We start from the raw sequence: 260740 nt of genomic DNA, 5'->3' as shown, positions 1-260740 counted from the left end.
ACCTCTAGTGGGTCACTAAACCCTAGAGAGAGGTGCAGTTCTGTGCGCAAACCATGGCCAAAGTGCTACTGTGTGAGTGATCTAGTGCTCTACAGAGCACATATGGCAAGGTAAAGTAACCATAGCTGCCGGTCAACTCACCCCACAAGCACACCACCACCTCAACAATGGCCGCCACACAGCAACCACACCAAATTAAAGGAGCTAATAAACTCACCTTCCACATGGTGTCAGACTGGAAGCTGAGAACAACATTGGCAGTACCCTCTTGCCAGGGGTGAACCTATCCTCTGTACAGCTTGAGGCGAAGTGCAGAACGGCACCCCCCTAATAGTAAATTTTTAAAATCGGTAGGAATAAATCTGGTTCATACATAGTTGACATTTTAATTTAGAGAAATAGAAAAAAAATGTTCAAACACAAGGATGTCAGCGTCATCACACGCACATACAAGAACAAGACAGAAGAATCCAGAACAAGGGCCAGTAATGGCAATTGCAGGCCTGACGCAAGCATACAGACACACAATGATGGCCCTGTAGGCAGACACAGTCCTGCATCCTTATAGCTCAGGAGGCAGACACTGATTGCCAACCTATTATCTCTGGCACACTTCTACAAAACTCTGGGCAGCTCCAATGTGGCCGTTGCCTGGCACTAACTAGTCAGACATGTCCACCATGCAGCATTGCCCACACACCACATACGACCTGCAGTCTGAGCATCAACAAGCCACCACTGCACTAAGCTGGTAAAATGGTGCGTCTTTCCCAACAGACGATGCCTCCTCCCGAAATGCTTAGCCGATCACAAGACCTCACATGGGCCTGTCCGGCGCTAATAGTAGGGGACTTCCTATTGGGTTCAGTAAGGGATGTGAGAGCTTAAAGGGGGACGAGCGCCACCGACCAACCATTCCGGATCCAGTAAGACAGTCCCGATTTTGAGACACTGTCCCAGCCGGGATCTTACTTATCCCGCACTAGACACTGACACTTGCACGGTGCTCGCTCTGACGGCCCGGTGTCCTGCTCAGTACAGCATGGGGCTTTGGAGCCATGGTGAGGAGACACATGGCGAATGTGAGTGCAGTGCAGACAGCGGGAGCTCAGTTCAGCTATCCCCGGTGAAGATGCTGGCGGCCCAGCATACGCAGTGTAAGGAGCGGCCGGGGCCGTTGCTCTGGCTGGAGCAGTGTCCGGACTGTATGGGGTTACACACTGCGGCTGTATGGTGCATGTCCTCCAGGAGCTCCTATGAAGTCTCTATATAAGAGCTCTGACTACTGCTGACCATCAGCTCCCATGCACATGAATAGGGGCTGAGCTGCAGTACCCAGGAGTGGCCACCATACAGTGTTAAAGCCGCCAGCCAATCAGAGGCTGGCAGCTGACATCAGAGCGCACGTCGCCAGCGTATGACGTCACTGTCATTCACCGGCGAATGCGCGCTTGAAACGCCTGGAGGGATCATCGCTGCAGGAGCGTGGCCAGATAAGGAGAAAGGTTTGTTTCATTTGTTTGTTTTTTCTATCCTGCCGCACAGTGGCGGATTAAGTGGACTATGGGCCCGGGGCTGTTCATAAAACCTGGGCCCCTGTACCCCCCTTCCCACCTGAGCGCTGCGGTCCCCGTGCGGGAATTGACAGCCGTACGGACCGCAGCACTTGGTTTGCTGCGGGTCCATACGGAAAACCCGCCACCATTCCACCACGTGTGGACATGGCCTAAAAAGACGTTGCACATAAGCTGTAGGCCTACGGCCAATACGCACAAAATCGCCCAACGTGATCCTGGCCATAGGGGATCCACTTTAATGTCCCCACTTTAATTTGAAGTCCCCTTACTTCATCCATTGCAGTCCCCTATCACCCACTGACTTCATCTGCAGTGCCGCTTCATCATTTGCAGCCCCTTATCCCCCCTTCCATTTTATCATGTGCAGCCCCACTACCCCATCATCATGTGCAGTTAATTTTACCCCCACATCATGTGCAGTCCCCCTTACCCCCAATTCATCATGTGCAGCCCCACTCACCCCCCCTTCATCATGTGCAGCCCCACTCACCCCCCCTTCATCATGTGCAGCCCCACTCACCCCCCTTCATCATGTGAAGCCCCCACTCATCCCCCCTTCATCCTGTGAAGCCCCCACTCACCCCCTTCATCCTGTACAACCCCAGTCACCCCCCTTCATCATATACAGCTCCCAGTCACCCCCCCTTCATCATATACAGGCCCCAGTCACCCCCCCTTCATCATATACAGCCCCCAGTCACCCCCCCTTCATCATATACAGGCCCCAGTCACCCCTCCTTCATCATATACAGGCCCCAGTCACCCCCCCTTCATCATATACAGGCCCCAGTCACCCCCCCTTCATCATATACAGCCCCCAGTCACCCCCCCTTCATCATATACAGGCCCCAGTCACCCCCCCTTCATCATATACAGGCCCCAGTCACCCCCCCTTCATCATATACAGCCCCCAGTCACCCCCCCCTTCATCATATACAGGCCCCAGTCACCCCTCCTTCATCATATACAGGCCCCAGTCACCCCCCCTTCATCATATACAGGCCCCAGTCACCCCCCCTTCATCATATACAGCCCCCAGTCACCCCCCCTTCATCATATACAGGCCCCAGTCACCCCCCCTTCATCATATACAGGCCCCAGTCACCCCCCCTTCATCATATACAGGCCCCAGTCACCCCCCCTTCATATACAGGCCCCAGTCACCCCCCCTTCATCATATACAGGCCCCAGTCACCCCCCCTTCATCATATACAGCCCCCAGTCACCCCCCCTTCATCATATACAAGCCCCAGTCACCCCTCCATCATATACAGGCCCCAGTCACCCCCCCTTCATCATATACAGCCCCCAGTCACCCCCCTTCATCATATACAGGCCCCAGTCACCCCTCCTTCATCATATACAGGCCCCAGTCACCCCCCTTCATCATATACAGGCCCCAGTCACCCCCCCTTCATTGTGTACAGCCCCCACTCACCCCCTCCCCCATTTAATTCATTTTATAAATAAAAAAAAATAAAAAAAGTTCCCCATACTTACCTCACAGCCGGCTCGCTCCCCAGCAGCGCCTCTGCTTTCAGCATCCTCCGGGACATGTCGGCGCGTGCACGATGACGTCATCGCGCACGCCCGACATCTGACCCGGAAGTACAGCCAGAGCTGAGCAGCCGTCAAGGTGACGGCCGTGCACAGCTCCCGGCCCCTCATAGAATGTGACGCGGGCGGCTGTCTGCTGCCGGCGGCGTCACAGCACAGGGCACGGCCGGCCCTGTACAGGTGCTGGGGGAGCGGTCCGGGGGGCATTTGCCTCTCTGCCACCCGGCCCAGCCCGCCCCTGCCCCTGGGCCCCCAAAAAACCTTGGGCCCGGGGCGACCGCCCCATCCGCCCCTATTAAGATCCGCCATTGCTGCCGCACGTAGGATAGAAAAAAAACAGGTAAGGAGAAAGGTTTTTTGTTTTTTGCTTTTTTTTCCATCCTGCCGTGTGCAGGATAGAGACACATGGTTCATGTGTCTCCATCCTGCCGATGTAACATTGCGGCTTGCTGCTGCTTTCAACAGTAAGCCGCAATATGTTTCATCGGCAGGATGAAGACACATGGACCATGTGTCTCTATCCTGTGCGTGGCAGAATGAAGACACGGGGGCAAGATTGGAGACACGGGGGCAGGATTGGAGACACGGGGCAGAATGGAGACATGGGGAAGGATTCTAGAGGGGGGCAGAACGGAGACGGGGCAGGATCATGGGGCAGGATGGAGACGATGCAGGATCATGAGACAGATGGTGCAGGATCATGGGGCAGGATGGAGACAGTTGTGGCAGGATCATGGGGTAGGATGAAGGCATGGTGCAGGATCATGGGGCAGGATGAAGACAGATGGGGAAGAATCATGGGGCAGATGGGGTAAGATCATGGGACAGATGGGGTAGGATCATGGGACATCACATGGGGGCAGAATGGATACTCATGAGGGCAGGATGGGAGAACATATGGCTGGAGCCAGGAATGAAACACATGGGGCCAGGATTTGGGATATTATTACCATAGGGGCTAATTAAGGGATATTATTACTGCAGTGATGTATTTATTTTATTTTTCGAGGATACTGTTTTAAATGGGGGAGGTGGTCCTGTTACCGTGCAGAGTGACACTGTCGCATTTATTTCTTCATCTTGTGTAGTTTACTTAATTTTTTCCCAAATTCTAATGTGTTCTGTAAATGTAAGGGTCGGCCAGGACTATAGTCGTGGCCAGAGACACTAAAGCATCAGTGTCCCGGCCTTCCCTCACAGAAAATTGCAATCCACTGTTCGGTGTACCTTCGTCTCCAGGTTCGGGTCCCCCCGGGCACTTCCCAGGTAGCGATGGCCCCTCTCGGAGGCGACTCCCAGTAACTGAGACACAGTCCACGGTAACTTGAATGGTTTCTTTACTGATAACATTGTAGATAACAGATTACTTGCTTCCTCAGTTCTCTCTACCCTGCTGGCACTTCTATACAGCACATGCCCAGACCGGACTGTCTTAGACTGCTTTCCAGCCTCTTCCTGGCTTAACCTCACCATGATGACATTTCCTTCTACCTGTTTCACCCCAGACTTGAAATCATCCACCACCCGGTTTGGTTGCCTCTGGTAAAGCATCTGACCCGTCGGTACCGCTCCCTGCGAAGCTACAGCATCCTTCTGTTCCTCACTCCATCAGACTACCGCACTAAGAGCATCCACCCAGGCTACGAGTTGCCACATCTTCTCTACTGCTTTGGTCCACTAAACTGATGTCCAATGGATGTGGATAAATTGGATTGGCGCTGCTTAACTTTGCGTTGCTGTGTCCTGGGCCTATAGCCCATGTGGACACTTCGGGCATCTGAACTCACTTCCTTCTTATCTAACCTTAACTCCCGCAGCCCCTCCTACACTAACCCTATCCTACTAAGAGTTCTATATACTAGAGTGCCCCCTCCAGTGTCCAAAGGGAGCACTACGCTTTCCCTTTCCTGTAAATGGCAAACCTTGAAATGCTGTAAACATTATCACAACTATGTGCAAATAAAAGCAACAATAAAACATAAAGACAATGGTAATACCCAGAAAGTAGTAGCAGTACCATTCTATTTGTGTGGTAATACATGTAAACATGTAGCAGTACCATTTAGCAATGGATAATAAATACAATAATGAACATCTTACTTAACCCCTTTACACAAGTGTTACTACTTTAATACTTTAATTCATTACTTGTAAGCAAATTTATTTTTTTCTGTTTATAATTATTGTTTATGAAACAGTGTGATCAGCAGTGCTAACTGGGTGTGGTTGGAGTGTGGATATGGGTGTGACTAGTTGTGAAATGGGTGTAGTCAGGGTGTGGCCTAAAATTGCCACGGTGTGCTGCAAACTTCGTCCCTCTTTCCCTTCTTCAAAAGTTGGGAGGTATGCGAGCGCAACCTACCAACCGACGCTCAGGAGAAACAGCTGGAATGACTGTATGTACCAAGGGGCAGCAACACCAAAGGTGGTGAAGGGGTTAAATTACATTATATACTTGTATAGAGTACACATACTGTATACTGGACATCACATGCTCATTACATACACATCATATATGTCTTTAGTACACACATGCTATACAACAGATGCACAGCAGGTATACATCATATACCCAGAACATGCATGTGGGACAAGTGTATATACACACTTCAGTAAACTCAAAGATATCTAAACACACAGACACAACCCTCCCCTCACACAGAGACACAACCCACACACAGACACAACCCACACAAACACAACCTACTCACACGTAGACACACACTGTCAACATAGAGACACAACCCACGCCGACACACAACAGACAACCCACACACCACACAAAGAGACACAACCCACACACCACACAACAGAGAGACACAACCCACACACAGACACAGGAAAGATAAAGGGAAGACCGAGGGGAGGACGGAGTACAGATGTGAACACGGAGGTACCAGGAACAGAGGAGTACGGGGCTTGTTGCTGTAAGAGAGGTAAAAATAGAAACAAAAATGAGAGTGGAGCAGAGAGATGAAACACGGCTAGAAGAACACAGGGCTAAAGGAAAATAGGAACGGAAGGAAAGCGGTGGACACAGGGCAGACAGGTATGGCTGAGACACAGGACAGGCAGGTACGGCAGACAAGGCAGAGACACAGGGCAAGCAAGCAGGCACAGCAGGCAGAGGCACAGGGCAAACAGGTACGGCAGACAAGGCAGAGACACAGGGCAAGCAGGTACAGCAGGCAGAGGCACAAGGCAAACAGGTATGGCAGACAAGGCCGAGACACAGGGCCTGAGGACGAGAGTGAACGCCAAGCACGAGATGCTAGCGCCACCGCATCACACAAACAGGTGTCTTACCAGTATAGACACCGAGCAGAAATACCCAGTGGGCGCCGCCATGATGGGGCGGAGCCACCAGGTCAGGACCTCCCAGGATGCCCAGCGGTGGAAGGAGTGCGACCACGCTCCCGAGAAGACAGGTGGGGAGTGGTGTGGGACTGTGTCGGGGATGCGCCAGGGTGGAGACTCGCGGCTGAGGGCCCGTGACCGCACGGAGAGAGACAACCCACACACGTGCAGACACACACACAGACATAACCCACAAACAGACACAACTCACACAGAGACAACCCACACACATAACCCACACACACAACCACAACTCACACACACACACAACCCCCACATACAGAAACACAACCCCCCACACAGACACATGGAGACACCTCTGTGCTTCAGGGGTGGGGGCTGGTGTACATATGCAGCTTCCCCTGCTCATAGCAGCTGAGCCTCACGCCCACTCTCTCTGCTGGGACTGCCCAGCAGGAGATCTTTCACCTTGTGGCTTGGAGCTGCTTCTCCTTGGTATCTTCCAGCACAGGTGGCTCCTCTGATCTTATTTCCTAGCTCTTGTCAGGAACACCGCACTGCACTTGCTCACTGAGCCAGTGCACGAGTCCTGAGTACAAAAACAGTGCTCAAGGATACCTGTGGAGCGGGCAGCAGCGGTGACGATGCGTGCTTCAGATTATCAGGACCTGAAGCAAATGCTTGCGGGGGGTGTGGCCTAAGCTCCACAGAGCTAGGAGCTGCAGGGAAACTCCTAGAAAGGTAACTACAGGACAAGTTACCAAGAGGCATAGACAGGGACGTAAGCCAGATCAAGCCCGGTCAAAGCACGAGATAGCAGGAGAGTACTAAAGGGTTAGACAGAGTGAATAGTCAGGACATAGCAATAGATCAGAAAACCAGAATGGGCAATGGACGGTACAATAGGGACAAACTGTAACGGAGTAACAATAGCCAAGCCAGGAGTTCAGAACCGGAGAAACAATAATACCAAAGCGTGAGACAGAGAACTGAATGAGGGGACAGACCGGGTCATACACGGGAATCAAACAAGCAATGCAGTATCCACGCACACCAGGGGGGTCAGACACACAGCCAGAATAACAGTATAGCTGACAGGGAATCCTAGTCTGGAGTGAGTATAAATACCCCTAGCAGATCCAAAGAGAGGCCGGCAAAAGTTAACCCTGTGAGAACAGGACATTAACCATGTCCTAACCATGACAGCTCTCACTTCTTCCCTTCAAAGATGTGCCATGCAGGAGGACAGGAGCACTGGCTAGAGTTGAGCGAAACGGGTCGAAAAATTTCAAAAGTCGCCGACTTTTGGCAAAGTCGGGTTTCATGAAACGAAACCCGACCCTAGGATGAGGTCGGCCACGAGGTCGGCGACTTACGCGCCAAAGTCGCGTTTCAAAAGTTTGTTTTGCGCTCTTTTTCAGCCAATCAGGATCCACGGACACTGTGGGCAACGTGATGACATAGGCAGGGGTCACCACCATCTTTCAGAAGGGCATGCAAGTGATTGGCTTGCTTTGGTGGGCGTCACAGGGGTTATAAAAGGGCGTGCACGCCGACCGCCATCTTACTTCTGCCGATCTTAGCATAGGGAGAGGTTGCTGATTCTGTAGGGAGAGCGTTAGGCAGGGAAGAAGAAAAAAAAATTGCTTCGGCTGCTAGCGATTTTGCCTGTACAACACACCAGTCACTGTGTGTGCAGTGCAAGGGGAGGCTATATTGTGGTGGATCAGCGGTGTTGGTTGTTAGGCTGCCTTCTAAGGCTTCCTGACAGCTGCATTGCTGTTTACCCACTGCTCTGCAAACTGCTTTTTTAAAAGCAATCCCAATTTTTTTTTTTGTCCTGCTGAGGTACTGAGCGTGCATTTTTTCACACCATACAGCGGTGTACGCTCCTCTCAGTACCGTGTAACGGCTGTTATCACGGCCACAGTGAAGCTATCTGTGTGTCACTGTGGAAGGATAAGTGGAGGACTTGTTCCGTTCTTACAGACCTACACTCTAGGGAGATTCCTATTCTGCCCAATTCTACAATTCACTTTTTTCACACCTGTGCCATCGAGCCTGTGACATAGCGCTCTGATATTCAGTGGGCCTCACACAATCCAAAAGTGTCCAGTGTCCACTAGTGTCTGCAGAAATTCAAAATCTCCCTTATCCTGTAGTCACTTTTTTCACACCTGTGCCATCGACCCTGTGACATAGCGCTCTGATATTCAGTGGGCCTCACACAATCCAAAAGTGTCCAGTGTCCACTAGTGTCTGCAGAAATTCAAAATCTCCCTTATCCTGTAGTCACTTTTTTCACACCTGTGCCATCGAGCCTGTGACATAGCGCTCTGATATTCAGTGGGCCTCACACAATCCAAAAGTGTCCAGTGTCCACTAGTGTGTGCAGAAATTCAAAATCTCCCTTATCCTGTAGTCACTTTTTTCACACCTGTGCCATTGAGCCTGTGACATAGCGCTCTGATATTCAGTGGGCCTCACACAATCCAAAAGTGTCCAGTGTCCACTAGTGTGTGCAGAAATTCAAAATCTCCCTTATCCTGTAGTCACTTTTTTCACACCTGTGACATAGCGCTCTGATATTCAGTGGGCCTCACACAATCCAAAAGTGTCCAGTGTCCACTAGTGTCTGCAGAAATTCAAAATCTCCCTTATCCTGTAGTCACTTTTTTCACACCTGTGCCATCGAGCCTGTGACATAGCGCTCTTATATTCAGTGGGCCTCACACAATCCAAAAGTGTCCAGTGTCCAGTGTCCACTAGTGTCTGCAGAAATTCAAAATCTCCCTTATCCTGTAGTCACTTTTTTCACACCTGTGCCATCGAGCCTGTGACATAGCGCTCTGATATTCAGTGGGCCTCACACAATCCATAAGTGTCCAGTGTCCACAAGTGTCTGCAGAAATTCAAAATCTCCCCTGTCCTATAGACACCTTGTACCTTGTTTTACATTACTATATAGTTTGTTGGATTTTGTCTACATTTCTACCAAAAATGAGGAAGGCTGGTGGAAGAGGCCGTGGAATTGGGCGGGGGTTGGCAGCTGGTAATGATGGTGTTGGTGGTGGATCTGATGGTAGTGGCAAAAGCAAAATAGGACCGAATGCAGGAGGTGTTGAGCCTGCGTCATCGTCTGGCTCCACAAGGCCTCGAAGGCTTAGTTTTCTAGGAGTTGGCAAACCGCTTTTAAAGCCAGAGCTTCAGGAAAAAGTTTTGTCTTACATTGCTGACTCAGCCTCCAGCTCTATCGCCTCCTCTTCTGAAGTTGTAAAAAATAAAAGCACTGAGTCGTCATTGGAGGCTCATGTTCATGAAGCACACCTTTCCTTGTGTCCTTCACCCCAACCAAGATTGAAGGATGACGCAGGCCATACTACTGATTACTCCATGGAGCTGTTTTCACATACCATGCCTGGATTATCAAGTGAAATGGTGAATTACCCAGACCAAGATGAATCTGACATGGAGTGCACTGATGCACAGCCGCTGATAGATGATTCTGCTGGTACATTCACTCAGAGCACTACATTGTCCTCGCAGTGTACAGAGCCAGATTCTGACCCTGATGAGACTCAGGTGCCCCTTCCCGCACACTATACCACCATACACGGTGACACAGAGGAAGGTGCACATGACATTGAAGAGGAGGTGATGGATGACCCAGTTGTTGACCCAGATTGGCATCCATTGGGGGAAGAGGGTGCTGCTTCCAATAGCTCAGATGAGGAGCATCCACAGCAGACATCGACATCGCAACAGCTGTTATCTGGCAGGCCCGGAGCACTCCAAAGACAGGTTCCAAAAATCAAAAGAGTTGCTGGACAGCTTGTCCAGAGGGTCAAAAGATCACAGCGTGCTAGGCCGCAAAATGTCTGCCAAAGTAGGAAGAGTGCAGTGTGGCACTTTTTTGAACAAAATCCTCATGATCAGGCCAAGGTTATCTGTAAGAAGTGCGCAAAGACCTTTAGCCGAGGGAAAAATCTGAAAAATTTGAATACCAGTTGCATGCTTAGACATTTAACCAGCATGCACTTGCAAGCGTGGACACAACACCAAACCTCAAGTGCCACATGTGCAACTGATCACAAAGAAGGTAGTCAGCAACGCTACATTGTTTCCCCCACTGTAAGCCCACCGGTTAGCACAGCAGCAAATGTTGTGGTGTCGTTGCAAGGCCACAGCAGTCAGGGAATCCCACTGTTATATCAACGAAATACTGAATCTAGGCCATCAGAAAGAACACCAACTCCATCACCATCATCAACCCTCTCTCAGTCCGCCCTGTCCACCGCTACTTCCACCATATGCAGCTCTCAAGTCCAGCTCACCCTCCCAGACACTATGAGTAGGTCAAGAAAGTACTCAGTACTCAGTCTCTCATCCGCGTACACTGGGTTTGAACGCCCACATTGCCAAACTAATCTCGTTTGAGATGATGCCCTATCGGTTGGTGGAAAGCGCAGCTTTCTGCGAACTCATGGCCTATGCAGTACCACGCTATGACCTACCCAGTCGCCACTTCTTCTCTCGCAAAGCCATCCCAGCCCTCCACCATCATGTAAAAGACCGCATTGTCCATGCACTCAAGCAGTCAGTGAGTGGAAAGGTGCACCTCACAACTGATGCATGGTCCAGTCGGCATCGCCAGGGCCGTTACGTGTCCATCACTGCGCACTGGGTTAATGTGGTGGATGCAGGGTCCACAGGGGACAGCGGTAGTGGGACAGTGCTGCCTAGCCCACGGTATAGGAAACAGTTGGCGTTCGACCCTCTTCCTCCTCCTCCAGAAGCGAAAGCTCATCCACAGAGCGCAGTCGTACGAGCACTCCATCTGCAGCTGCCACTGTTGCACACGAGGTGTCCCCCTATCGAGCAGCTAGTGGAAAGCGTCAGCAGGCTGTGTTGCAGATGATGTGTTTGGGCGACAGACACACTGCCGATGTGCTGCCCGAGTACTTTAAGCGACAAACTGAGTCATGGCTGGGCAGTGTACATCTTGAGGCAGGCAAGGTAGTTAGTGATAACGGCCATACCCCTTTCAAAACTCAGCCACATACCTTGCTTGGCTCACACCTTGAACCTGGTGGTGCAGTGCTTCCTCAAAAATTATCCGGAGTTAACAGCCCTGCTCCAGAAGGTGCGAAGACTGTGCGCGCACATCCGCCGGTCGCCTGTTCACTCCATTCGTATGCAGAAGCTGCAGCGATTGCTCCACCTTCCCAACCACCGCCTCATTATCGACATTGCAACAAGGTGGAACTGCACCCTGCACATGGTGGAGCGGCTGTGCGAGCAGAGGCAGGCCATAATGCATTTGTGGGAGGATACACGGCCAGGCACTTTGAGACCTAAGCATGAGCATCCCACTTATGCGTCTGCTCATGCAAACTTTGACGCACCTTATGGAGCAGGCGTCTGCAGCCAATGTTGATGAGGAGGAAGAGGAGGAGGGAATCCTTGATGACATTCAGCCATTGTCTGCTCAAGGACCTCTCCTGGACGAGGTGGAGGAAGAAGAGGAGGAGGAGGATGATGATGGGGATGATTACTTAGGGGAGGAGGATGCATCTCGTGGGGCAAGTGAAAATGTTGGCGTGGCAAGGTCTGGTACAGGGTTTGTGCGTGACTGGAGGGATGTGGATTTGCCAGAAAGTGCTCCTCCAACCAGCACTCGCAGTGCATCATTGACACCGGGAACATTGGCCCACATGTCAGATTATGCCTTGCAGAGCCTAAAAAGGGACCCCCGCATTGCCAAAATGATGAACGATGACGACTACTGGTTGGCCAGCATCCTGGATCCACGCTATAAAGGCAAATTACAAAACATCATGCCACAGGAGAACCTTGACCTAATATTGGCTAATAAACAAGCAACTCTGGTAAATCGGTTGCTTGAGGCATTCCCAGCACACAGCAGCGAGGATGGTTCTCACACGAGCCGTACGGGCCGGGGGCAGCTTGGCAGAGGTGTTCATGGTGCACACAGCAGAAGTGGCGTTGGAGACAGGGGTTTCATGACAATGTTGTGGACTGATTTTTCAAGTACCGCTCACACAACTGGTAATACTGCATCGATGGAAAGTGACAGGAGACAGCAGTTGTCAACTATGGTTACAAACTACTTTTCCTCCCATATCGATGTTCTCCCACACAGGTCATTCCCCTTTGACTATTAGGCCGCTAAACTGGACACCTGGCCTGAATTGGCACAATATGCCTTACAGGAGCTCGCTTGCCCTGCTGCAAGTGTGCTATCGGAAAGAGTCTTCAGTGCAGCTGGATCAATCCTGACAGAAAAAAGGACCCGTCTGTCAACCCAAAATGTGGATGATCTAACCTTCATTAAAATGAACCATGCATGGGTTTCCAAGGATTTTGTCCCACCTTTCCCTGATGACACATAGGGTGACAGAAAAATGGCTTGCTTTGGTCTACCTCTTCCTGGGACTTGACCTATTTCGCCTTTTGCATCAGCTGAATGTCCAACATCAACATATGCCACTTTCTAAAACTCCCTAACTGTGCTGCCTCCCCCCCCATGGCCGGGGTCACCACCTAGCGCACGACACCGTGCGAGTGCCGTTGCCCTGGACAGGTGGGTAGGCCGACTCTTGGGCGCGGGCACTGGCACAGGGTCCCTCATAGTGCAATCAAGTGTCTCTGATGGTGGTGGTGCACACCCGCCGTCAGACACACCGCCGTACTATGAGGGGCCCAGTGCCAGTACCGACGCCCACGAGTGGGCCCCCCTTGCTTGGGCAGAGCCCCAGCATTTGCAATCTTTACCTCTCCCTGCTCCTCCGCTGTGTAGTTTGGGCCGTCAAATCCATACTGTGCCTGACACCGTCTGAGCCTGCCTCCTGATGTATAGACATATATTTTGAATATGTACGCTATCCATACATGTTATCCGGGGATACGGTACCCTTTCTCACCTTTGTGCAATCACGTGCAAGTCATACTGGGCCTAACACCGTCTGAGCCTGCCTCCTGATGTATAGACATATATTATGAATGTGTACGCTATCCATACATGTTATCCGGGGATACGGTACCCTTTCTCACCTTTGTGCAATCACGTGCAATCCATACTGGGCCTAACACCGTCTGAGCCTGCCTCCTGATGTATAGACATATATTTTGAATGTGTACGCTATCCATACATGTTATCCGGGGATACGGTACCCTTTCTCACCTTTGTGCAATCACGTGCAATCCATACTGGGCCTAACACCGTCTGAGCCTGCCTCCTGATGTATAGACATATATTTTGAATGTGTACGCTATCCATACATGTTATCCGGGGATACGGTACCCTTTCTCACCTTTGTGCAATCACGTGCAAGCCATACTGGGCCTAACACCGTCTGAGCCTGCCTCCTGATGTATAGACATATATTTTGAATGTGTACGCTATCCATACATGTTATCCGGGATACGGTACCCTTTCTCACCTTTGTGCAATCACGTGCAAGCCAAACTGGGCCTAACACCGTCTGAGCCTGTCCTGATGTATAGACATATATTTTGAATGTGTACGCTATCCATACATGTTATCCGGGGATACGGTACCCTTTCTCACCTTTGTGCAATCACGTGCAAGCCATACTGGGCCTAACACCGTCTGAGCCTGCCTCCTGATGTATAGACATATATTTTGAATGTGTACGCTATCCATACATGTTATCCGGGGATACGGTACCCTTTCTCACCTTTGTGCAATCACGTCTAATCCATACTGGGCGTGAGAACGGCTGGCGAGCTGTTAAGCAAGCTACAGCACCTGTGGTTTGCACACGTAAGTTATTCATTTTTTCAGGAATGACGGTTAGGCCTAATTCCGGAACTGCGGTTGACCTGCACTTACTGGGAAATCATCGTTCGCGGGTAATAATTGTAATCAGTGATCCCCATCACTAACGTTGTTCAGCGGGTTATCTGCACCTGTAAGCGACAAACGCTGGCCTTTTCAGTGTAGCGCACATGCAGCCACGGACATGTAAGGGCATGACACACCAGAGCCTCACGTGTCCCTCTAGTAAGCCGGACTCGGACCGCGGGGCATGACGGAGTCTCGTTCGTTAACGGAATTAAGCTTGCAATGTGTGCATCTTTTCTGTAGCTGGCATGGTTGAGGTTTCCCAGGTGGAGTCGAATTTAACCGTAGGCTCCACTCCTGGTGGTGCCCTTCTGGACATTCCTTTAAGGTTCAGCTTTGCAACCATACTGCCCACGTAAAACAAACACTTTGCCTTCATGAACGCTGTTTGGAGGGTCATGACTCGTGGGAATAACGCCGCCCAATCAGTTAACCTGCTAGAGAGATCCTTCGTTGCTCCCAAGCATGACATCACACTCCCTAGGAGGAAGGTAATGCCACTGTGGCGACCGTACTCCTGGGGGCGACACAAGTGCACTGATGCCCAGCCACTGCTCAATGAATCTGCTGGTACATTGACCCAGACCACTACATTCCCCTCGCACGCTACACGGCCTGAATCTGACCCTGATGAAACTCAGGTTACCCTTCCCATATACAGTTCCATCTTACACGGTGACAAAGAGGAAGCTGCAGATGAAAGTGCAAGTTCGGCCCACCCGCCATCAGACACACCACCGTACTATCAGGGGCCCTGTGCCAGTGCCGTCGCCAACGAGTGGGCCCCCCCTGCTTGCTCAGGATCACAGCACTTGCAAGGTTGAAATACTGTGCAGTGAGATGGATGATGGGGACGACGAGGAGTCCAGACTAGTACAGGGATTCCCTAGCGAGGAGACTTATTTGATTGTTTTCAATGTTGGGACAGCAATTTTTGGGGAGCACTATACTCTGGAGAATGATAGATGGGGCCCACCATACACTGGAACATTCCAAAGGTGGACATCAGACACTGGAGGAGCATTTACAGGGCCCATTATACACTAGAGCATTAGAAATGGGGCCCATTATGTTTGGAGCATTATTTGGGCCCATAAGACAGTGGAGCTTCATCCATGGGGACCAACATATACTGTAGCATTATGTGGAGCTCATCATATACTGTTTCAAACATTATATGGGACCAATGATTCTGTATGGAGAAATAGATGGGCCTCGTCATGAGATGTAAAAAGTGAAGTATTTTTTATTGTACTATACCGCTATTTCTCTGCCGTATCGGAGCATGATGAGTTGTGGTATGTGTTAAAGGGGCGCTCTTTCGCCCAGGGCACATGAAAACCTGGAGCCAGCCCTACCCCCCCACAGCTTTAGCCAAATAACCCCCATTTTTCAGTGCGTAACTTGTATTATGAAGTTAATTAAGGTTGACAAGCTTAAGTAAGAAGAATTGATGCTTTTGGCATTCAAATGGGCACTGTAGGTGTGTTTCCTGTCCTCCTCTCACTGCCGACTTTTATTCCCCATTGACTTACATTGGGTTTCGTGTTTCGGGACGACCCCGACTTTTCCCTATAATCGGCCAATCTTGCTCGACCCGACTTTTGGAAAAGTCGGGTTTCACGAAACGAAACTCGACTCTAAAAAACCAAAAGTCGCTCAACTCTAGCACTGGCCAATCAGCTCTTCTGTCAGTGATGTGAGAGCATTCATTGGCCAGTGTTCTGCTCTTGCAGGACACCTCCCCTCTCTGAGTTGCTGAACCCGGAGGGTAAAAACCACCGCACACCCGTAATCATTTAAGTGCATATTTTCCCAGTATGAAGCAGGCAGCGGCACATCAGGAGATAGCAGGATGTCAGGGAGAGAAGAGCGGCCCAATACAGGCACAAGACAGCATCTGAAAGAACGGCCCCCGCAGGTGCCGTCCCCCTTTTTAACAGCAGGTGCGCCGCTTGAGACAACTGACTCAAGTTGCCTCATGATTGGTGCGCCCCTGCCTCTTGCAGTCTCCTACTAATGTAAAAACATTTGAGCCTTTTCATATACTTGTTATTTGTATTGACTACCAGTCCCCTGGACCCGTAACACTGAGGTTAGAGTATCTGCTAAGAATTCAACTACATATGCAGAAATAGTGGGCAAACGACTTCACCCCTTCCCGATGGGCTATTTTCCATTTTTTTCATTTTCTCTATCCCTTTTTCCAAAAGCCATACCTTTTTCATTTTTCTGTCCACATAATTTTGTAGAAAAAAGTTGATTCAGCTCACCCTTATAGTGATGTCCACACCGCACATGAGTAGTTCTATCCGAGCAAGGAAGCGTCTCTGCTTGACGTCAGGTACTTGTGAAAAAAGAAGGTATCCAGCTCCGGAGATAAAATCCAAAATCTTTATTGAAACAAATTAAAAGGTAATAAGCTGCTTGATAACCAGTGTATACTGGAGGAAGGAATGTCCTAGATAACTGGACGCGTTTCGAACACGTGTAGTGCTCATTTTGAATTGGGAATGATGTCATTGATTTGGTTTTAACATCATTATTTTCAATTTAATATTTTGTTTGCTCCAAGTATATTGTCTTTCCCAACCCCATCTGTTTTCCACATGGAGACATTGATTGATCCTTCTAGAAGAGAAAGTGCTGCACAAGTATTCAGTTCAGTGAGCAAAAATGTAGACACTTCACCGGACATATTGAATACTATGCTTGCAATAGAGAAACTTTCTCTTAATGAGACACGCATCTGGTGGGACCAAGCCACGCTTGAAAATTATATCTCACAGAATATTATACCAAGAGGATTAAGAATAAAGAAAATTCCAACCACGGTGTATAATGATGCCTTTGTGTCTGACTGGAACATTATATTATCTGAGTGCTCCAGAAAATTGATGGAGCTAATAGTTAAATATGAAAATGAAGAACTGTCTAGTATTAAAACCAGTTTAAATAAGGATCTGTTGTCTCTAAAAACTGCTGTTACTGTGGAGGAATATGAAAATTTTCAAAAAGATCTGAAATCTAAGATACATTCCCTGGAAGAATCTATTATTTCTATAAAGAAAAAGAAATTTGGCAGGGATATATTTGATTACACGAACAATCAAGTTTATGAATGGGGCAGATGGGAAAGGCAACCTACTCCACCCAGATCGATATTAAAGAAACGCACTCGCACTTTTTTTTCTTCTGCACACCGGAATCAAGTGACTTTTTCTTCTTCGGACTTGGAATCGGATGTTTCTGTGGAGTCTTCAAACAACCCTGAAGTTAACACACATCATGTCAATTATGGTAATAAATCTCAAATGAGTTATTACCACAAACAGAAAAGGTCTAACAATGTGCCAAAAAACGCACCAGGAGAGGCGGTAGGAAACACAGCAAACATCCCATCTATATTCAAGAACGGACTGAGAAGTCAGTCCAAGACATCTCGTTAGACGTAATTAATTTATCATCTGATGTTCTACCTGAAACTGAAACCAGAGTGTTATCTTTGGGGTTGAATTTTGCTCCAACAAACACAGATTTAAATATTTTTTCTATTTTAAAAGACATTAATAAATTTGTCAGGGACCTGACGGTGAAAAAACATTTTTTCACAGAAGAGAAAACACAGGTCCCAACTCCGATTAGTGTCACTAATGAGTTTGCTGGAAAACGTTTTCTGGAACAAAATGGATTGTTAACCCTTATGGATATGGATACTACCGACATGACTGCTAAAAATGACAATGTGATTTCCATGTTTAAGACAAGAAATCTTTTCTTTTATCCGGTACACACCAGAACTGATTCTATGGATCGTTTCCAGGACAATATTGTACGGGATTTGCGTAATCTCGCAACAGAGATTCCTTCTCGTTCTTATAAACATAATTTATCAAAAGATGAACGAAATGCTTTAATCAAATTGAAAACAAATACCAATATCATTATTAAGATGTCGGATAAGGGCGGATCTGTAGTGGTTCTCAACAAATCTGATTATGCAAATGCTATCTATAACATGTTACTAGATAATGGTATTTATTATTTTCTTGAATCAGACCCCTCAGCAGAATTTTCAAAAATGTGTAAATGTGTGATTGATGAGGGATTCAGTCAGGGTTTTTTCACTAAAAAACAAGTAGAGTATTTGCATGTATTAAATCCAGTCATTCCGATCTTGCATGCATTACCAAAAACGCACAAAAATATTTTTCCACCCCCCATGCGTCCCATTGTATCGGGAATAGGATCCTTCAGTGAACATTTAGGAGAATGGCTTGACACAATTTTGCAGCCACTAGTTCAGAGAACTCCTGGTTACCTGAAGGATTCCAAGGATGTATTAAGTATGTTCAATGGGGTAACGTTGGGACCCTGAATGGTCATGGTTAACTTGTGATGTGGTTGCCCTATATACGTCCATTCCCCATAGAATTGCTTTGCACGCCGTTCAGTTTCATTTGTATAAATATAGTTCATACAATGATGAGTTGCAGGTGTATATCATCTCAGTGCTTGCTTTTCTTTTATCTCACAATTTTTTCTTGTTTGACAAAAAAAATTTTCTCCAGAAAAGTGGAGTTTCAATGGGAGCTAAATTCTCCCCGTCAGTAGCGAATCTAGTTATGGCGTGGTGGGAAGAACAGTACATCTTTTGCACAGATAATCCATTTTTTATTAACATCAAATGGTATTCTAGGTACATTGATGACCTGATACTAGTGTGGCAAGGTGATTCAGTTTCTTTAGAGTTATTCCAATTTTACATCAATAATAATCATTTCAATCTCAAATTTACCCATACATTTGATTAAAAAAAGTATTAATTTTTTGGATTTGTGTTTGACTGGTATCCCTTTTAACACTATCAGCAGTTGTACGTATCGCAAAAAAAACGCAGGCAACACCATACTTCACGCATGCAGTTTCCACCCACCACATACGATTCAATCAATTCCAGTGGGTGAGGTTATCAGAGCAAAAAGAAATTGCAGTGACAACACAATTTTTGATAGTGAAAAAAGGAACATTGAAAAACGTCTCAAAAATAGAAAATATCCTGATTGGACTGTAAATCGTGCTTTCAGTATAGTAGATAAAAAATCCAGAGCGGAACTCATTTCACCGAATGTTGAACCAAATTCCAAATGTCAGATTGAATCTAAAAGTAATAATACTAATTTTTGTTCAGAACAGCCGGTCCTGGTTCTTACATATAGTACTCATTTTAAGTCAATTTCTGACATAGTGCATCGAAATCTAAATATTCTGAGAGATGACGATATTATGGATACTATATTGAAGGATGGTATTAGAATTGTTTCCAGACGTGCCCCGACTTTAGCTAATTCTTTATCCCCCAGCTTTTATGGTGCTGTTCAGACAAAAAATGTTTCCACTTGGTTGTCCACCACAGGGTTTTTTAGATGTGGGCAATCTCCTTGTAAAACATGCCTACGTTCTAAAAAAACGTCTGTTTTTTCTTGCTCAAAAAATATAAAGAAGTTCAAAATTAAGAGTTTTCTAAATTGCAACTCAGATTATGTTGTATACATAATAGAGTGTTCAGCATGCAGATTGCTATGTGTGGGCTCCACGATCAGAAGATTAAAAGACAGGATTAGGGTACAGTTACACCTAGCGATGCACCAGCGATCCCGACCAGCGATATGACGCGGTCAGGATCGCTGGTGCATCGCTAGGTGGTCGCTAGTGAGCTGCCACACAGGCAGATCTCACCAGCGACATCGCTGGGGACGGGGATCGCTACTTACCTGTCAGACGAGGCGATCCTGACGTCCTCCCGCCCGGCTCCACGCGTCGCTCGTCGGCGCCACAGGAAACCCAGCAGGAAGCTGACGACGAGAAATGGTCCAGGAGCTTCTCGCGCGATCAGCAATAACCAGCGGGGGAGCCGGTCGGAGGTAAGTATCACATGCAGCTATATCGCTAGCAATATCGCTGCTACGTCACAAAATCGGTGACTTTACAGCGATATTGCTAGCGATATCGCAGTGTGTAACGGGGGCTTTAGAGAGCATTTTTATGATATCATTCAGCCCACAACCCGTCATATATCTAACGCATCCAACCATTTTGTAAACCTGCACAATAGATAAGTTGCACAATTTAGTGTTTATGCAATAGAACAGGTGCATGGTAATATACGTGGTGGAGATAGGGTAAAAAAAATGCGGGATAGGGAAGCATTTTGGATTTATTTATTAAACACCCGAGTACCTTTGGGCTTGAACTTAAAGAAGGAATTTATGTTGCACTATTGACTATGTTCTGTACCATCTATATATGACATGTACCGTTGTAATTTAAATGTGTTTTTTTTTCTTCTCTGCCATGTTATCTGGGTGTTAACCTTTTCTTAGTGGAGCAATTATTTTCATTTGTTTACCACCTGTTTGGGGAGTATTTTAATTTTTGCAAGACTGCTCATTGTGAAACTGAGGACTAAGAGCACTACACGTGTTCGAAACGCGTCCAGTTATCTAGGACATTCCTTCCTCCAGTATATACTGGTTATTAAGCAGCTTATTACCTTTTAATTTGTTTCAATAAAGATTTTGGATTTTATCTCTGGAGCTGGATACCTTCTTTTTTCACACATAATTTTGTGACAGCTTGTTTTTCTCTTCGCGACGGCATCACCCACTGAGAGAGGGGATCCGCCCCTAGGAACAGGAAACCTACGGAGGCAGTATTGGACTGGGTTGCCAAGGGCCCACCTGTAACATTGACTTTGGGGGGGTACTTTTCATCTGCATGCAATTATTACACAACCCTTGTTCACAAATTTACCTACAGTATATCTCTATATAATAATAAACATGATAGTTTGGCTAATGAATGATATGATGCTGCTTTTTTTTTTTACAGAATGAATCAAGTGAATTATGCCAAGTACTACTGATTCTATGAGTTAGGGTCCCAGATCTGCACTGGGGCCCACCGGGGGATACCCCTATTACCCTATGGGCCAGTCCGGGCCTGTACCGAGGGATAAAAGGGGTGGTCCCCCTCGCTCCCGCAGTTGGTTTCCTGTTCCTAAGGGAAACCTGTGGAGAGAAACTTGCAAGAGGATACCTGAGCTGTGATGCCGCCAGTGCGGTTGATGAGAGAACGGCAGGGGCTCCAGCACCAGAAGCAGCGTCAGGGGATTCCTGTGTCCAGCTCCCCCTTAGCTGACAGGACACCGTGAGGCCAGGATCCAGGGTGGCCGCCCTGGCTCATGGGGAGAGTGGCATGGCAGGATGGGTCGGCACTTGTCCGGGGCTGCACACGAAGGTAAGGAGGAAAAAAATGCAGTGCCAAAGCGATACTGCCGGCACGCGCGCGTGTGTGCACGGTCCCCAGAAGCACTCTCAACCGGAAGTCCTCAGTTTAGCTTCTGGGGTACCAAGGAGGAGAGGCTGCGCCTGTACCGAGCGGCAGGGCCGCGTAGGCACACACAGTGCGGCCGGACCCGGAAGTGGTGAAACACTTCCGGGTGAAGAAAGAAAAAAAAATGGTGGCTAGAGTTCCAGAGTTTAGGAGGGGCATAAAAACGCCAGCCAGAGCCCTACTGGTGTGCAACAATGGCATCGCCTAGAGATACCATTACGCTCTCTGGAGGAGAAAGCAGTATCTGCACACAGCAGCCACAGGAGCGGCAGTGGACGCTCTAAACAGAGCGGCTCCACGATCAAAAGTGGGAAAGACAGAAAATCTGGTCACTCCACATCTAAGCCCGTGCCTACACCTCCGCAACCGGTACCATATCGACAAAGGCTTCACTGGGTGAGTGTTACTTATCACACCTATTACGCTGATAGCCCTCCTTCTTTCTGTATACCCATAGGCAAAAAGAACCGAAAAATCCAAACATAAAGAATGCGCCCAGTGTTCCCAACCCCTACCGGTTATGCATCGGACATACCCTTCAGGAAGAGTCCTCAGCAAGAGCAGAGGATATTAGGCTAATGATCAGAGAAGAGTTGCATGCCCTAGGAAGTTCGAGTAGTATTAGAGAACTAAGACCAAATAAGGAATTTGACTCCCCGGGATCGGAACCTTCCTCAGATATCGGCGAAAGGGAATCATATACCTCCCGAGAATCCCTTTCTTCAGAAGGGGAGCAGTATACATGCTTTCCAACCGATAGTAAATCACAAAACTCAAGATAAAAAGCGGACGGCACCGCTGTTACCGTGTGACTTCAAGTGATGTGCGGCATACAGAAGCCCAGCAGCTGGGAATCTCGGGTGCCAGACCTGGAAACAGTCAATCCTGGGAATCCATGCAAAGAGAAGAGGTCTCACTCATCGAGATGGAAGTTTCACTGATTTATTGACATATCATGAACATGTCAAGTCGGGGGAGTGACATAAGGAGTGCAAGAAAGGATGACAACGGCCGTTTCGCGCTGCTGGAGCGCTTCAACGCGCTGCTCGGAGCTGGACATTACCTCCCTGTGTGACTCTGCGGGTCTGTGCTGCTCCTGGGACCCTGCAGCCACCATCTGATAATTTTGCTCCGTCTATAACCTTGATTCGGGGGACCCCGGGGTGCATTGTCTCTGATATCCAGTTGTGCCCTATTGGTATTAAAATGAGTCGTTCCAAGGGGTCTGGGGCGGCTGAAAAGCTGAAGGAATATGCCAGAATAGACCATGCTGAAGGCTCAAGATCTCTTAAAAATAATTCCTCACAGGCTCAGTGTAAGAACCGCCCCTCTGAGGGTGGGGAGGACAGTGAGCAAGAGGAATTAACCCTTAAGCAGGCGTCTGAACAACTTATGCAGGCTATCTCCTTAACCAGGACGTCTCTGTCTGGGAAGTTAGAGGACGTGCACACTGAGGTGGGACGCCTCCGACAAGACATGCAAGCCATGAAGGGCTGCATTACGGAGGTGGAGACACGGGTATCCCAGGTGGAAGACACCATCACACCCAAGGAAGCCAAACAAACGAAAGTGGCCAGCTCTATGAACACAAAAAGCAGATGACCTGGAGAATAGAATGCGTCGGAATAATATGCGAATTATTGGTCTACCGGAGCGCTCGGAAGGACAACACCCGGAGCAATTCATAGAACATTGGCTTAAAACCACTTTGGGAGATGAATTCTCCCCAATCTTTGCGGTGGAAAGGGCTCACAGGGTCCCACTAGGCCTCTTCCTCCTGTAGCCCCACCTAGACCTTTTCTGGTGCGTCTCCTCAACTGCAGGGATAGAGACGTGGCTTTGCGTCTGGCGCGGCAAAAGAGTCCTATCAAATTCAACAATGCCACGATCTCGATTTTCCCAGACTTCTGTATGGAACTCCAGAAACAACGGGCGCAGTTTACGGAGGTCAAAAGACATCTACGGGAAAGGAATGTTATGTACTCGATGATTTACCCGGCTCTGGGTGGTCCACGTGGGTTCTACTTTATTTTTTACAGATCCAGCGGAAGCGGTGGAGTGGCTACGGTCTCACAAAGGGTCTGCTGCAAAGGAATCCTAACATATCTATGGCTAGTTGGTATTTTTTTTTTATTAATCGGCTGAATCGAAAGCGTCCAAGTTACCAACAATACCGGACACTGGGCTCAGTGATGGTATCCCCTTGTTTGCTTCGTGATGGGAGTACAGGACTCTGCTCCCGCGTTGTTTGTTGTTTATTTACTTTTTTTTTCCGTAGTGGTTTTTTGTATTTTTTAGGAAGTAACCGCAGCCGACAACAGCTTCAGTCTCTAGGTGATGTCTCTAAATTTTGCCTGGGAATATTACGCACCATATTCAGCGGAGTAAAACATGGAGTCTGAGTTGATATGCATGACATGGAATGTGAGGGGTATAAAATCTCCTCGAAAAAAGATCAAGGTTTTCTCACAGGTCAGACATTATCGCCCTCACATTGTGGCCTTGGTGGAGACGCACCTGACTAGGGATACAGCGCGGTGCGTACAGAAGCCTTGGGTACAATGGTCTGTCCATACATTCCACACTAGCTACTCGAGAGGGGTCTCACTGTTGGTACATAAAGATGTCAGATGGGAAGCTAGGGAGACTCGGAGGGACCCTGAGGGTCGTTTTATTTTTGTCCATGCATTGATAAACACCAGGAAATATGTGGTCTTATGTATTTATAATCCCCCCCGGCTCGTATATCCATTCTGCAGAAGGCAATGGGATTTGCCCTTAATTACCCAGACGCTGATGTTATTTGTATGGGAGACTTTAACATGATCATGAACAACTGCCTTGATAAATTGAGGTTGGATGATGGAGTGACTGGGGGGTCCTCTCCACCGACTACAACGCCGTTGTCATTATTTATGGGGGGTGGCGGGTGGTTGGATTTGTGGAGGGTGCGTCATCATGAGTTAAGGGAATATACCTGCGACTCGTCCACTGAATGCTCTCTATCACGCATAGACTACATATTTGGTTCTAGCGATCTAGCAATGTGGGTGACTGATATAGAGCATGGAAGTAGGGGGATTTAAGACCATGGTCCGGTCATCCTTAAACTCAAATATGGGCAAGTAAACAATGGGATAGCTTGGAAGTTGAATCCTTTCTGGTTAAAATTGATGGGACCTCCTGACAGAAAGATTGATCAGTTGCATTGCTTCATTGCGTCCCACTCGGAACCTCAGGATGTTAATTTATTTTGGGATGCCCTTAAGGCATACCTGAGGGGCTGTTTGTCCTCCACGATCTCTTATATTAAGTGGGTAACCTCAGGAAAGGATGATGAGGTGGAGCAACGACTGAAAGATTCAGAGGCTACATATATATCCAACCAAACCAGTGGGAACAGGATTGAGTGGTTGGCTGCCCAGAGGTTATATACTCAGCATGTGGACACTAAATCTAAGCGTAAACTATTCTGTACCCATCAATCCTATTTCAAATTGGGGAACCAGACGGGCACATTTTTGGCCTATCTGGTGCGCCAACATAACACCTCCAACACAATATTGGCTGTTTTCAGGATTACTACTGGTCACTATATGAATCTAAAAGTGACTTTGACACTTTGGGGTGTTTAGACTATTTGTCAGATGTATCATTCCCCACATTAGATCCTGAGCAGCGAGCCCTTATGGACGCTGTGTTCCCCGCAGAGGAGATAGAAAATGCTATGACAGACATGGCTTCTGGGAAGGCCCCTGGACCTGATGGGTTTCCTATTGAATTATATAGGAAGTACCGGGATATATTGACGCCACTTTTGGTGAAGGTATTTCGGGGAATTTGGGAGGGGAATTCTATGCCTGAGTCCTTTTCTGAGGCTAACATCATAGTGCTTCGGAAGGGGGGGGAAGGACCCTTTGGAATGTGGATCCTATCGCCCCATTTCGTTAGTAAATGTGGACTATAAAATTTTCACCAAGATCCTAGCTACCAGACTGAATTCAATAATACTGAACCTTATACATCCTGATCAAACGGGCTTTATGCCTGGTAAAAGTACTTCCATTAACATCAGAAGAGTCCAGTCAATAGTCCAATATAGCTCCCTAATGCCAGACAACAAATGGGCACTGGCATCGTTAGATGCTGCCAAGGCTTTTGACTTTCTTGAATGGCCTTTCCTCTCTGCATGTTTGCAAAGGTATGGCTTTGGCAATAAATTTATAATATGGATCAAAATATTATATATGAAACATAAGGCCCGTATTATAGAAAATAACTCTATATCTGAGTCTCTCTCATTACATAGAGGAACCCATCAGGGTTGCCCTCTTTCCCCGGCCCTCTTCGCCCTTGCGAGTGAGGCACTAGCAATACGTATAAGGTCCTCCCCTAACATCCAAGGTATAGATAAAGCAGGTCGGGTGGATACTATAGGCCTATATGCCAATGACATGGTGATATTCTTGAAGGATGTGGAAGAAACTTTGCCACAGGTGATATCCCTTGTAGATAGATTTAGTAAATATTCAGATTTACATATAAATTAGGAGAAGTCTGCCCTGTTACCCCTTTCCCATGCCCCGATGCGCCAGCTGGAGGCTCTCTCCTCACTGTCTACTGTATGTAGTTTTAAATATTTAAGCATTCACATATCTCACAATAGTACACTTGATCTACAACTTAATGTCCACCCATTGCTGGAACTAGTTAAAGTTAAATTTGCATCCTGGAGTCTCCCATTATCTGTGGCTGGACGCATTAACCTGATTAAAATGATACTGCTCCCTAAATTTAGCTACTCCCTTCAGCACAGTGCGGTAGCGGTGCCCAGGTCCTTTTTTGTAAATCTCAATTCCCTGGTCACGTCCTTTATATGGGGGGAAAACTAGGCCCAAACTTAAATTGTCCACTTTACAAAGACCAAAGGGAGGTGGGGCGGCGTTGACAGATTTTTTCCTATATTACTTGGTCGGGCAGGCTAAAGCCTTAAGTAAATGGATGCCGGGTAATTGCCTTCCCAATTCTGAAAGTCACTTGCTTCATGCTGCACAAGCGGATTGCCCATTAGGGTTCCTTGAGTTGGAGAAAACTAATGTCCCACGTCTGCTACCCCTGCTCCGGTTGGCAAGATTAATATGGAGACAAATCAAGAACGTAATTGGGTTTAAAGATTTTATAGCTGAAATGCCCCTGTGGAATAATAACTATTTTCCGGGGTTGTTGGATCACCCATCCACCATTTTTTGGATTCAGTGTGGCGTCTCTTCATTGGGAGACTTGTATGACCAAGGGATCTTAAAGTCTTTTGAACAATTACAGGTCACACATGATATTCCGAGATCTCAATTTTTTCATTACCTGCAGCTGAGATCGGCTCTTCAATCACATATACTGGGGTCTTACTGCGCGAGACGCTGTATATGGCACGGAAGGTGCTGGCATTACGGTGGATGGGGGGTTCATGTCCTTCCCTTAGATTTTGGATCGAGTTGGTAAATTCGATTGTTCCATATGAGCGCACGTTATACCAAAATAGGGGATGCCCGGGTAAATTTGAAAAGATTTGGGAGAGGTGGAATTCTTCTCATCTTACTTTGCAAGGCTGAGACATCACATGCAACATAATACGATATAGGAGACCAGGCAGCGGAAATAGTAGATACTAGTTGATGTAGTAGTTGTAGTTTAGGAATTTTAGTTAGATTTTATTTCTGAATGATACGACAAGGCTTGTGAAATTGGATTGATATACATGCTGGAAAATGTATAGCCATTTGTCCTTTATGTATGTTTGGAAGGATATGTACATATGGTCTTGTTTGTCTATAACAGTGTGCAATCTCTTTGCATTGTATTTTACAATGGACGGAAACATGTGTGTTATGTATAATGCTTGCTATCATATGCCAATATGTATGTTGTACATTCTTTGTGCCCTGAGATTCAATAAACGAATTAAAAAAAAAAAAAGGAATGAGAGAGGCAAGGGCAAAAAGGCCTGTCCTCAACATCTAAAAGACGTTATCCCTTTGATGTCGAAGATCTGTCCACGTGGATAAAAGCGCCTAAAGTGGATGCAGCCGTGGCCTCCACCTCAAGACGGTCCTTGTTACCAGTAAAGGATTTAGGGACCCTACAGGACCCCCTAGACCGCAAAGCAGATTCACTTCTAAAAAGATCTTGGGAATCATGTACAGGAGCACTTAAACCAGCCATATCGGCCACATGTACGGCGAGGTCCATGTTAGTGTGGTTAAATGATCTGGAAGGCAGCATACAAGGCGGCCTATCCATGGATAAGTTAATATCTTCCATCCCTCTGATCAGAGGCACGGCAGCCTTCTTGGCAGACGCCTCAGCCGATTCTATACGCCTAGCGGCCAAGTCAGCGGGGTTAACCAATGCAGCTTGTCGGGCCCTATAATTAAAAGGATGGAAAGGTGATGCGCAGACAATATCTAAACTCTGCGGCCTACCATGCCAGGGTGAGTAGCTGTTTGACACAAAATTTGATGAGATTCTCACCAAAGCGGGTGATAGGAAGAAGGGGTTCCCTAATACTTATATTCCATCCTATAGGAAAGCCTTTCGAAAACCTTCATTCGGCAGGAGGAAGGACTATAGAAACCAGGACCACTGGCATCACAAAGAAATCAAACAGAGAGGTACCCTGTTCAGATGGCGTCCCTTCAGAACTGAAGATAAGCCATGTTAATTCTGACCTGCCGGTGGGTGGCAGACTACCTTTTTTCTGCCAACAATGGAAGGGGATAACGTCCAACTCATGGGCCATTAGCCTGGTGACATCAGGCCTAAAGTTAAGATTTGCCCAGCTCCCTCCGGACACCTTCCTATTGACTTCTCTAGATTCCCAATCTCAACAAGGGGCTTTGGAGTCGGAAATAAGAAGTCTGTTATCCAAATGGGTCCTAGTAAAAGTTACGGCAGACCAAAGAGGGAAGGGTTTCTACTCCTCTCTATTTCTTGTGCCTAAGCCAGATGGTTCTTATAGGACCATAATAAATCTAAGAAAACTAAATACCTTTTAAGAAAACCAAACCTTCAAGATGGAGTCCATCCGATCAACCATGAAACTTTTATTTCCCAGGTGCTTTATGTCGGTCCTGGATCTCAAAGATGCGTATTACCAGCTACCATCTACCAATATATCTTGGACATCAACAACACCTCCGGGTGGCGGTCATGTTGGAAGGTCAAGTCTGTCATCTCCAGTGCGCTGCAATGCCTTTCGGGCTGTCCGTGGCTCCCCGAGTCTTCACCAAATTAATGTCAGAGGTGATGTCGTATTTGAGATTAAAAGACACTCTTATAATCCCATACCTAGATGACCTACTGGTGGTAGGGAATTCTGCTTTACAGTGCCAACAACGTCTAGTTGATGTAATCTCATATTTACAGGATTTGGGATGGCTAATCAATTGGGAAAAATCCAGGCTGTGCCCGATAACCTGCCAAACATTCCTGGGCCTTCTTCTGGACACCGTAAGTCAGAGGTGCCTTCTCCCAGAAGCAAAAAAATTAACAATAATTAATAAAGTATGGTCAGCGGTCAACAACCCCACAATATCCCTTAGACAGGGTATGTCTTTTCTGGGCTCTCTAACATTATGTATCCTGCCAGTCCCATGGGCTCAGTTCCATACTAGACAGCAGGAAGAAGGAAGGTTACAGGGTCGTTTAGAAGATTTAATGTCCCTATCAGAAGAAGTAATTGAATCTCTGACTTAGTGACTAGAACCAGACCATCTTTCAGGGGTGGTTCCATGGGTAATAAAACCCTCAAAAATCATTTTTACAGATGCCAGTCCTATGGGTTGGGGAGCGCACCTGGGAGAAGAGGTAGTTCAGGGGCAGTGGTCTATCAGCGAATCATCAAATGTAAGGGAGTTAAAAGCCATTTATCATCCGATATGTAAATTTCTTCCACAGTTGCGAGGGACCTGTACAAGGGTGCTATCAGACAACATGACATCAGTGGCATATATAAATCATCAAGAAGGAACAAGATCAGGAGATCTCATGTCTATTGCGGACAGAACCCTAACAATGGCCGAAAAACATCTCTTGTCCTTGTCGGCTCTGCACGTCAGGGGAGTAGACAATTCCAGAGCGGATTTCCTTAGCCGCCATACCCCGCACCAAGGAGAATGGGTACTCAATCATCGCATTTTAAGAATAACAGAAATGTGGGACATACCAGAGATAGACCTTTTTGCGTCAAGAAACAACAGACAAGTCGAAAGGTTTGCTTCGTTATACACGATGGACAACCCAGACATTCTCGACTCCCTTCAATCCACATCGACCTTTCATCAGGCGTATGCATTTCCTCCAATTATAATCTTGCATGTAGTCATCAGGAAGATAAGGGAGGAAAGGGCGAACGTAATTCTAACAGCTCTGTTTAGGCCCAAGAGACCATGTTTCTCTTGGCTCAGAGCCATGTCAATCTCAGACCCGTGGATTCTCCCTTGGGATCAAAACCTGCTGTCTCAGGGGCCCTTCTACCACCCTCACGTGAAGGGCTTGCAGCTGACAGCCTGGAATTTGAGAGGCAATTACTAAGAGGTTTCGCGGAAAATCTAATCGATACCCTCTTACAAAGTAGAAAAGAGGCCACCACCAAAATTTACATACGAATATGGAGAAAATTTCTTAGTTTCCATTCAGCGGCCCCTTCCAAAGAAGTGCCCATTCCTGCTATTTTAGTGTTCTTACAGAAGGGGCGTGAGTAGGGTCTTTCAGTCAACACCTTGAAAGTTCAAATATCGGCTCTAGGAGCCTTATATAATTACAATGTTGCAGGGGACAAATGGATAGCTCGCTTTGTTTCAGCATGTCAAAGGGCAGACCCAGTACATATTCCTCAAATACTGCCTTGGGATCTCAACTTAGTACTAGATGCTTTGACAGGAGCCCCATTTGAACCACTACACTCAGCCCCGATAAAATATGTTTCCTTTAAAACGGCCTTATTAGTGGCCCTAGTGTCGGCAAGAAGGGTAAGCGACATTCAGGCCTTGTCAATAGATCCCCCCTTTCTATCAATATTTCAAGATAGAATAGTTCTGAAAACAGACCCTTCTTACATGCCTAAAGTATCTACTAGATTCCATAGATCTCAAGAGATTTTTCTTCCATCCTTTTATAATAACCCCACGAATCAGGAGGAAGAAAGATTTCACACAATGGCTGTGAAAAGTTCTATTCTAACATATTTAGATAGGACTAGTCCCTGGAGGCAGAGCAGGGCTCTTATTGTCTCCTAGGGCTACAAGAAGGGATCTGGAATCACAAAAGGTATGCTATCCCGGTGGATTAGAGACGCAATTGGTCTGGCGTACTCAACAAAAGGGGAGAACCCGCCGCTAGGCGTGAAAGCACATTCCGCTTGAGCTATAGCATCATCCTGGGCTGAAAGAGCGGATGTCCCCATCAAACTCATATGTAAGGCCGCAACTTGGTCTTCACCTTCCACTTTTTTCAGTCATTACAGACTGGACTTATCTTCCTCTACCGACTTAGTTTTTGGTAGATCAATTCTTGACACGGTGGTCCCCCCAGGTGATTGTCTCTGAAAATCTCTCAGTGGATGCTGTTGTGGAGAAGAGAAAAAAACGGATTACTTACCGGTAATGCTCTTTTACAGAGTCCATGACAGCACCCAGTCACTTCCCTCCCTAATGGTGGTTACACATAATTCACTTGTAGTGGTGAATGGTTCATATACTTAAGTTGTATTAATTTGACTAAATACAGATAGAAATATTTTGGATAGCCTACTAAAACTGTGGTGGGCGGTTCCTCTCATTCTCTGTAACCCAACTGCGGGAGCGAAGGCGACCACCCCTTTTATCTCTCCGTAGGTTTCCTGTTCCTAGGGGCGGATTCCCTCTCTCAGTGGGTGCTGTCGAGGACTCTATAAAAGAGCATTACCGGTAATTAATCCTTTTTTTTTTTGCAGGATGAGCTGAACTTTTGAATTACGCCATTCATTTTATCATGTGATGTACTTTCCTGGAAAGTGGGAATAAAATCCAAGTGCATTGAAATTGCAAAAAAAAAGTGCAAATCCACAATTGTTTTTTATTTGTTTTATTTACCATGTTCACTATGCAGTAAATCTGATTCTACAGGTCAGTATAATTACGCAGATACCAAACATGTATAGTTTTTTTTAATTTAAGTGGTGAAAAAAAATTGGAAATTTGTAAAAAAAAAAATAATTTGCTTGTGTTGCCATTTTCCACGACCCGTAATATTTCTATTTTTAGACATATGAGGCTGGGTGAGGGCTTATTTTTTGCACCTTAGCTGACGTTGTTACTGATACCATTTTGGGGTAGATACAATGTTTTGATTGCCTCTTATTGGATTTTATTGCAATGTTGCCGTGATAAAAAAGAACCAAAACATTCTGGCGTTTCAATTTTTTTTTTCTCATTACTGATCGGATTAATTTATTTTATATCTTGATAGATCAGACTTTTACAAATGCAGCGATATGAAATATGTGTATTTTTTTATTTTTTATGGGTCTAAAAGGAGGGTGATTTTGTGTTTTATATTTTTAAAAACTTTTATTTTTGCTTTTAACTGTATTTATTAGTCTCCTTAGGTTGGCATCACACTAGAGAGAAATACGGACAAGTGAGAGGAGTAAAAACCATGCATTGCACACGGACCAATGATTCTCTATGGGTCAGCTCCCATCAGCCGTATATTTCTCGGCCGTATTATACGCTCCGTGCCAATCGCAGCATGCTGCAATTGTCAGCGTACTAAGGCCGCAATACGCCAATGCAGGTCTATGGGTGCACAAAAAATACGGATTACACACGGACCAGACATGTGACTTGCGAGAAATACGCAAGACTTCTCCAGGTGGCAGGAAATGGGCCAATCCATTATCAGGAAGCTTATAATTAGCTCAAAAAGCGCTCCAGACATCCGGGAAGAACGCCTCCATGAAGTCCAGCAGTATGTCTCCACCGCACATCAATGTGGAGATGTTAATTGTGTTGGTCCAGGAAAGGCCAGAAATTTGGGACCAACGGGATGCCCATTATTCACACCGGGCCAGAAAAGAGGCGGCATGGAGGCGCATCTGTGAGCAGATGTTTACAGATTTTGGTGAACGGCCACGTGATGAGCAGCAACAAATGAGTAAGTTAGCGCCTTTTTAACCAATCATCATAAAGGCCATAACTAGGCATTTTTCAAAGTAGCTCCTAAAATCCTATACTATGTATGTAGTTACCATTGTTTGTAATTGTAAATTTTGGAAATAAAGCACATCCTACTAGGCCACATGACTATGTGAAATGTTTTGTAAGTTGCTTGTCACATTTCCCAAAGGTAAATTTACATATTTCGTTCACATTGGAGTTGAGGATGTGATGAGACGCTGGTGCAGCATCTGCAGCCACTACCGGCGGGAAAGGCAGCAGAGGGCCAGGAGTGGGGCAGCAGCACCGACCAAGCGAAAATATATTTATTTTGATCGCCTGGCTTTTTTGGCACCAATTATGGATCTCAGACCATAAGTGCAGACAACACACCATAAAACACATATGCTGTTTAGGGTCAGAGCTCCAATTTTTTTTTTTAATTACATTTCCTAACAGAACTCAGTCCAACCTCACAGAGAGGGAGACAGGGTTGGATTCTGAGGCCATTATAGATCCGGTCAGGAGTGGTGAAGAGGTGGCTGGCCCATCTTCTGAGCCTTCCAGCTGCAACCCCGAAGCTCCACCTGCACCAGCACCTGCATCAGTTCCTTTACCAGGACCTGACCCAGCAGCTGCACCAGCATCCGGCAGCCTTGAGGAACTAGGCAACAGCAGCAGCCCTACTGTACCTCTGGAGGGCTCCCCCCAGCCTGCTGCCATATCCCGGCGTGGGAGACGTAGAAGAGACAACACTGCCTCTGATACCCGGAGGCATGTAGACACAGGTGTCCTCAATTACCTGTCCAAGGCGGCCCTGGATGACGGTGAAGAGGCTTATTCCTGAAGCCTGGCCCGGTACCCCGTGAGGTGAGGCTATGTGTGTGAGGATCCATTCAGATTCTATTTGGAGCATGCACACACCCCAATACCCCATATGAGGTGTTTGAGTTTCTTGAGAGGTCTCCGCCTTACCCCACACCCAGATGTGCCTGCTCAATTAGGATCTGAAGTTCCTCCTGCACGTGCGCCTACACCTCAAAACATACCCCCCAAAACCAACCTTGGCCACAACAGGCCCAAATTGCAGCCTATAACCAACCTGCCCAATATGGTCACTTGTACAGGGCAACTACGGGCATAGCATACTGCGCATGCACGAGGCAAGATTGCTTTGCGCACTCGCGAAATATGGAGAACTACTCTAATTCCTGAAAATATCACGGATGTCGGCCACGGATGGGGTGGAGAAAGGAAGAAGAAACACCGCTCATCGGACCGGACACAGGGCATTTACATAGCCCGCAAATTTCCAGTGACAGATTCCTTTTAAAGGTACATGAAGACTGCCATAGAAAGTATTAAGACCTAAAGCCACTAGAGATGGGGCATTCACCACCCTCCCTCTTCTCTTACACAGATTTCCAGTAGGACAAGAGCTTGCAATCTAAGTTGCCTTGAAATAAAATTGCCAAGTTGACAAGGAAGAAATTACGTATAGTTGGGAAGTGACAAATCTAAAATTCTATTTGAAGCCAAGACTCCCTACAGAGGACAGGTAAGTTGACAGGCAAGGTCTTTTTCAGAGGGTCGCATAACAAAGGAGACATTTGTTACACATAGAGGAGTGAAGATGTCTGCTTTTATGCCCTGGCTTATAATCCTGTGTTGAAATTAAACTTTTGTTCCCTCCAAGAGAAAAGTTATACATTTACACCAGACACAGGGGCACCAGTGAAAAGTTATGAATATTGGGGTGTATATAGATCCGATAGTGATGGGACATACATTTTCAACTTCAGGACTAATCGGGTAAGAATATGCATATTTTCTCATAACTGTCACCTGCCTATAAGCCTCAAATCAATAGTGGCCAGATAACTGACACCAGCCATGTTATGTTTAATATTTATGGAAAGGTTTGTGAGAGCAGGATTTATATTTTAGCTATCCTGACTAGTGATGAGCGAGTATACTCGTTGCTCGGGTTTTCCCAAGCATGCTCGGGTGTCCTCCGAGTATTTTGGCGTGCTGGGAGATTTAGTTTTCGTCATCTCAGCTGCATGATTTGCGGCTGCTGGACAGGCTGAATACATGTGGAGATTCCCTAACAAACAGGCATTCCTCACATGTATTCAGCCTGTCCAGCAGCCGCAAATCATGCAGCTGAGATGACGAAAACTAAATCTCCGAGCACGCCAAAATACAAGGAGGACACCCGAGCATACGCGGGAAAACCCGAGCAATGAGTATGCTCGCTCATCACTAATCCTGACTTAATTTTAGTTTCTTTCTAAATGTATTTCTTTCTTTCCAAGATGGAGTCCATGATCAGATAAGGGGGCTAAGGAATGTCTTTGTGTAGCGGACTAAGGGTAAGTTCACACTGGGCGTTTTTGCTGCTTTCTTTCTGCAGCAAAACCTGATTTCTTGGCAGGAAAGAAGCTGCGGCAAAAACGCAGGTTTAGGTGCGCTTTTTGGGTCAGATTTGGTGCCTTTTTTGGTGCGTTTTTGCTGTGTTTTTGCTGCGTTGTTTCAAGATCCATTCAAGCCAATGGGTGAAAAACGCTGCAAAAAAAGCTGAAAAAAGTGACATGCTATATGTCCGAAAAAAGCAGGAAAGCAAAAAATCCTGATGACACAAAAAAAACAATGTGTGTGCATGAGATTTCTGAAATCTCTTAGTCTTTGCCTGGTAATGTAAAAACCAGCTGAAAATTAGCATAAAACGCAGCAAAAATGCCCTTTGTGAACATACCCTCAGAAAAAACATAGGAAAGTGAGAGAAACAAAACTTAGAGGCTTAGAGGACACCTAGACCACAGGCTGGGTGTTAACAGTGTTAACTTAGCCAATTAGAAAATTAGAAGTATGTATCCTAATGACAGCACATAGTTAGATATAAGATGAGCCAATTATATTGCTACAATGCATGAATACTAATAACCTATATAATATGATGTTATGAGTTAATAAAGGAAAGATCTGCTTTGATTCTTAATGTATTAGGCTGCTTTGACATATCAAGTTTTTTGCCATCAGTCACAATCCGTTGGCTCAATGGATCGATGGATCCATCACAGATTGTGAAAAACTGATGGGATGGATCCGTTTTTTTCTACGGATCCGCTAGCCGGATCCGTAAAAAAAAATTGATCCGTCGCATCTGTTTTTTTATGTTTCTTCCGCTTTTTGACAGATCCGTTTTTAAAAACGCCCACAGACAGACAGATCTATAGATAGATATGGGATAGATAGAATACATAGATATATCTATAGATATATCCATAGATATCCATAGAGATATCAGCAGATATGACCTCTCTATAGGCCTCAGATGACACACTGACCGGAGATAACCTTCCATCAATGTGTCTTCGGAGATAAGCCTCTCACTTTACAACACTACAGCATGAGAAAATTCTCATGCTGTAGTTGTCACGTGGACCCGTTCTGTGTGACGCGACCAGCAGGCCGGTAACTGAGACAACAAGACGCGGCATGTGATACTGTCCTGTGTGACACTGCCCGCAGGCCGGTAACTGTAAACAACAAGACAAGGGGGAGGGAACACAGTTACAACGGAGGGCCCTGCGATAGGGAAAGGGGACGTGGAGACCTCCTGCACTCCCCTGAGTCAGTGTCCCTAATGCTCCTAACGTTCCTTATGCCGGTTCCGCACTGGACGCCGCTCAGGATACCTTTCGCCCTAGCACACCCTACACCTATCCCTTACTAGGGAGCTGGGTGGCGCAGGCACTGGCCCCACCGCTGTACTAATACACACAAAGGGAAAACACAAACAGGGGAACACCACTTAGCTTTACTCTGTGCACTTGCTCCTGGCAACAGAGTCCACCACCAGCATGCAGCTCTCCTCCTGAAACGCTGCCACCAAGCTCTGTCAGAGCTACAAGGAAATCCCCTATGACTCCTTCCACACCAGGGCTAAGACAGTGCTGCAAGGAACGCTCTCCAGCTCCTTCCTCCACCAAGGATGGTTGAAATGAGTACTATCACCAACGCTGATTGCAACACTTGTGACTCTTTTATAGCAGAGCCAGCAATCAGACCTGTATTATAAACATGAGCACTTAACTAAAGAAGCAGAGTGCAATGACACTCACCACCACCATGGGGCAAACTTAGAACAAACAACCCCACCGTGCAATAATCCAAATGGCCACCGGGGGCAAAAATATCTCCAAGCACAGCTTGAGAAAAAAAAGGTTACTAGTGCACTATATCTGTCCTGATCCAGTATGGATCATGACAGTAGTGCCGCAAAGTGACAGGTGAACTCAGGTGACTTGTCGGCGGCCAAGTGATACAATGCGGAGGATTATCTCTGTCATTGTATCACCGGAGCCCCTGGAGAGTGGTCGCATCAGCTGATGTGACAACTCTCCACGGGGGATCGTCGTGGGATAATTGTATTAATTGGATTACATCGGGCACAGGGAGTATATTGTTGGTTTATTATTTTAATATTTTACAGGTGATTGATGGCTTCAGGGATTAGGTGTAGATGGTGTGTATGAACTATATATGTGTGTATGTTTTTGTTTTTTGACATTCAACACATTAGCCGGATGATGGGACTACTACTGTCCCATCATTGGCTAATGTGTCAATCACTGTCACTTGTAGTCCCATCGGACGATGCTTACGCACACACACACAGGCCCCCGCATAGACCTCCACACAGCCCCGCATACCCCTGCGCAGCCCCCCGCACAGACCTCCGCACAGACCCGCATACCCCCGCGCACAGCCCCGCACAGCCCCATAGCCCGCACACACCATACAGTGTTGGCGCATGCGCAGTTAAACAAACAGAATCCAGCGACGGATTCCGTCATTTGTCAGATAGCACTGGCTTCCATTCTAGCAAATGACGGACGGCGCCGGATCTGTCGCTGTCCGACTTTTCGACAGAGACAAAAAAACGTTCCTATGTCCATTGTCTCCAACCGACGGACATAGAATTTCTGACGGATTTGGTGAACGACGGATGAAACGTGCGGCCATCAGTTGGAATTCGTCTCTAATACAAGTCTATGAGAAAAAAACAGATCCGGCGGCATCAGTCGCCGGATCCGTTTTTTCAAAATTTGACAGATTGCGCCTGATGGCAAAAAACTGATATGTGAAAGCAGCTTTAGAGTGGCTCTTCTGTGTACATGTTTGAAATTTACAATTTAATTTGGAAAAGGCACAACGTCTCTGAACGTCCCACATTATGTGACGACGACAGGTTAAAATCCCAATAAAAATTATGGAGGAGATCTCTAACTTCTGCATAGTCAGGAGTGAAGATATTGTAAATGTTGCGAATTTTATAAAATCCTGAAGGGCTGAGAACATTCTGCAACCCGTCCAACATGAGGTCATCACAGGGGCAGGGGGTGAGGTGTAACTTACATGCTGGTAAAAGGTGAATATGATGTGTTCATTGCTGAGGAAAATACATATCAGGGTGGGCTTGATCCCATTAACCAGTTGTTTTCAATCAGATTGCTTCCGTCCGCTAGCTGAGCCATCTCAGTGTCCAGCTTAGTAATTTCTCTGTGAATCCATTTTTATTTTATGCAACAGTATATGCTGTATTTTTTTGTCCTCTTTGAAAACATATTTTGTATATTTTTTATAAACACTGCCTATCATGTAAAATTTAATAGTTCTGTTCGATAAACTATTAATCCAGTTGGCCTGTATATAAAAAATGACCTGTAATGACAGCAAGTAGTTCTGGGGTTATCGTGGAGCTAGCTGTGACCACACCGGGGGTATATACACATATCCAGTGCGTGGGAATCGGAGGTGTATATACCATACGCTCACTGTTAGTTTCCCGATAACCGGCCTTAATGGAAACAGTCACAGCCTCCTCCCTGTCAATCGTCGGTCAATTGCATAATCATCCAGATGGTAGGGTGCAGCAGAGGGCTATTTGTGACAAAAATAACAGTGTGGGTGGTTCAGTTACGACCCCCTGGCTGCGATCTTTCACAATTGGTGTCAGCAGTGAGGATCTGCGTGACCACCCCCCCCCCCACTTATAATCATCTATCTAAAAAAAAAATCACATAAGGATGGAAAGACTTTTAATAATCATTAAATATTAGATATTTACTTTAGGTGTCTTTTAGAATAACGTGAACCATTAGTATCAGGGGATCTTGGCTGGATATCCCTGTAACGTCTCTTGGAATTGCTTTCATCAGACCGGTCTGATTTGCCATCCCGGTTGTTAGAGTTGTCTGCAAGACGGGGTTCATGTTTTGCCATCAGCTCTTTCAGCAAGTGAACTCCATCATGGAGGGAAATGTTTGCCTGTGAGGTGGTGTTAATCATTTCCTTCTGGAATGCCAGCATCCTTGTCGTGTAGAATCCCATGGTGTCGGCACATTCTTTCATGCCATAAGCTAACTGAAGCACTGATCTACTGAGCTGGCAGAGTTCTGAATGAATTCCGCTTAAGCCTCTTTCCAGCACACTGGAAAGATGCATGTGCTGCATGTGGTACTGCGCCTCATAAGGATTTATATTCGGATAGTTGGTACTCTGTTCAGGATATGTCCAATTCTCATCTTCTGGTGCAGAATGGAAGATAGCATTTTTTTCATCATTAGCAACAGGTTCTGCAGAATTACCTTCTGAATCCATTGCAGGACGAACTCCATGTAATACTTCGATCAGCTCATACAACTTATTGGTGTCATCATTCTCATCAGGAACTATGAGAAAGAAATTACAGAATAGCTTAGATGATACAGTTACTGATTACTAATATCCATAATATGGGATGCTTTATAACCAGACAATGAATCATGTGGTGCAGATTTTTTTTTTATCAAAATAGACTCAAAATTCAGTGTCAAAGTCCATATATACAGTATACAGTACCTTGCAAAAGTATTCGGCCCCCTGGAACTTTTCAACCTTTTCCCACATATCATACTTCGAACATAAAAATACCAAATGTAAATTTTTGGTGAAGAATCAACAAGTGGGACACAATTGTGAAGTTGAACGAAATTTATTGGTTATTTTAAATTTTTGTGGAAATTCAAAAACTGAAAAGTGGGGCGTGCAATATTATTCAGCCCCTTTACTTTCAGTGCAGCAAATGCACTCCAGAAGTTCATTGTGGATCTCTGAATGATCCAATGTTGTCCTAAATGACTAATGAGGATAAATATAATCCACCTGTGTGTAATCAAGTCTCCGTATAAATGCACCTGCTCTGTGATAGCCTCAGGGTTCTGTTTGAAGCACAGAGAGTATCATGAAGACCAAGGAACACATGTACTTCATGTAACTTGCTGATATACCAGTACTTCATGCCTGATCTTCAGTTACAGGTCCTACCGGTCCTATTCGGGTTTGTGTCTGGTACAGTGTGATGTGTTAGTCCGTGTCCAGAGCTGTATATGAAGTTGCCAGCTGACTGTTTCAATAGCTAAACCTGCTCCTTCTCTGTGACTGCTAGAGCATGGTGTTGAAATGTGTAGTCTGAGTAAAAGGACCCCCATTGAACTATCTTGCAGCAAGAAACTCTTTTCCATCTGTGCAGCCTATCTTCAAAGTGCTTTTATTCTCTATTCGGACAATTTTTTATCTGGGAGCCCCCCAACCATGATGCCCTGACACTTTATGGGACAATCATGTCCCAGTCCCAATGTGCTACTAGGTGTGGGGCGTATCACACTCACTTGTAGGCCGCAGGACCCTACTTCCTTCAGGCCTCCATCTTCCGGAGCCACCACATGTAATTCAGGGGACACGCAATTCATTTCAACAAGCAAAACTTTACTGGACAGTTCAAGTTCATCAGACTGTAACATGCAGTAATGGTCATACCACTTGTTATTGCTTGTTTCCTTAAACCAGTGCTTCTTCAGCATTACTATCCATTCCTCCTGGCCTTTCCCTATAGTTACGGTTCCTGTCAGCCCCAGGGATTTGCCGTTCAGTCCAGCAGTGCACCTGGGATTCTTTACCTTCCCTTTACGCAGTACCATGTCCATCATACCCTTAACGCCAGAGGATAAGGCACTCTTCGTAGTACCTGCACCAAGCCTTTAGCACCAAATGTTACAGGAATGTCCAGTAAGACTTCCCCACTGCCCCGAACGATAGATGCTTGCCCGCTGCTACTTGAACTTGGTTACTGTATTTTCCTATCTAATCTGCTGTCAGGAAGCATTCCCTTTTCATGGGGCCTACCCCCCCACCTCCACTATGGGCAAGTCCCAAAACCTTAACTATGTCTGTAACTGACAGCTATACTTTTACAGTCACTATGCATTGCATTTGCATACATTAAACATATTACATTTATACTGCTTAACAAATCCTATCTTATGGTCATTACCTTCTGTCCTAAAACCTAACCTATGTATTATACCACTTATCTAATATTTTACACTTCCTATGTTCCTACTGCACGCTATGCCTATTATACTAACAAGACTTGTTCCCCACGGTGCATTAACCAGGTCACACCTATGAGGAGTATCTCACTTTATACATTACAGAATATATCTAAAACTGAGCGACACTATTCACATTATAATCCACAGCACAGCCTGATTGGTGTCTTTAGGGGTAGGAACACAATAGTACAGTCCACCACTATTACAAGGCAGCAGTAGGTGGAATTCCAAACTGGGGCACCATGCAAGCCCCTAGGTGAGCAACACTTTTTACTTCTTTTCTCCCCTCCATTATAATATAAACAGATGGGGGTTGTCTTAGTAATTGGATGAGATGAGCTACCTTCACACCCAGATCTGGGCATGCACCACCACCGCACGTTCACCGTATAAAGAGTGGCGACTGTAACGGCCCCCTGAGCCGGTGCAGGGACAATCTAACCTCCTTGTATCTATGTAGTTCCTGCTCTAGAAACACAGACAGACATTGTTTCAATGTTATTTACGGGCAGATTAACAATACATGTGTGGGTAAATAGCATTTTTGGTGGCGGCAGGTTCACTTTAACTACATTTTTTTCTACAGCTACAATAATAATAAATACTAATAAAGAGAGATCACTTTAATAACACATAAAAAGAAAAACAACACATTAATACTAACACAACAAAAGTGAACATAAAAGAGGAGACACATGGAAAAGAGTAAGAAAAGTAACCCTGCATAATCAGACCATGTACATAGAATACTCTACATATTCATTACATGTAACATTACATATGGCCCCATTTTTTCCTAGCTGGACAAAGAAAAGTAGTTACTTACCAACACTGTTGCTTTGATTATCGCTCATTAGTGCGTGTTCTTGACTTTCGGTTCTGAAGCTTCCCTGGGTGTAATGCTGCTAAAACAAGAAAATGATACAACATTCATATATTATATTCATTACATTCCTTAACGGAGATGTCTCATCTTCATAATTGGGGAAAATCACAAAGTGCTTGTGAAACGCATGGCAAAATGGACAAGGATCAGTAGGAGCCAGAGGAAGGGCTGGGCTGGGACAGAGTGCCGAGACATCTGTGACAAGGCACACACCACTGATAAGATGCCCTGAATTCATCAAGCAGTTGGGCCTCTTAAAGAATTTGGTGCATCTTATTCCTGCAAGCCAGTTTTTAATGAATCGGTGCCAGTCTTCTTGCAAGCAGGATGAAAATACAGTTGATGTAAAAAAAAAAATCATATCAAGAAGAATCTTTTCAAAACACCTTAATTGTCTCCCATAATCTATACAAACCGATTGATTGAGAAATATACTGAAATAATTTTTGGCAGAAAATAAAAATAAAAAACTAAAATAATGTGGTTGCATAAGTGTAAACACCCTGTTATAATTTTGGATGTGGTTGTATACAACATTAGTCAAACACATTTACACTCATGGTAAATCCAGTAGTAGTCAGTACTTAGTTGCCATCAGCTAACAGGGATGTCAAACTCAAATACAGAGGGCCAAAATTAAAGGGAACCTGTGACCCCCTGGACGATTTTGAGCTATTACTATGGGCATCCAGGTAATAGAATGGTTAGACCAGTCTTACCTGTATGCCTCCTAGCTGCGGTGTAGACATTGTTTTATAATCTTTAATGTTAATGATTTCTTCCAGGCTCCAGGGCGTGCGGTGCTTGGAAGAAATCACGGCCTCCTCACTTCATAATAATGATACCACCCTCCCATCTGCGGCACAATGACCTGTTCGGAGTCGTAATCCCGCAAATGCGCTATGCACGCCCATGGTTACACGATCTCTGTCCACCCTCCTATGGGCAGTGTCTGCATTGATATTCTGCACAGGCACAGTGAGTCACTGCGCAGTAACAAAGACTCACCGGCGCCTGCGCAGAAGAGGGCGGACTGGGTTCGTGTAACCGTTCACGTGCACAGCGCATGCACGGGATTACAGCGCCGAACAGCTCAATATGACGCTGAAGGGAGGGTGGTACCATTATAATGAAGTCGGGAGGCAGTGAATTGTTCCAGGCACCGCATGCCCCGGAGCCTGGAAGAAATCATTAGCATATAACATTATAAATGAATTTCTCAAGATCTACACTGCAGTTATGAGACATATAGGGCCAACCTTGATATTTATTAAAAAAATGTCTACAACAGAGGAAGTTTATCATGATCATTAAATATAACAATTAACTTTTTCTTATGGAAACAAACTTAAATGGGGTTGTCCCATGAACAAAGTACATTTTAATTAATGGATGTAAGAATAAAATATTGGAATTATATAATATGTTATGTAAGAGCAGTAAAAAGATTATGGCCCAATGACCCAATTTAAATATGTAAAAACAAACGATAAAAAAACGTGAATAATATAGAATGACGCAAACAAAAGTGCCCCCCAACACAATATGATGCCTCCACAGAACCCTCCACACGCACGGTATGATGAGCCTACTGTACCCCTCCCCTCAATCCCCCACAAAGAATGGTGACCACATCACAGTATTATTCTCCAACTGTAATCCCCACTCAGCCCTCCATACAGTATATTGGCCACAAAAATTGCTCCATACAGTATAATGGGCCCCAAATAATCCTCCATACAGTACAACATGGCCTTCCATACAGTATAATGGCCCCACATAGTGCTCCACACAGTTTAATGACCACAAAGTATTCTATACAGTATAATTGCCACAAAAAGTGTTCCATACAATATAAAGGCCCAACATAGTGCTCCACACAGTATAATGACCACAAAGTGTTCTATACAGTATAATTGCCACAAAAAGTGTTCCATACAGTATAAAGGCCCCAGATAGTGCTCCATACAGTATAATGGCCCCAGATAGTGCTCAATACAGTATAATGGCCCCACAAAGTGCTCTATACAGCATAATGGCCCCACATAGAGCTCCATACACTGTAATGGCCCCATAGTGCTCCACACAGTATAATGGCCACAAAGTGTTGTACGCAGTATAATTGCCACAAAAAGTGCTCCATACAGTAAAAAAGGCCCCAGATAGTGTTCTATACAGAATAATTGCCCCATATAGTGCCCCATACAGTATAATGGCTCTACATAGTGCTCCATACAGTATAATGGCTCCACATAGTGCTCCACACAGTATAATGGCTCCGCATAGTGCTGCACACAGTATAATGGCCACAAAGCGCTCCACACAGTATAATGGCCACATATTGCTCCACACAGTATAATGGCCACAAAGAGTTCTACACAGTATAATTGCCACAAAAAGTGCTCCATACAGTATAAAGGCCCCAGACAATGCACTATGCAGTATAATGGCCCCACATAGTGCTTCATAGAGTATAGAGGCTGCCAATAGGCCTAATGGAATGTGCGGGAAAATGTGTTATGGTCCGATGAGGCGAAGTTTTAACTTTGAAAAAGAAAGGGATTCTCTATTGTAGAATGTTTAAAACTTCACTTTAATTTTGTCTTCTGGCATACCGCTGTATGCCCACTTATGGTCAGGCCATGATTAAGACTGCATAAGAATGAAACGTGTCGGACTGGTTGGTGGGTATAGAGTGGTTTGCCAGAATCTCCATTTTTATGAAGACAAAATAAAAGTGAAGTTTTAAACATTTAACCTACGCTGGAGAATCCCCTTCTTTTTCATATTACTCTTGGTGTCCAGACCAGTACGGCTCTGGGAGGAGGCTTTGATCCAAGAAAGGTGCAGTGGATAATGGTGAGCTGACTCCCTCTCCCCTTTCCCTGATTTTGCATATTTGAAGGCTTAACTTTGCGCCAAACGAACCTTTTAGAATTATGGCCAAAACGCCTACATTGCGCATTACCAAAATAACACTATACATACAGTAAAACATGGTGAAGGCAGCCATTATGCTTTAGGGTTATTTATCAGCAACTGGAACTTGTGCTTTAGTCAAGTTGGAGGGCATTACGAACAGTTCCAAATACCAGTCAATTTTTACATCAACAAAAGAATGGCTTTACCAAAATATCAAGGTTTTGGAATAGCCCAGCCAGAGCTCAGGCCTTGAAAATTTGTGGGTCGACCTGAAGAGGGCTGTATACAGGAGATGCCCTTGCTGAGAGATTTGTAGTTTCTTCATGGAAGAGTGGGCAAAGATTGCCAATTGTATATTTATTGCAGACGCCAGCGTACTCACCACCACGGCTCCCGTCCTGCTCTGTCTTCTTCCGGGGTTGCAGTTGCCTGGGGTGTGCATGTAGAGGTCAGCCAGGGCCGTAGTCGTGGCTGAGCTCATCGGGCCTTGCGTGCCCTGGCCCCCCAATATATACAAATTATGCTTCACTGTCAGCTAACTTGTCTCTTCGGCCCCTGCGTAATCAGGGTCTTTTCTCCATTCTTTAGGGTCACCTCTGGCCGCATCTGAATAAACAGAAACACAGTCCAGGTACAACTCAAAACGCAGAACTTTACTCTCATGTCTTCACAGCACATCGAGATTTGTTACATTATCGATAGCTTATACGTTACAAGTTCCTTCGTCTTTCCCTGCACTCCTTTCCTTGTCACACTGCATGTGCCTGAGTCGGACCATTTCCAATGGCTCCACAGCGTCCTCCCAGGCCAGTCTCACTGCATATGCGTGTTCCCTCAACCATTCCACCCCGGATCTGAGGGCATCAGCCCAAGCAATGACCTGCCACATGGCGAGCGACCTGCCCTGTTGTGCTGCGGTGACTTTTCCTGTAGCCCAATTCCTGTAGCTGCTGCTGTAACTGTAGCTATGCTGTCTCTCCTGTCGCACCCACAGATGGCCTCTGGATGGCTGGGTTTCTCCCTTCAACGTTGCGGGGTGCTGGGTAGCTCGGACATTAAGCCCACCCAAGCACTTCGGGCTACCTATCCCCTTCTGGGTCTACCCAGGAAATGTTTCTCTCTTACTCCCAGCTAACCCCTCCCATGTTAGCTATTTACACTGATGAACTCTTGTCCTAAATTAAACACTTATAATGCCCCCATCTAGTGGCCGAACATGAACACTACACTTTCCCTAATCATATACATATATACATAGCATTTTACAATGATGAACCGGGATGTGCTTGGGGGGTACAAGACGACATCTGTGACCCCCTTACATGCGCAGGTCCCTGGGCACTGTGCTTAGGGTGTACGCGCACTTCCCTTCTATTAAAGGGGCTGAGAGCATCCTCCTATAGTGTCCCCAGCCAATTACTGGAGGACAGTTGCTATTTAAGACACCTCCTCCAGCATGAAGGTGCCTGTGCAATATGGTAAGTTTGTTCCGAAAAACGCTTGTTAGTTCTCAGGTCCCAGTGCTCATATTCCTGTATTCCAGCCTGTGTATCAGCTATGCCCACTAGCCTATCAGCCGTGCTAGTTCTTCTGTACATCAGCTGGTCCAGTCCTCACCTGCCAGTTCTCTTCTATTCATCACCCGGTCCTATCTGCACATGCCAGAGCTCATCTGTACATCAGCCGGTCTACTTTGAATCCGTGGATCCCGTGATCCTACAGTGCCTGCATGTACCGTTCCCTCCTTCGGGTCATCCCGGCTACCCAACACTAGGGGGTCAAATGCCATCTTCCCGATGTCTGTCCAGGAGTAGCACCTGGTCCCAGCTCCTAAGTCTCTCCTCGGATCATGCTATTGTCAGTCGTCATGTAACCAAGGTCGGATTGGGTGAGGCACTGAATTATGCCCCTCCAGGCTTTCCTTGGTGCACAGCACAGTAGTTCCACCACCCAGCCCGTTACACTTCTTGCTACAAGATGGGTTTGGCCCAGTTACCCCCTTGTGATGACCTCTCAACTTTGATTCCTTTATCGAGTAGGAGGATTGGGAACCATCTCAAGGATATTGTTAAGAAAAGAGATACCCTAATAGCTATACCTATCAACCTAATACATGGGGGACAAACATCGGCAATTAAATACATGGGAATCGATGATTCCGGAACGAGAGGGGAGTAGAGGTGTTTTTATTTTATTGGCGCCAAACATTTGGATCGAGGGGGGGTTGTCCTAGTAATTGAAAACTCCTTTAACTAGAACACTGTTCATAAATATGAAGTCAATTCAGGTTTGGAGTGGAAATATGCTTTAGGCTGAGTGCAGACGGAGTTTTGAGCCCTGCGGATTTTTCCGTGCAGAATGGAAGAAAACCGCAGGTCAAATGACCTGCATTTTTCCTGCGGATTTCTTCCATTTTTCACGCGGTTTTCATGCGGTTTTTGTGCGGTTTTCCATTGCGGTCTTCCCCCTGCGGATTTGGTGACAGGGGAGATAGAAAACCGCACAAAAGAAGTAACATGCTGCGGATTTTGTACCGCGCGGAAAAATCCGCAGCGTCTGCACAGCGTTTTTTTTTTTTCATTCATTTTAAAGGTACTGTACATCACAATGCGGATATGCAACGTTTCTGCGCGGTAAAATCCGCTGCGGAAACGCTGCAAATCTGCATCGTGTGCACATGGCCTAAAGCTTCCTTCACATGTAGTGGGGAATTTGTCAAGACTGGAATTACATATTCCAATCTTGATCAAAAGCCTGCTGGATGTAAATGACTCTTAAAGAAGCCCTGACATCAAAACGTTTATCCTCCTAATATATTGTAGTCATCACACTATACAGTACTGTGCACTTACAATTGCTAATTTTACCCTTATACCCAGTTAATTATTCTGTTTTTCACTAGGTCTGTGACATCACATGATTAAAAACTGACTAGCTGAATCCTTCTAAGCTTAATGTAGGTCAATTTTCCCTGAATGAGTCATAATTCACTGCAAAAGTCCCTTGCAGGAGGAGGAGGGAGCAGCTGGGTCATGAGTTGAAGAGAGGAATGGTAAATGCAAGGGACAAGAAACTTCCTGTTTCTACATAGAGCAGAGAAAACAGAAAAAAATAGCTGGGTAGAAAGGCAAAATAAGCAATTGTAAGTACACAGTGCTATATAACATGACTGCAATACATAAAGAGGATAAAAACTTTGAAGGGCATGATTTTTTAATAACTTTGGCACATTATTGGGCAGACAGTGCTTCATCAGTCGAAATATGTGAGGTATGAACACCAATTTTCACCCCTCTGAAAAGAAATAATGAGAGGATGCCCCAGCTCAACACTTTTAGTTGAAGTAGGAGGAGAGTCTAGGTCCAAGATGTACCATTGTTCTACAGAACCAGAGAGAGCAGCCCAGTGTCCAGATGAAGCTTTTTCATGCAGCTGTGCTAGAAATGGCTGATATCTGATCAAAGGCAGAGAGATGCAATCACCTATCCTTAGTACAGTATCGGCAGACGTCATTGAGAATTGTATGACTTACACACGGTGTAGTACTGTGTGGGGAAGTGGAGCCCGAGTGTCCATTGTCCTGGGTGTAAAATTCTTAGCTACTATTTAATTTTTTGTTATAAATTTTGTGCTCCTAAGAAGTGGTGTCGTTAACGCCAAAGATACAGAGGAGCGCACACTGCCACTCTAAACTGAAGTGATACTGCTGGATCCTGTGGTGGAGCAGTGAGACATAGGCTCCTTGCCCCACTTCCCTCAGTGGCCTATGGCCTACAAGACATCAGCGTCCCAGCGCACGTGGTGGAGTGACGTCAGCACATGACATCCGCCTGTGCCAGCCTGCTCAGTGTGCAGGGAAGAAGTGGACTCGTCACTCAGATTAAATGTGTGTTTACGGGAGGCGGCACAAATGTGATGCTATTACTTTTGGAGAGGGTATTCTTTACATATTAAGAGGGAGCCAATGGGGAATGAATACTTTCTTATGTGGGCACTCAAGGGGCATCATTACAAAGTTAGGGGGGTTTATGGCCATGTCCTGGGCACTGGCTTCCCACGCCCATCACTGATTACACTCATTATTTCTAGTCCACAGGTGGGACCACATAATGGCAAAGACAAGAACAATTTAGGATTTGATTGACTATTGATGATATTTTATTTGCACTTTGGAAATAAACGACAACACAAGACGTTCCACGATGAGGACGATAGGCACTGGTGGAACATGGTGGGCACTGGTGGGCCAGGGTGGGCATTCGGACAGAGCGAGCACTGGTGGGACAGGGTGGGCACTCGTGGGACAGAGCGAGCACTGGTGGGACAGGGTGGGCACTCGTGGGACAGAGCGAGCACTGGTGGGACAGGGTGGGCACTCGTGGGACAGAGCGAGCAATGGTGGTACAGGGTGGGCACTCGTGGGGCAGGGCGAGCACTGGTGGGCCAGGGTGGGCATTCGGACAGAGCGAGCACTGGTGGGACAGGGTGGGCATTCGGTCAGAGCGAGCACTGGTGGGACAGGGTGGGCACTCGTAGGACAGAGCGAGCACTGGTGGGACAGGGTGGGCACTCGTGGGACAGAGCGAGCACTGGTGGGACAGGGTGGGCACTCGTGGGACAGAGCGAGCAATGGTGGTACAGGGTGGGCACTCGTGGGGCAGGGCGAGCACTGGTGGGCCAGGGTGGGCATTCGGACAGAGCGAGCACTGGTGGGACAGGGTGGGCATTCGGTCAGAGCGAGCACTGGTGGGACAGGGTGGGCACTCGTAGGACAGAGCGAGCACTGGTGGGACAGGGTGGGCATTCGGACAGAGCGAGCACTGGTGAGACAGGGTGGGCATTCGGACAGAGCAAGCACTGGTGGGACAGGGTGGGCACTCGTAGGACAGAGCGAGCACTGGTGGGACAGGGTGGGCACTCGTAGGACAGAGCGAGCACTGGTGGGACAGGGTGGGCACTCGTAGGACAGAGCGAGCACTGGTGGGACAGGGTGGGCACTCGTGGGACAAAGCGAGCACTGGTGGGACAGGGTGGGCACTCGTAGGACAGAGCAAGCACTGGTGGGACAGGGTGGGCACTCGTGGGGCAGGGCGGTGCTCTCAGCGGAGGACCTCTCAGTGTAGCATGGGATAAAGGGAAAACCCAGTGGAGTCCAACAAAGAGACCTGGTATCTGTCATTTTAAGAAAGATTTCTATAACCAAAAATCAATAACATTCCACCACTGGAGGAAAAACAGCAAAATGAGTCCAAAGAAGGAGTGACGGAGATGAGGCCACCGAACTGCCGAGAGCAGCTCCCAGAGCGTCCCACACCGCAGGAACCGAGCTGCTCTGGTAATCTGCAAACTCCTCGCCAGGGGGCGCTCGCTTACAAGCAAGTGACAGGCGAACAGCACTCGTCACTGCATGTTTCCGGGGACCACCCCAAGGTCATTTCTGGACCAACATCTCCATGGACACAGATACCACACAGAAGCTGCTGGCCACCAATAAGCCATAGACAACAAGGCACAGTGGAGGATTTGGCCGCAGAGTTGGGTAACACGCTGTTACTATTACTTCCGGGATAGTGCGTCCACCTACCGGAAGTTGTCTGTGTGACCTTTGCCGGCATCGGAGACTCCCGGAAGTGGTTCTCTTCCTCTGCGCAGAGATCAGCGTGACTTTCACAGGGAGTTTGGCAGCTATGGGTCTCCTGCGAGCAGTGGCTGTGCTCGGCCCCCGGTTACCTCGGCACGTCGCGGCGACAGCTGGGTGTCAGGTAAGCGAGAAGCTCGTGTTTCCTATATGTCTGCGGGGCACGGAGCTACAAGTCTCAGCAGACTGTGCACCGGTCACGCTGGGACTTGTGGCAGAGCATCTATGTGGTACTTTTTATTTTGCCTCAGATGTGTATTTTGTGTTGCAGCTGCCTCTGACCAGTTTCCGGCATTGCTCGTCTGGGATCATCCCCAACGAAAGGATCCGCAACATCGGGATCTCTGCCCACATTGATTCTGGCAAAACCACGGTGACGGAGCGTATTCTGTACTACACCGGGCGGATAGCGCAGATGCACGAGGTGAGAGGCGGCCGGAGCCCTGATTCAGGCTGCTACACGCCAGAGACCCCTGGCATACAGTTGCAGGCGGTGTGACATGCCAAGCAAGCAGTGTGCGGGGCGCCAGCTCTCCCAGGACATGATGGGTCTCCACCGTAGGTGTCTAGCGGTGACTTCACTCTGCCCATACAGAACACAGGCACCAGCGGCCGAGCATGTACTCATGTATGGGAGCATCAGAAGAGGTAGCTGATGGCCGTGCCCGCGGGCTACCTTCTGAGGGCCGTGCCCGCGGGCTGCATTCTGAGGGCCGTGCCCGCGGGCTGCATTCTGAGGGCCGTGCCCGCGGGCTGCATTCTGAGGGCCGTGCCCGCGGGCTACATTCTGACTTGTATGGCCATTTGTGTTGCACATGCCGGTCAGGATGCAGAGTGCTATGCTATGGTTTCTGGTACCTTGAGTCATCATACTGAGCACAATGGACCAGTGAGTTCACACAACGCAGGTTGTCAGGTGTCTATGGGATCGGTGATAACTTGTTGAGTGATGGGACTCGCACCGATCGGCACAACGGGCACTCTTATCACTGTTAGAAGTGAGCAGCAGTGCACACGGCTGACTGCTGCTCTATACAGTCCCTAGAAGGCTGCGGAGCACTGCCCGGTCCCACAGTGAATGGTGCGGCAGTCGGGCATCTTACTTGCGGGCCCAACTATAACAGGTTTAAGAATTCCCCCATCTTCTTATTGGTGGGACAACCACCAATCAGCAAGTTATCGCCTATCCTGTGGGTGATAAAGGGAACCCATCAGCAGGTTTTTGCGATTATATAGGGCAAGTGAGCCTGATTCCAGGGCTGTGTCACTTATTGGACTGCTTGCTGTGGTTTTCATGGAATACCTGTTTTGTGTGATGTAGATGTAGCAGAGCTCAGAGTTAAACTGTATAACCCTCACACATCCTTGACTGGCAGCTTACTGTGTACTAATGTATCTAAAAAAGGTTGCACACCCCTGCTGTAGATCAACATAACAGGATATTAGCAGAGAATAAAAGATTTTGCATTGATTCACCCCCATCCAAAGTCAGAATTTCCTGCACCTTTGGCTCAGGTGAATGGTCAGATGGCAAAAGAATCCAATGCATTTTATATAAGAACATGACAACATATGTTTATTATTTCACTAAAGAGTCCAGGATGCATCCCAAAAATCGACTATGGACTGTCTACAAGTGCGATGGAACATGCAAGCAGTTCTGCAGTCGTTCTTTGTGATGCTTTTTGGAGTCTTTTAAAGAAGTTATAATAAAAGGATGCTGTAATTTCTTTGTTAGTCACATCAGATTTTCATTTTAACAGATCATAAGGCTGAACTGAATGGAATGTATAAATATTGTTTTAGCCTTCCAAACTTTGCTGAAAATTGTTGACAATGCACACCCTGAATGAAAATTTTTATAATACTTCTGAAAAATATCATAAGGCCATGCCCTATTAGTCTGTGGGTCCCGGGGAAGGGGTGGTCCTCTCTGGCCGGCTGAAGCTGTCCTTGTATCATGCACACTGCTCAATATGTAAAAAGCCACCATTCATTTCACCTGTAGTTGATGTGCAGATGCCAGGAACCAGCTTCAGTCTTAGGGCTCGCACTCACTGGTGAGAAGCCAGAGTATACCTGGGACAATGTCTTCCAAGTGCAGTCTGATATAGGCCTACTCACAGAATGGAGAAATGAAGTTCAAAGGTAAATTTAGTGCCCCATTCACACGTCCATTTACTCTCTCAGATGTCACACGGATGCGGCAGAGATGGCATCCGTGTGATATTTCATCATGGACCCTGTCATGGATGTGTGAGTTTGGTTCATGAATCGGGCCAAACCTTTACATGTTATGGCTTGTTTTTATTGAAAGTTGGCCTGCAAAATAAAAAAAAAAGGCTTTTGAATGAACCCTTATAATGAAATGGGTACTTGCGCTATCTGTGAAAAATAGATGGAATGTGTACATGAGTCCCAGTCATGTGAATTGGGTCTAAGAACTACAAAGCTTTGTGACTTGCTGCAGAATCTGGATATGCATTCCCTGATTAATTCACCATCATGTCTGGATTACTTTTCTCCAGGTGAAAGGTAAAGATGGCGTTGGCGCTGTTATGGATTCAATGGAATTAGAGCGGCAGAGAGGCATTACCATTCAGTCTGCTGCCACCTACACTATGTGGAAAAACATGAATATCAACATAATTGACACACCAGGTACGGTATAGTATGTAAGTTTCGGCGGCCTTGAGTAATCACATATATGTCCGCTCCTGCGCATGCAGGGTGCACTGTGTGGGTACAATGCTGGTCTATGGACAGGTTATATTTCCCTTATATTGTCTGCGAAGCATTCAGTCTAATCCAATGTGGCCCAGGAAAATGATTTGGAATGGGTTTAACACATACAGTGGGTATGGAAAGTATTCAGACCCCTTTTAAATTTTTTGTTTCATTGTAGCCATTTGGTAAATACAAACAAGTTCATTTTTTTCTCATTAATGGACAATAGGGTGACCGCAAAAAATCGATGTCGGAATTTTGTCCGTCTGGACCCCACAAAACGATTCCCCTTTCCAGATATTGAGATAGCCAAAATTTGAGCTCGATCAAACGACGTTAACCCGTGCCGCTCGTCGCTCAAAGTTTGAAAAAATCCAAATTGAGGTATTTTAAGATTTAGGTATTTTGCATAGTCTGTTAGACTATAAAGAATGTGACAACAACATTGCAGAAATAGCCCTGACCATATTTTCGAACCATTTGTGGTATTTGAATGCAGAGTTGGTGGGATTATCGTTTTTTGATCCCACCATTACAGACAATGAAAAGTTGTTAATGGCTAATAAATTGCTCAGTAGCACAGATGAACCATCAGAGCACGCTAGGGTTGTAAATCCAAAAGTTAGGAAAGAAAAATTAAAGAGGTAGGAAGTAACCGACTTTAACGACCTTCTGACAAAAGATGAAGAACAAAAGCAATATGTCCTGCAAGTTGTAAGCAAATGCCGAGCATTATATTCTGACGTTTCAAAAACTACTTTAACAAAAGCTCTAGAATAGATTAGATAACTATGTAAAATAATCAACTCATGTAGGTTAGCGTGCTCTGATGAAAACCAAGCACTGCTCATCACCTGCCCAATACAATCCCAACAGTTAAACGTGGTGGTGGCAGCATCATGCTATGGGGGTGTTTTTCAGCTGCAGGGACAGGACAACTGGTTGCCATTGAAGGAAACATGAATGCGGCCAAGTACAGAGAGATCCTGGATGAAAACCTTCCAGAGTGCTCTGGACCTCAGACTTGGCCGAAGGTTCACCTTCCAACAATATAATGCCCTTAAGCACACAGCTAAAATAACAAAGGAGTGGCTTCAGAACCTAAACCCAATTGAGTATCTCTGGAGAGACCTGAAAATGGCTGTCCACCATCGTTCACCATCCAACCTGATGGAACTGGAGAGGATCTGCAAAGAAGAATGGCAGAGGATCCCCAAAACCAGGTGTGAAAAACTTTTTGCATCATTCCCAAGAACACTCATGGCTGTACTAGCTCAAACGGGTGCTTCTAAGGGTCTGAATATTTATGACCATGTGATATTTAAGTTTTTCTTTGATAAATTTGCAAACATTTCTATATTTGTTTTTTTCAGTCAAGATGGGGTGCAGAGTGTACATTAATGAGAAAAAAATGAACTTTTTTGAATTTACCAAATGGCTGCAATGAAGCAAAGAGTGAAAAATGTAAAGGGGTCTGAATACTTTCCGTACCCACTGTATGCTCCCTGCGCTACAAATATCCATCCATCCTGTGAAGACATAGGAGGGTCTGTAAAGGAAGATGATTAGTATGTCCAGATTACAGGAGCATCTGAGCCACATACTGGACATGCCTACAGTTTTGGATATAGTTGCAGCCAGCCATGTTGTTAAGATTTCTAACCGCAACCAAATTATGAGGAAAAGTAGATAGAGAAGTGGAGTCGTTGCCCATGGCAACTAAACAAAACTTCCTTTTTTTTCTGTCTTCAGAGGTCCTTTGACAAATGTACGCAGGACCCTGGTTGATTGTCATGAACTGCTACTATGTTTCCTCCTATATATGTTTGCTATTTTGACTACTACAGTTGAGCTGTCCCACTGCAGCCATAACTCCCAACTGTCCCAGGTCCAGTGGATCTCTGATTTCAAGCACTGTGCCCAACATCACTTACGTCCGTCTGTCTCGTGCTTGGCTCCTTGCGGTTGCTGGGGCTTCTGGCAACAAAATCCCGTGTGAAAACCTCACCGAGGGGCTGAACAGTAGATCGCAGTGTCCACTGACTTGTCATGAGAGGCGTTAGTTGTGGCATGAGATCCAGGCTCAACTGCCGCTAGTCAGTGTCGTGAGCTGCAGTTGGAAAATGGCTGTGTCACATCAAGGAATGATACTAGGAAATGGCCGGGATTAAGCAGGGATTGAGCTCTGGAGTTTCGGCAGAAAATGCAAAATTTGTCTCTGGCCACAGTTGTCATTTTTAATTTACTGAAAGTTTGGAGGTCTTCATTACTAGTGACCATTATGGCCTATCTCCATTGAATGTAATTTCCATATATTCGATCTGCAGGACACGTGGACTTTACTATTGAAGTGGAAAGAGCTCTGCGAGTGCTGGATGGCGCCATCCTCGTTGTGTGTGCAGTTGGGGGAGTCCAGTGTCAGACCATGACGGTGAACCGGCAGATGAAGAGATACAATGTCCCTTTCCTAACCTTCATCAACAAGTGTGACAGATTGGGTTCTCACCCCGACCGGGCTGTGCAGCAGCTGAGGTGGGCTCGCCAGCTACCCTACACGTGATCTATAGGATCGCTCTTGGTGTGTTCCTTCTGTCAGGTCAATGTTTGTTTGCTTTTTTTTTTTTTTACCAGGTCTAAATTGAACCACAATGCAGCGTTTATCCAGCTTCCGATTGGACTTGAGGGAAATTTCAAAGGAATCATAGACCTTGTGGATGAGCGTGCCATTTATTTTGATGGGCAATTTGGGTATGAAGATCTGTAGCCTTGGTGGTTACTGCTGTGTGTCATTTGTAGTTTACCAATGAGCGTCATTTCAGGCAGCAGATCCGCTATGACGATATCCCAGCCGAGTACAGAGCACAAGCCGCAGACAGACGGCAAGAGCTGATAGAAAGTGTGGCCAATTCAGATGATATCTTAGGAGAGATGTTTCTGGAGGAGAAGATCCCATCCATTACTGATCTGAAGGTGAATGACTATGCTTAATGTGTGCATGTGCTTTCAATTATTTATTTGCTTATGGGAACTCGCCCTGTCTTCTTTAGCTGGCTATCCGCAGGGCCACTCTGAAGAGGATATTCACCCCTGTACTAGTAGGGAGCGCCCTGAAGAACAAGGGTGTGCAACCACTTCTAGATGCTGTCCTTGAGTACCTTCCCAACCCATCTGAAGTTCCCAACTATGCAATTCTCAATGAAGAGTAAGTTCTCAGAGTCCTATCTCAGTTTAAAGGGGTAGTCCCATCTCCAAGATCCTATCCCAATGTGTACTAGGTGTAATAATAATATTAGCAAATACCTCCAAGTAGAAATATAGTATAGCTTTTCTAATCCGATAGGGATAGGATTTTGGAGATGAGAATACCCCTTTAATGCAAACCTACCAAATTGAACCTGTTGTCCTGTCTGCAAACATTGTGTGTGTATATAATAATGTATAGTTCTGAGGCTTTTTTTTATAACCACTAAAATTGATCAATGTAATCATACTTATCCAGAGAATCTCATTGCCACGTCATAAATATAGGTGGAATTGCATTTTGTTTCCCACCATTTCAAACCATTTGGAATTTTTTTCTTCTGTTCTTCAGTATATTATGTTTCTATTTTGCAGCATAATTATATGTTAAAATGAATGGTAACATTGCAAACAGCAAGTAGTCCCGCATTAAAAAAAAAAAAAAAAAAAAAATCTAAAAGGAAAATGAAAAAGTTTTGCCTCTTGGAACAGGGCAACGAATAATGAAGTCACAAAAACATCCGACTCCTTAACTCGCTAATCTCGTCTGCTGCTTTGTATGTTGTTCAGGCAAGTGGTGGCTTTTTTGGACCTGTACTGTGTAATTTCATGTATGTTGAATCTCTGGTCAACTAGGGAATAAGACTTGTCTGACTCCGATGGACATTTATTACATGATTTCTCTTTATAGATGTGTTATTACACAGACGTCATTCATTATAGGCATTTTATGCCGTTACAAGTCCTGTCTCATGGAGAGAATGATCTGGAGCTCGGCTGTGATACAGCTGATGTTACACACACTTATTTTGATGACCTAAGCCTCAGTCTATGACAACTAATGACATGTATGTGTTTTTAGGAATTCAGAAGAGCCTACTAAGATTTTGATGAGCCCCCTGAGGGATGACTCCCATCCATTTGTTGGACTTGCATTTAAACTGGAAGTAGGTACCAAGTAATGATTGAATCTGTGCTTGGAAAATTCATTGGGGTCATCTACTAAACCAAATGCACTACAATTCTGATGCAGTTTGTGCCAAAACAGTATTTTATGACTTGTGACATATTTATGTTTATAAATAAAAATAACCATCTCCTCCCAGCAAATATGTTGGATCAGATTTCACTCACAAAGAATTTAAAAAGGAGATTTTTGGGTACTCACCGTAAAATCTCTTTCTCTTAGCCTTTAATTGGGGGACACAGAACCTTGGGTGTTATGCTGCTGTCCACTAGGAGGCGACACTATGCATAATCTGAAAAAAGATTAACTTTGGCTCCTCCTCTGCAGTATACACCCCTGGACGGCGTCAGCCTTCTCCAGTTTTGTGCCAAAGCATAAGGAGGAACGTAACCAAATAACATAACCATGCCTGTAAGAAGGCTACTATGTACGAGCTCAAGAACAATATGAGAACTCAACAGGAAACAACGGCCCGTAAGGGCAACAGGGTGGGAGCTGTGTCCCCCAATTAAAGGCTAAGAGAAAGAGATTTTACGGTGAGTACACAAAAATCTCCTTTACTCTGTCGCCTAATTGGGGGACACAGAACCTTGGGACATCCCAAAGCAGTCCCTGGGTGGGAAGCAGTGGACGAATATTGTGCCGACAGTCCCCTAGACTTGGGGTACTGCCGCCTGCAGAACCAGTCTACCCAGGCTCGCATCCGCTGAGGACTGGGTATGAACACTGTAGTGTTTCGTAAACGTGTGTAGGCTAGTCCAAGTGGCCGCCTTGCACACTTGTTGTGCCGAAGCCTGATGCAGAATGGCCCAGGAGGCCCCTACTGCCCGTGTAGAGTGTGCCGTGATACCGGCCGGAAGAGGGGAACTGTTAAGTCGGTAGGCCTCATGTATGGTGGACTTGATCCACCTGGCAAGGGTAGCCTTGGAAGCCGGCAACCCCTTGCGACTACCTTCCGTAAGAATGAAGAGGGAATCGGATTTCCGGAAAGGTGCAGTCCTGGACACGTAAATCCGCAATGCCCTGACTAGGTCAAGCGTATGCAGAGCCTTCTCCACTCTATGTACCGGAACCGGGCAAAGGGAAGGCAGTGAAATCTCTTCGTTAAGGTGAAAGTTGGACACAACCTTCGGAAGGAAGGATGGTACTGTGCGGAGAACCACCTTGTCCTGGTGAAAGGCTAGGAAAGGTCGTCTGCAGGAAAGTGCTGACAATTCCGACACTCTGCGTAACGAGGTGATAGCCACTAGAAAAACCACTTTCTGAGACAGAATGGAGAGTGGAACTTCTCTAAGAGGTTCGAAGGGTGGAGCTTGCAATGCTGTCAGGACCAGATTGAGGTCCCACGTATCCATTGGACGTTTGTAGGGAGGAACCAATCGGGAAACTCCCTGGATGAAAGTCCTTACTTGCGGTTTAATAGCAATGCGCTTTTGAAAAAGGACTGAAAGCGCCGACACCTGACTCTTAAGCGAACTTAAGGATAGCTTGGCATCTAGGCCCGATTGAAGAAAACCTAGTACCTTCGGGAGGTAATAAGGGAGTGGGACTTGTCCATGAGATTCGCACCAAGAAAAGAAGGCTCTCCAGGTACGATAATAGAGCTTGGCAGAGGCAGGCTTCCTTGCCCTGATCATAGTTGCAATGACTGCCGGTGAAAAACCTGCCTGGGTTAGAATCCAGGTTTCAAGGGCCATGCCGTCAAATTGAGGGCCCCTGAATTCTGGTGGAAGAACGGACCTTGAGACAGAAGGTCGTGGCGGTCGGGTAGACGCCAGGGGGCGTCTGCCGTAAGTTGGACGATGTCGGCGTACCAAGTACGTCTGGGCCAGTCTGGCGCGATGAGGATGGTCGGAACTCCCTCTTGCTTGACCTTCCTCACGACCCTGGCTATTAGGGGGAGGGGTGGAAAAATGTACAGGAGTCGGAACTGGGACCAGTCCTGGACCAGGGCATCCGCTTCGAGCGACCGCGGGTCGTGTGTCCTGGCCATGAAATTGGGAACCTTGGCATTGAGATGGGATGCCATTAGGTCCACATCCGGGGTTCCCCATCGTTGACAGATCTGGTAAAAAATCTCGGGATGGAGAGACCACTCCCCCGAGTCCATTCCTTGCCTGCTGAGGAAGTCGGCTTCCCAGTTTTCTACACCCGGAATGTGTACCGCAGAAAGAACCGACCTTGTGTCTTCCGCCCAGCGGAGGATATGAGCCACTTCTCTCATTGCCTGGGCGCTGCGGGTCCCGCCTTGGTGATTCACGTATGCCACAGCCGTGGCATTGTCCGACTGTATCCGTATGTGCGAGGCTGCAAGCAAGTGATGAAAGTCTCTCAGTGCCAAGAGAATGGCCCTGATTTCCAGAACATTGATGGGCAATGTCACTTCCCTCGGTGACCACTTGCCCTGTGCCCTGTGATGTAGGTGTACCGCCCCCCAGCCTGTCAGGCTTGCATCGGTAGTCAGGATCTTCCATTGTCCTGAGAGGAATGGCTTCCCTCGTGTAAGCGAGGTTGGTTTGAGCCACCAGTGCAGGGACCTCCTGGTCGATGACGTCAACCTGAACTCCCTGTCGAGGGAGAAGGGGTTCCTGTCCCAAGATCTGAGTATGGCTAGCTGAAGGACCCTGAGGTGAAACTGGGCAAATGGCACTGCCTCTATTGCTGCTGCCATCCTGCCGAGGATTCTCATGGCAAACCGGAGAGATCGAGGAGGACTGCGAAGGAGTGTGCGAACTCCCAGACGGATGGCCAGTGTCTTGTCCTTGGGAAGGAGCACCAGGCCCCTGGTGGTGTCGAATACCATTCCCAGGAATGTTAGAGTCCGAGTTGGGATGGTCGACGATTTCTGTAGGTTGACTAGCCATCCCAGGCGACTCAGAGTGTCTAGAGTGATTGAGACACTGACCTCGCAGTCTTTGAAAGTGGGAGACTTGACGAGGAGGTCGTCCAGGTACGGGACGACTAGAATGCCTCTTGAGTGCAGGACGTCCATGGTGGCCGCCATGACTTTGGTGAACGTTCTTGGAGCCGTGGCGAGTCCGAACGGAAGGGCGACAAACTGGTAGTGGTTTTGGTTGACCGCGAACCTGAGAAACCTTTGGTGGGCGGGAGCAATTGGTATGTGGAGATACGCATCCTGTATGTCTATGGAGGCGAGGAATTCTCCCTGCTCCATGGATGCAACGATGGACCGGAGGGACTCCATGCGGAAATGACGGACCCGTACGTAATTGTTGAGCTGTTTTAGGTCCAGTATGGGTCGGACGCCGCCTCCTTTCTTGGGGACTACAAACAAATTTGAGTAGAATCCTCGGAATCTCTCGTTCGCGGGAACCGGCACCACAACTCCTGATTTGAAGGAGAGAGGAAACCGCTTGGTGGAAGACACGAGCCTTTTCTGGTGGTGTTGGAGGAACAGAAAGGAAGAACCGGTTCGGTGGAACGGAAGTGAACTCTATCTTGTATCCGGAAGACACTATTTCCCTGACCCACCTGTCTTCTGTAATAGGCAGCCAGACTTGCTGAAAGAGTAAAAGTCGGCCGCCTACTGGTGGGGTGTCTTCCGGAGGTCTCGAGTCATGATGAAGTGAAGTTCTGAGGTTTTCCTCCCTTGGGTTTCGCTTGCCTGCTTTCGACTGCCAAGCCCTGTCCGGTCGCTGCTGCGTCCGTGGGTTGTCTCTGCGTGGAGAACGGTTGCGGTTTTGCACTGGGCGCGAAACGGACCAGCCCGAGGAATTCCGAAAGGATCGGAATCGCGTCTGGTTTCTTCGTTTGAACGTGCGTTTCGGTTTTAGTTGAGGGAGAGAGGTACTCTTACCCCCGGTGGCATTGGCTATCATGGTGTCCAACTTTTCGCCGAAAAGTCTATCAGTAGAATACGGAAGTCGCGTGAGGGACTTCTTTGAGGCCGCATCCGCTTTCCATTCTCGCAGCCAGAGGATGCGTCGGATCGTGATGGCGTTTGATGCTATTCCCGCTACACCTCTGGCGGAATCCAGGGCTGCATGAATCATGTAGTCTGCTACCACTGCCATCTGGACCGCTTGGTCCGAGAGTTCAGGATTTGAAGCCTGAAGACCCTCCTGTAGTCTTTTGGCCCAAGCTAGGATGGCCTTGGCTGCCCAAACTGAAGCAAACGCAGGGCCCAGAGAGGCGCCTGCCGCTTCGAAAATAGAACGAGCCATGCATTCTACTTGCCGGTCTGCTGCGTCCCTGAGGGTTGAGCTATCCGGCAGAGAGAGTAAAGTCTGCGCTGCTAGCCTAGAAACCGGAGGGTCCACTTCAGGTGGATCTGCCCATTGTTTGGTGTCTTCCTGTGGGAAAGGGTACTTCGCTTCCAGATATTTGCGATTAGCGAATTTTTTGTCAGGCTGCGCAAACTGTTTGGTAAGTATTTTCTCAAACTCATCGTGATTAGGGAAGACCTTAGGTGGTTTTTGAACACTTTCGAAGCAAATCCTATGTTTTGGGACTTCCGGGGGCGACTCTGGAATTTTTAGCACCCGATGAATAGAAGAAATTATGTCCTCAACTAGCGCTGTATTGCTAGGGGGAGAAGGTACCACGGACCTGACCGTTTCATTATCTGAGTCGGAGTCACAGATGCCCTCCGAATCCTGTGCCTCACTAAGGTGATCCCTGGAGGGCGACCTGGGGCGGGGGTCTTCTGTGGTGGGGGATCCCTGTGGTAAATTGCACTGTCTGTCTGTGGCAGGGGACTGCCCAGGAGACCTGGAATGACGCTGTCTCTCCCTAGAGGGGAACGACCTTGTGCTATAGTGCGACTCAGGTGATCGAGACCTGTGAGTCCGCTTACGTCTGTGAGAGTCAGAAGCAGCATGTTCCTGAGACAAGCTGTCCGTTTGCTGTGTACCGTCCATAGCCGGGGTCCGACTCTGCAGAGCTTGCAGCAATGTAGCAGTTAGGTTGTCTATGGACTGTGACATAGACTGAGACATCTGAGTTGCCCATTCCGGCGTGGCCTGTGACACTGAAGCGTCAGTAGGGACTCCCTGGGGTTCTGACCCAGAGTTCTGGATGCAGACCCGGCAGTGCGGATACGTGCTGCCACTAGGGAGCGTGGCTTTGCAGGCTGTGCAGAATGCATAGAAACATTCCTGCCTGGTTCTCTTCCTTGAGCCCGGCATAGTGCACAGAGGCTGGCTATAAGGGATCGTACAGGGGTGGCTACGCAGAGGGAACCCACAGAAAGCCTTATAGGAAGTATAGATTCACAGCTGAGTAATGAGAACCCAGCTGTGAGCTTACCCCACCGGTGTGCCCCTAGGTCCAGCGCCGACAGATCCAAGTTCTGTGCCCCCCGGAGACCGCTGTGATGCTTCTCTCCTGGATCTCATCCAGAAAAAATGGCCACCGGGGCTCTGAGGAGAGGGAGGAGGGGGCGGAGAGCTGAAAAGGGCGCGCTGGGCTGTGTAAAAACGCGCCCTTTCTGCCTCAATCCACCCCTTCTATGACACTCCAGTGTGTCATATTGGTCATCCGGGGGGCGGGCCGGGGGGCGGGGAAAAGGCGGCGGCTTCAGCTAGGCCGAAGCCGCGGTCTAAATTTGAAGCCTGATGCCCAGGAGGGCTCCAGAGCGGCGCGGTAGTCCGGGGGGGGGGGGCGGATTTGTACCAGACCCCCCCAGAACGGTCGACTGGATAGCGGTGGGGGTAGCAGGGGTAGCGGTTTTTGTATGGGGGGCCCCTGAAGGGCTATGGAGCCGCTGCTGCTGCAGAGACAGGGACGCAGCAAAAGCCCTGTTTCTGCTGTGCCATCCAGTCCGCACCCTCCCCCGGCCCCCACAGGATCCCTCAGCCGGCCTGGGGTCCCTGGAAGCTGCGGAATGCTGCCTGATCTCCGACCCTACCTGAGGCGTCTCAACCTAATACCCCCTGCGGGGGATTAGGGAGGGTGCGTCTGTCACCGTCAGGGGGTCTTCATCCTCGCCTCGACCTCAACCCAGACCCCTTAAGGGTGTTGGGGAAGGAGGGGGGTCTCGACCTCGAACCAGGACCCGAGGGACTGGGGAGGGAGCGACATGGGGGAAAAAAAAACCCACCTCAACCGGGTACCCCTAATAGGGGACCGAGGAGGGAGCCATGCCGGGAGTCTCGCTGGAGACCCACTTTTCTTCATCTGTATTTCCGTGAAAAAAGGAAAAAAACGGAAGAAAAAAGGTGTGCCTCCTTGCGACACTAAGCAAAAACTGGAGAAGGCTGACGCCGTCCAGGGGTGTATACTGCAGAGGAGGAGCCAAAGTTAATCTTTTTTCAGATTATGCATAGTGTCGCCTCCTAGTGGACAGCAGCATAACACCCAAGGTTCTGTGTCCCCCAATTAGGCGACAGAGTAATAAGGCCTGTTTCACACATCAGTTTTTTGGCGTCCGCCAAAGTGTGAAAAAACTGATCCATTTTGCCACAAACGGATGCTACCGGATCCGTTTTTTTGGACGGATCTTCTGCAAGTCTCTGGGAAGAAAACGGATCCGCCCAAAAAAATGGCAGATCCGTTTTCTCGTTCGCCTTATTGGGGGACACAGAGACCTTGGGTGTATGCTGCTGCCACTAGGAGGCTGACACTATGCACAAAAAAAGATAGCTCCTCCTCCGCAGTGTACACCCCACCGACCGGCAGAGAATTCCCCAGTTTAGCTTAGTGTCAGTAGGAGGTGGACACGGGTCTTTTATTAGACCCATATCTACCTCGTTGTGCGTCGTTCCTTTTCAGGTTCTACGGAGGGATACAGAGTGAAAAGTCACATCTGTACTCCCACATGGAGTCTGCAAGTACGGCGTGTACTGCCACCCCGTATCCTTGCAGTTCTCCGCGGCAGGACCAGCCAGACGGACGCCGACACCAAGACGTGCCAGCGACTCCAGGGGTCCTTGTCGCCAGTCTCCCTCCCACTCGCCTACCAGAGCCTGTCGGTTGGATGAGACGCAAGACTTCTTCAGACAGGTAACGGATCGTGGATAGGTGAGTATTAGGCCCCGGCTTCATATTTATTTACCTGCTGCCCATTCCCGACGGTCACCTCTTCAATGGTCACAGGGGTAGGCGCTGCGGTCGCTCGCAGTCGCCACAAGGCTATAGGCAGCTCAATGTTGCTGGGCATCCCCCCCCCCCTTCCCTCCCCCCTTTCTGGGTACAGGGAGCACAGGGTTTTTTCCCATTGGGAGCGACTTGCGACTGCGGCGTCCCACTTTTTCGGACCTCCGCGCCGACCCCCTGCTGACAGGCGGCCGCCGCAACTAATTTAGGCCCCGGCTTCAGTTCGGGCCTACCGCTGCGTCGCGGCCACGCCCCCCGCCCCTTTCTTCTAAGCGGGCTTCTCTCCCGCTCTTCCCAGGCCCTCCCACCGCCTGTCCTTCACCTGCCCAGCCTGCTATTGGCTAGAGGGCGGTGAATTTTAACCCTGCGAGGTGCTCCGCCCTCCCTCCTCTCCTAAGGCGCGCTTTTTCTCAGGACGGCGCCATTTTCCCAGCCTGTTAGCCGGGCACCAGCTCCTCACTGGACAGCATCTTTTCCAGCTGGTTTTTTCAGGAGGTCTGTCGGCCGGATTTCGCTCTGACCTGCATCCACTGACAGGTCGCAGAGCATCGCTTCTGGGGACACCGGACCGTGAGTAGCTCTGCACTGCAGACTGACCCTTCTCCGCCCTCTGTCCCCCAACCTTCCGGCATTACCTCAGCTTTTCACTATGTCTAAGTCTGATCGTACCCGCTCTACCGCCCCCCCCCTGCACTTTAGTCAAGTACTTTGCATGTTCTTCGTGCAATCGCAAACTTCCCTCAGGCCAGTCCACTCCCCTCTGCCTGGATTGTAGCAATCCAATTCAGCCTGACGCCGTCCAGGAGCCATCTGCGGCCCCAGGTGAGAGTGAGCCCCCCATGCCTGGCTGGGCCTCCTCGCTATCTCAATCAGTGGCAGACCTCACCAGGGTGTCTCAGTCCCTGGTGGCCGTTCTTGATAAGTTGCCCCTGGACTCTTCAGCAGGGCCAAGCAGGTCCCAAATTGTTCCATCTGAATCAGCCAGCGGTAGTCGCAAAAGACCCAGGCAAGATTCCCAGCCGGAATCCTCTCCTAGTCCCATCTCACCGCATAGCCCTTCTCACCAGTCTCCCTCTCGGGCCTCCTCTCCCGAGTCAGGGGAAGCGCTTTCGGACAGGTCATCTGAGGGGATTTTAGAGCTGGATTCAGACCAGGATGCAAGCATGAAGGTCACAGTGCAGGACCTCATTGCTGCGATCCATCATACCTTCGATATTGCTGACTCCCCTGCGAAATCCTCAGATCAGGAGGTTTCGTTCAGACGGGCAGAAACTCCCTCCAGGGTTTTTCCTTTCCATTCCCAGTTTGGGAAAATTTTTACCAAGGAAAGAGAGGATCCGACCAGACGCTTTCAAAGAGGAAAACGTCTCGGCATACTCTACCCATTTGCTAAGGAGCTCACGGACAACTGGTCGGCCTCTCCCTCGGTCGATCCGCCCGTGTCCAGGCTATCCAATAACACGGTTCTCCCGCTTTCAGGCGTGGCGTCCCTAAAGGATTCTAATGACAGGATTATAGAATCCCTGGCGAAGTCTGCCTTTGAAGCGGCTTCAGCAGCGGTGTGTCCAATCTTTGCTTCATCCTGGACAGCAAAGACCATAGCCACGTGGGCAGACGACCTTCGGCAGGGCATCTTAGATAAGGCGCAACCGGAGCATTTGGCCAATCTCGCCAATCAGATCTCCCATGCTGGGGACTATCTTCTCTCCGCTTCCTTGGATGCTGCATCCTGTGCAGTTCAGGCGTCAAGCAACGTTTATTGCAATTCGACGTACACTTTGGCTAAAGGCATGGCAAGCGGACTTGTCTTCTAAAAAGTCCCTCACTAACCTGCCTTTTCAGGGGGTGCGCCTCTTTGGGTCCCAATTGGACCAGATTATTAAGGACGCCACCGGAGGCACGAGTTCACTCCTCCCTCAGTCCAAGCCTCGCAGACCCCCACTAAGGCGTCAGTTTCGACCCTTTCGGACTTTCCGCCGTTTCAATACGGCGGACAACTCCTCCAGCCAACAGAGACCGCAGGCTCGCCAGGAGAGAAGGAAAGTTTCCTTCAGACCCACTCCTTCCTGGCGACCCCACTCCTCCCAGGGCAGACCGTCCAGATCTAGATCTGGACGGTCTACTTCAGCATGACTATCATCGGGCACGCGAAGGGCCTTTCCAATTGGGAGGTCGACTTCTTTCCTTCAGGGACGTTTGGCTGGCCGCCGTGGAGGACGCCTGGGTCAGGGAGGTCGTATCCTCAGGATACAAGATAGAGTTCGTCTCTCTCCCACGGGATCGTTTCTTCGAATCCCGGCCTCCAAAGGATCCAGCTTTGATCCCGGGGTTCTCTACAGCTATCGCCGCTCTCCTCAGTTCCGGGGTGATTGTGCCCGTTCCCGAATCGGAGCGCTTCACGGGGTTCTACTCGAACCTGTTTGTAGTGCCGAAAAAAGACGGCGCAGTTCGACCCATCTTGGATCTCAAGCTGCTCAACAAGAGGGTCCGCCTTCGCCACTTCCGCATGGAGTCGCTTCGCTCGGTCATCGCCTCCATGGAGGAGCAGGAATTCATGTGCTCAATAGACATCCAAGATGCCTATTTACATGTTCCAATTTTCTCCGGACATCAGAAGTTCCTGCGCTTTGCGATTCGACAGCACCACTACCAGTTTGTCGCACTGCCCTTCGGTCTTGCCACCGCTCCCAGAGTCTTCACGAAGATCATGGCTGCGTTGATGGCTTTGTTGAGAGTCAGAGGCCTCGTTCTTTTCCCGTACCTAGACGATATTCTGATCAAGGCTCCCTCATTCCAACAGGCTCACCAAAGTTTGTCAATCGTCCTGGACACTCTTTCCAATTTCGGGTGGATCGTCAACAGGAAAAAGTCCTGTCTGATTCCTACCCAACGCCTGGTCTTTCTAGGTCTTCTGTTCGACACTCGTCGGTCAAGGGTCTTTCTCCCACAAGAAAAGATTCTCTCTCTGCAGCAGGAAGTACGATCGCTGCAGACCTCGCGATTCCCATCCCTCCGTACAGCCATGAGGGTCCTGGGAAAGATGGTCGCGGCGATAGAGGCAGTTCCCTTTGCCCAATTTCACGCCAGGCCTCTCCAGCAGGCCATTCTGTCGAAGTGGAACAGGTCGCCTCGGTCCCTGGATCGCCCTGTCCATCTTTCTTACCGGATCAAGCGGTCTCTCAACTGGTGGTTGTCGTCACCTCTCATTCTATCGGGTCGATCCTTCCTTCCCATTCACTGGCAGATAGTAACCACAGATGCCAGTCTCCTCGGTTGGGGTGCTGTGTTCCGCAACCACACTGTTCAGGATCGATGGTCGGATCGGGAATCAGCGCTACCGATCAACGTTCTGGAGATTCGAGCGATCCATCTTGCTCTGGTCCACTGGGAAAGGCTCCTCAAGGGACTGCCGGTACGGATTCAGACAGACAACGCCACAGCGGTGGCATATGTCAACCGCCAAGGGGGAACACGGAGTGTTTCAGCCCTGGCGGAGGTGTCCAAGATTCTTCGTTGGGCGGAGATTTCCGTCCCGACAATTTCCGCGGTTCACATTCCCGGCGTAGACAACTGGGCCGCCGATTTTCTCAGCCGCAAGGGTCTCGCGGCGGGAGAATGGTCCCTACATCCGGAAGTGTTTCATCTGCTCTGCCTTCGGTGGGGAACTCCGGATGTAGACCTCATGGCGTCTCGCCTCAACAGGAAAGTCCCACAATTCGTGTCCAGGTCTCGGGACCCTCTGGCAGTGGGCGCCGACGCCCTGGCCGTTCCTTGGTCCCAGTTCGAACTTCCCTACCTGTTCCCTCCTCTGCCTCTTCTTCCCAAGCTGTTGAAGAAGATCAAGGCAGAAGGACTTCCGGTCATTCTCATTGCCCCGAATTGGCCCAGAAGGTCTTGGTTCGCGGACATTGTCAACCTTCTCGCGGACGCCCCCTGGAAGCTTCCAGACAGAACAGATCTGCTGTCTCAGGGTCCGATTTGCCACCCCAATTCTCGGCCGCTCAATTTAACGGCGTGGCTGTTGAGACCGAGGTTCTGAAACGAGCAGGATTTTCCGACCACGTAATTCAGACCATGATCCGAGCCAGAAAGCCATCATCTTCCAAGATTTACTACCGTACTTGGAAGGCCTATTTCACTTGGTGTGAGACCAATGACGTCGCGCCCATGTCCTTTTCGCTCCCTTCAGTCCTAGCGTTTCTTCAGGCAGGATTGGATGCGGGGCTTGCCCTCAGTTCCCTGAAGGGTCAAGTTTCGGCGCTGTCCATTCTGTTTCAGAAAACGTTGGCTTCCCGTCCTCAGGTTAAGACCTTTCTTCAGGGCGTGGCTCACACGGTCCCGCCGTACCGGGCGCCCGTGGATCCATGGGATCTTAATCTGGTTCTTGAGGTTCTGCAAGGTCCGCCCTTTGAACCCCTCAGGGATATTTCCCTTTCTCTCCTTTCTTGGAAGGTAGCCTTTCTGGTGGCCATCACCTCCGTCCGGCGCGTGTCGGAATTGGCAGCTCTTTCGTGCCGCTCTCCCTTTCTGGTTCTCCACCAGGATAAGGTAGTTCTGCGGCCTCCGCCCTCGTTCCTTCTGAAGGTGGTGTCCTCGTTTCACCTCAACGAGGATATCGTGCTCCCGTCCTTTTGTCCGAATCCAACTCATCCCCGAGAGCGGTCCTCGAACAAGCTGGACCTGGTTAGGGCGGTAAGAGTCTACCTGTCTAGGACGACTTCCTTGCGAAAGACAGAGTCTCTTTTCATTATCCCTGATGGAGCGCGGAAAGGTCACCCGGCGTCAAAAGCCACCATTGCTCGCTGGATCAGATCGGCTATCCTGGGAGCCTACCGTGTTAAGCGTCGCGGAGCCCCTCCGGGTATCAGGGCCCACTCTACTCGAGCAGTGGGTGCCTCCTGGGCGGTGCGCCACAGAGCTTCCGCACTGCAGCTTTGCAAAGCTGCAACATGGTCATCGGTTCACACGTTTGTGAAATTCTACAGAGTCCACACCTACGCTTCGGCGGACGCCAGCCTAGGTAGACGGATTCTGCAGGCCGCGGTGGTGAGTCCGCTGGCCTGATGGAAGTTTGTTTCCCACCCCAGGGACTGCTTTGGGACGTCCCAAGGTCTCTTGTGTCCCCCAATAAGGCGAACGAGAAAACAGGATTTTTGGGTTGCTTACCGTAAAATCTGTTTCTCGGAGCCTTCATTGGGGGACACAGCACCCTCCCATGTTTTACAGCTCCTGTTCTTACTTTGGTTGAATGGTTACAGTTGAGTTGTTTATGTTGTCAACCTATTCTGTTACTTCTCCTACTGCTTTCTCACTAACTGAGGAATTCTCTGCCGGTCGGTGGGGTGTACACTGCGGAGGAGGAGCTATCTTTTTTTGTGCATAGTGTCAGCCTCCTAGTGGCAGCAGCATACACCCAAGGTCTCTGTGTCCCCCAATGAAGGCTCCGAGAAACAGATTTTACGGTAAGCAACCCAAAAATCCTGTTTTTTTTTTTTTTGCAAAACAGCGGATTTTGACGGACGTCAAAAAACGGAAGTGTGATCCACCTCTAAGGTGTACTCCAGACAGTCTAAAAATGAGCCAAATGTATCAAACCTCAGGAACCCCAAGGTTACATCTGGCACAGTGTGAGACCTTCTAGTCTAGTTTTGCGGTGTGTTAAGAATTAAACGAAAATACTAAATGGACTCCATTGTATCTATTTTAAGAGTTAGCAGATACAGAAGGCCCCTATGTTGAATACTATTATTAGCATAAATCTTATTCTGTGCAAATCTTTGGCAGCTGTATATCTGTTTTGGTTCTTGCACTTTAAAGGGAATCTGTCAGCAGGGTTTTGCTACCTCATCTGAGAGCAGCCTGAGACAGAGAGACCCTGAACCCAGCCATGTGTCACTTAGTTTACTGGGTCCAGCTTTTGTGATACCACCAGTTGTAGCATGAAGCAGAGTTCAGAAAGCTAATCCCTCCCACACCAGGCTTCGTGTGTATATTGTCTATAGACAGCGAGCTGCTTATCACAGGAGGAGGTGTGGTCAGTCCAGACCGGGGCTCACTGGCCGTCTAGTCACATCATTGATAATGTCCTAGTGATAAAACCTTCACTGTAGATAAACACCACACAGCCTGATAAGTGACACATTGCTGAATTCTGTGTTTTAAACCCTAACTCATGCTTTCCTCAGATTACATAGCAGAAACCTGCTGACAGATTCTCTATAAAAATTATGTTGGATTCACAAGTATTAGATTAAATTTGCATCTATTATTCACCATAATATAAAGGGGTTGTTAACAACTAGAAACCCTTAAGTACCTCTGGGCGCCATATAAAATAAAAATGATCTATAGTCGCTGCTATTACTGGGGATCATATGATGTGATGTGTCATGTGACTGCAGCAGCCAGCTAGTGGCCTCTATCGGCTGCAGCCTTTACTACTTCATCAGAGCGGATGTCTGTTCTGGCGGAATGATGATGAGCTGCAGCCGATGTCAGAAGAGACCCCCTGGGAATAGCAGCGCTGACGTAGGATACACTGTGGGAGAGTATAGATTTGTATTTCCTCTGGGACTCTGCAGTGATTACGCCGAGGACTGTCCCTTTTAAGATCTTAAATTGCAACTTAATTCTAATCTGCAAGATGTCAAAGTCCTCAGTATGCTGGGTTTTACCCTACATGTGGTTGGGATTAAGCCTCAGTTTAGGACTGGTGGGTGCGGACTTGAAACCCCGCTTGTAAGGATTTTGTTCTTTTGCTGTTTAGTTCATAGATTAAACTGTTCATTCATTACTGTTCACAAAGGATCATGTCTGGAGGCATGCAAGATGGGTGCAGTTGTAAAGGTCCTGAACATATTGGGTTTAGCAGCAAGAGGGTTAATAACCAGCTGCAGCTGAATTCTGGTAATGCCTTACCTGTCATCCCCATGTCTGCCGCAGGCCGGACGTTTCGGTCAGCTAACATATATCCGAGTGTACCAGGGGATGCTGAAGAAAAGCGACTACATCTACAATACAAGGACTGGCAAGAGAGTGCGCGTGCAGAGGCTGGTTCGCCTCCATGCAGACTCCATGGAGGTAACATGTTCTTCTGCCAACTTCTGGTAATCTGTTGCAGTTTTGATTTGTCCCATATGGTGTGTTTGCCCCTTGTGAGTGCACATTTCATTTACAAGTGGTCTTGTGAACGAGTAACCAGTGAGAATCTGTTCCCTTCCATTTTTCTGCAGCTTCAGGTTATACTATCAAAAGTGCATTCGGTTTACGTCTATTCCAGATATTTGGCTTACTGTATCATTTCTTTTCTCTCTTCGTCTTTTTTTAGGACTTAGAAGTAGGTTATGCTGGAGACATCTGTGCCTTGTTCGGCATTGACTGTGCCAGTGGGGACACCTTTACTAGCAAATCTAATGACAATCTGTCAATGGTAAGCTGCTCGCTTATAGGAATACTGAATATTATCTTTTTATGTATGTTATCATTCCTGAATGAAATGCAAATGATTGTCGTGATTCGTTTTTTGTATAGATATACATATGTTTCTGGTTCAGATACGCGTTGTGGTTTCTCAAAATAATATACATTTTACTGTATTTGCACTAGAAAATAATGTCCTTTATGAGTTTAGGGTTAGGATATTGGGATATATATATTTTATCTACCGTATATACACGAGTATAAGTCGATGCCCCTAATTTTACCACAAAAAAACTGGGAAAACCCATCGACTCCAGTATAAGCCTAGTATGCATTGCCCCCTCTTCCCTATCCTGGTATGCATGCCCCCCCCCCTTATCCCTATCCTGGTATGCATGGCCCCTTCATCCCTATCCTGGTATGCATGGCTCCCTCATCCCCATCCTGGTATGCATGGCTCCCTCATCCCCATCCTGGTATGCATGGCTCCCTCATCCCCATCCTGGTATGCATGGCTCCCTCATCCCCATCCTGGTATGCATGGCTCCCTCATCCCCATCCTGGTATGCATGGCTCCCTCATCCCCATCCTGGTATGCATGGCTCCCTCATCCCCATCCTGGTATGCATGGCTCCCTCATCCCCATCCTGGTATGCATGGCTCCCTCATCCCCATCCTGGTATGCATGGCTCCCTCATCCCCATCCTGGTATGCATGGCTCCCTCATCCACATCCTGGTATGCATGGCTCCCTCATCCCCATCCTGGTATGCATGGCTCCCTCTTCCCCATCCTGGTATGTATGGCTCCCTCATCCCATCCTGGTATGCATGGCTCTCATCAGAAAAACATTTTAAGAAAAAAAATAAATCATCCTACTTACAGTCCCTGCGCTCCCTCGCAGCATCTTGTTCCGGTGCCAGCATCTGCAGTGGCCAGTGGCTGTGCTGAATATTTATTTGTCATTAGCATCAGGCACACATGATCGCCCGACTGCTGCTGGAAGCAGGCGGCTGTGACTACTCTGCCCGCTATTGAAGTGAAATTAATATTCATTGCGAGCGCAATGAATGTTCATTTCTCTTTAGCATTGGACACAGGGTGTAGCTGCAGCAGTTGGCTCCTGTCTCCTGTGACCCTCTGCTTTGCCGCTGCTGTCGCTTCCTCCATCTTGTGGGACCCTGACTCGAGTCTAAGCCGAAAGGGGCTTTTTCAGCACAAAAAAAATGTGCTGAAAAACTCGGCTTATACGTGAGTATATACGGTACTTAATGGACTGCACAAACATGATAAGATGGACGCAATGCCATGGAGAGCAGAATTGTGTATGGGATGACACTGTGTTTTTAGAACATCCGATAATTTTCCTATGAAAGAGATCACGGTCTTGCACTGACAATGTCTGACATGCCTAATCGTCATACACATGACCTTGCTGCCTCCATTGCACCCCTTGTGCATTGTGCATGTTTTTTCAAGCAGTAGACATTCTGATGATTTACAATATCTCCCTATTCCCTGCCTGCCGCCTGCCTCTGACCAATAGGTCACGAAACATGAGTGGCCGCAGCCAGTGTCTGCTTGCATCAAAGTTGGGGACCTGCCATATGGTTTAATAGTATGTCATATGTCAGGAAAGGGTTAAAGAATGTATTTGTGTTGGATTAATAGTTAATTTTTTGTATCAATTGTGATTACAGGAATCCATCCATGTGCCAGACCCTGTCATTTCTGTAGCAATAAAGCCTAATGACAAGGTAGGATACCAGTTGTCACGGTTTTTTTAAATTAATCTTTTATCTAATCGGAAAATGTTATTTGCCTGTAGATTTGGAGTTAATCTCCAGGTAAAGAGCATTACAATACTGCCCGGCCACCTTACTGAAAGTGCGGTTGCTATAAAAAGTGAAGTTATTTGCTCCCGGGATCCACCACCTTTCTGTCATGGTGGTGTGCATGGAGCAGGCACAGTCACAACCCGACATTTTTACGAGCTTGCCTTACACAGATGTGCTGCACTGCGAGCTGTCAATCAAAATGCTGTGGCGCCCTTGTAGCTGCCTCTCACAAATTAGTGAGCGGTCCTCTCAGTGGTGACTGTAACCGCTCCGTGCACAACCAAATTATTAAAAAATTGCTGCTTCCGGGAGGAAATATGTTTATTTTCTTCTGATAGCCTACCTTTCAATAAAGCGGCCAACAGTGTTCTAATGCTATTTACTGGCAAATTAACCCTACATCTGCAGGTAAAAAGTATTTTCTGAGGTGTTGGGTTCCCTTTAATTGTAAACAACAACTTTTATGGTACATTTTTAGTGGCTCTGAAATGTCAATTCTCTAGTATTATTGCTGTCATGATTATTTATTTTTAGCAAATATATGCAGGTCTGATCTGTGGAATGCCTCCTAATTTACATGTTGGGATGTCTGTTGGGTTGTATGCACACATCAGTGTTTTACATTAGTAATTGTAAGCCAAAATCGGGAGTGGATCAAATAGAGAAAAACTCACACTTCTGTGCTTTGGAGCAACTCCTAGTTTTGGTGAATCAGTCATTAGCAGACCCGTGGGAGCTTGTTAAACTGGCCACATCATTGCATAGAGGCTGGGGAGCTCAGCAACATGAAGTTTTTATAATTTAATTTGTCCTCTCTGTTGCAGAGATATTAGCTTGTAAAGTTTAGGTTATTTTTTGTGTTAAGTTGAAGGGAGCATTACCAGAGGTTTTCCACACTGAGAAACCTGCTGTAAAAAATTGTGGGGGTGTGTTCTTCTTTCCCATGTGTGTTGCTGCCTGCTTATGATTTGTCAGATGCATTCAGGGGAAAAAGTACACGCTCCACAAGTACATTTGTTTCGTGGTAGCTTTTTCAAAAGGAAGTACAAAGCTTAGTGTCCCACTATGTCTGACATCAATCCGAAGGGGGAAGCATCCATGTTTTCCTTTAGTGGCACATTCTCAATTTGTACTGTGTCAAGGTGCACATAAGGAGGAAAGCACACACTGGGCTGTCTACAGACAAGGGAGTGGAAGTTTCATGGACTTTGAATCAATGTAGAAAGAAAGGCGAATCCATGGCAAGAGAGTGTGAATTACACATAGGCACAGCACTCCCTATTGAAGAAGCGGCGATGACACACGCTTCAGGGGTCTTTCACCCGGTCTTGTGCAGTATAAAGGCACTATAGGTAAGGACTTTATTTAGCCTTGGATTGTTTTACTTGGTCCATTTGTAGGCAGGATATATGGTCCCAGTGTGGTCTGATGTGTATTTTAAACCCCCCCCCCATTATTGTAAACTTGTTTGGGTTACAAATATGCCTGCTTCTAGTACTAATTGTAATGAAATTATTTTTATATTGAGTTTAGTGTTCCATTTTTTTTTTTGGGGTGAGTTTTTATTCAGCTCTGCAGCCTCTATTCCATGATGTGGCCAGTTTAACAGGCCCAAAATGATGAAAGGTCCTCTTTAAGAATTGTTAGTCTTGGTTGATCTTGCTCTTTTCCCTTTTCTCACTTATACCAAGAAAATTTTCTATATATTTACTGTACTTCTTTCCTACCAGAATGATATTGACAAGTTTTCTAAAGGTATCAATCGATTTACACGAGAAGACCCAACCTTCAGAGTTCACTATGAGACGGAGAGCAAAGAAACCATTGTGTCGGGGATGGGAGAACTGCACTTGGAGATTTATGCTCAGGTAATAGACGGCAGAGTATAGCATCAGCATCTCGTCTAGATGAGCGTTAGTAAAATAACACGTGATTGGTAAAAATGTTTATTTGTAAACTTTTTTTTTTTTAATTTATTTATTTAGCGAATGGAGCGGGAATATGACTGTCCTTGTACCATGGGAAAACCAAAAGTTGCCTTCAGGGAGACTGTTGCAAAATCTGTTCCGTGAGTATTTTCTGGAATGTTACATGTTCTTGATGCCTTCTGAGCTGATGAACGTCAGACGCTGTTCTCATTTGGATTAGTCTTTGTCATGCGGTGTTGATTTTTTGATTCTTAACCCTTCTATTGGGTCCCATACGCTTTCTATCGACCATGGCTCCATTTCCTGCAATTCAGAGTGTTATCAGAACACTGTATTATATTCTTGATCCTTTTAGTACATATTGTGTTGGCCATTGCTGGAAAATGTTGTGAATCCTATTGTGAAAATAGGGTCTATTGGTGAGTTCAGAAGATCCTAAATGGAGTGTGTCAGCAGTTTACCCCCAGAAAGAAATGTTAATCCCTCTTGTGCTGTGATCACAATGTGCTGTGCCCTTGTTCTCTGCCCTGATTCTCGCCATGCCCTCCTATCTGCTATAAGCTGGTGTCCAGTCCAATGTCCACTTGAGCGTTAACTGAGGGGTTTGGTAACGTTGAATGCAGAGAGCGCAGGACACTATACATGAGGGGGCCATGTTTGGAGCACTATCGTGTGCCTGTAGTGAGGAAGCTGCCATTGTCCATATCTCAGACATCTTATTTTTTCTAATTCAAGATAGAGTATACTCAATTTTGTTGTGTTATGCTTGTTCATAGATGTTTTTACAGGTGCAATCCAAGTTATTCAACCCCCATTACAAATAAGGTTTATTAGCAAAAATTACAAACGTTTGGCTGTTTGCAATAAACCATTGAAACAGGAACAATTTTCATAGCTCAACACAACTAATATGTGTTTTCTCCAAATTTAATACTACATGCCACTTTTACTGACTACAGCAGTCTCAGAATTGAGCCAGATCCACACCTCTGTATTTTCCATCCGAGTGTGATCCAACAAAACATTGGATCACACTCGGACCAATGTTATTCCATGAGGTCTCGCAGATGTCTGATTGTTTTCCTCAGACCAGCATGTCGGAATTTCATCCGATTATCGGATCGCACTTGGCCATGCAAGTCAATGAGTATGTGGAAGGCATTGGACTGCAGGCGACTTTTTAAATGGATATCTAAATAAATTGAATCATTTTTTTTAATAGGACATTTTGGCTACTTGTTTCTTATGGACAGAATTTTTCAACCTGTTCATGACACAAATCTTTAGTACTTAGTAGAGCACCATTTGGTATGTTAAGACCTGCTGCAAACATGATGCATAGTCAAGCACCACTTTTTGGCAATGTTCCTGAGGAATTTAGCCTATTCCTCATGGCAATGGCTTCCTACATCACCGTGCTTCACTCCCTGGTGGTTGTTTTCAGAACAGAATCCAAAAACGTTTGCAGCGTATTTTGATTGAGCACGTTGGAACCAACTTTTCTGGTGCTTTCGGCTCAGGCGCGATGTGCAAAGCATGGAGCCCTTCAGCATTTAGTATCTGCCTTTAGGGCTCAGGCAGACGTTTTTGGATCTCCGTCTAGTCACGGACAGCAATGCACGGACTTGCCGCAGGTCTCCCAACCATGAGGCTGTTTCACTCCAGTCGGGAGTTTAGCGGCCAGTCCATGCAATGCTGTCGGTGCTCAGATCGATTTGTACAGATATTTGAATGCACCTTAACTCTGCAAACTGAAACCTCAGTGCTTTCTGCCACAAAGACCTAGTGCAGGTCCTCTGCATTCTCGTGAGGGTTATTGACCACTGGTATCTTCATGTACCTTGTGGCAGTCAGGACACGTCCTCTTCCTGCGACATCCAGGTAGTCATCCAGTGATCCTTCCGTGTGAACTCTGCTTCCACTCGTGTCTCTAGGAACATTCACTACCTTTTACATCTTTTTATGCCCATCTCTTTGTGCAAAGCAATGATCTCTTCTCTAACCTTTGTAAAGGACTCTTTTGACAACCCAATAATGTTAGTGAATTGGAGGCCTATGAGAAATAGGCTAATATTCCTCAGCAACGCTGATGTCCAGTTCTCAATCACGTTGGCAGCAGGTCATAACAGCCAAAGCTGCTCTCCTGTGCACTAAGTAATTCTGATACTGCAGGAGTCATTAAAAGTGACATTTTGTGTTGAAACTGGAGAAGCCACTTGTTAGATTAGTTTTGTGAACTACTTAAATTTGTTTTTATTTGAAAATGTATATATCAAATTTTAGAATTAAAACTAATCCGGGAATACCCAAATAGAGCATGCAGACATCATGCAGAAATATAATTAGCGTAGTATGTACAAATGTATGAATATACCCATGATAATCAGACTAAAGTGCCAGTGTAAACTAAGTACAGTGTAATATGTAATAGCCTCAAACTGATTGTAATCAGAAGTTAGAAGTTATCATAAATGTGATTTTTTTTTTTTTTTTTTCTTTTTTTGGCATATAAATTGAATTTTAGCGTTCATGGTTAAATCAAATGCTCATTTACATCCAGCTAGTAATCAGTATGGAGGAAAAGGGTCTGGATGTCCTGTAGCTTACACACCGAAGCTGCTGTTTTGCCATGCTTCTTCCAGGGACGTTAACAAAGAAAGTGAATGGTGCTCTTTAAATACTGACAAATAGCCGATATGAGGATGCCACTTGTGTTAAAAAAAAAAAAAAAAATTCAGGCTACCCAGGGTATTGGCTCATGAACTGCCTGCTGGCTTCTCATTGGTGGAATAGTGACTTTCGGTTCCTGTGCGTTGGAACGCAAGCGTGGTACACATGCTGTCCCTAGTGCGCAGGACTGGAATTCGCAGAGAGCCACAGGTAGCGCATGCGCACAACTCTGCATGGCGATGTTAATAGGGGTATTGGTCACACAGTGTCGAGGGATGTATGAAAGGGGCAGAACTGATTTTGCTTCTTGTCCTATATAAATGGGATTAAAATTTATAGTAATATGCAATATCGAGAGCCATGACATTGAAACTGGATAAGAGGTGTAAATATGTATGAAAGTATATGTCAAGAAGATTTGAAAAAAGCTAAGTGTTATTGAATGAATCAATGAATAAATAAGTGTGAAACAGGTGAGCAAATATGTATGGTGTAAGTCCGTAATAAAAGGTACCTTAGTAGAGCGAGTTTCAAAAATTGATATTATATAGTACACTATAGGAACAGGAAAAAGCGCACTAGGTTCTTATCCGGATTAATGTTAAAATTATAAAAGAAATCCACTCACCTATTATAGGAGAGGTCAGGCATATACAATTGGTAGTCAGCTGCTGCACGTCCAATGGTCAGAAAAGTGACCACTAATATATCAATTCTTATGGAACTAATTTTTGGACTTCCATGCGCTGCTTGACATAATACAGGATTCCAATTATAGTAGAAGATTAATAATCATTTATTCCCAACGCGTTTCGAAGTAAGAATTACTACTTCCTCAGGGGATGACAAATATCAATATATTTGTCATCCCCTGAGGAAGAAGTAATTCTTACTTTGAAACGCGTTGGGAATAAATGATTAATCTTCTACTATAATTGGAATCCTGTATTTTGTCAAGCAGCGCATGGAAGTCCAAAAATTAGTTCCATAAGAATTGAAAAGTTAATATTACAAAAATGTAAGACTATAATAAGACGGTGATGGACATGGATGTTGAAAATAGTGGTTAATATGCAGTTGATATGTAAAAAATAGTTTTGGTTCTGTTTATTGCAAACAGACAACAGTTTGTAACTCACCCGTAATTTATAACGGGGGTTGAGTAATTTGCAGCTGTAACTGACATGTTTAGGGTAAGTTCACACTAGACGTTTCTTTTTAGCTTTTTTTTTTTTTTTTTTCCCTGCTGCAAAACCCGATCTCTTGGCAGGAGAAAAAGTATGTATTCCTTGTTTGTTTGTTTTTTTTTTTCTTGAGTTTTTTTGCATTCAGGAAAACCAGATACCTGCATTTTTGGTGCGTGTTTTCACTGCCCATTCATTTCAATGGGTGAAAAACTCTGAAAAACTACTGAAAGAAGTAACATGCTCCATTGTGCAAAAAGCCATGGAAAGCATAAATTCTGATGACAAGAAAGCCAAACTGTGCATGGGATTTCTGAAACCTCAGACTTTGCTGCAAAATGCCGCTAAAAAATTTGCATAAAAAAATGCTGCAAAAACACCTAGTGTGAACTTCACCTAACTTGTGTGATTGAATATCTACAGATTATCCGAGTTGTTGTTCACACTTACTTGTGTCACCATCTGGTGGATCAGCACATCGTAATGGAATTCTAGGGCGGCATCATCCCTTTTCTGTAGAGATTAATCATTGTGTTAGAGCTATGTTGTCCTAAATATCTACATTACAGCCCATGATATGGTGCACACGATGATGGTCACTAATCTGGGATTATTTCTATATTCCTACTGCATGTCATTGGCTATAGGAGAGTGCACCCCTAGCAATGTGATCAGGACTTCCTAGCATCTTATGTACATACTATGTGCACACACTGGCGGCCGTTCACGGTACAAGCGGAGGGTAGCAGGGTGACTGCATAACTGCAGTCATGGCAGTCTGTTGCAGCCCACAACTTGGGGAAGTGAATGTGTCTTTCTAGTGTAGTTTCTTTTGCCTACAGTAGGTAACAAGTGTAAAGTCAGCGCTACCGGGATAGATACTGCAGAAGCAGAGACTACTGACAGATTTTGGCCCCCAAGCGCATTCTGCATTTGGCCCTCGAGTAATAAATGAGTAACTATGTTGTATATTAAGGGGTAATTCCCATTTTAAAGACAGAAAAATGTGTCTATTCAGTGGTGATAGTACGGTGAGAGCCCAGAAGTATCTGGGTGGGTTCCACTATGCTAAGTAGGTAACTTCTAAATAAGTGAATAAGGGTTACAGAAACTACAAAGTGTCACTGGCAGAAACAAGGCAAAGTCATAAATCCATGGAATGAAGTCTGGGCCTGCAGAGTTCATTCATTCATTCAATGTATGTCCCTCATGTCCACAGATATTTTATGGATTATGGTAAATGGCCTCTGTCACCGCCAAAATGACTATACAGTGCTGGTTTGCTTATCCCTATAAGGGCTCATACCCATTTGCGAGAAAATTTTTTTGAATATTCATATTGAATCAGGAGCCCCATACAATGCTTCATACAGTTCATGATGGCCCCATAAGATGCTCCACACTAAATACGCCCCATATAATGCTCACAAAGGTTAATAATGGCCCCATAAGATGCTCCATAGAATATGCCCCATATGCTGCTCCATAAAGGTTATCCCCCCATAAGATGCCCCATAGATTATGCCCCCCATAAGATGCTCCATAGATTATGCCCCATATGCTGCCCCATAAGATGCTCCATAGATTATGCCAAGTATGCTGCCCCATAAGCTGCTCCATAGATTATGCCCATAAAATGCTCCATAGATTATGCCCCCATAATTATGCCCCCATAATTATGCCCCCATATGCTGCTCCATAATTATGCCCCCATATGCTGCTCCATGATTATGCCCCCATATGCTGCTCCATAGATTATGCCCCCATAAGATGCTCCATAGTTCATGCCCCCATATGCTGCCCCATAAGATGCTCATAGATTATGCCCCATATGCTGCTGCCGCTATAAATAAAAAAAAAAAATGACATACTCACCTCTCAGGCCCGGTGCTGGTGTACTGAGCAGGCGGGGACAGGTGCCGATGTCACCGCTTGCTCAAGACCCCGGCACTGGCGATATTCACCTGTCCCCGGTCCATCGCTGCGCATCGCTCTGTCTTCCAGTTCCCTGTCAGTGACGTTCAGGCAGAGGGCGTGGTGCGCACTAACTAAGTCACCGCGCTCTCTGACCTGAACATAACAGACAGGACGCGGAGGAGAGGACAGAGCAGCGCGCAGCGATGGAGCGTGGACAGGTGAATATAGCGTATTCTTACCCTCTCCTGGCGCGGTCTCTGCAGCCCTGCTTCTCCCGGTCTACCTTCCTTCAGTGGTCACTTGGTACCGCTCATTAAAGTCATAAATATGTGCATGTTCCTGACTTTAATGTGCGGTACCACGTGACCGCTGAAGGAAGAAGCCTGAGACCGTGAGAAGCAGGGGGGCTACAGAGACCGCGCCAGGGGGTGTCAGTGTGAACTGACACCCCCGCCGACCCCCTGGTATATTACTCACATATAAGCCGGGGGGGGGGGGTGAGACTTTCAGCCCAAAAAAAAGGGCTTAAAATCTTGGCTTATACGCAAGTATATATGGTAAATCAAACTTCTGTGAAATCAATCTGTCCACTTAGGAGGCCACACTGACAATCAATTTCACATGCTGTTGTGCAAATGGAATAGACAACAAATGGCAATTATCAAGACACCCTCAATAAAGGAGTGGTTCTGCAGGTGGGGACCACAGACCACATCTCAGTACCAATGCTTTCTGGCTGATGTTTTCGTCACTTTTGAATGTTGGTTGTGCTTTCACACTCATGGTAGCATGAGACGGACTCTACAACCCACACAAGTGGCTCAGGTAGTGCAGCTCATCCAGGATGGCACATCAATGCGAGCTGTGGCAAGAAGGTTTGCTGTGTCTATCAGCGTAGTGTCCAGAGGCTGGAGGCGCTACCAGGAGACAGGCCAGTACACCAGGAGACGTGGAGGGGGCCGTAGGAGGGCAACAACCCAGCAGCAGGACTGCTACCTCAGCCTTTGTGCAAGGAGGAACAGGAGGAGCACTGCCAGAGCCCTGCAAAATGCCCTCCAGCATGCCACAAATGTGCATGTGTCTGCACAAACGGTTAGAAACCGACTCCACGAGGATGGTCTGAGTGCCCGACGTCCACAGATGGGGGTTGTGCTCACAGCCCAACACCGTGCAGCCCTCCAAAGAAATGCCACCCCACACCGTTACTGTCCCACTGCCAAACCAGTCATGCTGAAGGATGTTGCAGGCAGCAGATCGCTCTCCATGGCGTCTCCAGACTCTCTAATGTCTCACATGTGCTCAGTGTGAACCTGCTTTCATCTGTGAAGAGCACAGGGCACCAGTGGCAAATTTGCCAATCCTGGTGTTCTGTGGCAAATGCCAAGCGCCCTGCATGGTGTTGGGCTGTGAGCACAACCCCCATCTGTGGACGTCGGGCCCTCAGACCATCCTCATGGAGTCTGTTTCTAACAGTTTGTTTGATTTACTTGGAGTTATATTCTGTTTAAGTGTTCCCTTTATTTTTTTGAGCAGTGTATATTATGAAGAGTGGGCTATTTATATGGATACACCTAAATAAAATGAGAATGGTTGGTGATATCAAATTCCTGTTTGTAGCACATTAGTATATGGGAGGGGGAAGCTTTTCAAGATGGGTCATGACCATGGTGGCCATTTTGGATCCAGCATTATTTTTTCCAATCGGAAGAGGGTCTTGCAACACATCAAACTTACTGAGAATTTCACAAGAAAAGCAATGGTGTGCTTGGTTTTAACGTAACTTTTGTTCTTTCATGAGTTGTTTACAAGTTTATGACCGCTTGTAAAATGTGTTCAAAGTGCTGCCCATTGTGTTGGATTGCCAATGCAACCCTCTTCTCCCACTCTGACGCGATGGCTGCACACAGGACCTGTGATGAGGTCACAGGAGGGGAGGAGTCAGGGGTCACATGATCAGGAGCCTGCGTGTGTGTGCAGGACTCTGCCGTGCTGGTTGTCATGGTGCTGGATGAAGGTAAGTTTGTGTGGGGTCAGGAGTGGTTTACAGGGTGGATGTAGCTGAGCTGTGTGTGTATGAGGTGTATGGAGCGCACCCGTATGGGGTGTACGAGGTGAGCAGAGCCGCGCGTGTATTTTGGCATGGTGATAGTTCGCACCGGGGCCCATAACTTTGTAGTTACACCACTGCTACTCACCTTATCTCCACCTCAAGGGTGTGGTTGGCAGAGTTAAATGATCAGCTACTGTTTTTTTTCTCTGGTCTGTTTGGAGGAAGGAAGCCACCAGGCTGATGCTCCTGTGGGAGTCGCAGTGTGTTTGTCCCAGAAGGCTGGAGCCATACTGGGAAGGACTGTGTAGGGACTTTTTATTTTCATTTGTGCCAGAAAGGCTATTGTTGTGTTATTACTTTGATTTGTGGTTTATGAAGCAACTAGCTGAAGAGCCCGGCGTTGCCTGGGCATAGTAACCAACTGTGGTTAGTTAAAACAAATTATAATGATTATATTGCACATAAAAACTTTTCACATCATATACTCAACACTACAGATTTGCAACACAAATTAACTAAACAATTACCCAAGTATCCTCTCCTGTGTGATACTTTCTGCTGAGCTGTGTATCTAATCCTATCGTGTGTTACTGACTGCTCAGCCGTGTATCTAATCCTATTCTGTGTGATACTGTCTGCTGAGCCGTGTATCTAATAGACGATAACACCATAGAAATGATAATAATAGGCCTCAGTTACCACAACTATCTACAAAGAAAACTGTTGCTGATAGCAACCAATCACAGCTCATTTTTCTTCTTTTAAACAGCTCTGGGACAGCGTGGTGAGTTTTGAGTGGCGACTTTTGTGTTTCGACTTTTATGTGGCGAGGTTGGTGTATATGTGGTGAAATGTGTGCTGAGGGTGGTATATGTGTTGAAGCACGTGGTAGTGTGTTCATATCCCCGTGTGTGGTGAGTATCCCATGTCAGGGCCCCACCTTAGTAACTGTACGGTATATACTCTTTGGTGCCATCGCTCTCATTCTTTCAGTCCCCCTTGTTCACATCTGGCAGCTGTCAATTCGCCTCCAACACTTTTCCTTTCACTTTTTCCCCATTATGTAGATAGGGGCAAAATTGTTTTGTGAATTGGAACGCGCGGGGTTAAAATTTCACCTCACAACATAGCCTATGACGCCCTCGGGGTCCAGACGTGTGACTGTGCCAAATTTTGTGGCTTTGGCTGCAATGGTGCGGATGCCAATCCCGGACATGCACGCGCACACACACACACACACACACACACACACACACACACACACACACACACACACACACACACACACATCCACATTGAGCTTTATATATTAGACTAGCTGAAGAGCCCGGCGCTGCCCGGGCATAGTAACTAACTGTGGTTAGTTATAACAAATTATAATTATCCTCCATCCCATAGTCCCGTGCCCATATACCCATCATACATATTTGCCATCCCATAGTCCCGTGCCCATATACCCATCATACATATCCTCCATCCCATAGTCGAGTGCCCATATACCCATCATACATATTCTCCATCCCATAGTCCCATGCCCATATACCCATCACACATCCTCCATCCCATAGTCCTGTGCCCATATACCCATCATACATATTCTCCATCCCATAGTCCAGTGCCCATATACCCATCACACATCCTCCATCCCATAGTCCCATGCCCATATACCCATCATACATATTCTCCATCCCATAGACCCATGCCCATATACCCATCACACATCCCCATCCCATAGTCCAGTGCCCATATACCCATCATACATATTCTCCATCCCATAGTCCAGTGCCCATATACCCATCATACATATTCTCCATCCCATAGTCCCATGCCCATATACCCATCACACATCCTCCATCCCATAGTCCCATGCCCATATACCCATCATACATATTCTCCATCCCATAGTCCCATGCCCATATACCCATCATACATATTCTCCATCCCATAGTCCCATGCCCATATACCCATCATACATATTCTCCATCCCATAGTCCCGTGCCCATATACCCATCATACATATTCTCCATCCCATAGTCCAGTGCCCATATACCCATCACACATCCTTCATCTCATAGTCCAGTGCCCATATAACCATTATGCATATGCTCCATCCCATAGTCCCATGCCCATATACCCGTCATACATATCCTCCATCCCATAGTCCAGTGCCCATATACCCATCACACATCCTCCATCCCATAGTCAACCATTATGACATCATAATGAGGGGCGGGGCTTGACACACACACTTTTTCCCCATTATGTAGATAGGGGCAAAATTGTTTGGTGAATTGGAACGCGCGGGGTTAAAATTTCGCCTCACAACATACTGTAGCTTAGGACGCTCTCGGGGTCCAGACGTGTGACTGTGCCAAATTTTGTGGCTGTAGCTGCGACGGTGCGGATGCCAATCCTGGATACATACATACATAGACCCACATTGAGCGTTATATATTAGATAAACCACCCTGAGACTTTAATATAAAGTATTTCTGTGTCTACTGTACCTTGGGGAGCAGCGGAGTGAGCCCACCTGCCACACCCCGATATTCTTTTAAAAACTGAAACACAGCAGTCTTCTCCATCACTACAAAATAAAATATTTTCTGTATTTGTTGGACTTACCACCTCTGTAACCTTTTTAATGACAACCGCACTGTATAGTGTTTCTTCTGTGGCGTTTTGCAACTTGACAAAAGCACAAGAAGCCAGTGCCAGGTGCCAGATGGGCTCCATATCGGGTGCTATATTGCCAAAACTATCTGCAATATGAAATAATGAGGATACATCAGCAGCCTGCCTTAGCTGTTACATATACAGTAATATGCACAGGTTACCTGGGATGTCTTCTGCTATCAGTGGCTCAGAGCGGCCCCTTATCCTGCTGTAGAACTCGTTGTCTTTGGCTGCGGTGTAGTTCTGCGGCTCAGGCTGCAGGCTGTACGTCACATTAGGAGCAATTTGCTTATTTGTGTAGTACAGGACCTCGGCAGTGCATTTTATGGCTTCTTTCTGAGGAGAAGGTGACCATTTATATTGATTTGTATATATTATATACTTCAGCTAAGAACAGCTATTTAAAGGGGTCGTCCACATTATCTTTGTTCTTGCTGGGCATATGATTTGTTGGCACTTACTAATAAGTACTACAGGTTCTCCTGCTCTTGGTACAGCCTTTCTAACAGACTGCACAGCTTTCCTGGATGCTGACGGAGGAGCCTGTAACCAGACCTACTTATCAGCTTCCTCCGCTCAAAGATAAAATGGCCAACGCCTGTAATTGGTAATTAAATTGTACTTTTGCGGGCCGGAAATCAATTTTGAGTATGTCAACACTTATAGGGAACCTGCATCAGGCTTTTGCTCAATATACAGTGTCAGGTTGGCACCGTTATAATGATTAAAATGATACCTTGATTGATGAAATCCATCTTGTGGTTGTTGTTTGATTTGTACTTGTAATTTTTCAGTTACTGAGATTCTGGTGCTTTGGGGTAGCCTGTGAGTCCCCCCTATTTTGCATACTGCATAAAATATGGTTTAAAAAAAAATCACAATCGTCAGGTAGGCGGCTGCGTTGTATCATGATACGGTGGGTAATATGCATGTCTTCATTTTATCTAGCGATAGATGCTACTACGCAGGTGCAGCCACCGGCACCAATTTGATTAAGATAATAGTTTTGTTGAGTAAAAAAAAGTCTTAACGAAAATGTCAGCTGCGCCTGCGCTGTTATATTTATCGCGTTCCAATAGCTGCTACTGCATATGGCGCCGCTGGCACCTTTATGCTACAGAAAAAAAAAGAGGCTCCATCAAGATGGCGCCAGTGGTACCTGCTCAGTAGCATCATTCCGATGGATACAACTGCGCAGGTGCTGTCGGCGCCATCTTGATAGAGCCTTATTTTTTTTTCCTCTATCATAATGGTGGTGGCGCATGCAGAGTAGCATCTATCGGAATGATGATTTTTTTCCCCAAAAAAACTGTCTAAATGAAATGAATACATATTATCCCCCATATCATGCTGCAGCGCAGCCGCCTGCCTGATGAATGTGATTTTTTTTTTTTTTTCAAACCGTATTATGTTTAGTATGTAAAACAGGACAGGGGGCAGGTCAAACCGACAGTGAGGGATCAGTGACCTGTCAGCAGGCTGCATTATGAATACCTAATCAGAGCACCACATGAGGACCCCCACAGGCCAACCCAAGCATATCAACTAAAAACTGAAAATAAAGATTAAACCTCAAACACAAGACGGATTTCATCAACCTAGGTGTCATTTTAATCAGTATAATGACACCAACCTGACATTGTCTGTAGGTTACTGTGCACAATCCTGCTGACAGGTTCCCTTTAAGCGTGTGAAATCAGACATTATCAAGCAGGATTTCTTATGTTATGCCTTTTAACAAACCCGAATTCCTGTGATAGTCTGTGTCCTATATGTCCAGTCGACTAGTCTTCTACCCCCCCACAGCTGCCAGACAACTGCACGTTTGCTACAGTCATGCGTTTCATAGAAAGCCCTAGTGGCCAGGCATAGGGAATGACGTGGTGACTGCAGACTATCGGAGATGGTGGCACACATAGTGCCGCATACAATGAACACTGTGTTAACCACTTGTGGCTCCGTTCCATTAGGCTAAGTGCTCACCTTATTTAGGGCATCTTCTATACTGAATTTCAGGTAATATTTATTACCCAATCCTGGAATAACCTGTTAAAAAAAAAAAAGTCAGTTTAGTTTTCCGCTCTCCATATGTTCCCAAACCCCTGTCCCAATTTTGTCTGTCTTACTTCCTTGTTGGCTGTTGTCACATCCAGCCGATCATAAAGCCGGTTAGGCCCCCCTAATTTGTAGTTAATGTGGTTCATAACAACAACTGTGGCTCTGGAGGCCGGGTAATGGGTGGGATTAAGCTTTTCCATGTTTCGTCTTCCCTTGCTGCTCTGTATCATGTAACTCAGGAGATTGCAGAAGTCCAGACGAGCAGCCATATAGGAAGCTGTGATCAGGAAGCTGCGGCCTGACCCTACAGGAAGGGAGGGCCGCACTCTGATCTCCTGACTATGTGCAGAGGAGGGAGCTCTGCCAGTGACTGGAGAGACAGGTTTACAGATTAGAGCACACAGCGGCTTTCACATCTGACATCTCCAGTGATTGCAGTGAGCTCTGCAGCCATTATACGCAGTGCTGTATGTAGGAAATAAGCGTCGTATTATAGCTGCTCACAAGACCTGTTCATGAACGTAGCTTTTTCCTTAGACATCTAGTACAGAAGGCAGATCCCAAGAGCTAGATTTGTGCAGCCAATGAGCCTACACAGAATCATGGATGATTTCAGCTCTGAAGTTGTAAATGTGGCTGTAATATAGCAGGGAGTGCTTTGTAAATTTGTGATTATATTGTTCCACATTTTCAGGTTTGATTTCACTCATAAGAAGCAGTCTGGTGGGGCCGGCCAGTACGGTAAAGTCATTGGCTATATCGAGCCGCTGGAAGCCGAAAATTACACAAAGGTGGAATTTAAAGACAGGACTGTAGGGACAAATGTCCCCAAACAGTTTGTTCCCGCTGTGGAACAGGTGAGTGACTGACTCAGAGCGTGGATACTACAATTGCTCCCTCGGTATCAAAACTAGCCTACATTTGTAAAATGTTCAAGCGTGTATTATACCTAGCTGCGAGATGTCATCCATCTTTTCAGACTCTTTAGTTTTGTTGAGGTGGCCGTAGGCTTGTTCAGCTGAATATATCTAAGGTTTATGGGCATCGTTGGGTAATTGGGAGACAATGAAGGGATTTGCAGACGGGAAAATCGGAGGAATAGCGAGGCGAGAGGTGGATTAGTCGTGCAGCAGAGTTGAGGACGGACTAGAGAGATGCGAGAGTGTTAGCAGGGAAGCCACAGAGGAGGATATTACAGTAGGTGGGAGAATAATAATCTTTATTTTTATAGATGAGATGAGATCATGCACTAACAGTTTAGTAGATTCAAGGTTGAGGAAAGGACAAATTCTGGAAATATTTTTGAGTTAAAGGCAGCAGAAGGTGGCAAGAGTTGGATGTGCATTTGAAAGACAGTACAGAGTCAAGCGTGACTCAGAGGCAGCAGACATGCGGTGCAGGGGAAAGTGTAATATTTATTGTGATAGATCACGTCCCAGAACAGAGCCTTGAATGACATTCAGAGAGAGAGAGGACGGGATGAGGAGGTAGTGAGAAAGTGGGAGACACTAAATGTGTGGTTGGGAGAGGAATGAGAAGATCCAGGAGAGGGCATGGTCTTTGACCCCATGGGAAGTCAGGATTTGTAGTAGGAGTGGTAGTCAAATGTGTTGATGGAAGAGTATAGGTCTAGAAGGAGAAGTACAAATAATTGTCTGTTAGCTTTGTTAGTAAATAAGTCCTTTTCAATGACGAGGGCAGTTTCAACGGAGTGATGAGGATGGAAGCTGGATTGTAGGTTGTCAAAGAGGATTGAGTTAAACGAGAGATGGGAGGAAAGTTCATCATGGACAATGCTGTTCAAGGAGTTAGGAGGTGAATGGGAGCAGCTGCGATAGCTGAACATAGAGGTTGGGTTGATGGATGTATTCTTTAGGTAGGCGTGATAGTGGAATGTTTGAAAGCAGAAGAGAAAATAACAAAGGTTAGTGATGGGTTAGGGCTGGGATAAGCATGGAGGTGAGGATGAGGGATGTGCTTAAGTGCACAAGTGGTGAGGTGTGGTATGGAGATGAAATGAGCATCACTCTCCATCCAGGCTCTAAGGGTAAGTGCAGATCAGGAATTGGCAGCGCTTTGGACACTGAGCGTGTTCGCTGAGTCCAAAGCGCTGCTGTCTATTGAGTGCAGGTGAATCTGCATGTGTTCACTGAATGGCGTTCTGAACATTCTATTGGTGAGATTTCTCTTGCAGAGACTAGCGTCTCCGCAATATAAATAGACTTGCTGTGGTCTGGAGAGACGCGCTGCATGTCAGTCTCCGCGGACGATCCGCAGACATCTCTGGACGCATAGTGGACATGGGATTTCTTGAAATCCTATCCACTATGCTGTAAAAACTGGGCGCTGCAGTTGGGTCGCTGCACAAGTACACAGTGTCCAACCCGCAGCGTTTACTGATCATCTGCACATAATCTGAAAGAACGTACTCTTGAAGAATGGAACAAGATGTTTCAATATGTTGATTGTGGAAACTTCATACTAGACCTCAATCAGTTTGGATTGTGTGTCTCTCCACTCTTTCTCCAGACTGTGGGACCTTGATTTCCAAGGTCTACTGTGAAGTATCCACAATCGATGGTTTCGAGAACCATGTCATCTGCTGGTGTAGGTCCACTGTGTTTTATCAAGACCAAAGTCAGCGTAGCCTTCTAACAGAAAGTTTTAGAGCACTTCTTGCTTCCCTCTGCTGACAAGCTTTTCGGAGATGGAAATTTCATTCTCCAGCAGGACTTGGCACCTGTCCACACTGACAAAAGTACCAATGCCTGGTTTACAAACAACAGTATCCCTGTGCTTGATTGGCCAGCAAACTCACCTGACCTTAACCCCATAGAGAATCTATGGGGTATTGTCAAAAGGAAGATGAGTGACACCAGACCCAACAATGCAGATGAGCTGAAGGCTGCTATCAAAGCAACCTGGGCTTCCATAACATCTCAGCAGTGCCACAGGCTGATCGTCTCTGTGCCACGCAGCACTGATCCAAAAGGAGCCCCGACCAAGTATTGAGTGCATTTACTGAACATACATTTCAGTAGGCCAGCATTTCAGATTTTAAAATCATTTTTTCAACTGGTGTTCTAAAGTATTCTAATTTACTGAGATAATGACTTTTGGGTTTTCATTGACTGTAAGCCATAATCCTCAACATTAACAGAAATAAACACTTGAATTAGAGTAATCACAAACAGAGTGATCCATCTAATATATGAGTTTCACTTTTTGTATTGAAGAACCAAATTAAATTAACTTTTTGATGATATTCTAATTTTGTGAGATGCACCTGTATTAGTATGGAACGCCTTTAATATAACAAAGATGTCCAATCTTTCTGATGCAAGCTTTTGCTTTACTTGTTAAGTCTGTTTTCTGTTTCTGAAAGGGTTTCCGTGATGCCTGTGAGAAAGGACCTCTTACTGGACACAAGATTTCCGGGATCCGCTTTGTCCTGGAAGATGGCGCTCACCACATTGTGGATTCCAATGAAATCTCATTCATTAGGGCAGGAGAAGGAGCAATAAAACAAGGTACATGAGTCTTGTTTCCTTACCTGGATGTGATTGTTGAAACAATTGGGATTTGTTCTTGTTTGGGTATATATTGATATCACGTGCTTCCAGTGACATTAACAAGACGCCTTGTTTGCTTAAGGCATTGGAAGTATGTGCCCTCATTTAAAATTTGGGGCCACCCCGCTACACATCTTATGAGCTGTACTTTTAGGCTTCCATACCCAGTAAAAGTCCAAAAACGATATAGAAACCTGTTTGCCCACATTGATGAAAACACCTACAGCAATGCTGTGAGGTGTACTGCAATTATTACTTGATGACATGGACTTTTCAGTGGTGAATTTTGTAAACTGTCAGAACATTAAAGGAGGTGTATTAACCCCTTTCCTACATTTGACGTACTATTCCGTCCATGTGACCTGGGACCTAAGTCCCAAGGACGGAATAGTACGTCTAATGCGATCAGCTGCGCTCACGGGGGGAGCGCAGCTGATCGTAGCCGGGTGTCGGCTGATTATCACAGCTGACACCCGGCACTATGTCAGGGACGGTCACGGACCGCCCCAACACGTTAACCCCTGGCACACCGCGATCAAACATGATCACGGTGTACCGGGGGTTAAAGGAAGCATCGGCAGGGAGGGGGCTCTCTCCGTGCTTCCCTGAGCCCCCCACAGCAGCGCAATGTGCAGCGCTGCTGTGGGGAGTCTCCTTCCCTGCAGGTCCCCGGATCCAATATGGCGACGGGGACCTTCGGGGGCCTGCAGGGAGCTGGCTTCCTCACTGCCCGCAGAGCGTAGGCATGAGGAAGCCTGCAGCAGTGCCTGTGACACATCGCTGATCTGTCACAGCGATCTGTGATGTGACAGATCAGCGATCTGTCACATGACAGTGATGTCCCCCCCTGGGACATTATAATAAAGTAAAAAAAAAAGTGTAAAAAAGATTTTAAAAAAAAAAAAAATAGCTAAATAAATTTAAAAAAAAATATTCCCTAATTCATTTTTTGAAAAAAAAAAAATAGAAGTACACATATTTGGTATTGCCGCGTCCGTAATGACCCACCCTATAAAACTGTCCATTAGTTAATCCCTTTAGCGAGCCCCTTAAATAAAAATAAAAAACGAAGCAAAAAATGATTTATTATCATACCGCCGAAGAAAAAGTGCAATAATGCGCGATCAAAAAGACGCAGATAAATATCCATGGTACCGCTGAAAACGTCATCTTGTCCCGCAAAAAACGAGCCGCCATACAGCGTCATCAGCGAAAAATAAAAAAGTTATAGCTCGCAGAATAAAGCGATGCAAAAACAATTATTTTTTATATAAAACTGTTTTCATTGCATAAAAGCGCCAAAACATAAAAAAAACGACAAAAATGAGGTATCGCTGTAACCGTACTGACCCGAAGAATAAAACCGCCTTATCAATTTTACCACACGCGGAACGGTGTAAACACACCCCCCCCCCAAAAGAAATTAATGAAACGCTGGTTTTTGTTCATTCTGCGTCCCAAAAAGCGGAATAAAAAGCGATCAAAAAATGTCACGTGCCCGAAAATGGTACCAATAAAAACGTCAACTCGTCCCGCAAAACATAAGACATCACATGACTCGGTGGGTCAAAATATGGAAAAATTATAGCTCTCAAAATGTGGTGATGCGTCTTTTAGCGTATGACAGCTGCCAAACATAAAAACCCGCTATAAATAGTTATCACCCCCTTAGTTAGGGATAAATAATAAAATAAAAAAAAAATTATTTCCATTTTCCCATTAGGGTTAGGGCTGAGGTTAGGGTTGGAGTTAGTATTTGGGGGTTTCCACTATTTTGGCATATCAGGGGCTTTCCAAACACGACATGGCGTCCGATCTCAATTCCAGCCAAAAAAATTCAATGGCGCTGCTTCTCTTCCGAGCTCTGCCATGTGCCCAAATAGTGGTTTACCCCCATATATGGGGTATCAGCGTACTCAGGACAAATTGCACGATAACTTTTGGGGTCCTGTTACTCTTGGGAAAATAAAAATTGGTGGTGAATAGATCATTTTTGTGGTAAAAAATGATTTTTTTTTAATTGTACGGCTGTATGTTATAAACTTCTGTGAAGCCCTTGGGGGTTCAAAGTGCTCACCACATATCTAGATAAGTTCCTTGGGGGGGGTCTAGTTTCCAAAATGGGGTCAATTGTGGGGGTTTCCACTGTTTAGGCACATCAGGGGCTCTCCAAGCGTGACATGGCATCCGATCTGAATTCCAGCCAATTTTGCAGTGAAAAAGTCAAACGGCGCTCCTTCCCTTCCGAGCTCTGCCATGCGCCCAAACGGTGGTTCCCCCCCCCCACATATCAGGTATCGGCGTACTCAGGACAAATTGCACAATAACTTTTCCAGTCCAATTTCTCCTGTTACCCTTGGTAAAATAAAAAAAAATTAAACCTGAAGTAATTTTTTTTGTGAAAAAAAGTTAAATGTTCATTTTTTTTTTTTCAAACATTCAAAAAATTCCTGTGAAGCACCTGAAGGGTTAATAAACTTCTTGAATGTGGTTTTGAGCACCTTGAGGGGTGCAGTTTTTAGAATGGTGTCAATTTTGGGTATTTTTTATCATATAGACCCTCAAAGTGACTTCAAATGTGATGTGGTCCTTAAAAATAAAATGGTGTTGCAAAAATGAGAAATCGCTGGTCAATTTTTACCCTTATAACTTCCTAACAAAAAACAATTTTGGTTCCCAAATTGTGCTGATGTAAAGTAAACATGTGGGAAATGTTATTTATTAATTTTTTTTGTGTGCCATATCTCTGTGATTTAAGGGCATGAAAATTCAAAGTTGGAAAATTGCGAAATTTTCAAAATTTTCACCAAATTTCCGTTTTTTTCACAAATAAACACATGTTATATGAATGAAATTTTACCACTAACATGAAGTACAATATGTCACAAGAAAATAATGTCAGAATCACCGGGATCCGTGGAAGCATTCCAGAGTTATTACCTCATAAAGGGACAGAGGTCAGAATTGTAAAAATTGGCCTGGTCATTAACATGCAAACCACCCTTGGGAGTAAAGGGAGGTCCACTACTAGACACCCCCACTGTGAGCAATTCAGGACCCAAATTAAAATAAAAAAATAAAATGGATACTTGTCTCCCGCAGCGTTCCCGTTACATCCATGTTCCCAGAGCTGATGTGACATTCAAAATAGAAAAAAACAAAAAGAGGAGGGAATAGTGCATCACCGTGTGTTGTACACTAGGTAGCCTTTGATACTGCAGTAAGGATCCAAATTCCGTTTGACCATCAGATGTATTGGTAAAACACCGGATCAACAAACTGGATTTCATTAAGACTATGTACCCACGTTGCAGAGATGCTGCGGAAAATTCTGCAGCATTTCCGCAACTCCCGCCGCGGGAAAACGCATGCGAATTCGCATGCGTTTTCCCGCAGAAAACAAGCGTTTTTCCCGCGATTTTTGCGTGCGGTATTCAAGCTCTTTCCAAGCAATCTGAAGCATCGCTTGGAATGTGATTGACAGGTTGGTCAGACTCGTCAAACATAGTGTTTGACTAGTGTGACCAACTTTTTACTATTGAGGCTGCCTATGCGGCATCAATAGTAAAAGATAGAATGATAAAAATAATAAAAAAAAATTAAAAATCGTGTTATTCTGACCTTCTGACGTCCTGCGCAGCGTTCCCGATCCTCGCGATGCTCCCAATCCCAGCGATGCCTTGCGAGACCTTGGATGACGTAGCGGTCTCGCGAGACCACTACATCATCACAGGTCCTTGCCGCAAGGCATTACTGGGAGCGGGAGTTGGCGGGAGCATCGGTAAGGCTGCGCGGGATGCCGGAAGGTTAATATAACCCGTTTTTTTTTTTTTTTTTTTTTTTTTTTTTTTCAGGGATATGGTACCCAGGGCCTGGTGGATAGTCTCCTCCAGACCGTGGGTACCATCCGCAAATGTTCTGCTTATTTTTTGCATGGTGAGCACAGCCACATGTGGAAAGTAAGCAGAACAATTTATTCCTATGTGTGCGGATTTTCCCGCGATTCCGCACAAATGATGAACATGCTGCGTATTTTTCCACGATGCAATTCCGCCGCGGAAATATCCGCAACATTATCACAGCATGTGCGGAATCACATAGGATTGCATGGGATGCTTTTTTAAACGCTACGTGTGAACACAGCCTTAAAAATTCTTCTTTATTTCATCCCATTAAAAAAGATTGTCCAGAATCTACGACTAAGGGCTACGGCCAGAAACGTGTTAGAATGCTACACCACTTTTGATCTGTCTGGACAATCTTTTTTTTTTTTTTTTTTAAATGGAATGAAATAAAGAATTTTTTATTGAAATCCAGTGTGTTGATCTGTTTTTTTTCCTGATGTGACATTGTTGTCATGTGTCTGTTGCAGTCAGTGAGCGACCACTCATCAGCTGCAGCCTTTAATATTTCATCATGTTGGACGTCTGCCCTGCTGGAATATTGATGTTCTGCAGCTGTAGAGACATATTAACACTGGCATTTCATACACCAGTACTTAACTCCTAAAAAGTTAAGTAGGGCAAGTGAAATCTATGCCTGCAATGATCAGATGCAGAGTCTCACCGTTTTATGATTTTAAAGGGAGTCTGTCAGTCCCAAAATGCCTCTTAGACTAACTATACAATGATATAGGGAACTTTGGCTTTATAAAAATCATGTGTGCATTGTTTAGACTACCATATATACTCGAGTATAAGCCAAGTTTTTCAGCACTTTATTTTGTGTTGAGGATGCCCCCCTCGGCTTAGGCTACTTCCACACTTGCGTCGGTACGGGCCCGTCGCAATGCGTCGGGCCGACGTACCGACGCACGTTGTGAAAGATTTGCACAACGCGGGCAGCGGATGCAGTTTTTCAACGCATCCGCTGCCCCATTGTAATGTCCAGGGAGGAGGGGGGCGGAGTTTCGGTCACGCATGCGCTGTCGAAAATGGCAGACACGGCGCACAAAAAAAAAACGTTACATGTAACGGTTTTTTGTGCGTCGCAGCTGCCAAAACACGACGCATCCGTCGCACGATGGATGCGACGTGTGGCCATACGTCGCAATGCGTTGCTAATGCAAGTCTATGGAGAAAAAACACATCCTGCGGGCAACTTTGCAGGATGCGTTTTTTCTCCAAAATGGCGCATTGCGACGTACGTCACACGACGCTAGTGTGAAAGTAGCCTAATACTCGTGTGGTGTCCAGAAGATGGAGGGGCAGCGGCGGAGCAGCGGGTCGCAGGAGGAATGAGCCGGCTGCTGCAGCTAACTCCTGTGTCTGCTGCCAAACAGAAATGAACATTCACTGCACTGGCAATGAATATTCATTTCTCTGTAATAGCACGCACAGTGTCAGCCGCAGCAGCCGGCTCCTGCTGCTGGCCGGGCGGTCACGTGTGCCCGCTGCTTAAGAGAGATCAATATTCACCTCTCTCCACTCCTATGGGTGTGGAGATAGGTGATTATTAATTTCTCTTAACTATTGGCACACGTGACCCCCTGGCGGCTGACACTGTGTGTGCTGCTTAATGCTCACTGCCCTCCACACACATAGTTCTGACGTGCAGAGCAGTGAGTATTCCAACAGCTGTGCTCTGCTTGTGATCAGTGCATGTTGTTCTTGCCATGTGCTGCTTACAAGCATAAATAGACTGCAGTGCCACCCTGTCGGCAGATCAGAAGAGAAGCTGCTCTGTTGAATAGACGTCTCCAGCAGTGTCCACTCTGAGCCAACAGATCAGCAACTTCCTCCCTGGTAGTTCTTGGCCTCATAGGTAAAGCCCCTTTAATGATAAATGGTCAATTTGCATCTGGTTTCATGGAATGAGCCCCGATATAATCTGCAGAACTCTGCGGTCTATCACAATATCAATTGTATCTTACATTTTTTTTCTGGCAGCTTTGGAGCAAGCAACGATTACCATCCTGGAACCAGTAATGTCTGTGGAGGTCGTTGCACCTAATGAATTCCAAGGTCCTGTGATCGCTGGCATTAACAGAAGACATGGAGTGATTGTAGGACAAGATGGTTCTGAGGACTACTTTACACTTTATGCTAATGTAAGTATGTTAAAGGGAATGCGTCATCAAAAAATATTTTCAAGATTTGAAGAAATGTAACAAAGTTTAAATAAAAAAAAATATATAAACTTTTTATTGGTATAAAATGTGAAAAAGAATTAGTTTTGTTATTTTTCACTTTTAAACACTAGGGTGAGCAGATGCTGAAATTTGCCATGAAAACCTAGTGTCGCTCGTTTTACAACTGCAGTAAATGTGCATGGGGTCTGCTCACATTTATGTGACATCACCAAGGAGTTAATATTCTTGTTGTAGTCCTGACTCTTTGTATCATTTATTTTGTTTTTTTGAGTTGGGTGCACAAAAACAGCAGATCCACAAGGCAAAGAGATGCTTGGAAGGGCCAAATGTAGTAACGCTACTTCTACTAATATAATAATCCAAAAATTGTCCCAGGATGGTGCTGAAGTGGAGAAAAAAAAAGAAAAGCCCGCTCACCTGCCGGACCCCAGGATAAGGGCTGCTTCTGACTCTGTGGATAACACCGCTGCACTCAGTTACCACTGGTGCTGATTGGCTGCAGCAGTTACCTGATTGTCGTCCTGTCAGTAGAGGAAGCGAGGAGGCTGGCAGGGGGCATCGGCAGCAGGAGTTCACTATATATTTAATGTTTTCTCCCCCCCCCCCCTCCCTCTGTTTCATTTATTTTGGAATATCTGCATTGACATGGGCCAATTTTGTAAAAAGTCTATTAGAAGTAATGCAGATTTCTGGTGAGGATGCCAGTGCTATGCCCTACATTTATTCATCTGTCCTAATGACCTTGTGATACCACCTCACTCTGACTGCACATGTGGATGGGTTAGTGCAGTCTAATTCTGCGTTTGCTCAATGTCACGCTGGCAGATTCTGTATCCAGTAGAACTACAATGTGGTGACTGCACAGTAATTTTTATTTTTTTTACATCTATTGTTTACCTTATTCCGATTCCCAGCCTGGGCACAGAATCAGACTGGCTCCCATTGCAGTTCTCAATGTGACACATATATTTTTCCATTTTTTTTTTCTTTCTAGGTTCCTCTTAATGATATGTTTGGCTACGCAAATGAGCTCCGATCCTGTACAGAGGTATGTGCATCCAGAAGGGCACCTTATTTATCTCCTTCACGCCCCATTTACACATCTGAGCTTTGTGTACTTGTTCCATTGTCTTTTGGGTTCTTTTTGTGGATAGATCACCTAGCTATTCTAGCCATTAAAGCCTTTGGCCCCATTCACACAGATGTGTGTTCCCTGATGTAACGTACAGCACAAGAGGCCGCCTGTGTTATACAAGATGAACGTGAATTCGGCCTAGCTGCTAATTAGCGAATTAACCTCTTATGGATGGTGATTTTTCATTTTTGCGTGTTTTTCTCCTTCTGTAGCAACAGACTTAAAAAAAAAATTTTTTTTTCAGACCTGGCCTTATGAGGGCTTTCTTGTGGGTCATTAGAATCAACGGCCAACATGTTGAAAGTCTTTTAAATGCTAGCCTCACACTTTACATGGCACTGAAGAGGATAAACCGATGCGATTGGCGCCAGCTCCGATTACATCAGTTACTAACCATGTAACCCAACTGGCCCCTGCGCTGTAAAGAATAGGCTCGGCTCCATATTGTGATGGCACATGACCACCACACAGGGATGATGGCCATCACCAAGGGGGTATAAGGAACTGACCAGAATTAGGGGTATGGCAGTGACAGCCATTTCTATGTGTAGATCCACAATTCTGCAGTAAAGATGCACATTATCATTTTGATTTTTTTGGTTTGTTTTAGGGAAAGGGTGAATACACAATGGAGTACAGCCAGTACCTGCCGTGCTTGCCTAGTACTCAGGAAGAATTGGCCACCAAATACCTGGAAGCCACAGGCCAACTCCCAGCGAAGAAGGGAAAGTACAAGAGCTGACCGCCTCTCTGATGATGTTACCTCCAGCTGTCCGCTCTACTCGCTACTCTGACTATGCCTCCCGAGTGTATGTGTATATATATACGGACGTGGTCCCCTCTGGGATGTGGATATAGCACACACTGGTTTTTGTAAAACCCTTTGGACATGATTAGTGGTTCTGTCACCTGTAAATCCAGAGAGGACGATACTTGAGAAACTGCTGCTATTACTGCAGTGATCGGTGTCCTGAAACGGAAGTTTCCATTTTATCTTTTCTGGATCTGTCTCCTATTATTCACTGCTGGACATACGTGTCGACTGTGAACTCTGCACTGATGGACACTTGGATCTGTACTGCAAGCTGTGATAGTAAAGGCCTATGGTTGTATGTTTCAGCAGTGCTCGGTCAGGGAATAAATCATTTTATTACAAGCCATGCTTTTTAATGGTAGCTCTGTGATATTGCCGCTTACCCAGCCTTTCTAGTCACATATAGCAAAATAGAAATAAGACCTCATTCAGACGTCCTTTTTTTTCCCCCGTAGGTGAGAAAAAAACACAGCAGATTTTCAGTGGTGTTTAGTTTGCATCAGTTTTTACTATCCATGTTTCCCCATTTTTTTTTCATGTGAACAACTCTTTAATGTAACTAGGGTGCAACCATTGTCAAGTTTTTCACAGACCCATAGACTAGTATTGACTTGGCAATTTTGATTTGTGACTTGGATCTAAATCAGACAAGTAGGAGGAAGCATAGTAAAACATCTAAAATCTACAATAAATTGACTTTATAAGAGAAATGTCAAAATGTGCTGTGACCTGTGGAACACAAGAGTCCCAGTCCTAGAATGGAGATTTATCTAACAATTCACTATGATCTACAATTTGTTTCCACAGTTGTCCTTTGGCTGACACTTTTTACACCCTAATACAGATCCTAAGACATGTCCACTCCTAGTCTAACCAGAAAAGCTCTCCTTAAAGGGAGCCTGTGGTGTTCCTCAACTGTATTAACCTACAGATATAGGGTTAAACTGAAGGTGAGAATGCTGTTTGGGCATCTTACTGAAAGTGCGGCTACTGGTAGAAAATGAACTTTATTTCTCCCAGGGCCCGCTAGATTTCAGTCATAGAGGAGTGCATGAGCAGCTGCAGTCGCGGCTCTGTCCAAGTGAGCGGCAGCTGTAAGCACGCCCCGGGGTACTGATGACCGTGTACGAAGCACTGACTGTGGCCACTCCGGTCATGTCTCCATGACTGAAATACAGCAGGTCCTGGGAGGTATAAAGTTCATTTTCTCCTGGTAGCTGCGCTTTCAGCACAGTGGCCCGGCAGCATTGAAATGCTATTAACTCTGTATCTGCAGGTTGGTAGCTTTTGGGGACATGATCAGTTCTCTTTACATTAAACCACATTCATATAGGGGACTTATCGATATTAAAATCATAACTGAAGTACAGTTTTCACTATTTCCGTTTTACATAAAAAAGAAAAAGTTTTATTACATATGTAAAAGACAGGACCACTCGCTACTGTGTGATCCTGTGTCAGCCATCAGAGATAAGAGAGGGATGAGAGCATTGCAGCACTGACACTGCGGCTCCTGCAGTGTTAGTGTGTACATGACTGGAGATTCAATTGTGACAGTGCTCCAAAACGAGTTCTGTCAATTAACATGAGGGGAGGATGGTAACCGTGGGGTGGATCAGTGCATCGAGCTCTCGGACACAACAAGCGAGTACTGAGGTGCCCTCATTTACATAAATATTAAAAAAAAAATATGCAAATTGAAATTATTGAAGTCTTTAACACAGGTGTGTTTTTAATTTTTTTTTTTTATAGGGTCTAAGCCCGCTACATTCATGTCAAGTGGTTCAATTTGAGGTTTGGGGGTGATGGACTTTTTAAATAAACATTATAGAGTTTATGAAAAAGTTTCCCAGCCCCCCCGGTCTGACCGCCACATCCGGTACTCTGTTTCAGTCAGATCGACGTAGTTGGAACCTCAAATCCCAGTGACTCCTGATTTCTGGTTCCCCCACAACTTCCGTCACGACACGGAGGCCAAACAAAGACCCTGTAAATCTTTTTGCTCAACTTCACTGAAACTGCTCCTGTCAATTTAACATTTTTGCTACTTTATATTGTTTCAATAGGATAATTGTTTTTTCATGTTAGAAATATTTCCCTGCCTTTTATAGAGAAATCCTGTTCATACAACCCAGTGTTTCCCAAACTCCAGTCCTTGCGACCCCCCCCAGATCAGGATCTCAGGATTTCCTTAGTATCAGACAAGTGATTGGCGTTTCATCAAGACATCAAGAATTCTCTCACCTGTGCAATACTATGGAAATTCTGAAAACATGGGCCGTGAGGACTGGAGTTTGCAAAGCACTGAAATAACCAATTACATAAATGAGACTACTCATTAAAACCAGACTCGTGCCCACAGCATGGGGCATACTGGAGAAATATGGAGGACCACAGGGTCTATTCCTTTACATGGGGTACAAATTCTTCTTTCTTTAATTGGATCCGTAAAAATCCTCACATTTTTATGATAATGGAAAGCTTGGCCCAGTTTGTCGTTCCTTAGAGGTAACATCATTGCAGACCTTGTATCATCAGTGATTTGTAGCGCCTCCTCTTGGCCCGTGTGGCATGTACATTTGTCCCTAGTTTTGCTTCGCAGGCTTGTCCCATGTTGACTTTGTGTGGGCGAGCCCCTGGTGGGAATGTTTTGGGAATACTAATTTGAGCGACCTAACCCATTATTTTACAAGTGTGTGTCCTGTCAGCGAGGCCATAAGTTGGTCATTACTTCTAAACCACTTGCGTCTTCCTTCTTCTTCATTTCCTTTTTTGAAGCCAAACACATTTTACTGAAGTTATTATTTTGTTTTTTTGCAATTTTTCTTGTTTTTAAGAAATGCTGATTTTTAGAGAACTAAATTTACTTTATTAGCAAGCGTGGTAATAATAAAAATAATAAATTTTATTTTTATAGCGCCAACATATTCCGCAGCACTTTACATTTCAGAGGGGATTTGTACAGACAATAGACATTACAGCATAACAATAATCACATACAGTAGATTATAACAAATACCAAGAGGAATGAGGGCCCTGCTCGCAAGCTTACAGTCTATGAGGAAAGAGGTAGACACGAAAGGTGGGTGGTAACAGTTGCCCTGATTGTATGGACCAGCCATAATAAGTGTGTAACAGTACAAACACAGAGGGCTAATGGATGCATAAAGCATGTGGGAACATGATGCGGGAAATCTGGTTATGGTAAAACTTTTAGGTGTGCCACACAGGGATAGATTAGGTTAATGTGTTGAGGCGATAGGCCAGTCTGAATAAATGCGTTTTCAGGGCACGCTTAAAATTGTGGGGAATGGGGACTAATCGTATTGACCTGGGAAGTGCATTCCAAAGAATTGGCGCGGCACGTGTAAAGTCTTGGAGACGGGAGTGGGAGGTTCTGACTATTGATGCTAACCTCAGGTCATCAGCAGAACGGAGGGCGCAGGTAGGGTGGTATACTGAAACTAGGGAGGAGATGTAAGGTGGTGCTGAGCTATGGAGGGCTTTGTGGGTGAGGGTAATAAGTTTATACTGAATTCTGGAGTGGATGGGTAGCCAGTGTAATGACTGGCACAAGGTAGAGGCATCGGTGTAACGATTGGTGGGGAATATGATCCTGGCTGCAGCATTCAAGACAGATTGGAGAGGGGAGAGTTTGGTAAGAGGGAGACCGATTAGAAGAGAGTTACAATAGTCGAGACGAGAATGAATAAGAGAAACAGTAAGAGTTTTTGCAGAGTCAAAAGTAAGAAAAGGTCGAATTCTAGAAATGTTTTTGAGGTGCAGATGACAAGAGCGAGCCAGTGATCGAATGTGGGGGCAAAGGAAAGTTTGGTATCAAGTATGAACCCAAGACAGCAGGCCTGTTGCTGGGGAGTAATAGTGGAAGCACACACAGAAATGGCAATGTCGGGTATAGGTACATTAGTAGAGGGAGGAAACACCAGGAGTTCAGTCTTTGACAGGTTCAGTTTCAGATATAGTGAGGACATGATATTAGACACAGCGTTTAGACAATCGCCGGTGTTTTCTAGAAAGGCTGGTGTGATGTCAGGAGAAGCATATAATTGGGTGTCATCAGCATAGAGATGGTACTGGAAACCAAATCTACTGATTGTTTGACCAATGGGCAGTGTACAAGGAGAAGAGGAGGGGGGGCCTAGAACCGATCCTTGAGGGACCCCAAAAGTAAGGGGAAGGTGAGGGGTGGAGGACCGGCAAAAGATACAGTAAAGGAGCGGTCGGAGAGATAGGAGGAGAACTGTGTCCTTGAGGCCAATGGAATGGAGCATAATGAGGAGGAGCTGATTATCCACAGTGTCAAATGCTGCAGGTAGATCCATGAGAATTAGCATGGAAGAGTGACCATTTGATTTAGCTGTTAGCAGATCATTATAGACTTTAGTGAGGGCAGTTTCAGTGGAGTGTAAAGAGCGGAAACTGGATTGGAGAGGGTCGAGAACAGAGTTTTCTGAGAGATAGCGGATAAGATGGGAGTGAACCAGGCGTTCCAGGAGCTTAGAGATGAAGGGAAGATTAGAGACAGGTCTATAGTTAGCGGCACAGTTTTGGTCGAGGGATGGTTTTTTAAGTAGTGGATGTATGATGGCATGCTTAAATGAGGAGGGAAAAATACCAGAAGAGAGAGAGGTTAAATATTTTAGTTAGGTGAGGGGTCACAGCAGGGGAAAGGGACTGGAGGAGATGTGACGGAAATGGGTCACTGGTGCAAGTAGTTGGGCGGGAAGATGCAAGGAGCCTGCTTACTACTTCTTCTGTGACTGGTTCAAAATCAGAGAGTGAGCTAGATGCAGTGGGGGAGGGAGGACAGTGCATGGTATGAGGTGATAGGGAGATAATTTCCTGTCGAATCTGGTCAATTTTTTTTCTTTGAAGTAATTGGCCAGATCGTCAGCTCAGAGCTCTGTGGTTGGGGCATGTACTCTTGGATTGAGTAGAGAATGAAAAGTGTCAAAGAGATGTTTCAGGTTATTGGACAGTGAGGTGATGAGGGTGTTGAAATAGGCTTGTTTGGAGAGGTGAAGGGCAGTGTTGTATGTTCTAAGCATTACCTTAAAATGGATGAATGGTATTCTCACAGTTTAATCTTGTGAAACCTGGACCATTCCAGCACAGATCCTAATGTGTAGAAAGAATGTATCATGTTGTGACTTCTAAGTGCTCATTCAGCCATCTATGAAAAACGGTCCGAGCACAGACTGGCTGCCGTTCTTCCAACTCTGATGTGATCACCTTATAGAAATACACCAGGCTGTCAATCTCAGGTGAGGAGACGTGTTATTTATTTTTTTTTTTTTCACACTTGAGAAAGGTGCTGGTACAGCATTGAAATACTGTGCAATAAAGAACCTTCATAATCACCGCAGTAAGAGACTTTGTTTTCCAGCAACACAGCCAGTTTTTTAAAATGTTATTTGTGCCTGGTGAAATTATCTGGTGGAATCCATCTCTCAGCCATGCGGTAGGTAGTATCACATAGCTTCCCTAGGTGCGTACAACTGATATTATATATTATTTTACTACCCTTCACCATTAAGGTTTTACCCTATTTGTGTGCTTGTTTTCCCCCTACAGCATCCATCTTCCTCATTCTCCTGCTGAGAGAGCTTTTATCTTGCATAGTGTACAGCTTGCAGCCAAGGAACTCTGCCAACAGAGCCAGGATAGTGTATGCAGTAGTTATATTCAAAGCTGAGTTAACTCCTGACATCCTATTCAGTGCTCATTGATTGCAAAATAGGCGTTAGCTGCTCCCTTCTCTCCACATTCATGTCCACTCCTGACAATCTACTCTAAGTCTTGCAAAACCACCAGCTTCCACCATTGGCAGTTTCTAGAGCAGCTCTCCTAATCAATACTCTTAACTGTCCTGAGCTATGCACTTGTTCAAAGGCCCTTTTATCTCTATATGCAAATAGTCATTACAGAGAAGACTTCAGAACGAACACTGACAGAACGTGTCATAGCAGTAGGACGAAGCTACTGAACTAGAACGCTCACTCGAGGAGGAGCGTCCACCACCACCACCCCCGCAACAAGGAGAGCTCTGTGCTGCTCAAGATGAAAGTTGAGAATAACCCTGTAACATGCTGAAGAATTGTTCTCGTATATCTCTTTAGTTACACATGGTGCTGTGCCATAATGTCTCCCTTATAAATTATTGCCATCTCTGAATATGATAGAAACTCAACATATACTGAATTGGTGTATTTAATAAAAAAATGCTACACAGTGGAATAAAAAAAAAAATACATCCAAACCTTCAGCACATTTTCAGATTCAAATCTGCTGTTTCCTGGCAAACAAAAGCAACATAACGTCCGAGAATATAGAATCTTCCAAAAGGCTGTATGTACATGTGCTGGTTTTGAGACCTTGTTTCACGCAATGATAAATTGACATCTGAAATTTTGCCAATATTTTGGGGTGAAAAAGATGGCAATGCAAAATCCATAATTGTTTTTTTTCAGTTTTTTTTAATTAACATGTTAATCTATGAGCACTGCGGAGGGTGCACAAAACCCACACACAATTTTACAAATTTTAAAAGATTTTATTTAAAATAGAGATTTTATGTGAAGCTTTGGGCAACAGAAAAATAGGTGATAGTGATATTTACAAATCTTTTCTATATGATCTTTGTGTATTAAATCTATAGCAATGAAGTTAATATTTTCAGTTCCAGGTCAGAACAAAGATCTGATAATAGATCAGATAGACATAAGCAATACACAACATTAATAGGGATGAGCTCAATGGACGGGAATACCAGCATCTCCGTGTCATTCACTATCGTCACTGGGCATATTGATGTCCACATGCCCCACAAGAGGTATTGATGTTCTACAGGGCCTCATTCACACCTGAAAAACATTAATACCGGTACCATTTTTCCCCCAATTTGGGGGCAGATACGCAGTGGATTTTCTATTTTTTTTTTTATATATGAGATCTCATTCACTCATGGAAGGAAAAATCTGCATAATTAATAGACCTATGCAAAGTGTGAAAGCTGCGGCACGTTCAAGATATTTGGTGCTGATTTTGCTGCTGGATATTGACAACTGAACAGAGTGTGGGTAACCAGCACACAAATTATTATTAATTCCCGGATTTGCTGGTACCTGTTGTGCACACTGTCAGAAGAAATGCCCTTGTCCAGCGATGGGCACATCACATTTTTTGAATATTACCACAGGTCTATTATAGTCAGCACATGGGAAAAGTCGTAGAAAAAAATGTTACTGTACACAGTATTCTGGAAACGGATGTCGGTTTCATCCAGATCTGGTCATACAGGGCCACTTGCAAAAGAGTCTTCTGATGATCACGACAAGTTTTCAGACATGAAATGTAAGCCATGATGGCATGCAGTGATCTTCAGAAACTTGGTGCATGTTATGACAACTCGCAGTCACAGTCCGAAATCTGTCAGCTACCAGCTAGAATACATTTTTGCTATAATTTACACCACTTCCCGTAACTCGGAGTACGTAAGTCAGACACTTGATGGCAATGTTTGTTTATATGTTAAGAACTTACCAAGAAAAAAGTTTTGGCAATACTTCCAGGCCGGGTCATCACCCCATTTAACATTAATAAGTTTTAATTTAATAAAACCCCCTGACAGTACCAGACTACTTATTGCATTTGTGTAAGAGACCTATTCACAATGGATGCAAGAATTGTAGTCTAAATAGACAGCTTTTATTTTTGTATACATCTTAATATATTTACATGATACCAATTTATTATTTGCCAGGTAATCCTAAGACCCCTATGTGGATACTGGGCCATAGCATATATATATATATTTTGGCAGCTATCTGGTTATGGTATCTACTACAAGATCATAGCGTATATACACTGCAGCTGCCCACCGGATTAATATGATAAACGCCTATAGATCACATGAGAGGTGACAGGCGACACTTGTTTCTACAACTTAGGTTTCTAGCTTGGCTCTGCCTGTATTCTGAGCTGAACACTTGTGACTACTTGCTTGGTGCTCCTCTCTAGTGTAGATCATATATTATAGCCTGGCTAAAATTAAAGGATTTTTTTTTTTCAGATGTCTGTTTTTGTTGGGTATTTTTTTTTGCATTTGAGGAAAAAAATTGACTATTTATCAAGTGTTTTTTTTGCATCCAAATATATATTTTTTAAATTTCCCCTTTTGCAATCTATTAAATAGCGCTTGGAAAGTATTTGAGTACACCACTGTTTTTGATGGACCCATTCACTTGAAGGGGAGATTTTGATCTTAAAATTGGATCAAAAATTGACGTTTGTTTCTATTGCAGATAACTGGTCTGCAAGAGACAGGACATTGGCTTATACTATAAGCATATAATAGTTACATGTTCTAGCTGCTAAAAACCTAAACCACACAACAAAAACGGACATCTGACTGAAACCTGACTGTAATTACCTGTTACCTGCAAGCAACTCCTGCTACATTTTCCAAGTTTCATCTCATGGTTATGTTCTGGATACTCCTGACATCGGAAATGTGTGTGGTGCTATGCTGGACTGAAAACAAAATCAAATCTATAAAACAAAACTAAATTACACTGACCTGTTCGGTTTCCTAAAAAGGTAACAACCTATCACAATATAAATTCTTACAAATTATCCCTTCATTATGAAAATATTCCTCTTATTTAAAATTCCCCAAAAAAGCGGATCCATCCTCAGACTTGTTTCCAGAGCCGTTTTCTGAATTCTCTGTACAACTGTAGTCCACTTTGGGTGGCTTTCCAGGAATCCAGACAATATGGACACTACAAAGCACCATTTCCTGGAAATAGCAGAAAAGGGTTAAAAGACAAGTGTAAGGGAAGATCTTAGAGGTTTCACGCATTCTATGTAAGTAAGTGGTCACGTACTTCAGATGGTCTTTCATGAAGATAGAGGTCATAGTCAAAGGCAATTAAATTGTCCTTCCGCAGCTGAAAATAAAGGAAAAAAATGGGATATAGTTTTTATTTCAACAGTAGCTACAATATACCTGGAGATTGTACGGGAATGTTCAGAAGTAGCATATGCTCTGTGGATGTGGTAGTCAAGTGGCTGAGATTTTTCTAATATTACCCACAAGCTACTTTTATTTTCAGGCTGGAAATTGGCTGGATTTGACTCTTTTTCCAACATGTTACTTGTCAATTTTGCCTGGGTAAATAGTGTAGATTTTCTCCAACAAGAATGGTTAAAAAATGCAATAAGTATGGAACACAGTGGGACGGACCAGCAACGACATTCCTGAGTTATAAATATAAACAATACCAAAAAAAAAACCATACCTCTGTTAATGATTTTTCCAGTTCCAACAGGGCTCCTATGCCAGTCTGTGAAGGCAGATATACTCACCCACAACAGCAAATGCCAATCGTAGGTTGTAGAGGTCATATTGGATGGAGCACTGGTACAAGAGGGCGCTTAGGGAAATCAGCAGGATCTGACAACATTTTTGGGTGGATCTGCCAAGGTCGACTCCCCTTTGATACTTTGGATAGTGTCCACAGCAAGTTCACAAAGTGGGATGATATAACACTGGCCAACTACAACTACTTAACACCATCTTACTTTCCTAAAATGTTCTCATTATAATTAGGGATGAGCGAGTAGCATCGTTGCTCAGGTCTCCCCGAGCATGCTCGGGTGGTCTCCGAGTATTTTGGTGTGCTTGGAGATTTAGATTTCGTCGTCTCAGCTGCATGATTTGTGACTTGTAGACAAGCTGAACACATTTGTGGAATGCCTGTTTGTTATGGAATTCTCACATGTATTCAGCCTGTCTACAAGTCACAAATCATGCAGCTGAGACGAAGAAAACTAAATCTCCGCGCACGCCAAAATACTTAGAGGACACCAGAGCAACGATGCTACTCACCCATCACTTATTATAATCCATCTTGGCGCGCACTCCTTATACTGATAATTACAATGACTTTTCACCAGGCACGTAAAAATTTCAAGGAAACATTCTGACCTTTGAGATGTGAGCTTAAGGCCAGGATCACACATAAGAAAAATTTGGATGAGTCTCGAATCTTAATCGCTGGCACTCGGGAGCGGAGTGTGCAGCTGCATAGAAAGACATGCAGCCGCACGCTCAGCTCCCGAGTGCAGGCTGCAGTGCCAGGTATTAAGATGCAAGAATCGACCGAGTTTCTCACATGTGTGATCCCGACCTAAGGGCAGTTTCACATGTCAGTGTCTCCGGTACGTGTAGTGACAGTTTTCTCACGTACCGGAGACACTGACACACGTAGACACATTCGAATGAATGTGTCTATGCAGATGTCAGCGTGTTTTCACGGACCGTGTGTCCATGTGCAAAACACGCTGACATGTCAGTTTTTGTGCAACATCACGGATCACACGGACCGCACACGGATGCTGTCCGTGTGCGTTTTTAAAAGTCAAAGGGTTAACATTGAAAATAATTTTTCAAAAACACGGACAGCATACGGACAGCACACAGATGGCATACGTATGCACACAGACAGCTCCGGTACCGATTTTTCCGGTACCGGAATTATCTGAACGTGTGAAACTGCCATAAGGCTGGAGTCACACACTACGGAAAAAAAAAAAAAAAAAAAAAAAAAAAAAAATCGGTCCCATTTTAATGGTCCAAAAACGCACAAAGGTATCTTAACCAGTGATGCGTTATTGATGTGATTTTTCTTCATTGATGCGATTTTAATCGCATGCAAGGATCCTTTTGACATCCGTCTGGCGAGATTTTCTCGCAGGAAAGCAAAATTGACATATAATGGAGCCTAATGACAGGTTTCCCCACACAAACTAATTAATAGATATAGACACATTAAAAAAATATATATATTTTATACATGTTATAGAGACATATATATATATATATATATATATATATATATATATATTTCTAGTTCATACAGTTCTTAATTGCAGAATAGCCGCTGACACATTAGCCGGCTTTTCTTTTGTATAATCATTCTCCTGCCCGACATGAAATGACACATGGTTTACATATAGTTAACCATTTCATTTCATGTTTATTTTTTTATGTCTATCACTATTAATTATATGAGGGCTTGTGGGTTAAATTTTGGGCTTGTAGGGGTTCATTTAAGGGGTTAATTCGTTGTATTAAATTACGGGGACTCAATGCAGCCTCAGTGATGTCAGCGGGAGTCTCCGCAATTTAATACATCGAATTAACCCCTTAAATGAACCCCTACAAGCCCAAAATTTAACCCACAAGCCCTCATATAATTAATAGTGATAGACATAAAAAAATAAACATGAAATGAAATGGTTATGTCTATCACTATTAATTATATGAGGGCTTGTGGGTTAAATTTTGGGCTTGTAGGGGTTCATTTAAGGGGTTAATTCGATGTATTAAATTGCGGAGACTCCCGCTGACATCACTGAGGCTGCATTGAGTCCCCGTAATTTAATACAACGAATTAACCCCTTAAATGAACCCCTACAAGCCCAAAATTTAACCCACAAGCCCTCATATAATTAATAGTGATAGACATAAAAAAATAAACATGAAATGAAATGGTTACTTATGTGCAAACCATGTGTCATTTCATGTCGGGCAGGAGAATGTTATACAAAAGCCGGCTAATGTGTCAGCGACTATTCTGCAATTAAGAACTGTATGAACTAGAAATATATATCTTTATAACATGTATAAAATATATATATTTATTTAATGTGTCTATATCTATTAATTTGTTGCTTTATTTAACTGGACACTGTCATTTTACTGTATTTAGGAAAAAACTTGCCGGCTTTTGGTGCGATTTTTATCGTAACTCATACATCGGGTCCGTTTGCAATCCCATTTTTTCTCGCCCCCATAGACATGCATTGTCGAATCCGATCCGAAAATAGGTGACAATCGCAGCATGCTGCGATTGTCTCGGTCAGTGGATCGGATGCGATAAAAAAAAAAAAAATATATATATATCGCATGATGGGAGCAGCACCATAGAATAACATGGGTTCGAATGCAATGCAATTTTTTATCGCATTGCATTCGTCCGTTTTATTCGCCAGTGTGACTCCAGCCTAAGAGAAATTTCCAGCCACCTCTCTCCTAAGGACAGGAAGAAGAATGAGACGCCATCACTTGCTGTCATGCCGGAGACCACCTGCTCTCTAGACCAGTTGGAGCCAGTGATATATACCACCTTTTATTATTTTATAGATTCCCTGCTATTATTTTTTTTCTAAACCGGAGTCCTGCTTTAATTTATAATAACCTTTCATGAAAGATAATAAGTAATTCATCCACAATGACACCATGGACACAAAAAACATGAACAGTTTACCCTACACTATACCATTCATCAAGCCTAATCATATTACCAATTGCGTTAGGTGAAATATTTAGACTTTTTGGATGGTAAATGTAATCATATATTTCTTACCACTTGCTTTACAGATTTGATTTGTGCCATATTGTATTCATGACCCTCAGTGGTCTTATCCCATATAACGTAGCTGCATCCCAAATTAGCCAGATTCCACACCGCTTCTAGCTGTGGCTCAATATATCCAAAGCTGTCTGAAAAGGTTCAGGAGAAAGACACCAATTTATCATTTGCTAAAGCTAAATTGCAATATGATCACACTGGAAAAACAGCATCAGAAGTAAAGCAATTATATCATTTGTAAAAAAAAAAAAAAAAAAAAAAAAAGGCATAAAAATGCCACCAAAAACACAGATAGTAAAAGTAAGCCATAAAAATCTGCAAGTGGTTTTAGGCCAAAAAAAAACAAAACACAAAGCATTTGAAATAAAAGGTCTATAAAAAGCCTTTGGCTGTGTGGACACAGAGTTTTAAAAAAAAAAACAAAAAAAAAAAACACACACTTGGAAAACCTCTTCAAAAACTCTTCACATTCCTTTCTACTGTAAAACCACTTCAGTTCATGTTCAGTCTTTTGAATGATTTTATTTTCATTTCAGGTTTTTAAAACCCCTCCAGTGAAAAAAAGAAAAGTGTATGTCACTTCTTTTAAGGGACACCTGATGGAAAAAGCCCCAACCTAGTCACTGTCCAATCAAAAGGCTGCAAAGAACACTTAAAAAAAAAAAAAACTCCTCAAAGACACATCAGCACTAGTGATGAGCGAGTATATCGTTGCTCGGGTTTTCCCGAGCATGCTCGGGTGTCCTCCGAGTATTTTGGCGTGCTCGGAGATTTAGTTTTCGTTGCCTCAGCTGCATGATTTGCGACTGCTAGCCAGCTTGAATACATGTGTGGAATGCCTGTTTATTAGGGAATTCCCACATGTATTCAGCCTGTCTACAAGTCACAAATCATGCAGCTGAGACACCGAAAACTAAATCTCCGAGCACGCCAAAATACTCGGAGGACACCCGAGCATGCTCTGGAAAACCCGAGCAACGATACTACTCGCTCATCACTAATCAGGAATCAAAAAACTCCCCACAGAAGGAACATTTTCAGAAGTGGTTTCCACTAGAAAACTTATAGATTTTGAACACCTCGGGTGCAAAAAGCCTTAGTGGTCTCACCAGGAATGTTTTCTCCAGTGATGGGTACAGTCTGAGACTTCATGAGCTTGTAGAAGTTGTAGTCATCATCACTGGCTTGCTTCTGGATCTTGGAGCTAGAACAGTTGACATTAATGGCTGGTCGAGGTTTCCCTTCTTGGAAGAAGATGGTTGCTGTGCACAGTCCTAATTTTTCCTTTGAAACAGAAGAAAAAAAATAAGTGACCAATTCATCAAACAGTAGTTGTGCAGAAATGTTGCAACTTTGGTGGGGTTTTTTTTACATCAACACCAACTTTTTGAAAAGTGGGCATAGCTTTGCCTACAGAGAGTACTGGTGAGTGCGGCCCAGAAAAGTGGCGTAAACTATTACAGAAATGTACTCCAGTAACTGACTGCAGTATATTTCTTGCAGGGCAAACGGCAGCTGAAAGATGTGCCAAATTCATGAAGAAGTGGATGCCTCTCTGTGGGTTTGGTGCCTCTTACTCCAGTGCAATCTTCATTTCGGCGGGTGCACAAACACCAGGCTTGATGAATCTTGTTAATGAATAGTTATCCCCAAAACATAGGCTATTGAGAATGCACAGGTAATAAAAGCGCTTATTTTCACGTTTGGTTCCCAAGCACAAGAGCCGTAGTTTTCACACTAATGTAGAACACTGGTTACTAAGAAGCCTGTCTGGCTGTTGCAAAACTACAACACCCAGCATCTCAGGTGTAAGTAACTTAATACCGACGTAATTACGAACTCACCCTAGTATCAGATATTTGAGCAGTAAATTCCACGTAGTATTTCCGTCCAATTTCAGGAACAAGCTAGAGATATAAAAAAGAAAGAAATGTAATTAAAGTGCAATGTCAGAAAGGTTACAGTAACAACAGTGCATATTTTTTTCCCAAAAAACTTGAGATGAAAATTGAGGCGCGCCTTATAGTCCAAATGTAGCTTACTGGGGGGAGGGGCCGCCGTTGCGGCGGCAGGAGTGGGGCAAAGCTGCGGGCCCTGAGCTGGGAGGGGGAGTCTCAGCGGGAGCCATTGATATCCTGATGGTGGGCTTCAGGAAAATGTTGGCAGTACGAGGAAGGAGCGGAGTCCCTGCTACACACATAGATCTTCCGCTGGTGGGCTTCAGGAAAATGGCACTAAAGGTGGCGCTTGCGCAGATCAAGACCTTGGTAAGCTGAATTCGGACTATAAGACACTGCACGGTTGGCAGCAGTCATGAAGTCCAGAGCTGCAGTCACTATTCTACAGGCTGAATGCCGGCACAGAGATTGCTCTAGTGTGAAATCTTCATAGAGTAGGTTACCATGAAGTGCTGCAATGTCATCTGACGTAGGAAAGCGTCTGTCCCACTGTAGCAGAGAAGCCTAGGTAAGAGGTCACACAGGTATCGGACAACACTAGAAGTGTGAATGTAGCACTGAGTTATAATGCAGGGGATAATTAATGCAATTTATGGACAAGGTTAAACTGTAAGGATTTAAAGATCTGTAATATAAAAGGTGGAAAACTGACTTGGTATACTAAAGAACTGATCAAAGCATAATGTGGGAATATGCAATTAAGATGGGTTCAGAAGACTACTTTCACCATGGATGGTTTGGTAAATTTCACAACTTGTAAGGTAAAAATCTATGGTGAAAATATGCAACAATTCCACAAAACAATAGGCAAACTGTGAATCTGAAAATCTGGGACATGCCTGATACATGCACAGGTAGTTAGGATAAGTGGTGTGTGGTAAGTGACCATAGCACTGCCCCCGAATGACATCCTGATTGATGGGATGTGATCGAAGTTCTGGAGAGGTGAGACTCCCCTTAAACAAAACGTCACAGTAAGTAAAGAGAAAAAAAAAGATATAAGGATTAGCTATATAGGGAGAATTGTAAGGAATTTTAAAATATAGCTAATTACAAAAATGGTTTGGACTTAAAGATAGATATTTTTTAAAACTTATTATACCTATTGGAAAACCCCTTTAACAGTATATGACACAATTCTAGGATTCCACATGTTAGTGCCAGTGTGAAATCCTATAAATGTCCAGGAAAAACAGTTTTAAGGGGTACTGTGTTATTGATTCAGAGAAAGGGGAATTTCGGCTTCCCCAGGAAAATGTAGTGGCATTCAGGGCTGAAGTAGTCAGGGCTCAGCGGGTTAAAAAAAATTATGTTGTTATTATGTTGCAAGAAGTGCAATCTCTGCTTGGTATAATTTTGCATGTCGCATTATGCAGTAAACAACCAGTTATCGGATACTTGTGTTCTCATGGACGGTCATTTATACAAGCCCACCATGCTTCCAGTGACAGATCATTCAGTGTGCATAGGCTGACATTATTCTCAGCAGCACATGTTCTGTATGTTCAGAATAATGAGCTGTGGAGAGCAATGATTTTTCAGCAAGTTTAAAGATCACTGCACCCAACATATGAGTGTTTTGTTTGGGTGATAGCCACCCTATTTACTACTGATTTGTGCGATTATTGGAAAACAAATGTTCCTAGGAACACTCGTCCCCCAATAATTGGCAGTGCAAGTCCACCTTTAGGCTACTTTCAATTTTGCCTTCGAGAATTCCACTTGTCTTTTCTGTCATAGTAACAAACGTGGAACTGTTGTGAAAAAACAGATCTGTTGCATAACAAAGCAAAGGGGTCCCATTGATTATTATGTGGTCAGTCTGGGTTTCACTAGAACAGGGGTCCCCATCCTGTAGCTCGGGAGCCACATGAACTGTGGCTTGCGACTGCCAGCTTGGTGCATTAGCTCCAGGTCAAGCAAACAGGTATGAAGAGTACATCTCAAAGTGGTGAATTTTGTGAGTAGCCCTGCACAGAAGAGCAGATCTTACTGGTCTTAGGGGTTTGGAGATGTTTTAGGTAAGGTACGCTGGAGGATAATACTACCTGTTAGAGGAGATGCTCAAAGCTGGATGTGACAGAGTGTGTTGGGAGTCCTTGATGGGAGAATACTGAATGGGGGTATTGTGGGAACCCTTGGATATTGTTGCACTTCTTTGGAGTGATATCTGTGGAAAAGCTCTGGTTATCATTATACCTGTAATGGGGGCTTTGGATGACACTTCTTTGAAGGGGGTGGGAGCTGAATGTGGCTCGTGACCCTCTCTCTAAGCTGAATGTTACTCTCAAGGTCAGAAATGTTGGGGACCACTTAATTAGAAGTTTGTTTTTAGAATGGAGAAAATGACTTTTTCTCAATTCTAAAAACAGACATGTAACGGAATCCAAGAGAAGGATATAAATTATTAAATTAGTGGCCAACTAAAGGGCGCGCTCAATACAAGTGTGGTGAGTGAGGCCACGCCCACTGATTGGGAGTATATAGAACTCATACTTCCCCTCCCTTCCCGGATCTGGGTGACTGTATTACACACACACACAAAATTCCCTTGGACGCAGTAGCGTATTAGCGCTTTCTGTGTAGGAGTGGTGGAGCTGATGGTTTGCTTCCTGACACTGTAAAGGTATTCAATGTTTATGTATGTTATAAAAGGGTAACACTCAATAGAGCTGCATTCAGCTTAGACAGGGTTAACTGTGATGGTCGGCCCAGTTTGGGAAGGGGGAGCTGAGAGCTTGTGTCAGGTCAGGTTCAGGAAGTGATAGAGTTAGTGAGTGGTGAGCAGTGACAAGTGACAGGCTCAGGGCAGGTGCTGCTAGGGACAGTGTGAGCCCAGAGTTTCAGGGCAGCGAATTGTCAGAGAAACCCTTCGTACACGTTCCCTTTTGCCTGCCTGGGAACCTTGAGATAGATGTTGGGCCCGGGGGCACACTCCTTCTGTGGTGCTGAAGGAGAACTTGAACTCAAACTCTAAGAGGCGGAGTGAGATGGAATCCAGATCTACGGCTAGAAAAGAAGATTCCCTAGATCTATAGAAGAGAGTAAAAGGAATGTTCTACCTATACAGAGAACCAGGGCTGAAGTTGTGTCCAGTACCTGTGAACCTGTTGGGCCTTACCCTCTATACCTGCCTGTAAATACTGCCAATCACCAAGTAAAAGTTTGGTTGTTATTATGATCCTCATGCCTCCTGGATTGATTGCTGCCCTGGTTAAAGAAGAGGGATTCCTGGAGTCATAAGAGGCCTGCGGCCCCGAAGTGAGATGCATCTCACATACAGCAACACACTGGGACATGAGTTGTCTGCAGGATGGCAAAGCAAGTGGGGTCTGAAAGTCGCCCTCGTCTACCTCACTTGGGCATCTTACATCTGTACACATTACTGTCTCCCCAGTTTGAACATATTACGTCAGTTCATTTCTGACTGTGAAACAAGAAACAATGGCTTCCCCACTTGTGATTTGCACAAAAGTTATTTCTTTGTGGTCCGAGAAGTGTCAGGTGCCAATGTTTATTGAAGACTTCATACACAGTATGGAGTAAGTGTGTATGAATAGACAGCGAAATTCAAGGAAGGTTACAGTAGTGTCATTAAGAAGAAGTTTGTTGCCCGAACGACTGACAACTGATAGCAACATGGATCATGCACAGGAACTAATTACGACGACAAAGAGTCTAAAAACACTACCATACTTGTCAGTAAGTCATGTCTGGTACTGTAACTCCATTGTAGTCACATTCTTTAAAGAGGTTCTCCGTAAATAGAAAAAAAGAAAATGTCATTATAAACAGATTCCTAAATCGTATTAATCATCGCCTCACAATTGTTTTCTCTAGGTAGGTATTCACTATAGAATTAAAATGATTGTTGTCTTGTTACAGTGCCCTATAATGTTAGAATCAGTGCCTATATCATGTGCAGTATAAAGCTCCACCTCTTCCCATTATGCATAATATTGGTGATAACATGGGGCTGACATAAGAAGAGGCTGCTCACACTGCTGTCCACCATATCTTTCTGATCCAGTACTGCAGATACCAGGGGGGGGGCTGTGGTAAAAAGAGGCTGCTCAAACTGCTGATCACCATATCCTTCTGATCCAGTACTGCAGATTCCAGGGGGGCTGTGGTAAGAAGAGGCTGCTCACACTGCTGTCCACCATATCCTTTTGATCCAGTACTGCAGATTCCAGGAGGGGTGTGGTAAAAGGCTGCTCACACTGCTGATCACCATATCCTTCTGATCCAGTACTGCAGATTCCAGGGGGGCTGTGGTAAGAAGACACTGCTCACATTGTTGTCTACCCTGTATATCTGATCCAATATTGGAGATACCAGGGGGCTAAGGTAAGAAGAGACTGATCACTCCGCAGTCCACCTTGTTTATCTGACTGAATACTGGGAGTGGCGAAGAGGGATGAGAAAAGAAGAGGCTGCTCACACTGCTGTCCATCCTGTCTTTCTGATCTAATACTGGAAATGCCATGGGGGCTTAGATAAGAAGAGACCACTCACACTGCTGCTATCCACCTTTTCTATTCCTATAGAATCCACTTTAAGTGGTACATTGTCACAGAGCAGACCCCACTGAGAATTCCCATCTTATAAGGGTAGAAAGCAGCTTTAATAAAGAGAGGCTCTGCTTCTGTAGGACTCAGCAGCACAATGTAATACTATATTTATGTAGTGTAAACACCAGAAGCTTTTATTGAACTGGTACTTGCAGATGGAAATGATCCTCCCTCACCTCAATTATAATCACACATAAAATTCCTGTTTTCTTCATGCAGGATGATTGTCCATGCTGATTTTGGCTAATCTAGTTGCCAGAACTGGGAGAAAACTCAGGGGAAAATACCGCATATGTTGTTGAACTTACTTGTTACTTGTTACTACCATAAAAGAAAACAACAAAATTATTTAATAAATATCACATTAAATGAACAACTAAAATATTTGGGGGTGCTCTAGTAAATGTAAAAAATGTATTTCATGTTGTTAATATAAACATTGCAGGCACCCCTCATTGTGAGTATCACTTTGTCCTTGCAATGATCAATAGATATATTGATTTATTTTTTACTCTATCCTAAATTCTCTCCCCTTTTCTCCATCCAGTTTTTATTTACTTCTTTTCCAGCCCTCTTCTCTTCTTCTGCCCCGACCTACTCCTTGTTGGCTTTCTTAAAGGAAATCTATCAGTAGGATCAACCCTCCCAAACTATCTTATGGGAATGTACATCGTAGAAAGTTGAATAAATGATGCAATACAATGTCTTATTTTAGAGTAAAACACATTTTCTAAATATGTTTAGATCTATGGGTGGGACATAAAGAGATTTCCCCCAGAGCTTATTTCCAATGCAAGGGGGCATTACCAGTGTGAGACATGTAATGACTGACAGTCTGCTCTCCTGATTTACATGTCTCACACTGGTAACTCCCCCTTTCATTTACAATAACACATAATCTGGAAGCAGATTCGCAGAAGATCAGAGTTGGGGCCATTAAAGCTCATTTACAAGTTAAGAAAAAGTGGATTTCTCGGGAATAAGACATCAGATTGCAGATGCTGTATATTTATGGCTGTGCATATAGAGATCGTTGTCAATCACGAGCAGAACTACCTAGTGGTCTCCTGAGCATAGAAAACGCATGGACTTTAATAGATACAACTATATATCAATTTGCTTAGTTCTTTTCCATACAAGGCAGTCCACAGGTAATGCTGCAGAAATAGCATAAAAGGTTCCTTTTAAGGGGGTCATATACATAAAGAAATGTTCTCATGTTTAAAAGTTGTAACCTATATATAATACAGGTAATTTACTGATCCCAAGAACAGGGCTCCGATATGGTGTATCTGAATGGAGCTGTGGCGTGAGATGCGCATAACAGCGGCAATCAATCTTTATAGGACTGCTGGACACAGACGAGTACAGGGCTCTGCTTTTTTTTCTGGCCGATGGCAATAAAAAGAGAATAACTATTTAGAGGGAATCTGTCACTGGGTTTCTGCTACCAGATCTGGGAGCAGCATGATGTAGGGCAGAGACCTTGATTCCAGTAATGTATCTGGGCAGCGTGTTGTATTTATTATAAAATCCCTCATGAATTTGGAGGACTACGTGGCAGCAGGTATACTAGTCCTCTAGTAATGATTTGGAACCAATGTCTCAGTCTCTATATTATGTTGCTCTCAAACAAAATAGCAAATAGTGACAGATTATCTTTAAAGGGGTTGTCCAGTAATATTTTTTTTTTTACTGTGAGCCTAAAAACCCACAGGCAGGTCATTGCTAACAGAGGCAGCAACCTTCCTGTTGTGCCTGGCGCTGGCTCGAAACAGTCACTTCTCCACACTAACAGAGCAGCTCTTCTACTGGGCTGCTCTGCTCTGTTGATGGGGTGTGACTGCCAACGTCATCCTGAGTGACAGCCGCCTCCCTGCAGTTAGGCAGCCGGAGCCGGTTGTCAATCAGCATGACGTCAGCAGTCATGCCCTGTCAACAGAGTAGAGCAGAAGGGAAAACAACGCTCTGTCGACGTGAAGTCACTGGGAGTGTCGGTAGGAGTGGTCAATGAACTCTGTGCCGGCAGAGATCAACAACTACCTGTCTGTTATTAGGTCCGTAGTAATAAAATAAATAAATAGTCCTAACACCTTTAAGGGGTTATGCTCAACATTTCTTTTCACCAACATCTGCAAAAAAGGAAAGTCACAGCTCAGGAATACACATTTGATGGTCAGTTGATGCCTCTGAAATTGACAGGTACAAACGACATTCATCTATTGTGTATGGCCACCTTTAGTCTGTATATTGTTTATATAGCCCCTTTGCTAAAAGTTTATATTCATATTAAACACATTAACACTCACATAGAAATATCACATTCATATTGAAAAAAAAAAAAAAAAAACCAAACACTTTAGGGAACATCAGTAACACTCTGCACTTTCCACCCAAATCTGCTATTTCCTATATCAATAAATAAAATTAGTAATGTATTAATTATAGTAGATACTAATAGTAGACCAAGTGTAGGGACATTGGTATGAGATGTAACCCTAGAGGCAGGAAGGATACACGAGGATGATCTGTACATCACAATCACTCACAGGCAAACATTCCAACACAGCAGAACAGGTCAAGTGTCCATGAACATTCTGACCAAGTGCGGATGCAGCCACCAAAGCCGCTGGGACTACATAGCAATCCCAGGTTTACACTGATGGAACTGCAGACAAAAAAAAAAAAATGCATCTCCTTCCATACGACAGTTGGAATGATTTTGTGTCCAAGGATATATTTTTACTGAAACACTCCCATTGCCGATGAAGTTGGGAAACAGTACAGTGTATAACAGTGTCTGTACATTATGGAGCTGAAGCCTTAAAGGGAATCTGTCACCCCATTTTTCGACTATGAGCTGCCGACACCTCCATCAGGGGCTTATCTACAGCATTCTGTAATGCTGTAGATAAGCCCCCCCCCCGATGTAACCTGAAAAATGAGTGAGATTATACTCACCAGGGGGTGGTCCGGTTTTGGTCCGATGGGTATTGTGGTCCAGCGCCTCCCATCTTCTAACGGTGACATCCTCTTCTTTGCTGCCTGTCGTTGCTCCGATGCAGGCGCACTGCTCTGCCCTGTTGAGGGCAGAGCAGAATACTGCAGCGCGCAGGCACTGGACCTCTCCTGGCGCCTGCGCACTGCAGGACTCTGCTCTGCCCTCAACAGGGCAGAGCAGTGAGCCTGCACAGGAGCCACGACAGGCAGCAAAGAGGACGTCACCGTTAGAAGATGGGAGGTGCCGGACCTGACCGCGACACCCATCGGACCAAAACCGGACCCAGACCGCCCCTGGGTGAGTATAATACATCTCCTTTTTCTTCTCTTTCAGGTTACATTGGGAGCTTATCTACAGCATTACAGAATGCTGTAGTTAAGCCCCTGATGTCGCTGCCGGTAGTCGAAAAATGGGGTGACAGAGTCCCTTTAAAGTGGCTGCATAGTGAAGATCATCACAAAGTGGGGATCACAGATTTGTACCCCAGTCTATGAGCTGAAATAGTGGCACTGTATGAGCTGCTCATGTTCCGCAGAGCTCCAGCTGTTTCTGTACCATAGACAAGAAAAAGCCAGCTCACCGATAATTCAAAGAAGGTGCACGGAACTCCGTCCTGGTCAGACATAAATAATCAAATGGAAAAACAGCATGAATGCTCCGGGAAGGATCAGAAGACAGGAGGTAACAAGCGACATGTTTAGATCACATCCATGATCTTTATCAAAGCTCCGAGAGCTTTGATAAAGATCACGGATGTGATCGAAATGCGTCGCTTGTTCCCTCCTATCATCTGATCTTTCCCGGACCATTCATGTATTTTTTCCAATAAAAGACTTGCATTTTATCCAAGGAGCTGGAGCATAGCTGTTTTTCCATTTGTTTCTGTACTACATGGACATCCATTCAACTAAATAGCCAATATGTAATACTATATCCTAGCCGTCTGTGGTTCCCTGGCAAAAAATAAGGTGCTTGCCTGGGGTGCAGGGAGTGGGACCTGTGATGATCTGTCCCCACCCACGTAAGGTCAGGACTTTGACTAGGCCACTCCACTGGTTTTTTCTTAAGCCATTCAGAGGTGGACTTGCTGGTTTATTTTAGATCATTGTCCTGCTGCATAACCCAAGTGCGCTTGAGGTCACAGATGGCCGGTCATTGTATGATGTTCCTTTTCTGAAGTGCTGTTACTTCTATGCAAGATATAATGGGACATACACCTTCCAAACAGTTCAACTTTCGTCTCGTCGGTCCACAGAGTATTCTCCCAAAAGTATTGGGGATCATCAAGATGTTTTCTGGCAAAACTGAGACAAGTCTTTATGTTCTTATTGCTCAGCAGTGGTTTTTGCCTTGGAACTCTGCCATGCAGGCCATTTTTTTCCAGTCTCTTTCTTATGGTGTAGTCATGAAAAGTGACCTTAACTGAGGAACGTGGGGTCTGCAGTTCTTTGGATGTTGTTGTGGAGTATTTTGTGACCTCTTGGATGAGTCATCGCTGTGTTCTTGGGGTAATTTTGGATGGCCACTCCTGGGAAGGTGCACCACTGTTCCATGTTTTCACTATTTGTGAATAATCACTCTCACTGCGGTTCGCTCAAGTGCCAAAGCTTGCAAAATGGCTTTATAACCTTTTCCAAACTGATAGATCTCAATTACTTGTTTCTCATTTGGTCCAGAATTTCTTTGGTCGTGGCATAATATCTAGCTTTAGAGGAACTTTTGGTCTACTTCACTTTGTCAGGCAGGTCCTATTTAAATGATTTTTTGATTGAGAACAGGTGTGGTAGTAATCAGGCCTGCGTGTGGCTAGGTAATTTGAACTCAGCTTCCCAAAGATGTGATAAACCAGTCAATGGCCAAAAAGATAAATTTTGGTCTCATCACTCCAAATTACCTTGTTCCAGAAGTTTTGAGGCATGTTTCTGTGCTGTTTTGCCTACTGTAGGCGAGATACTTTGTGGCATTTGTGCAGTATTGGGTTTTACTTCTGGTGACTTGCCCATGCAGCCCATTTTTCTTCAAGTGCTTCCTTATTGTGCATCTTGAAACAGCCAGACCGCTAGTTTTCAGAGAGTCCAGTATTTCTGATGTTATTTGTGGGTTTTTCTTTGCATCCTGAACAATTTTCCTGGCAGTTGGGGATGACATTTTTGTTGGTCTACCTGACCTTGGTTTTGTTTTTTTACAGAGCCCCTGATTTTCTATGTATTAATCACAGTTTGAACTCTGCTGACTGGCATTATCAATTCCTTGGATGCCTTTTTGTATCCCTTTCCTGTTTTATACATTTCAACTACCTTTTCCCGTACGTCCGTTGACAATTCTTTTCCTCTCCCCATGACTCACAATCCAGAAATGTCAGTGGCTGGATGAAAGATGCAAGAGTCTGTCTGGATCCCAGAAACTCACTCAGCTTTTATGCACACACTGATTACAAGCAAACAGGTCACAGATGAGGATGTTACCTTTAGTAGCCATTCAAACCCATTTGTGTCAACTTCTGTGCATGTATTCAGGCCAAAATTACCAGGGTATGTGAATAGTGATGAGCGAGTATTCTCGTTGCTCGGGTTTTCCCCGAGCATGCTTGGGTGTCCTCCGAGTATTTTGGCATGCTCAGAGATATAGTTTTCGGTGTCTCAGCTGCATGATTTGCGACTTGTAGACAGGCTGAATACATGTGGGAATTCCCTAACAAACAGGCATTCCACACATGTATTCAAGCAGTCTAGCAGTCACAAATCATGCAGATGAGACGACGAAATCTAAATCTTCGAGCAAGCCAAAATACTCGGAGGACACCCGAGCAAAGAGTATACTCGCTCATCACTATATGTGAACTTTTGATCAGGGTCATTTGGATGTTTTGGGTTGTCATTATGATTTAAAAAGAGAAAACACAGTAGTTTAATAAATGGCTTCACCCAACCACTAACCTTGAGTGGAGAAAAAGTTTTGGTTTTATAATTCATATTCTCTGAAAAACCGCCAAGAAAACCAAATATCTGCTGGGGTATGTAAACTCTTGAGCACAACTGTATACGTGATAATGCTACGGTGTTGCATTCTATACAGAGCACAGACAATCTCTCTTCCTCAAAACAAATTGTATGGTTTGAGGATTCTGAGTTGACTAGAGCACTGCACTCTCTTCCATGACGACACAAACGAAGAAATCCCAAACCTAAACTGAAATAGGATTCTGAGAACCCGGGAGACTTAAATCCATAGTAACATCTCGGCACTCACTTTTGAATAGTCTAAAGATTTACTTAAAAGGCAATCGTTGTCATACAGATGTTTAACAAATTAGATAGATGCTGGATTATCAACTATTCCGGACTATCAGAAGGTCAACAAGATAAAATCAGAACAACCTGTGCTGCCATTACTCTGGTTTTTAACTAAAGCAGAGACAAATAATGATCTCTGTGCACTCTAAAATTCTACGTTATCTTTCTGTTCTGCGCAGAAAACTCTCAGGCTAAGTGCACACGTTGCAGAAAATTTCTGCACAAAAACCTGAATCCCTTCCCAGAAACCGCACCTATTTTTCCGCGGCGGTTTTGATGCGTTTTTTAATGCAGCGGTTTCTAAAAGCATGGGAGAAGCCTAAACCGCGGAAAAAAAAACACAAAATTAATGTGCATGCTGTGGTTTTTACCGCGATGCGGTTTTTTCGCGATAAAAAACGCATCAATGTGCACAAAAAGTGCAAAATGCATAGAAATGACTGTGCACCTTATTTTTAGCGGTTTTATAGTGAAAACCGCGGTAAAAACCGCTAAAAAAATGCTGTGTGAACACAGCCTCAGAATTTCTGGACTCATACAAGATGCTATATACGCGTTTTTGCGGCTGCGTTTTTTCTACCAAGAGATGCAGAAATTTCTGCACCAAATACTGAATGTGTGCACACACTCTTACAAAAGGAAACTCTTAAATAAGCAAACAGTAAATGAACAATAAACGAATAACAAGATTTGCACTTTAAACGTCCTTCGTTCACATTTTCCCAGTTTCTAGAACATAAGAAAGAGGAGCACTAGCGACACATAACTGTGTTATGACTAGAGGGTAGAAAAACAATTCAGGAGCACATGCCAGGCCTAGCAGTGAGGATGGGAGAAGTTATTGGGACAGTGACCTTTCTGTAGGAACAAGAACGAGTCTCATGTGGCCTTTTTGTCTAGAGCATGTGCTGACAGATTGGCTGGCGGTGCGGCCTTCCTGCAAACCTTCCCTTTATTGGAACATCCTGCACCAAATGTCAGTGTGATAAATAATCCCAGTCAATATGTTACTTCAAGACGGCCACGTATAACTTTATCTTACGTGTTCCAAGTGCTCACTGGCAGACAGTCATAAAAAAGCAAAACAAGTAAAACTAACAGACCACGCAATGAGTGTCAGGCATGTGTGAATGATTTACTTTGGTAGAACAGGTTACACTGTATGTATTTTACAATTTCACATATTCCAATATTTAGGTCCATCCTGCCAATAGGTCATCAATAGCATATGCCCGGACAAATCATTTGGGAGCATAGATATACGGATTACAGACCCTGCTGGCAGACAAGCTCACTGGTGTACTTTGCTGTTAACTCATTCTGCTGCCAGCTATGTGCTGTGACACACACAGGCAGTAGAAGCTAAACTGTCCAATATTTTGAATGAAACTCTATTAGATAAATGTTTTACAGATAGAAAAAAAATACATTCATTTAAAAACAACCTCCCATGAAAGTTTTTGCCCTCTTAACATATTACACTGTGTACTTACAATTGCTCATTTTGCCTTTCTTCCCAGCTAATTCTTTTTTCTCTGCTTTATGTAAAAACAGGAAATCTCTTGTCCCTGAATTTATCATTCCCTTCTTCACCTCCTGACCCAGCTGCTCCCTCCTCCCCCTGCCAGGGACTTTTAAAGTGACTGATGACTCATACAGGGAAAATTGACCTCCTGTTTCTGCATAGAGCTTAGAAATATTCAGATAGTCAATTTGTAATTACATGATGTCACTGACCTAATAGAAAAGATGAGTCTTAACTGGGTAGAAAGGCAAAATGAGCAATTGTAAGTACACAGTGCTATATAATGATGACTGCAATATAGACTGCTCAAAAATATAAAGGGAACACTTAAACAACACAATGTAACTCCAAGACAATCACTTCTGTGAAATTAACCTGTCTAGTTATGAAGCAACACTGTGAATCAATTTCTCCTGCTGTTGTGCAAATGGAACAGAAAGCAGGTAGAAATAGGCAATTCGCCAGACAACACCTATAAAAGGAGTGGTTCTGCAGGGGGTGACCACAGACCATTTCTCTGTACTCATCATTTTTTGGCTGTTGTTTTGGTTACCTTTGCATTTTGTTATTGCTCTCACCCCTAGAGGTACTGTACAGTAGTATGAGACAGTGTTTACAAATCCACAGAAATTCCTCAGTTAGTGCATCTCAGCCAGGATGGCACATAGGCCAGTACACTAGGATCCATGGAGGGGGCCGTATGAGGGCAACAACCAAGCAGCAGGACCTCTACCTCCTCCTTTGTGCTAGGAGGAGCAGTGACAGAGCCCTGCAAAATGACCTCCAGCAGACCACTAACATCCATGTGTCTCCTCAAACTGTCAGAAACTGACTCCATGAGGGTGGTATGGGGGCCCGATGTCTACAAGTGGGTGTTGTGCTTACAGCCCTACACCGTGCAGGGCGATTGGCAGACGATTGGCAGACTCTGCATTGGTACCCTGTGCTCTTCCTTAATGAGAGCGGGTTCACACTGAGCACATAACAGAGTCTGGAGACGCCGTGGAGAACATTCTGCTGCCTGCAGCAACCGCTAGCATATAATCCTACAAAAATTCTGGAGTATAATGCCCCATAGTAACAATTTGAGCAAAAAGATCTTTAAAAATGCAAAATTTTACTTTATTACTACAATTCAATAACATGATATAAACAAACAGCATATATTGATGAGTAAAGGTGAATGACATGGCGGGAAAACCCAGCAAAAACACATGGCACACCATGTAAGCAGTAATTTAACTTTAGTTTTGAGTGGACTGAATGACACTCTTTGTCCTTACACATGTAGTACAATGTAGATGGTAAAGAGTGGGGCAAGATAGCGTATACACCCTTACAAGTGGAATTTATAAAGCAAAAAAAGAGTCAGTTGCTAATATTGTAGTGTCCCACATAATGCATCATTGCACACAATCCAACTAAAGAAAATGCCTACATGAATGTAAAGTGCCCCAAATAGTGCTCACCCATAAGGGATACCTGCTGGGAATGTCCACCTTAGCCACAATCTCCAGCATGACTGGTTTTGGAGTGGCCTTGTAATGGTGTGGGGAGGCATGTCTTTGGAGGGCCGCACAGCCCTCCATGTGCTAGCCACAGGTACCATAACTGCCATTAAGTACTGGGATGAGATCCTCAGACCCATTGTGAGACCATATGCATGTGCAGTGGGCCCTGGGTTCCTTCTGATGCAGGACAATGCTAGGCCTCATGTAGCTGTAGTGTGTCAGAAGTTCCTGCTGGATGAAGGTATTGAAGCTATGGACTGGCCTGCCCATTCCCCAGACCTGAATCCGATGGTGTCCCAGATGTGCTCAATTTCTCGTTCCATCCACTAACGCCACGTTGCACCCTCACACTGTCCAGGAGGTGACTGATGCTTTAAAACAGGTCTGGGGGGAGATCCCTTAGGAAAACATCTGCCGCCTCATCAGGACCATGCCCAGGTGTTGTTGGGAGGTCACTCAAGCACCTGGAGGCCAAACACACTACTCAGCATCATTTCCTAGTCTTGAGGCATTTCCACTGAAGTTGGATCAGCCTGTAATTTGATTTTCCACTTTGATTTTGAGTATTATTCCAAATCCAGACCTCCATGGGATATTCATTGTGATTTACATTGATCATTTTTATGTCTTATTGTTCTCAACGCATTCCACTATGTAATGAATAAAGATTTGCAACTGGAATATTTCATTCAGTGGTATTTTACTACTGAATGAATACTAGAATGTGGTATTTTAGTGTTCCCTATATTTATCAGCAGTTTATTAAGAGGATAAAAACATTGACGGGAGTGCTTAAGTAATAAAATGCTCCTAAATGTGTCCCTAATCCCATAAAGGTATGTTCAATATTTTTTGTTACCTTTGTTCTGAATTAGAGGAAAATAATTACTTGTCATTTAAAAAATAAGGCTGAGTGCAGACGGAGTTTTTAGTACTGCGGATTTTTCCGTGCAGAATGGAAGAAATCCGCAGGTCAAATGACCTGCATTTTTCCTGCGGATTTCTTCCATTTTTCCTGCGGTTTCCTTGCGTTTTTTGTGCGGTTTTCCACTGCGGACTACCCCCTGCGGATTTGGAGACAGGGGCGGTGGAAAACTGCACAAAACAAGTGACATGCTGCTACTGTACATCACAATGCGGATATGCAACGTTTCTGCGCGGAAAAATCCGCTGCAAATCTGCATCGTGTGCACACAGCCTAAAAATCTAAAAACAGCTTAAATTGCAATGTTTGAACTTACTCTTATAGCGTGTTTGTTTGTTTTTTTAAATATACGGTACATAAAAATTTTATTAAATATTTCCACAATACAGTTACCATTTACTCAGTGTGCCTGACTCTGCTGGACCTGGCACACAGGAACCTGGATGCATTGTGGAACCCGCTTTGTATACAAATATTAATTCCTTTGTTGCAATCAAAGTTAATCAGAGCCGCGCGACCCAAAGCTGGAGCATCCAACAGAAGACCAATTGACTATTTGTTATGGCAACCGTTCAACTATGCAATGACTGCTATGGCAACCAGCTAGTTTGTCATTAATACGCAGCTTCTTATTTTATGCTAATAAGATGATTGTGTGTGCAGGACAGCAGATACAAAAGAGGCAGGAGAAATACTAATGGGCGAACAGACACTACAGCTGTAGAACCCCGTCCACACTCGCTGCGGTTTCACATGCTTTGGAGTGTTTGCACACTGCCCGATGGCTACGTGTGTTTCCAGTTTCATAATACTGATCACCTATATATACTATACGATCTGACCATCATGTGTTTGTAAGGACCACGGCTCTCGCAAGTGCTGACTTGTGAATTCTTAAGCCGTGTGCACTGTGCGCTGAGAGGATTCTCCGATGCGTGACTGCAAGTATTCGATTTGCATACATGTGGTCACATGCCGACTAGACATGTGCAGCCTTGCTAAATACAAGTGTATTGAGCAAGGTCGAACAAGTCTAGTTGTAATGTGGCTGGAAGTATGTAAATTGCATACTTGCAGTCACTTCACCGCCCGCCCCCAGCGCCAGAGAATTCTCACAGCAATCAGCATGTGCAATGTGAGGATCCACATTAACATACTGTCTGCAGAATTGTAGCCTATGGCCCAACTGTGAGCTCTCCAAAGCTGATATTAGAGGCAGCTTTACCCCTGCAGAATTGGAGGAGTGCAGTGGCCCTGAATCTCACCGGATCCAGTGATTTGGCCAATTTCAGAGCAGCACTTTCAAGCTCTATATCAAAGAGTTTGTAAGAGCTGCGCTTCTTGCCTGTGAGTCTGGCCATGACTAATAGAATGCAGACGTGGCTGGTAACCTAGGCAACGAGCAGTAAACAATAACATTAAAAATCCCTCTGTTCTTGAGAACAGAAAGGATTTTTATAAACAAGTCAATTGCAGAGTTGATGGTTTTCTCAAGCATTTTGCAAGTCAACCCATGTATGTTGTGGAGAAAATGGTTATAAATCAGGAAAATCAGCTGACTTTGACAGTGATGTTCTTAGATGAAACAGCGGTAAGACAAGACACTACTTCTCTGCCTGAATGTCCATCCTCAGCATTTATGTTCTCAATCAGGATTTAACATACAATATGTGTATATATGTAGGAGTGAAGTGCACGGCGAAGTGTCTGGTGAGCTTCTTTAGGCCGGGATCACACATGCGAGAAACTCGGACGAGTCTCGTATTTTAATACCCGGCACTGCCGCCGGCACTCGGATCGGAGCATGCAGCTGCATAGAAATACATGGAGCCGCACGCTCCGCTCCCGAGTGCCGGCGGCAGTGTCGGGTATTAAGATACGAGACTCGTCCGAGTTTATCGCATGTGTGATCCTGGCCTTATTCTGTAGGTGTCATATCAGAGCCCAGGAATTTGACAATAGTGGGTCTTGAAAAATGTGGGTTGAATGAAGCTCTAGCCAAAAACTTTACAGGCGACTACAGTATCTTCTCCAGTACAACTGCTATACGTGGGTCGAATGGACGTTAATGCCAGAGATTAGAAACTGTATGAACAGCTGCAGACATTTGAGCCTTGTGTTTGGCGCGGTGTTACAAAAGGTCTCTTAGAAGAACACACAATTGTAAATTTTGTGGTTAAAGGCTGTAAATGCCAACATGATCTAAAAAAAATAGTGAATGTGAAGTTCAATGTTTCCAGCTATAAAAAAAAAAAAAAATGATTTTGCATAAGAAAAATGGTTTATATGGCCTGGAATATCAGTTTGTGTTCTACATTTCTGTCTTACCACCATCTGTATAATAGCCATACTCCTGCATTTACTCATCTAGCCATACTCCTGCATTTACTCATCTTGGAGATCCTCTGGGATGTAATCAGTTCTCATAACTGACCCCCTATAAGGCTCGGGGCACACGAGCGAATATTCTCTCATCCGAGAGAATCAGGCTGATTACTCTAATTAGAGTTTAATCATAGTGTGGTCCGATTCTCTCTCCCTGTTAGTCTGTGGAAATCAGACTGCACGCTCCATAGAATAACATTACTCTCAGTGCGATAAGATGTTTTGTCAGACAGCATTAGAACAAAAAAAATACAGCAAAGTGCAAGAGTCCTATCAGTAATTGATTAGCCAAAACGTTATCATTAGTGATCCGATTGTAAGGCCGGGGTCACACTTGCAATTGCAATGCGAGAAACTCGCATCAATACCCAGCACTGCCACCAGCACTCAGACCAGAGTGCTCAGCTGCATAGGAATACATGCAGCCGCACACTCCGGTCCCGAGTGCCGGCGGCAGCGCTGGGTATTGATGCAAGTTTCTCGCAAGTGTGACCCCGGCCTAAGGGTAATGTTGGCCTAGTTGTGACTATGTGGGTTTTGCACATACACTCATGCTCTGACAGTGCATTCTTTGACCCATACTTAATATGTCAATTAAATTATCGTTGAACACAAGTGGTAACTCAGACGTCCATATTTCACGTATATGTCCTATCCATGCTTTTCACTGATAGAACACGTATCCATTAACGTTTATGTGGTTGTTCTCATGTGCCCACACAATAAAAATGAAGATGTCTGTTTTTTTTAATTTATGTTACAGATCAAAATTGCACATTCAAGTCTATGGGTCAGTGAGATCTCAGAAAGCGCACTGATGACATCCTAGTTAACAACAATGAAACCTTGATGGTAAAAACCAATGCACTGACCAAACAGTGAAGAAATCATATCCATAAAGCTGATGAAAAGCCATCCCCTTTTTTAACATATTTTAACACTTGAAGAAGGCCTGAGTCAAAAGACGTAAGGCGGAAACATGACGGTTAGTGCGCAAGCCGCGTGTAGGCAATAACACAGGTTTGACAGCGACACAACTGAGCCATCTGTCCAAGATGGTGCAGTTTGTTAAGATGGACGATTTTTCAGACAGCGCACTGTCCAAGTACACAACAGACAGCTCCCTGACCAATAACCAACTGTATGCAGACCGGCGTATGTAACAGCAGGCGGTTCGTGTATCTGTCCCCGATGCAGAGCCGCACACAGCACCGGTCACAGCCTGGAGGTCTGAACCTGGGCTCACAGGAGCGTATTTCATCCACGTGGTCACCTAATGCCATCTCTATGTCCTTTTTGACATTTGTATGAACACGGTTTTATACATCAATAATCACAAAAAATGATGCAATTCCAAAGTCCGTTTTCTATGTTACTTTTGATGTATACCACGATGTCCTAGATATGTGACGGTGTTTTTATAGATCTTTTTATATTGATTTTATGTAGACATAAGCATTTATATTAAACAGATTCTGGTCAGAGATTGCATTTGTTGGAGCAGGTAGTATATATAGGATGCAGCACATATGTATAACAGCAGGCAGTTTCTGTATCCATCCTTGATGCGGAGGAACAGACGTAGCTGCACGGACAGTCACAGCCTGAGTTTGAACACCGGCTGTCTGACTTGGTGAGAGAACGTTCTTTATAAAATATAGCTGTAAACAATAATTATTTATATTAACTTATATTATTGGAAACATGTTTATTAGTTATTGCTACAATCATGGAAGCCACAATTAATATAGAAGCGGACATCAGATGAACCAGCTGATGTTATTTTTCACTATGTGGCAGGGTGGCTTTCTAATTACTGATAGATTTCAGCTGGTGTCATTACTTTTCATGGCTTTTTCCACCTCTCTTTCTTCATGTGTTCTTCCCCCCCCCCCCGTCTTAAATGTAGCTTAATTTATGAACATCTATGGTTTGATTTCTTTACCTATGTGGATTGGATGGGTTGTTACCGATAGCTGGTGAGAATTTCATGTCAATAGCACCTTTAGAAATACATTTACTTAGAAAATTAGTGACGTGTTCAATACTTATTCCACCCGCTGTATACACTTTTTTTATATCTTGCCAATGTGTCTCCTTAATTACTTCACCCTTCCCCATTTTTTCCTCTCCCTTTCCCCTCTTTTTTTATAGTGTGGAGAAGATTTCCCATGGTTGATGGCCACAAAAACAATAAATACTCATACAGATATTGAAATGTCTTTTGTCAAGTTAGTAAATATTCCATCAGGATTAATTCCGTTGTATACACTCTGCATCCCGAGTGACAGCTATGGCAGATCCGTTATGATCTGTTTGAGGCTCTGTTCGTAACTGCGTCACAGTCTCCTTCACATTCACAGGAGCTGAAGATCTCTGCGTGCAACACTACTCCTCCCATAAAACCAAGGGACCCCAGACCAGAACCTGACTGCCCCATATAACAGACGGATCCGGTAGGCTCTGGGAATGTTATCTTTTCTACTCCTAATATGGCACGTACAAGAACTTACATGTACTCAGACTAACTTTTCTTTCATGATCCATGGTGATCTTTTAGGGGATTTTTTTTAACCTGTCATACTGGCTTGTTTAGCTTGTCATTACTTTCTTGGATAGATATTGGACTTAATTCACATTTGTCCTAGAAAGAATTTTATTTCTGGGTTGTGTTGGTGATCATTGTCATCCAGACTTCTCAGATACCTGAGCAGAGAATATAGTATTGAATTACTATGATGTATTTTCCGAACTCAAGGAAAGCTGGGTGACAAGCCGGTGACTATGAAGAGTGAGAGAGGAACTGGTTGTGACACATACTGGTTGTCACCCAGCTTTCCTAGAGACAGAATGACCTGAAACAAGAAATCAGTTATAGGACCACTCGGTTGCTTTCCCTTGATGCGGTCACAGTGTTTTCTCTTTTTTTGCCACAAGTGACTATTTTCTGCAATTATTTTATTAATGGCAAACCTTCCCCTGCAACGTACTTGTAGTGTGCGAGCGCAGCCTCGTTACCTGCAGCGTGCGAGCGCAGCCCCATTACCTGCAGCGTGCGAGCGCAGCCCCATTACCTGCAGCGTGTGCCCGCAGCCCCATTACCTGCAGCGTGTGCCCGCAGCCCCATTACCTGCAGCGTGTGCCCGCAGCCCCATTACCTGCAGCGTGTGCCCGCAGCCCCATTACCTGCAGCGTGTGCCCGCAGCCCCATTACCTGCAGCGTGTGCCCGCAGCCCCATTACCTGCAGTGTGTGAGTACAGCCCTATTACCTGCAGCATGCGAGCGCAGCCCTATTACCTGCAGCATGCGAGCGCAGCCCTATTACCTGCAGCATGCGAGCGCAGCCCTATTACCTGCACTGTGCGTGCACAGCCTCGTTACCTGCAGCGTGTGCCCGCAGCCCCGTTACCTGCAGCGTGTGCCCGCAGCCCCGTTACCTGCAGCGTGTGCCCGCAGCCCCATTACCTGCAGCGTGTGAGCGCAGCCCTATTACCTGCAGCGTGCGAGCGCAGCCCTATTACCTGCACTGTGCGTGCACAGCCCCATTACCTGCAGCGTGTGCCCGCAGCCCCATTACCTGCAGCGTGTGCCCGCAGCCCCATTACCTGCAGCGTGTGCCCGCAGCCCCGTTACCTGGAGCGTGTGCCCGCAGCCCCGTTACCTGGAGCGTGTGCCCACAGCCCCATTACCTGGAGCGTGTGCCCACAGCCCCATTACCTGGAGCGTGTGCCCACAGCCCCATTACCTGCAGCGTGTGCCCACAGCCCCATTACCTGCAGCGTGTGCCCACAGCCCCATTACCTGCAGCGTGTGCCCGCAGCCCCATTACCTGCAGCGTGTGCCCGCAGCCCCATTACCTGCAGCGTGTGCCCGCAGCCCCATTACCTGCAGCGTGTGCCCGCAGCCCCGTTACCTGCAGCGTGTGCCCGCAGCCCCATTACCTGCAGCGTGTGCCCGCAGCCCCATTACCTGCAGCGTGTGCCCGCAGCCCCATTACCTGGAGCGTGTGCCCGCAGCCCCATTACCTGGAGCGTGTGCCCGCAGCCCCATTACCTGCAGCGTGTGCCCGCAGCCCCATTACCTGTAGCGTGTGCCCACAGCCCCATTACCTGCAGCGTGTGCCCGCAGCCCCATTACCTGCAGCGTGTGCCCGCAGCCCCATTACCTGCAGCGTGTGCCCGCAGCCCCATTACCTGCAGCGTGTGCCCACAGCCCCATTACCTGCAGCGTGTGCCCGCAGCCCCATTACCTGCAGTGTGTGCCCGCAGCCCCATTACCTGACCTGTTCTTCGGCCCCATGGGTCGTGTTTGCCCCCTTTCCACAATGTGAGGTGATGCCAGGTGACGTAAGGCTGCCTTGTTGTGTCAGTGTGCCGGTATCCTGGGCACGGAGGTGCATGCATCATGCCATGCGGAGGGCGGCCGGGCACCATGATGCCAGCCAGGGTCTCTCACCTTCAGTGTCGCCTTCCTGATGTCATCCACCTGCAGCAGCTGGTGCGGGGAGCCGGAGAGGTAGTAGCGGTAGGTGAGGGCCAGCCGGGCAGCCTGCCTGCTCTCCCTGCTGTGGGGGGGGATGTCTTTTGAGGACCAGGTGTCCGGGGACACAGTGAAGGGTAGAGCTTGCAGGGCAAGGGGCAGACACGCCAAGAAAACCGCAGCGGAGCGCATGGTACCCGAGAGATGCGCGGCCGGTGCAGGGATGGTGCCGGAGCGGACTGTGCAGCTGGTACTAATACCCGGGGGTGCCCCGCCTCCATGTGGGTGTCAGCGGCCGCGCCCTCATTCCCTGGCGCCGCCCCCCGGGCTCATCTGTCACTGCGGGGTCTGAGCGCTGACAGCCCCTCCGCCCGGCTCCTCTTCCCAGGAGTGGGCTCATGCCTGGCTGCGTCCCTCATCTCCGGGCTCCGTCTTCCGTGTCCTCCCTGCCCACATGGCTGTAATCCTGCCGGGAATCAGGGCGCTGTGCCAGCTGCCGCGGTGACCGTGGTCGGGGTGGATGAGGGGTCAGGTACAGACAGTTCTGCTGTCCTCAGCCCCTGACAGACCGCATAATCTAGTGTGACCAGAGCTGAAGGGTCACAGTTATGTCTCGGGGTTTGGGGCAAGCTTTCCAGTGCATCTGACTACAAGCAGAGCGCCATCTGCAGTCAGCGGCGTCCCAGTGTCATGGCTCCAAGCATAAGAGAACCATGGGACAAAAAAGACGCATGGCCTCACTGGGGCTCGTTCAGACTAGCTCATTTTTGGTCCAAATGCAACCCGTGTGCCAAACGGACCCCACATGGAGAGCGTAGGCCCGATACCAGTGAGCGCATGACTCTACACGCGGAGCGATGGTTGCAGCCTGCGTTACTCGCAGCTCACTATGGCCCAGAACGCTAAAGGTGGTCGTAAAAAACGACACCAGTGTCATGCCCAACAGGGGCGCACATATCATTGGTGCAACCTGTACAGCCGCATAGGGGCCCAAGAGGTACAGGGGCCACCGCCATCTCCACAGCAGGTGGAATTGTGCATTATGATGGGCTATTGGACTGCTAAGGGCCCCGGGGCCTCCTCTATCTCCGCCAGCACCGGGTGGGATCAGTTTTTAACGGATCCTTTTCCATTATTAACATAAACTGTATTTGACCTTGTAAAATGTTTTCATTGATCTATTAAAAACAGATGTCACATGGATGTCACAGACCATACAGATGACAGTCTGGAGGAAAAATCGTCTGATCTTCTCACTCATCTGGTCCCAGTCTTAGGGTGGTATCGTAGGCATCAGTTGGCAGCACTGATTTGCATGGAATATACTGTCCTGCGGTGACAAGGTCACTAAAAACAAAGCAAAATATAAAGACGGCTCTTCCCCACAACAGCACCATGCAGCTCCATACACCGCCATGCAGTGCCATAAAGCTCAATGCAGTGCCATACAGAGCCATGCAGTGCCATACACCGCCATGCAGTGCCATACAGCTCCATATAGAGACATACAGTGCCATACATACAGCGCCATACACTGACATGCAGTGCCATACATCGCCATGCAGTGCCATACAGCTCCATATAGAGACATACAGTGCCATTCACACAGCACCATACACTGCCATGCAGTGCCATACAGCTCTATACAGTGCCATGCAATGCCATACAGCTCCATGTAGTGCCATAGAGCGCCATGCAGTACCATGCAGCTCCATACAGCTCCCTACAGCGTTTTGCAGAGCCATACAAAACCATGCAGCTCCATACAGCACCATGCAGTGCCATACAGCTCCATACAGCGTCTTTCAGTGCCATACAGCTCTATACAGTGCCATGCAGCAAAATGCAATGCCATACAGCGCCATGCAGTGCCATACAGCGCCATGCAGCTCCATGCAGTGCCATACAGCGACATGCAGCTCAATACAGCACCATCCAGCTCCATACAGCACCATGCAGTGCCATACAGCTCCCTACAGCGTTTTGTAGTGCCGTACACCACCATGGAGTGCCATACAGCTCTATACAGTGCCATATAGCACAATGCAGTGCCATACAGTACCATGCAGCTCCATAAAGCACAATGCAGTGCCACAGCGCCATGCAGTGCCATACAGCGCCATGCATGCCATACAGCTCCCTACAGCGTTTTGCAGTGCCATACACCTCCATGCAGTGCCATACAGCGCCATGCAGTGTCATACAGAACCATGTAGTGCCATACAGCTCCATACAGCATCTTGCAGTGCCATACAGCTCTATACAGTGCCATGCAGTGCCATACAGCTCTATACAGTGCCATGCAGCAAAATGCAATGCCATACAGCGCCATGCAGCTCCATACAGCGCCATGCAGCTCCATACAGCACCATGCAGCTCCATACAGCACCATGCAGTGCCATACAGCGACATGCAGCTCCATACAGCACCATGCAGCTCCATACAGCACCATGCAGTGCCATACAGCTCCCTACAGCGTTTTGTAGTGCCGTACACCACCATGGAGTGCCATACAGCTCTATACAGTGCCATACAGTACAATGCAGTGCCATACAGCGCCATACAGTACCATGCAGCTCCATACAGCACCATGCAGTGCCATACAGCGACATGCAGCGCCATACAGCACCATGCAGCTCCATACAGCACCATGCAGTGCTATACAGCTCCCTACAGCGTTTTGTAGTGCCGTACACCACCATGGAGTGCCATACAGCTCTATACAGTGCCATACAGCACAATGCAGTGCCATACAGTACCATGCAGCTCCATACAGCACCATGCAGTGCCACACAGCGCCATGCAGTGCCATACAGCTCCCTACAGCGTTTTGTAGTGCCGTACACCACCATGGAGTGCCATACAGCTCTATACAGTGCCATACAGCACAATGCAGTGCCATACAGTACCATGCAGCTCCATACAGCACCATGCAGTGCTACACAGCGCCATTCAGTGCCATACAGCGCCATGCATGCCATACAGCTCCCTACAGCATTTTGCAGTGCCATACAGCGCCATGCAGTGTCATACAGAACCATGCAGTGCCATACAGCTCCATACAGCATCTTGCAGTGCCATACAGCTCTATACAGTGCCATGCAGTGCCATACAGCTCTATACAGTGCAATACAGCACCATGCAGTGCCATACAGTACCATGCAGCTCCATACAGCACCATGCAGCTCTATACAGTGCCATGCAGTGCCATATAGCTCTATACAGTGCCATGCAGTGCCATACAGCTCTATACAGTGCAATACAGCACCATGCAGTGCCATACAGTACCATACAGCACTATGCAGCTCCATACAGCACCATGCAGCTCCATACAAAACCATGCAGTGCCATACAGAACCATGCAGCGCCATACAGTGCCTTGCTACAGGGTCAATGTATCCCTCACAAGAGACCGGACCTGCCTTCCTTTGCAGAAATACAAAGTGATCATCATTTTTCAAGACCCAGTCTCAGCTAATAAAACCTGACAGTGGCATTAATGCCCTTGCACAACATATGTAACATTGGCATATAAGCCTGCCAGTAATAACTACTCACTTCCCTAGTGGTCAGCACCAGTTAACGCCTTTAGCACCCTCTACCAGGACTCTACATTATGAAGGCATGGGATGAAGTTCTCTATCGTGTGTGTCCTTTCGTATGTCACTTTATGGAGATCATGGCTTACCAATACAATTATGGTGTATGCAGATGAAAGGAACCTTAAAGGGGTTGTCTTATTTTATTAAATGGGTAACATTTACTTTGCATTTTACTTTCTAAGTACAAATGGGTTTTTACTTCTTTGGTGCACTGCTTGTTAGACACAAACACATGGGCCATGCACACAGCGAACAAGTCTGTATGACAGTGTTCACACCACCAAAACACTGAAACAAAGAAAATCACAGTAAAACAAACGTATAAAAATACTCTGTTGTAAAAAAAAGTAACAGCAAACAGCAAGTGCTAGTAAAAAGATGATAACAAAACAGGGTATTTGGTTGATACGTTTTTGCAAAAAATGTATACTAAGCCGCTCTACCAGACGCCAAGGTATACCCATCAGACCAGTCCCTAACCAATGTATTTAAAAGCCTGACCATGTGAATAGTACCTATATGAGCACGATTCAGACAGGTAATGTCCGATGTGGACACGCTATGGAAGACGGCTTTCTGTGTGCATGGTCCATAAGGTCCATAAGGGAGGAGTGGAACCTCCCCAGTCTTGCAGAAACAAGAAACCAATTAGACACAAACACATGGGCCATGCACACAGCGAACAAGTCTTTATGACAGTGTTCACACCACAATAAGCCGTCTTCCATAGCGTGTCCACATCAGACATTACCTGTCTGAATCCTGCTCATATAGGTACTATACACATGGTCAGGCTTTTAAATACATCGGTTAGGGACTGCTCTGATGGGTGTACCTTGACATTTGGTAGAGCGGCTTAGTATACATTTTTTGCAAAAAAACGTATCTGGGTCGCCCTCCCAGGGCCGTGGGGTACTTGGTACCGGGCCGGTATCAGTGGGATGTGTCACAGCAGCAGTGACCCAGACCGTGGCCCTGGGCGCCCAAGTGATGGGGAAATTGTGAATGATGGAATGTAGTTAGATGGAATAGTTCGTGACGCCACCTGTGGTGTTCGGCAAGTGAGATGTTAGGCCAGCGCTGCTTGCAGATCCTCTGGGGCTGGTGATGGGTTGCAGCCATGATGGTGAAGCTCCCCACAGGTGGAGCTGTAGCCCCAGGGCAGTGTAGATGTCGGGGAAGAGGATAGGCGCAGGCGGTGTAGAAGCTGGTACCCAGATGTAGCAGTGCTGGGTGTGTTGGCGCAAGAATCAATGGAGGACACCAGGGCTTGTAGTTCCAAAGCTTTACTCACAGTCTGTAGTACACACAGGTGCCAGCCTCCGTGCCATGTCCTCCGGGTCAGGGACTCAGCCAACCTCCAGGCAAGATGGAATGCTCCCTTCCAACGCTCCGCCAACATGTGCCTTTCTGAACGTCTTCTCTTATAGCGCCTTTTAGTGTGAAGATCTCCTAGTACTGAGTTACACTGGAGTTTCTCCTAACAGATGTTCTCAAGAACTCTACTTGTACGGCAGACAGCTGTAGCCTGCTTCGGGGACTCCTTACTCCCGAGTCCCAGCTCTCTATCCTTGTTGCTGTTGTGCCCCCAAATCTTAGATGGGAGTAGTGCATTTACAGCCCACTACTCCACCGGTGTCTGCTGCAGAACCATTAGTGTCCATACAACCTCGGGGACCGGGCCCCGGCCTTGCGATTAGAACTTCTAGGCAGGGTTCTTTCTCTAACCCACGTCCTCTGTGTTCTCTTATTCTCCTACGTTCCGTACTTGTCTTTCTTTCCTATGGAAGCTCAGGCGTCAGTTCAATGTCTTTCTCCTCTCCTTTCCCGTGCCAGCAGACCCGGGTCACTCAGGTCTGCTGCAGCACTCCTTCCTCCATCCCTCTCTCGGGGATCTTCTTTCCTCACTCCTCTCTGAGTGACTCACTGACTGACTGACTGCCCTAAATCCTAAACCTTCCCACTCTTTTATGTATTCTCAACTCCACCCACCTCCCAGCACATTTCGTGTTCCAAGCAGGGAGCCACCAAAGGTGCTCTGCTACACTCTAAGCAAGGAGCCACAATGTGGCTTTGCTGAACTACCCTGTTGTGTGGGGTGTGAGTGTTGGAGCGTGGTCAGGAGTTCCCACCTTACCTGGATGGTGGGGCACCACACCTTAGGAGAAGGTGCAGTACCTCTGTGGCGACTGAGCCTCAGGGGCACCACATACCCCCCCATTAAACACAGCACGTCCGCGGACTGCAAGGCAAACAAAGTTGACAACACAGGAACATACAAATTTTTGTAATGCTGAATAAACATTTCTTACACTAAACTTCCCAATGTGGGAGGTACTCATTCTTGAACGTTGCAAACAAGTCTTAATTAACTATCTAAAGTCTTAATTGAAAAGTGCAATTCTCAATAAATTCAAAGTGCTATTATCTATTACTCACTATCACGTCAGTATTCTTCATCAACACATTTCTTCATCATCTTTCCTTTTTCACACTTTCTACTTTTCTATATACTTGGTTCACCATCTACATTTTCCAAGTTCTCATTCTTTATTCAAATCTCTCATCTCTTTATTAAAACATTCCTATATCTTATATAACAGTTATCATAAGACACATCATCAAATACTTCACATTAAAACTTTCAATAATTCTTGCAAATGCTGGACACCGCTCCCAGCCGGGGTCTCTTGCAGTGTCCTTTGATTGGAGTCACGCTCCACATAAGGTAGACTTTATCTTCGCAAAGTGTCTATGTAAAACCAAGAGAGGGCACCTAAAGAGGTGCAACTATTTACAAACACAGTTCCGGATCATTCAGCGTCCATGATCTCCACAGTTCCAAATGAAGAAACGCTGCCAATCAAACTGGGCAACAAAAGTGCGAACAGAAAAACATGATGAACAAAATCAGAAAAAAGGCACAACGGTGCAAATACCCTCCTGGGCAACGAGATTTAGTAACTAATGGTTGTTGTTCCCTCCTGGGGTTCTGGAAGCTGATAACTGGGAACTGCTACCAGATGAAATACTTTGGGTGTCTTCATCCTGCTGCTGATTGCTTGCCAAGCGCATGTATTCTGCCTCCCACAAGGAGAGATAGGGACTGGTCGGGGTAATTGAAAGAGCCATGGAAATGTCCACTGCCTGCGGGGACGGCATATCCGCTACCACCGATGGCACTGCTGCTGCGGTTGGTAACTCAGCCAGCGCTGTCGCTGGTTCCTCGGAATCCGATTCTTCCGTGTCCATCAGGACCTCAGCCAGCGGCACCGCGGTCGGGGATTGTCGGCGGAGGACAATTAGGCCATTCCTATTTGTGGATACCGCTCCCAAAACCAGGGTCAGACCGTGATCGGTAATCACGCCTGGCACACCCAGCCGCGGTTCCGGCCCCGGTACCTGGTGGTGGATGGCGGCAGCCGCATCTCCCGGAGTTCTTGATGGGGTGGACCGCAGTTGGATTCGGGCAGGGGCAAGGCCAATTTCAGCCGGGGTCGTCGGTGGAGGCCGGTGCAACTGCGCCCGATCCAGACGGGGACGCGGTCCCGGCCCTCCGTTCTGCTCCAGAGCCCTCATATATCTCCTCCGGACGGGACTCATCCAATGGCAATATCAGTTGTGAGGTGGTGGCGGACGCTGCAGAGGATGTATCAGCGGTCGCAGCCTCCGCAGGGGCGGCCTGGGGCGAGTGACTTCTCCTCCCCCCATTCTTCTGACTCCTTTTCTCTTTCCATTATGGCCTTCTGGCGTTCTTCCTGCCTCAGCCCCTTTCCCGCCACTGGCTTCTGCCCCTCCTTCTTGGGGCGGCGTCTTCTTCCAGCGCCTCCATACCAAGGCAGTATACGAACCCCTCGGGGGGTGGGCCATGTTGCTGTCACATAGTAATTGAGGCAGGGGAGGCCCAAGACTGTTCGCGGTCTTTTCCTAGGATCTCCCATATCGTCACACCCTTCTTCGCGCCAGCGGCCATTTTTAATGTTCATTTCACAGTCTATTAAATTGGGTCTTCTGCACATTCTCAAAAGTTTTAAGTCCAACAGATCTAAGGCACACAGAACCCGATGGCATCGGGTCTCATCATCCTGTTCAATGGCATTGGGTCTCGTCATCCTGTTCGTGACGCCAAGTTGGGTCGCCCTCCCATGGCCGTGGGGTACTAGGTACCGGGCCGGTATCAGTGGGATGTGTCACAGCAGCAGTGACCCGGACCGTGGCCCTGGGCGCCCAAGTAATGGGGAAATTGTGAATGGTGGAATGTAGTTAGATGGAATAGTTCGTGACACCACCTGTGGTGTTCGGCAAGTGAGATGTTAGGCCGACGCTGCTTGCAGATCCTCTGGGGCTGGTGATGGGTTGCAGCCAAGATGGTGAATCTCCCCACAGGTGGAGCTGTAGCCCCAGGGCAGTGTAGATGTCGGGGAAGAGGATAGGCGCAGGCGGTGTAGAAGCTAGTACCCAGATGTAGCAGTGCTGGGTGTGTTGGCGCAAGAATCAATGGAGGACACCAGGGCTTGTAGTTCCAAAGCTTTACTCACAGTCTGTAGTACACACAGGTGCCGGCCTCCGTGCCATGTCCTCCGGGTCAGGGACTCAGCCAACCTCCAGGCAAGATGGAATGCTCCCTTCCAACGCTCCGCCAACATGTGCCTTTCTGAACGTCTTCTCTTATAGTGCCTTTTAGTGTGAAGATCTCCTAGTACTGAGTTACACTGGAGTTCCTCCTAACAGATGTTCTCAAGAACTCTACTTGTACGCCAGACAGCTGTAGCCTGCTTCGGGGACTCCTTACTCCTGAGTCCCGGCTCTCTATCCGTGTTGCTGTTGTGCCCCCAAGTCTTAGATGGTAGTAGTGCATTTACAGCCCACTACTCCACCGGTGTCTGCTGCAGAACCATTAGTGTCCATACAACCTCGGGGACTGGGCCCAGGCCTTGCGCTTAGAACTTCTAGGCAGGGTTCTTCCTCTAACCCACTTCCTCTGTGTTCTCTTATTCTCCTACGTTCCGTACTTGTCTTTCTTTCCTATAGAAGCACAGGCTTCAGTTCAATGTCTTTCTCCTCTCCTTTCCCGTGGCAGCAGACCCGGGTCACTCAGGTCTGCTGCAGCACTCCTTCCTCCATCCCTCTCTCAGGGATCTTCTTTCCTCACTCCTCTCTGAGTGGCTCACTCAATGACTGACTGACTGCCCTAAAACCTAAACCTCCCCGCTCTTTTATGTATTCTAACTCCACCCACCTCCCAGCACGTTTCGTGTTCCAAGCAGGGAGCCACCAAAGGTGCTCTGCTACACTCTAGCAAGGAGCCGCAATGTGGCTTTGCTGAACTACCCTGTTGTGTGGGGTGTGAGTGTTGGAGCGTGGTCAGGAGTTCTCACCTTACCTGGATGGTGGGGCACCACACCTTAGGAGAAGGTGCAGTACCTCTGTGGCGACTGAACCTCAGGGGCGCCACATATCAACCAAATTCCCTGTTTTGTTACCATCTTTTTATTAGCACTTGCTGTTTACTGTTACTTTTTTACAACAGAGTATTTTTATATGTTTGTTTTACTGTGTTTTTCTGTGTTATGGCCTATGTTACCAGACACCTCTGCAATCTCAGCGTTGGCCGTTTTCTTAGGGTACGTGCACACATTGCGGATTAGCCTGCAGATTTTTCTGCAGAGAATCCACATGTCTTGGCAGAAACTGCAGGGTAAAACGCATGCTGTTTTCCTAGCGTTTTTCCAGCAGATTCTAGTGCAATTTGTTCAAAACTTTGTCTCTTGTGCTTCTGGAGGCGAGAGAGAGATTTTGTATGTCCCAGAATGGAAACCGCAGCTGTGGATCCGCAAAAAAAATTGAAATGCTGCGGAAAATAAATCGCATCAAATTTGCGTGGAATTTTCCGCAGCACGTGCACAGCGGATTTGGTTTTCCATAGGTTTACATGGTACTGTAAACCGCATGGAAAACTGCTGCGGATCCGCAGTGAAATCCGCAACGTGTGCACATACCCTCAGGCAAGGAGCATGCGCTTACATGATCTATGCTTTATCGGCTGGATGCGCCAGCTTCAGTGCACCTGCATTTCTCCCATGCTGAAGAGGTAAAGCTGCATCTGCTTGCAGGATGGGAAGATCACTCAGTTCAGGGCTGACATATGTCTGATCTGCCAGTCTTCAGGAGCACATCGCCATTAGCATGCTGGAAACAGGGAGGCAAAGGAGCAGTGCTCTTCTGAAGAAAGAAGATAACCTTTCAAAGAAAGAGCGGTCCACTTCCAACTTGGCACTTGTTATGAGCCCTGATAGAATGGGTCATATATTGTAAGTTTAGAGGGGTTGTCCCCTTTTCAGAAAAGTTTTTCATATAAGCTGTTAGTTGCAAATAAACAAAATGTTACTCCCCGTCCACAGGTCCAATGCTGAATCTCCGCCTCTGCAGTGCTGACATCAGCAGCCAATCAGTGAGCGGCTCCTGCCATCTACATCAGTAGAGGCTCTGAGGTCAAGCTAGCGCTGCAGACAATAAAAGACACTGGCAGCAGCGACGTAGACTCAGCGCCGGACTCCGGGAAGGTGAGTAAGGTACATATTTATTGAATTACTAATGGAGTTTATAGGAAAAAAAAATTTCTGCAAGGGGACAACCCCTTTAAGAGAAATATTCACCAGGTATCTTTTCCCTGTGGCTATGATTCCTGTCTGCTGCTTTGGGAAGGGGGGAATGCGCAGACACTGGTGAGTGATTATTGTCATGGCCAAATCTCTATCCATCAGCCAGCACCGATCAGTGCTCAATTAATGGCCTGATCACATGGGTTGACACAAACCATATGGAGACAGAGCGATGAGTAACTCATGTTTGGCTCCTTAGTCAGTTGCTCCACAACATGTAATTACATGAGATGATGATGAGTAATGAGCATTGTAAAGGCTTGTTCAGTGACCATCGGCCCGCGGATATGCGCCTCACTGGACGACCAGCAACCTCCAGTGCTGCAGGTAATAATCGCATGGAACTTATGTAACTTTAACCAGTTTATATAATGGAACAAAGAGACCCTGACATGTCAGCACACCTTATTTCTAGCACACAGTAAACATGATAGCACTTTATTTCTCCTGCTGTTGCTCAGGGCCTTATTCCTTCCTATCGCTCATTCTCCACATTCCGAACATCGTAAAAGAGTATTATGCATCCATCAAATAAATAGTATTTTCTGTAGAATGAAAAGTTATAACTTTTTTTCGGTATCCTTTCTGTGGAGGCCCTGACACACCTGTGCTATTGGATTCTATTTCTCTGTTTTGTTTTTGGGAACAGAGAAACGGGAGGATGAATCCGCTCCATAACTGATGCAAATGGCACCAGAATTACCCCTTTGCCTATAATTGAGTGCAACTTGGTTTCCATAATGGTGTTTGTTGCAGGACGCTGCACTATTTTTTTCCCAGTAAAATGATGGTCACCTCATTTATGAGGCAATAGGGTCCCTCTGGCACCAATGATGTCAGTACTGTGAATGATCTATCCCTAGCATGAATTCCTAATGCTGATGTGAACTCAGCCTTACAAATACATACTGCAAAAAAAACAAACTGGGTCTCCATTTAGAGTTATGTTTAGCAAAGATTTGACAGGAAGAATTAGCAATGTAGTTTTCCATTCTTGCTGTTAAGACACTACAAAACCATTTATAAACGTGCAAGGTGCCCATATTCCTTACATAGCAATCATCAGCAGTCTCCAACTGCCCCATTTACATGAATGCTCAGCTTTTTCGAGTGCCCACGTGTTTACAATGGGAAAAGTGGGAAAAGATTTGGCAGTGGCTCATCTACCAGGAAAGAAAAGTATTGAGTGCTGTATTGGGGACAAGTGAGGAGGCCACATACATATTATAATGTTGAGCCTTATATCAATTCAGTCAATTAAAAGCTCCACTCCAGCATTGTTTTATTGCAGCGTTGGAGTTTTGCTATTAATCTAAGTTCCCAGCCCCTAGCCTTATACTTACCCGCCACCATCTTATTCTTTTATAGGTGCTGCTCCCATCGATCTCCAGTCATTTGTGATGTGCCGGATTGCTCCAGTGTTTCTGAGCGAGCCGTTAATCACTACTCAATGTAAGTCTATGTGAGGCAGAATGAGGCCAGAATGAGGCTCTCATAGACTTACTTGTGTTACTGTGTGGGTGTAACAAGGTGGCATGGGGTGGTAGTCATGACCGAGTCTATTAAAGCAACAGTCCAGAAGTACCCCGGCACCTTCCACAGGAAAAAGACAGGTGCGTTCCCAATCCTACCGCACAGTCAGTTACCTTCTTTCCACGCTCACTGCAGCCACTGAAGGTCAGGATCCAGGAAAAACATGACAGGCACATTTCTGCTCCACAAGGAAAACTTTACTGTACATGAAATAATGCTTCCTGCTCTGTCCCTGCAGTTACCTGAGGCCAGTCAACATTATTGGCTCCCCTTCAAACTAGAGTGTTTCAACAGTCTTTCTGAAGACGGTCCTCCAGTCCCAGGGTCTGTCCACTCCGCCTGGCAGATGATAGCAGCAGTCTGCGGTAGCCTTTATTCCCCAGCCGGGTATCCTTCTTGTCCCGGACGAGGATACCCATCCTGCCTCGGGCAATCCTATCCGGGCTCTGACTGGGGAGCAGGAACTTCCTGTTCCTTTGAGGCTACTGACCCAGCCTCCTCTGGTTAACCACTTCTGTCCCTAATCTACACATAGGTACATATAACATATTACAGTACAGTACACAGACATGCTATTAAAGGGAACTTCACACAATAAACAGAAGTACCATAACAGACATCTAGACACATTAATATATAACCAACATTTGGAGCGCCACAGGGGGACACATGTCCAATATATAAGGAAGGAGGGGGCGACCGAGGGTCTCCACCACCTCCTTACATGGGCACACATGAATTGGCTAATTTATGTACTAAGTATCTTTGCTTTTTCCTATTTTCTAGAGCAGTAATGCCATTCCAATTTCTTGTTTGCATGCTATAGCATTATAGTGTGCAGCTTTATATGTTAGGTCCCCTGTTGTGAACTAATTTTCTGGTTTACCTCTGGCTTCTGGTGAGGGTGGTGGAGCTGGCTGTGTTGACAGAGGAGTCGTGAGTTCTCCATCCAGGCTTCCTCTAGTGGTGACAGTAGGTAATGAAGCTGATCTAAATGGCAAAGACATGCCACCTGAGGAGGAGGACTGTGAGTGGACATCAGGAGTCTCTGACTGGATTTAAGACAGCCGACTCCCTAATTCTGTGCTGGTGATTTTCCTGCCCTGAGGTTCTGGTTTCCAGTTCTGTTCCTGCCTTCTCAAGTGTGCTCTGCTATTTTTTCACATGAGATTTGGTCTGGTTTACTTAGTTTTTGTGGTCAGCCAGCCCCTGGTGGGGCTGCGCTGAATTTCCATTCTTATGTCTCTGTTTATGCCAGTTGCTTTTTGTCCCTGATCAGATTTGTCTCTTTTTGCTCTGTCTTCAGAATATACCAGAGTGCTGATATAGGGAAATGAAGTCTAGTGACTTCAGGGTTTTTGTTATCAGAAAGTGTCGGACATTTTTTGGCAGGGTTTTGTGCGTGATTGCAGACAGCATCTTTCCTTTCCTGTCCTTTCTAGTTAGTATGGGCCCCATCGTTTGCTCACCCTATTTTTCTATCTGTGTTTGTGTTTTCATCTTGTCTCACCGACAATACATGTTTGGGGGCTGTCTATTGCTTTGGGGTCTGCTCTGGGGCAGTTTAGATTTCCCCTTTTCTTGCTTTAGGCTTATTTAGTTCTCCAGCTGTGACGAGGCGTCTAGGATCATCGTAGGTACGCTCCACGGCTACTGCTAGTTGTGTGGATAGGATCAGGGGTCTGCAATCTGCTTAGTTACCAACCTCTCTGGTTTTCTGTGGCTTAGCTTGTTTTTGTTTTTCCTCCTCGGTGACTCATTCATAACAGTCCCCCTAGTTTTGATAACCAGCAAAGGTAAAGCAGACAGCTGAGAGCTGATATTACCAGGCTGGGAATGTCCATGGTTATTGGGCCCTTCCCAGGGTGAAAATACCAGCCCACAGCCACCCCAGAAGTGGCGCATCACATTAGATGAGTTATAAATATATTGTTTTTAAGGAGTTATGTACACACGCATCATATTAGATGCACTAATTCTCGAGCTTTGCCCAGCTCTTCCCAATTGCCCAATTGACATTTTTTTCATTTATTAACTTAATACAAGTACAGTATATATCTCCCAGATATCTGTCTAGTTGTCTAGCTACCCAATATCTATCTATATACTGTATTTGCACATGTTTAACACCTAAACATCAGTCATTTCTATTCTGTATTCTATTCCGGTACTTGTCAAACGGATGGTGCAGGGATGCACACTGTATGTCATCTGTGTGCACGTGTGTAGGATGTATTGACATCCATGCTGCTGGAAAAAAACGGACATGTCTTCGTGTGGGTCACACGGATACATGGTCAGTGTCAACACACGGACATATGTGCAGCTCCATGGACTATGATGGGTGTGCGTGTGAAAACTGTCACCACAGGTATCAGAAACACTGACATGTGAAGGGGTCCTAAGAAAAAGACACTCAAAGGCTCACCAGTCCCTGCATGGAGAACTGACTTTCTTCTTAAGTTGCTAGTCTAATATCGCTGAAAATACACTACTGTTCAAAAGTTTGGGGTCACCCAGACAATTTTGTGTTTTCCATGAAAACTCATGCTTTTATTAATCAAATAAGTTGCCAAATGAATTTAAAATCTAGTCCAGACATTGACAAGGTTCGAAAAAAAAGATTTTTATTTGAAATAATAATTTTCTCCTTCAAACTTTGCTTTTGTCAAAGAATGCTCCCCTTTCAGAAATTACAGCATTGCAGACCTTTGGCATTCTAACAGTTAATTTGCAGAGGTAATACAGTCAAGCTGATCCCACAACAGCTCAATGGGGTTGAGATCTAGTGACTGTGCTGGCCACTCCATTACAGATAGAATACCAGCTGCCTGCTTCTTCCCTAAATAGTACTTGCATAATTTGGAGGTGTGCTTTGGGTCATTGTCCTGTTGTAGAATGAAATTGGCTCCAATCAAGCGCTGTCCACAGGGTATGGCATGGCGTTGCAAAATTGAGTGATAGCCTTCCTTATTCAAAATCCCTTTTACCTTGTACAAATCTCCCACTTTACCAGCACCAAAGCAACCCCAGACCATCACCTTACCTCCACCCAGTGGCAGATTATAATGAGGTCAATCTGCGGTAGCCCAAGGCCCAGTGGTGTGAGGGGGCCCATCAGCCCAGGGTACATTTCCCCATTATAATCCGCCACCATAGCGCCACACCACCCCTTGTACCGACCCCATCCTCGCCCTACCAGACAGACCCACTGGCGACCGCAGCACTTCACTGATAAATCCCTGCTCTGTGCGCACAGGACCTGTGAAGAGGTCACAGGAGGGGAGGAGTCAGGGGTCACATGATCAGGGGCTTCGGTCCGAGGCCCCTGATCATGTGACCCCTGACTCCTCCCCTCCTGTGACGTCATCATAGGTCCTGTGCACACAGCCCTCGATGTATGCAGGACTCTGCTGTGCTGGTTGTCATGGTGCTGGATAAGGGAAGTATGTGTGGCGTCAGGAGGGGTTTACAGGGTGGATGTAGCTGCGTGCATGTGCGAGATGTAAGGAGCGGAGTCGCGCGTGTGTGGAGCGGAGTCGCGCGTTTGCGAGGTGTGCGGAGCCGCACATGTGCGAGGTGTACGGAACGGAGCCGCATGTGTGCTAGGTGTACAGAGCTGAGCTGCGCGGGGTCGCACGTGTACGGAGCGGGGTTGCGCGTGTATGAGGTGTACGAAGCGGGGTCGCGCCTGTACGAGGTGTACGGAGCGGGGTCGCGTGTGTGCGAGGTGTATGGAGTGGAGCCGCACATGTGCGAGGTGTATGGAGTGGAGCCGCACGTGTGCGAGGTGTACGGAGCGAAGCCGCATGTGTGTACGAGGTGTACAGAGTGGAGCCGCGTGTGTACGAGGTGTATGGAGCAAAGTCGCATGTGTACAAAGTTTACGGAGCAGAGCCATGTATGTACGGAGAAGAGCCGTGTGTGTACAAGGCATACAAAGCGGAACTGTGTGTGTATGAGGTGTGTGGAGCCATGCGTGTACAATGTGTATGATGGGGAGCATTCATACCTCCCAACAGTCCCAGATTTTGAGAGTCTGCCCCAACCGGCAGCTTACTTTTCCCACGGACACAGGCGTACACGGCGGAGCCCCGAGGAGCACTTGAAAACTCGCATGTGACGTTCCATCGGAAGTGACGTGCTGGAAGCTGACCAGAAATGAGGTAATTTTGGGTGGAGATTGTGACGGAACCATGGTGGCACTTCAGGAAATGCTTCAGATTATCACTATGTCCTCTTCCGACAGCGCGGACAGCGGGATCGCCTTGGACTCGGGGATGTCGGCCATGTGAGTGGATCATGATATGTCCTGCACCAGGAGGCTCAGGTGGGCACTACAATGTGAGCCAGACTGGTATAGTATCTTTATAGAATCTTTCATTCTTTCTATCTCTGTTCTTTCTTTCCCCTCTTTCTTTCTTTCTCTCTCTGTTCTTTTTTTCGCTCTCTGTTCTTTCCCCTCTTTCTTTCTCTCTCCCTCTCTCTTTCTCTCTCCCTCTCTGTTCTTTCTTTCTTTCCCCTCTTTCTTTCTCTCTCCCTCTCTGTTCTTTCTTTCTTTCTTTTTTTCTCTCTCAGTTCTTTCTTTCCCCTCTTTTTTTTCTCTTTCTTTCTTTCTCTGTTCTTTCTTACCCCTCTTTCTTTCTCTCTCCCTCTCTCTTTCTCTCTCCCTCTCTGTTCTTTCTTTCTTTCTTTCTTCTCTCTGTTCTTTCTTTCCCCTCTTTCTTTCTCTCTCTATTTCTCTCTTCTTTCTTTCTCTCTCCTTTCTTTCTTTCTCTCTCTATTTTCTTTTTTCTCTCTCTCTGTTCTTTCTTTCTTTTCCTCAGTACCAGTCAGTGTGCCCACAGTTCCAGCCACTGCGCCGATAATGCCAGCCACTGTGCCCTCAGTACCAGTCAGTGTGATCAGTAGTGCTAAATGGGTGTGGATGGGGCGTGGACATGGGTGTGACTAGTGAAATGGGTGTGGTCATCATCATAGTGGAAGTCGTCTGTTTCCATCAACTATGTTATATGTGGGCAGTGGGCACCTCTAGTAAGGTGGGCACAAGATGGCAGGTCTTGTCACTCTGCCTCACACATAAGTTACTATGAGGTGTACTTTATTCCTGCCACATTTCTTTCTTGGCCTACTGAGAGAAATGTTTTGACCAGTTGAAAGTTATACAACCTGAGGATTGTGCATGTGTGCGCTGCCCGCATGTAGTTATATGTGTGTGTGTATATATTCCGATGCCTATATAAACCCTTCCCCTCCGACCGCCATCCACTTTCCCATGCTCCTGTTCCAATCCTGGGTCCTGGGGTCTTTTTTGTCCCCCATTGGTCCTCCACATGTGGAAAAACCCCAAAACAGGCAGAAATGCTTACCTGTATAAACAGGCCTCAATACATCTGCATCTACATTTTTTTTTTGCACTGGTGTGCCACACGGCCAATCCCTGATTGTAGGCTGGCTGTCTAATTTGGTATTTTGCACCTGTGCAGTTGCCATTTTACTTGGGTCCGCTGCACCCTCTTTAGTGCAGATGTATTGATGCCTGTTTATAAGCATTTCTGCCTGTTTTTGTTCTTTTCCTGAATATATTGAGTATTTTTTCTATGGTTTTCATCCTCCACATGCTGAACATCTGGGACATGACTAGCATTGCGCAATGTGCGCTTGTTCGTCGCCAGATGCAGCGTCGTGTCCAGTGTGTGAGGAGATGGCGACTTGTCTATGGCGTTAACCCCTCTGCTGTCATGTTGGGCACAGCCTGTGATGAGGAGCGTCTCTTCCTGTGTATCCGGCCACAGGCTGCACATGGTAGGTTGCTGCTTCTATCTGGGGAAGTTCATGAAGCAGAAGCCTCTGTGTGACTCATGTGAAGTAACTTGTCTGACAGGTCATGGATGTTAGGAGTGGCGGAAGGCACTAAATAAAAATTATAAATAAAGTGCCTTCGCCACCCGGGGTCCACCGTGCGGCAGATGGTAAGACCGCTGCTATGCGATAGTAGAATATGAGGCGGTAGAGTGCACGGGGTTAACGTCACCCTGGTGCACTGGGCAAGCTCAGTGTAGCTCACAGAGCTGCCAGGATTATCAGAAATACAAAAGTGCTGAGTCTGTTTAACTCACAGAGGCTCAGCTACACAGACGCGGTAACTGGTCACAGGAGAGGCGTGAGCTGACGGCACCAACTCTGTCTAGACCTACCGTATACGTCTGTGACAGAGACGTCGCAACTGCGAACGTACAATGTGCTGCTACAGCAGCGCGGCAGGAACACAACCGCTAAGAAAACGCTGCTATCAGGCAAGCGCAATATGGACGCTAGGCTGCTGAGGCAGGGATGCAAATGGCGCGCTGGCGCTGTAACTAAGACCGACACACTGTCACCATTCGTAATAACCGAGGGAAGGGGTTTCATAATAAGTCAGTCACCAGTCCATGCATCCATCACCATACACACACAGCATAATATGCTACACTAGCGCATGGCGGAACGGCCATGCGCACTTTTTATAGCGCACGTGACCTTCCGGAAATCTCCAGCAGTCCAGGAAGAGCCAATAGGATCCGGAGCGGGACCTGAGCACCTGACTCCCGAAGTCCAATAGGAACTCGTCCCGTGAGCATGCCCAATAGATGGAAAAAAGGACTTAGCCTCTGGAGACAGTTGTTGTGAGACAATCTCCTCAGAAATCCCTTCTGCTGCAGCAGATGGGCAAGAGACTGCAGGATGTGAGAATCTGGGTTTATGTATAGACGTGTCAGAAACCAGATTCCTAACATTACTCCCCCTCCTAGGGCCCCCCCTCCCTGAACCTTCCGATCCATCACCCTGTGCCTAGTGGTGGCACAGGGCTCAAACTCGCCTATAGACGAGCTTGGTGTCCTGGTAGGTGACATGGTAACCCGGGACACATGGAAGGTACCAGCGGAGGCAAGATCGCCCGGTTTCAGGAGGGAAATCTGGGAAATGGCAGGAGCGGTAGTGGCCGTGGCATGCTGCCGTGTATCGACGGTCGTCGCCCCACTCCGCCCAGAGAGGCTATGCCGAGCACAAGAGGTACATGCCTGAATGAACCTCTTAACATCCCGAGCCCTATGAGGCCACCAATATGCTCCGGCTAAGAGCTTCGAGACCTGCATGTAGCCTTGGTGGTGAGACACATTGGACGCATGCGCCCAAGCGAGTACCTGAGCCCTAAGATGAGGAGGGACAAAGGTCTCGACAACCGGTTCAGACTCAGACCATTGCGGGGAGCTGGCTTCCGGAGAAACCGCACATACGTGGTGACAACCACAAACAGATTCCTGGTCTGAGTCCGTGTTAAGATCAGTACGAGACACCTCCATGGGCTCAGGAGGTAGGACCTCTGGCTCAGGTGGCTCTAGCGGCTCGAAAAATTTGGGAAGCGGAGTACTCTTCCGTTTTGAGTGAGCACGCTCTAAGCCGCGCTCCGAAAAACGGAGGTCAATGCGCGAGGAGATGGAAATCAACTCTTCCAAGGTCGTAGGAATCTCTCTGGTAGAAAGAGCGTCTTTAACATGCTCCGCTAACCCTTTCCAAAAGACAGGGATAAGGGCCCTATCAGCCCACTCCAACTCGGACGCCAGTGTCCGAAAACGTACGGCATACTGGCTCACCAAGAGGGATCCCTGAGAGAGTGCAAGTAGCTGCAGGGAGGTGTCGTGCGTGACCCGTGGGCCGAGGAAAACCTGCTTGATGGCCATCAGCAGGAGCGCTGTGGTTCGTATATCGGGATCACCACGCTCCCATAACGGCGTAGCCCATTCCAGAGCCTTGCCCGACAGTAGAGATATAATGAATGCCACCTTGGCCCGTTCCGTAGGGAATTGTGCAGCCAGCAGCTCCAGATGGATCGAGCACTGGCTGATAAAACCCCTACAGGAGGCGCCATCCCCGAAAAACTTATCAGGCAACGGGAGGCGGGTAACTGTCGACGCAAGGGTGGACACGGACAAACGCGCTACTGCAGCCGTTAACGCCTGTACGGCAGCATCAGTAGCTTGTGCAGCTAAGAGAGACTTCTCAAGAGTGGCCACCCGGTCGCCGAGCTGCTTAACATATTGCAACAATTGCTGCTGATCTGGCGCTAGTGTAATGTTAGGAGTGGCGGAAGGCACTAAATAAAAATTATAAATAAAGTGCCTTCGCCACCCGGGGTCCACTGTGCGGTAGATGGTAAGACCGCTGCTATGTGATGGTAGAATATGAGGCGGTAGAGTGCACGGGGTTAACGTCACCCTGGTGCACTGGGCAAGCTCAGTTTAGCTCACAGAGCTGCCAGGATAAACAGAAATGCAAAAGTGCTGAGTCTGTTTAACTCACAGAGGCTCAGCTACACAGACGCGGTAACTGGTCACAGGAGTGGCGTGAGCTGATGGCACCAACTCCGTCTAGACCTACCGTATTAGTCTGTGACAGAGACGTCGCAACTGCGAACGTACACTGTGCTGCTACAGCAGCGCGGCAGGAACACAACCGCTAAGAAAACGCTGCTATCAGGCAAGCGCAATATGGACGCTAGGCTGCTGAGGCAGGGATGCAAATGGCGCGCTGGCGCTGTAACTGACTAAGACCGACACACTGTCACCATTCGTAATAACCGAGGGAAGGGGTTTCATAATAAGTCAGTCACCAGTCCATACATCCATCACCATACACACACAGCATAATATGCTACACTAGCGCATGGCGGAACAGCCATGCGCACTTTTTATAGCGCACGGGACCTTCCGGAAATCTCCAGGAGTCCAGGAAGAGCCAATGGGATCCGGAGCGGGACCTGAGCACCTGACTCCCGAAGTCCAATAGGAACTCGTCCCGTGAGCATGCCCAATAGATGGAATAAAGGACTTAGCGTCTGGAGACAGTTGTTGTGAGACAATCTCCTCAGCAATCCCTTCTGCTGCAGCAGATGGGCAAGAGACTGCAGCATGTGAGAATCTGGGTTTCTGTATAGACGTGTCAGAAACCAGATTCCTAACAATGGGTCCAGGTCACCAGGTGATTGCAGACTAATAGCTGGTTTCGATGTTAGGTATAGGTGAGTCAGGACTAGATGTTGGGTGGAAGCCTTCCAGTATTTCTAAGGCCTCGTGCAAACGCTGAGTATTTGGTGAGTTTTTACCTTAGTATTTATAAGGCCTCGTGCACACACTGAGTATCTGGTGAGTTTTTACCTCAGTATTTATAAGGCCTCGTGCACACGCTGAGTATTTGGTGCTTTTTACCTCAGTATTTGGTGAGGCCTCATGGACACGCTGAGTATTTGATGTTTTTTACCTCAGTATTTGTGAGGCCTCGTGCACACGTTGTGTATTTGCTGAGTTTTTTACCTTAGTATTTAACCCCTTCCTGCCCCCTGATGCACTGTATGCGTCATCAAAACTAGTGACTTCCCAACCCCGTCACATGACCGGGGAGACCACAGAGTCTGAACAGCCTGGGGCCCTGGCTACCCTTAATCCACGCCTGCCTCCAGCTCTCTTGACAGATGGCGTCAGGCACTCTTCCAGCATCTTTTCAGTTGTTCTGCGTCTCAGAAATGTTCTTCTGTGTGATCCAAACACCTCAAACCTGGATTTGTATGTCCATAAAACTTTTTTCCAATCTTCCTCTGTCCAATGTGTATGTTCTTTTGCCCATATTAATCGTTTCCTTTTGTTAACCAGTCTCAGATATGGCTTTTTCTTTGCCACTCTGCCCTGAAGGCCAGCATCCCGGAATCACCTCTTCACTGTAGATGTTGACACTGGCATTTTGCGTGTACTATTTAATGAAGCTGCCAGTTGAGGGCCTGTGAGGAGTCGGTTTCTCAAATTGCAGACTCTAAAGTACTTGTCTTGTTGCACAGTTGTGCAGCGGGGTCTCCCATTTCTCTTAGAATAGACTGTCAAGTTTCACATGAGAGTTCTTTTTTTCTGGCCATTTTGGGAGTTTAATGGAACTAGCAAATGTAATGCTCCAGATTCTCAACTAGCTCAAAGGAAGGTCAGGTTTATAGCTTCTCTAATCAGCCAAACTGTTTTCAGCTGTGATAAACTTACACAAGGGTTTTCAAGGTCTTCAAGGGTATCCTAACCAACCATTAGCCTTCTTACACAGTTAACAAACACAAAGTACCATAAGAACACTGGAGTGATGGTTGTTGGAAATGGGCCCCTATACACCTCTGAAGTTATTGCAATACAAACAAGACGTTTGCCGCTAGAATAGTCATTTACCACATTAACAATGTATAAAGTGTGATTCTGAATCATTTAATGTTAGCTTCATTGGAAAAAACTGCTTTTCTTTAAAAACTAAGGAAATTTCTAAGTGACCCTTAACTTTTGAATGGTAGTGTAAGTACACATCGATTTTAGAATGCATGCACAAATTTGGTGAGGTTGTACATATAGCTGCGAAAATAATCCATTAAAGGGAATCGGTCAGTCGGATCAACCCTCCTAAGCTGTCTCTATGGGTATGTAAGTCACAGGAAGCAGAAAAGAATGATAGCTTAAAGGGTATTTGTCACCTCATTTTAGCCCTATCAGCTGCTGGTATCGCCATTAGGGGCTTATCTACAGCTCTCTGTAATGCTGTAGATAAGCCCCCCCCCTGATGAAACGTGAAAGATAAGAAAAACAAGTTAGATTATACGCACCCTGGCGTCTAGTCCTGTCCGATGGGTGTTGCGATCCGGTCCGGCGCCTCCCATCTTCATACGATGCCGTCCTCTTCCTTACTTCTGCCGTGGCTCCTGCGCAGGTGTACTTTATCTGCCCTGTTGAGGGCAGAGTAAAGTACTACAGTGCGCTGGCACCGGACCTCTCTGACCTCTGTAGTGTTTGCAGGTACGCAGGATGCAGTGACGAGTCGCGAGGCAATTAGGTGCTTTCTGTATTAACGTTTATAAGACTAGAGGGAACTTTCCTCAGTCCCGACCTGATCACCAAAAGGAGTAACACGGTTTGCCCTCGCAGGGGTTCTATACAAGTACACAAAAAACGGGTAGAACACAACTACTTCCGGCAAAAGCCGGTCACTATAGGGCCGCGGTATGGCCGACTATGGGTCCTTAATTATAAAGTCAACTTAGCCGTCCAGACGTCCCTCGCCATTCGGATTGGTGGTCTTTCAGCGTAGTAGTTGCTGGGCCCAGTTGCTGAGGCGATGACGAAGTCTTTGCGCACTCTGGCGCGCTGCTGACACTGGAGCCCCACAAGCTCCGGCGGGGTCCTTGGACGGTTGGGCCGCAGCCCCTGGCCTGGGGCAAGCGGCAGCAATGTGTGGTGGCGAATGACAGGCCACCTGCACAGCTAAAGGCTGTGATGGGGGTCCACGGTCAGCAGAGACCCGGCCCCTGCTGCGGACCGAAGCGGGACAGTGGTGGCCGCCGGCGGTGTTGTACTTGCCGCGGCCACTGGTGAGAACAGGGCAGCTGCAGGTGGCGGGGAATAGACCGAAGCCGCGGGCTGGGGCGTGACAGCAACGGCTGCAGGTAGGACGCAGGCTGAGGGGAGGCGGCAGCGGCCGCGGGTTGAACTGGGGCCGCAGCGGCCATGGGCCGGAGTGGGGCAGCAAGTCCCGGATAATCGCCTCGGTACAGTCTTTCTGGAGTCCTCGGGGAGTGTCCCCCCTGGCACTGGTGAGTCGCTCTCGCTTTCAGCCGCCTCCACGGTCTCCTGCCGTCTCTGTGTTGGTCTGCTGACTCATCGTTCTGGGAATTCTCCGCCCTTTTTGTACTGGTGTCTCCCCCAGCCCATCTGTCTGTCACAATGGTCCGTCCCTGAATCCTGCCCCCCGGGGACAGTTTCCCCCGGAACACAGATGACGGCTCCTTTGGTTCCAGCCCGGACACCCGACGGGGGCCGTTCCTCCCACACTCCTCTGCCCTGTATGCTCGCCAGTCCTCCGGCGAGGGTTTTTGTAGGTTCGGGTTAGCTTTTTGGGACGACAGTCCTTGTCGCCATCCGAACTGGTCCTGTTCGTAACGTTCAGGGGGTTTGCCAGCTGTTGACTGCTCAATAGTATAGTGAGTGGATATATAGTATAGTGGAGTCTTTTGGGGTGGTGGAGGGTGGTCGAATAGTTGGTTCTGGTGGGATGCCCGGGTCTACTGTAGTGCCACTATTAGGGCCACCCGCAGATGCAACGGGGAAGTCCTCTTCGTCATCCAGGTCCCAGACCGGGGGCAGGGGTCGGGGACCTGGAGGGTCGGATCGAGCCGTGGGGGGATCGGTAGATGTACAAGGTCGTAACATGTTACGGTGCACAACCCGAGTGAGAGGCGCGTTTCCTTCGGATTGTATTTTGTACACAGGTCCGTCTGGGCTTATTCGGCGCAACATTTGGTACGGGTTCACTTCCCACCGTGGTTCTAACTTGTTTTGGGGCGTTGATCAAGTACGAGTACCAGATCCCAAGTCCGAAAGTCAATGGGTGGGGGCAGTGCGCCCCCTGGCGTTCTAGATCCCGGAGCTTTGTATGGACGATACGGTGGAGGGTCTGCAGCCGGTGCCGGTGGTTTCGGACCCACGAGGATACCCCGGTCCAGGGTTGCGGGTCTTCCGGGTTCAATTCCACCTCCGTAATTTTTTTCCTTCATGGCCGAACAGCAATGAGAAGGGGGTGTAACCAGTCACTCGATGCACCCGGTTGTTATATACCCACACCAGCTCGGTGACTTATTCAGGCCAGCGGGACTTTCGGTCGCTCTCCAGGGTGCGCAGCATTTGGATTAGTGTCCGATTGAATTGCTCGCAAGCACCATTTCCCTGCGAGTGGTATGGCGTAGTCCGCGATTTATCGATACCGTAAAGATGGTGTAGCTTTTCCATGACTTTTCCTAGGAAGAACGATCCTTGGTCCGAATGTATTCATTGTGGACAGCTGTACACTTGAATAAAGTTCTTACAAATCGCATAGGCGGCCGACTCCGCTGTTTGGTCTCGGGTGGGGGTGACCACGGCGAACTTGGTGAAATGGTCCACCATAACGAGACAATGTTCATACCCCTGATATGCAGGACCTATGGTTAGAAGCTCCAGAGGGGCTGATGTTACAATAGTTTGCACCGGGGCTCGCTGCGCGGGGGGTTTAGCGAGCTCACACGGGCGGCAGGTTCGACAAACTTCTTCTACAGCAGCGTGCAAGCGTGGGTGGTACACTATCTGCAGCAGCCATTGTAAAGTCTTTTGAGCACCAAAATGAGCCCCCTTTTCATGGGCTTCCCGGGCCAGTTGGTTGAGATGAGATGGGCTCCGCTGCTGAATGGCCGCATGTTGAACTGCGGCCGCGGGCTGGAGCGGGGCAGCAAGTCCCGGATAATCGCCTCGGTACCGTCTTTCTGGAGTCCTCGGGGAGCGTCCCCCTGGCACTGGTGAGTCGCTCTCACTTTCAGCTGCCTCCATCGTCTCCTGCAGTCTCTGTGTCGGTCTGCTGACTCATTGTCCCGGGAATTCCCCGCCCCCTTTTGTACTGGTCCCTCCCCCAGCCCATCTGTCTGTCACAATGGTCCGTCCCTGAATCTTGCCCCCCGGGGACAGTTTCCCCCGGAACCCAGATGACGGCTCCTTTGGTTCCGACCCGGACACTCGACAGGAGCCGTTCCTCCCACAGCATTTTACTCTGCCCTCAACAGGGCAGATAAAGTACGCCTGCGCAGGATCCACAGCAGAAGTAAGAAGGAGGATGTCATCGCATGAAGATGGGAGGCGCCGGACCGGACCGCGACACCCACCGCACCCGACCACGTCCCCGGTGAGTATAATATAACTTGTTTTTCTTATCTTTCAGGTTTCATCGGGGGCTTATCTACAGCATTACAGAATGCTGTAGATAAGCACCTGATGGCGGTTCCAGCAGTTAATAGGGCTAAAAATAGGTGACAGATTCCCTTTAAAATCTGCAGTCTGATGTCTTATTCCATAGAAATTCATGTTCCTCTTATATGTATATGAACTGGGCACTGATATCCCTGAGAATCTGCCTTCAGAGATTATTTTTCTATAAAAGGGGGAGGTACCAGTGTAAGCCAAGTAACTAATATAAAACTGGAGAAATTAACTTTATCTCCTTACGAACACATTTTTTGCAGCTCTCTGATCTCTGCTGTATTGCAACAATATTGCAAGCCTATCTGCCTGTGAGAAGGAAGCTGAAGCTGAGAGTAATCTGCAGATGTGTCAGGTCGGGTGCCCACGATCCGGAATTAGCAGCACTTTGGAGGCAGCTCATGTTCGCTGCATCTAACGCGCTGCCATCTATTGAACGCAGGTAAATCCTTTGCTCTTCCCATTTGCCCATTTTTTTTTAACAAATTAGTGTACAAGGGAAAGAGTCGAGAAGTTGTTTTTTTTAAATATAGTATTTTTTGTGCGTTTTTTTTTTCTTTTTACTTAGTGGGTTTGTAATAGGGATGTCTGATTACACCAGAGCTTGATGTCAGCATTGTTTTTGGACAAATCATAGCTGACATCAACCCTAAGCCCCATTACCTAGATTATCAAAGCACCAGTGCAATTGGGAAGAACGAAGGTGAAGCGTCATATGGCTAAACATTATAAACTTCTGTGAAGCATCTGGGGGTTCAAGGTGCTCACCACACATCTAAATACGATCCTTAAGGGGTCTTGTTTCGAAAATGGAGTAATTTGCGGGCTATTTCCACTGTTTAGGCACGTCAGGGGCTCTCCAAATAGGACATGACGTCCGCTAATAATTCCAGGAAATTTTACATTCAAAAAGTCAAATGGCGCTTCATTCCTTCCGAGTTCTGCCATGCGCCCAAACAGTAGTTTTCTACCTCATATGGGGTATTGGCATGCTCAGAAGAGCATACACAACAAAATTTGGGGTCCATTTTTTCCTATTACCCTTGTCAAAATAAAAAAAAAATTGCATCTGAACTAATTTTTTTGTGAAAAAAGTTAAATGTTAATTTTTTTCCACACTCAAAAAATTCCTGTAAAGCACCTGAAGGGTTAATAAACTTCTTGAATGTGGTTTTGAGCACCTTTAGGGGTGCATTTTTGGAATGGTGTCACTTTTGAGTATCTTCTATCATATAGACCCCTCAAAGTGACTTAAAATGTGAGGTGGTCCCTAAAAAAATGGTTTTGTAAATTTTGTTGGAAAAATTAAAAATTGCTGGTCATCTTTTAACTTTTATAACTTCCTAACAAAAAAAAATTGGGTTCCAAAGTTGGGCTGATATAAAGTATACATGTGGGAAATGCTATTTATTAACTATTTTGTGTGACATATCTCTGTGATTTAAGGGCATGAAAATTGCAAAATTTTCGGCAAATTTCCTTTTTTTTAACAAATAAACGCAAGTCATACTGAAGAAATTTTACCACCATCATGAAGTGTAAGATGTCACGAAGAAACAATCTGAGAATTAGTGGTATCCGGTGAAGCGTTCCAAAGTTATTACCTCATAAAGTGACAGTGGTGAGAATTGTAAAAATTGGCCTGCTCATTAACCTGCAAACCATCTTCGGGGGTAAAAGGGTTAAGGGGAACCTGTCAGCAGGAACCTACAGACAGTGTCAGGTCGGCGCCGTTATACTGATTGAAATGCGCTTATTAGCTATTCATAATGCAGACTGCTGACAGGTCACTGACCTGCCCCATAGTTTGTATAATCAATATCTGTATATACTTAAAAAAAAACCTTCTGCAGGCAAAATCGTATGTTTTGGGTGCCAATAATGCTTTTTATTTCAGGTTATTCAGCTAGAGGAAAAAAAAAGAACTTGAAAATGGCCCTGTGACCCAATAGCTGCTACTGCGCAGTGTCGGCGGCGCCATCTTACTGGAGAAGAAGAAAAAAATTGCTCCTCCAAGATCCCGCTGTAGCAGCACTTGGCTATCTCCGAGCTTCTACTGCGCAGGTGTGGGCGGCACCATGTTACTGGAGAAGAAGAAAAAAATCGCTCCTCCGAGATCCCGCTGTAGCAACACTTGGCTATCTCCGAGCTTCTACTGCGCAGGTGTGGGCGGCACCATCTTGGAGGAGGAATTTTTTTTTCTTCTCCAGTAAGATGTCGCCGCCGGCGCATGCACAGTAGCAGCTATCGGATCACAGCAGCAAACACTGATAGCAGCTAATGTGCAGGTGTGGCAGGTGCCATTTTTAAATCCATTTTTTTTCCTCTAGCTGAATAACCTGAAAAAATGTATTATTGGCACACAAAACATGCGATTTTGCTGCAGAGCAGGTGCCACGGCCGGCACCTGCCTGCAGAAGGTTTCTTTTTTTAAAGTATATACAGATATTTATTATGCAAACTAGGGGCAGGTCACTGAGGGATCAGTGACCTGTCAGCAGTCTGCATTATGAATACTGCAAGGATTTGTACTCACTCAGCTGCAGCAGGAGGGAAAGCAGGAGACGTACTTCTTTAAAAGAGTCCATGTGAGTTTATTTGCTCCATAAACCTCAAAGCAACAAAACAAGGTTTCCAGCATTCCCAGCAGCCAAAAGCAACACAAACAGTCCTTAGCTGGGCTTTGTTCGCTCAGGACCTGTGAGCACACAGGCTAGGGCAATGTCCAGCCCGGTGGCGCTGTCTTGAGCCATACACACAGGAGGCCTTCTACATCCCAAGTCACAGACTATGTGCTAAACCACAGCCTCCATTATGTAGGCTGTAACCACACCCACAGGTGAGGTATGGATCACATGGTCATGACATCACTGCAGGTCTTGAAGGAAAACAGGGGTACAGTCAGCACCCTCACCCAGAGGTGAGGTAATATGGGTAGCCAGACCCTCCCATCTCTCATAGCTACCCGCAACCCGTACCAGTGTGCACTAAACGACATCTTTAGTGCTCATGTACACTAGAGACAAAATACTCCGGGTTGCATCGCAGGGAGCATCCATCCCTGTGACATATACTTCCTATTAACCACACGACCACCAGTCACACCACAATACCTAATCAGAGAGAGCACTACATACATGAACCCCGCCTTAGGTCACGAGCATATCATTAACACAACACTAAAAATAAAGGTTAAGAAACAACCACAAGACAGATTTCATCAACCAAGGTATCATTTTAATCAGTATAACAGCGCCGATCTGACACTGCCTGTAGGGTACTGTGCACAATCCTGCTGACAGGTTCCCTTTAAACAGTAATTTGTATGTACTCCAATACGGGGTTAAAACATAATCCAATGTGTCCCGTACAAAATAGGTCCTCTTACACCCATGTCAGTGAAAAAATACAAAAGTTTTGGCTGCCAAAAGGCATAAAGGTAATAATTAATTAAATTGGCCAGCCTTTAAGGGTGTCGTCCATCCTTAAATATTATATATCTCTTTTTAAAATGAAAAACCCATTACTCACTCCGACACAGCGATGTCACCGCCAGGTCTCCCGAGCCCTACGAGACATTATACCATGTGAGCCTTGAAGGCAATCAGCAGCGTCTAATAAGTTGCTATGCTCTCACCTCCCCTGGACATGCAAGGTTCAGAGGCTCGTCCAAAGGAAGTGAGAGCGCATCAGCCGCTCAATAAAAGCCGCTGACTGACTGCAGGGCTCACATGGTATAGCAATGTTACGTGAGCTTCGGAAGACTCAGCGATAACAATGCAGGAGTGGCGTCAATACGGGAGGTGAGTATAAGGTGTTTTTATGTTACAAAGTAGAATATAACAAGAAGGAGTTGCACCTGCAGTGGACACCCCCTTTCAGTCTATTTCTTGCCTAGTCATTAACCCTTAGGCATAACAGACAGTTTTGACACACTATTTTGTTTTTTTAAATTTATTGTCGTGTTCCTAGAGGCACAACTTTTTTATTTTTCGGGTGGCAATCATAGAGAGGGCTTGATAATTTTTCAGAATTAGATGTATTTGTCAGTGGAATTTTTTTTGCACACATATAATTTACGAACAAAATTTTATTAACTTTTTATGGGGGAAATAAAAACAAAATAGCAATCCTACCACAGTTTTTTTGTGTTTTTAAAATGTTACACTATTTGCTGTACTATTTGTCAGTACAAATCTTGCGATATCAAATTTATATAGCTTTATGTTTAATTATTTTGTAGAATAAATGCAGATTTGAAAAATCATTGTCGTTAGATTCTTAGGACCATACGTTTCATAATTTATCATCAGTTTAGCTGCATGAGGGCTTATTTTTTGTGTGATAAGCCGTAATTTTATTTGGTGCCATCTTGGTAATGTTTTGTTACATTTTTTGGGAGGCAAAATTAACAATAAAAACTTTAATTTTGAATTTACAGTCATTGGCAAAAGTGTTGGCACCCTTGAAATCGTTTCTTCAAAATTGGAAATTATTTCACACAAAACCCCCAAAATGGGCAGGACAAAATTGTTGGGACTCTCAACTTAATATTTGATTGCACACCCTTTGGAATAAATAGCTGCAATCAATCACTTTCTATAACCATCGATAAGCTTCTTACATCTCTCAACTGGAATTTTAGACCACTCTTTTGCAAGCTGCTCCAGGTCTCTCTCTTATAATTGAAGGGTGCCTTCTTCCATAAGTAATTTTAAGATCTCTCCACAGGTGTTCAATGGGATTTAGATCAGAACTCATTGCTGGCCACGTCAGGACTCTCCAGTGCTGTTTTTCTGGCTGGCTGCTTCTTGAAATATGTTGTGGGTCATTGTCCTGCTGGAACATCCATCCATGACCTAGGATGCCAGCACATGTTTCTAATACTGGGCACTACATTGAGACCCAAAATCCTTTGGTAATCTTCAGATTTCGTGATGCCTTGTAGACAGACAAGGCACCCAGTGCCAGGGGCAGCAAAACAAGCGAAAACATCGTTGAACCACCACCATATTTGACTGTACTTACTGTGTTCTTTTCTTTGTAGGTAAACAGCAGAATGATGTGCTTTACCAAAAAGCTCTAACTTGGTCTCATCTGTCCAAAAGACGCTTTACTATAAGGATTTTTAATTACTCACATACATTTTGGCAAACTACAGTCTTGCTTTTTTATGTCTGTCAGTAGAGGGGTCCCTCTGGGTCTCCCGTGATAGTGTTTCATTTCATTCAAATGTCAACGTATAGTTCGTGCAGACACTGATTCCCCCTGAGCCTGCAGGACAGCTTGATTTCTTTGGAACGTGATTGGGGCTGCTTATCCACGATCCAGACTATCCTGCGTTGCTATAGAAGAAAAAGCAATGGTTTCCAGCTCCAGTTAAAACCAAGTCCTTTTATTGAAGTAAATTTAAAACCACAGAATCATGGTGATAAGGAGGATAAAAACAAGACGACATTTGACGAACTAGTGCAACGCATTTCAGATGCGTCTCCGGCGTCATTTATCAAAGTTACTCAGTTATAAATGAATAAACATTATATACCCATATAATCAGTTTCAAGTGATTAGGGCGGCGCGCCGCTTCCCAAGATACAGGGGGAAGTGTCAATACAAAAATGCAAACAGAGAAATAACAAGGCAGCATTAGCAATGTTAGATGAATAAATTATATGTATAAAAGAAAAATGATAAAAAAAACACAAACAAAAATCCATTAATAATGAAACATGACCTCTTTACCCATGTTCAGAGCATCTGGGACACACGTACCTAGGTTATGCATCCAAAATGCTTCCCTGGTACGTAAGTGTCTCCTGTGGTTACCCCCTCTCTCTGATTTTTTTTTACATTTTTAATACAGAAAACTTGCAAAGATGTGGTCTGTTTATTGTGAACTGTATGAAATGTTGGGATGCATGAGAAATATTGCGGCAAGTGACATTATTGCCAAATATAGCTGTGATATGTTCTGAAATTCGAACCTCCAATTTGCGTGCAGTACAGCTAACATAAGTTTTATTACAAGCAGAGCAATTTATAATGTATATTACTTTCTGGCTACTGCAATTAATATAATTTTTAATGTCATATTTGCAAGTGCTGTCATGAATAAAAAAGTTTTTTGTTACAAGCGCATGTGAATATGTTCTACATTTATTGCCACCACACCTATAGAAGCCCCTGCATGTTAGCCATTTTATCAGAACTGAGAGAAGGGGAAAAATAACTTGGGGACACAATATTACAAATAGTGGTTGCACGTTTTGCTACAATATCACAACCATTATCAAGAATGGATGCAAGTATGGGGTCTTGATATAATAGTAACAAAAATTTAATGACGATTGATTTGATGCGAGTAAATTATCTGCTATACTGAATCGCAATAACTGGTTTGTGGTCCCTGTTTTTAGTTTTTTTTTGTATGGGAGATGGCCACTACGTGCATACAGAAATGTGTCCAGTAATTGGCTTACACGTATTGGCAGATATGTCGACAACCTCCTATTCATTTGGGAGGGTTCTGTATTTGCCACACCAATATTCATGGACTACATAAACAATAATAACTCTAATCTTAAATTCACTCATTCTTTTCATTCTGCTGAAATTTCATTTTTGGATTTAAAATTGTTAGGCATGCCGGGCAAGTTTATATCTACTTTAACTTGTATTAAGCTCACTACCGGCAACACTATTCTGCATGCACGTAGTGGCCTTCCCCCACACACAATCCGGTAAAACTTTAGTTTTTTGGGTATGTAAGACTTTTCAAACCATTTTTTGTTATTAAGCATTATAAAAAAAAAATAAACATTTTAAAACAGTTTTTTAATGCATTTTTTAATTTTTAACAGTGAAGTTTTTGGCTATGTGTGCACACGCTGCGGATTCTGCTGCCGATCCGCAGCGTTTCTGGCCCTGCAGGTCCGCAGCAGTTTCTGCTGCGTTGTACAGTACCATTGTTTTCAATGGTCAAACCAAAAACGATGTGCACATGCTGCAGATTTTTCCGCGGGTTACAATCCGCAGCATGTCAATTCTTTGTGCAGATTCCGTTGCGGTCTCCCACCTTATCCATTGTGAGGTGTGAAACCGCAAGCTAATCCACAGGTAGACCGCAAGACTTTTGACCTGCGGATTTACCTGCGGATTTTTACAAATCCGGGGGGACAAATCCGCAGCTCTCAAAACTACGTGTGCACATAGCCTTACAGACATGCTAACTTAATTCTGGGAATAACACATTGTGAGCCATAACTTTTTCACATTTCGGAATGCAAAGCTCTTTGAGGGCTTGTTTTTTTTAAACAAGCTGTAGTTTTTATTGGAACTACTCTGATTTTTTAGCACTTTTTCTTTAATTTTTTGGGGGAGGCAAGATGTACAGAAACTGCAAATTTGTCAATAGCTTTTGTATTTTTTTTACGGGATTCACTGTGACAATAAATGATGACATAGTTTTATAGGATGTATAGTTAGAAACATTGTGATACCAATTATGTGTTGTTTTTCCTGGGGTTTTATTTTAAATAATTTTTTTTTCTATTTCTGTATCTTTTACACTATAAATCATTTTTTTACAATACTTGCTAGTAGAGTTGAGCGATACCGTCCGATACTTCAAAGTATCGGATCGGAATGGATCGGCCGATCTTAAAAAAAAGTATCGGTATCGCCGATTCCGATACCGGAAGTCCCATTCAAGTCTATGGGACTTCCGGTATCGGAATAAGAAAAACCCTGTTTTTGCCTTGTACAGCCTCTCTGGGGTCTGTACGGGCCTTTCGGGGGGCTGTGCCGGCCTGCCAGGGGGTCTGTGCAGGCTCCGGTGGGCTGTGCCGGCCTGCCGGGGGGCTGTGCCGGCCTGCCGGGGGGCTGTGCAGGCTCCGGTGGTCTGTGCCGGCCTGCCGGGGGGCTGTGCAGGCTCCGGTGGGCTGTGCCGGCCTGCCGGGGGGCTGTGCCGGCCTGCCGGGGGGCTGTGCAGGCTTCGGGGGTCTGTGCAGGCATCGTCCGATGGGACTACAAGTCCCATCGGGCGATGCCTGCTACCATGACAGTGATTGACACATTAGCCAATGATGGGACAGTAGTAGTCCCATCATCCGGCTAATGTGTTGAATGTAAAAAAAAAAAAAAAATTACATGCTACATACATACAACATGCATACTACATACATGCTACATTCATACTACATGCTACATTCATACTACATATATACTACATGCAACATACATACTACATATATACTACATGCATGCAACATGCATACTACATATATACTACATGCTACATACATACTACATATATGCTACATACATACTACATATATACTACATGCATGCTACATACATACTACATACATACTACATATATGCTACATACATACTACATGCATGCTATATACATACTACATGCTACATACATACCACATATATACTACATACATACTACATGCATGCTACATGCTACATACATACCACATACATACTACATACATACTACATACATACTACATGCTACATACATACTACATATATACTACATGCAACATACATACTACATATATACTACATGCATGCAACATGCATACTACATATATACTATATGCTACATACATACTACATATATGCTACATACATACTACATATATACTACATGCATGCTACATACATACTGCATGCTACATACATACTACATACATACTACATATATGCTACATACATACTACATATATACTACATGCAACATACATACTGCATGCTACATACATACTACATGCTACATACATACCACATATATACTACATACATACTACATGCATGCTACATGCTACATACATACCACATACATACTACATACATACTACATGCTACATACATACTACATATATACTACATGCATGCTACATACATACTACATGCTACATACATACTACATATATACTACATGCATGCTACATACATACTACATGCATGCTACATACATACTACATGCTACATAAATACCACATATATACTACATACATACTACATGCTACATACATACTACATATATACTACATGCATGCTACATACATACTGCATGCTACATGCATGCTACATACATACTACATGCTACATACATACCACATATATACTGCATACATACTACATACAATACATTAATACAATACATACATAGACATACAGTACATATAACATAGAGTAACATACTTACCAATACTTGTCACATTGTTCCCCGAAGCCATTGTCTTTTACGGAATAAATATTAACATAACAAACCACAAAAATACTCACCCACGATCCGAAGCAGTCCACGAGTGTGTCCCACGACGATCTTGGGTAGAGAACTGCAGCATCAGCTGTTGCTGCCGTTCTCTACGGGCTGCAGGAATCCAATGACGGAAGGTAGGTATCCTTCCGCACTGTATTCCTCCGCCACTTAAAAAAAAAAAAAAGTCCCTAGTCTCACTTTATGCCATTGCTGTGTGGGAAATCCCACACAGCAATGGCATAAAGTGAGACTAGGGACTTTTTTTTTTTTTAAGTGGCGGAGGAATACAGTGCGGAAGGATACCTACCTTCCGTCATTGGATTCCTGCAGCCCGTAGAGAACGGCAGCAACAGCTGATGCTGCAGTTCTCTACCCAAGATCGTCGTGGGACACACTCGTGGACTGCTTCGGATCGTGGGTGAGTATTTTTGTGGTTTGTTATGTTAATATTTATTCCGTAAAAGACAATGGCTTCGGGGAACAATGTGACAAGTATTGGTAAGTATGTTACTCTATGTTATATGTACTGTATGTCTATGTATGTATTGTATTAATGTATTGTATGTAGTATGTATGTAGTATATATGTGGTATGTATGTAGCATGTAGTATGTATGTAGTATGTATGTAGCATGCATGTAGCATGCAGTATGTATGTAGCATGCATGTAGTATATATGTAGTATGTATGTAGCATGTAGTATGTATGTAGTATGTATGTAGTATGTATGTAGTATGTATGTAGCATGCATGTAGTATATATGTAGTATGTATGTAGTATGTATGTGGTATGTATGTAGCATGCATGTAGTATATATGTAGTATGTATGTAGCATGTAGTATGTATGTAGTATGTATGTAGTATGTATGTAGTATGTATGTAGCATGCATGTAGTATATATGTAGTATGTATGTAGTATGTATGTGGTATGTATGTAGCATGCATGTAGTATATATGTAGTATGTATGTAGTATGTATGTGGTATGTATGTAGCATGCATGTAGTATGTATGTAGTATGTATGTAGTATGTATGTAGTATGTATGTAGCATGCAGTATGTATGTAGCATGTATGTAGCATGTATGTAGTATGTATGTAGTATGTATGTAGCATGTAGTATGTATGTAGCATGCATGTAGTATATATGTAGTATGTATGTAGCATGTAGTATGTATGTAGTATGTATGTAGTATGTAGTATGTATGTAGTATATATGTAGTATGTATGTAGTATGTATGTAGTATGTATGTGGTATGTATGTAGTATGTATGTAGTATGTATGTAGTATGTAGTATGTATGTAGCATGCATGTAGTATGTATGTAGTATGTATGTAGTATTTTTTTTTTTTTTAACATTTAACACATTAGCCAGGTGATGGGACTACTAGTGTCCCATCATTGGCTAATGTGTCAATCACTGTCATGGTAGCAGGCATCGCCAGATGGGACTTGTAGTCCCATCGGACGATGCTTGCACAGACCCCCGGACATCAGCACAGCCCCCCGGCAGGCCGGCACAACCCCCCGGCAGGCCGGCACAGACCCCCACAGGGTGCACAGACCACCGGCAGGCCGGCACAGCCCCCCGGCAGGCCGGTACAGACCCCCACAGGGTGCACAGACCACCGGCAGGCCGGTACAGACCCCGGGCAGTCCACACAGCCCCCCGGCAGGCCGGCACAGCCCCCCTGCAGGCCGGCAGAGACCCCCGGAAGGCCCGAAATGACGGCGCATCATGATGCGCACACACCGCGCATCATGATGACGTCAGGCTGTCAATCAACTTTGAACTTCCGATTCCGATGCCGACTTCCGATATTGAAAAAATATCGGAAGTCGGTATCGGAATTCCGATACAGCAAGTATCGGCCGATACCCGATACTTGCGGTATCGGAATGCTCAACACTACTTGCTAGTCTCATAAGGGAACTTAAACATTTGATCATTTTACCACATTGATATTACAATGTTTGGCTGCATTCACACAGCTGTATGAAGTCTTGCGCTGTCCAATTTTTTCTCGGAGAACACCGAATGAGTTTGTCCTATTATGAGGCTAAGGCCGGAGTCACACTAACCTGCGCAAAATACGGTCCGTAGTTTACTTGCGTAATACGGATGAATGACCACTAAATAGTGCTCCGTAGGTCATCCATAAGTAAGGTGAGGTCGCGTATTTTGCGCATGTCTGCATCCGTATGTAATCCGTGTGGCATCCGTATGCAATCCGTATGGCGAGATTTTCTCGCAGCCTTGGAAAATGGACATTTAACGGTTTTAAGGCCTGCAAACAATTTAAATCATTAGCCTGCACCCTATTTAGACACTCAGAAACAGGTGGATGCCTACATTCTGTACATTTGTCACCTTGCTTTCACGAGGTGTGTTGGTGTTCTTTGTGCAGCATGGCAGAGGGTCTGCGATTCAATACAACTGAGCAGGTTCTCTTTACCTGGATTTTGTCACGGCGCTTTGGGCAACCATATCCTGTGATAGTGGATCCGCGGAGGAAGAGACGCATGTGGGTCCATCCACTTTTGAGGCAACGACTCACAAGAGGTCATTTTCACCGCCTCTATTCTTCTCTGCGGGAGCATCCGGATAAATTTTACCAGTACTGTCGCATGAGCATTGCCACATTTGATCGACTCTTGGAGACAGTGCTCCCTGGGATAACCTTTCAGGACACAAGGATGCGCAAAGCCATATCTGCAGAGGAGCGACTTCTACACACAATACGGTATGTACTACACAACCACATTCTCTATGTTCCTAATGTGTGTGCTAAATAATGTTTTTTGGCCTTCTTGGACAAAATTTAATGCCCTCATCTTACTCCAAATATGTTTCACCTGACACAGCAGAATGTTACATCTAATATGTCCTGCATATCACTTAGTCATTGTGCCACCAAATATGTGTGTGTTCTTCTCTCTCATTTCCTACCAAGTTTGGTCGGCATGTAACTGATATTTTTTGACTTTAGCCATTCTAAGGCTGGTTTCACATTTGCGTTTTTTAGCGCTGGAAAAAAACGCATATGTGCGCATGCGTTTTTTCCCCTATATTTAACATGGGTGCGCATACCTGCGCGCTTGTAAGCGCATGTATGCGATTTTCATGCGCTGCGTTTTTTTGGGGTGTGCGTTTGTATTTTCCAGACGCAGCATGTTGCATTTTTTGGCCCTGCAAAAAAGCGCATGCGCACATATGCGCACGTTTTGCGCTAAAAATGGCCATTATAGCCTATGGATGCGCATATGTGCGCACTGGCATGCTCATGTATGCGTTTTTTTGCATATGCGTTTTTTTTTTTTAACCATGGAATTTAGGGGTTTGGGTTAGAGTTAGGGTTAGTTAAGGGGGTTTAGGGTTAGGGTTAGGGTCAGGGTCAGGGTTAGGGTTGGGGTTTGGGTCAGGGTTAGGGTTAAGTATGGTTTGGTTAAGGGTTAGGGTCAGGGTTAGGGTCAGGATTAGGGTTAAGTATGGTTTGGTTAAGGGTTAGGGTCAGGGTTAGGGTTAGGGTTAGGGTCAGGGTTAGGGTTAGGGTCAGGGTTAGGGTTAAGTATGGTTTTGTTAAGGGTTAGGGTCAGGGTTAGGGTCAGGATTAGGGTTAAGTATGGTTTGGTTAAGGGTTAGGGTCAGGGTTAGGGTTAGGGTTAGGGTTAGGGTCAGGGTTAGGGTTAGGGTTAGGGTCAGGGTTAGGGTTAGGGTCAGGGTTAGGGTTAAGTATGGTTTTGTTAAGGGTTAGGGTCAGGGTTAGGGTCAGGATTAGGGTTAAGTATGGTTTGGTTAAGGGTTAGGGTCAGGGTTAGGGTTAGGGTTAGGGTTAGGGTCAGGGTTAGGGTTAGGGTTATGGTCAGGGTTAGGGTTAGGGTCAGGGTTAGGGTTAAGTATGGTTTTGTTAAGGGTTAGGGTCAGGGTTAGGGTTAGGGTTAGGGTCAGGGTTAGGGTTAGGGTTAGGGTTAGGGTTAGGGTCAGGGTTAGGGTTAGGGTCAGGGTTAGGGTTAGGGTTAGGGTTAGTTAGGGTTTAGGGTTTGGGTTAGGGTTAAGTATGATTTGGTTAAGGGTTAGGGTCAGGGTTAGGGTTAGGGTTAGGGTCAGGGTTAGGGTTAGGGTCAGGGTTAGGGTTAGTAAAGTCATGGTTTGGGTTAGTGTGAGGGGCCACCTAATGTTGGAAAAAAACGCAAACGCGGTAAAAACGCGCTAAAAACGCATACAAACGCATAAAAACGCTGCGTTTTTTTCATGCATGCTCATAAAAATGCTTGAAAAAAACGCAGCAGTTGTATGCTTTTGTATGCGTTTTTTCAATGCGTTTTTTTGCGGGAAAAACGCGCTGCAAAAAAAAGCAAGTGTGAAACTAGCCTAAACTTAACTATTTCTGTTGTTCTACAGCTTCCTGTCCACTGGCCTGTCTTATGCCGCCCTCCACCATGAGTTTCTCATTGGAAAGTCAACCATTTCAGGTATAGTGAGGTCTACATGTGCACAAATCTGGACAAGACTCCATCAAGTGGTCATGCCCGAGCCCAAGATGGAAGACTGGTTAAGGATATCAAGGGACTTTGAGGAGGACTGCCAGTTTCCAAATTGTATTGGGGCCCTGGATGGCAAACATATCAGGGTGCGTAAGCTGCTGAACTCAGGCTCCCAATTCTTCAATTATAAACAATACTTTTCTGTTGTATTGTTGGCTCTGGTCAACCCTCAATACAAGTTTATAATTGTTGACATTGGGGCCTATGGAAGGACGGGAGACTCTAGAGTCTTCAATACTTCCATAATGGCTCGGCGGCTACGCACCAACCAGTTGGATCTACCACCACCACGCCAGCTACCAGGCTCCCCCGAACAATCAGTCCCTTATGTCCTTGTGGCAGATGAGGCCTTTCAGTTATCGCGCAATGTCATGAGGCCATATCCCTGGCGCAACCTTGACCACAGGCGCAGAATTTTTAACTTGCGCCTATCACGTGCTAGGCGACTGGTGGAGTGTTCCTTTGGGATTCTTTGTGCCAAATGGCGGGTACTCCAGTCTGCCATTCAGTTGAGTGAGCAAAATGTGAATGAAGTTGTGAAAGCCTGTGTTGTTCTGCATAACTTCACCAGGATACATGATTGTTCCTCCTCTGATGTTGTTGTGCGTAGGCCGGACAATGTGCGCAGGGTGAGACCACCTATGAACCCTCAACGTAGACCGCTGTCTGGCCTAAAAGTGCGTGATATTTTCACTAATTACTTTATCTCACCTGAAGGGGCAACTTCTTGGCAAGAGCATGCTGTGTCTATGTTATAATTTTTTGCTTTAAGTGTGTCTGAATATATATTACTCAAGCCTTTATGATTCTATGAGTGTTTCATTGCATTGGTTGGTGTCTGCTAGTATGTTGTGAGGGATTGTGAAAAATCACACAGAGACGTTAACTAGAGTAGACAAATTTTTAGTTTTGCTTTTTTTTTTTGTTTTGCTTAAAGGCAAACATAATATTGCCATAAGACAAATTTGGCAATGGCCAAAATGACCCTTTGTGCCTTCTTTAACTTGTTGTAAAATTAACATTACATAACAAAACAGCAACAAACATTAGGCAATAACAACATTGCTGCATGACTAGATTAAACTAGATTTGCCAACAAAAGGTGAGCTCCATCACCAAAATAAAGGCAACAAGATAACACTCACATTTCCTCATAATGTTATCCAATCATAGAAAGATTCCACCATGATAGGCAAGGCTACCTCACAGCTTTCACACAGATATTACCTGTCTGTACAACAGACAATATTTAAGCATGCTATACTGGAAAGGATGAAAATACAAAACTCACTTGTTAAGACATAGAGAGAGCGTGATATTCTGAATGCTGGTCGCCTTGAATTTTTTTACTAGAGATTGCTATCAAAAAAGGTGACTACTTAACTAAGGCGAGCACGCCTTTCCTAGGCGTTAGCAAGTGAGTAGTGTATTTTCATCCTTTCATTTTACAGTATAGCGCATTTAAATATTCTCTTTTCTACACACATGTAATATCTGTCTGAAAGGCGTGAGGTAGCGTTGCCTGTCATGATGGATTGTTTCATATGTTTGGAAAACATTGTTTAAAAATGTGAATGTTAAATTATGTTCTAAATGTTGGTGAAGGAGAACACCTGTTTTTTCATTTATATTAGGAGCACCAGTTTCATCTCACTGGACATCTCCACCCATCAGAATCATAAATCCTCATAGGTTGGGGAAGGGGAACGTGGAAGACCAGCCTGTGGGTGCTGCTGGACATTGTGGCCAACATTGCCCTGTGTGGGGCCATACTGTTGCCCATGATGCTGGAATTGTCCAGCCTCCTGGGACTGTTGGGGATACTGGCCAGAGTAGTGATGATGGTGAGGGGCTTCTTGTTGGCTCTGGTAGGCCCGTGGCTCATACCCACCAAGATAGCCAGATCGTCCCCAACCAGGTTGGGACCAGCCTCCAACACTGGGTAGGTACAAGTGGCCATATTGGTGGGGTTGGCTTGAGGAAGACATTTGGGGCTGCGGAATAGAAGGTTGGGTAGGGGGAGGAAGGGGTTGAGGTGTTGGCCCACGTATTAGGGGCTGTTCAGACCCTGCTTGAGCAAGCATCTGTGTGGATGGTCTCATGCGCATTAAATTTCGTGGTGAGAGCTGCCACCTCTCCAGAAATTCAAAAACCTCATATGGGGTATTGGGGGGGTGCTTGCATCAAGCAGGATCTGAATACATCCCCTAATACGGAGCCGGACCTCACGGGTAAGGGCACGGAGATAAAGGGTGAGGCTACGTGCATAGGCCTCCTCCCCATCATCTGTAGTTACTCTCGACAAATAATTGAGCACCCCTGTGTCCACATTGGTCCTGCTCTCTTGAATAGTGAATTAACCCAAAAAAGTCCACCAATGGCACTTCCTTAACAATATACATCAACCAAGAAGACAGTGTTTAGACTGACTCCTAATGAAGAGAACCATAGATAGATAACAAATAAATTTATTAAGCCTATTAAAATACATAAAATGCTACCTGTATTCAATACAAACAAACATACCCCAAGGGAGTAGCACAATACAGGAATACAAAAAAACCTCAAAAGATATTATAAAATTCCCTTGAGCACACCATGTATAAAGTGGAGTAATAAACAGGTCAATTTGCATGTGGAGAAGGGCCCAAAAAGTCTTATTATTACTTAGCCAACGGCATTAAATTACTAAGGTGCCCTCTTTCCTATACTTGACCATTTGTAATAAAGCTATACCGCAATTATATATATTGCAAATCGCATAAGTGCCAATGGTCTAGGAAGGGTGTACTTACTAAAGGGAAAAAGGTGATTGCAGCCCGTGGTGCTGTCCCCGCGCCCCAACGCGCGTTTCGCCCGCTTGCTTCTTCCGGGGGCGTAACCCAATGAGTTAGGGAGGTGATTATATATGGTGAAGGACCAATGGAAGTAACGGCGTGATGATGAGTCATAAGTCCGCTTAGAGATATCCACGGCACACGTGCGAGTTATACTGCTCCATAGACGTAAGTTACCACTTCCTGACAACAAGCGCTTAAGTGAATAGCGTGACGTGACTCACGCCTATCACCATGGCAGCGCTGTCGGAAGTGCTTGGAGAGACAACCCAAAGCGCGTGCGCACCATCTCACGGCTCCATTATACCTAATGGTGAAAAAAACCCAATGCGCCTACGTCCCAATGAGACACCAAGAGAAAGGGAAAAAGAGAAATGAAGAAATCCCGCAAGTGCCCGTGCTTAAGGAAACATTTTAATCATAATAATACATCTTATAATAAAAATGAGTGAAAAAGAATATGTTAAAAGTGAATTGTGTTATACCAATCATAATTTGGGTGAAAATCATACCCAATACTACTATATTAGTGAAATAACTGTAAATGAATTATTGCATATGAACAAATATAGTGCTACCATACCTATATAAAGATATTTGTGCAATTAAAGTGACCAGTGCTATACTCATAGCAAAACCTAATAATGAATAGAAAACACAATTCCTATCCTAATTAAAATACAGTTCATATAATAAAGTGCCTAAGTGACTGTGAAAAAAAGAGAACTTATGTACCACCCATTATTAAAATTCATCACATAATACATTAAGGTGCAAAAAAATATATATATCTAATCATGATAATACTAGTCCATCAAAACAGTCCACTCCAGGATAATTCCGAAATGGATTTCCATCGTGTACATAATCTTCCCTTGTGAAAAATGCAGGACGACCTCCATATCCTCCTCCAGATGATTTATAGCCATAAATGTGTCCAAATATACACTATAATAATTGACAAAACATAATTAAAATCAGTTAAAACCTTAAAGAACTATGAATATATACAACCCAACCCATAAAAATACCTCATGTGAAACTATCTCAAAGAAATGCTGAAAAACCCAAGGTTTCATTGAGTCCATTAGGATTAAGAGTACCCAAACGGAATATCCACCTACTTTCACATTGTGCCAGAATTTTAGCCAAATCTCCACCCCTGGAGCCCAAATTAACTTGATCTATAGCTTTAACTTGTAATCCCGTGGCACTGCAGTTATGATGGAGTTTAAAATGTCTAGGGAGTGGTTTTAGAGAAGAGATCTCATCCACCTTTTTCGCTTTCTCTATATCCCTCACATGCTCTCTAGTTCTTACCTTCAATTCTCTTGTAGTGAGTCCCATATAGATTTTTCCACACGGACACTGTGCATGGTAAACCACTCCTACTGAACTACAGTTGAGATGTTTTCTTATCCGAAATTCACGAGATCCATCCGCATTGCAAAAGGTGTTAGTTTTAACATGATTTAAACAACCCTTACAAAGGCCACAGGGAAAGAAACCTGGCATTCCAATCTCCATTGCCTTCCTTGAAGGTTCAAAATGGCTATGAACCAAAGTGTCTCTAAGATTGCTCGATCTCTTTGCAACAAAGGAAGGTTGATTGGGTAAAATATTGGATAAAACCGGATCCACCAAAAGAACATCCCAATGTTTGTGAATGATACCTTTCAAATCATTCCATCTGTTACTGTATGTACTGATGAAGCGTATTTGATCCGTTTCTTCATGTTCCTTAAGACGTGAAGGTCCATACAGTAGTTTGTCTCTAGAGGTTTTTACTGCTCTCAGATAACCCTTTTTAATCATCCTTTTGCTGTATCCTCTTTCAGTGAATCGCCTGGTGAGATCAATGGCCTGTTTTTCAAAATTACTTTCATGCGAACATATTCTTTTTGCCCGAAGGAATTGTCCTACCGGTATTCCACGAATAGTAGAAATCTGATGGGACGAATCTGCAGATAAAAACGAATTGGTGGCCGTGACTTTTCGAAAAATGTCAGTATTGAGTAGACCATCGGGATCAATTTTTAATTTTATATCCAAAAAATCTATCTCCCTACCATGTTGAAAACTCAATTTTATATTTTTATTATTGTTATTAAGATGATGAAACAAATTCTTCAAATCATCCACAGATCCATCCCAGAAAAAAAGTACATCATCAATATACCTCATCCAGTTATGGACATGGTCCATCTCCTGGATGAGGTCCCCCTGAAATATGTCTCTCTCCCATGCCCCCAAAAATAAATTCGCATAGGAGGGGGCACAAGAAGCCCCCATCGCTGTACCCTGTGTTTGCAGATAATGTTTGCCATTGAAAATAAACACATTTTGTGTTAATAAAAACTCAAGCAAGATCATAATCAGTTCTATCAAAGAACTATCCAGCAAGCTGGTCTTTAGAAAAAAATGCACTGCACTTAAACCATCTGAATGGCGGATTGATGTATACAGGGACTCCACGTCGGCCGTCACAATCAAAGTATTATCATCCAGACATAGTTGGTCCAATCTCTGCAAAGCCGACGTGGTGTCCCTGATATAAGACGGTAACTCAACAACCAATGGCTTGAGAAAATAATCTATAATGTGTCCAATCAATTCACAGGGTCCATTGTTACCTGAAACGATGGGGCGACCCGGGGGGTCCATCGGGTTTTTGTGTATTTTCGGTATTAAATATAACGCAGGCAATTTTGGTTTATTATTACGAATATGGTCCAACAGTTTCTTAGATATAATTCCTTGCATAAAAGCTTTGTCCAAGATTTCCACCAACAAATTCTGAAAGGAGGAAAGTGGATTAAACGACAGCCTACGATAACATTCTGAATCGTTTAATAATTTATTGGCTTGATTTTCATATTGTACCATTGGCCAAATTACTATATTACCCCCTTTGTCGGAGGGTTTAAAAACTACATCTTTCCACAATTTCATTTCATCAATGGCTTCCCTCTCCACCCTTGTTAGATTAGAGCCACCTTCTTGTTTTTTAGCCAAAAGTTCAATATCATGTGACACCAATCTAGTAAAGATATCCACCGCGGGGCATAACCCCAAAGAAGGAAATGTTTTGGACTTAACAAATGGATGAGTCGGGATCATACTCACCTCTGATGATACCCGATTTTCTTCCTCCAAAGAAATGAGGGTCTCTAAAGCCTCTTTTTCTTTTTCTGTCGTAGTCATAACATGTTCTTCGGGTTTGGCAGCATGAAGTCTTTTCATTATTAATTTTCTCGCAAACAAATGGGTGTCTTTCACCGATGTGAACGCGTCTAATTTTTTGGAAGGGGAAAAGGTTAGTCCACGTTTTAACACTGACAACTGTGCCTGGGTCAAAACCCTATCCGATAAATTAATTACCTGATATTGGTCCCTAGTATGTCTTCCTTTTTGTGCTTTATGAAACATTTCTGGAAATTTTCTTACTCGTTCATTGCCTTTAGAAGTAAACTCTCGTGATGCTTCCATATCACTGTTGGATGCATTACTTTCCGATTCAGAATTACTAGAGATATCAGAATATTTTTTCATCATTTTGATCTTTCTAGTACCTGTTGTTTTACCCAGTTGCCATCTGTAGATTTTATTGGAATCATAATCCTCCACATCACGTTGGTATTTTTTCAATTTTTCTTGGCATACTTTATCTTCCCATTTCAAGACATCAGTTTCAAGATCCTTACACCACCTATTATACTGGTCACTGGGCATGTCCTTAGAAATGGATTTAGATAAAGACTGAAGTTCCCCATCCATTTCCAATAAAGACGCTGTATTGCTATCGATTAAAACTTGTATAAATTCAAAAGAACATCTGGCTGCGGCTGTCATCCATCTTTTACATAAATCCTGGTCCCCAAGTTCATAAGTAGGGTACAATTGCACTCTCAATCCTCTAGGGACTATTTTTTTATCCAAATAATTCTCTAAAGAGGACCTATTCCACCATAATCTTATTTTTTCTAGTAAAATATTCCTATACTTATGCATGTAATCCTTGGTTTCATGAGAGGTATCTTGCGAAACAATAGGGGTGTTTTTTGAAAAAATATTGGTAGCTTTGGAACGCCAGGCACTTTCCCTGGCTTTTAAATCCATAATAAGGACCACCTGTTTAAAAAACAGTAACAGACTGAATTAACCCAAAAAAGTCCACCAATGCTACAATGGAACTTCCTTAACAATATACATCAACCAAGAAGGCAGTGTTTAGACTGACTCCTTAGTAATTTAATGCCGTTGGCTAAGTAATAATAAGACTTTTTGGGCCCTTTCTCCACATGCAAATTGACCTGTTTATTATTCCACTTTATACATGGTGTGCTCAAGGGAATTTTATAATATCTTTTGAGGTTTTTTTGTGTTCCTGTATTGTGCTACTCCCCTGGGGTATGTTTGTTTGTATTGAATACAGGTAGCTTTTTATGTATTTTAATAGGCTTAATAAATTTATTTGTTATCTATCTATGGTTCTCTTCATTAGGAGTCAGTCTAAACACTGTCTTCTTGGTTGATGTCTCTGAATAGTGACCTGGCGCCTTCTTCTTGTTCGCCGTGATGCTAGAGCAGCCTGTGGGGAGGACCTGATCTGGGCAGTTGGGCTGCTGCTCAAGTTGCCCGGCTCTTCCAGGATGGGTGAGGTGGCAGCAGCAGACCGTCCTGGTGGTGTTGTGTGTAGGCCAGCCATTGTGTGGTCTTGTGATGCCTCATCTTCAGCCATCCTTCTTGTAGGGGGAGAAGATAGGCCAGCCACCTCATCCCCTACAGGATCTATAATGGGCTCTGCCTCTGAGGCCGTTCCTCGATCCGTAAGGTTGGATTGAGTTCTGTTATGAAATAGAACAGAGGCAAAAATACATCAATATTTTTGTCCCTGTAAAGTATTTGTGTAATGTATTTGTGTAATGTGGTGTGAGGTATGTACTTACGGTCTCAGATCCAGAATTGGGAAGTTCAGCCGGTCATAGTATATATATTTTCTTTTCACATGTCCAGCATCCCCACTCCTGGACCGCTGCTGGCGTTCCCGGCGGAACTGGTCCCGGATGCTTCGCCAGCGTTTCATCACATCTTCCACTGCAATGTGACAGGAAAGATTGTCAAAATCACATATTTGAGAGGTCACATTTTCTAACAGTAGTCTAGGCATGGGGCCTTCTGGGGTGTGCGTTCTACCCATGGTGGCATATGTAATTGGGCTGATACACAGGGTCTCATTAGCTACACTTAAACTAATTTTATTGGCTAGGAGGATGAGGAGCTTGTGGCCTAACCCCTAATTATGGCTGTGTGAAGCCACGTGTCACATCCAAATGTAACGGCCTCATGAGGCTAATAAAAGTACATGCACAGGAAGGGAGGTGCTGATTGTAGATTCATTTTTTAGCGCGCGCTAAGGTTAATTATGTTTTTATGGTTGCACTTACGAATTTTATGCTGCTCATCATGTGGTCTGTCACCAAAGTCATGGTACATCTGGCGACAGATGCGCCTCCATGACTCCTCCTTTCTTGTCCGGTTCGCATAATTTGCATCGCGTAGGTCCCATATTTCGGGACGCTCCTGCACCAGCACAATTAGCATCTCAACATTAATGTATGTGGACGCCATGCTGCTGCTGTACTCCGTGGAGGCGTACTTCCTGGATGTCTGGAGCGGCTTTTGAGCTCATTTGCATGTCTAGGCTTCCTGATGATGGATTGGCCCATTTCCTGTCACCAGCCAAAAGACCTGCGTATTGCTCGCAGGTCACACGTGTGTTCCGTGTGTAATCCATATTTTTTGCACACCCATTGACTTGCATTGGCGTACTACGGGCGTAGTACGCTGACAATCGCAGCATGCTGCAATTGGCACGGAGCGTAGGATACGGATGAGAAATATACGCCTGGTGCGAGTGACCCCATAGAAAATCATTTGTCCGTGTCTAATGCGTGCTTTTAGCATCTCTCACTCGCCCGTATTCCTCGCCAGTGTGACTCCGGCCTTAACCGACCCCGCTAATTTTGCCACAAAAAACTGGGAAAACTTATTGATTCGAGTATAAGATGGCCCCATAAGATGCTCCATACAAAATACGCCCCATATAATGCTGCACAAAGGTTAATAATGGCCCCATAAGATGCTCCATAGAATGATATGCCCCATATGCTACTCCATAAAGGTTATGGCCCCGTATGATGCTCCATAGAATATGCCCCATATGCTGCTCCATAAAGGTTATGGTCCCATATGATGCTCTATAGAATATGCCCCATATGCTGCTCCATAAAGGTTATGGCCCCATAAGATACTCCATAGATTATGCCCCATGTGCTGCCCCATAAAGATTATGGCCCAATAAGATGCCCCATAGACTATGCCCCATATGCTGCTCCACAAAGGTTATAGCTCCATAAGATGCTCCATAGATTATGCCCCATATGCTGCCCCATAAGATGCTCCATAGATTATGCCCCATATGCTGCCCCATAAGATGCTCCATAGATTATGCCCCATAAAGGTTATGGCCCCATATGCTGCTGCGAATAAAAAAAAAGAAGACACACCTCTCATCGCTGGGTGCCAGCTGCCGTGTCCTGAGCAGGTGGGGACACGGGCACACCATGGGGACTAGTGTCGCTGCTGGCTCAGGCCCCGGCACCGGAGATATTCACCTGTCCCCGTTCCACCGCCGCGTGCCGCTCTGTCTTCTGGGTCCTCTGTCAGTGACTGTTCAGGCAGTGGGCGTGCACTAACCATGTCATCACGCCCTCTGACCTGAACATCACAGCCAGAGGATGCAGAGGACAGAGCGGCGCGTGGCGGTGGAACGGGGACAGGTGAATATCGCATATACTTACCCCCTCCTGGTGCGTCCTCTGCAGCCCCTGCTTCTCCCACGGTCTCCGGCACCGCTGGAGACCACGCCAGGAGGGGGTAAGTATGATCTGACACCTGCGCTTCCCCTCCCCTGCCAACCCCCTGGCGTATATGACTCGAGTATAAGCCGAGAGGGGCACTTTCAGCCTTAAAAAATGGGCTGAAAATCTCGGCTTATACTCAAGTAAATGCAGTAAGTATTTGTAAGCCAAAACCAGGAGAACAGTCAGAGGAAAGGGTATAATAAAAATACGTCACCACTTCTGTATTTATCACCTGTGAGGGAAGGCCAGGGCCAAAGTTGTGGCCGAGGTCACCGGGGCATCTGTATCCTGGCATCCTATCACATGAGAACAATGTCCGTTAGTAAGCATACCTGAGACTTCAGGTCCATCATCATCAGGATCCCTTCTGCGCCACTGAAGGCTGTGTGCATGTTTTTGCATGAGTTGAGTCACAGTCCATTTCACCTTTCAAAAGGTGGGCCTTGAGGACTGGAGTTGGGGAACCCTGCTCTAAACAATGTAGAATCAATGTCTATCATAGCGCATGGCGGGGCGGCCATGCAAACCTTTTGGTCCAATCCGAGCTGGAGAAGGACCTGAACATGTGACCTCCGAGCTTGAATGGGAGATCATCCCACGGGCATGCTCAGTGGACCGAAAGGAGGGCTTAGTCCCTGGAATCATTCGCTGCTGACCAGCATGTGTTGCTATAGCTGGACCAGAGGTGGCAGCAGCAACCAAACCCACAATGCTGGTGTGGGCAGAGCGCCAGGATCGATGAGTCTGCTGAGCAGGTTCCACTGCGGCTGGAGAGGAATGGGTGACCGCCGAAGGCAAGGCTCGGGATTCCTGCTGTGCAACGACAGGAATCTGATGTCTGACATTACCCCCCCTCCTAGGGCCCCCTCCCTAGGAGGGGGGGTAATGTTGGACATCAGGTTCCTGTTGTCTAACATCCACGCTCAAATGCCGCAATAAGGAGCGGAGCGTGGGTGTTCTCCTCTGGCTCCCAGGTCCGAGCATCTGGACCATGGCCCTTCCAATCCACCAAATAAAATTTTTTACCCTGCATCCCACAATGGCATTGACCTCAAACTCGTCCGAGGACAGATCTGATGTCCCGGCAGATGACTCGGAGAACCGGGACATGTGAACAGGTTTAAGGAGGGACACGTGAAAGGTGTCAGAGATAGCCAAGTGTGGTGGAAGGGCCAGGCGGTAGACCACTGGATTGATCTGCTCAAGGACCTTGAAGGGACCAATGTAGCAGGGCGAAAACTTAGTGGACTCAACCTGCAGCCTGATGTTACGGGTGTAGAGCCACACTAAGTCGCCTGGAGCAAAGATCTGCGCAGGGCGCTGGTGTGTGTCAGCGGAGGACCTCATTCCCTCTTTGGAGGCCCGGATGGCATCCTGAGTGCGGTCCCAAATGTCACGCGCCTCCACCGCCCAGTCTGCCACCCTGGAATCAGTGGACGACATGGGCATGGGCACCGGGACGCACGGACGCACGGATGCTGGCCGTAATTAAGGAGGAATGGGGTCTGATCAGTGGAATCGGCGACAGCGTTGTTCAAAGCAAACTCTGCCCACGATAGCAAGGATGCCCAGTCAACCTGCCTGGCCAAGACAAAATGTCGCAGGTACTGTATGTGACCAGGGTCTGGTTGGCTCTCTCAACCAACCCGTTTGTCTCGGGATGATAGGCCGAGGAGAGATTTAGCTCAATACTGAGCAAACTGCAGAGCTCTCTCCAGAACCAAGACGCAAACTGGGGACCCCGATCACTGACTATCTTGTCTGGTATACCATGCAAATGAAAGACATGTTTTATGAACAACACTGCTAGACCCCGTGCGGAAGGTAGCCGCGAGAGTGGCACCAGGTGCACCATTTTGGAAAAATGATCGGTGACTACCCAGATGACCGTGCTGCCACTGGACTTGGGCAAACCGATCATGAAGTCCATGCCGACCATTTCCCAGGGTCTGTCCACCACCAGCAGGGGGTAAAGTAGTCCGGCAGGTCTCTGCCAAGAAGATCTGTTCTGGACGCAGGAGATGCATGCCCGAATGTAATCTCCCACGTCCCGAGCCATATGCGGCCACCAATATGTTCTTGCCAGGAGTTCGGTGGTCTGCTTCGTCCCAAAGTGACCACCCACCCTGGACGCGTGAGCCCAAGAGAGAATCTCTGGTCGCAGACGGGGAGGGACAAAGGTCTTGTCCGGAGGCACTGACTCAAGAGCGACCGGGGCCATGGTCCTCAGAATCTCAGATGAGACGATTAGCCGAGGCTCAGACTCCTCCTCCTCCAACGACACCACGGAGCGAGAGAGAGCATCGGCCCGGACGTTCTTCTCACCGGATAGATAATGAAGGGTGAAACGGAAGTGGGAGAATAGCGACTATCTGGCCTGGCGAGAATTCAGTCGCTGGGCCGTTTCCAGGTATACCAGGTTTTTATGGTCGGTGTACACCTGGAAGGGAAAACGGGCTCCTTCCAGGAGGTGTCTCCACTCAGAAAAGGCCAACTTCTTTGCCAGCAACTCCCTGTCCCCGATAGAATAGTTCCACTCCGCTGGTGAAAAGGCCTTAGAGAAGAAGAAGCAGGGATGCTTCCGACCTTAAGCGTCCTTCTGAAAAAGGACCGCTCCGGCACCAACGGACGAGGCATCTACTTCAAGGATAAAGGGTTTATCCACATCGGGACGGTGGAGGATAGGAGCACCAACAAAATGGGTCTTGATGGAGGAGAAGGCCTCAGAGACCTGTTCCGACCATACCTTAGGATTCGCTCCCTTTTTGGTGAGGGTAACCAAGGGAGCCACCAAGGTAGAGAAGTGGGGAATGAACATGCGATAATAGTTAACGAACCACAAAAAGCGCTGCACCACCTTAAGGGAGTGGGGTTCTTGCCAGTCCATTACCGCCTCCAGTGATGTAGCCCAGGAAAGGCAAGGACTCCTGCGCAAACTGGCACTTCTCCAACTTGGCGTAGAGGGAGTTCGCTCGCAAGCAGTCGAAGACCTTGCAAACGTCTCTCCGGTGGGAGTCTAAATCTGGAGAAAAGATAAGGATGTCATCCAGATAGACCACCACCGAGGTGGAGAGCATGTCTAGGAAGACATCATTTACAAAGTCTTGGAAGATGGCTGGGGCATTACAGAGGTCGAAGGGCATGACCAGATACTCGTAGTGGCCATTCCTGGTGTTAAAGGCCGTCTTCCATTTGTCCCCCTCACGAATACGTATCAGGTTATAGGCCCCTCGTAGATCTAGTTTGGAGAAGATCCTCGCTCCGCGCAACCTATTAAACAGCTCAGATATCAGGGGCAGAGGGTATTTGTTCTTAACGGTTATGGCGTTGAGACCCCTGTAATCAATACAAGGACGCAGCTCCCTACTCCTCTTCTGCACGAAAAAGAATCCCGCCCCTGCTGGTGACACCGACTTCCTAATGAACCCTCTTGCAGATTCTCCCTGATATATTGCGACATGGCCTCCATCTCTGGGAGAGACAGGGGATACACGCGACCCCGAGGAGGCTCCGCACCTGGCAAAAGGTCTATAGGACAGTCATATGGGTGATGCGGCGGAAGAGTCTCTGCTGCGTTATTGGAGAATACGTCCACGTACTGTTGATAGTGCTTAGGGAGCGAGGATAGATCTGCGGGGACCTCAGTGGAAGCTACCTGAATGCACTCCCTCACGCATCTACCCTCACAGGACTTGCTCCAGCCAAGAATTCTCCCTGAGGACCACTCTATGTGAGGAGAGTGGCAGCGCAACCAGGGAACTCCTAGGAGAACCTGATCGATGCCCTCTGGCATAATGAGGAGAGACAAGGTCTCGGGGTGGGACGGAGACAGCGAGAGCCTAAGAAGAGCAGTCTGATGTGTGATTTGTGAGGGTAATATCGAGCCATTCATCACCCTGATTGATGGTAACGGGGTGAGGTAGCAGGACCAATGGGACTGCGTGCCGTTGGGCGAAGGCTGAAGACATAAAATTGCCCTCCGCCCGGAGTCCACGCAACTTCTACTCCAAGGTGGAAGAACCGCACTCTAGCGTCCCTTTAAAGGACAGCTTGGAGGAGAAAGTTTCAGAGTCTAGTAGGTCTCCTCCGACTACCACTAGACGCTGGTGTTTCCCGACTGCTGTGGGCACCTGTTAGCCATGTGACCAGGCTGTCGACATTGGAAACAAAACACGTGGGCGCGCACCGAGCGAGACTTGGAGCCCGTGCGAGACACCTCCATGGCCTCAGAAGGCTTGTTCTCCCGACCAGGAGGTTCCGGGAGTTTGGAGAAGGTTGGAGCCAACCTAACCCTCAATCTGGACTGGGAGCACTCCAACCCCCGCTCCGTGAAACGGATATCTATGCGGGTGGAGATGGTGATAAGCTCCTCCAGCGAAAGTGGAACCTCCTTTGCGGCCAGAGCGTCCTTGACGTGTTCCGCCAAACCCATCCGGAAGATTGGCATAAGCGCCTTGTCAGGCCATTCCAACTCGGACGCCAGTGTCCGAAACCGGACGGCATAATGGCTGACCGAGGAGGATCCTTGCACCAATGCCAACAACTGGAGAGCGGTATCGTGTATGACCTGTGGCCCCAGAAAGACCTGTTTCAGGGATACCAGGAACTGGGTGGCACTCTGAACCACAGGGTCACCACGCTCCCACAGGGGAGTGGCCCACTCCAGAGTCCGGCCCGACAGGAGGGAGATAATGAATCCCACCTTGGCCCGTTCTGAGGGAAAACACGTAGCCAGCAGCTCAAGCTGAATAGAGCACTGGCTCACGAAACCCCGGCAGGAGACGCCATCACCTAAGAACTTATCGGGCAGTGGAAGACAGGACAATGTCGGGACAGGATTGGAAGTGGAGGCACGGGAGACAGCCTCCATGACTGCCTGAGCAGCGACTGCAGTGACATCCGCAGCTGAGGTTGACCGCTCAAGAGCAGTCAACCTGCCCTCCAGCTGCTGGATATGTCTCTGCAGACGCTGATCATCCGCCATTGCTAGCCAGACTCTGGCACTATGATAATGTTAGGCTGGCTGAATGCACCAAATAATAAAAGGTGTTAATGAGGTGCGCTTGCAGCCTGGGGTCCACCGTGCAGCGACGGAAACTGCTGCTAGACAATGATGGATAGGATAGGAAGTAGCCGGACACCGGCGGGTAACCTCAGACCCGGCGTGTGCAAGGACAGACTCTGCTACCTCACAGAGTCCGTACGAGCAGGCATATAAGCGTGACCTGTTGAGCGTCACAGGTCACGACTCAAAGTAAATTACCGTTCAGAGCGGGTACTGTTGTGAATTTGCTTTCTGGCCTACCTCTGGTTACTAGTAAAGGTAGTGAAGCTGGTTATATTGACAGAGGGGTCGCAAGTTCTCTTTCCGGGCTCCCTCTGGTGGTTACTGGAGGTAATGGAGCTGATCTAATTAACAGAGGCCTGCCACCTGATAATGAGGAGGATGACTGGAGATCTGGAGTTTCTGACTGGATTTAAGACAGCTGACTCCCTCTATCCCTGCTGGTGATTTTTTCCTGCCTCCTGAGGTCTTAGCTTCCAGCTCAGTCCCTGCATTCTCAGCTAAGTGTTTTTTTGCTATTGTTCACATTTGATCAGGTTTTGTCTATTTCAGTTTTATGTGGTCAGCCAGCTCCGGCTGGGGCTGTGCTGAATTCCCATCCTTATGTTACTGCTTGTGCCAGTTTGTTTTTGTCCCTTATTAGATTAGCCTCTTTTTGCTCTGTTTTCAGAATATACCAGAGTGCTGATATAGAGGTCGAAGTCTAGTGACTTCAGTATTTTTCTATCAGACATGATGGGCATTTTTTGCAGGGTTTTTTACGTGATTACAGACAGTCTTTCCTTTCCTGTCCTGTCTAGTTAGTGTGGGCCCCATCGTTTGCTCAGTCTATTTTCCTACCTGCGTTTGTGTTTTCATCTTGGCTCACCGACAATATGCTTGGGGGCTATCTATTCCTTTGGGGTCTGCTCTGGGGCAGTTTAGATTTCCCCTTTCTTGCTTTAGGCTTACTTAGTTCTCTGGCTATGTCGAGGCGTCTAGGATCATCGTAGGTACGCTCCACGGCTACTGCTAGTTGTGTGGATAGGATCAGGGGTCTGCAATCCGCTTAGTTACAAACCTCTCTGGTTTTCTGTGGCTTAGCTTGGTCTTGCTTTCCTCCTCAGTGACCCAATCATAACAGGGTACTATGTCTGCCCTGGCGGTCGCCACTAACCAGCGTAAGCACAGTGCTGGGAAGCGCACCTAAGTGCGCACGGCGCCGCTCAGTCAGAGACTGCGGTATCTGCAGTAAGTGATGCCTGTACTGACTGCCGCCCTCAGGTGCTACAGGAAGGAGATCTGAGTACACTGCAGCGCTAAGCAGTGCAAATGCTCAGTACTGACTCTAACTATAAAACCCTAACTCATACGTATCAAAGGGAGGGAGTCTTAATGAGTCAGTCACCAGTCTCATACATCACTCATCACTCATACCTCTAAACAATGTAGAATCAATGTCTATCATAGCGCATGGCGAGGCGGCCATGCGAACCTTTTATAGCAGCGTCCTTCCGGGGCCTTCCTGGTGGTCCAATCTGAGCTGGAGAAGGACCTGAACATGTGACCTCCAATCTCCAATGGGAGATCGTCTCACGGGCATACTCAGTGGACCGAAAGGAGGACTTAGTCCCCGGAATCAGTCGCTGCTGACCAGCATGCATTGCTATAGCTGGACTAGAGGTGCCAGCAGCAACCAAACCCACAATGCTGGTGTGGGCAGAGCGCTGGGATCGATGAGTCTGCTGAGCAGACTCCACTGTGGCTGGAGAGGAATGGGAGACCACCGAAGGCAAGGCTCAGGATTCCTGCTGTGCAGCGACATGAACCCGATGCCTAACACCAAGCCTGCTGTGATCTTCCACTGTTCTGGCCTGTAGCTATGGATGACTGGGCTTTGTCCTTAACAGTTGCATGGTCACTGCTACAATTTTGGGCATTTAAACCTGTGCTATAATTCTGGGCACTTAAGCCCGTGCAAGTGCTTTGGGCACCATGGCCTGTCAGACTCCTATCAGGAAGTCCTCCCTATCTTAGCTGTAGTTGACCCCTTTTAAATTAACTAGTTCCTAGCTCTATGTACTTGTCTCTATAGTATCCTAATATGCCCCCTTCTAGTGGCTGAACTAAGCACTGCACTTTCCCTTCATAACTATATACCTATATATGGCAGTACATTTATCAGCATAAGGAACATCACATAGTAATCAGGACGTATTAAAGGCATTAATATACATACAGCAACATATCTATTTATATAATTGCCTTGTAATGTTTTCATTTCCTGTTCTGTCCAGATGTCACCATTTCCCAGAATTTCAAGCGGAGGAAGTTCACTGACTGCCATATTGGGACACCCAAGTGATGGGTGTCTCAATATGGAAACTGCTGCTGGTACCAACCTATTGCGCGGTTCCACCAGCGGAACACTGTCACACCACACACACTCTATATGCCGTACGCACCACACACACACATTCACACACTCACTCACATTCACACTCACCCACTCACTCACAAATTCACACTCAGACTCACACACTCACGCACACACTCACTCACACACACACAATCTCACACACACACTTCTCACACACACACTCTCACACTCACTCACACATTCACACTCACACACTCAGACTCACTCACACACACACACTCACATTTACACTCACATTCACATATTCACACACTCACACTCAAACACTCACACTCTCACACTCACATTTACACACACTCACATTTACACTCACACCATCACACTCACACACTCACACACATTCACACTCTCACACTCACACACACTCACGCAGCCTATTGTGTGGTACCACCAGCGGAACACAGCTGATTCGGCTGATCCCAGTGGCAGATGTGCGACGTGTCTACAGACAGAGGAAGCCGGTCACATTAACCCCTTCCCGACCAAGGATACCACATAGGCGTCATGAAAACTGGTGCCAATCTGACCAGTGACGCCTATGTGACGTCATGACTTAAAAGCCCCCCTGCGGGTCGGGTGACCGGGGTGACTGAAAGGTCACCCAACCCGCAGATACAGGGGGCTTTGTTCTTCACCACAGGGGGTGTGGCTTCGCCCCCACGTGGCTACGATCGCTCTGATTGGCTGTTAAAAGTGAAACAGCCAATCAGAGCGATAGTAATATTTCATCAATGAAAATTGATGAAATATTACAATCCAGCCATGGCCGATGCTGAAATAGCATCGGACAAGGCTGGAGACACTAAGTTAACCCCCCGCCGATTGATGCCGCCGATCGGGCACCGCCACCGACTGACGGCGCCGATCGACCGCCGCTGTCACAATCTGCCCCCCTCCCCCTTCCCTCCACCCCCCCACCTTCCGATTCCCCCCCACGATACTCACTAACCCCCCTGGTCGTCCCGGTGTCCCGCTGTCCGGCAGTCCCGGTCCATGGGCGCCGCCATCTTGGAAGATGGCGGGCGCATGCGCAGTGCGCCCGCCGGCATTTCCCGGCGGCAGATTCATTTTTTTATTTTGATCACTGTGATAAACTCTCACAGTGATCAAAATAAAAAAAAGTAAATCACCGCCCCCCTTATCACCCCCCATAGGGACAAATAATAAAATATTTTTATTTTTCAATTAGGGTTAGAAATAGGGTTAGGGTTAGGGCAAGGGCTAGTGTTAGGGCAAGGGCTTGGGTTAGGGTTAGGGCTAGGGTTAGGGCTAGGGCTAGGGCTAGGGTTAGGGTTAGGGTTAGGATTAGAGCTAGGGTTAGGGTTGGGATTAGGGTTAGGTTTGTGATTAGGGTTAGAGTTGGTATTAGAGTTAGGGGTGTGTTGGGGTTATGATTAGGGTTGGGATTAGGGTTAGGGGTGTGTTGGGGTAAGGGTTGGAGATAGAATTGAGGGGTTTCCACTGTTTAGGCACATCAGGGGATCTCCAAACACGACATGGCGCCACCATTTATTCCAGCCAATTTTGCGTTCAAAAAGTTGAACAGTGCTGCCTCCATTCCAAGCCCCGACGTGTGCCCAAACAGTGGTTTACCCCCACATATAAAAATTGCACAAGAACTTTGGGGGTCTAATTTCTCCTGTTACCCTTGGGAAAATTAAAAATTGGGGGCTAAAAAAATAATTTTTGTGGAGAAAAAATTATTTTTTATTTTCACGGCTCTGCGTAATAAACTTCTGTGAAGCACTTGGGGGTTCAACGTGCTCACCACACATCTAGATTAGTTCCTTGGGTGGTCTAGTTTCCAAAATGCAGTCACTTGTGGGGGGTTTCCACTGTTTAGGTACATCAGGGGCTCTGCAAACATAACATGACGCCCGCAGACCATTCCATCAAGTCGACATTTCAAAACGTGACTACTTCCCTTCTGAGCCCCAACGTGTGCCCAAACAGTGGTCCCCCCCACTTATGGGGTACCAGCGTACTCAGGACAAACTGGACTTTTGGGGTCCAATTTATCTTATTACCCTTGCGATCTAGTCACACAGTAACGCTGCTTCTCCTCTGATCATCTGTCAGTGTGAGATCAGAGAAGTCACGTTACAATGAGTGAGATCGTCAGGAAACAAGTAGCTTTCCCAGCGAGCTCTCTCATTGGCTGCTGTGACGCTGACGTCATCAGGACCTGAACCAATCAGGTCTTGATGACGTTGGGGGTCCCAGCATGCATTGTGCACCGGGATCCCCGCGTTATAAGGTATGTGGGGGTCCCGGGGGGCACAAAATCGCCGACAGTAGATAAACGTCGGCGCTGCACAAAGCCCAGCAAGCGCCGACGTTTATCTACAGTTGGCGGTCGGGAAGAATTTTAAAAAAAAGATTTAAAAAATTCCTAAATTCTTAAAGGGAACCTGTCACCATGAAAATGCAGTCTAATCAAAAGACGCCATGTTATAGAGCAGGAGTAGATGAGAAGATTGATGTATAGTTATGTGAGAAAATATTCAGTATAACTAATGTTTTAATAAATTCATCCTCTGCTCTTTCTGGGATTTTCGGTCCAGTGGGCGGTCCTATCAGTGATTGACAACTTTCTATGTAAAAGTGTGTACACAGAGATAGTGTGACGAGCATCAGCTTACGCTGAGTCGTTTTTCTTTGAATCAGTGGACCCTCTGGGCCGTGGCACCCACCCATCTAGGGCGAGCTGACCTAGTGAGGAACCACCCACTATACAGGGAGTGTCAGGGGAGTGTCAGGGGCAAGACCAAGGGGGTGAGCCACCACGACTGCTGGACCAGATGGCCGGCTCAGGAAACAAGACGAGACAAGGCATTAGTTCAAGTAAACTTCATTCAGGAACACTTCAGGGTACAACAGGTGCAAAGGTGAACACACAAAGAACACAAAGCAAGATGTCATGCCGGGGTCCAAGGCATGAGTAACTCTTCAAGGTAAAACAGGTGCAAAACGTGAACACACAGAATCCATATAAAAAGGTGCGTGCCAGGGCACGCCAAAGTCCAAGGCAGGGTGCGAGGAATCGGACTCCGGAAGACTGGCAAGGGCTGACAGGGTCCAGGCATCAGAGTGTAGACATCTGGCTCCAGACCTCCGGCAGTAGTCAGCTGGCAACCAGGAATCTGGCAGACAAACTAGGAGACAAAACAAGGTGCGTGCAAGGAGACACGCCAGGATCAGATTCACAGAATGGAGACCTGCGCATGCCGAGGGGCATGCCAGGGACGGGTACAAGGACGGAGGCCTGCGCGTGCGAGGGCACAAGGACGGTGGTCTGCGCGTGCGAGGGCACGCCAGGGACGGGTTCAATGGCATCGGAATCCGGGGTACTGGCATCGACCGACAGGGTCCAGGAATCAGGCTACGGACATCAGCTCTGGACATCAGGCCGCAGTCATCTAGGTCCGGACCTCTGGCAGCGGTCTGCAGGTTACGGAATCCGGCAGGCAAACTAGGGTTCAGAGCAGAGCAAAGAGAGCAAAAGACTTTGTGCAAGAGTAGCACGAAAAGGCACAGTGCGAGAACCAGCGTGCGTGCAAGGGAGCACGGAGACCACAGCTGGGGGCAAATGCAGGTGGTACTGACGATGGCATAAGCAGGCGGGCACGACTAGAGGCGGCACTGCTGCGGCCACGCAGCCGGAAACCACTATAGCACTGAACGGGGACACGGCTGAGGCACACAGGCGAGCACGGCTAGAGGCGGCACGGCTAAGGCACACCAGGCAGGCACAGGCGACCAGGCACGTGCACGGAGGCACGGAGCCACAAGGCAGGGCTAGGCAAAGATACAGGACAGAGACACATGCAGACAGCACGGCAAAGTCTAGTACGAAAAGTGCAAGAGCGCACGAAGTATCAGAGACAAGGCATAGAGTAGTAGACAGGACCCTGCGCATGCAAAGGACATGCCAGGGGCAAAATACAAAGCGAGGCCTGCACGTACTGAGGGGTACGCCAGGGACACAGCACAGAACGGAGGCCTTCACGTGTAGACAGACACGTCAGGGACAGAGTCTAGCAGCGGAGCGTAGGCCGAGGCCCAGAGCCGGGCCAAGGGAGAACCTTGGGACTAGACAGGTACAGAGTGGAGCCTGCACGTGTAGGAGACACGCCAGGGACAGACACAGAGCGAGGCCTGCACGTGTAGAGACACGCCAGGGACAGGGTACAGAACGGAGCCTGCACATGTAGGAGACACACCAGGGACAGGGTACAGAACGGAGCCTGCACGTGTAGGAGACACACCAGGGACAGGGTACAGAACGAGGCCTGCACGTGTAAAGAGACACGCCAGGGTCATGGACAGAGCAAAACATAACAAGGAAGCATAGCAAGGACAAACAGAGCACGGAGGACAACACGAGACAAAGCACAAGACAAGAGACGGAATACAAGCACGGAGCGTGTGCAGAGACGCACGACAGAGCAGAGTGCAAGGGCACAGAATAGAGGGAGCAACCCAGCAGACCAAGCAGCCATGCAGAGAAGCAACACAATACTCAGGCCCTGAGCATAGGAAGGGGCGGTCTGATATAAGGCATAGCACCACCACTTCCGGGTCAGGACCAGGGAAGAGCTTCCAGTTCAGATCCTCTAGGATCACAGCGCACAGTCATATGATCAGGATTCCAGACATGCAGGGATGATTGCAGAACCGGACAGTGCAGGATCCTAGGAAAGGTCACATGATCAGGGTTTCAGACATGCAGAGACGAATGCAGAACCAGCCTATGCTAGAACGTAGGAAGGATATATGATCAGGGATTCTAGACATGACGAGATGATCACAGAAGGCAGAGCAGAAACGCAGGCATCCTGCAGCTCAACAGACATGATGTGAGTGTGCACATGCAGGGAACATGCAGGATAGCAGACTCAAGATGCGCGTGCACACCGCTCCAAGGGTCATTGAGGCAAAACAGACAAGGCAGACATGGCGGACATGGCGAGCATGACAGTTAGCTATCAATTCACTGATATGACAGCCCACTGGACCCAAAATTCCAGAAAGAGCAGAGGGTTAAATGATGAAAATACAAGTTTTACTCACTCTTTTCTCACAAAACTATATATCAATCTGCTCGGCTCCTCCTGCTCTATAACATGGAGCCTGCAGACTAGACTGCATTTTCATGGTGCCAGGTTCCCTTTAAGTGCTGAAAGAGCTACATATTTAAAGGGATTAATGGCCTGTCCATATGACAAACAAATAAAGCAAACATGACATATGAAATATGAATTGCATTACTGCACTAGAAATATGAAAAATTGAGAATGCTTAGGCCTGTTTCACACTTACGTTATTGGCATCAGTTGCCATCCACCAAAAAGGCGTAGAACGGATCCGTGTCCGTCGAGACACCAACGGGTGCCAGCGGACCGTTGAATTGACGGGGTCTGCCGATTAAAGGAACCGCAGGAAATCCAAAAGTACCGCCGTGGTAGCGGGGTCGCAAGAAGGGAGCGGTGCCGCGGGACTGGGAAGAGCCGCGAGAAAAGATCGGGGTCGGGAGGAGGTCGCGGGACGAGCCGCGAGAAGAGACCGGGGTCGGGAGGAGATCGCGGGACGGCATTGACGTGGTCCGCCGATTAAAGGAACCACAGGAAATCCAAAAGCACCGCCGTGGTAGCGGGGTCGCGAGAAGAGAGCGGTGCCGCGGGACTGGGAAGAGCCGCAAGAAGAGATCGGGGTCGGGAGGAGATCGCGGGACGAGCCGCGAGAAGAGACTGGGGTCGGGAGGAGATCGCGGGATTGCTACGAGAAGTCGGGACGAGATCGCGGGGTGAGGAGAGAGAGAGAGAGTTTTCACACGCTGGCAGAATTTAGGGTTAACTTTCCGGCAAAGCAGATTCCGGGCATGCGCAGTCTAGAAATGCGGATCCGGCAACCAAAAAAACGTTGCAGTGTCCTTCCTGCCATGTCAGCGGACGCTAAAATTTTGGCGGATCCGTACAAAAACGGATCCAACGGATGAACATCCGTCAAGGTCCGCCGTTAATGCAAGTCAATGGGGAAAAAAACGGATCCGCCAACAAAAATGGCGGATCCGTTTTTTTTGCAAAACGGTGGATTTTGACTGATGCTGAAAGACGGATGTGTGAAAGAGGCCTTAGCGCATAAATTGGCCAATTTATGTGTACATGGCAACCATATTGATATTTGCTATTCGTATGTATTAGCCTTCTGACAGATAACTCCGTCTCTTAGCCTCATGTGTTTTTAATTGCAGTAGGATTCTACCCCTCCATAGAGATATAGAATTCAGTCTAAGAGAGGATTCACATTAGGTTCCCAGAGAGATGTAGGCTGTCTAAAGGCCCCTTTACATTTAGTGATGCACCAGCGATCCCGACAACGATACGACCCGGTCAAGATCGCTGGTGCATCGCTAAATGGTCGCTAGTGGTTGTTACTTACCTTTCAGACGCAGCGATCCTGACGTCCTCCCGTCCGCGTCCACGCATCGCTCGTCGGCGCCAGCTGGAAGCGCCCGACGAGAAATGGAACTGGACGATCTCGCGCGATCAGCGACAGACAGTGGGGGAGCCGGTCGGAGGTAAGTATCACACATAGCGATATCGCTAGCGATATCGCTGCTGCGTCACAAAATCGGTGTATGTGTAAAGGCCCCTTAAGAGAGGATTGGCATTAGGTCCTGGCAATGAGAATCGCCTTATCATGGCTGCCACGTGCACATGAATTGGCCAATTTATGCGCTAATCGTTCTCAATTTTTCATATTTCTAGTGCAGTAGTGCAATTCATATTTCATATTTCATGTTTGCATGCTTAAGCGCTACTGAGTGCTGCTTTATTTGTTTGACTCCATCTAATTATTCATAGAAATAAGATAGCCAAAGGTAGGGATGGCACATCCATTCTTGAATAAAATCTTCAAGCTTTATTAAAAATCCATTGCATAAAAACCAAAACTGGTAGAGGCATAGTCACGATGACGCATTTCTGGCACACAATGCGCCCTTACTCATATAGAGCCAGAAACGTGTTAGGGTGACAATGCCTCTACCAGTTTTGGTTTATATGTAATTGATACTTAATAAAGTTTGAAGATTTTATGGAACAATGGATATGCCGTCCCTATCTTTTTCTATTAGTCAGCTAGGGTAGTTTGGCAATATGGCTGGAGATGATTGATTATTTGTGGTGGCCTCTTGCCTCTGTACTTAGATTACAGTCACATCTGATTTGGGCCTTGATATATTATGGACAAGATATGTAAATTAGATTACCAGATACTATTTGTGAAGAGATGTGCGACTACTAATGTGAAATCATCGGCCAACATCAGTGGTGACATCGAAGTTTAGGTTGTCACTTAATCTGAAGCTATTATTATTGCTTCTCCAGGACGAGGAGCGTAGAGCTGATTAATATGTAAGGCAGAATGCTCATTAGTAGCTGAGGATCGGAAATGGAAACTGGTAAAGGACATGAGGGAAGTTTTGTAAGTCATAAATCTTCACTGTACACTGAAGAAAAGCTGACAGGAATTTTCCAGTAGGTGGAAAGGACATACACTCATGAATATTTGATACCAGCACAGGAAGACTTTTTTTTTAACTAATGATTTTTCACTAAAGTTTCGGCTCTCAAGCAGAGCTGCAGAATACACTATTCAACTGCTACTGAATGCATCTCCGCAAGGAAGGAATACCTGCCCGCTGCCAAATGTTACAGTCCCTTTTATAGTTACTTATTAAATCTGTCTGTCCAGGGTTCTCTATTCTTCTCAGAATGTCAGCCTTCCATTATGTGATAGAAAGTCTCTAGAAAACATTTTTTAATTGTTGTGCTGTCCATGGTGTTTGCATTTATAAACAACATCTTTGATTTTTCATGTTTTTGTTAGCTTTTGGCCTGTACACAGATACTAATCCATAACTGTGAAGATTTGTGTACAGTGGCTTGCAAATGTAATTAACCCCCTTGTCTTTTTGCCTATTTTGTTACTTTACAACCTGTGTTTAAATATTTTTGTCATCCGAATTGTGTGTGATGCATCAGCACAAAATAGTGAAGTGAGAAAAATATAGGTATAAATTAAATTTCTGGGATCAAATAAATAAAAATTGGCATATGCATATGTATTCATCTCTTTGGCGATGAGGCCCCTAGAAGTTTCTGGTGAAAGCAATTACCTTCATAAGTCACATGTTTAGTGAAAAGAAGTCCACCTCTGTGCAAACTAAGTGACCCATGGTCTGTCAGTACATACACACCTTTTCTGAAAGGTCACAGAGTCTAAAAACCATTAGGGAAGAGGCACCACTAACCAAACACCATGAAGGTTAAGGAGATCCCCAAACAAGTTAAGGACAAAATTGTCATAAAAAAATATCCCATTCTCTGATGATCCCACAGAGCACCATCAAATCCATCATCAAATGGAAAGAACATGGTACTACAACAAACCTGCCAAGGGCGGGCCACCCACCAAAACTCTCAGACCGGGCAAGGAGTGCATTAATCAGAGACTCAGCATAGAATTGAAAAGTAACCCAGAAGGAGCTGCAGACTTCCCAAGCAGAGACTGGAGAATCTGTCCATATGACCACAATAAGCCGTACTCTCAATAGAGGTGGCTTCTTTGGAAGAGTGGGCAGAAAAAAAATCTTTATTTACACACTTACACACAACAATTGTAAGTCTTGTTTTGAATTTGCTAAAAAAACATGTGGGAGACTCCCCAAATGTATGGAGCAAGGTGCTGTGGTCAGATGAGACTAAAATTTAAGTTGGCCACCATAGTAAACACTATCTCTGGTGCTAAACCAACACAGCTCATCACCCCAAGAACACCATCCCCACAATGAAACATGGTGGTGGCAACATCATGCTTTGAGGATGTTTTTTGGCGGCAGGGACAGGGAAGATGGCCCGAGTCAGTCGAGGGGAAGATGGATGGTGTGAAATATAGGGATACTCTTGAGCAAAATCTGTTTCAATCTGTCAGTGAATTGAGACTGGGACGGAGGTTCATCTTCCAACAAGACAATGACCCAAAGCATACTGCTAAAGCAAAACTTGAATGGTTTAAGGGGAAACATGTAAATGGTTTGGAGTCAAAACCCAGACCTTAATCCAATTGAGAATCTGTGGTCAGACTTGAGTACTGCTTTTCACCAGTGGAAACCATTAAACTTGAAGGAGCTGGAGAAGTTTTGCCTTGATGAATGGGCAAACATTCCAGTGGCAAGATATGGAAAGCTCATAGAGACTAATTCAAAGTGACTATCAGCTGTAATTGCAGCAAATGGAGGCTTTTCAAAGTACTCTGACTTAGGGTTGGTGAATAGTTATGCAAACTGAAGTTTTCAGTAATTTTGTCCTGTTTGTTGTTTGCTTCAAAATCAAAAGTAAACCAAATGTTCACAGTTGTAGGCTACTTTCACACTTGCATTTTTTTGCGCTGCGTGCGCAGTGCAAATGCGCATAAAAACGCATCATGCGGTTTTTAATGCGTTTTCTTGTTTTTTGCGCATGGTTTTTGCAAAAAAAGCATGCTTTTTTTGCGCTGACGTGCGCTTGACCAGGCGCACGTCAGCACTCCCACAGACTTTAATGGGTTTTGGGTGAATTTCATGCACATTGCGTGAGCATGCGTTTTTTTGAGACAGGTCAGACGCAGAAAAAATGCAACAGGATGCATTTTGTGCGCCCGGGCGCACACTACAAAAAAATGCATGCGCATACAAACGCGTACAATCGCATGACTATGCGCACCCATGTTAAGTATAGGAAAAAACCGCATGCGCATGTGTGCGCAAAAACTCAGCGCAAAAAAACGCAAGTGTGAAACCAGCCATAGGCATGTTCTTTACATGAACTAATGCAAACCCTCAAAAAAACACATTGAAATTGCTGGTTGTCTGGTAGCAAAACACAAAAAAAAGGAAAGGGGGGTGAATACTTACGCAAGTCACTGTAAGTCTAGGGCAGCAGCCAAACAGATGAAAGAACATGGCTGCATTGATGAGACCACAGGCATCCTTCACATATCCATTTTGCATGTACATGTGGTATCCGTTTTTTTCACGGCTAAAAGACATACCCATTATAATCTATGATGTCTGTGTTTTTCACAGATGGTGTGTCTGAGCAAAACACAAGGAGATATGACCATTTTTTTGCGGCAGCATTGATGACAAGGGCAAATACAAGTCTATGTGTCCATGGAAAACCTGTACTGCACACGGATTCCATCCGTGTACCATCTGCGTGTTGTCCATGTTCAACACTACAAAGTATAGGAGAAGCTTTGTAATTTATATCTTTCTTTAGCCATCCGTGAAAAACACTGATGACACGCTGATGGTAAAAATAGACACACTGATTACACACTGATGCACAACACTGATGACACCGGTACCATTTTTTCACGTATTTTAAACACGGACGTGTGAATAAGCGCACATGACTCTGTATACATACTATAAGTGTAAGCTGCCCATGGTTTGGGCAACATGAATCGCCTGACAGGTTCCCTTTAAGGTCCTCATTACATTAAGGTCCTCAACATTTTAACCCTTACAATTGATGGCCCTCCCGCTGTCCTTTGCCAAATTCGCGCAATACACATTATGAATTATTTTGTTGCATGCACGTTGGCCACAGCTTTTATTTAAAATTCAACTAGATAACGTGTCAGGTGTATCAATGAGTTTGAAGCATTATGCCGACCATCCCTGCTGGGGAGCAATTGTGTGACTTAATGGGGTATCAAAACAGCACTAAAGTCAGAAACAAGAATAGTAAGAACATATACAACCAATTCTGAAAGCTAAAATCAATTTAATTAAAGGCTGGCAGCTCTACAGTACAGAAGGCAGTTGGAAAGAGACAGCTTTAGGTACGCAGGAGGTTAAATTAATGTGGGTGGTCCTGTAAGAAGATAAGCAGAGACAGAGTCAGTGGTTTGAGGCTGGAACTATCGGGACTGTCACCACTGTTGCCGGGGGAAGGTTCTTCTGGGAGGGAAGGACCTTTGCACTGGACAGCAGGGGGCGTGGGGGAGATAAAAGGGACTGAGCGCGGGAACGAGAGAGACCTGGCGGGAAAGCGACAGGAGGACAAGGAGAAGGTTGACTCCCTCTCCACTGCTCCGACTGCTAACTCCACGTCATCCATCCCCCAGCGTTCTGACTCTAAAATTGACTGTGTCACGACCGAGCTGTCTTCTGACCCTTCCTTTCTGGATGGCTCCTTCCCGCCCGCAGTTGCAGATAAGCTGACTTGCTCCGTTCTTAGAGACTACTCCAGAGGACCACCCACTGCCGCAGTCTGCGAGCATGCTCACGGTTTGTATTCGGCGCCATACCAGAGGAAACTGCACAAAGGACTGTTTCTACATTCCAGCGCACTCAAGCCAAGTGAGACCGGATACATCGGCACCATCGGGAGACGGTGCTTTTCTTTCCTCCATAACAGAGCCAGAGACATTGTCCACGATTTGTGACACCGTCGGGAGATATTCCAGCCTTTCCCCTACAAGAACTACAAGCGATAAATTACCTCTTTCTGTATACCTTTTTCTCAAGCATTGTGTTTGTGTACAATTCCCATCGTTGCCTTTACTTATCTTGTCTCTTAGCGTGGAGTATTTCTTGTATAATAACCTGCTCAGTAAATCCTGTTAACCCCTTCTCTGCCTCCGGCTCTTCACTTCATCCAATGAATCTCTTCTCCTTATAGTCCGTCAAACACATGGAGGAGGATAAGACAGGGACTTGAATATAGGCTGTACTATTAACAGCAAAAGAAAAAGGGATATGAGGAGATACAGGCATTCTGTTGCAAAGTCTTAAAGGGAATACACCCTGTGCCAACATAATAGGGTAACTGCCAAGGCAAAATCTGGGCAGTGTCTAATAGAAGCTTAGGTCAGGATTTGCAGTCTGTAACGTACAGGTGCTTCTCACAAATTAAGAATATCATCATGCAATGCCTGCCCTGCACCAAAGTTACATGCATCACAATAACCCTTGGAACAGACGTAGAGGTGGGCCTCATAAAAATTTTTTCCGATTATAAAGGGCGGGTCTCCTTTACTTGGAATGCCCATACACTAAGTGTATGGACTGACAAACATTTCCCCCTGCGGGGTACATATTTTTTTAAATTTTTGGACGGGCATAATAAACACCCTTTCAACAAACTAGATGTCAGGATCCTAGGACTTTCCAGTCTGTTTTGAATGAACTTTGCCCTTGGTTAAGATGGAGTTTTCGGTCCTGTCGCATCACTTCCTCTTAGCTGCCCTTAGTTAAGATGGAGTTTTCGTTTACATCACTTCCTCCCCAGCTGCATAAAAACCCGCCCCTAAGCACAAGCAAATCGCTTGAGTATATTGATTCCTGGTGTGCTCCTGCCCTGCCACTCTCCCAGATCTTGTGACTCTGGAACAACCCTGCTTCCTGCTTGAAACTTCACCTCTCTGGACCTCTAGATACCGCTGGACTTCTGGCTACCGTACCCGGTTAGTGTTTGTGCCCACTGAAGGTCCCCTTACTGGATCTCCACCGGACTCATCATACCAGAGGCTCGCTACAACTGGACTTCTGTTTGCTATACTGGTTAGTAGCTGTTACCCAGTGCCCGCTGAACATTATCCTGCTGGACATTTGTATACTCTGGACTTTGCCTGCAATACCCAGTTATATTCCGTACTCAGTGACTCTTAATAACTCATCATCCTTGCTGAACCTTTTTTGCTATGTGCTGCTGTATGTCTGTGCTCTGAACCCGTTACGTATTTCCACGTTTGTTGTGCACAAATATATATAAATCACTTGCTTCACTAAGCGTGTCTCTGCCGTCATTGCCCTACGCCATTGAAGTCCTTATACCATACATAAGTATTATATTATACTCAAGCCCTTTTTAGAGGACTTCGCTGGGGCAATGTCAGAGGCACGATTAGATCAGCTATACTCCATGATCCACTCCTTACAGCAGGACATGGATGCTGTGCACACCAGGCTGGGAGATATCGAGGGACGGCTGAATCATAACCACCAGTTCCTGGGTACAGCTATGCAGGAGCTACAAGGCAAGGTGGAGGCTCAGGTGGCCGACCGTACCTCGCCCGGATTTGCTCCCAGTATGCCTAAATTACCTCCCTTCCGCATTAATGGTGAGCGCAGTCAGTTCCGTGGCTTCATTAATCAGTGCATGCTATTCTTTGATGTGAATACTGACTATTACCGATAGGATCGATCTAAAGTATTATGCATAATCATGATGCTGACTTCACGTGCCCTGGCCTGGGCTAACCCGATGATTGAGACCAGGGACGTGCGGTTGAACTGCTTAGAGGATTTTCTAACAGCTATGGCACTGATGTTCGACGATCCGAACCGCCGTAATACTGCTGAAACGGCTCTCCTTTCTTTACGGCAAGGCAAGCGGCCTGTGATTGAATATGTCACCGACTTCAAAAGACTGGTGGTGGACACTGACTGGGGTAACAATGCGTTGTTGTCGGTATTTAAAAAGGGACTGTCCGGTGCCATCAAGGACGAGTTAGCCCGTGCCGAATCGCCCGATGATCTTGACCTGTTCCTTCAACACTGTGTGCGCATTGATACCCATTTAACAGAGCGCAGACAGGAAAGATGGGCAGCACTTAACCGGGTACCTGACTTCCCGTCACCTACCAGGGAACCTGTTCCTAAGACACCACGAGAGCCTGCGGAGGTTCCCATGCAAGTGGACTCTGTACAAAACCGAGAGAACCAGGAACGCCGCGAACATCGGCTCCGTGAACGGCTATGTTTTTATTGCGGCAAATCAGACCATTTCCTTATTGACTGTCTAAGGCGTCCTAATCGTTCCAATAAGATCTTGGCGGCTGTAGCCGAATATGATAAGACCGACATAGAATCCGAAGCCTCCGAAGCTAGTTCCCACCTGGATGCGGTATTTCCCTCCACCGTACTATCCACTGCAGCTAAGGACTCTGAAGGGAGATCCACCCATTGCTCGCTCCCTATACAAATAAAATGGAAGAAACAGCTAATTCCTACGGCTGCAATGATTGACTCTGGGGCTGGGGGGAATTTCATGGATCTCTCTTTTGCTAGGAAACACGGTATCCCGTCTCAACAGAGAGCATCACCAGTTACCATGGAAACCGTGGACGGGTCCCCATTGACTTCCGGACCCGTGGATAAAGAGACTGTACCCCTCGAATGTATGATCAAACCAGGTCAGCAGCAGACCCTTGTCTTTATGTTAATTTCGTCTCCACATTTTCCAGTCATTTTAGGAATCCCCTGGCTTCGGGCTTCCAATCCAGTCATCAACTGGGAGACAAAAGAGATTACCTTCCCATCCCAGACTGCTCCTGCCGTAAAACCAACTGAACCGGCTCCAACAACGCATGCTATGGAGGACAATGAACAGGTACCCTTTCTGCCCCCGGTCTATCATGACTTTCTTGACATCTGCGATAAACAGAATGCTGATCAGCTCCCCCCACATAGACCTTACGATTGTCCTATAGACTTATTACCCGGAGCGGAGATACCGTTTGGACATGTTTACCCGTTGGCGGCCCCTGAATTACACGCCCTAAAAGAATATATTGATGAGAATCTTGCCAAGGGTTTCATTCATCCCTCTACCTTACCCGCAGGGGCACCCATCTTCTTTGTAAAGAAGAAGGAAGGAACTCTGCGCCCTTGCATAGATTACCGGGAGCTCAACAAGATCACCATCTGGAACCGGTACCCATTGCCCCTGATCCCCGAATTATTAGAAAGGGTCCAACAGGCTACAATTTTCACCAAGTTAGATCTCCGAGGGGTGTATAACCTGCTCCGTATCCGTCCAGGGGACGAATGGAAGACAGCATTCAGGTGTAGATACGGACATTTTGAGTATTTAGTCATGCCCTTCGGCCTTTGCAACGCCCCCGCAACATTCCAACACTTGGTGAACGATATATTCAGGGACATTATGGACCAGTTCATGGTCATCTACCTGGACGATATTTTGATTTATTCCAATTCTTTACAGGAACATCAAGAGCATGTCAAGACGGTCCTTGCTCGCCTACGTGATAACCGCCTGTACATCAAGCTTGAGAAATGTGAATTTCATTGTACTAATATTCAATTTCTAGGGTATGTCATTTCTCCACAGGGACTAAATATGGAAACCAGCAAGATAAAAGCAATACTGGAATGGCCGGTACCGGGTACCATCAAAGAGGTGCAACGATTCGTCGGATTTGCCAACTTCTATAGGCGTTTCATCCGTAATTTCTCAGAAATTGTCCGCCCTATTACCGCATTAACCAAGAAGGGTCAGAGGTTTGTGTGGTCCGTCCAGGCTCAGGAAGCTTTTGACCATCTCAAGGTTTGTTTTACATCAGCACCAATTCTGATTCACCCAGACCCCTCACTTCCTTTCCTTGTAGAAGTCGATGCCTCTGATTATGCTCTGGGAGCAGTTCTGTCCCAGAGAACTGGGGACAAAGCTTTACTGCACCCATGTGCTTTCTTTTCTCGACGGTTGTCCCCTGCGGAGAGGAATTATGATGTTGCAGACAAGGAGTTGCTGGCGATCGTGTCTGCTTTCAAAGAATGGCGGCACCACTTACAGGGAGCGGCACAACAAGTGGTGGTACTCACAGATCACCGCAACCTGGAATTTCTGAAATCTGCCAGATGTCTGTCCCCACGGCAAGCCAGGTGGAGCCTTTTTCTTAATCAATTTAATTTTGTTGTCACATATCGACCAGGTTCCCGCAACGGAAAGGCTGATGCCTTATCCCGTCTCCACACTTCGGACCCTGTGCCTTCATCATCATCTCAAACCGTGTTGTCTGATTCCAACTTCATCGGAGTGATCCAGGACCAGGACTTATGGAAGGACATCAAGCAGGCCTATGATGGTGATGTATTCCTTGCTGCCCCCCCGAGCGACGTGGCACTTGTTCTTCGGAATGGTGTGTGGTTACGAGAACGTCGCCTGTATGTCCCGGAGGCTGTAAGACTTCGAGTCCTTAAATTGGTTCATGACTCCACGGTGGCAGGACATAGGGGGGTACAAAAAACTCAGGAATTCTTGACCCGGTTCTTCTGGTGGCCTACCTGTATGAAAGATGTGAAAGACTACGTCACATCATGTGTGATCTGTGCCCGGTGCAAGATCCCTCGTATTGCTCCTACAGGCCTCCTCCAGCCTTTACCCGTGCCATCTCGCCCCTGGGGGTCCATCTCCATGGATTTTATTGTGGATCTGCCTCCATCAAGTGGCAGCACTACTATCCTTGTAGGGGTTAGACCGGTTGACCAAAGCCGCCCATTTCATCCCCTGTACTGGCCTCCCCTCGGCCGCAGAGACTGTTGATCTGGTAGTACGGAACGTATTTCGTTTACACGGGGTCCCGGATCAGATCATCTCTGACCGAGGTGTTCAATTCACCTATAGGTTCTGGAAGGGGTTTTGTTCTGCACTCCAAATTAATGTGTGTCTATCTTCTGCCTACCATCCCCAGACAAATGGACAGACGGAACGGACCAACCAGACCCTGGAACAATACCTGAGATGTTACGTGAGCCATCTACAGGACGATTGGGTGAAGCTCCTTCCTCTGGCAGAATTCTCCTACAACAACACCCAGAGTAGTTCCACGAAGGTAACACCCTTTTTTGCAAACCTGGGTTACCATCCAAGTATTCTGCCTAGGTCACCGGTCGCAGTCCCTGTACCCGCGGTTGGAGACAGGGTGACGGAGTTGCAACGAGTTCAGGAGGTCCTGAAAGACACCTTGACAACTGCTCAGCGACGTTACAAGGACTCGGCACACGCTCACAGGCGACCGGCACCCTCGTACCAGGTAGGGGACTCTGTTTGGTTGTCCACCAAAAACCTGAAGCTTGGTGTCCCTTCACAGAAGCTGGGGCAAAAATACATCGGCCCATTCAGGATCTCCGGGATTGTGAACTCCGTGGCCTGTCGGCTGAAGTTACCACGGACTATGAAGGTACACCCGGTCTTTCATGTTTCTCTGCTCAAACCGGTAACTCCTAACACCTTTCAGGGACGTGTTGTACCACCTCCTCCCCCGGTGATGGTAGATGGCCAAGAAGAATTTGTCGTTGAGGCCATTCTCGACTCCCGTCTCCATCGGCGACAGCTGCAATACCTGGTTCGCTGGCAAGGCTATTCACCCGAGGACGACTCCTGAGAACCCGTTGACAACATCAACGCATCTAGGAAGATTGCTCAGTTCCATCGGAGGTACCCGGACAAGCCCGGTCCTGTTCCGTCCTGAGGCCGTTTTTTGGGGGGGGATGTACTGTCAGGATCCTAGGACTTTCCGGTCTGTTTTGAATGAACTTTGCCCTTGGTTAAGATGGAGTTTTCGGTCCTGTCGTATCACTTCCTCTTAGCTGCCCTTAGTTAAGATGGAGTTTTCGTTTACATCACTTCCTCCCCAGCTGCATAAAAACCCGCCCCTAAGCACAAGCAAATCGCTTGAGTATATTGATTCCTGGTGTGCTCCTGCCCTGCCACTCTCCCAGATCTTGTGACTCTGGAACAACCCTGCTTCCTGCTTGAAACTTCACCTCTCTGGACCTCTAGATACCGCTGGACTTCTGGCTACCGTACCCGGTTAGTGTTTGTGCCCACTGAAGGTCCCCTTACTGGATCTCCACCGGACTCATCATACCAGAGGCTCGCTACAACTGGACTTCTGTTTGCTATACTGGTTAGTAGCTGTTACCCGGTGCCCGCTGAACATTATCCTGCTGGACATTTGTATACTCTGGACTTTGCCTGCAATACCCAGTTATATTCCGTACTCAGTGACTCTTAATAACTCACCATCCTTGCTGAACCTTTTTTGCTATGTGCTGCTGTATGTCTGTGCTCTGAACCCGTTACGTATTTCCACGTTTGTTGTGCACAAATATATATAAATCACTTGCTTCACTAAGCGTGTCTCTGCCGTCATTGCCCTACGCCATTGAAGTTCTTATACCATACATAAGTATTATACTAGAGTGGCTGGAGCAGCACGGAACACGGGCACCCTCGTGTTCTAGTGGTGGTGGTCTGGTGGATGATGAAGATGAGGAGAAGGAGGGGATGACACCAAATAGCCAAAACCAGAAGGCATATACCCATGTGTGGCTGTGAAGAGGTGCATGGGAATACACCTCGCAAAAAAGACACTGTATTGGAGGTTATGTTTCACTGGTGTAAAGAAGTGTGGCCCAATCCAGCCCTGGTTCATTTTTATAAGAGTCAGTCTGTTGGCATTTTCAGTTGACAGCAGAATGCGCTTATCAGTTATAATTTCACCAGCGGCACTAAAAACACTGTCTGACAAAACGTTAGCAGCAGGGCAGGCCAGGACCTTCAAGGCGTAGAGAGCCAGTTCATGCCATGTGTCCAGCTTGGATACCCAATAATTAAAAGGCACAGAGGAATCACGGAAGATGTTGGTACAGTCAGCAAGGTACACCCTCAGCATCTTCCTAAACATTCCATTCCTTGTGACATTACCCCGCGCCTCAGGGCCAGAGTGATGGAAGGGTCTGAGCAAACTCTACTAGAACTTTGCCAGTGTTCCCCTGCCTCTGCTGGATTGGAGTTGTGTCTCTCTCGCCTGTACTCCTTGGTTGTCCAACGAACTGTGACATCTGCCACAGCGTTTTCAGATGGGTATTTTTTTAATAATTCCACAACAAGAGCCCTCTGGTACTGCACCATTTTAATAGACCTGTCTGCCTCTGGGAGATGAGACTGAAAGTTCTACTTGAAGCGTGGGTCTAGAAGTGTCACCAACTAGTAATGAGTGTCACCGTAAATTTTCATAATGCGAGGGTCACGAGAAAGGCAGTGCAACATAAAGTTACACATGCATGTGTGGGGAAGGTGACTTGATGGACAGACTTGACTGGAAGTAGGAGGGGACGGTTTGTGCACTATAGACAGAGATTGGCAATGACAGAAAGGTAACAGCAGGGAAAGACAGAAAAGGGAGTGCAGTACCGAAATTTGACCATAAGATGGCAAGGGGGAGTGTAGTTCAGGACTTGACATCAGCTTACGGCTATAGAAACTGCTTAGTCATGGGGGGGGTGGGGAGATAGGAACCCAGGAGGGAAATTCCCAGTGAGAGAGGGGATAAATAGGATAGGACAGGGTTCCAGGTTAGGTTAGTTCTGGGAGGAGCTCAGGTGGAGAGACTCACTACAGAAGACTGACGACGGTGGAGAGCTCAACCAAGGGACTGACAGGAGAAGACAGTCAGGGGGGTGGCCCTGACATGACATACCGCAGGACAGACGAGGCCCCGGGGGTACCGATTGGACGACGTCCTCGGGCAGGTGAAGCATCTAGGACAGCCCCAGCGAAAGATCCGTGAGGAACGTAACCACAAATAAAGGAAAGGTGAAGGTACCCAGACCTGAATACGGAGAGCTGTATAGGAACTGCGGTGTATGGCTACAGTCGTCAGGAGGACAGCCAATAAACTCGGACCTGTTGCAACTGAAATCTGCCTCCGTCTGGTCTCTGTGTCATCTGGTTGCGGTAAGCAGTGGACCACCAACTAATCCTGGCCCCTCCCACATTTGGTGTAGTCGGCAGGATCGCCGCCGCCAATACTACAACTTCTGCGGCAAGCCTGCGTCAGGAGAATCTAAAAGGGACTTGAGCTGTTCACCTGTGGATTAAAAATTTGCTCACCTGTGGATTACAAATTTACCCGCCTGTGGGTTACAAATTTGAGACTTTGTTCCGGATCATTGGCTGTCATCAGAGGAGCGACGACGGGCCCCGCTGGAACAGCCACCGAAGGAATCTTCAGGGAGTCTCCCCGCGGAATCATCGGGGCTGGAGGCTGGCCCTGCCGGACGGCGGGGTGAAGATCCACGGCTTTTGAAGGAGCTGCGGGAGCTCTTTCAAGCCACATAGCCAAGCCCTTGCCTCCTCCAGCTGACTCCAACTCAAAAACATTTCTCGCATCCTTACGTTCCTTGACCAAGAAACTGCACAAATGACTTTTGCACTCCCCCATCATCTACCGCCTCGACTATTGCAACCTTCTACTGTCTGGCCTCCCCTATAGCACTCTTGCACCACTCCAATCTATCCTAAACTATGCTGCCTGACTAATCCACCTGTCTCCCCGTTATTTCCCAGCCTCTCCTCGCTAAACCCTAAAACTATGACATACAAAACCATCCACAACCTGTCTCCTACATAAATCTGTGACATGGTCTCCCTGGACTTAATTACACGCAACCTTCGATCCTCTCAACATCTTCTTCTCTACTCCTCTCTTATCTCTTCTTCCCCCAACCACATACAAGACTTCTCCCATGCTTCTCCCGTGCTTCTCCCATACTCTGCAACTCTCTACCCCAACACATCAGACTACCGCCTACCACGGACACATTCAAAAGGAACCTGAATAACAACCTCTTCTGATAAGCCTACAACCTGCAGTGATCCTCAGTCTACTGAACCGCACGACCAGCTCTACCCTCTCCTAGTGTATCCACACCCATCCTCTGTAGACTGTGAGCCCTCGCGGGAAGGACCCTCTCTCCTTCTGTACTTGTGTGTGCCTTGTATTGCTCATGTTTAGTGTACTTGTCTATGTCTGCCCCTTTTTCACATGTAAAGCGCCATGGAATAAATGGCGCTATAAAAATGACTATTAATAATAATATCATCCACCACCTCATCTTCCACTTCCGCACCCTGGTCCTCCTCCTGACTTTCTGGCAATTGTGTCTCATCTCTTGTGACACGTTTCCACCGTCGCCTTTGTGTGACCGTGGCTGCTCAAATATTTAGGCAGCACTACATACAATATCATCTTGCCCCGCTTCAAGTGTACCGTGCGAGAGGCCGGAATCTATAAATGGTAAAGTGAACAGCTCTTGGGAGTGTCCACGTGTGGCATCAGTTGTCTACAGGCAATCGGCATGGTGGGAGGAAGGAGGATCAGGGTGAGGAATATGCGGTCCAGACCCACGGCTACTCAGACTTGACCGTGTGGAAGATAGGGTGCTGGTGGTGGTGGCAAAGTGACTGGTGGTGACAAAGTGAATGGAAGCATTATCCTTATCCAACCAACATCCCTTTGACACTGCTGTGGGTTCAATACGTGGTGTGCTGATGCGTTCCCCTAGTAATTGTGACAGGAAGGTCGTTGTCACGATACTAGTGGAGACAACTGTACACCAGTGGCTAGGTCAAAGAGACTGCAGACACAATGGGTTGCGCAAGCAATATTGTATTAGTAATCTGAATGCAATATAGCATATAAGTCCAGATAAATGTTCAGTCAATCTGATAAATGGTTATAGCAGAGTTGATACTCTGCGACACAGCATTCAAAGTCACTGAGCAATGCGGGCACAAGACACAGGCTCTTGCAGAGCAGAGGAACACACTAGCTGGCTGGAGTTCTTACTTCACCGCAGGTGTAGTCAGGCAGAGGTTTCTGAAGTCAGGTGTTCAGCAATCACTCGGTCAGCAGGCAGGGATCCAGACGTGCAGGTTGACGGAGGAATCCGCCGTTAAGAGAGGACCAACAGGGATAGTAAGTCCAGGCTTGGGACTGCAGAGGCACAAAGTCCAAAACATAATACTCAAGCAATGAAACAGAACAGGTGCTGGCTTTATATACAGCTTTGGCAGGAAGCAAGATGGCCGATTTGTGAAACATCAAGATCCATGTTAACTAAGGGCAAGAAAAAGCAGATTCTAGGACTAGATACTGACATTACTCCCACCTCAAGGATGGCCTCCGGACGACCCTAAACCAGGCTTGCCAGGGTACCTTTGATGGAACTGCTCAATCAGTCGGGAGGCGTTAATATTATCCACGAGTTCCCAGGAATTCTCCTCTGAGGAATAGCCTTGCCATTTAATCAAATACTGCAGTCGATTTCTGTAGATTCTTGAATCCAGAATCCTCTCAACGATGAACTGCTCTTGACCATCCACAAGAACGGGATCAGGAGGAGGAGATGAACGTCCTGGAAAAGGATTTGGTACTACAGTCTTTAGAAGAGAAGTATGAAAGACAGGATGTATCTTCAGTGTTCTTGGGAGTTTTAAGCGACATGCAACAGCACCTACCAGGCCACTGATCCTATAAGGACCGATGTACTTCTGTCCCAACTTAGGGGAAGGGATCTTCATCTTTAAATTCTTTGTAGATAACCAGACTAAATCTCCTACCTTAAATGTTGGCGTTGGTTTGCGAAATCTGTCAGCTGCATTCTTGTACCTCTCTTGTGCGGAACCCAAAGTCTCTTTCAGAAGTTCAAGGTTCTGTTGAAGTGAAGAGATCCTGTCGGCAACTGCTGGTAAAGATGTATCTACCGGTAATCTGGGGAGAATGCTAGGGTGATATCCCAGGTTAGCGTAGAATGGAGACTGCTTGGTGGAGGCACTCTGGGAGTTGTTATAAGAAAATTCAGCCAATGGGAGTAGCCTTACCCAATCATCTTGCAAATGGCAAACGTAGCAGCGAAGATATTGCTCTAGTGTTTGGTTGGTAAGTTCTGTCTGCCCGTTGGACTGAGGGTGGAAAGCAGAAGATAAGTTAACTTCTATGCCTAATGCTGAACAAAAGCTTCGCCAAAACTTTGAAGTAAATTGAACTCAACGGTCAGAAACAACTTCATCCGGAACCCCGTGCAGGCGAAAGATGTTCTGGATAATTAGGTCAGCAGTGTCCTTCGCAGAGGGTAAACCGGAACATGGGATGAAATGGGCCGCCTTGGTCAGGCGATCGACCACCACCAAAATCGCACTCTTTCCCTCAGAAAGGGGCAGTTCTACAATAAAGTCCATAGAAATGGATCCCCACGGGCGAGACGGCACTGGCAAAGGCTGTAACAGACCAGTAGGGGAGGCACGTGGAACCTTGAATTTGGCACATACCTCACAAGATGAAACGTACTTCTGGACATCCTTCCGAAAACCTGGCCACCAGAAGAAGCGAGATAAGAATTCTTGAGTCTTCTGAATTCCTCTGTGCCCTGCAACCTTAGAATCATGAACCAATCTCAACACTCTTAACCTCACAGCTTCAGGAATGTAGAGGCGCCGTTCACAGGTCCAAACTCCATTCCTAAAAAGAAGGCTTACCTCATCAGATGGCTGAGACAGGAAAAGATCAGAGTTGTAAGCTTCTTTGATGACCTGCAACAAATCTTGATTATGAATGACTCCTACAAAATTGCAATCAGAAAGTATGGTCTTAGGTGGAGCATCTGGAACAGCATCAGTGGAGTCCATCCGGGATAGAGCATCTGCTTTTCCATTGCGCGAACCTGGTCTATAAGAGATTGTAAAATTGAATTGATTAAGGAAAAGACTCCAACGGGCCTGCCGTGGGGTCAGGCATCTTGCTGACCTGATGAACTCAAGGTTGCGGTGATCCGTGAGGACCACGATCGGCTGTGAAGCTCCTTGCAGAAGAGTCTCCACTCCTTGAAGGCGGTGATGATAGTCAGTAATTCTTTATTTCCTACATCGTAGTTCTTTTCGGCAGGAGACAGTCGCTTGGAAAGAAAAGCACAAGGATGAAGTAAATTCTTCTCACCTGTTCTTTGGGACAGTATAGCCCCGGTGGCACAGTTTGAGGCATCTACTTCAATAATGAAGGTCGAGTTCCGGGTCAGGGTGGATCAGTACCGGTGCTGACGTGAACTCGGTCTTGAGCCGAGAGAATGCTTCTTGGGCTTGAAGGGACCAAATAAATGCTGTCTTCTTCTGTGTCAACTGGGTGATGGGCGAGACGATGTCAGAGAAGTTCTTGATGAAGCGTCTGTAGAAGTTAGCAAATCCGATGAAGCGTTGGACCTCTTTGACGTTCTTGGGGATTGGCCACTCCTGAATCGCCTTGATCTTGCTGTTATCCATACTCAGACCCTGTGGGGAAATTACATAACCTAAGAATTGGATCTCCGACTTGTGAAATTCGCATTTCCCCAGCTTGATGTACAGATGGTGTTCCCTCAACCGCTGCAAGACAGTCTTGACATGTTGCTGATGTTCCTCCATGGAGCTAGAAAAAATCAGAATGTCATCCAAATAGATTACGACAAAAAGATCAAGAATGTCTCTGAAAATATCATTTACTAGATGTTGGAAAGTTGCTGGGGCATTGCAAAGTCCAAATGGCATGACCAAATACTAAAAGTGTCCATATCGAGACCTAAATGCTGTTTTCCATTCGTCTCCAGGTCTTATACGGACTAGATTGTATGCCCCGTGTAGGTCCAATTTTGAAAAGACCTTGGCCTGACGAACTCTCTCGAGAAGCTCCGGAATTAATGGCAGGGGGTAGCGGTTCTTGATGGTTACCTTGTTAATTTCCCGGTAATCAACACAGCGTCTGAGGGATCCATCCTTCTTTTTAACGAAAAAGATGGGTGCACCGGCTGGAGATGATGAGGGGCGTATAAATCCCCTAGACAGGTTTTCGTCTATATATTCTTTGAGAGTCTTGAGCTCAGGACCGGACAATGGATAAATATTACCAAAAGTAATGGAAGCAGCAGGCAGAAGCTCGATTGGGCAGTCATAAGAGCGGTGTGGTGGTAATTTATCTGCATTCTTTTTATCGCACACATCCAAAAATTCTTTATAAACTGCCGGTAACCTTAGGTCTGATGATGGGTTGCCCGGAGATTGATCAATCGATTTCTCAGAAGTTACCTCTTTAGCTGGGAAGCGTAATCTCTTAGTCTCCCAGTCAATGATGGGATTTTGAGCCTGCAACCAAGGTAAACCCAAGATAATAGGGAAATGTGGAGAGGAAATCAGAAGGAAGGGCAATTTCTCCTGGTGATCATCTCCCATGAGGACCTTCAGTGGTTCAGTCTGCTGGTCTACGGGCCCCGAGGTCAAAGGGGACCCATCCACAGTCTCCATCAGAATTGACGATACTCTTCTCTGTGATCGGATTCCATATTCCTTAGCAAAAGAAGTGTCCATGAAGTTACCGCTAGCCCCAGAGTCTATCATGGTGGAACTGTTCACCCAACGGGAGTCAATCCAGATCTTGATAGGAAGGTAACAATGTGAATCTTTTTTCTTATTGCAAGGGTATGAAACTGCAGAAGATAGAATAACAGCATTAATGGGTAGTATAGTTTCGGATGTAACAGAGTTCATATCTGAAAAGTCATAATCAGGAGCGGTTGCTGCAATTTCAGGTGGCCCGGATTCGGAAGTTATGGAGTATGATTCAGAGAAGTCGCGTTCTACCACGGCTGCGGTTGTCCTGCGAGAACGATTGGGGCAGTTGATAATAAAATGTCCTGACTTCCCACAGTAAAAACATAAATTCTCCTTGAAGCGAAATTCCTTCCGTTCGTCACTTACTCGACTTCGTAGGGAATTTACCTGCATCGGCTCAGGTGCGGACTCCTGAGGACTTGGGTCTGGATTCTCCTTAGGAAGGAAAGGAAGAAGCGATTTATTGCTGCGGTTCATCTCAGACCACCTTTCTAGTTTTCGTTCGGAGATGCGAGCGTCTAGGCGAATACAGTGATTGATGAAATCACCTAGAGCAGTGGGAGCCTCTGCACGTGCAAGCTCGTCCTAGAACAACGTGGGAAGGGAAGCAAAAGACCAGAAAAAGCCATACACCTGACAAATGCTATTGAGAACTCTGCTATTAGAAGTGGAAAGGAAGAACAAAGACAAAAGAATCTAAATAATAAAAATATTGGAGAAAGAGAAAACAATCACAAACTAAAATGTTTCTATACTAATGCACAAAGCATGGGCAACAAACAAGGAGAATTGGAATTACTAACACAGGAAAAGAAATATGATGTCATTGGAATCACTGAAACTTGGTGGGACGGTACACATGATTGGAATACTAGACTAGAAAGATACAACTTATTTGCAAGAAACAGACTTGATAAACGAGGAGGAGGTGTCGCATTGTATGTTAGAAACGCGTATATCTGCACAGAGATTGAAGCTTCTGAGACTGGGAATTCTGTGGAAACTGTTTGGGTAAGAATACAAGGACAGAACAATGGAAAGGACACCATTGTAGGCATTTACTACAGGCCGCCTGTGCAAGCTGAAGATATGGATGAACTCTTTATGCATCAAATGGCCAAGTTCTCCAAAAAATATGACATAGTTGTCATGGGAGATTTCAACTATCCAGACATTTGTTGGGAATCTCTCTCAGGCAAAACTAACAGGTCAAGGAAATTCTTATCCTCTCTTGCTGACAACTTTATCTTCCAAAAGGTAGGGGAGAAAACTAGGGGAACTGCTACCTTGGATCTAATCCTTATAAACAGGGAGGAAATGGTTTAGGAGGTAAAAGTGGCTGGGACCCTAGGAGGTAGCGACCATGCTATTTTAGAATTTTGGATAACTAGAGGAGGAAGACCTGTGAAGACTCAGACGTCAAGGTTAGATTTCAGAAAGGCAGATTTTAAGGGATTCAGAAAGAGAATTGGAGGGATCCAATGGCTGGATATCCTGAAAGACAAAAATGTCCAGGAAGGATGGGAAATCTTGAAAAATGAAATTCTCCAGTCCAAAGTTCACAAGGAGTTAATCCAAGGACCAAGCAGTTCACATTGGAAATTGAATTTCCTCTTTGGATAGCTGCACTAGGGCAGAAATATGGAATATTTTCCTCATCGCCTTTCTTCTCGGGAACGACTTATTGTACAGACTATTGGGACTGGAGCAAATAAGACTATTAATGTGGATGATACGACACCCTTTACAGGGGAAGACACGGCTAAAATGAAAAAACTGTTCAATCAGTTAGAAGATTTTCTGAAGGATGAATTGCATTTTTACACTGATGCTAGGTTTCTCTCTATATATTTAGATGAGAATTTATGCCCAAGGGGATTGAGGGTTAATCATTCGTCCCCTTTTCCACATGATTTAAGTTTTTGTTCTGAATGGAATGAGGTTTTATTTAAATGCATGCAGGGTTTACTGCAACTACTTTTTAAAAAAAGAAAGTCTTTGGCAGAGACATTAGTAGAAAGGATTTCTAATTTATCATTAGAACTCCTTCATTTTGGGACACACCCGGAATTTAATAGGATTAACACAGCTATTACATCTAGGCTCTTACAAGCTGAACAAGAAATAATTAAGAGAAAGGCACGCAAACTATATAGAGATAGAGATGATTATAAGAAAGCGAATAGTATTGATAAAAACACACTAGATTGTGGGAAGAACAATATAATGAATGTGAATAAGGGAGATGGGAATATACAGAAAAACACCCCTCAAATTCCTATGGTGCCTACACGTACACCCAGAAATGGAAATAAAAAAATTTTTTATAGTGAAAATACTCCAAATTTTACAAAGACTAATTTGAAGATTACACAAAAACCTTCTTTTGAAACTATAGTAAGTGAGGTCCCCAAAAACATTGATGCACAAGTAAAACAGACGGGTTTATGTGAAACAGTGATTACTGAAAATTACACTAATAAGAATGAAAATGAAAATAAAAATGGAAATGAAAATATTAATGATATGATAGCTGAAATAAGCGAACCACGGATCATTAGTGACAATAGTGACAATGACAAAATGGATGTGACGGATAATTCAAGAAATAATGATTTGGGTGCACTAGTAAAAATAGTTGATATAAATACCACCAATAATACTAATGTTACTGGGGAAGTTATAGACTCACAGATGCAGATTAAGAAAATAATAGAACAAATAGATGCAATAAAGAGAAGTGGGAAAAATCAGGATAAAAAACAGGTGAATAGGAAAGATGGAAATAAAAGCTTGCCACCTCCTATGACTCCTATGAGGATTGAACCCCCGGATATGATTAATTTTTCAGATGATAACATGAAGAGCAATCTCCTGGATAAAATTGATGATCATAGACAAAATATTTATATTCTCCCCCAAGTGGGGTTGGATGATAATTTAATTGTGGGAGCGACAGATATTGCAGTTGCAGAGAAGGAGTCCATTGTATGTGCCAACTCACAAGAGTTGAACAAAATGTGTATTATTGATAACTCTAAAAATCAGAGCAGTTTGGTCCCTTTTCTTCCAAAATTTAACAGTAGTGAACAAAAGAAGAAACAATCCTTTCAAGATGATATACCGTCTTTTTTAGTGAAGGGAAAAAACCAGCAGAATGTAATAACGCACTTTTTTTCAAACCAGCCAAGAAAAAGAAAAAGTGTTACAGAGGCTGCAGAGGGGGGCAAACGCAACAAAATAGAATAAAGATACCGACACCAGAAAATGAAATAATAAATAATATTTTTAATTTATCATCTATCATATTAAATACAGCAGAAATTTCTGTGTTGCAAAAAGGATTATCCTTTTGTCCTGTCACGAATTCACAGGAACTGGATCTTTTTATTGATTTGCAAACTTTTATCAGAAAATTAACGGTAAAAAGGCACTTCCTGATACAGGATAGTAAAAAAGTGTCTTTAGATGAGGAAGTTTCATTACAGCATACTGAAAATGAAATATTACACACTACATTGAGGAATAAATCTAATTTTTACCCAATACAGAACCAGGGACACCATTTAAAAACATTTTCTGATTTAGTACTGAAGGATTTTGAGAATATAAATCCTGCAGATTATAAAAATGAAAGAAATATGACTAAAGCAGAAAGGGAGGCTGTTAAAAGTCTGAAAGAGAACACAGAGGTGGTTATTAGACCAGCTGATAAGGGGGGGGAGTTGTAATCCAAGATAGGAAGGAATATTTGAAAGAGGCATATAGAATATTAAATGATGAGAATACATATAAAGTGGTCACAATGGATATTTATAAGAGTGCGGTAACTGAATATAATAAATTAATTGCAACTGGAAAAAAGGAGGGGATTTTAAATAAAAATGAATATAATTTTCTGACTATGAAAAATCCCCCTAGAGCTTTTTTCTCTCATCTTCCTAAGATTCATAAGGATCAAAACCACCCCCCAGGGAGGCCCATCATTTCTGGCATAGGTTCTCTCACGTCAGGATTGGCAGCGTATGTAGATAATATTATGTATTTCCATGTGATGTCTGTGAAAAGTTTTCTTAGGGATTCTGCCCAGCTGATTCATTTGATGAAGGATATAGTGTGGAAAGATTCATACATGTTTCTGACTATAGATGTTGCATCCCTCTATTCAAATATTAGACATGATCTAGGATTGTATTGTTTTGGGAGATATGTGAAAGAAGATGCCCGTTTACCATTGAATCAGAAAGCCTTTTTAATGGATAGCATGAAGTTTATACTGCACAATAACTTTTTTGACTTTCAGGGAAAACTATATCACCAACAAGTCGGTACCGCAATGGGTTCGAAAGTAGCGCCAACTTTCGCTAACCTATTTATGGCCATTTTTGAATTCATTTATATAGAAAATTCCATTTTTTCAGAGCATATTATATTTTTTAAACAGTACATAGATGACCTTATGATAGTCTTTGATAATAAATGTAATAACATAGAACAATTTCTGGAGAGCATTCAGAGGAATGATTGGGGTCTCACCTTTTCATGGGTATATAATATGGAGAGTATAGATTATTTGGATCTGACCATTTTCCATTCAGAAGGGAAGATTTTTACTAAAACTTTTTTTAAGAAGTGTGATGCAAATAGTCTGTTAGATTTTAATAGTGGCCATTATTATAAATGGTTAATCAATGTCCCGAAGAACCAGTATAAAAGGATTAAGAAAAATTGTAGTTTAGAGTCAGATTTTGTATTACAAGCCAAGGAATTGAAAAATAGGTTTATTGAGAAAAACTACCCAAAAAAACTGCTAGAAAAAGCATATAATGAGTGCGCAGGTTTGGAACAGATGGACCTAGTAAATCCTAAGAAAAAAGAAAAAGAGAATGATAGTTTCTCCTTAAACTTTTTAACTAATTTTACTAAACAAAATAAAAAAATTAGGAATATTTTACAGGATCATTGGTCTGTTCTTCTTAATGATCCAGTGTTGGGGAGTATGCTACCAAATAAACCAGGACTAACCTTTAAAAGATCCTCTACTCTTAGAAATATACTGGCCCCCAGTCGCCTGAAAAAAAAAAAAATTAGGGATGAACAGTGCAAAAAACCAGGAGTCTTTAAATGTAATACCGCTCGGTGTCTGTGTTGTGGCATGATTATGCATAATATGACCACATTCAGATCAATTCAGAATAATAAGGTGTTTGATATAAAGTTTTACCTGAATTGTAAAAGTAGTTTTGTGATATATCTGATAGAATGCGAATGTGGTTTACAGTATGTGGGTAAAACCACACAAGAACTGCATAACCGCATGAATTCGCACAGACACAATATAATTGAAGGTTTTATGTTCCATGGAGTATCAAAACATTGCACTATAAAACATGGGAAGAAACCATGTATTAAAGTGGCCCCAATTGATTATGTTTCAGAAGACACTGTGAACAGGAGTGTCATTCTGATGAGAAAGGAAATTTACTGGATTCACAGGTTGCAGACTCTGCAACCATACGGTTTAAATGAAATATCTGACATCTTTAAATAATTTTGGTGCTCTGCATATTTGTCTGCTAAGGATTAGAGTAGTATTGGCATCTGATAATTGTGTGATGTCCATGCTATAACATTACAGCAAGGGAATGATCATATCGCTAACATATAAAGAGATACAATCGGCGGCATTTTACTATGATTGGAATAGTTGGCTGGAAAAGGAACTGACAGCGCTGAAGATGTGGAGCCTTTGGCTGAGAGAACAGAAAAGTTTCTTGAGTGCAGAGCATGGGTCTGCTGTGCAGGATCGAATCCGCATAGGAGTACATACATTAATTAATATATGATCATCTGCCTGAAATATAAGGAAAGTAAAAGTATAATATGTTGAATGAAGGGTTAATACTGAAAGGAAAATATAAGTGCAGTTATATAAGAGATTTGTGAATGTTGTTCTGCTAATTGATATGATGTACCAAGAATTTTAGACTTTTATTGAGTATAATCATAATTTTATTATAATGTTTTACATTTTTTCTAGTGTGAAGTTTTACATATGTGTGTTTTTATATAAGTGTGTTTTATAGATGAATTTTAGTGATTTTTGTGATTTTACATTATGTTGATAGTTATGTGTGAATTTTTTTAAGTGCAATGAGCACCTACCTCACTTCCTGGGGGAGTTAGTATATAAGGAGAATCGAATGTGATGCCAGTGTAACTTTGCTCCTGAGGAAGTGTACAGTGTGTACACGAAACGCGTAGAGTTTATGGAATAAAAAGAAAGTTATAATCACTGCTTGATCCTTGGATTAACTCCTTGTGAACTTTGGACTGGAACAGCGCGATCCTGAAAGCCGGACTTCTCTCCTTCCTATATATGTAAATAATACTAGAGAAGAGAGAGAGAGGATTCAAAAAGATATAAATAAACTGGAGCAGTGGGCAGCAACTAACATAATGGTTTTTAACAGGGAAAAATGCAAAGTACTACATCTGGGCATTAAAAATTAAAAAAGCAGAATGGGAGGAATAGGACTAAGCAACAGCGCATGTGAAAAAGACTTGGGTATATTAATAGATCATAAACTAATCATGAGTCAACAGTGTGATGCAGCAGCAAAAAGGCAAATACAATTCTGGGATGGATTAGCAGAAGCATACAGTCTAGATCATGTGAAGTCATTATCCCTCTCTACTCCTCTTTGGTCAGACCTCATCTGGAACACCACATTTTAAAAAGACATCAACAAACTGGAGTAAATTCAGAGAACAGCTACCAGAATGGTGACTGGTCTGCAAGTCATGTCCTATGAGGAACGGTTACAGGATTTGGGAATGTTTAGCTTGCAAAAAAGAAGACTGAGAGGAGACTTAATAGCTGTCTACAAATATCTCAAGGGCTGTCACATTGTAGAAGGATCATCTTTATTCTCATTTGCACAAGAAATTTCACAATCCATTTTTGAATCTGTGTCAGTTTGGGCTTCTCAGATATAAACTTTTTTCCTTTCAGGCCATCGGGGGTTAATGTCAGTTTCCCCCCCCCGGTGGCCGCTGGTGTTACTACATATTTAGTTAGTCTGCTGGTGGTGACCACTCCCACCTTCCTATATAAGTTCACCTGAGGCATCAGCTGGTGTTGGTGATACACTTCCTCTTTGGAGACCAACCAAGCTGGAGTCAGAAGCTCGCTGAGTGCAGTGGAGCTTCAGCTATTACCTTATTCTGGTGCCTAACTCTGCTGTACAGTGCATTGCAACAGATAAAGCTAAGCTTTTGTTTTTTAGTTGATTTAACCGCGAGGTGTCTGATTTATCTTTCCTTTGGTTTTTGGTGCAAAACAGGAGATAGGGCCAGGTCGGTGACTTTGGCCTCACTACCATCAAGTGTACCCCCAAGTTAAGGAAAGTCAGGGCATCCCTTTAGCCTGAGGGGAAGTTCAGGGGCCCAGGGTCCTCGTCCCCTGTTTTCCCACTAGTGCCCCATGACAAGAAAAGACTAGAAGCAATGATATAAAACTGAATGGGAGGAGACACAGGTTAGATATTTGGAAAAACTTTTTGACAGTGAAGGTGATCAAAGAGTGGAACAGGCTGCCACGAGAAGTGGTGATTTCTCCTTCAATGGAAGTCTTCAAACAGAGGCTGTACAGACATCTGTCTGCGGTGATTTAGTGAATCCTGCTTTGAGCAGGGGGTTGGACCAGATGACCCAGGAGGTCTTTTCCAACTCTACCATTCTACGAGATATAATATATCTATGAAATATAATATATATCTTTTGCTTTCCCCATGACTCACAATCCAGAAACGTCAGTGGCTGGATGAAATATGCAAGAGTCTGCCTGGATCCCAGAAACTCACTCAGCTTTTATGCACACACACTGAATACAAGCAAACAGGTCACAGGTGCGGATGTTACCTTTAGCACCCATTCAAACCAATTTGTGTCAACTTCTGTCCATGCTATCAGGCCAAAATCACCAGGGTATGTAAAGTTTTGATCAGGGTCATTTGGATGTTTTGGGTTATCATTATGACTTATAAAGAGAAAACACATTAGTTTGACAATAAATGGCTTCACCCAACCACTAACCATGAGTGGAGAAAAGTTTTGGTGTTATCATTCATATTCTCTGAAAAAAGGCCAAGAAAGCAAAAATTCTAAAAGGTATGTAAACTTTTGAGCACAAATGTATATAGATGTCTGTGACAAATACAATTAGTACAGTATGTGTGCAGCTTACTGGGCAAGTGGGAAGAGCGAGGCTGTGCCAGAATTGGCACATCTTAGGGTCCCGTTTCACATAGCGACGTACCAGCGATCCCGATAATGATACGACCTGGTAGGGATCACTGGTGCGTTGCTAAATGGCCGCTAATAAGATGTCAAACAGGCAGATCTCTTCAACGATGCAGCAACGATCACAGCGATGCATGCTGGCCAGCAGGACGCCGACGATGAAAAAATGGCCCAGGACATTCGAGCACGATCAGCGATATCCAGAGGGGGGGCGGTCGCCGCTATGTGTCACATGTAGCGAGATTGCAGGCGAGATTGCTTTTGCATCACAAAATCAGTGACGACTTAGCGATCTCGCTAGCAATCTCGCTATGTGAGACGGGGCCTTTAGAGATGCTCCTATTCTGGGGTGGCTGGGAACTAAAGTTTTTAGCCTTGGGGGCAGTATCCATGGCCCCTTCCTAGGCTATTAATATCAGCCCGCAGTTGTCTGCATAGTCTTTGCTGGTTATTAATTATAGGGGGGCCAGTAAAGGCTAAATATACAGTTTTGAGCTCATATTAATAGCCAGGGAAGCTCCATGGGTATTACCCCCTTCCCAGGCTATAAACATCTGCCCCCAGCTGTCGATTTTCTCTCTGCTGCTTGAAAATTGCGAGGGAGCTCATGCCATTTTTTTCTTAAAAAATAATCTTTTATTAATTAAATACATGTACAGTAAGCTGCACACACACTGTACCTATTAGTATTTGTCACTGACATCTATTTATCTACCAATTTTATATGTATTTCCTGTATGTAATCCATCTCCTCTATCCTGTTGGCTCCTGCAGTGATTTTACAGTACACAGCAGATGAATTACCAGCTTTTCTTCTATCTATGTAATACGGTATATATATATATATATATATATATATATGTGTGTGTGTGTCACTGACATCTATATATCTGTCTATTCTATGTGTATACAGTGGGGCAAAAAAGTATTTAGTCAGTCAGCAATAGTGCAAGTTCCACCACTTAAAAAGATGAGAGGCGTCTGTAATTTACATCATAGGTAGACCTCAACTATGGGAGACGAACTGAGAAAAAAAAATCCAGAAAATCACATTGTCTGTTTTTTTTTTCATTTTATTTGCATATTATGGTGCAAAATAAGTATTTGGTCAGAAACAAGCAATCAAGATTTCTGGCTCTCACAGACCTGTAACTTCTTCTTTAAGAGTCTCCTCTTTCCTCCACTCATTACCTGTAGTAATGGCACCTGTTTAAACTTGTTATCAGTATAAAAAGACACCTGTGCACACCCTCAAACAGTCTGACTCCAAACTCCACTATGGTGAAGACCAAAGAGCTGTTAAAGGACACCAGAAACAAAATTGTAGCCCTGCACCAGGCTGGGAAGACTGAATCTGCAATAGCCAACCAGCTTGGAGTGAAGAAATCAACTGTGGGAGCAATAATTAGAAAATGGAAGACATACAAGACCACTGATAATCTCCCTCGATCTGGTGCTCCACGCAAAATCCCACCCCGTGGGGTCAGAATGATCACAAGAACGGTGAGCAAAAATCCCAGAACCACGCGGGGGGACCTAGTGAATGAACTGCAGAGAGCTGGGACCAATGTAACAAGGCCTACCATAAGTAACACACTACGCCACCATGGACTCAGATCCTGCAGTGCCAGACGTGTCCCACTGCTTAAGCCTGTACATGTCCGGGCCCATCTGAAGTTTGCTAGAGAGCATTTGGATGATCCAGAGGAGTTTTGGGAGAATGTCCTATGGTCTGATGAAACCAAACTGGAACTGTTTGGTAGAAACACAACTTGTCGTGTTTGGAGGAAAAAGAATACTGAGTTGCATCCATCAAACACCATACCTACTGTAAAGCATGGTGGTGGAAACATCATGCTTTGGGGCTGTTTCTCTGCAAAGGGGCCAGGACGACTGATCCGGGTACATGAAAGAATGAATGGGGCCATGTATCGTGAGATTTTGAGTGCAAACCTCCTTCCATCAGCAAGGGCATTGAAGATGAAACGTGGCTGGGTCTTTCAACATGACAATAATCCAAAGCACACCGCCAGGGCAACGAAGGAGTGGCTTCGTAAGAAGCATTTCAAGGTCCTGGAGTGGCCTAGCCAGTCTCCAGATCTCAACCCTATAGAAAACCTTTGGAGGGAGTTGAAAGTCCGTGTTGCCAAGCGAAAAGCCAAAAACATCACTGCTCTAGAGGAGATCTGCATGGAGGAATGGGCCAACATACCAACAACAGTGTGTGGCAACCTTGTGAAGACTTACAGAAAACGTTTGACCTCTGTCATTGCCAACAAAGGATATATCACAAAGTATTGAGATGAAATTTTGTTTCTGACCAAATACTTATTTTCCACCATAATATGCAAATAAAATTAAAAAAAAGCAGACAATGTGATTTTCTGGATTTTTTTTTCTCAGTTTGTCTCCCATAGTTGAGGTCTACCTATGATGTAAATTACAGACGCCTCTCATCTTTTTAAGTGGTGGAACTTGCACTATTGCTGACTGACTAAATACTTTTTTGCCCCACTGTATATATCTATTCTATTCTAACCTGTCACTTTGTGATTTAACTGTACGCGGCACATGAATTTCTGACTTTTAATCTATTTATCTATCTATACGTTTTGAAGAATATTGCCTTTGAAAATGATGTGTAAATTACTTAGAGAATTTCTCTATGTAAAAGCTAATGTTGGATAGCAATCACACTGCAATCTGATGTAAATCGGATGCTAGGTGTGAAAAATCAGATTGTACTCACATAAAAAACACATGACACTTGCATTACACTTGTCCGACTCTCCTGCATCAAAATTGGACCAATTTTAAAATCGCTTGTGTGTCTCCAGGCTTAGATGCCAGAGGCATTACAACGGTGAGGACACGTAAGCACATATCTATTTGTACTTCATCGAATTGAGTGGTTTTCTGTAACCAAGAACAGCAGCCAGCCACGCATAAAGAAGCAGAATGCTTGTCTCTCGCTTGCCTCATTAGTTTTCAAAGACATTAACTGGGCATTTGGCCTTTTCAAACATCCATTGTCGTAAGAATGATGAAGGCAAAAGTAATGAATTTATTGCAAAACACTGTTGATCAGTAATGAGAACAGCAATCAGTTCTGCGGTATGATTAGTCAAGGACTTTATGGTGCACAACTTGAAATATCTCAATGGGTTTCTACTACAGCTGAAAATTAACCCATTTAGTACATACATTGGGAGAAAGCAAGATCCTACACGATAAACTGTATGATGCTTCAGACAAATTGTTTACCGATTCTGCCTGATGATGGTTTAGAGCTTGGCATTTGGCAAAGACTGAGCTTTATGTTCAAGAAAGCACAAACCTGTCTCAGCTAATAACCCCATAAAAATCTGGAAATGTATGGATGCAGTCATTTTTTTTTTCCTAACTTATTTATGTTTCTGTCTGCATAATGAGGACTTGTCTTTTGCAGGACGTGTTGTAGTTTTGAATTGCAGCATTCCCATTACTACATAGTTTCAGAGTTTTAACATTGAAAGAAGAAGAGTTTTACAATTTCGATTTACACTTGTGTGAAAAAGTGTTTGTCCCCTTCCTGATTTCCTTTTCTTTTGAATGCTTGTCACACTTAAATGATTCAGATCAGCAAACAAATTTAAATATTAGACAAAGATAACACAAGTAAACACAAAATACAGTTTTTAAATAAATGTCTTGATTATTAAGGGAAAAAGAAATCCAAACCTACAGGGCCCTGTGTGAAACTGATTGCCCTCTAAACCTAATAACTGGTTGGGCCACCCTTAATACCCTTGGTTGCTCTTCTCTGCACCTGTCCTTATCATACACTGGAGCCCATGATTACACCCAGTATTCTAAGTGTGGCCATACTAGTGACTTGTATAGAGGCAAAACTATGTTCTTGTCATGAGCATCAATGCCTCATATAACAGATCTCATGATTTTATTAGCCTTGGCAGCGGCTGCCTGGCAGTCATCACTAAATTTAAGATTGCTGTCTACCCATATACCCAAGTCTTTTTCAGTGAAAATTTTACCCGGAGTTTTACCATTTGCTATACAGTTGTACATTTATTTTCATTGGTCTAAATGTGTGACCTTATATTTATTTATATTAAACGTCAATTTTCATTTCTCCACCCAAGCCACCAACTTACATAAACCTCTCTATAATATTAAATTATTTCGCTCTGTGTTATTTTGCAGAGTTTGGTATCATCTGCAAATGTTGAAATTACATTCTATATGTCCTCTACAAGGCCATTAATAAACATATTGATGAACAGCGCCCAATATTGACCCCTCTAGTACCCAGTTGTTAACTGTGACCCAATTAGAGCGTGGTGCATTAATAACCACTCTTTGTTTCTTATCACTGAGCCAAGTGTTAACCCAATAACACATATTTTCCCATAGTCTGTTTAGTCTCATTTTACCTTTTTATGTGGTATCATATGAAATGCCTTTGAAATATTCTGATAGAAAACATCCACAGCAATATCCTGGCCTGATTTGGAACTTGCCTCTTCATAGAAACTTTATTATGTATGCCACAAAATTGAAAAACACACAACCAGAAAATTGGAGTGACTCAGTCAGATACCGTGATAAATAATGTATTCTCAATTTCGGAGTTAGGAAATAGGTTCTAAGGGGCTGATATTCCCTGGATGAACCTGTATATGGTAGTTGCCTGTCTAACTGCGGAGGTTCGCACCCGAAGTTGTTAGCGACAGTGCCGTCCCTGCTCCACAGCAGCTGTCCCTAGGTAACCATAGGTCACCCTAATGTAGCTAATTGTTAACAGGCAAAGTAATTAATAAAAAAATTCTTGAAAACCTTCCAAATTTCATCTATAATAGAGGGCTCTCTAAAAACATTAAAGTGACATTGTGTAGATATATATATGTACCTTTCCATAAGGCGGTAGATTCCCCAACAATAAGGAAATATGTGGCCTAATAATTTCCTATGAAGTCCTAATTCTTCTACCTACTTTACCATGGAGTTTGGCACCCTCGATTTATTTCTTTTTTATTATGCATTTCTTATATAGCGTTATCATATTCCGCAGCACTTTACATACATTATCATTGCTGTACCCCATTGGGGCTCACAATCTACATTCCCTATAAGTATGTGTTTGAAGTGTGGGAGGAAACCGGAGAACCCGGAGGAAACCTACACAAACACGGGGAGAACATATAAACTCCCAGGACCCCAGCACTGCAAAGCAACAGAGCTAACCACCGAGCCACCGTGCTGCCCTAGATGGCAGTGATAGTGGTTCCCCCGCTCCTCGATGACTGTCCCTAGGTAATCCTAGGTCACCCTGAAAATATTAGTGGAACAGTCACCACTAGGTTAAATTGTACGACATAAATTATATGATAAATTAATTGTTGTCCAGAGTACGCCTCAACATATTTCAAGGTTTCTCATCATGATGTATCAAAAGGATAATGATGAAATTTAATCTTTCTTTCTAAAAAAATAATTCAGTCATGCTTTCGTGTATCCTGTTTGAGGGATACTCTTTTCATACATTATCTTTTAAACATATTCTGGTCTTTGTTCCTGAAGTTTGAACCCCCTCTTCTAATTCTGCAATAACTTATTACAGTATCTATGCCACACAATTTAAGAGCCACATATTTCTTATGTGATCATCGTGGGTCAAGCATATTAATAAACTAGATATTTATGTATCAATACTTATCATATTGAAGTGAAGAAATTTGAAATTTGTATTTCTTTTTTTCAGCAATGTATATTTTCGTCTGAAAGATGAAGGCAATACCCATCCCCTAAATTCATTAAAATACAATCACAGAAGAGGTACAAAATGTCTGTGTCATCCGTTCCCTCACTAAAATATTAGCGGGTAACCCTGATGTGTTTAGCCATTCTTCCCAATCCAATTTTTAAAAAAATGTGTGTAATGCATTTCCTTTTTGATATTCCGCTTTTTCAAGTCTTATTATATTATTTATTTTATTTATTAATTCTGCAATAGTGGGAGGACTGGAATCCAAACAATGTAAGGCAAATAACTTGGGAGCTTGAATAATAGACAAAGTATGCCCACTACCATAGGGGTCTCAGTATCCATCTCCTCTTTCACGAGACCCAGAACATACACTCTTGGATCCATCTGAAGTTTTATATAATAGACCAATTCTATAAAAAAATTACCCCTTTTCAAATTAATATGTCTAACATAATAAACTTGTTCTATTAAATATATCCCAATTCTTGTGCATTCCCATAATGCATGCATTAAAGAGGCTATCCAGGGTTATTTATTTTTTGTTTCTTATGGGCCTAAGACCTTACAGTTGCTAACTATCTGTTTGTTGTGCCTAGCGCCGATCTCTTCCAGCTCAGAGTGGTCACAGACTGCTCCTGCCAGCGATTCTTCAGCTTCCGGTGACATGCTGTTGACAGAGCAGATTCTTCTCTTCCACTCTGCTATGATGATGGGGGTATGAATGCCGTGAGACGACTGTCAGTCAGCATGAAGTCGGCAGTCATGCCCTGTTGACTGAGCCAACTGGAAGAGGAAGAGCTACTCTGTTGATGAGAAGCAGCAGAATCGCCAGCAGGAGTGGTCTGTGATCACTCTGAGCCAGCACCAGTCAGAACAGGCAGGTAGTTAGCAACTACCTGCATGGAAGTTCTTAGCCCCTGAGAAAAAAATAAAAAAGTCCTGGACAACCATTTTAAATAGGCCTCATCTCTCCTATATCTAGGAATATTGAGTTACTTCTATATCCCATTTTGTGAAGTAAACTAGGGGTTCTCTCCACCTCCACCCTGTAAATCAAGTATAGTTGAGAAACAATTTGAAATTCGCTCAGTGAACAAATGTAATATTTAATTACTTTAGATATGTGGTTTGTATTACTATTGGCAACATACCTAATCCTGTTCTTTTCAACATTTGCCAGCCCCATGCCATGAACAATTGCCTTTATTGTATATTAATTAAATGTGATAACATGCCCAGACTTCTAAAAGAACTGCACTCAGATCTGCTGGTATCTTGTTTTTCTACATGAAGGCATGTTAAAATGATAACTGCTGCTTTACAGGAAAGTTGTGGCTAGTTTGATTAGGAGTACAACAATATTTCTTTATGAAACATTCTTTGTGAGGAGATAATAACTCTGTAATTGGATCTAAAGTAATGGTAATCTAAAGTTATTTACAGTAGTGAATGGTGGCATTTACGTATCTGCTTAGTTTGGAGAACATTTTGTGTCCTATCAAATGGCAAAGGTGAAAATAAATTATAAAAACTATCTATTGCAAATAAGTATACAAATATCCACAATTCGGGCCTGAAAATGCATGGCACTCCCCAACTACTGTATACACCAAAAAGATCAAGGAAGCATGATGCCATAAAATGTAATTTACTTTATTGAATGACGTATAACAAAGATAGACATAAAACGTAGACATAAAAAAGAGATGGATATATCAGTGGATATCACTGGTACAAATGTGCTAAGCATATAGAGATACACAAAAAATAATATACCTAATAATCCGATAACAAAAAAATCTCGTAACCAAGTGTATCAATAAGAGGTATAAGAAATATATAACGTATATGCTTTCTTAGGCGACTAGATTGTAAAATGCTATAGTGATATTACTATCAAGAAAAAGAGCTGTAAGCATCCATGGTAGTAGTATGGCCACCACCCAATGTATATGATCCAAATGGCCAAAAAGAGCTCTTAGCAACTAGTACATTAGTAAGGCCAAGTTAAATGCACGACATAATTATAATACTTAGGACAAAAATTCATGTCAAAATAGAGAGGTAATGATATAAGTATTCACCCCCTGTCACAGCTATGACACTGCATAGACACATATGCTGTCTATAATTTGGACAACCCAGTCCTAAAAAGGTGCTAATAGTACAAAATGTAAGTCTGCTGTCACAGCCGTAACATGAAGTAAACGTGCAAAAAGAATAGGCCAAAATGTTCAATGATTGTAGATGCACTATTTTAAGTAATTAAAATGCCAAGTAGCATAAAGTGGTATATACCCACATAGTCATATCACAGACATGGTACAAGAAATGACACAAAGTGTGCATAGCATATAAGTCCCCATAGAAATGCTGATAAGCCCCCTTAATTTTAAGCACATATGACCTGAGATACCGCGGTCCCCGACGCGCGTTTCGCCTTAGCTTCGTCCTGGGAGGTAAGTGAGTATGGCTGTGGGGTGTATTGGAGTATATATAGCAACATGATTGCAAATCATTCACCGCTGAGAAATCATCCGGTGCCCGGCGTGTGACGTCATCATGGCGTGCGTCCCCCGGCCGCACAGCCACTCCCCATCACACACGTCATGATGTGGAGACGGCTGAATGAGGCCAGGGTGAACGCGTTGCCACGGCGACGCACCACGCTGCAGGATAACGCTGCAGATAGGTAAGCCACTCCTCCACCCGACGTGTCAGGGAAGAGAGGCAGGCCTAATCCATCCAACAGACGTATCCGCACAGAGTGTGCACGGTGCTCTGGGAGATGCATAGAGACTAAGGTATAATAAAGAGTTTTGAAATCATGTTGCTCAAATGCATCATTTATAAATAAATAATAGGCTTAAGTAGCGTCCTATCAGATTATGTATACAGAAATACATGTTTCCAAAATTTACACCATTAAACCATACAATATACATAAGTGAATATCTATTGATGAGATATAAGGAGAAAATTCTAAAGATTATTAATATAGAGAGAACTGTATAATTAATAAAGACTTAGAAAATTGAGCAGTAATATATATAGCAGCAAAGTTAAAAATTTCAACTGCATACAATATGAATCACATCGTACACTAGAGATTTGCAATCAAAGGCATATGATGTCATGAATAATCCCCCTAATTGTCAACATAACTAGAGCAACGTAACACCATTAGGTAAAGGATGGCCATATGAAGATGTGAAAGTGTAACATAGCGTATCACTACGTATTCCTTCCCTAAATGCTTTATATAGAAATATAGATATAGCCAAGGTATCTACCATGTGCAAGTCAATTAACACATGACTATATTGAGATTACAGAAATGAGGACTCCAAAACAGGTAATGTGTGAACCCAAGGACGTACATGAATGTACTGATGAGTGCACACTCTATCTAGACATCAGAGTCCACAATATAAACATACAGCAATCCTGAAAAATAAATCCCACGATGATCACATTCTCTCTTGATTTCCCATGAGTGTCGACCAATAGATATTCAAATCCCTCCAATATCAGATGGGATGTAACAGCTTCTCAGTCAGTAGGCTTGAAGGTATCGTCCTAACCCGATGTCCAAATACACCACACACCAATGTAATACAGAAACTAGGAATAAAATGAGAATAAAATGAGAATAAAACAAAGAAAGCCAACCTACACCTAACAACAAGAGCATCCTACAGAAATGGGGCAAAGCTCAGAACCTCATTAAGTCCCCTAGGTTGGACCGTTCCCAGCTTGTATATCCATTCGGCTTCTTTTTGAGCTAATATTTTCTTCCAATTTCCACCACGATGGTCAATATGAACCTTGTCTATTCCACAGACCTTGAGTAGTTTGGGATTACTCCCATGGACCAATTTAAAATGTCTCGGAACTGGTTTAAGAATTGTGTTATCCTCAGTATCAGAGGCATTTCTAATGTCCCTAAAGTGCTCCCTAACTCTGATTTTTAGAGGCCTGGAGGTCATGCCCACATATATTTTTTCACATGGACATACAGCATAATATATTACACCAATAGAGTTACAGGTAATGTGCTGCGTGATGTTATGTGTTATGCCACCATCACTGGATTTGAAAGAAGAAGTCTGTTGCATATTAGGACATGCAATGCATTCCTTACATGGGAAGAAACCCCATTTAGGACCCTTCGATCCAAATGCTCTCTCAGGTTTTAAGCCCATATGACAGCTGTGCACCAATTTGTCCCGTAAATTACTGGACCTCCTATATGTGATCGAGGAATATTTGGGGACATATTTCGGATACGTCTGTTGGATGGATTAGGCCTGCCTCTCTTCCCTGACACGTCGGGTGGAGGAGTGGCTTACCTATCTGCAGCGTTATCCTGCAGCGTGGTGTGTCGCCGTGGCAACGCGTTCACCCTGGCCTCATTCAGGGCTTAAAACCTGAGAGAGCATTTGGATCGAAGGGTCCTAAATGGGGTTTCTTCCCATGTAAGGAATGCATTACATGTCCTAATATGCAACAGACTTCTTCTTTCAAATCCAGTGATGGTGGCATAACATATAACATCACGCAGCACATTACCTGTAACTCTATTGGTGTAATATATTATGCTGTATGTCCATGTGAAAAAATATATGTGGGCATGACCTCCAGGCCTCTAAAAATCAGAGTTAGGGAGCACTTTAGGGACATTAGAAATGCCTCTGATACTGAGGATAACACAATTCTTAAACCAGTTCCGAGACATTTTAAATTGGTCCATGGGAGTAATCCCAAACTACTCAAGGTCTGTGGAATAGACAAGGTTCATATTGACCATCGTGGTGGAAATTGGAAGAAAATATTAGCTCAAAAAGAAGCCGAATGGATATACAAGCTGGGAACGGTCCAACCTAGGGGACTTAATGAGGTTCTGAGCTTTGCCCCATTTCTGTAGGATGCTCTTGTTGTTAGGTGTAGGTTGGCTTTCTTTGTTTTATTCTCATTTTATTCTCATTTTATTCCTAGTTTCTGTATTACATTGGTGTGTGGTGTATTTGGACATCGGGTTAGGACGATACCTTCAAGCCTACTGACTGAGAAGCTGTTACATCCCATCTGATATTGGAGGGATTTGAATATCTATTGGTCGACACTCATGGGAAATCAAGAGAGAATGTGATCATCGTGGGATTTATTTTTCAGGATTGCTGTATGTTTATATTGTGGACTCTGATGTCTAGATAGAGTGTGCACTCATCAGTACATTCATGTACGTCCTTGGGTTCACACATTACCTGTTTTGGAGTCCTCATTTCTGTAATCTCAATATAGTCATGTGTTAATTGACTTGCACATGGTAGATACCTTGGCTATATCTATATTTCTATATAAAGCATTTAGGGAAGGAATACGTAGTGATACGCTATGTTACACTTTCACATCTTCATATGGCCATCCTTTACCTAATGGTGTTACGTTGCTCTAGTTATGTTGACAATTAGGGGGATTATTCATGACATCATATGCCTTTGATTGCAAATCTCTAGTGTACGATGTGATTCATATTGTATGCAGTTGAAATTTTTAGCTTTGCTGCTATATATATTACTGCTCAATTTTCTAAGTCTTTATTAATTATACAGTTCTCTCAATATTAATAATCTTTAGAATTTTCTCCTTATATCTCATCAATAGATATTCACTTATGTATATTGTATGGTTTAATGGTGTAAATTTTGGAAACATGTATTTCTGTATACATAATCTGATAGGACGCTACTTAAGCCTATTATTTATTTATAAATGATGCATTTGAGCAACATGATTTCAAAACTCTTTATTATACCTTAGTCTCTATGCATCTCCCAGAGCACCGTGCACACTCTGTGCGGATACGTCTGTTGGATGGATTAGGCCTGCCTCTCTTCCCTGACACGTCGGGTGGAGGAGTGGCTTACCTATCTGCAGCGTTATCCTGCAGCGTGGTGCGTCGCCGTGGCAACGCGTTCACCCTGGCCTCATTCAGCCGTCTCCACATCATGACGTGTGTGATGGGGAGTGGCTGTGCGGCCGGGGGACGCACGCCATGATGACGTCACACGCCGGGCACCGGATGATTTCTCAGCGGTGAATGATTTGCAATCATGTTGCTATATATACTCCAATACACCCCACAGCCATACTCACTTACCTCCCAGGACGAAGCTAAGGCGAAACGCGCGTCGGGGACCGCGGTATCTCAGGTCATATGTGCTTAAAATTAAGGGGGCTTATCAGCATTTCTATGGGGACTTATATGCTATGCACACTTTGTTTGTGTCATTTCTTGTACCATGTCTGTGATATGACTATGTGGGTATATACCACTTTATGCTACTTGGCATTTTAATTACTTAAAATAGTGCATCTACAATCATTGAACATTTTGGCCTATTCTTTTTGCAAGTTTACTTCATGTTACGGCTGTGACAGCAGACTTACATTTTGTACTATTAGCACCTTTTTAGGACTGGGTTGTCCAAATTATAGACAGCATATGTGTCTATGCAGTGTCATAGCTGTGACAGGGGGTGAATACTTATATCATTACCTCTCTATTTTGACATGAATTTTTGTCCTAAGTATTATAATTATGTCGTGCATTTAACTTGGCCTTACTAATGTACTAGTTGCTAAGAGCTCTTTTTGGCCATTTGGATCATATACATTGGGTGGTGGCCATACTACTACCATGGATGCTTACAGCTCTTTTTCTTGATAGTAATATCACTATAGCATTTTACAATCTAGTCGCCTAAGAAAGCATATACGTTATATATTTCTTATACCTCTTATTGATACACTTGGTTACGAGATTTTTTTGTTATCGGATTATTAGGTATATTATTTTTTGTGTATCTCTATATGCTTAGCACATTTGTACCAGTGATATCCACTGATATATCCATCTCTTTTTTATGTCTACGTTTTATGTCTATCTTTGTTATACGTCATTCAATAAAGTAAATTACATTTTATGGCATCATGCTTCCTTGATCTTTTTGGTGTATCTATTGCAAATAGTTGAACCTTCTTACAACATAGCTTTTGTGTGACCATATTGTGGAGATTAGCACCATTCCTGTTTGAGAAATATGTAACCTTGTGCCAAACTTTTGGATGTGAAAGATTTGGAAGTTCACAAAGGCCTACGTCCAAGTGATAATTTTATTTGATCTATTACACAATGTGATTCAGGTAGGAAAATGATTGACTGAAATAAAAACATGAAGTTGCAAGATCTTATGAATTAAATGACCGAGATCAAAGTTAATGCTGATCCTGACTTTTACAGCCAAGGCGGATTTCTCTTAAGGACAACTTAGGCCACAGCCTAGGGTGTAGCAGTGAGGGAGGTGGATATACAGAAGAAATAGCAAAATATTTACAAATTTTTCAGGCCATATACGGTACATTTTTAAAAAAATTTACATCCATATACATTAAATAAATTGAGTGGAACATTTACGCTCACCATCTCTACAGTTTATACTGTCTTTCTCAGTCATAGGCAAAAAGAATTTCGTTATTTCTCTCTCACACTCTCAACATAAACTGTGCAAACCACACAATAACGGAAAATTCCAGATTTGGCGTTACAATAGTGATTCCAAGTGATTCATTACTATCATATCGCTTGACTTCTACATATCTGCTGCCATTTTAGATGCTTTTGTATTCAAACTAAAGGAACAAGAAAGCGCAATAGGGTCTTATCCGGGTTATTTCAGGAGAAATAAATTAAAATTTACTCACCCTTTTTAGGAGAGGTTCAGGCATGTGGGATCAGTAATCTGCTTGCTGCACGTCCAAAGGTCAGCTCTGCGACCGCTTGAAACATCAAATTTCGGAATAAATTCTTGGACTTTTGTGTTTCTTCAGGGGATACATGTCATCCCCTGAAGAAGAAATGGTTTACATTTCGAAACGCGTTGGGAAATAAATGGATTAATCTTTCTCATAAACTGGACTAGTGAATTTATCTGGCAGCGCACAAAAGTCCAAGAATTTATTCCGAAATTTGATATTTTAGATGCTTTAAAATACCTCCAAAGTGATGAAACCCAAAATTCAAAACTTGAGCAGAAGCTAGATGTATACTCATCAAACTATGATGACTTGAAACAGCGTTCATGGCACAGTTTGGGGGAACGGTGCTACTCAGAAAACTTTAATCGGCGGAGACACATGGTGGTCCCAAGGGTGGCTTGCATGTTAATGACTGGGCCAATTTTTACAGTTCTGACCATTGTCCCTTTATGAGGTAATAACTCTGGAATGCTTCCATGGATCCCGGTGATTCTGATATTGTTTTCTTGTGACATATTGTACTTCATGATAGTGGTAAAATTTCATACATATAACTTGCGTTTATTTGTGAAAAAGCGGAAAGTTGGCAAAAATTTTGAAAATTTCACAATTTTCCAACTTTGAATTTTTATGCCCTTAAATCACAGAGATATGGCACTCAAAAAACTTAATAAGTAACATTTCCCACATGTTTACTTTACATCAGCACAATTTGGGAACCAAAATTTTTTTTGTTAGGAAGTTATAAGGGTTAAAAGTTGACCAACGATTTCTCATTTTTACAACACCATTTTATTTTAAGGGACCACATCACATTTGAAGTCACTTTGAAGGGTCTATATGATAGAAAATGCCCAAAAGTGACACCATTCTAAAAACTGCCCCCCTCAAGGTGCTCAAAACCAGATTCAAGAAGTTTATTAACCCTTCAGGTGCTTCACAGGAATTTTTGGAATGTTTAAAAAAAATGAACATTTAACTTTTTTTCCACAAAAAAAATTAGTTCAGGTTCAATTTTTTTTATTTTACCAAGGGTAACAGGAGAAATTGGACTGGAAAAGTTATTGTGCAATTTGTCCTGAGTACGCCGATACCTGATATGTGGGGGGGAACCACTGTTTGGGCGCATGGCAGGGCTCGGAATGGAAGGAGCGCCGTTTGACTTTTTCACTGCAAAATTGGCTGGAATTCAGGTCGGATGCCATGTCAAGTTTGGAGAGCTCCTGATGTGCCTAAACAGTGGAAACCCCCCACAAGTGACCCCATTTTGGAAACTAGACACCCCAAGGAACTTATCTAAATATATGATGAGCACTTTGAACCCCCAAGGACTTCACAGAAGTTTATAACGTACAGCTGTACAATTAAAAAATCTTATTTTTTCCACAAAAATGATCTTTTCACCCCCAATTTTTATTTTCCCAAGAGTAACAGGACCCCAAAAGTTATTGTGCAATTAGTCCTGAGTACGCTGATACCCCATATGTGGGGGTAAACCACTATTTGGGCACATGGCAGAGCTCGGAAGGGATGCAGCGCCATTTGACTTTTTTGGCTGGAATTGAGATCGGACACCATGTCGCGTTTGGAAAGCCACTGATGTGCCAAAACAGTGGAAACCCCCCAATTCTAACTCCAACCCTAACCCCAACACACCCCTAACCCTAACCCTAGCCCTAACCCTAGCCCTAATGGGAAAATGGAAATAAATACTTTTTTATTTTATTATTTTTCCCTAACTAAGGGGGTGATAACGGGGGGTTTAATTTACTATTTATAGCCGGTTTTTATGTTTGGCAGCTGTCACATGCTAAAAGACGCTTTTTATTGTAAAAATAGTTTATGCATCACCACATTTTGAGAGCTATAATTTTTCCATATTTTGAACCAAGGAGTCATGTGAGGTCTTATTTTTTGCAGGACGAGTTGACGTTTTTATTGGTATTATTTTAGGGCACGTGACATTTTTTGATCGCTTTTTATTGCGATTTTTGGGACGCAGAATGAACAAAAAACAGCGCTTCATGAACTTCTTTTGGGGGGTGTTTTTACACCGTTCCGCATGTGGTAAAATTAATAAAGTTGTTTTATTCTTCAGGTCAGTACGATTACAGTGATACCTCAATTATGTAGTTTTTTTATGTTTTGGCGCTTTTATGGAATGAAAACAATTTTATATAAAAAATAATTATTTTTGCATCGCTTTATTCTGCGAGCTATAACTTTTTTATTTTTTCGCTGATGACGCTGAATGGCAGCTCATTTTTTTGCGGGAAAAGATGAAGTTTTCAGCGGTACCATGGTTATTTATATCCGTCTTTTTGATCGCGCGTTATTGCACTTTTTGTTTGGTGGTATTATGATAAAGCATTATTTTTTGCTTCGTTTTTTATTTTTATTTTTTTAAGGGGTTCAGTAAAGGGGCTAACTAGTGGGACAGTTTTATAGGGCGGGTCGTTATGGACGCGGCGATATTAAATATGTGTACTTTTATTGTTTTTTTTATTTTCAAAAAATGAATTTATTGGGGAATATTTTTTTTTTTATTTATTTAGCGATTTTTTATAAATTATTTTTACACTTTTTTTTTACTTTATTGCATTGTCCCAGGGGGGATATCACTGTTATGAGACAGATCGCTGATCTGTCACATCACAGATCGCTGTGACAGATCAGCTATCTGTCACAGGCAGTGCTGGAGGCTTCCTCAAGCCGACGCTTTGCAGGCATGAGGAAGCCGGCTCCCTGCAGGCCCCCACCGCCATATTGGATCCTGGGGCCTGCAGGGGAGGAGGCCCCCAGAGCAGCGCAACACATCGCGCTGCTTCGTGGGTCTCAGGGAAGCACGGAGGGAGCCCCCTCCCTGCGCGCTTCTCTCCTATGCCGCCGGTACACTGCGATCATGTTTGATCGCAGTGTGCCAGGGGTTAATGTGTCGGGGGCGGTCCGTGGCTGCCCCTGACACATAGTGCCGGGTGTTAGCTGTGATAATCAGCTGACATCCGGCCGCGATCAGCGGCGCTCCCCCCGTGAGCGCCGCTGAAAGCGCTAGACGTACTATTCCGTCCTTGGGACTTAGGTCCCAGGTCACATGGACGGAATAGTATGTCTAACGTAGGAAAGGGGTTAAGCAGACATATCAAATTTTGAATCAATACATTTCTAATCAACTTTATGAGGGGCACAGGATTAGTGCTTTGGCCTAGAGTGCAGAAATGTGTAAATCCAGCCCTGGTTACAGCATACTGTCATCTGTAATAAACTGCTGACACTGACCTATATTTATGGGGCTCTGTTATGTAGCTGCATTGCTGTAAGTGTTGTACCCCTTCAGTTCCTGTCATCCATGCTGAAGTGACAAGAGGTAAACTCCTCCAGTGTGATTGACCAACCTCTTGTTTTCTAAAAGTGAACATACCCATTATAACGCTACCGGCTTTTTCTGCCAAACCATATGCACATGCTTGTCTGAGCATTGTAGTGCAGCAGTGTCCACCCTGTGCAGTGATGAGGCAGTGACCCAGGAAAGTTCAGAGTAAATGTAGTTTTAATGTCCAAAACTTACAAACAAAACAAACGGTATCCTCCGAATTGCAGCCAGGAAACAAGACAGTCCGTGAGTGCGTCCGGTTGCCGAGGGCAACTGCACTCTGGTATTAGGCTGCGGGGTGCCAGGAGTTCGCTCCACTGGCCTATGTGTTCCCTCACACAGGCTGAGCTTTTGCAGAGCCGTCTGGAAAACCTGGGCCGGGGAGGAAACGGACCGCCTCACTACTTTCCTATAGTTCTTTTCAAAAAATAAAAGCCCAGGGCAGGTTTTCTTAAATCTGCCTTGGACGAATAGCTTGCTCAAGACCAACATTCACTTTTACTCTGCATAGCAATCACAGCTATGCCTGTAACTGTAATGCACTACCACATCCTCAACATGCTTATTTGCGCATCCTGGCGGACACATAGTGGCCCTCGCATATGACCCCGATCACTGCCTCACAGCATGTATTTCTTCTCTACTGAAATGGTTAATACGCTGCTGACAGATACCTCTGGTGGTGGTTTATCTCCTTGGAGAACAATGAATTGGACATGTTGAAGTCAGAGACAGAAGACAACTCCATATACAGGGTGGGCCATTTATATGGTTAAACCTGGGTGGGCCATTTATATGGATACACCTAAATAAAATGGGAATGTTTGGTGATATCAACTTCCTGTTTGTGGCACATTATTATATGGGAGGGGGAAAACTTTTCAAGATGGGTGGTGACCATGGCGGACATTTTATATAAAAGCCCACCCAGGTGAATCCATATAAATGGCCCACACTGTATATTCAGTATAGTATACTGTCAATTTCGCTCACCTTCATGTAAATCTCTGAAATACGTGATTCAGACGGAACCTCTATAGACGATTCCCTATAATAAGGCAGATGGAGGCACTGTGGATGCCATCTGACCTGTGATCCGGCAGTGTCCCTCTTTTTAAATGTGCATAAAAGTTTTGTGCACCTCTGAAAAGAAGGACAACGCTGAACAGAGGCCAGAGTAACTCTGCTGCTTCATTATAGTAAATGGATCCCTCAAGGATTTCATCTGAATCACGTCATTCAGAGATTTAGATCTTCAGCGTAGAGCGCCGGATAAATGTGATCCTAAATATTATGTAAAATTTTCCCAATAAAAACTTCAACTTAATTCACAAAAAATACAAGTCCCCACTCAGGTCTCTCACCTGTCAGTAGAAATATAGAGGACTTCCATGTTACAGGTAACACAAACAAAGTGTCTGGAAAAATGAAATGGCTCCTTGCCCCACAAAAGAAATCCATTGAATTCTGTGCTCCCAAATCCAAATACCCCCCTCCCTTCTGAGTCCCAAAATGTGTCTAAACTACAGTTAGCATTCACATTTGGTATTTCTGTAATGATGAGAGCGCGTCTACAGAAACATGAGCTGGGCACAATGTACCAGTACTACAATGTATGGGCACTACTCTGGCAGGTTTTCAATTTTCACTCAGCAACATTCACTGCTGCTGGTTTCTGGCAAGCACCCATGGAGTCAAAATCGCCACTGCCCATGTTCAATACATACAGTGGGTACGGAAAGTATTCAGACCACTTTAAATTTTTCACTCTTTGTTTCATTGCAGCCATTTGGTAAATTCAAAAAAGTTTATTTTTTTCCTCAATAATGTACACTCTGCATCCCATCTTGACTTGAAAAAAAAAAACAGAAATGTAGGAATTTTTGTAAATTTATTTACAAAAACCCTGAAATATTACATGGTCATAAGTATTTTGCTCAGTATTGAGTAGAAGCACCCTTTTGAGCTAGTACAGCCATGAGTCTTCTTGGGAATGATGCAACAGGGCCGCCATCAGGGCATGACAGGCCTTACATGTGTATGGGGCCCGGTGATTAGGGGGGCCCGACCATGCTGGCAGCCCGATCTGCGCTGGGGCCCCCCTACATTTTATACAGGCTTCTGCAGCTTTATTTTAAATTCAGACTCAGCGCCTGCCGGGCCCCCCGGGCCCCTCGGGCAGGCCCCCCCCGCACCATGGTCCAGCCAGCGCCGAAATCCCCCCCTGCACAATGGTCCAGCCACAGCTCCGCCCTCACCTGACATCACACACTGCTCTGCTCCTCCACTTCCTCATTCAGTCAGTGTGCCACGTGGGACTAGGAGAGGGAGGGAGCCTCGCCGCTGGAGCACAGCCAGATAACAAGGTAAGAAGAATTTTTTTTTTTTTTTTTGAGAGCGGCTATCCAGGGGGCCTGGGGCAGAATGCTGGACGCTGGGGCAGAATGCTGGGGGCAGAATGCTGGACGCTGGGGGCAGAATGCTGGATGCTGGGGGCAGAATGCTGGGGGCAGAATGCTGGACGCTGGGGGCAGAATGCTGGGGGCAGAATGCTGGATGCTGGGGGCAGAATGCTGGGGGCAGAATGCTGGACGCTGGGGGCAGAATGCTGGGGCAGAATGCTGGACATGGGGCAGGAATGCTGGGGGCAGAATGGACATGGGGCAGAATGCTGGACGCTGGGGCAGAATGCTGGACGCTGGGGGCAGAATGCTGGGGGCAGAATGCTGGACATGGGGCAGGAATGCTGGGGGCAGAATGGACATGGGGCAGAATGCTGGACGCTGGGGCAGAATGCTGGACGCTGGGGGCAGAATGCTGGGGGCAGAATGCTGGATGCTGGGGGCAGAATGCTGGACGTTGGGGGCAGAATGCGGGACGTTGGGGGCAGAATGCTGGACGCTGGGGGCAGAATGCTGGATGCTGGGGGCAGAATGCTGGGGGCAGAATGCTGGATGCTGGGGGCAGAATGCTGGAGGCAGAATGCTGGACGCTGGGGGCAGAATGCGGGGGGCAGAATGCTGGACGCTGGGGGCAGAATGCTGGGGGCAGAATGCTGGACATGGGGCAGGAATGCTGGGGGCAGAATGGACATGGGGCAGAATGCTGGACGCTGGGGCACAATGCTGGGGGCAGAATGCTGGACGCTGGGGGCAGAATGCTGGGGGCAGAATGCTGGATTCTGGGGGCAGAATGCTGGACGCTGGGGGCAGAATGCTGGGGGCAGAATGCTGGACGCTGGGGGCAGAATGCTGGGGGCAGAATGTTGGACGCTGGGGGCAGAATGCTGGGGGCAGAATGCTGGACGCTGGGGGCAGAATGCTGGACATGGGGGCAGGCTGTGAGCTGGGGCAGAATGTTGGACGCTGCGGGCAGAATGGTGGACTCTGGGGGTAGAATGCAAGACACTGGGGCAGAATGCTGGACATGGGGGCAGAATGTGACAGTGAGACACAGGAGGGGGCAGAATGTGACAGTGAGACACAGAAGGGGGCAGAATGTGACAGTGAGACACAGGAGGGGGCAGAATGTGACAGTGAGACACAGGAGGGGGCAGAATGTGACAGTGAGACACAGGAGGGGGCAGAATGTGACAGTGAGACACAGGAGGGGGCAGAATGTGACAGTGAGACACAGGAGGGGGCAGAATGTGACAGTGAGACACAGGAGGGGGCAGAATGTGAGACACCGGGCATGATTGGAGATAGATGGAGCAGGGTCATGGGGCAGGATGGATACGATTTAGACAGATTGGTCAGGAGGGAGATCATATGGGGCAGAATGGATACTGATGAGGGTGGGATGGGAGAACATATGGCTGAAGCCAAAAATGAGACACACGGGAGTCAGGATGGGGGATATTATTACCATAGGGGCTAATTAAGGGATATTATTACTGCAGTGATGTATTTTATTTTCTTGAGGATACTGTTGTAAATGGGGGGGCGGTCCTGTTACTGTGTAGAGTGATACTATGTCGCCTTTTTTTCTTCATGTGGTGTAATGTAGAAGTTGGGAAAAAATAAGTAATGTGTTCTGCAAGCGGAGCTCTAGATAACTGTGTTATTTCCTGCAGAGACAAGTCCTGGCTGGAAGATGTGATGGCGATCTGTGCTGGATGAAAGATGAAAAACAAAGATGAAGGACTTCACCTAGAGACATCACTGGTGAGTTAGTGTGTTACCTGTACACTGACACTATGTACAGAGGTCCTGTGTATAATGTCACCGGTGATCACTGTGTTACCTGTACATTATATACAGAGCTCCTGTGTATAATGTCATTGATCACTATATTACCTGTACACAGACACTGCATACTAAGTACAGATCTTGTGTGTATAATGTCTCTTATGGTCATAGTATTATGTTTTTTTAATTAATGTCAGTATTGTAGTATTCAGTCTCCATGTGGTGGTAATATGTGGTCTGGGCGTGGTGCAGTGGTATTTGTCCCTTGTATATTCTATTATTTGGTCACTTTGTGGTGGTAATTTGCGGTCTGTTCATGGTGCGGTGGTATTTGTTCGTTGTATGTGATATTATTCGGTCACTATGGTAGTAATATGTGGTCTGGTCATGGTATGGCGGTATTTGTTCCTTGTATGTCTTATTATAGGTCACTATGTGGTGGTAATATGTGGTCTGGACATGGTGTAGCGGTATTTGTTCCTTGTATGTGGTGGTAAGTTGTGGTCTGGACATGGTGCGGTGGTATTTGTTCCTTGTATGTGATATTATTGGTCATTTTAAAAAATTGAAAAATAAATAAAAATATACCTAAATTGTATTGCATATTTTAACAAATATTTAATAGGTTACAGTAGAGTAGGGCCTGGCCAAAAGTGTCTACCCTGTTATGGTGGCGACTTAAAACAATCTTTTTGCCAAAGCAAAAGCTGCTGGCTATATGTGTGACCTGGTGATGGGAACTGTTAATGTGTGATAGGTGAGAAGTGGAGTTTATCCAAGAGAGAGCGGTGGGACTGTGGACAGTTCGAGTGGTGGAGGCGGGGCTGGATGGAGCCTGGGCGGAGTCTAAAGGGGGCCCCGAAAATTTTGCCAGTATGGGGCCCCGAAATTCCTAGTGGCAGCCCTGTGATGCAACAAGTTTTTCACACCTGGATTTGAGGATCCTCTACCATTATTCCTTGCAGATCCTCTCCAGTTCCATCTGGTTGGATGGTGAATGTTGGTAGACAGCCATTTTCAGGTCTCTCCAAAGATGATCAATTGGGTTTAGTTCAGGGCTCTGGCTGGGCCAGTCAAGAATGGTCACAGAGTTGTTCTGAAGCCACTACTTTGTTATTTTAGCTGTGTGCTTAGGGTCATTGTCTTGTTGGAAGGTGAACCTTCGGCCTAGTCTGAGGTCCAGAGCACTCAGGAAGAGGTTTTCATCCAGGATATCTCTGTACTTGGCTGCATTCATGTTTCCTTCAATGGCACCCAGTTGTCCTGTCCCTGCAGCTGAAAAACTCTCCCATAGCATGATACTGCCACCACCATGTTTCACTGTTGGGATTGGTTTGGGATTATATTGTGCAGGTGATGAGCAGTGTCTGGTTTTCTCCACACATACCGCTGAGAATTATCATCAAATAGTTCTATCTTCGTCTAATGAGAGCAGAGAATCTTATTTCTCATAATCTGGGAGTCCTTCATGTGTTATTTTTTTAGCAAACTCTATGCGGGCTTTCATATGTCTTGCACTGAGGAGAGGCTTGTGTTGGGCCACTCTGCCATAAAGGCCTGAATGGTGGAGGGCTGCAGTGATAGTTGACTTTGTGGAACTTTCTCCCATCTCCCTACTACATCTGTGGATCTCAGCCACAGTAATATTGGGGTTCTTCTTTACCTCTCTCACCAAGGTTCTTCCCCCACGATTGCTTAGTTTGGCTGAACGGCCAGGTCTAGGAAGACTTCTGGTGGTCTCAAACTTCTTCCAATTAAGAATTATGGTGGCCACTGTGCTCTTAGAAACCTTTAATACTGCAGAAATTCTTTTGTAACCTTGGCCAGATCTGTGCCTTGCCACAATTCTGTCTCTGCGCTCCTTGGCCAGTTCCTTTGACCTCATGATTCTCATTTGGTCTGACATACACTGTGAGGTTTTATATAGACAAGTGTGTGCCTTTACAAATCAAGTCCTATCAGTTTAAATAAACACAGCTGGACTCCAATGAAGGAGCAGAACCATCTCAAGGAGGATCACAAGGAAATGGACAGCATGTGACTTAAATATGAGTGTCTGAACAAAGGGTCTGAATACGTATGACCATGTGATATTTCAGTTTTTTTTTTGCAAATTTGCAAAAAATTTCTGCATTTCTATTTTTTTCAGTCAAGGTGGGGTGCAGAGTGTACATTAATGAGAAAAAAATGAACATTTTTGAATTTACTAAATGGGTGCAATGAAAGAAAGAGTGAAAAATTTAAAGGGGTCTGAATACTTTCTGTACCCATTTTACATTCCCAGATTCCAAGAGGGGTGTAATTTCCAAAATGGCCCCACAGTTTATTCCTCCCATCTGCACAGCTCCTCTGTTTATTCTCTAATCTGCACAGCCCTTATTGTAATCCCCCTCTGCGCAGCCCCTCATTTTATCCCCTCTGACTGCACAGCTCCTAAGTTTATTACCCCACCTGCACAGCCCCTCAGTTTATTTCTCCCACCTGCACATTCCCTCAGTTTATTTCCCCCATCTGCACAACCTCTTAGTTTATTTCTCCCACCTGCACATTCCCTCAGTTTATTTCCCCATCTGCACAGCCCCTGTTTATTCCCCACATCTGCACAGCCTTCTCATTTTATTCCTACTTCTGCACAGACCCTTATTTTATTCCCCTTCCTCTGCACAGCCCATTGCATTCCCCCTCCTCTGCACAGCTCCACATTTTATTCCATCTACACAGTCCTCTACTTTATTCCCCATCTGCACAGCCCTTCATTTTATTCCCCCATCTACACAGCCCCTCATTTTATCCCCTCTGACTGCACAGCCTCTAAGTTTATTCCCCACACCTGCACAGCCCCTCAATTTCCCCATCTGCACAGCCCATTTATTTGCCTACATATGCACAGCTTCTCATTTTATTCCACCTTCTGCACAACCCCTCATTTTATCCCCTCCGCCTGCTCAGCCCCTCAGTTTATTTCTCCCACCTGCAAAGCCCCTCAGTTTATTTCCCCCACCTGCACAGCCCATCAGTTTATTTCCACATCTGCACAGCCTCTATTTATTCCCTAAATCTACACAGCCTTCTTATTTTATTCCCCCATCAGCACAGTGCCTCATTTTATTCCCCCTCCTCTGCATAGCCCCTCATTTTATTCCCCTATCTGTACAGACTTCTTTTATTCCACCAATCTGCACAGTCCATCATTTTATCCCCCCAATCTGCACAGTCCCTCATTTTATTCCCCCTCCTCTGTACAGCCCCTCATTTTATTCCATCACAAGCACAGCTCCTCATTTTATTCCCTCATCTGCACAGCCCCTCATTTTATTCCCCCATCTGCACAGCCACTCAACTTATTTACCCATCTGCACAGCCCCTCATTTAATTCCCCTATCACCACAGCTCCTCCCCTCATTTTATGCCCCCTTGCACATTAATGTAAGAACAGAAAAAAAGCTAATACTCACATAATCCTGTCTTGCAGTCTACCGCCTCCTCTTCTGTAAAGTGCAGCAGTGGACACTGGATGTCACTCCATCTCACCGCCCAACATCCCTGCTTGCACCTTCTCCAACAAGGCGCAGGTCAGACGTGGCCTGCATCTTGAGTTCCCGGCAGAGTAGGGCTGATTACAGCTCCTCTGTTACTGTCATGGGCAACACACACAGCAATTGTATTTGCATCTGACAGATGTGAAAACAACTGAGTGCCGGAAAGGAGCGATGGCCGGGGTGCAGGACACTACTCCCCTGTGTGCCTGCGCCCCGACCGTCACTGTGCTGAATGTCTGCGGCCGCAAGACAACACCGGGCAACCGCAGACATTCAGCAATTTTTTTTCAAAGTACTCCCCCCTCAAGTAGGCAGGAGGAAGTGGCCTAGGTAGGTGCCTACCCTGCCTACCCCTTGTCCTGGCCCTGCATGGCACCCTCAGAGCTTTCCAGCAATGTTCACCATAATGCGACGCTCCTTCCCTTCTGAGCTTTCCACTGTGCCTCTAAAGTAGTCTTCCACTACATACGAGGCACTGGCGTACTCAGGAGAAATTGCATAATATACTTTATAGTCCATTTTATCCTATTATCTCTTTTGAAAATTTAAAATTTGAAGCCAAAGTAACATTTTAGTGGAAAAATGGTAATTTTCCATTGACTCAACCCAATGTTATACAATTCTATGAATCACTTAAGGGTTAAAAATGTTCACTACCCTGCTAGATGAATTCCTCAAGAGGTGTAGTTTCCAAAATGGCATTACTTGTGGGGGCTTGAGGTTTTGACATGTCAAGGGTCTTCAAATATGACAAGGCATCCGCAATCTGTTCCAGACAAAATTGTGCTCAAAAATTCAACTGACGCTCCTTCCCTTCCAAGCCCTGCTGTGTGCCCAAACAGTAGTTTTCCACCACATATGGGGTACTTAGGAGAAATTGCACAATAAATTGTATGGTCCATTTTCTCCTTTTACCCTTGTAAAAATGAAAAATTTGGGTCTGAAGCAAAATTTTTGCTGGAAAAATGTATTTCTTCATTATCACTGTCAGTTATATTTTTCACTCAATTTTGCGCCCCAAAAGTCAAATGGTGCTCCTTCCGTTTCAATCCCTGCTGTGCACCCAAACAGTAGTTTTCCACCACATATGGGGTATTGGTGTACTCAGAAGACATTGCACAACAAATTGTAAGGTCCATTTTCTCCTGTTACCCTTGTTTGCGGAAAAAATATAATTTTTCATTTTCAAGTATCAAGGTTGTAAAATTCTGTGAAACACCTGTAGGTTCAAGCTACTAATTACACCTCTAGATGAGATGCTTCAGGGGAGTAGTTTCCAAAATGGGATCTCTTGTGTTTTTTTTCACTGTTTACGCAGGTGCTCTGCAAACTTGACATGGCATATGCTATCTATTCCAGCCAATTTTGCACTACAAAAGTCAAATGGCGCTCCTTCCCTTCTGAGCCCTGCCGTGCCCCCAAGCAGTGGTTTTCCCCCACATGTAGGGTATTGGTGTACTCAGGAGAAATTACACAACAAATTGTACAGTTCATTTTCTCCTGTTACACTTGTAAAAATGTAAAATTTGGGGCTAAATTAATATTTTAGTGGGAAAAAGTAAATTGATCATTTTGTTCCTTCTATATTGTTTTAACTCCTGTGAAGCACCTAAAATGTTAATAAAACTTCTTGAATTAGGTGTTCACCACTTTGATTGGTGCAGTTTTTAAAATGGTGTCACTTTTGGGTATTTTCTGTTATATAGGTCCCTCAAAGTCACTTCATGTGACTTCAAGTCATGTGATGAGGTCCCTAAAAAAAAGTTTTGTAAATTTTGTTTGAAAAATTAGAAATTGCTGATAAGCTTTTAACCCTTCTAACTTCCTAGCCAAAAACATTATGTTAGAAAAATGATGCAGATCAGGGGCGTAACTAGAACTGATTGGGCAGCATAGCAAATTTTTAAACGGGGCCCACTCAAAGACACACCCCCTCGAAGACACCCCCCCTTCAAGACACACACCCTTCAAGACGCACTCTCTTACCGATAAGGCATACTAGAGTCACATTAAGTAACAGAATTAGAAATAATGTAACACAATTATTCCTAATCCTGTAACTCAGTCAATACAATCAAATTAGTTAAGCATTGATAAGCCAGTGCTGCAAAATTATAGTGTACATTTTTTTCCGCCGGGGCCCCGGATCCCCTACACTACACGCACCGGGCCGGCGGGCCCCCAAGACAGCGTTGGCCTCCCACAATACCCGCCGGAGCGCCGCAGTAATGTACTTCAGTGGTCCCCAACCTTTTTTGCACCAGGGACCGGTTTCAAGCAAGACCATTCTTCTATGGCCCGGCAGGGCTGGGATGGAGGTGTGGCAGGGGCGGGGCTTTGGTCATAAGGGGGCGGGGCTATGGACGCTGTTGTAGATTAGCAGTGCATACTTATCATTTAATTATAACATTTATAATGTGACTCAACTCACCATAGGTTTTGAATGAGTGGGAGCACCTGGCTTGTTTCTCTGTTTCAGTGGGAGCACTGGGCTACTTCTACTGATGACCGTCACTGCTAATGATGATTGGAACCTACAAGGAAATGGAGCATTGAGCACTTAGGAAAAATTGTACTGGAGTACTGTACATGCTGTTTATTTTCTAATCATCAGAAAATGTATGTGTGGTTCCCCCCGTCCTGTCCAGCTCTGTGTGGCTCCCCCTGTTGTATGCATGGCTCCCCTGTCCCATCCTTGTATACACGGCTCCGCTCCCACCCTCCCATCCTGTATACATGGCTGCGCTCCCACTCTCCCATCCTGTATACATGGCTCCGCTCCCACCCTCCCATCCTGTATACATGGCTCTTTTCCCACTCTCCCATCCTGTATACATGGCTCTGCTCCCACTCTCCCATCCTGTATACATGGCTCCCCTGTCCCATCCTGTATACATGGCTCTGCTCCCACTCTCCCATCCTGTATACATGGCTCCGCTCCCACTCTCCCATCCTGTATACATGGCTCCCCTGTCCCATCCTGTATGCATGACTCCACTCCCACTCTCCCTCCCTTGTATATATGGCTCCGCTCCCACCCTCTCACCCTTGTATATATGGCTCCACTCCCACCCTCCCTCCCTTGTATATTTGGCTCCGCTCCCTCTCTCCCTCCCTTGTATATATGGCTCCGCTCCCACTCTCCCTCCCTTGTATATATGGCTCCGCTCCCACTCTCCCGAGTCCCTCCCTTGTATATGGGTCGCCCTCCCAGGGCTGCGGGATTACTCGGTACCGGGCCGGTATCAGCGGGTGGTGTGTCACAGCAGCGGTGACCCGGTCCGCGGCCCTGGGCGCCCAAGTAATGGCGGGTAATGCTTATGGTGGAATGTAGGTAATGGAATAGTTCGTGATGCCACCTGTAGTGTTCGGCAAGTGGGATGTTAGGCCGATGCTGCAGACAGATCCTCTGGGACAGATGGTGTGGTGCAGCAGTGATGTTATAGCCCTCCACAGGCAGGGCTGTCATCCCAGGGCAGAATAGGTGAAGTGACACTTAGATGGTGTAGTGTCCGGCGCAGGGGATGCAGCAGTGCCAATCAGGCGGACGCAGGAAGGAATGGAGGACACCAGGGCATGTAGTTCCAAAACTTTACTCACAGTCTGTAGTGCCCGTTTAAGTGCAGTATCCTCCAGGTCAGGGACTCAGTCAACCTCCAGGCAAGATGGAATGCTCCCTTCCAACACTCCGCCAACTTATGTACCTTTTCTGAACGTCTCCGCTATAGCTCCTTTAAGTGTGAAGATCTCCTAGTACTGAGTTACACTGGAGTTCCTCCTATCAGATGTTCCCAAGAACTCTACTTGTATGGCAGACAGCTGTAGCCTGCTTCGGGGACTCCGTACTCCTGAGTCCCGGCTCTCTATTCGTGTTGCTGTTGTGCCCCCAAGTCTTAGATGGGAGTAGTGCATTTACAGCCCACTACTCCACCGGTGTCTGCTGCAGAACCATTAGTGTCCATACAACCTCGGGGACCGGGCCCCGGCCTTGCGCTTAGAACTTCTACTTTAGGCAGGGTTCTCTCCTAACCCACGTCCTCTGTGTTCCCTTTTCTCCTACGTTCCGTACTTGTCTTTCTCTCTTATGGAAGCTCAGGCTTCAGTTCAATGTCTTCCTCTTTCTTTCCTTTCCCGTGCCAGCAGACGCGGGTCACTCAGGCCTGCTGCAGCACTCCTTCCTCCATCCCTCTTCCAGGGATCTCCACTCCTCTCCGAGTGGCTTCCTCTCTCAGACTTCCCGTCTGACTGACTAACCTGTATATATGGCTGACCTTGTATATATGGCTCCGCTTCCACCCACCCTCCCTTGTATATACAGTATGGCTCAGCTCCCTCTCCCTCCCTTGTATATATGCCTCCGCTCCCACTCTCCCTCCCTTGTATATATGGCTCCGCTTCCACCCTCCCTCCCTTGTATATATGGCTCAGCTCCCTCTCCCTCCCTTGTATATATGGCTCCGCTCCCACTCTCCCTCCCTTGTATATATGACTCCGCTCCCACCCGTGTATGTATGGCTGGGCTCCCCCATCCTCCCCATCATACTCACCCTCACGTCGCTGAACTTCCCTCCCCTCGCTGAACTTCCCTCCCTGCATCTCGCGGCACTTCACCTTCTTCATGTGTGGAGCGGTCACGTGCTTCCGCTCATTAAGGTCCATGAATATGGACGCCACGCCTATGGGAGAGGAGTGGTGTCCATATTCATGACCTTAAATGAGCGGTTCACTTGACCGCTCAGCGCTGGATGAAGCCACCGTGCCGACAGGGACCGCTATGCAGGGTATCAGCTGCTACACAGCCGCCGACTCCCCTTGTGTCCGCGGACCGGCAAGAGCACTGCAACGGCCCGGTGCTGGGCCGCGGACCGGTGGTTGGGGACCCCTGATGTACTTAATTAAATTGCACTACCGGGTAGCTCCGATCGGAGCCGGGGCCCCGGGCCCCTATATGGGCTGGGCCCCAAAGCAACCGCTTCGGCTGCTACCCCGGTAGTTACACCACTGATGCAGATGTAAAGTAGACACGTGGGAAATGTTGTTTATGAATTATTTTGTACAGTATGACTTGCTGGTTTAAGTACCGTATATACTCCAGTAAGGGCTCATGCCCACTTGCGATTAAATTGGACGAATTCAATCCGATAAAAAATCGAATTGAATTCGTACCAATGTTAATCTATCATTGTGTTTCCATCTGCGTTTTTTTTCCAGCTCGGATCGGATCACGATTGGGCTGGAAAAAAACCACAGCATGCTGCGGTTTGCTGGGATTCTCAGATGAGACTTGCCAATGCAAGTCAATGGATGTGAGAAAAAAACGCACAGCACATGCACCATGTGTGTGCTGTCCGTTTTTTATGCACCAGTGTCCTTAGAAAAAACAGCATTTCATATGCGGCTACTGTAAATCACACTGACATGTAAAACAAACAAAAAAAAAAATACATGTATACACATAGAATTGGCGTGTGTGAGTATATATATATATACAGTATATATATATATATACATATATATATTTATATTTGTTAGAGATATATATAGCAAAATAGTCGTTAATTCAATTTTCTGGTTCTGTAAAATAATATTCCATTATTAACCCGGCTTAATGTCACCTTCCAATAGCAAGGTGACATTAACCCCTTATTAACCTATATGCCACCGCTACAGGGCTATGGGAATAGAGAGGCTAAGTGCCAGAAAAGGCGCATCTTATAGATGCGCCTTTTCTGGGGTGGCTGGGGGCAGATGTTTTTAGCCAGGGGGGTGGAGGGGGCAATAACCATGGTCCCCTTCTAGGCTATTAATATCTGCCCTCAGTCACTGGTTTTCCCTCTCTGGCGGAGAAAATTGCGCGGGAGCTCACACACTTTTTTTCCGCGATTATAGCCTTTAATTTAACCCCTAGAGTTCCAATTTTTTCACACACACTAAACAATTTAATAAACACTGAAATATATAAATCATTTTGATATGACATGGTTTACTATATGTTAACTGATACACAGAAACAAACAACACAGCTACACACGTAGTTATTCCCAATCTCATAGCTGTTATGGGGAAATTTTCATTTAACAATAAATTAGAAGAAACTCCATGAAAAATGATGTCGCCAAATGATGTCCCTGTTGAAAAAGCAGCAAGCGAAACGCGCGTCCAGGGCAGGGCCGGATTTAAGAGGTGGGTGGCCCGGGGCCCATTTTGGTGGGAGGCCCATTTTTCAAGGTGTTGCACTATGTAATGCAAAAACACAAAATGAAACGAACGCAAGTTTACTCACAAAAATCATTTACGCAGAGTAATTCAGGTAAAATCATTCATTTTTTACAATCCAGGCACATTCCTTGATTTTCGTGCTGCAAAATCACTAATGATGTCACTAAAGTCCAATTCACGCAGTATACCTGACTCGATGCTCATGATAGCCAAATTTACAAGTCGTTCCTGCTTCATGGATGTCCTTAATCGGTTTTCAACTAATTTGAGCTTTGAGAAGGAACCACTGCAGTTTGTTACCATCAAAATTAGATATATCCTTAGAGCTATCTCAATACAGTTGTGGCAAAAAGTATTGACACCCCTGCAATTCTGTCAGATAATACTCAGTTTCTTCCTGAAAATGATTGCAAACAAATTCTTTGGTATTATTATCTTCATTTAATTTGTCTTAAATGAAAAAACACAAACGAGAATGAAGCAAAAAAAAAAGCAAAACATTGATCATTTCACACAAAACTCCAAAAATGGGCCAGACAAAAGTATTGGCACCCTCAGCTTAATACTTGGTTGCACAACCTTTAGCCAAAATAACTGCGACCAACCGCTTCCAGTAACCATCAATGAGTTTCTTACAATGCTCTGCTGGAATTTTAGACCATTCTTCATTGGCAAACTGCTCCAGGTCCCTGATATTTGAAGGGTGCCTTCTCCATATTGCCATTTTTAGATCTCTCCACAGGTATTCTATGGGATTCAGGTCTGGACTCATTGCTGGCCACCTTAGAAGTCTCCAGTGCTTTCTCTCAAACCATTTTCTAGTGCTTTTTGAAGTGTGTTTTGGGTCATTGTCCTGCTGGAAGACCCATGACCTCTGAGGGAGACCCAGCTTTCTCACACTGGGCCCTACATTATGCTTCAAAATTTGTTGGTAGTCTTCAGACTTCATAATGCCATGCACACGGTCAAGCAGTCCAGTGCCAGAGGCAGCAAAGCAACTCCAAAACATCAGGGAACCTCTGCCATGTTTGACTGTAGGGACCGTGTTATTTTCTTTGAATGCCTCTTTTTTTCTCCTGTAAACTCTATGTTGATGCCTTTGCCCAAAAAGCTCTACTTTTGTCTCATCTGACCAGAGAACATTCTTCCAAAACGTTTTAGGCTTTTTCAGGTAAGTTTTGGCAAACTCCAGCCTGGCTTTTTTATGTCTCGGGGTAAGAAGTGGGGTCTTCCTGGGTCTCCTACCATACAGTCCCTTTTCATTCAGACGCCGACGGATAGTATGGGTTGACATTGTTGGACTGCAGGGCAGCTTGAACTTGTTTGGATGTTAGTCGAGGTTCTTTATCCAACATCCGCACAATCTTGCGTTGAAATCTCTTGTCAATTTTTCTTTTCCGTCCACATCTAGGGAGGTTAGCCACAGTGCCATGGGCTTTAAACTTCTTGATGACACTGCGCACGGTAGACACAGGAACATTCAGATCTTTGGAGATAGACTTGTAGCCTTGAGATTGCTCATGCTTCCTCACAATTTGGTTTCTCAAGTCCTCAGACAGTTCTTTGGTCTTCTTTCTTTTCTCCATGCTCAATGTGGTACACACAAGGACACAGGACAGAGGTTGAGTCAACTTTAAACCATGTCAACTGGCTGCAAGTGTGATTTAGTTATTGCCAACACCTGTTTGGTGCCACAGGTAAGTTACAGGTGCTGTTAATTACACAAATTAGAGAAGCATCACATGATTTTTCGAACAGTGCCAATACTTTTGTCCACACTCTTTTTTATGTTTGGTGTGGAATTATATCCAATTTGGCTTTAGGACAATTCTTTTTGTGCTTTTTCATTTAAGACAAATTAAATGAAGATAATAATACCAAAGAATTTGTGTTTGCAATCATTTTCAGGAAGAAACCGAGTATTATCTGACAGAATTGCAGGGGTGTCAATACTTTTGGCCACAACTGTATTTGGGAAAGTGTCCTGCACACCCTTTTTCATGATAAGCTTGTACATGAAAAGTTCAGTGCTGATATCTTTTGGCTCCTCGCCTTTGAATAAATTGGCAAATGTTACAAACTGACACAGTTCATTGATAAATGTAATGTCCAAGTCATCTGAATAAGACCTGACGAGTTGGCCTTAAGCTCGTCTGAAGACAGTTCTTTCAGATGACTAAAAAAGCTAAATTTGCATGATATATCTTTATATGCTTGAAGATGTTGGTCAAGAGAAGCGATAAACTGATCAATGATAGGCAAGAAAGTTTCTGTTCTGTATTTTTCAGAAGGGCTGAGTTGTATTTCTTCCGTGTGGCCATAATCCAATGGATTAAGACACACGTTTCGGCGCCTGTGTCGAGTTATCGCCTGAACATACTCAGATGAACCAGACAGCTCTTCGCCTTGCTTCTCATAAATTTTGAAGGAGTCACGCTTTGATACTACATAGCTTTTTTAAGCTGGTCAGTGACGCCACAGCAGTGTTTAGATCGAATTTGCGTGTTGTAGATTTTTACTAGTAGCATCTGTTCTTTGCAGGATATCATTCCAGAAGATGGTGTTAATACCAATTTCAAGCTGATTCATTTGTCTTAACAGTCCTTCTGCTTCACACCGTACACAGCTTTTTTTCTTCAAAGTCATCAGCAATCTGTTTAAGAACATCTTTAATCTGCTGATAGCCATGCTTAAGGGCCTTAGTAGCGTCTGCTCTGCAGGACCAACGCGTTATTGTACACGTTTGAGAGTCAATGCTGTTGCTGAGTCAATATTTTTCAAAGCCTCAGTCAGGAGCTGATGCCAACGCATTGAAACTGTGAAGAAGAGGAACAGTTTTTCAAGGAAGTAAAAAAAATGTACAGCACTCGAGCAACTTTCTACAGCATTTTTAGCAACCAGATTTAAAGAGTATGCTATACAAGGAATCCAGGGTGCAAGATTGTTCTTCTCTCTCACTTTGGCTTGCAGGCCGTTGTATTTGCCGCTCATTGCAGATGCATTGTCATAACTTTGACAGCGGCTGTTTCCCAGGTCTAGGTCATGTCTCTTCAAAAATTCCAACAAGGCATTGAACATGTCTTGAGCTCCAAGGCCTTTGTTTGCCATGAATGTTACAAAGCGTTCCACAGGGCCATCTTTCTCCATATACCTCAATACAAGAGTTAGTTGGTCAACGTAAGCTGCATCGGGTGTGGAGTCCAAAGAGATTGAGTAGTATTTTGATTTGTTAACTCGAGAAATAATTTCTCTGAGGGCTTGATAATTGATAATTTCTTCCATAATTGTAGATGACAGGTAGTTTGTATGACCCTTGCCGCGATTGGCTTGAGTTTTGATATGCTGTGCAAAAAATTCGTCGTACTGGGCGATGAGTTCCAGAATGCCCAGAAAGTTTCTATTTCTAGGTCATCCAACCAATTTGTTATCTCCTCTAAATGCTAAGCCACACTCGGGAATAAACTGAATAACATTTACTACTCGTTTCAATACTGACCACCAAT

The 260740-nt window shown here is 45.4% G+C and overlaps 4 protein-coding genes and 1 long non-coding RNA gene across 6 annotated transcripts; 2 read left to right on the top strand and 3 right to left on the bottom strand.

The window, feature by feature from the left end:
* Window positions 1-39017: 39017 nt before the first annotated feature.
* Window positions 39018-50841, bottom strand: LOC141092637 (uncharacterized). 2 transcript variants are annotated; one of them, XM_073578982.1, is made up of 4 exons: window positions 50761-50841; window positions 45559-45782; window positions 42195-42273; window positions 39018-39667 (listed from the first exon to the last, which is right to left on the bottom strand). In XM_073578982.1, the coding sequence occupies exons 2-4, from the start codon at window positions 45655-45657 to the stop codon at window positions 39060-39062; spliced, it is 786 nt and encodes a 261-aa protein (XP_073435083.1). In that variant the 5' UTR covers window positions 45658-45782; window positions 50761-50841; the 3' UTR covers window positions 39018-39059. The 2 variants fall into 2 exon arrangements, with proteins under 2 accessions (XP_073435083.1, XP_073435084.1); XM_073578983.1 differs by having other exon boundaries at window positions 42195-42270.
* GFM1 (G elongation factor mitochondrial 1) lies at window positions 50668-100497 on the top strand. The gene is made up of 18 exons (XM_073578980.1): window positions 50668-50938; window positions 51086-51238; window positions 53343-53475; window positions 55869-56073; window positions 56173-56289; window positions 56361-56511; window positions 56589-56743; window positions 57644-57728; window positions 71747-71884; window positions 72132-72233; window positions 73923-73979; window positions 75791-75928; window positions 76046-76128; window positions 89238-89400; window positions 91929-92073; window positions 98004-98164; window positions 99201-99254; window positions 99952-100497. Exons 1-18 carry the CDS (start codon window positions 50864-50866, stop codon window positions 100081-100083), a joined length of 2247 nt encoding a protein of 748 aa, XP_073435081.1. The 5' UTR covers window positions 50668-50863; the 3' UTR covers window positions 100084-100497.
* On the bottom strand, window positions 75993-88874 carry LOC141092638 (latexin-like). Its single transcript, XM_073578984.1, has 6 exons — window positions 88612-88874; window positions 88469-88531; window positions 86647-86821; window positions 86435-86571; window positions 80293-80355; window positions 75993-76291 (listed from the first exon to the last, which is right to left on the bottom strand). Exons 1-6 carry the CDS (start codon window positions 88810-88812, stop codon window positions 76205-76207), a joined length of 726 nt encoding a protein of 241 aa, XP_073435085.1. The 5' UTR covers window positions 88813-88874; the 3' UTR covers window positions 75993-76204.
* A 7364-nt stretch (window positions 100498-107861) lies between the features above and the next one.
* LOC141092636 (retinoic acid receptor responder protein 1-like) lies at window positions 107862-136545 on the bottom strand. The gene is made up of 6 exons (XM_073578981.1): window positions 136245-136545; window positions 114461-114523; window positions 113726-113900; window positions 112611-112747; window positions 109065-109127; window positions 107862-108976 (listed from the first exon to the last, which is right to left on the bottom strand). Exons 1-6 carry the CDS (start codon window positions 136458-136460, stop codon window positions 108836-108838), a joined length of 795 nt encoding a protein of 264 aa, XP_073435082.1. The 5' UTR covers window positions 136461-136545; the 3' UTR covers window positions 107862-108835.
* A 9164-nt stretch (window positions 136546-145709) lies between these two features.
* On the top strand, window positions 145710-168036 carry LOC141092639 (uncharacterized). Its single transcript, XR_012232861.1, has 5 exons — window positions 145710-146181; window positions 146272-146433; window positions 147901-147984; window positions 162164-162342; window positions 166948-168036. It is a non-coding gene; the product is annotated as an uncharacterized lncRNA (long non-coding RNA).
* Window positions 168037-260740: the final 92704 nt, after the last annotated feature.

This window comes from Dendrobates tinctorius, unplaced genomic scaffold (genome assembly GCF_039654945.1).
Source record: "Dendrobates tinctorius isolate UK_male_01 unplaced genomic scaffold, ASM3965494v1 ptg000060l, whole genome shotgun sequence".
Classification (NCBI taxonomy): domain Eukaryota; kingdom Metazoa; phylum Chordata; class Amphibia; order Anura; family Dendrobatidae; genus Dendrobates; species Dendrobates tinctorius.
The sequence above is the reverse complement of the archived record's forward strand: the minus strand, read 5'-3'. Positions and strand labels throughout refer to the sequence as shown.

Excerpts from the sequence above, each read along its gene's own strand:
- LOC141092636 (XM_073578981.1), bottom strand. The coding sequence starts at position 136,460 with ATGCGCTCCGCTGCGGTTTTCTTGGCGTGTCTGCCCCTTGCCCTGCAA. Across the intron at positions 114,524-136,244 it reads TCAGGAAGGCGACACTGAAG|CTTGTTCCTGAAATTGGACG; the intron begins GTGAGAGACCCT and ends TTATATCTCTAG. Across the intron at positions 108,977-109,064 it reads TTCATGAAAGACCATCTGAA|GAAATGGTGCTTTGTAGTGT; the intron begins GTACGTGACCAC and ends TGCTATTTCCAG.
- LOC141092638 (XM_073578984.1), bottom strand. The coding sequence starts at position 88,812 with ATGGCTGCTCGTCTGGACTTCTGCAATCTCCTGAGTTACATGATACAG. Across the intron at positions 80,356-86,434 it reads TTAAAAAGGTTACAGAGGTG|AAAAGGGATGATGCCGCCCT; the intron begins GTAAGTCCAACA and ends TAATCTCTACAG. Across the intron at positions 76,292-80,292 it reads TCCACCAGATGGTGACACAA|GAAATGGAGCCATGGTCGAT; the intron begins GTAAGTGTGAAC and ends TCTGAATTGCAG.
- GFM1 (XM_073578980.1), top strand. The coding sequence starts at position 50,864 with ATGGGTCTCCTGCGAGCAGTGGCTGTGCTCGGCCCCCGGTTACCTCGG. Across the intron at positions 56,290-56,360 it reads TATTTTGATGGGCAATTTGG|GCAGCAGATCCGCTATGACG; the intron begins GTATGAAGATCT and ends GCGTCATTTCAG. Across the intron at positions 72,234-73,922 it reads CTAATGACAATCTGTCAATG|GAATCCATCCATGTGCCAGA; the intron begins GTAAGCTGCTCG and ends TTGTGATTACAG.
- LOC141092637 (XM_073578982.1), bottom strand. The coding sequence starts at position 45,657 with ATGAGCTCAGCCACGACTACGGCCCTGGCTGACCTCTACATGCACACC. Across the intron at positions 42,274-45,558 it reads GCAGGACGGGAGCCGTGGTG|CAGCATTACACCCAGGGAAG; the intron begins GTGAGTACGCTG and ends TTCTTGTTTTAG. Across the intron at positions 39,668-42,194 it reads TAATCAAAGCAACAGTGTTG|TTCCTGATGAGAATGATGAC; the intron begins GTAAGTAACTAC and ends TCTTTCTCATAG.